General features: G+C 37.9%; 1 non-coding gene and 1 pseudogene across 1 annotated transcript; one reads left to right on the top strand and one right to left on the bottom strand.

Moving 5' to 3' along the window:
- Positions 1 to 52,475: 52,475 nt before the first annotated feature.
- LOC122219120 lies at positions 52,476 to 54,274 on the bottom strand (annotated as a pseudogene).
- Positions 54,275 to 173,476: 119,202 nt separating this feature from the next.
- On the top strand, positions 173,477 to 173,588 carry LOC122220913. The gene has a single exon (XR_006203058.1). It is a non-coding gene; the product is annotated as a U6 spliceosomal RNA (small nuclear RNA).
- Positions 173,589 to 288,358: the final 114,770 nt, after the last annotated feature.

Genomic DNA, 288,358 nt, shown 5'->3' with positions numbered 1-288,358 from the left:
TTGAGATTTCCTTTTTATTTTTATTTTTAATTTAAAATTTTAAAGGTTTATTTATTTTGAGAGAGAGTGAGCGAGAGGGAGTGAGCGTGTATGTGTGTGCATAAGGACAAGCAGGGGAGGGTCAGAGAGAGAGGGAGACAGAGAATCCCAAGTAGGCTCTGCACTCAGTGACATGGGGCTTGACCTCACGATAGCAAGATCACAATCTGAGTCGACATCAAGAGTCAGATTCTCCACTGACTGAGCCACCTTGGCATCCCAGGATTTTGTTTTTAAAAATAGGCTGGTCCTAAAGCAGGAGCAAGCACAACTTTATTTGGATTGTATGTTATCAAAATAAGCTATTACTACTATCTCTTACCAGAGGCTTCTAAGCCAGCTCTTTCTGACCTGTAATGTTCTAGGCTGGAACTAAGATGTCTGCAGCTTCTGATCTTTAGCATTTTGGGTAAAGCCTTCTTGTTGACTGTCTTCTTAGAGGTGCCTATATGGCAGTTTGGTCTCTCTGAGCAGCTGCTCTTGGGCAAGGCCTTCACGAAAGAAGCCTTTCTAACCTCAGCTTCATGCTTCTGTTTCTCATTTTCTTTGCTTTTTTGAACTTACAGCAGTCAAACATCTGTCATGTTGGAATTCCTTTCTCTGGCTACACCGTCCTTGGCTTATCTTTCAACTGACTGTTTTGGATGGATATTCCTCTCTGGGGCAGCTCCTATAATGTTTTGATGAGCACTGTGTAGGAGTTTGAGAGTAAAGTCAATGAGCTGTGTACGTTTGCACGTAAGAGCACACATCCTTATACCACTTCACACACCATCAACCAAAGTCCAGTTCTGATCAGTAACAACCATGATTATAACTAGATCCCCAGGATGTAGTGCAAAGGAAATGCAGACTACCCAGCCAGTTTTTTTACATCGTGCTTGGTACCTTTCAGCCTGAAGCACTTGGAGGCTTCTGAGTAGTTTCAATTAGATGTCTCCTTTACTGTAGCTTCTCTCCTCGCCCCAGGGAGAATCCAAGGCAGGTTTCAACTTTGAAATACTGCCCCCCCCCCCCACCCCCGGTGTTATTGGGCTTGTGGGTGCTGTATGATTATCCTACAACATGCTATGATATTCGAGTGTTTTATTTTTATTATTGTTACTTTTCCCTGAATTTAAGGTTAGCTGAATGATCAACCATTGGTCAGAGAGCTCAATTAGGGGGCACATCTTACTGGGAATGCCACTGCAGGGCCACATGTGTTCATGCTTCCCATTCCCAGCAATGACTCCCTTATGAGAAGGAGGGATTCTTTCCAAGTACTTATGACCTAAACTGATAAATTCAGAGAGAACGTAATAGGATGGATTTTCCTTTAGGCTCTGAAACACTTGTATTGCCATGCCCATATGGACTATCTTGTCTTGCCAGTGAAACGTGAAACATGGCCAAGTCCAAAGAGGGCCGTCAACTGGCCTGTGTGACTGAGAGGAGGGCGTGTGGTTGTGGCTAGTAGATATGTCTTTTCTGGCTTTGGAGGTATAATTAAGTTCTGAGTGATTATTGAAGAGAACTAATAGCTCTAGAAGTGCAAAATAAGGAAAGGAGTCCTTAATACAAATGAGAAGCAAGGACTGGTGTCAGCAGATTTTTGATGAAGGTGAAACAAATGGATAAACCCAAATTATCCTTTTCTTCGCCCTATGTGGATTTGGTGAGCAGGAAGAATCTATTACAGACAGAATCGTTTAGTAAACAAAGATGAAAATTCTTAGATAACAATTTATGTTTTGCCTGGGGGCTGGCATGCTAGGATTATTTTGACAGAAAGTAAATAGCAAGGCCATATGTGATATGTGAGAGAAAAAAAAATTGGATCAACCCATGTGTTATTTCGTGAAAAGATCCAATCGATTTTACTCCCATTGCCAGAAGAAGAAGTTATGTAGCCATGCTGGGTAAGGTTTACACATTGCTCTCCAATCAAGAGGTAAATAATATCTAAACCCTGCAAATTGAATTTTTATTAAGAAATTCATATCTGGCTACCCCAGGGTTTATAAAATCTTTTAGAGCTTGTGGAGGAAGGCAGTATATCTCAATGTACAAAACCAGATTGATTGGGGTACGGAATTTTAATTTTGGGGGTCAGGAATATACCTCACCTTTTAAAACAGTCTTAATGAGAAGGGAGCAGACAAATGTTGCTTTAAAAGCCATTCTAATTCTTCTTGTGTTGTCCTTTATCTATATTACCTCTCGTGTTGCTAGTTTCATGCACTTTACAAATTGGGATTAATGGCTTTTTTGCATAAGAGTTTCAAGGTCACAAATTCATAAATTGAGTAAATAAATAAATCCCTCTCTATCATCAACTTGCTGTGTACTTAACATCTATATATTCATTATTTTCTGCATTCATAAGATGCCAGCACTGCTATTCATAAAATTTGTATTTCCTGTACAGTGCTTGTTTAACTAGAAAATATAAGTGTCAGTGCTTAACATAGCATTTTTTTAAGGATGAACAAGTGGAAATGTTTATTCTGCTCTTGCACTTTTCATGTTCAGACTCTCTTCTATAAGAACAAGTGATAATAATAGCTATTTTTAAGCTATATTGATATTTTACTGTGTGAAAGGTGTTTTACAGCATGTAGGTTCTCATTTAAGGAGGCTATTATTATTCTCATGTTTCTGGTGGAGGAAACTGAGGCTTGGAGATATTAAAGAACTTGCCTCTGTAATCAGGGATAGTTTATCAGAGCCAGATTTTGAACCTGACCTGTTTCAGTGTTGAAAGCTTAGCTCTTTCTGCAGTTTCCTACCACTTCTTGAGAACTAAATCTCTCTGTAACCTTGCCCAGTGATACCTTCCCTGACCTCTGCCTCTACAAAGCCTGTGTCTTGGTGCATTATTAAGGTACGATTTTCTGATGTGGCATCAGTCAGGCTATGCTGGATTATGCTGCAGTATAAACAACCCCCAAATCTCAGTGGCTTAAAACAGCAAATATTTATTGCACATCAGTCATGGGTACCACGTGTCTATTTTGCCTTCGAGGAGCCTTTGATTCATGATTTTCTTACTCGGGGTTTAGGCTACATAGCTGGACACTGTGGCTGGGTGAGGGAACAGACCAATCAGGCGTTGGCTCTTCTAATGTTCTGCTGGAAGTGATGCGTGCATTTACTGTCTCATTTCATTGGCCAAAACAGTTCACTTGGCCCTGCCTAATTTCAGAAGGGCAGGGAAGTGTTAATACTATCATGTACTTGCCTGGAAGGCGGGCAACAGGCAGTGTCAGTGATAAACATAATACCACATGTATTCAGAAGAAACCTGTGTTGGTCTTAAATATATTTCAGTTTAAAAAAATTCTAATACATATTATCTTCAATTTATAAAGGTCCCTATATCTATTCTAAGGTTCAGAAAAGACATGACTATTCAGAGGTGGTTCTAATTTTCACCTACCTATGTTAATGACTTCCTTGTTGAACAATTCAGTGGTGATACCTTCCATTTCTCTAAAAAGGCACTATTTATAATGATTTGTTTGCTAGCTGGATTTTAAAGAAGAGGTAGAGGTAGATTTGGAAGTAACTAGCTTGGTAGGACATTCATCTGAGTGTCCTCCTCAAGGGTTCCCATTTATATAATACATAGCAGAGACTGAAAATCAGAACTTAGGCTTTTAATTCAAATGGGAGAGAGAATTTGGTACCTTCTTCTGGGATTGTTTTATAAAACAGGAAGGTGTAAATTAACTGTCAGGTGTCAGTTTGAACAAGACTGTGAGGCAGATGATGGGAAAATTGGTTAGAGTAATTTCTGTAGCAGAGGGGACTATGTTGCTTGGGACTTGCAGGCAGGAGAAACCTTAGCTGTCCTAAAATAAAAATTCTGTGCAGTGATTGCAATTAATAGCCTGTCACATAATGGAATGAAATCATCTGGAACTCTGACTTGTAGTTTAGTCCAGAATTTGTGATTTTAACTTTGGCATTTAAATTTTGTGCTTCTTTCAACATTAACTAAGCACAGAAACCCCATAAAGGCATACCATAACTACTGGAGCTCTTAGCTTCTGCCTTGCAATGCCTGGCAGTGCTCTTGTATGCTCTGTGAAAGATGCAATCACACAATAAAAGTAATATTTTCCCAGAGATATCCTGGGGAGGATTGGTTCTGCAATTTTCCAGTGATTATTTGGGAAAGACAGCCCTAGATTTGGTCTTTCTCTTTTTTTTTTACATTTTTTTTTAAATTTTTTTTTTTTAACGTTTATTTATTTTTGAGACAGAGACAGAGCATGAACTGGGGAGGGTCAGAGAGAGGGAGACACAGAATCCGAAACAGGCTCCAGGCTCTGAGCTGTCAGCCCAGAGCCCGACGCGGGGCTCGAACTCACAGACTGAGAGATCATGACCTGAGCCGAAGTCGGATGCTAACCGACTGAGCCACCCAGGAGCCCCTTTTTACATTTTTTTTAACGTTTATTTATTTTTGAGACAGAGAGAGACAGAGCATGAACGGGGGAGGGTCAGAGAGAGAGGGAGACACAGAATCTGAAACAGGCTTGAGGCTCTGAGCTGTCAGCATAGAGCCCAACGCGGGGCTCAAACTCCTGGACCGCGAGATTATGACCTGAGCCGAAGTCGGCCACTTAACCGACTGAGCCACCCAGGCGCCCGTTGGTCTTTCTCTTAATCTTCCCCCACATCAATTCTCTGCACTGTGGCTCCTGGCTTCTCTTTTGCCAGCGTCACGTAAGTACCTGTGATTGGGGTGGATTCCTCTGTGCCATTAATTACAGAGTGGGATTTGGTACCTTCCTGAATGGACTTCTACTCTAGAAATCCCCTCTATCTCAGTAGTCCGGTGCCCCAAATAGCCTTGCACAATAACAATAAGGTTAAAGAATTCTTGAGCATTGGAGCCTGTGAAGAGCTGAGGTGGCCTTTTGGGGGTTAACACACTTCTTTTGTCTTGAGTTCACAGCCCACATCTTCTCTGAGAAATAAGTAATGTTTGTGCATAAAGATTTTTTTCCTTTTACTCATCACCCCAAGGGCAAACCTGTGATGTTGATGAGCCACATGAGATTGCTGTTGGTTTTATTATTTTTTCCCCTCCATTTCACTGAAAAGAAAATGGAGGCTCTGGGTTGTTGACCAAGCCAAATAGCTAGAAAATGCTGGAGTCCAGCTTCTCCCAAGTCCTGTGCTATTTTCCTATGCAATGCTGACATTTCCCTGTTAGTATTAGAGCCATGAGAAATAACAACAGGGGAGCAACAGTAATATTTCAATGTGCTCCCTTCAGCGTCCCCATAATGAGCAGTAGTTACAGACCTGGACTTCCTGTGGGAATAGTGGCTGTGGATGGGGTCCTTTTTGTAATGTGGTCTGCCGCCCTCTGCTGGCAAAGTGGCCCACTTTTCTTGTTGCTTGGTTTCCTGTGGCCTTAATCTTCATCTTCCTAGTGCTACATCTTTTGCAGGGTATGCCAGTCTTCTTGGAAGGTGAGAAAATACTCTGGTCGTCACTTCACTTAAGAAAAATATTGGAGAACATCAACTAAAGAAGCAGGACTTGATATTCTTTCAACAATACACTCCTATGTGTGAAAGCTCCCTTTTCTCCTGCCATCTACTGAGGGGGGCACATTCACTTACCCAGTTCCCACCTCATCTTTGGCATGCTTCTAATTCCCTTTAAAAGAGAGTGAACATGCTTCTCCAAATCATGTCAGGGAGAGGCAGCCAAGAGGACTGATGCCAAAGATTTATCCACACTAAGTCCTGGGAGCCCTGGAAAGAATTGGGCCAGAACTCCTCAGGTACTCAGGGAGCCAAGATGGAGAGGACCCACGATGAGATCAGAATCATAGGTTGGGTTCTGCAGGATGGCAGTGGGGGATGTGGGTTCATGGTGGGAAGACACAGGTCTTCATGTAGTGGATCTAACAGATTAGGCAAGACTGCAGGCAGGCAAGTGGAAATTGAGTGAAAGTGCTTTCAAGGTGGAGGCAGATGCGAGATTTGGCTAGTTAAGACTTGGTTGACAAGTAAAAGGCCAGAGTTCTCATGTGCTAACTTGAGATTTTTGTTGCATGATCTTCTTTGGGAAAATAGAAAAATAATTATGTATGGTGCCGTGACCACTGTACTGTCAAAAGGAGTCATCAATTTGCATCATTTCTTTTTTTAAAAAGATTTTTATTTTTAAGTAATCCCTATACCCAACATGGGGCTCGAACTTACAACCCTGAGATCAAGAGTGGTATTCTCTATCAACTGAGACAGTCAGGTACCCCTAATTTGCATCATTTCTAATATACCATCCAGAGGTTGTTAATTAGGATGCTCACTCTAATGAGTCTTGGAACAGTTTACATAAATCACAACACTGGTCACAATAGTATCTGGAACAAATACCAAACAAAAGTGGTAAATTACCTTATATTAGTGGTTCTCAAAGTGTGTTCCCTGTACTAGTAGCATCAGTATCACTCATTAGAAATGCAAATTCTCAGACCCCATCTCATACCCCCTGAATCAGAAACTGTGGGGGTGGGGCCCAGCAATCTGCATTTTAACAAGCCTTCCAGATGACAGTTGGTACACACTCAGATTTGAGCAGCACTGCCTTAGATTATAAGTGTAAATGACTCCCATCAGATCATTTCTACTAAGGAAGGACTGTAAATGATAGGTTAGAGCAGCAGGGAGAGGATACAGAAAGGTAACACAAAGATTTGACAAACGTATGTTTCTGCTGTGTTATGAATGGCTAAGGTTGCTTGAAGTTTGACCACTGGATAAATCTGGGTAGTAACAATACAATACAGCTTAAAGGTGGATTGCTAAAATCACAAAAGGGCAAGGTGGAGAGTCTGAAAGAAATGATGACAGCTAGGATTGATCAGGCTCACTCTATCATTGTTCTGGGGCTTTGCCGTGAAGCATTACCCTGTGTTCTGACTCTGTGACCTTCTTTGATATAGACAGAGTAAAATTATATCTTCCTGCAAAGGGCAAGACCAGAATTATTTCATAGAAATTAATTTTCTTGGGGAAAAAAGGAATTGGCAGTGTCATCTGAAATTTTTATTAAAAAATATTTATTCAGTTTGGAAAATAATAAATGATACAGCATCGGCTTTTTCTTTAATCTTTTATTAAAACTATGATTCATAAAGCTTCAATTAAAAAACGTACAAAAGGACCATAAGCATCAGTCTAGTTTTCACCATCTAGTTATTTCTTTCTTGAAAAACCAGTATTTTAAAAAAACAAGGTGTTACATGATAAAGTGCTTCTGGAGAATTTAGTCCTTATGGCTAGAATTCCTGAAATTGCAAAATAAGTCACTGATTGTCATCTTCTGCCAGGGAGATGAAGAAAAACCTGTTCTCAATTACAGGGCAGCTGGTATGTTTTAATTGTTTGCTTTTTATAAGCAGTAAAATAAAAGGAGTATTCCTTAAGTATCCTTATACACTATTAATGCAGTACTTCCCACGCTTACTGTGCATCACAATCCCCAGGGAACTTGTTAAAAATGCAGATTGCCCACCCCTTGAGGCTCTGATTTAGTAGGGATATGATTTTTAACAAGCATCCAAATGATTTTGGTGCAGGTGGTTTGAAGACCACACTTCTCCAAACTCTGCCCAGGGCCTACCCATAATTTATGTGCTCATTATTTTAGCATATCTAAAAGTGATTGACAATTCATAAAAAGCCAGTTTAGTGTAGATAAAGACTTACCTGTGAGCAACACATGCTTATTCCAAAGGAGCCTTGTTATTTGGCATTAGGGGAAAATGAGTATTACATAAAAAAATTTTTAAATTAATAAACTTTACTTTGTAAAGCAATTTAGGTTTACAGAAAATTGAGCGGTACATCCCATATACTCCCTCTCTCCCCTAATCAGTTTCCCCTCTTATTAACATCTTGCATTAATGTGGTACATTTATTATAATTGAACCAATATTGATACAGTATCATTAATATCTGTAGTTGATACATTATTATTATCTAAAAAACATATTTTACATTAGGGTTCACTCTTTGTGTTGTACAGTTCTATGGGTTATGACAAATGTGTAATGTTCTATATGTATGCATTATGGTATCCTACAGAATAGTTTTACTGGTCTAAGAAACCCCTTATGTTCTATTTATCCCTCTTCTACTCCTGTTCTGAACTATTGGGCAACCACTGATGTTATTGTCACTATAGTTTTGGCTTTTCCAGAGTGTCATGTAGTTGTAATCATAACATACCTAGCTTTTTAAGATTGGTTTCTTTCACTCAGCAATATGCATTTAGGATTTCTTTATGTCTTTTAGTGGCTTGATAGCTCTTTTTTTAATTGCTGAATAATATTCCATTGTATGGATGTCTCACAGTTTGTTTATCCATTCACTTTTTGGTCTTTTTTTTTTTATGTTTATGAGAGAGAGAGAGAGAGAGAGAGAGAGAGAGAGAGAGAGAGAGAGAGAGAGAATGAGCAGGGAAAGGGCAGAGAGAGGGAGACACAGAATCTGGAGCAGGCTCCAAGCCTGTCAAACTCAGAAACTGTGAGATCATGACTTGAGCTGAAGTTGGATGCTTGACTGGCTGAGCCACCTAGGCGCCCCATCCATTCACTTTTTGAAGGACATATTGATTGCTTTTAGCTTGGGGAAATTATAAATAAAGCGGCTATAAACATTTGTGTGCACGTTTTTGTGTGGAAGTAAGTTTTCAACTCATTTGGGTAAATACCTAGGAGCGTGATTGCTGAATTATATGATAAAACTGTTTAGTTTTGTAGGAAACTGCCTAACTCTTCCAAAGTGGCTGAATCTTTTTGTTACCACCAACACTGAATGAGAGTCCTTGTTGTTCCACATCGATGCCAGCATTTGATATTGTTAGTTTTTGTTTTTGTTTTTGACATTCTAATGGGAATATAGTGGTATCTCCTTGACGTTTTAATTTGCCATTCTCTGACATATGATGTTGAACATTTTTTCACGTGTTTATTTGCCATCTGTATATCTTCTTTAGTGAGGTATCTGATTGGATCTTTTGCCCATTTTGTAATTGGGTTGCTTATTTTCTTATTGTTGAATTTTAAAAGTTCTTTGTATATTTTGGATACAAAGTCTTTCATTACATGTTTTGCAAATATTTTCTCCCAGTCTGTGCCTTTTTTTTTTCATTTTCTTAACATTTTCTTTTGTAGAGCAGAAGTTTTTGATTTTCATGAAGTACCACTTAGTAATTTTTCCTTTGTTGCTTGTGCTTTAGTTGTTCTGTTTAAAAACTCATTGCTGAACCCAAGGTCACCTGGATTTTCTTGTATGTTCTAGAAGTTTTATAGCTTTGCTTTTTACATTTAGGTCTATGATCCATTTTAATTTTGAGTTAATTTTTGTAAAAGGTGTAAGGCCAGTGTCTATATTTTACTTTTTCTTCCTCCCTCCTTTCTTTACTCTTCCTCTCTCTCCTTTCCTTCCTTCTTCCCTTCCTCCCTCCCTCCCTTTCTCTCTCTTTCTGTCCTTCTTTCACATGTGGATGTCCAGTTGTTACAATACCATTTGTTAAAAAGACTACGCTTTCTCCGTTGAATTGACTTTGTTCCTTTGTCAAAGATTAGTTGATTATATTTGTGTAGGTCTGTTTTTAGGATCTCAATTCTGTCCCATTGATCTTTTTGTCTATTCTTTCATCAATACCATACTGTTTGGATAATTACTTTAGCTTTATAGTATGTCTTTAAGTTAGGTAGTATCAGTCCTCAGACATTGTTCTTCTTCAGTATTGTGTTGGTTTTTCTTTTGCTGGGTCTTTTGTCTTTTCATATAAATTTTAGTTTATATATTTGTTGATACACAAATCACTTTTTAGAATTTTGATTGGGATTGCACTGAATCAATAGATCAAGTTAGGAAGAATTGACAACTGAAGAATATTGAGACATCTAACAGTTGGAGAGCAAAATTGCCACTCCAAAATGTGTCTCTTTGGCATTAGGATTATTTTAGGTAGGTTATCTTTAAGACACAGAAGGCTGAAGAAGTTTTTCTTTTTACTTCTCCCTTAATTGCTCAAAATAATTTAGATAGATAAGGAGTGTGCACCAGGAAGAGAGCTGTCACCAAAGATATGTTTGTTTTACATAAGAAAGACTTCTCCACATAGCATGGCAAATATTTGATTACTAAACATTTGCTCTTTCCATCTATCTGTGAATTGTTTTCTTCCCCTCTGAAGTCCCAAACCTCTGCTCCCTTCTTCTTAGCTCAGGGTAACATATAAGCCTCATTTGCCTGACTGCCTATAGGTCTTACATTCGTAATGAGGCCCTGGTAATGTAATTAAATTTGTTTTTCTCTCATTACACTGTTTTATGTTAATTTAATTATTAGACCAGCCAAAGAACCTAGAAGGATAGAAGGAAAGTTTTTCCTCCCCAACACTATCCAGGGAAATAAAATTTTTAATAAGTAAAAACATTTTTTTTCTGTAAGCTTTAAATCTTTAGTTATTAAAATATTTTCACAATAGTATTTATAAAATATAATTTTAATTTCTCTAAGTTTCTAAATGTATATGAAATGAAATTTGACCTTTTACTTCTGACTCAGGGTCATCATTGTGAGTTTCATTTCTCACTGGTTATTAATACAGTTGTATCTACTGTTTATTATTCTTCCTCTGTATTAGGTACCTTAGTTATCATTATGGTTATTTGTTTGCATGTCCCTGTTGCCAGCTGGATCATGGGCTCCTTTAGGACCAGGATCATATCTTGGCCATTGCTGTTTCACAAGTCTGGTAGATACTTTATAAATGTTTGTCAAATGGATTGTGACCTTCTCTGACATCCATTTCTGTCTCTTAAATTTTGGCTTTTAATCACCGTACTTAAGAAAAAGAGAAAAATCAACTTTGTTAAGAGCTGTCTGCTTATAAAGAATCAGTGATGCTCTAAACAAAGTCACTAGTACCAGTGCTACTAATGTGAGAGAGACGAAGTACTATTATGAGAGCTTTTGTGGTTTTTGGTGAAGTACAGTGATATTCTGTATTTTTAAAAGTACAGAAAATTTGAATTCCCATGTGCTCTCCATGTAAATAAAATAATTGTTAACATTTTTTTCATAGTTTCTTTATCTTGCCCTCTCAATATGGTAACACGTGCACACACACACACACACAGATGCATATGCTGTACCATTTGAAAATTAATAATGGGTTCCAAAGTCATAAATAAATCAAGCATCATCTAAGAATAAAGACAATGGGAATATACTTATTTTTATAACTTATTATGTAGCTATATATTATATATATTTATTTTATAAGTATATTAAGTATAAGTGTATTAAAGTAAAAGTATGTTATATTTAATATACTTATTTATATAACATAAAATATACTTATTTATATAATTTTTAATATAATTATTATGTATTATTATATTATATAACATAACTTATTATTATAAGTTGTTATACTTAAGGAAATTAGCAGTAATGGTATAACGCTATTTAGTAGTCATTCCATGTTTAAATACCCTAATTGTTACAAGAATGTCTTTGATATGAGCCAATCTTTGTTCCCATATTGAAATTAACTGGTGTGTTATGTTGTGTGATGTGATATATCAGGTTATAGTGTGTTGCCTCTGGTAAGTCCCTTCACATCCCTGTGCCGTTTAGGATAATCTGTAATATCGTTTTGAGCTCTGAGTGTATGACTATAATTATAGGTCATTTTAGGTCTATAATTTTGTGATTTATTTTTAAGAAACAGAAAATTAGAAATGTTATGAAGCAATTCGACAGGAATTGATAAACTACCAAATAAAAGAGCACTGTATTTAAGTCAGATTTCAAATACTATCCAAACTCAGGTGTATGTCCATGGAGTTTGCAGTATTTCTTCTATGTAAAACTCAGCCATATGAAATAAATATCTATCTATGGAGATTGGTGTCTTTAAATACCACTGACAACTGAGACAAGATTTGAGGCTATGGACTACATATTGAAGCTTTTTCCAACACATTAAAATTCTTACCTAGTTTGACCCTGGTCAGAAACTAAAATTTTACACAATTGAGTTAATTTCTCATGTGAAAATAGTAATAATTTTAAGCATCTTAAAGCATTTTTACATTTTTCATTTTGTATTAACTTCAGATTTTTCAAAAAATTAGAAAAATGAGAACTCTGTATATCTTCTACTAGATCCCTCAGACATTTATATGCTGCATAGCCAAAGTACAATTCTTAAAATTACTTTGAATTTCCCTTGAGGAAAACGGTTTATATTTTTACTTGTAGAATATCTCCATTCAGTTTCATATTAGACTTTCCAGTATACTTGTACTTTAGAAATCCCGTGCCCACTTTCCAGACTGGGTAAGATTGTTCTCTTTCACATTCTTTTTTTTTTTTTTTTAATATTTATTTATTTTGAGGGAGAGAGCATGAGTAGGGAATGGTCAGAGAAAGAGAGAGAGAGACGGAGAATCCCAAGCAGGCTCTGTGCTGTCAGCACAGAGCCCAATGCCAGCTTGATCCCATGAACCATGAAATCATGACCTGAGCTGAAATCAAGAGTCAGATACTCAACTGACTGAGCCATCCAGGTGCCCTCCTCTCTCACATTCTTATAGTTACCCAAAAGTTCTAATTCCATCTCCAATATTTTTCCTTATAAGGAACCAGAGAGTCACTAAAAATGTGGTAGGGTGGATTCAATTTGACTTTGATTTAAACTTAAGGCTTTGTTTTGGAGAACTCTTAGAACAATACGCAGGAATGAGAAAATATTAGTAAAGCATTTGTATGACATAATTGGCTGCAAATTCCATAACTAAATGTTGGCATCTTAGTTTCATCCCAGTTAGAATTTTTTAAAATTATTATTGCTCAGAAGTGCTTAAGAGATTATGGCCTTTACATTCATTTCCTTTTAAGAGCTAAAAAGCCCTGAGAATAATTTACATTCAAACTGCTTGCATTTGTTAGTTTTAAGGTGAAAGTGCAATGTTTAAATAGTGCTGGTTAGTGCTTCCCCCCCACCCCCCCCCCCCACAGCTGTGGGTAAAGTTAATCTTTCTTACATAAGCATTTCATTTTAAAAAATATGTTCTAGACTAAGCTAAGCATCCTCAAGCAAAACATTTAAAATCTAAGTGTAATTAACCTTGACTTGTGTTATGATTTATAATTAACATAGGCCTTTCAGTTGCTCTGGTTGATTTTATGAATTCTGACACTTGTCTTGATAAAGCTCGCATAGAGGGATGTTTGGAAATGGCATTGGTGAAAAGATGGCTTAAATCTAGAAATTTGGGCAGGAAGTTATGTAAATTCAATGTGTATTCATATTTTATTTTTATGTATACAATTTAATCTTTTCAAAATTTAATAGAATATTCCTTATATGAAGTTCACCATTATGTTCATCTTCCTCAGGGGATTAGTGAGATTAGGGGAATAATATTAACTCAAAGCTAAGAAATTAAACTGTGAAAGCCAAATAGGCTTCAAGGAATTGTAATGAAAGTCTATCCAAAAAAAGTTGGGGATAGGAATTAGAAAGCTTCGACATATAACTGAGTTTTTTTCTAGTCTTTTCTTTTTTTCCCTTTCTTTCTTTCTTTCTTTCTTTTTCTTTCTTTCTTTTTTTTTAATAGGGGCAAGAGTCTTTGGTCAGAATGGATATGTTTGGTTATCAAAAAACATTGTAGACTCATACTGATATTTGCATGACCTTAAAAAATATAATTAGTATGGGTATAGGAACCAGGTATCTTTGATGAGATTCAGTTTCTTAAAGTAGATTGCTAAGCTAAAGTATAAAACATGAGGATAAATTTAAATTTATCATTGAAGAAAGCCAAAATCTACCTACATAAAAATGTTAATACCAATTAAATTATGTTAAGAATATTTAAAATGTTGGCTCAGTGGAGGAAGAGAGGGATAACAGAACTAATTCATATGTACCAATCTGGATGCGTTATCTGCTAAGTAACAGAAAACTGACTAAAAATGGCTTAATGAGGAACATTTATTATCTCACATAACAGGAAGTATGAGTATGGGAGGGAGGGCTGCAGATTGATTGATTCAGTTGCTTGACCAAAAAGCAGGAACCTGAGTTCTTTGCATCTTTCTGTTCTGCCCTCCTGGGCCTGTTGACTTAGTTCCCCACATGGTTCTAAAATGGCTGCCCACAACTCTGGGAATCCTTGTAGACATAGTGACCTCCAGCAGCAGGGGATGTTTATCCCCAACCTTTTTTATTGTTAATAAGGAGAGCCTTTCCAAGATTTCCTACACATCACAGTATTCAGAATTATACTACATGCTCTTGCTCAAACTAATTCTTGGCAATAGGAACATGAAATCAGGGATGTGGGGTGGGTCTGTTTTCCTTTCCTGAGTACCAGCATATACAGAGGAGAGGGAACACCCAAACAATAAAGGCATCCTTTTAGCAAGGGGGAAGACAGGGCTGGATTTGGGTCACTTCTACTATGGGTAGCATAATTTTCCACATCTCTAATCAAACTTCACTGTTTGGTATGAAGGCATTGGGAGGAACCATCAAATGAATTTTCTGTAAACCAATGTGGTAAACGGACTCAGCTTAAAGGCATTGAGGGAAAGAAGGAAATGGGAACTAAGGCAGTCAATGACTAAAAGTTTAGCTGTGCTGTGAGGGCTGAAGCATATCTGTATGTGACCCATAAAGGAGGGGTTAAACATCTCAAATTTTCTTTAGCTATTTTCAGAAGAGAATTTCTACTTTAAGCTGAAGAGCCTTCTGCAAAATATCTGGTCATGGATTTATGAAAAGGATTCAGAAAAAAGAATGCATTTCATGTTATCTTAATAATATGTACTATTCTGACGCTTGTTTGAAGTTGGTAAATGGAAACATGTACTTCCCAAAGAGATTTTTGCATATATACCTATATGAGAAATGTGGAGATTTTAAATACTTTTGAAATGTAAAAATACAATTCATAACTGAATCAAACTGTGTTGAAAAAGAAAAATGTGATTATTCTTTTTAGAATTCTTTTTCAAAGTTTACCTATTTATTTTGTGTGTGAGAGAGAGAGGTGTGTGTGTGTTGAGGGGAGAGAATGAATGGGGGAGGAGCTTAGAGAGAGGGAAAGAGAATCCCAAGCAGGCCCCACGCTGTTAGCAGAGAGCTCGATGCGGGGCTCAGTCTCCTAAGACCATGACCTGAGCTGAAGTTAAGAGTTGGATGCTTAACCAACTGAGCCATCCAGGCACCCCTGTGATTGATTATTCTTATCGTTTACCTTGAAACTGTGTTGTATTGCTTGGCCCATAACTTCTTGTTCTATCACTTAATATAACAATATAATAGTAAAATATTATAAATACTAAAAAACTAGAATCCTTCATCACCCATGTATGTATCATGAATTATATAATTCTGGTTAATTGTTTGTGTATCCCCACTAGATCCTAAGCTATAATAATAGTTTCTGAACTTTTATGTAGGATGGACTTGAGACAGCAGTCCCTTTGAAGGGGAGGAATATGTGGAGGGCCTGAAGTTTTGTTTTCCCAGAACTAAAATCATCATGAAAAGTCAGAAGAACGGTGTGATGGTAGGCATGGAGGGCTGGTTGAGATGAGCGGGCCACAAGTGCCCCTCAAGGAACTCCTTGGTTTATGGTGAGCTCCTCAAAATGATGTCTGTAGTTCACTGCCATATCCCCCAGCACCCAGCTATGTGATTCTAAACACTTATTGAATGATGGAATTACCATCCTGTTTGCCAAAAGTAGTAACTAAGTAACTTGTCATATGAAGTTAGGGGTGCTGACTTTTTTGTTTTCCTAATTATAAACCTTCTAGTAAGAGGAAGGACTGATTTTTTTTTTTTTTTTCCCTAACTCAAGTGGTCCAATTGTGCTGGGACTTGTTATTCCCCATGTGGCATAAATCTTCATGCAATTTTTTGTGAAAGGGTACAAAGGAAATAAACTCAGACTTATTTATGTCTGAAAATATCTCTGTTCTAACCTTGTATTTTTAAAAAAAGATTTTATCTTTAAGCAATCTCTACATCCAACAGGGGCTTGAAGTTACGGAGAGATCAGGAGTCACATGCTCTACCAACTGAGCCAGCCAGGTGCTCCTCAGCCTTACATTTGATTAGATCCTTGGGTATTGAATTATCTCTTCTCTCCTTCTCTGAATCTGTGGTCATCTTCTAGCACTGAGTGCAGCTGATATATAAAATGTTGGTCTTGGGAATCGGCTTCAAAGGAGCCACCGTTGAATTCAGATAAACATCTGTCAGAGCTGATATAGCTGATAGAAAAAATAGGGTCTGCAAATTAAAAAATCACAGGATAAGTACAGGCAGCAGAGTTTAGTGGTTAGAAGCATTATCTTTGGGGGTGCCTGGGTGGCTCAGTCCGGCTCAGGTCATGATCTCACGGTTTGTGAGTTCAAGCCCCACGTCGGGCTCTGTGCTGACAGTTGAGAGCCTGGAGCCTGCTTCGGATTCTGTGTGTCTCTGTCTCTGCCTCTTCCCTCTCTGTCTCTCTGTCTCTGTCTCTGTCTGTCTCAAAAATAAATAAACATTAAAAAAAAAAAGAAGCATTATCTTTGGAGTCAGCAGACCTGGTTTGAGTACTACTTCCCCTGGAGTCTTTGCTGTTTTTACCTTGGGAAATTACTTAACCTCCAAGTGTTAGTTTCCTTATGCATGAAACAACAGAGATAATAGTATCTGTATCATAATTGTGATGGTTCAGTGGGAGTGCTCATTAAACCTTTAGCATGCGGGGCGCCTGGGTGGCTCAGTTTAGGCTAAGTGTCCGACTTTGGTTCACGTCATGATTTCATGGGCTGTGGGTCCGAGCCCCGTGTCAGGCTCTGTGCTGACGTCTCAGAACCCGGGGCCTGCTTCAGATTTTGTGTCTCCCTCCCTCCCTCTCTCTGCTCGTGCTCTGTGTCTCTCTTTCTCTCTCTCAAAAACAAACATTAAAAAAAAAAACAACAACAACAAAAAACCTTTAGCATGCAAAAAGCCTTGAGTAAAATTTAACTACTATTCATTATTACTGTTATCATTAATAATAATACTTACATAAATGTCTTGATTAGAATTTATGAGCTGATTTATATAAGCACATTTTAAAAAAACTATAAAAAAGCTTAAGAACATAGAAGTAAAAATTCAAACAGCATAAATGTGAATAAAAGAAAAATGAAAAGACTTTATTGCCCTACAGCCTGACCTCACTTCCCAGGGGAAGCCATTGAGAAATACTTTAAAGTTAATTTTTATGTAAAATATATCTCAAACACTCATAAGATGATTTATCAACTTTAAACACTATCAGTTGATTCCATGCCATTTTCCATATACACCCTACTAGCCCCATTTGAGTTCATTATATTTTGGTTTTTTTATTCATTACTTTTATAACTTTGAATTATTTACATAGCCCTGTTTCTTGACCTAGCAAACATTAGACAAAATTCTGGATCCCCACTGTTATCATGAGGAAATTCCTGCTCTTATCCTTTCCAGCACCCCCTACCCATATAACTAACTCCCAGCTATCATCAGATATGTTATTATTTTATGTTGTCAAGATATATTTATGTTCTGTTTGGTAATTATATTTATGTTTTCCATGTTGGTTAGTAGGTTGATTCTGAAAATTGAGAATCAATAGTTTTTATAATTTTATAAAATAAAAAATATTTTCTTTGTAGAGCCAAATAGTATGATTGGACCTGTGGAGAAGATATCATCTTAATGTCATAAAACTTGTGTTCATAAAAGAACATTCTAAGCATAAAGATCAAATGGACTTTAATTTTTTTTAACATTGTCAATTATTCAAAACCATGACACTATTTGTACCACAGTCTCTTCTTTATTTCTTTGTTTCTCTTGATACTTCTAATTGGTCTTCTTTTCTATATAAGAAAGACATCATATCTTAAGATTGTTTTGCTGCTTAATAATAATATTTCTTTAATATGGATCCACCATAGTAGGTAAAAGGGAACCATAGTAGAGTACAGGGGAAATAATCTGCCTCTGTTTTTTTTTTTTTTTTTTTTTAATTGCTTCAGGTTTTTTTTTTTTTTTTTTTTTAAGGATACCAAAAGATTTTGTTTCATATAAAGACACATACAATTTCTTTGGGAATAGGCACACTTGTGAATATTAAAATAACAAAAAAATGTAAAGAAATTAAACATAATTTTGCAAATTATATATTATCGTATGATGTCCTAAAACTCAGTATTTGTGAAGATTTTAACGTGTTACACAAATTCATTAGGAAAAATACATAAATGCATTGATTTCATAAAACTTTAAGTAGACACTTCCTAAATGTATCTTTGACATTATCTATCCCTACAGAATCTCACTGATATTTATCTTCCTACACCAAAGTCTGAGTCATTTGATTGGGTTCATCTAGGTATAGCATACTCAATTATACAGAACTCTCTCCTGAGAAAAGAAGAGGGAATTAAAGAAATTAGAAGGCAACAGGTTGCATATTTAGTTGTAAAGAACAGATCGTTTAGGAAAAGTAAGTGCTTAAGTGGCCATCTAAAAGGCCCAATTAAAACTAATTTAGATTTGTCTCAGGATTTTTTTTTTTGGAAATTTTCTTTTTTTTAATATTAATTATTATTTTTTAAGTTTAAATTCAAGTCAGTTAACATATAGTGTAATAATGATTTCAGGAATAGAATTTAGTGATTCATCATTTATGTATAACACCCAGTGCTCATCCAAACAAGTGCCCTCCTTAAAGTCCATTGCCCATTTAGCCCATCCCCCCCAACCAACACCTCACCAGTACCTTACTGTCTTGATGATTACAGCTTTGTAACACAGCTTGAAGTCTGGAATTGTGATGCCTCCAGCTTTGATTTTTTTCTTTCTCAGGATTGCTTTGACTATTTGGGGTCTTTTCTGGTTCCATATGAATTTTCGGATTGTTTGTTTTAGCTCTGTGAAGAATGCTGGTGTTATTTTGATAAGGATTGCTTAATTGCTTCAGTTTTTTTTTTTTTATGTTTGAAGATATATCTATGTTACCCTCACATTTGATTAGATTTCTGGGTACTGAATTTCAGATTCAAAATTAATTTCACTGAATTTGAAGTCATCATTTGGCTATCTTCTAGCATTTAGTATAACTGATAATGAATTCCCTGTGATTCTGTGTCTCATTCCTATGTAAGAAACTTGTTTTTGTTGGTTTGTTTCATCCTCAGGAAAGTCTTTTGGAATTTTCTCTTTATTTTTGGGGTTCTTAATTTCCTAAGAGTCTGTTCATTTCTTCTGTTTGGCTGTCACTGGGACTGCAACTATGAAGTCTTATGTCTTCAGCTCTGGGAGATTTTCTTCAACTGTTTATTTGATTATTTTATGTCTGTTTCTTTTTTGTTCTTACTTTCTGGAACTTTTATTAGGTAAATATGTGTTCTTAAAGATTTATCCTCTGTGTATCAATTTTTCTTTCATATTTTCTCTCTTTAAAATTTTTTTTGTGTTTATTTATTTTTGAGAGAGAGAGAGAGAGAGACAGAGCACGAGTGGAGGAGGGGCAGACAGAGAGGGAGACACAATCTGAAGCAGGCTGCAGGCTCTGAGCTGTTGGCACAGAGCCTGATGTAGGGGCTCAAACTTGTGAACTGTGAGATCATGACCTGAGCAGAAGTCTGACACTTAACCAACTGAGCCACCCAGGCGCCCCTTTTTTTGTTTTGATTGCATAATACATAGGATCTTTTTTATATTTATCAATCATAGTTTTGGTTTCTAAGAACAATTTGTTTTCCATTTCCTTATTTTTAGGGGGTGGAGGTTGTATTATTATCTCACATATCTCTGGGAATAGCAAGTGACTTCCCTCCATGCCAGTTTAGTTGTTTTCTTTGCTTCTATTGGTCCTTCTCTTTTAGATTGTTGCTATTCCTTATATACTGTTAATTCTTGATTGTTCAGATTTATGAACAAAGAACAAGGCTGATTAATATGGGTAGGTGAGTTAGGCTTTCTGCTTTTTGCAGAGTATTCTGCATGTAGATATATTATTCCTTTTCATGGCTGCAGAGTTTTACATTGAATGGATGTGCTGGAATTTATCAAACTCTTCTTCTGCTGACTGGAAGTTAGATTCAGTCTGATTTTTGTATAATAAATACTACTGCACCAAATACCCTTGTACAGATTTTGGTGCTTATTTGTAAATAAGTTTAAAGAGACATTTCTGGGTTATAGACTATGTGTATTTGAAGCATGAATTAAGAATAATCCTGTTTATTTAGGTAGTTTCATATATATAATAGGTGTTTATATGATAAAAATGCAAAGGGACCACAGGACACAGTAAAAATTAAATCTCCTTTAACCTCTCCTTGTCTTCCCTCTGCCATCCTCGTCTTATGCAACTACTGTTATCACATAGGTATGAGTGACTCTGTGTCTGTTTGTGTGTGAATGTGTCTGTGTGTGTGAATGTGTCTGTGTATTTCTTCTTAAAAAAATGTTTTTTAATGTTTATTTATTTTTGAGAGACAGAGAGCGAGCAGAGGAGGGGCAGACACACACACACACACACACACACACACACACACACACACACACACAGAATTTGAAGCAGAGTCCAGGCTCTGAGCTATCAGCACAGAGCCTGACATGGAGCTCGAACTCAGGAACTGCAAGATCATGACCTGAGCTGAAGTTGTATGCTTAACCGACTAAGCCACCCAGGTATCCCTGTGTATTTCTTCTTCTTAGGTAAATTCCTAGAAGTGGAATAGCTAAGTCAAAGATTTGAGAAGCATTTCTTTTTTACAAGTGAGTAAAATTTGTTTCTGTGAAAAATATTCATATTTGACTACTTTTAATTTGAGCCATTTGAGCCCTCCAAGCAGTGTGCCATGAGACAGGCCTTGAGAGTTCATCTCATGCCTCCTTCACTCACTTCAGCTGTTCCCAGCCCCTATCCCATCCATATGCCAAAGGTTTTCCTGGAGACACACATTTATCTTCACCAGTATTAGAACAGAGTAGATTCTTGCAGTTCTACATTATCTCTACTTCTTCCTTCTAGTGTTGGAATCCATGGCAAATGACAGTAATAAAGAAATGATGCTTGGCTCTTTTGTTCTCTCTACAGCACAATAGAAGGTAAATGGTGCAATTAGATTTTTGCATAACAACATAAAGAGGCCAATATTTAATGATGGACAGCTTTCTGTGCTGAACAGTGTAATCACTGAAATGCTATTTGTCTTCTTACCTTTTCATTACTATCTTTTTTGTTCAGTTCCAGTGCCTTTTACAAGCTTTCTTTTCTCCATCTGTGGACAGTCTTCATTGAATATATGATGTTTCTAATGATACTAATCTACAGAGAGACATATTCTCCTTATTACAGCCCTAAAAGAGTCAGAACAGTATCAAGAAAGCTTAGCATTGAAATTCTCAAAGATAGGTATTTTTTTGTATTAATTCTCATTGTAAGTTTTGGTGAACAGTGTGGAGGTTTATATTAGTAAATAAAGCAAGACCAGGTAGTAGAATGTTCATAGAATTTTAAAATTATGACAAATGGGACTGGGAACCATCTGTGCCACCAATACACTGTGCGACCTTGGGAAAATAAAAATAATATCTGTGTGTCCACTTTCTCACCTGTAGGTGTTCACAGGATGATTGTATGTATTAGAGAGATAATATATGCAAAGCACATTATCAAGTGTTATATAAAATTATAGTCGTAATGTTAAAGTGAGAAATGGACAGAACTTTTATTAAAATCATCAAGAATAACTTTTCATGATAATCTCCAACATTTCTCATTATGCTCTAGTTTTAGCTTCAGAAATGTTGTGTTTTTTTAGTTCAGTAAATGGAAAATATAAAAGGCCATTCCCTTTTTAGGATGGGGCATCTTAGTGATTCAGACTCTTATTGGCCTTAATGAATGTTGCAAGCAGCCTATTGAGACCAGAGTACAGGGTAAAAATAAAGGTGTAGTGGGAATCAAGGCCAGAAGGATGGTGAAGCCAGATTGGGAAGGGCCTAGGATACCAGCTCTAAGAAAAATAGATCTTAATTATTGAGTATTGGAATCTGTGGGACTGTCGCTTTGGGAGGGTGATATGGAATACAGAAAGATGCCAATAGATGCAACAAGAGGATGAAAGTTCTTACTGGCAAAGGATCCAGAAATATCCCCGTTTGGAAATAACTACATAAAACAGGAGACTGGCGTGTTCCCAAGTGGAGGCATCATTCTCCCAAAGTTCCTGTAGAAGTTACTCCTAACTACTCAATCTATTTCTGAGGGTGAGGTTTTGACCAGGAGTGAGAGGCTCACCTTTGCATTCTTGGGGGGCAAGGGGGGGTGGATTTCATAGCCACCTACCTTACCACACAGTAGAGTCTAGCTTGGGTTTTCCTGTTCACCAGGTACAAGAAACTGTTCCAGAATGGGTCAGCACGTCTCTGAGTCTTTACTCAAGGGAATGGGTACAATAGCTCAGCAGACCCAGGCTGTCTATTCCTTCAAGATGCAACAAAGATTTGTAAGAAGGGGGAAACACAATGATGGAGCCCAATGGACCAGTTAAGGAACAGGCTGGGAACAGTGAGAGTACTAAAGACCTTTGCCTTAGGTCAAGTATGAAGTAGCAGTGTCTTAAGTTGGAAGGTATGGTGGGAATGGGGAGATACAGTGAGATGGCAGTAACAGAGTGAGAGAAGAAACAGTATTAGATATAAAGGAGAAGTTAGAAGGAGGAGTCAGGGATTGGGTCAAGATTTCACACTCCAGTGGGAATGGAAACATCATAATGGAAATTGGGAAGAGGAGAAGATTTGGATAGTAGAGAGAAGAAAAACAGCAATGTCCACCAAATAGTTGGAAATGCAGAAATAAATTTGATAAGGGTATTCAGAATTGGAGAGAGAGAAAATAGATTTGGAAAGTTCCTATTTATAAGCCAAGGGCAAATTTTGGTATAAGAGAAGTTTCTATAAATTATATTCCATTGAAGCAAACAGCTTGTTTTCACTGAAAAGTTTATTCACATTATACAGGATATACTCAGAGAGAGGATGCTTTTAGCAACTAGTGCTGGCTTGGCCAGTTCCATTGCCTTCCTTTAGGGCCATGGTGCAGGGCACTTGTTAGCACTCAGAAATCCTTGTTGGATGAGTATGTGGAGCCACACTGTCTGGCATACCCTGAAAGCAGCAGTTTGCACAAGGTGAGTGTCATCAATTTTGAATAGTCACCCACTTACTTAGTCACCAAGTATACTAGAGGTGCTCTGCTTTGCTGCACATTAGAATCATCTGGGGAGCTTTTAAAACATCCTGAGGCCAGGCTACAATCCAGGCCAATTAAGGCCCTCCACTCCAGGTGATTTTAATGTGCATCCAAGGGTCAGAAACACTGCCAAATATCTCCCCTGAGAAGCATGATTGATGCTTACCTTACGATACTGTCCTCTCAGAAACTGCCCTGTGGAATTTATTGTGTAGGCATTCGCTCCATGTGAACCTCCTTATACTACACTATAGGGTAGTATAGATAGATGTGGGAGGTGAAGAGGAGACAGTGGGCCTGAGAAAGTCAGAGAAGGAAGAAGAGAACCATGAAAACACGATGTCATAGACACCAAGAGAGGGGACTTCCAGGAGCGTGAGTTGGTCATCAGCGTCAATCACTGATGTCCAATGTTGTGGCAATTTAGGGATGGTAAGGAATGAGAAGAAGCCAGAGAGTGTTGCATTGAGTTTCAGTATAGTGATGTGGTTGGAAGCCAAACTGCAAAACAGGTAAAGACACTGGAGTCATGGAGGTATTAAGTGTAGACAGAGGCAAGAGACTAGCTACACACGTGCTTCACGCTGTGCTTTAGCTGACCTGCACGTCATTGTGCTCCACAGTGTTCAAAGACTAAAAAAAATTAGTTTTCAATATTTAAAAATTGGGAGGTTTCACATAAAACATAATTTTTTCTTTCTCTTGAAAAAACTGGGAGATCTGACAACAATGGCCTTTGCTTCCTCTTGCAACAATTGGTTGTCCATTTTAGAAAATAATGTGCTTTCTTGACCCCCTGTCCCTGATGGTTATCCTTTCTACCAGCTCATTTCTCTTACTTGCATGACCTCGGTGGCTGCTGTAGGAGAGTGATTTTGGGATTTGGATTTGATCCAAATCTGTCACATGGTTTGTCAGAGAAAGGGAAAAGAGGGGCCCTGAGCATCACTGGAAGAGGGCAGGGAGAAGTCTGTGTAGAGGCTGTTGCGAGTGAGAAGGGAATTGGAACAGGTAGAGGGCAAAGTGGAATAAAGGAAGAGCTTCTCCAGACATTTGGGGGAAGAGAGGAAGAGAAGATGAGAGGTGTTTCTTAGTCTTAGTATCACAGGTTCATCACTATGAGTCTGGTGGAGAACACAGCACTAGAGCCTGGGAAACATGGAAAAGATTTGGAGCAATCATAATAGGAACTAATGAGAAGATGCCCAAACTTGGAGTGCAAGGTGAGAAACTGGCCCTGAAAAGTACTGACTACGTAAAGATTTCTGGGCTTATTTAGAAACAGCTCTTCCTTATTTATTTGGAGACAATGGTTTTAAAATAGAAACTTTTATTTTGTAGCATTTGAAGTCATGTTATTTTAAAACTCATCTTTTAAAAAATATAGTTTCAAGGGCATTAAAGAGTAGGTCCCATATAAACCATGAACAACATAATAAAGCTTAACTGCTTTTATAATGTTCACATTTTATGGTAACTTGATTGTATGTTGCAAAGTTTTCTGTTCCATTATTTTTCCAATGGTAGTGCCATTTTTATTAAATTATGTAGAGGAATGGTTTAAAAGCACTTCTGCCAAAATATTCAAATGTTGTGGTTCAGTGCCAATATTTCTGTTTGACTAAACCCTTTCAGATAACATAAAAGCAATTTGTTCTTATTGAATGGAACAAATGTTTGTTTGTTTCTTAGGGATTTTTTTTTTGTTATTCAGGTCTGCTTATTTTTAGAGATGGAAGGCATTGTATAAACTGAAATGGTGTTGCATCAAAATTATCCTTCATCAATTTGTTATACACCACTTATTTTTAATTGATGCTGGCAGCTCCTAGGCTGTTCATGGGTAAATTTGTTTTGCTGATTTAAGTATTTGGAGATTGTTGCATGGAGTCTGGAGAGCATTACAAATCCTGAATCTGTATTTGAGGAGACTATGGCTTATAGAAAAACAGGAGGGTAAAAATCATATTGTTTCATTGAAGACTTTATGAGTAGGGATAAGATTTATTTTCATAGAGTTTACATGTCTGTCTTTTTTCCTACTCTTCAGAATCATCTTATATATTCATTTGTACCATTTAATTTCTTCATGTGGAGAGAAAATTTTCTATGATTTATGAGACAGTCTCAGAAATATTTAATTAAATTATATAATTTGAGAGATGTTGTATGTTGGGGTTTCAAGGGGGCCATTCAGTCAATTCCATCTCCCCTCTGAGTTCTGAACCAACTGAGAAATAGACACAGGAAATGGACAATGAGAATAAAACACAGAAATAGACATGGGAATTTTATTATGGATAAAACTGGAGAATGTGGGGCCAAAATGAGGGCTTCCTACTCCCTCCCCAACAAGTTTCGGACATGAATGGAGGATGGGTTGGGCCTGCAGAGTGGTATTTCCCCTGCCATCTCCTTGAAGTACTATGGCCCACTCATACCTGTTGGGCTTAGAGAACCTGAGTGAGAGGCCACTCGTATGTAGCAGCCTTGAACCCTTTGATCCATCCAATGGTGAAAAGTGAACTACTGAACATCAGGCTCTCATCACAAAACACAGAGGAAAAATGTCCCTCCTACTAGAAGCCAGTGAGTAGCATCCATGTAGCTACAGTGTCTACAGCTAGAGCAGAAGTTCTCATTTTGTGAACCAGCAAGAATGTGAGGATGTGAAAGGAAGGTTCCACTTACACTGGGAAACTCCGTTCCTATGGACCTACAACTCAGTGCCATACTGCACAAAATTTTATAATTAGGGATTACTTCTCTGGACTATTCCTTCTTTAATTCTTGTGATTCATTTAAAATGAATTTGATAGAAGGAAAAGGACAGTCCTATATAAAGTCATGAGAAACACCATACTATGTGTCAGGTAGGTTTTTTACATGTTGAGAAAGGATATAGCATGAAACAGAATTGTTTGTACCTTCCTTTCCTTTCCTTTCCTTTCCTTTCCTTTCCTTTCCTTTCCTTTCCTTTCCTTGTTCTTCTTTTCTCCTTCCCTTTCTGGTTGTCACTGGTGAGGCAGGTAGCAAATCTACTACCCTCTGTGTCCCTACCCCAAACCCAAAGCTCATTTCTGTGCTGGAATAACTGGGCAAGATGCTTTTTCTACTTTCAAAAAATGTAATTTTAAGGGCATCTGCTGGCTCAGTTCATTGAGCATCCGACTCTTGATTTCTGCTCAGGTCATGATCCCAGGGACATGGGATCAAACCCCATGTTGAGCCCTGTGTTGGGCTCTGCACTGAGGGTGGAACCTTCTTGATTCTCTCACCCTCACCCTCTGCCCCTCTCCCTCACTTGCACTTGCTCTCTCTCTCAAAAAAAAAAAAAAAAAAAAAAAAAGAACAGAAAAAAAGCAACATAATTTTATACATTTATCAGTTGCCTACATTTTATTTGATGAAACATGATCTAGTGGCAACCCAAAGCACACACAAATGATGATAAGTTGAGCTCAGAGTTATCCTGTCTCCTACCCCTGTCTGCTAGTCTTCAGACTAGCCTCCTCCAATTACTTTTTCTACAGTTTACCAGAAAAAAACACCCAAATTATATGGAAAAGTGAGAGAAGGACAATTACAAAGTTCACAGTGATTACCTTTGGGTGGGTGAGTGGAAATAGTCAGAGGAGTAATTGGGGAAGGTCTTATGGGCCATCAAAGGCACTGGTAGATATTTTTAAATTGGGTAGTAAGTACATGCATATTAATTTTTACTGGTATCTTTCTACCTTTCACAAATATTACTTATATCTTTTAAAAATATCTTATCATTTGGAATTATAAATCCAATTTTAAAAAGAATCCAAATCATCTGTCTTCTTCACTCTCTAAAGCCTCTGTTCAGCTTCTAAGAATATGAATTTAAGAATTCTGTCATATACTTTGCATATGACGCTAAATTAGTCGATATTCTGGTTGCAAGTGACAGAAATCCAGTTCAAATGATTTAAGCACCCACTCCCCCAAAAGAAAAATAATTTGTTGACTTACATAACAAAGAAGGACAAATGTGCCCTCAGTTGTGGCCTGGCCACATCCATAAGTTCAAACAGTATGGATTCAGAGAACAGTGTGGATTCTCTCTTTTGTCTTTCTCAATTATGTTACTCTTTGCATTTTTGCTTTAGTTTTTCTTATTACAGGTGACTTCAGGGGCTTAGTCACTTAAGTGTCTGACTTTGGCTCAGGTCACAATCTCATAGCTCATGAGTTCGAGTCCCGTGTCGGGTTCTGTGCTAACAGCTCAGAGCCTGGAGCCTGCTTCAGATTCTGTGTCTCCCTCTTTCTCTGCCCCTCCTCCACTTGTGCTCTCTTCTCCCCACCACCCCCCCCCATCAAAAGTAAATAAAAATTACAAAAAAAAATTTAAGAACTAAGTGACTTCATCCACCTGGCCAAGGAAGACAGTCATGAGACTCTAGCTCATACTGCCCTTCTAACTTGAGATTCTAGGGGAAAATAAACATCTTTCCTGATAGCCAGAGCTTGCTATGTAATTTGTGGGGTCTCTTGTTCAAATGCCAGGAAAAAAGTGTCATTAAAGGTACTAAAATATAAAATATTATTTTGAATTCTGTATTGTCTTTAAACTTGTCATTGTGTTTTTAAAAGTTTCTTATATAATGTTTTTCCAAGTAAAGAAAAACTAAAATGTTAAGAATGAGTATGAATCTAACCATTTATCATATTGTATGATGCTAGTTTTCAATGCAAATATACGAGCATTTAATTCATAGTTGGAAGCACTAAAATTATACAATTTATAATTCATACGTGTAATTCATATATATTCTGTTCTTACCAGACCAATGGAATTGTTGTATAAAATGAACTCGACTGCTTTTATTTTACTTCTTGATACACTCACATTCCACTTTTGCCCTTCAGCTTAGCAATGAATAAGGAATAACTGAACGGAAGAGGAACTATGAATTCCCTATCTTTCCTTTCCTTCTGTGTCATCGTTTTAGTGAGTTTGTTTAGTAAAGGGAAGTGACACAAGTAAGAAAGGATATGATGAAGTTATCTGGTTTTGTTTTGTAAAGTGCCATTGCCTTTTTTCTGCATTGGAAGCAAATTCTGGTTCAAATGGGAAGTGTGGTCTCTTGGGTCTGTCAGCACCCCCACTTATTCAGTTTTAAATGTAACATACTTACCTTGTCCTGTGAGTCTCACAGAACTGCTACACATTGTGGGTCTACTGGAAGGCTGTGTTTATGGGGCATCATAAATGCTACTCTGCAAATAGAGTGTGTAGTTTCTTTGCTCATGTGCATGCCCTGTTGTCCTGTAGGACTTCACTTATAAAGCACAAGTTCAAAGATAAAATTATTGAGAATTTAAAAATGGCAATAACAGACCATTAAACCAAGTATAGGATGCTTTTGAGTTGACTGAAGAGGTCTTTTTGGATGAACAGGTTATACACACCAAGCCAGATCTGCTGGTAGACTTGACAGGGATTCCGATTGGCCTAGTTTTGGTTATGCGTCTATTCTTGAACTTACCACTTGGTCCAGTGTATGGAGCATTCCAATGGGTCAGGCTTTGCTCACCTGTCTGCAGCTAGAGCCAAAAATAGGGTGTTGTCAGCCTCCCCAACTAGGAGGAGTAGAGGAGCGCTTCATCAAAGACCAGATAATGGGCAGACAATGCATATTTACTATAAGGGGCTTTACATCAGTCTGCTTCACTTTCCTCTCCTGCTGGGGCTCCTCCTCAAACACCCCACACTGTTGTCTCAGGACCTTTTTATCTTTTCTGGGACATACCAAGTTCCTGTATGGCTGTGCTTTTGCACGTGGTCTTCCTTTTTCTTGCAACGTTATTTCCTCTTCCCCTGGAAAACTTTAACCAATTCTTTAATACAATTCAAATTCACTGCCTGTCTGGGATTGGCTCTGACATCCTTGGGCAGATTAGTTGCTCAGACCTTAAATATTTACTGTTCTTTGTTTTTGAGTCACAGCACTATTGCTTCTATTCCAAAGTATTTATTTTTTTGTCTTCTAACCCCAGTAGATTCTGGGCTCCTTGAGAGCAGGGTAGGCTTATCCATTTCTTCAGTGTTCAGTGTAGAGCAAATGCCTGTTATGTAATAGGTCCTAGATAAGTGTCAAATGAAACACAGCGAAAAGCTGGTTATATAAAATAGTGTTTTCAAACTGCCTTCTCTAATATTAACCTTGTACCCCAAAAGGGTGCTTTCATAAATGAATCCCATATTTGATATATCATTGGGTGGCATCGGAGACTTTTCAGATTCTTTTTCTCTCAAGCACTGGGCTGTTTTCTGAGTGAAGTGAAACATCTCTTGGTTAAAACTTTCAGAGGGAACAACTAAATGCAAAACTTAGAGAAGCAACGTTTTGAATTCAGATAAATTTCCAGATCAATTCAGTCTATTTCCTAAAAATCAAACACACTGTTTAGGGGTTGATACTGGGATTGTTGGTGTTGATGACAAGCAGTGAACACTGTGTCCCACCTTGCCCATGGGCAGATCAGCCTGGACTCTGGAGCTACATGTGTCAGGAATGTGAGACCAGTCACACATCACCTTTGTCATGATTTTCATTCTCACATCATTATGCTCGTCTGTAGTGGCGCTGTCCGGGGAATGCCGGAAAGCACATGATATGATCCAGTGCTTACTTTGAGATTCCCCTGCCCAGTTCCACGTATTTGGAGGCCCTATTCTAGCACATGTCAAGATGAAAGGACCTTTGAGAAATTTGCTCCAGGGAAGGTGCAGCCATTGAAACAATGTAGGCAGTTGCCTTGTGTTAGAAATAGGGGTAAGCTAAGAGTCTGGAAGGCTCTCTGAAACTGAATGTGTATAATTACTGGATTCCAACAAAAAGGACAAAAAATGGAGCAAAAGTGAACAAGATGAAAGCAGCAGTAAACAAAATCACATAGAAATAAATTAAAAAATCAATGATGTGAACATGTGGATTGTATAAAGAGTAAAAAACAATAGAAATATTATAATATAGAATTGTGAGAGGAAACCCTTATTGTCACAAAATCTCAGTTCTGCTTAGCAAAATCTTGATGCATTTCTTTTGACTATACTTTAGGTATAATCTTTAAATATTGACTTCTCTGCAAGGAAATGAAACATACATAGATTTTTATACAGTTCTGTTTTTTTTTTTTTTTTTTTTGGACATTTTTTTCTTTGGACAGATCACACTGCTAGTTGTTATTTGCAGTTTGACATTGTATAAAGTGCACAAATAGCTCCATGTTTTGAACTTGTTTTCCATTGTTCCATAACGATAAAAACAAGCTGATCAACTAGACCCTTAAATATAAACTAATATGGAGTTTATAATTAAGAGGCTGCTGGAATTTTGAAGACATATAAAAATTGAGCAGGTCATGTGTCTGCTCCCATATTTCTAATGCAAATGGTTTTTGCATTTATTGATTCAAAAAAAACATTCGCTATCCATCATACCTCTAGAAAACTGTAAACTATGATTAATGCATCTTGTAAACATTATATTTGATTGGTCATGATGCCATATCATCATAGAAAAATTAATCACTTAAATCAATATTGAATTGAGATATATGGTTAGAATATTTAAAAACCCTCTGTCTTTAATCATTATTTGGTGATTTTTCTAATTCTAAAAGAAGATGAATGTTGTATCAGCTAATGACATCTGATTCAGGGCATCTTGTAACTAACAGCCCCTAAGGAGAGAAAGTCCACTTCTGGAGGTTTTTTTAAAGGTAAAGGGAAGAATGTGACAAAAAAAAATTAGAGGTGCCAGAAAAAATAGACTATAAGTTTATAGTAATGAATGTGAAGTTTTCCTCTTACATGGCAACAATAATCTATCACCTCCCACACCCTTCTCTGATGAAAAAAACTAATTGTCCTCAGAGATAACATCTGCTAAATATAGTGTCAGTATAACAGGTTGTTAGAAATGTGTTAAATAGCACATTAATTAAATTGATACCCATGCATTTTTAAGACTTTAAAAAACTTCCTATTAAATGGTGGCATACATTTGAAGAAATATGTAGCTGTTTTTGTAAAGTGGAGATACCCTGCATCCAAAAGTGATAGAAAACGGTCATTAACTTAAGCTGAAAATTAAAAAAAAAAGGTAAAACTCATTTTTTTAACCTCTTGATACTTCATTACTAGCAAAAGAAAGTGATTTCTTGGGGTGTGGGAGAAGTTGAGGCGAACAGCTGAGTGCTCACGGGCTTCGTATATCCAGGTGCATGGGCAGTACATGCGATCAGTGAGATATTCAACATTGTTCTACTATTATTAAATTTTACACATACATGAACCCCAGTAATACATGCAACAGAGGGTTTCTGTGTTCAGGATTTGCCACCATTTAGCCTTGCCTTTACATTTTGGAATTCTGTAATTAAAGTTATCCCTTTATTTGTACAATCAAATATTAAGTATAGGACTTTTGAACTGGTCTGTTTCAGAAAATAGGTTTAAGAGGAGGGGTGAATTCCCTAATTTCACTTGGCTCTAAATGCAGAATTCCAGCCTATACATGTATTCATACTAGTAGGTGCTCTGCAGAAAAATAGCTCTGTGCTGTACCGATTTTGCAGAAATACCTGGTAAAACGAAGTTAAACATGTTTCTTCAGCATGTGACTATTTAGAATGTATGGTATGAGTAAAGTGCATTGTGACTGTCTGAGAGGCAGACATAGTTCTTAGCACTGACCTTAGTGTTAAGGCCATGAAACCCTGGACAGCAGAATCCTTCACTGTAGGATGGAGGCATGTATTACTTATAGTCAGTTTCCCTGTTTGTGAAGGTCTTCATATACCTCTGGTGAGGGTTAGAATCTGAACTGTGAGTGAAAAAGTGACACCTGCCTAGTAGGCCGGGTCATGGGACCCTCACCCAGGAATCTAAAGTGCTTCCTTACCACACAGGATAGACTTTAGAAGGAATGGGTCACCTGGATACTTATCCTTAACAGCACAAATCAGGAATGGAAGAGGCTGGGTGAGGTACATGAGGACCCTTTTTCCGTGTCACATTTTGAGCTGTTCTTTCAGCTTCATTGAATTTATTCTATAGTATTTATATTCTCTATTTTTCTTTTTTTCTTTCTCTCTTTTTTCTTTTCTTTCTTTTTTTCTTTTTTACAGTAACCTATCAATTAATCATTAATACATCAGTGAATGGATGGTGAGGGCAAACCAGGCCTGATCCTAATGGAGGAATTGAGGCCAATTCCTTTGGTCTGAGGAGGTTGAACAATCTAGAACAGTCTTTCATTCAGTCTGTGGAGCTTTCTTGTGCCATATACTCAGAGCTCTTTCATCCAACGTATCACCTAGATATACTTTGAACTGCTTTTCTTTCATTGCTGCCCATTTTTATGGGTGAGATTCCAGATTTCAAATAATTCTGTTTTACCAAATAAAAGAAATTAACATCTTTACTAAGATCTTCACTAAGATCTTAAATGTTTTCCAGTGTTTCTCTAATACTATTTCTACCCCTGATGACGATATTTGTGGCAGTGGTTTGTGTCATCAGGTTATCTCTAAGCACAGTTCTTGCTTGGCCCTCTGCAAGGTGCCTACCAAGGGCAGTCAGTTAGGGGGTACACCATCTGTAGAGAATTTAAGAATACTAAGAAAACCAGGTGGGTCTGCTTTCTATTGTTATGCTTCAGTGAGTTTAAACAATGCCAGTAATAGGAATAGTCCTACCTTCAGGGGCAGATACACCTGTGCCCCCCCACCCCCACCCCCGCCCAAGCAATGTTCCCTATTAAAAACTGTTGGAGAAACCAAACATACTTTATACATTTTATGCTTTCCCATCCTAATTTGTCTCAAGGACAACTTAATTTCTCTTATTTGGTAAAACAATTATTTGAAATCCGGAATCTCACCCACAAAAATTTAAAACTGGCTTCTCATTGAGTTGCTTCTTGATTACTGAAGGAAAAATGCCTATGCCTATGTAATAAAAACCACTAAACTTAAAATACATGAAATCTGAGGCTTTTCTTTGTTTTAAGACAAGCAGCATCATACTGTAGAATTTACTCTTTTTAAAATATTATTTATTTATTTTGAGAGAGACAAAGACAGCATGAATGGAGGAAGGGCAGAGAGAGAGAGAGACAGAGAATCCCAAGCAGGCTCTGTGCTATCAGCTCATGGAGCATGATGCGGAGCTCCAAGTGGGGGTCGACCCTGTGAAACCCTGAGATCATGACCTAGGCTGAAACCTAGACTCTGAGCTTAATGGACTGAGCCACCCAGGCGCCCCTAGAATTTACTCTTGAATGCAAAGACCTTGTTGTAGTGGTGACTCTGATGGTGATAAACCATTGAGACCTCAGGCATGGCATCAAGCCTCTGAGCCTCAGTTTCCCTCTTTGAAGGTCAGCCTGATGCTGTCAAAGGTCATTAATGAAGAAACCAGGTTATTAACAACATGGTCATTTTAACTAATTATGCAAAATTAAAAATTTTAAAAATCTGGGTTAAAGGAATAATAATTGATTATATAAGCCATTACAGTCTTGTTCATTTTCAGAAAAAAAAATATGGAAGTTCTACTAACTCCTAAATACTAAACTCTGAATTTCTAGAACTCTCAAATACTAAACTCAAACTTCTAGAATTCAAATGGGAAGAGAAGGAATTGCTTCATGAACCAGAACTTCTCCTGCAGATTTTAGGAGGTAAAACAACAACAACAACAACAACAACAACAACAACAACAAATCTAGAAAGGCATGATGTTCACAGATGGCAGGTGCTTTATAATCAGGCTGAAATTAGTCCACTGTGAGGATTTTGCTACTCTGCCTCTGTACCTTACCTCATTGTTTTTTAAGTTGCTCCCAGGTCTCTTCCCTATGTTGGAACCCTACAGAGCATACAAAAGCACTCAATATTCATGGTGGCCATAACTGAATTGTTCTGGTTTTCACCTGTGGTATTTTAGATATAGTTCCAAAGATCTGTGAATGAATGGCATCTGCTTCTTTTCCAGTGATTGAAAAGACTGGTTTTTCTTCATTCACGTAAGCATTGATTCATGCCATTGTTGGGGTGGGATAGAGCAGGGAGTAAGTTCTCTAATTTGAGGAGCTTGCCTTCTTCTCACGGGATGGGGGTAGGAGAAAACAGATGGAGTCAAGATGTGCAGATGTAGGTTTTTGATTCATTTGGAGTCCTTGCATAATAAACCTTTTATTCTAAACATTGAGCACAGCGATGTGAGAGTAATGTACTTTTGGGGGTCAAAAGTTCCTACAAATATTTCCAGATGTCAATTAGACCTAAGAGTTTTGACTTAGACTGAACAGTCTGTCTGTCTTTCAAGTCAGGCCAGTCCACACTCTCCCTGGGCCTGGTCCTTGTCACTTTTCCTAAGCCAATTCAGTCATTTCATCTATATCAGTGCTTTCCATGCCTGGCTGTACCTCAGAATCATGTAAGAAATCACTTAAAGTACTAGTTAAAAATACACATGTGTATAAATAATACACACATATATATATAGTATATATATTTTACATGTTATATATATAAATTAAAAAAAGATACATTTCTTCTCTTAGATATACTCTAAGTTACTAGGAATGAGGGAATGAAGGTCTTGGGATTTGTGTCATTCATAAAGTGCTCCAGGTGATTCTAACTAAGCCAGTTGGCACCATTTTTCAAATCAGATTTTAGGAACTATTACCAGATTCGTCTTTCTAATGCAAAGATTTCTTCAATGGTCTCTTATGAATGCTCAGAACTTTACAGTATAAAGTATAAGGTATTTGAGAAGTCTTCCCACCTTTCCAACCCCATCTTTGATTGCTTCATTACTGGTACTTTATGCTTCAGTCAGACCTCCCTACTGACGTCTCCTCGGATGCCATCAACACGCCTGCGTGCATGTCTTCCTTGTGTCTTTCCACAGGTGCTCAAGGTCTTCTTCCCTTTTCTCCAGGTCTTCACTTTTTTCAAAGCCCAGCTCTAGTACCATCTGGGACATGAGAACCTCCCTTTTTGGACTCTCTTAGTCTTGATCATTTGGGTCACTCATTTGTCATGTGTAGTCCTTCGTGAGCACAAAGCCTAGTTCAGTTCTTGGAAAGGTTTCTAAGTGCCTGGGTACACATGCCATGCCATTTATAGCATTTCATTAATGATAAACAAGTAAAAAACATTTGCCAACCTTTTTAGAAACTAATGTTTGTATTTTGTATTTCAAAAGACATTGTGTAAATAAGAGTGAAGGCATGCATCGTGCCTGTCTTAATCACTAAAATCGTGCTCAGTGTCTGGCATATAAATTATTTGTTGGACAAAGTTAGGAAAAAGCCTATGTTGTCTCAAGACCTTTGGTGTTGCTTTTTGTTAATTGTTCTGTGCCTGCTATAATGAGGGTTTGAAGCGTTGGTTTTCACTCTTGTGTTCTCATTATTTCTTTTTTTAGCACACAGTGGGAGTTTAAGCTGCCCACTTGACACCATGCCTAGTTCCTGTCCCAGAACCAAGCAGTTTATCATGACTTCAGAAGGCAAGCAGAGTAACCTGAATTACCACGTTATTAAAGTAATGTATAAACCTAGAGGCTACTCTACAGCAAACATTCCAGCAGCTCAAAAAACTCACTGTGCTCCATAAAACTGATCTTGTTGGCTCTCTGGGCTTGTTTATTATTACGGACTTTAGGGCAACTTTGAGAATCTGACCATGGTTCACTAGAGAAATTTCTGTTTTATATTCTTTCCGAGCACACGAACTTAAATTCTTCTGATTTTAATTTTGTTCATGCCTCATAATATATTCTCTCTTCAGTGGATATCATCTTTCTGATAACTGTCAGAAATAGCCCTTGTTATATCTGAAAGTAGATATTTCATTGACTGTCATAGTAAATCTTCAGGAAAAAAGGTACTTGGAGAAGCAGTAGCCTATACATTTCTGAATTTAGAAAGCATCTTTTGCTGTCAACCCTGTGTTGTAAATATTCTTTGGTAACACAAATGCCTGTGTGAATGGCAGCCAGACTTTGCTTATTTGGTGTAGATATTTATTAGAAGCTGAAAAATGGTTCCTTGACATATTTTACTAAACTACACAAGGAATACAGTATGATTCTAAATGGACTCTTGAGATTTAGGCTCTTTTACCCAGAGCTGAAAGCGTAACCCTGGATATTTTCATTGGCAGCAAATTTTGGCTCTGTTCATTTATTCAGCAGTTATTTATTGAGCATCTTTTCTAGGTCAGATACCACTGGAGGACCTGGGGTACAAAGATGAACAAGATAGGTACATCTTTGTCCCATGGAAGTCACAGTTTATTCAGATAGACATTAAGCAGAGGATTATATTAGTAATGACTTCATTACTGTTGTGATGGTGGTATAAAGTAAAAATCTAGTGTACAATGAGATAATATAATGAGAGCCCCCAATCTCATTTGAGGTGGTGAGTTGGGGTGAGGGGTAGGAGTGGGATTCAGAAAAGTCTTCCCAGAATGGGTCTTCTTTAATATAAGGACTGAAAAAATAAATGGGAATTAGCAGGGCAGTGAGAGCAGTTGCCAGTGCCACAAATGGAAGAATGATGAATGCTAATAGAAATGACACACTTCTGACAAAATCTCAATTATGCTTATCTAATCCTATTTTATAATTGTTCTGTCACTGATACTGGGTAAGAAGGACTGTATGATCTGTAAAACCTGGTTAAAATAACTATATTAGAAAGGACTGGGCTGCTTTTAAGGAAACTTTGAAGGTCAGGAGATGAGGCAGAGATTGTAATGTTCACAAGAAGATGCCCACCATACACATAACATGAGGGTTCTAACTTATTCTAGTAATTGTTTACACTAAACAGAAAAAAATTTTTCTTTGATATATTTCTTGACATATGAGGATTATAACATATTTTAGTATTATCAGTCAAGTTGTACCTGATATGTTACCCAGCTCTAAGATTATGCTTAACATTTTTGGTATTTAATAACGTAACTATTGCATTGTCCATATGTCCAAAATAAGAAAGAAATAAAGACATCAGGAAGGAAAATGAGACAGAGACAGAAAGGAAATAAAAGCAAGATAATTAAACTTAACACAAGTTATGTTGTGAAAAATGTGTTTAAAATCAAGTAACATCATTTTTCATTTTTGTTCAGAAATTTAAATGATCATTAAGACTGGAATTATTCTATATTCACCAGAACAATAAACATGTTGACTGGAAAATACTGTAGAATTTTCTGTATCCCTCAATTTGGAGCCACTGGTATTTTAGGTGAATCTAAAATACAGTTCTTAAGGGAAATTTACTTGTGTTTCCTCCCAATTATGGACTCAGTGCCAGGTTTAAGGGCTTAGAGAGAGAAAAAGGAACAAGCATTGCAGTTGCCATCAGACGTGGGCTGGGACTACAGTCATCTGAGCTAGCCACTTGATTTATGCTATTGAATTTAATTCTAATAGCAACTTCTTTTTACATGTGGGAAAACTCAGGCTCAGAGAGCTTAACTAATTTGCTGAAGTATTTGAACCAGGATTCAGATGTAATACAGAGCCCATTTTATTTCTTGTAAATTAGAGAAAAAATGTTTTTTCCCCTCTAGAGAAAGAATGCCTGATTTTCCTTATTATTCTGGATTAGCGGCTGTCTATAAAATGCTGAGAGGTCTCATAAAGGTAAACTTACATCTGGTGTGTGGTTCAAAGAGAATTTTCTTAACTAGATGGTAAAATGTTCCTTAAAAGAGATGAGTGTAGAAACAGAACTTGGATTGCTAATGACTTTCTTGTTCATATTTACTTTAGAGTCTTACTTTTTTTCATTACAAATGTAAAGATGTTGACTCTAGAAAAGTAGAAATATAAAAGGGCATAAAGAAAAAAAATCAGAACATGCTGCAACTCAAAGACAACCATTTCATTAACATCAGCATTTCCTGCTAACATTTTCTGCATATTCTTATGAATATATGTTCCCAGTGATACAGTCATACTAAATATAAAATTTTGTCATTTTCACTTGACACTCTAATATAATTTTTATCCCTTGCTAAAAACTACTCGTAAAAGTAATTTTAATAGATGCATATTATTCCATTGTGTAACTTAGAAACAAGCCAAGTGAAATATTCACTTATACAGCAATTATTATGACTCATGGTTAGAACTATTAAGGTAAATATAAAGTTAAAATTAAATCTTTTCTTTTGGTGAAAACTTTAAAAAAAAAATAACGAACTTGCTTTAGATTAAGGCATTTGCCAAATGGGATAAATTCATAGTAAACATGGTAGGTCAGGGTTTCTTCATCTAGACCTTCGGAGAAAATTTGAATCTAGTTCTTTAAACTTAACTGTAATTTGGGACAGGGCATTGCTCATCTTTCCTGCATATAAAGGCTTTTTATTCTTTCACATTTTGGTTGGATAAAGCAAAGAATTTAGCAATTATAGAAAATAACATGCGTATCCTTTTTCTTGACTTTTAATCAGTATTTTATCCCAGAAAACCTGAAACATGAAGAACCACTTTGTGTATAGTTCTGCCTATTGACCGATTTTTGTTTGTTTGTTTGTTTTTGTTTGTTTTTACCTGGCTACTGAGTCAAGAGCATAGATTCCAGAATTAGACTGAGGTCACATTCTGATTTTCTACTTAAGCACTGCGTGAATTTGAGCAAATGACTCAACCTCCAACCTCATTTTTCTCACTTATGGTGTGGGCGTAATAAACATTGCCTAGCTCAGGGGACTCCTGTCAGGATTAAATGAATCCATACACATAAAGCATTTACAATGTTGCTGGTACACTGCAAGTTCTCAATAAATATCAGCTATTATTTTGTGATTATGCCCTTATCTTTCATTTGGTAGCAAAGATTTGGTTAACACACCATTTTCAGCTTAAAGCCTAATCTGTTCTGTAATGCCTTTAAGGGCACAGAATCTGCATTCCTCAGGAAGCCTACCTGTTCTTTTAGTTCATTACCTTGGTCAGATGTCTATTTCTAGAGGTTTATTTCTGAGATTACTCTTTGGTTTAGTTGCTATTTTGATTATCGATAATATAATTTGGGACTTTGGAACTCACTGAATGGTGTAAGACGTCCCTCAAGAAAATGGAGCTGCCAGTGTAGCTATCACCAGCAGAACTCTGCCTGCCCCAATCTCTGCCTGAAGGGAAAGAGGAAAGCAGGAACTGAGGATAATGGTTATGCTAGTCTGGTTAGAATAAAGGACTTGTTGTAGGGACGATGGGATACGAGTTGGCAAATGGAGGTTGGCATTAGATTGTAGAGGGCCTTGAGTGCCTGGGTAAAGCCACTGGATTCTGTTCTTTGGTTTATGGAGAGTGATAGGATGGAGGAAGGACATTTTTCCAGAGACGCTGGAGTAGGAGTCACCTGTCTCCTAATTCTTATGTTTTTAAATTCATTTCCTTCTCAGTTAGAGAATGTAGGAGGTCATTGTGTTCACATCCCCACTAGTGTCCAAGTAGTCTAGTCACTGAGGAAGGTATTTTTTGTGAAGGTAGTTTTTCTACAGTCCTGAAGTCACTATATGCAGATGGCTACCCTTTTTGTGCCTGTGGTGTTGGCCCTGGGCCCCAGAGTTTTTTGTGACATTTCTGTTCCTTGGAAGCTCAAAAAAATTAAGACTGGATTGTTTTAGAAGCAAGATTTGAGGATTATTATTGTTTAATCTCTTTGCTGTAGTAGAATTTTACTCCTATGAATAGTTATTTGCTAGGTTATACTACGTACACATGCAAAACAGATGCTGTGTATTTTCTGAGTAATCAGAATCCTTGAGAGTTGTGCCCAGCAGTAAGTGGTGCCTTAGTCTAAAAGGTTAATTCTTTTATCAGCTGAAGAAGTTCTCAAGCATCTTCCAGAACATAATTGTCTATGTAACAAAGTTGCTGGATAATGAGGGGAAACATTTCCATTAATAATATAGCACAGGAACTACAAGGCAATTGCAATGAGGTTAAAGGGTAAGAACAAAATGCCAGAAGGAAGTTGTTAATCGAAAGGCTATCTAATTTTTATTGTGTTTTGCAACAAATTCTGTGGAGATTTTATGTGCCACCCCAGACAGAAATTAATTATATCCAGCTCTGGGTTTCTACAATTTCTTCATGCCCCTCATTTTTGCACTTCCATATCGTGTTGCAATTAGTTTATATCTGTCTTTCCCACTAGACTGCTGATACTTGACACTGGGGATAGGCCACTTATCTTCTGGTATCCTGCACCTGACATAGGCATGCCACATAGTATGTGTTCAATAAATACTGAATTTTTGTTGAGTGAGAATCTGTTTATAAAAGTCAGTATTAAGTAATAGATGATTGCCACAATCAGTGGCAGCTTAAAAGAGAACCAATTTCATTACAGAGAGCCAGGCTTAGTAACAGTATTCCACAGGGACGTGTCAGTAATGACAGGGGCTGAACCTGACACTTGATCTATTCCCTGTGACCAGGAATGAGACCTACCAGATAATGTGCACAGGTTGTATTATGCGGTGTTTTTTTGGCAAAAAGTGGGTATGAGTAACAAAGAAGATTGATGGATGCTGTTTTAATTGATCACCAACATAGACCTAAGAGTGGATCTTAGGTGAATCGGGGCTGATTTCCTTTGCCAGGTAGCAAAGAGGCAGCAGCGGGAGCAGAAAGTAGCTGTAGCCCTGCCCCATATGTGAAGTCACTATGGTCCCCAGAGCTCCTGGGTGATGCGCTCTGTTCTGGCTGGGTTGGTCTGGGGAGCCCGGGGGGAAAACTCTCCGGGTGAAAGTGCTTGCCTCAGCTCACTCCTGTCATTCTGACCCAGACCACCCCTAGGTCATGTCCCACTCTAGGGTGTGATAATACATGTCTGTCTCTAGCTGTGCCCCGGGTTTAGGTATAGAAGACCTGTGCCAAGCAATGATAGGCCAAGGAGAGGGAACTATTATACTACACTCTAACAGACCAAAAACTAAATTCACTCAGTTTTTTTCCATTTGATTTCTTCTCCACCACCAGCTCTAATACCAGCCACCATAGCCTCCTAACTGGTCTCCCAGGCCTACACTAAAATATTCTGTATCCAGGTCCTATCAGTCAGGAAGATCTTAAGGTGAAAATCTGATTATGTCGCCACCAACATCCCTTGCCTTCTAGTGCTTAAATTCTTACAAAGTTTCCTATTATCCTAGGATGAAATCTCCAGTGCTCACCCTGACCTACAGTCCCTGAATGGTGTGGCACTGGCATGTTTCCAGCCTCGGCTCCTATCATGCCTCCTCTTCCTCCAGTCTCCAGTCACTTCCTCTGGTACAACATACTCCCTCACCACAAGGACTTTGCATATATGGCTCCTTTTCCGTGGGTCAATCTGCCCAGTCCTCTTTACCTACTTAGTTTTTTATGCTTCAGCTCTCAGTTCAAATGCCTCTTCGCCAAGGGAACAGTCTCTGTTTAATTATGTTTTCATAAAACCTTTCCTTTTTTCAAAGCACATATCTCAGTTGGTAAGTACACGTTTATCTATGTGGTAATTGGATTAATGTTTATCTCCCCATCAGATTCTAAATTTCATAGTGCAGGGATTATACTGTTTTAGTATCCTCAGTGACTAGCACAGTGACAGATGCATAGTAGTTGCTCAATAAATATATCATTACTAAATGAAAAAAAGGAAAATTATCACCATAACTAATACTTGCTGCCTTCTGGACACTCTTCTGGAAGTTATTTATAACTCATTCAATCCTCACAATGCCAAATTAGGCATATTCACTATTATTATGCCCATTTTACAGATGAGGAAACTGAGGCACAGATAAAGAACTCAAGGTTACACAGCAATTGGCAGCATGAACATTTGTACCCAGTTTCCATGCTCTGTAACTGTCTGCCATACTGCCTCTTGGGGTGAGGAGCTTTATTATTTCATCCAAACCTTAAACTAAGTATAACCATCTCCATTGAACAGATAAGTAAACTGAAGGTAAGTGAGTTAAAATAACTTACTCAAGGTCATGACCTCGTTAAGTGGCAAAGCCAAAGTTTTAATACAGGTCCCCTAAAAATCATGCAGTTTCCTTTGTAACAGTCCTTCTCTGGGTGTGTTATAACACTTTGAGTGAGAAATTCTGATCTAGAGAAAATAGCTAGAAAATCACTAATTATGATGACACCAAAATATGACTCATGATTTAATGAGTGCTTGCCATGTGTGAGGTGCTGTGTGATGTTCTTTATGGAGATTGCTGCATTGAATCCTGACAAGGATGCTGTGATTTGGAGAAGCACCCCAATACTTTCAGGGGTTTGGTAAAATTGGACTGTGTGAGAGTCCAGGGAGCAAGTATTCCCCCAAAGAATCAGAACATAAAAAGCGAGAATGGTTTGCAATTTGTGTGGCTGGATGCTGATGGCTGGATTCATTCTTGAAGCTCACCTGAGGTTACAGAGAATGAAATTCCAGTAAGGGATGTTTAAGCGGAAGAAAAAGCTTATGATTTATGTCTTGTACTCTTTGCATTTAAACAGTGCAGACACTGATCAGGATAGAAACCATGCAGGGAAGCCCTGGTCTGAAATGTCATTTCACTGTAGTCTCTTTAGTGTTATGCAGTGTGGTTGCAAGATATGCTGAAATGGAAATTTAGTGCTACCATATTCTGAGATGTATTTACACGGTGTTTTTATAGTCTGTGCATGTACCTTCTGTTTATTACTAAATAAGCTCTATATTCATCGTTGTTGACTGAGGCGAAGACTGACATGCTGACATTGAAAAGATGAAGCAAGATTATATCTCAGAGTAAAACATGCAGCCTAGAAAATGGAAACTCAGAAGTAAATGCCGATATCTGAATAAAGAGCAATTTTCAGGGTTTACTTTACATGGTTCTTAAGGAGCCAATCACATTTATATCTGTGTATGTTATTTCTCACTACAAAACTAGTAATTGCTTGTTTAATACTTTCAGATAAGGGTGAGGTTTTGCTGACAACTACATTCTTTTAGAAAGCCGGAAATAATGAAAACAAAGCAAATGTAACAAATTATTGGCTGCATTAATTACAACACCTTCCCCCTCCAAAGGAAGGTTCTGGTTGTTGCAATCCTAGTATCAAAGGAGTGATTTGTTTAGAACTGTCATTTACATTACTTGCTTCCAAATTACGGGCTAAAGATACATCAGGACATGAATGGAAATCTCTCTTTCTGACTAATGCACATTCATGTTCCATATGTGATGTGAAACATACCTATTGTCCCACAGATTCTTTTCCTCCATTAACCTCTTCCTTTTGCTTCAGAATTACCTACAAAGAAATGAAATGGAGCTGCTGTATAACCAAATGGTGGAAATTTCTTTTTCTTCTTCTACAGAAGTGAAGGATTTTTTTCCCAGACAGAAAGATTTGCTGCTACCTGAATCCTTGGGTTTTACCTAGCTGATAAAGAGCCCATGGATTATACAAACATAACTGTATTTCCATTATCTCCCTCTGACAAATTACAGCCTGCCAATACAACTGCCATAGTAGAGAGCAGGCATTTGGTTTTAAACTGTCTTCTTTTGCTGGAATCCTTAAAACAAGGCCATGATTCTTCATAGTTAGTTGAAATAGAAAATGCTCAGGCTCGATACACGCAAGGAAATTGCAACCTCCTTCTCCCACTCCCCCTCTCCGATCTCCTTTCATTTATGGAGACCCTTTACTGCATTGCAGTCCTGCAAAGCTCTCAGGGAGCCAGAACCACGGGCTGGGGGTGGGACTGCATGCCAAGCACCACCGCCTCTCTTATAGCCAAACCACAGAGCCTCGCTTGAGGTCATCTTTTACATTGTATTCCGATTTTATAGAGCTGCTTTCGGTAAAGAGAAGACAGACACATTGCTGAGATGTGTGCAGCATGATAGTTTTATAAGAAAAGAAAACCCCAAAGGTTATACAGTTACCTGCCAGTCTCATCCAGTGCTGCAATTTTTGGAAGAGGTGGTGGGAAAAAGAAAAGTTCTCCCTTTAGTATGTGACAGTAGATTTAGGAAACTGTTTTGGCCCGATTAATTTTGTTATTTTTCCTTGAAAAAAAATGAAAAGGAGAGAATGTATGCACTGCCCTGTTTTTTTCTCTCTAAACTTTTTAATGTAATTATGAAATAGTATCATATTTTGAAATAATTTTATTTGGTCTCTTTTGAAAAAGTACATTTGTAAGAGATTCTTCTGTTTTTCTGGGGCCTCTTGGACTATGAGGTGGAATATTTCCCTCTTTGGGCCCTAGAAGAAAGACATGCCTACTATCACACTAATTTTTTTTAATGTTTTTAAAATTTATTTTGGAAGAGAGAGAGAGAGGGAGAGAGAGAGAGAGAATAAGAGAGAAAATGCACGCAGAATCTGATGTGGGGCCCTATCTCACAAATTGTGAGATCATGACTTGAGCCAAAGTCAAGAGTCGGACACTTAACTGACTGAGCCATCTGGGCACCCCTACCCGCACACCTGTTGAAGGCTATTTAAGGAGGAAAGTCTTTATCCTGAGGATGTTTTCTTGGGAATGGCCTCTGTTGGACCTCTGTTGTCTAGGCAGTGCAGCAAACTCCTCTTGTGTGGTTAGGGTGTGTGATCCCCATTGGGTTCACCCCAGTGAAGACTACCCACAGAAGGGTTAATTGCCTAGGTAGTGGCATTTTAAGTGAGTGCCCTTACTCTCTGAACTTCAATTTCCTGGTCTGAATAATTGAAACAATAAATCCCCGTCTTCTCCCCCCATAGGGCTGTGAAAATTAAATGGGAAGGCATGTGAAATACTTTGTAACATAGAACGTGAAATACATTGTAACATAGAATGATCTCTCCATATTGAGGCTGTTTTTGGCTTCCTCATCGTTTTTATTTAAGGATATGGATGTTCCTCTCCTTACTTGCCCCATCTCCCTAAATGTATTTGAGTCTCCTACCTAGCCTGGAAAACGTCCTTCTCAAATTCTTCTTCCTAGCCATTATTAGAAGGGTAAATCAAATACTTGGTTTCTTGTCTGCCTTTCTGCTAAGTGTCAACTCCAGGAGAAAGGTGCTATGTCGTTTGGCTCATCAGTGTTTCCCTGTGGTCCAGTGCCAAGCCTGGGTGCATTCAGCAAGTATTTGCTGAAGAACAATGAGTGCTTAGAAGGTTCCTGAGTCCACTGTTTGGACCTCTTTTGTTCTTCTGCTTGCTCCTTACTCTAGGGGCTGCTCTCCCCAGAGAATGTGATGTGGAGATACTTTGGGCAAGTGTGAGTTTTAGTCTGAAATAGTCTAATGATTTTACATTTTATTAAAATATCCTCCATTTCCATTATACTTTGATTTTCTTAGCACCTATAATCCTTTTTAGGAAAGAAGGCCAAATGCCCTTACTAAATATTTTGACTTAAAAAAAATGCTTCAAGGAATTAAAGAATAAGTGTTTTTATACATGTTCATTGAAACCAGACCTCTAGCAAAAACATATGCTTATTTCATTGCTAACCTCTCATTTGAAGCTAGTTCAAGTGAAGTGGAGATTGTTTTTAGAAGCTTACAATTAACCTCAAGTCATGAAAGTGAGAAGAAAATGATAAGAACATTTATTTTATTTCAGTGTATATTCAGAACTTCTGGAGACCTGTGTAATGGGCTATAAATATAGTACATTTCTAATTTAATGGATTTAAAAAATAATTATCTTTACTAATATTAAATTATTTATGGTGAAATCTTAATAAGATATATAACTTTTATGAACTGTGAAATTACTGTAATGTTTTGAAAGTTGTTCCTTATTCTTTCACTGATTCAGTGCATGATACTGCAGAGGGTCTGTGACTTTTATATTTGAGTATCTGAAACTAAGATAATAGGTAGTACTTTTTGCTGCCTCTTTGGAGGACTACAGAGTGAAAATAAAATATTTCCTTAACGGTTTTGGAAGATGAGATATAAAGGCTAATATATATGTTTTGTATCTGTATAAATGTTTATGTGCACATACATATGTAAATATGTGTGCAAATATCATTTTAGAACTTTCAACAGTCTTTTTTCTTTTGAATTATGAAATATTTATACAAAATAACATCTGTAACATATATTCAATGTGATTAAGCATACTAGTAAACAGGCAGTTCTTAACATGGATAAATCTCCAATGTCCTGTTTGAAAACAAATAGTTCATTATTCTCCTTTGAGCCCAGTGGCAACTGCTACTTCATTTTAAATGTAAAACATAGTCAAATGAATGATGTTTAGTTTGGAGCACCCAGAAACAAGGCTTGGTAGAGTAGCATTTTGCATTGGAGGGTGAGTGGTGGGTCAGCCTATAACCTCCTGCCCTCCTGGGCCCCTCCAGGCACAGAGTGAACACCATTATCAGAGTGGTCACTTAGTCTGGTGACCAGGAAGGATTATGAAGACCTGGAAAGTTTCTTTAACTCAGGTTTAAGACAATAAAGGTATTGAGAATGAATGAACCCATGTTGTGGAATGTGAGTTGCACTTTATTATTATATTATTTATTATATACATTATTTTGTGTACTACTATACTATTGGTTTAAGTACAATTATATTAAACAAAAATATCAGATGGTGTATCAAGGGACTCAGCTATTTATTTGTGGACCTTCCTGACTAGGAGTTGATGACCTGTAATTTTGTATCTCTGATCACCGTGGAACTAGTTTTCTGCTGTGGTCTGGTTCCCATTTCTCCTGTTTGTTAGTTGTTCAGGCTTTCCATATCCTCTTTTCTCCATGCTATTCTGTCTTGTCCCATTCATTCATGCTGGAATCCAAACCTTCCTGGTAACGGAATGCTTTTTATTCCTTGCAGATTTAAGTAAAGATTTGATCTCTTTCGCCTCCATCATCTATAGATTCCATGGGTTGCTTTCTCTGATATACTGTAAAATATTTATGTCCACTATTATTTGATTATAACTTTTCTATTTTCTCGGCTATGCATTTTATCCATTTCCATCTGAGTAATTTTCTTGGTTAGGTCTGTGAAGAGGAAGGTTATGAGTTCCTTTGGCTTTTTGCTAGGAACAATAATTTCCATGTTGCGTTTGAGCTGACAATGGGATTCTTCATTGGGCAGTTATGTAGACACCATTACACTTTGGTGTAATGGGATTTCACTACTTATTAAGGGATTACATAATGTGTCTTACCAGTCACAAAGTCTTCAACATTCTCATGACTCAAGATAGATATTAGTTCTATATGTAATATTTCCATGTAAATAATGAACATGGACAAGTAAACTCATTATTCTGCTTTGTTCATGAATATGATTTTTCATAATATCTGCTTTTTAAAATGCTTTACTCATTTGGGAGAATCTTAGTCGAGAAGGAACTGCTTCCTCTACTTTTCTGTGACTGAAAATAGTGTTGATTTACAGAGACTTTGAAAGGCTGTGGCCTGAGTGAGAATACAAATATATTGTGCTCATGTTGGTCATAACCCTGTTGCCTTAGTGTGGTCTCTAGATCTATAAAATAGGCTTCATGTCAGAAGTCAATTAGGAACACATGTTGTCTGTTAATTGCATGTTAATGAATAGGCTCCAAATAAAATGTTAGAAGTTTTTCTTCTCCAAATGTGTATCATGTTGAATTTCAAAATATGATTTTCTTTAAAAAAACCTTATTCTTAAATAATTTAAAATTTACAGAAGACTTACAAAGACAGTATAGAGTTTTTGTATATCCTTCACCCTGCTTCCCCTAATGCTAACATCTTACATAACCATGGTACATTTATTAAAGTAAGAAACTCACATTGGTTTAATACTATTAAACTACAGACTTTATTTGGATTTCACAAGTTTTTCCTCCTGTGAAGGACATATTTTTAAATCACTTTATTTTTAGAGCATTATTTTATGGAGAATTGTTTTAATAAAAGAGCTTAATGAAGTTATGCCTTTAAGGGATTGGGAAGTCTAATGTAGATATATTTTTGGGAACTTCTCTAGAAAGTTAATGAAGGATTTTAAATAATTTTGTAAGGTGAAAACATTAAAACATTAAGTATTTTAATTTTGATTTACAGAATCATTTTAACCAGTATGTTTATTATTCTATATAATGAATATAGTATCATTTATATGAATACTTCTTTCAAATGAATGCAGTTTTGCTTTTCCTAAGGGTCAGAAGTGTGGATATAAGGAAACTTCTACAATCATCTCTTTTTTTCATCCTGTAGTTTTTAAAGTCATTGACTCTCTCACAGGCTTCCCCTGTAACCATGATGAATTTTACATATTATGGAAAATACTGCCAATTTTGATGAAGGCTAGAATAATTTTTACTTTTAAATTTTGTAAAATGTTTATTTCTTATTTTTGAGGGAGAGAGAGAGAGACAGAGTGCAAGTGGGGGAGGGGAAGAGAGAGAGGAAGACACAGAATCTGAAACAGGCTCCAGGCTCTGAGCTGTCAGCACAGAGCTTGATGCGGGGCTCAAACCCATGAACTGTGAGATCATGACCCGAGCCAAAGTTGGACGCTTAACCGACTGAGCCACCCAGGTGCCCCAATTTTGTTTTCTTCATGAAAAGAAGTTACATCAACCTTTCTCTTTTTTCATTTTATTTGATAGCTTAGCAAATTAATACATTAAAAAAAAAACCATTGTCTTTGTCCCACTTTGCTCTTTTGTGCTCCTTGTGCTTAGTGCAGGATACTAAGGATTGTTGACTTTTCAAACATTTGTTTTCATTAATACCTGAGCACTAGTGTAAATGTAAGGGACACAGATTAAAAAGTGAATGCCTGGGTGATGGTGGCATTGATGTTACTACAGTGGTGACTTGGCTCTCTTCACAAGAAAAAACAACTGAGAATAATTCAAGAACAAGATACTACTGAGAGCATCCCTTAATACATGGGTGAAGCTAAAGCATCCCCTGTACCACAGAGATCAAGAGAGACTGTGGTAGAATGGTACGAGAGCTGACTGCATTGCCCCTCTCCCAGGCCAGTGCAGCACCACACCAACAGGTCTCCATTGAGCCGCCAGTCCTTCAGTGGGAAAAGAGAACACAGTGGGGACCACTGGCTCCCCCCAGCGTTGCTCTTTGGGAGCCCCTACTCTGATCTCATACCACAAAGACTGAAGAGGCATCTGTGTTGCTCAACCAATGGGAATCTGAATGTGATGGGTAAATGAGGAGGGGCTTGCAAAAATCAGCATATGGATCTTGGCAGGTCGGGTTCATACCTGTGATGCCCAAGTAGTAATCCCAACCAGTGGTTTTGCTGTCTGACTAGGGAGGCAGATTGGGTTTCCCTCTGACTAGGGAACTAAGTAGGGTACAGATCTGTGTAATGTGGAACCTCAAATGAATTTTGACGTCCCTAGAGCCCTGTTTACTCACACCCAGGCATTGAGCTAAGTCACATCCCCACCTGCTGTGGAGTGTCTTCTGGTCCTATCAGACCAAAAGGGCTGGAGACAACTCCTGGAAGGTGTGTGGACCAGCAGCACTTGAGCTGAGGGGTGGGTGGGCACAGTAAAGTGGTCCTGCTTGGTCAGGGAACTTGGGGTGCAGGTTGGTATAAGTGAAGTCAACAAAGAGCTTTGCCTTTGTTTGGTTGCTCTTTGTTAGGGATGCTTCTCCCACTGTGCCAGGTAGGAAATTTAATTTGTATTCAGCAGTGGGCTTAGAATATAGCCTTTAGACTCTCTGACCAAGGAACCTAGCCAGAGTACATGGGAAGCTCTGTAGCCCACCCAACAGTCCTATGTACGGTGGCACCTAAATAGAGAGCACAGCCATGGCTTTTATTCCCTGTCTGAGGAGCAAAACTGATGGCTTCACTAGATCAGGAAATTCATTGTACACTCTGGACTAATTCAGGTACATAAACAATAAGCTGTATAGGTCCTGGGTCCCATCCTGCTGGCCTATGAGGACAGGGAAGCTAATTCATAGTACCACCTATTACTGAATTTATCTATTACCCAACTATCTCATGAACCTGACCACAGAATCCAGGAAATTATGGAGTCCATCTGCAGCTCACTTGGGTAGGGAATCAAGCCAGAAGCCCTATCCAACTTTTACCAGCCAGTGGCACATCCCCCATCCTTGTCCTCAGAGTTTGAACAGTTGCCTTGCCCCAAAATAGATCATGGTTATAGGCTCCACCTGCCCAAAGACATAACCCAGAAACCCAAACTGAACTTATTGGTGAAGAGCTGCCACTGCTAAAGCAAACCTGTAAAGTCTCGAAGAAGATCCTGATTGCTAAATTACTCAAGATGAGGAATCAAGGATCATAAAAAATCAGGTAAAGACACCACCGAGGGAACTAATAAAGCTCCAATAACTGACCCTAAAGAAATGGAGATCTATGAACTGTCAGACAAAGAATAATCAGAATAATCCTCATAAGCAAGTTTAGTTAACTACAAGAAAACACAGACAGGCAACTAAATGAAATTAGGAAAATAATGCATGAACAAAATGAGAAATTTGACAAAGAAATGGTAACCATAAAAACCTCAGAAATCCTATAGTTGAAAATTACAGTAACTGAAGAGTTCAGTGAAGTGTCAAAAGTAGACTAGACCATGTAGAAGAAAGAATCAGTGACTTTGAGGATAGAGCATTTGAAGTTACCCAGAGGAGCAGGGAGAAAAAAGAATGAAAAAGAGTGAATGGGATTATGGGAATTATGGAACACAATGAAAAGAAACAGTATTCACATTGTGGGAATTCCGGAAGCAGAAGAGAAAGAGAAAGGAACAGAAATATATTTAATGCAACAATGGCTGAAAATGTTCTACACCTGGGGAGAGAAATGGACATCCAGATCCATGAGGTCCAAAAGACCCCAAATAAGTTGAACCCAAATAGGACTACACTGAGACACATTATAGTTAAATTGTCAAAAGTCAAAAACCAAGAAAGAATTTAAGAGCAGCAGGAGAAAAGAAGTTACATAGAAGGGAGCCCCCATAAGATAACCGACAGATTTCTCAAAAGAAACCTTTCAGGCCAGGGGAAAATGAGATGACATATTCAAAATATTGAAAGAAAATAACTGTCAGTCAAGAATTCTATACCCAGAGAAGTTGTCCTTCAGAAACAAAGGACAGCTTTTGTTTGTGTAAGACACAAACTCTTACCATTGAGTATGATGTTAGCAATGAGCTTGCCATTTGTGTCCTGCACAAACAAAAGCTGGAGGAGTTCATTACCACCAGACCTGCCTTACAAGAGATGCTAAAGGGAGTTCTTTGAGTGGAAGTAAAAGAATACTAGTTAACATCATAAAAACATAAAAAGATAGTGTAAGTCTCACTGGTAATGGTAAATATATAGTCATAATTAGATTCTGAAATATGGTAATAGTGGTGCATAATTCATTTACAATGCTAACTTTAAAGATAAAAAATGAATGTATTAAAAACTATACAATAGTCTGTTATTGGGGCACCTGGGTGGCTCAGTCGGTTGGGCGTCCAACTTTGGCTCAGGTCATGATCTCGCGGTCCGTGAGTTGAAGCCCCGCATCGGGCTCTGTGCTGACAGCTCAGAGCCTGGAGCCTGTTTCAGATTCTGTGTCTCCCTCTCTCTCTGACCCTCCCCTGTTCATGCTCTGTCTCTCTCTGTCTCAAAAATAAATAAACGTTAAAAAAATTAAAAAAAAACTATATAATCGTCTGTTATTAATTACATAGTATAAAAAGCATATAAGTTGTAACAGCAATAATGTAAGGTGTGAGAGGAGGAGAAATTAAAGTGTAGGGTTTATGAATGCTATTGAAGTTAAGTTGCTATCAGTTTTATTTATTATTTATTTATTATTTATTTTGTATGCAAACTTTTTATTGAACTATTATTTATAATATCACTCTTCAAAGAGGTCACAAACATTATAGCACTCAAATATTTTAGGTAAAACTCTTCAAGGGTAAGCTATTTTTTTTTTTTTTTTTCAGTCAGCTTGTCCAAAGTTTAGCAGTGGAGGACACTGCTACAGAGACTTGCAGTTGGTTCAGACTCAGTTTCTGCTCATGCTATGTAGAGTATCCACGAGGTTTTTATTGTAATCTGCAATCTGCTTGGTCACATTTTTCATAATTGACTGGTAATCACTCTTTTGACTCTTGGTTGCTATGAATTTTTTCATCCAAAATTATTTTGCTCGTGGTGTTGCCACTTCCTGTCTAAATTTGTAAGCTTAGAATGTGTCTCATTTTCTTGCAGTTGTGTTTTTAGCATCTCATAGTTTACATTTAGCTTCTGTTATTTTCTTAAAGGCATTTCTACAGGTTGTTAATACTGTTCTCTCCTGATGTAATTTCTTTTTCTTTTCTTCACCTGATGATTTTAAAGCTGGAAAATCATTATATGTTTTCAAATCAGCTGTCATTTGCTTAATTTTGCTTTTCAGAGAATACTGTTCCTCAGTCATCTTACTTTGCAGAAGCTCCATTTTCTGTAGATCCAACTGTAGACATTGGCTATCTGAGGTCAAATTTCTAGTTATACTTTGTGATTTCTGCATTTCAGTAGATTTAAAGTTGAGATCATCCTACATCATCTTCAGCTCTTGGTTGGTGATAGAGGATATCTGTTTTATACAGTTTATATTTCTACTACTGTGCTCCAAAAGTGTAACAATGTTGGCTTCTATCTGTGCCTTCTGCTCCAGTTCTTGATTCTTAGTTTCCTCAAAAGTCTCAATAAAAGTGTCCGTATTTTCCTCTCCCTGTTTTAGTTCCTTATACTTCTGACTCATTTCACCATGGTGTTCTTCTAAATCCATGTCTAGTTGTCTAATTTCTTCATTAAATTGCTTTATTTTTTCTTTTATGTTTATTAGCTGTTGCTCCTTGCTGCCTATTTCCTGATTATCTTCTTTAACTTGCTTGAGTAATCTCTCTCTTTCTTTCATTGGAGATCCCATGCTTTTGTCTTCAGCAATCATTTGGTCTTGATGGGACTACCAACTCATAAAGTTTTTTGTGCAGCAGTACAGCCTCCTATTTAACCTGGAGGTGTGCTATTTCAGCTTCCAAGCTCTCTTTTTTTTATGTTCAGTGAATCTAGCTGTTGCTGAAGTGTATCTAATTCCTGCAACAGTTTCTCATTTGTGGTTTTCATTTCTATGTACCTGACTTGTTTTTCAGGAGATGTGTTTCTGATAATGTCATCTGCTGCTTGCTTTTCCTATTCAACTTCTTCTACTCTTCTAGTTTGTTTTTCCTTCGCTTGTCTTTCAGTAAATATGATATCCATATGTTGTGTGGATAGCTCATTTTGAGCTTTAAGCATGTTGTAATCATTCATTACTTCTTCCATTTCAGCATTGGTACTAAGTTTATCTATCAGCTTATTGTAGTTTGCTAGTTGTCTTTGAACTCTTTGATTTCAACAGCTAAAGTCTCAGCTCTCTTTTCATATGACAAATACACTGAATTCTCTTGATTGTACATTTCTATTTCTTTCTGAAGTTTATTAACTTCTATTGTAAGTTCATTTATTTTACTTTGAAGAAATCCAAGATAATAAGATTTGTCTAAAATTTGCCTCTGGGAACCTTTCATTCCAGTTTTCATTCCACTCAAACCTTGTTGTGTTACAGGACAATCATCAACTTTGATTTGAGAAGACAGAATTCCTCCTGTCCCTATGGGACCACCACCAGAGCCTGGTCTTGCTGTTCCCGGTGACATTCCAGTTGCCACTCGAATATTACCTGATGGGGGGTCATATTCCAGAAGGAGGTCTTCCAGTCAACCCCGTTCCACCTTGTGAAACAGGGCAAGCTGCTGAAGGTTTGTAATTCCTGGCCATTGTTTGTTTACTTTAACCACTCCCCTGGTGCAGCAGGAGGAAGGTTGTAGCAGGGGTACTGAAAGTTGTTTCCAGGTTTCTATCAGTTTTAAAATAGGGTGTTATAAGTTTAAGATATGTAAGCTTTATGGTAACCACAAGGGGAAGTTCTGTAGTAATTACACAAAGGAACACGATAAAGAAGTCAAACAAACTGATATCAAAAGACATTAAAACAAAAAAGACAATAGGATAAGAAACAAGGAACAGTGGATCTACAAAACAACTAGAAAAGAATTAACAAAATTACAATAGTAAGTCCTTACTTATCAATAATTACTTTAAGTGTCCCAGATTAAACTCTCCAATTAAAAGACATATAAAGGCTGAATGGATAAGAAAAAAACAAGATCCAAATATGCTGCCCACAAGGAGCTCCCTTTAGCCTTAAAGACACACAGTGACTGAGAGTGAAGAGACGGAAAAAGACATTTCAAGGAAATGGTCACCAAAACAAGGAGGGTAGCTGTATTCATCTCAGACAAAATAGAGTTTAAACTAAAAGTGGTAAAAAGAGACAAAGAAGGTCATTGTATAATGATAAAGGGGTCAACACATCAAGAAAGTATGACAATTTGTGCACCCAACATGAAAGCACCTAAATATAAAGAGCAAAACCTAGCATATCTGAAAGGAGAAATAAAAAGTAATACAGTAATAGTTGGGAGCTTTAATACTCCACTCTCAACAGTTGGTAGATCATCCAGACAGAGAATCAATAAAGAAATGATGGATTTGAGAATGCTATAGACCAAAATGACCTTACTGACATATATAGGACATTCTGTCCAACAACAACAAAATACACTATTTTTCTCAAGTGCAAATGGAACATTTTCTAGGAAAGGCCACATGTTCGGTTACAAGTTTCAGCAAATTCAAGAAGATTGAATTCATATCAAATGTTTTCTCTGAGCACAATGGCATGGAACTAGAAATCAGTAACAAGAGGAAAACTGGAAATTTTATGAACACATGGAAATAACCAATGGATCAAAGAAGAAATTAAAGGGGAAATTAAAAGTTTCTTGAGACAAAAAAAGAAATACAACATAACATACCAGAACTTGTGGGGTGCAGCAAAAGCAGTTCTAAGAGGGAAGTTTATAGTAGGAAATGCCTGTATTAAGAAGCAAGAAAGATTCCAAATAAACAACCTAACTCCATACCTTTAAGAAGTAGAAAAAGAAGAACAAACTGAGTCTAAAGTCAGAAGAAGAAAGGAAATAATAAAAATTAGAGCAGAAATAGAGAACAGGAAAACAATAGAAAAGATTAACCAAACTGTGTTGGTTTTTTGAGTTGATAGACAAAATTAACAGAACCTTAGCCAGAAGGAAAAAAGAGAGGATCAAATCAATACAATTATAAATGGAAAAGGAAACATTACAACTGATAGAAGAACCTGATGTTACAACCTAGAAGAAATGGGAGAATTCTTAGAAATACACAACAAGACTGACCTGACTCAGGAAGAAATAAAAAATCCGAATAGACCAATTACCACTAAGGAGATTAAAAAAAAAAAAAAAAAGTCCCAATGAAGAAAAAGCTCAGAACCAGATGGTTTCATTGGTCAATTTTACCAAACATTTAAAGAAAAATTAACATCACTTTTCTAAAACACTGAAGCACTCTCAAACTCATTTTACAAAAAGGCCAGTATTATCCTGATACCAAAACCAGAAAAAAGACACTACTAGAAAAGAAAATTATAGGCCAACATCCCTAATTAATATAAATGCAAAATTTTCAGTAAAATAAAAAATGCCACAGCACCTTAAAAGCATCATATATAGCATGATCAAGTGGGATTTATGCCTGCGAAGCAAGGATAGTTTAACATATGTAGATCAACTAATGTGATACATCATATTAATAGAATGAAAGAAAAGAATCATGTGATCATCTCAATAGATGCAGAAAAAGCATTTGACATAATTCAACATCTATTCATGATAAAAATTCTTAACATATTAGGCATAGAAGAAACATATCTCAACATAACAAAGGCCATATATGACAAGTCCATGACTAACATCATATTGAATAGTGAGAGATTAAAGCTTTTTTCTAAGATCAGGGATAAGACAGGGATGCTCACTCTCATCACTCCTTTTTGCCAGAGACCAGCTCCAGCAACCAGGGGTTCCTGAAGGATGAATGGCATCGGCGAAAAAGTGAAAATAAAATAAAACAAAAAATAAAAATGGACACAGACAACAGCAGTGTGTTGAACTGGCCGATTTACTGCAGTAAACGTGGCATTATATATGCTAGTGATTTTCTTGTAACATACATCATCTATGTTTTTCTAACATTTCCCAATTCTAAAATTGTTCCTTTGTATAACCACCCAATAAGGAATAACATGATTGTTTTGTCATAATGTTCCCTCCTGCCCTTTGCTTATTGATTAATTTATTTTATTGTTTTTATTATGTACCTATGTTTATCTATAATTTATAAAGTATTTGCTGTTTTCACGAAAGGCCATTTATCTCTCAACACCTCAAGTGGAACAGTTACAGGGACATGACCTCTTAGTTGCTTCCCTGAACCATTCGTGGTTTTGAAGAACAAAAGTGTTTGCCTGGGTCCGAGGTGCCAGGAGGGGGCCAAGAGAGCGTTAGAAACCCACGCCTTATACATTCTCAGAGAGACAATGCACGAACCAATGAACCATTCTGTACTTTAACCGACTAGGTTCAATCATCATCTGGAATGCCTCCTGGGCGCCAGGTGGGCCTAGGGGTCAGAGTGACCTGTGTCCATAGATACACTCCTTAGTTACCGGAGTGGGGCTTTTGGATCCATATGTCTCTCCTTCGTTGGCCGCCTTTGCTGGCAAATGCATGAGGCTATCCTTCCTGTAAGTAGAGGAGTCTCCATAGGGAATGGCAAGGGATAAACGTAAGGCCACGCAATTTCTTGCGGAAGCTTATTTTCTTCCCTAACGGTTCTTTTCCCAGGGGGCCTGCCGAGGGCAATTCCCCAACAGACAATACCCCAGGTACTTTTAAGGCCAAATTACCTAAAAGTGGGAGTCCCTGAAGCTTCACTGTCAGTGGGCTGCCCTGCAGTCACCAATCCGTCCACAGCCTGGGCCCTGCCACTCAGACTGGGTAGCTTGGTTTCCAGCACCTTTTCAACATAGTACTAGAAGTCCCAGCTAAAGCAATCAGTCAGGAAAAAGAAGTAAAATTGGCCTTATTTGCAAATCCCATGATTTTATATATAGAAAATCCTAAAGATTCAACCAAAAAACTCTTAGATCTAATCAATGAATTCAGTAAAGTTGCAAGAAACAAAATTAACATAGAAAAATCAGTGGCATTTTTATACAGTAACAATGAAATTTCTGAAAAAGATAAATCAATCCCTTATAATAGCATCAAAAATGGTAAAATACTTAGGAATGAATTTAACTAAGGAGGTGAAAGATCTTTACTCTGAAAACTGTAAGACACTGATGAAGGAAATCACAGAAGACACAAATAAAAGGAAAGGTATCCTGTGTTCATGGTTTAGAAGAAATAACATTGTTAAAATGCCAGTATTACCAATGACCATTTATAAATTCAGTTCAGTCCTTATTGAGATTTCAATGTTATTTTTTATAGAAATAGAAAAAAACAATCCCAAAATTAATATAGAACCATAAGAGACTATGAATAGCCAAAGAAATCCTGAGAAATAACAAAGCAGGAGGCATCACATGTCTTGATTTAAGCTATACCATAAAGCTATGATGATCAAAACAGTATGGTACTGTCATGAAAACAGACAAATAGACCAGTGGAGCAGAGTTGAGAATCCAGAAATAAACCTAAGCATATACAGTCAGCTAATATTTGACAAGTGAGTGAAGAATACTCAATGGAGAAAGGATAATCTTTTCAATAAATAGTGCTGGGATAATTGGATATTTACATGTTAAAGAGTAAAATTAGACCAATGTCTTACCCCACTCACAAGAATTAACTCAAAATGGATTAAAGACTTAAATGTAAGACTTCAAACCATGAACTAGTAGAAAACATAGGAATAAGACTCCTTGACATGGGTCTTGGTAATGATTTTTTGAATGTGATGCCTAAAGCACAAACAACAAAATAAAAAATAAACAAGTGGGACTATATTAAATTAAAAGGCTTTTGCACAGAAAAAGAAGCCATCAACAAAGTGAAAAGACAGTCTACAGAATGGGAAAAATATATGCAAATAATATATCTGTAAGAGGTTAATATTCAAAATATATAAAGAACTCATACAACTCAGTAGAAAAAACCCCAAATAATCCAATTAAAAAATAGGCAAAGGACCTGAATAGACATTTATCCAAAAAAGATACGTAAAGGGCCAATAGGTACATGGAAAGATATTCAACATCACTAGTCATTAGGGAAATGGAAATTAAAACCATAATGAGATATCACTCCATGCCTGTTAAAATGTCATTTAAAAGGATAAAAGATAACAAATGGTGGTGTGGATGTAAAGAAAAGGGAACCTCTTGTGCACCCTTGGTGGGGTTGTAAAATTGGTACAGTCACTATGGAATGTAATATGGAGGATCCTCAAAAAAGTAAAAATAGAACTACCATGTGATCTAGAAATTCTACTTCTGGGAATATATCCAAAGGAAACAAAAACACTGATGTGAAAAGATATCTGCACCCTTATGTTCATAGCAGCCTTGTCTACAATGGACAAGACATGGAAACAATCTAAGGATCCATTGATGGATGACTGGACAAAGTTGTGGTATGTACATATACACAATTATGTTAGCTGAAATAAGTCAGAGAAAGTCAAGTACTGTATGATCCTACTTATATGTGGAATCTGAAACAAACAAACAAACAAACCACAATCAAACTCATAGAAAAGAGATCAGGCTTGTGGTTACCAGAGACAGAGGCTGTGGGGGAGGAGGAGTTGGAGGAAGATAGTCAAAAGCTATAAACTTCCACTTATAATATAAATAAGTACTAGGGATGTAATGTACAACATGATGACCATAGTTAGCACTGCTGTGTGATATATAGGAAAGTTCTTAAGAGAGTAAATCCTATGAGATCTCATCACAAGGAAATTTTTTTTTGCTTTTTTCTTTTCTTCTTTTATTTTTATCGTACCTAAATGAGAAAATGGATGTCAGCTGAACCTATTGTGGTATTCATTTCACAATATATATAAATCAAGCTATCATGCTACATGCCTTAAACATATACAGTGATATGTGTCAAGAGTAGTTTATAGGTGTTTTATAGGAAAGGCATGTTTTTCTATTGCTTCCCATAAAACAAATTTTAAATGATGGTGGGGAGGATCAGTGTTGTTAGGGCCAAATTCTATTTTAGGTGTTCCTACTTGGCATTCAGTGGTGCCACAGCAGAGAGTTTGGCCTTGAATCTATGGCTATTTCCAGAATGGCAGCCTAGTTGAAAGACCTGTTGATGATAAAAGGTTGATGTATGTATTGATTTTTGTGTCGGCCAATGCTGTGGAAAGATTAAAACAAAGGGGTGGAAGTGGGGGAATTCTCCTAGGCTGTCCTCCTTTGGATTGTCCCTATTGGACTGGTTCCCCTCATGGTGAGGCCATGAGGCAAGGGAGTAATGCTTTCCAAGGTTTTTTTAATGCATTTTTTTGTCTTTACATTTGGAAGTTTTCTGTAGTACAGAACTGCCTCCTTGAATTTTCAAAGTCTAATATCACTGTAGTTATTTTGCTCAAGAAGACCTACTGTGTAGTGCCTTAGAGCTAATAGCCAGTGGCGGTAGTCTGTAGGGGCTGTCTGTTTTGATTAGTATTATATTTATTTTGGGATGATCGGAGCAACCTTGTACAGTGTTCTGGAGAAATTCCTTAACTTTTCAAAGATAAGCAAGGAGTGTATTATGAATTTAGATATAATAAGATCTCCTCCTTGGTTCAGCTAAATAAATGAGTTTATATTAGAGAAATGATGGTATTTAATCCAAAAGTAATTCAATTTGAATTACAAACTCTTAATTGATTTAATTTTCTTTGCTGGTGTTAGTTGGGAGTTTGTCACATTTTCTTTGCTTCTGTGAATGGTGAAGTCAAAGTGGGAACCTCAAGGGGCTACCAGGAAACAGTTGCTGAAGGAGAGATTGACTTTAATACGTATAGTTGATGGGGGGTGGGAATGTGCTTCTCTTCTTCAGATGGAGAAGGTGAGGTATTCCTTGGTTACCTCAGCTTAGGGATGCCCCAGACTAACTGCAGGAAAGAAAATCGTCAATTTCTGACTGAATGAGCAAACAGTAAAATTATAGATAACAGACACTTTGCAAGGGTTTGTTAATATCCCATGTGATATTGTTATGAAATTATATTCAGAATTAAAAGGAATTTAATGGCTAATTATTATTACTGTCCTTTAACTTGCTACATTTGTAGGTAGCCTCATTCTAGTCCCAACCTTCAGCTTCTTTTTTACTCAAGAAGACTGGAGAGACAGAATTTTACTGTATAAGCAGTGTTGGGTGAAAGTACAAGATGTCAAGGGAGGAAGGACACAATTTGACAGAAGTGCTTTCTTGGTGTAATTGTTACTTATCTATTGCTTTGTAACACATAACTCTGAAGACTTAGCAATCTAAAACAACAAACATCTATTATCTCAAAGTTTCTCTGGGTCAGGAATCTGGACATGGCTTAGCTAGAAGCCTCTGCCTCAATTTCTCTCACAAGGTTGCAATTAAAGCACTGGCTGGGGATGCAGTCTCATGTGAAGGCTCATCTGGGAGAGGATCTGCTTCCAAACTCACTTATGTGGTTGTTGGCAAGATTTAGTCCTTCCTTAGTTTCTTGCTCCATGGACCTCTCCATGGCAGGCCACAGCATGGCATCTGACTTGTCTCAGAGTGAGTAAGTGAGTAAGGGGGAAGCCATGGTCTCTGCAACTTAATCTCAGAAGTGACATCCCATCACTTTCCCTGAATTTTGTTTACAGAAATGAATGTCAAGGTCCAGTCCACACTGAGGAGGGAAGACTACACAGGGCATGAATAACAGCAGGCAGAGGCCATTGAGGATCATTTAGAGGCTGCCCCCACAGCATCCTACAGCTTTTCCTATTTCAGAAGAAAAGTGAACCACTATTCGCTTATATAAGTTATCTATGTGGAAGTCACTGATTAGGTGAAGAAAATGCCATCTCTATAGTAAGGGTATTATTGGGGAAAATGGGACTAAATCTAGTGGACCATACTCTGATAATTGTGTTTCAGATTCTTCTATCCCTTCAGGTGACAGTCCTTTTCAGGAAGCATTTTCCCTGGTTTTCTTCTTCACCAAGGTTGAGGACCTGCTCATTAGTCTGAATCCTGTGTTTATAACCCATTGTATCCTTCCTTCATATGAAATATAATCTATTCTCTGTCCTTTTTTTAAAACATAGTCTACAAAGTTATTAGGTTCAAAATCTGAGAAGTTAATTTGGAATAAGATTTTAGTAAATGATTATTATTTTAATGCCTTAATTTATCCAGGTCATAATTGTGTTTCCCTATGGACTCCTCATTCTTTAAGACTTTAAATGTCACCCTCTCAGAATAGTCTTTCTTGATCATTTTCCTTAAGTAATCCCTGTACCCTTCTCTGGTTTTTCTCCATTATCTTTCTGGGACTTCCCATTACTTGAGAGTGTCTGCCTCATTTCTGTGTATATTTGTTAATTGTTTTTCTCTCCTTACTAGAATTTAAGCTCAGTGAAAGTAAAGATATTATCTCTTTTGTTTACTGCTATATCATCAATACTTAGAACCGTACCTAATCCTTAGTAAGGACTCAAGAAATGTTTGCTGAATGAATGAACATGGGATTTCAGGAACCAAAGCCAGAAAAGGGAGGTCTGTTTTTGGCCAGGGAAGCCTTTAGGTATTCCTTCTACCATGCTGTCTCCTTCAACTGTGTGTTGAATTTGACTCAGATAGTTCTAGAGTAAACTGTAATGTGGTCAGGTGACATCACTGGACCTCTGAGTGTGCGAATTCAGCTGTAACATGGTATTAGTATTAGCTACTAGGTACTTAGAATGTCTTCTAACTTTAAAAGCTATGAACCTATGCTTCTCTTTTTGACCAACAAAGAAAATGTAAGGCTTTGGCAGAAGAAGCACTCAACCTTTGTAATCCAAGTGTCTTCTAGTGTTTACAGTGATGGCTCCTGCTATCAGGCATGATGGCTATATTGTGGCGATCCTTGAATAATTGTGGGATGGCATACGAAATGGCAGAGAATACAAGCAAATCATAAGAAACCACATTCCAAATAAATCTGGAGAAGACAATTAAGGTTGAGATGTAAAAAAAAAAAAAAAAAAAAAAAAATCACTGAGGATGGTTTGCCCTGAATAGAATGACAGTTTAAATTAAAGAAAAAAAAATCTTATTCTTTCCTTGCTGTGGTTTCATTTTCACCCAATGTGGAGCGTGACTTGATAGTTGTGTATTGTGGTTTAATACAGCTCATCATCATGTTTCTTTTCCATTGCAGCAAAGTGGGTTGAAAGCTTGAGGGATTTCTTCTGCAATAATTCCCCAGATCTCATTCCTGGTCAGCACCGTGCAGCTCATTTCCATTAAGCAGATAGTCCTCCTTTTTCTTCTTTGCTTCCAGACTCATAATTCTGTGCTTATCTGCACTGAACTTCATTTGCATTTATTAGCTGGGTAGGTACTTGAAATATCTAAAACCCTTTTATCTGCCTCCTTTGTTTCTCATTATTTGCTGTCTCTTCCAATTTAATATTAACTGCAAACTTGAAATGTTTCTTCTGAAACTGTTGTTCAAATTCTTTGCATACCAATGTAAGGCCTGGAACTGATGTCTGCTGGGATCCTAGTCAATAATGTGGTCCTGCCTTGAAAAGCTGTACTTCTCACATGTTACTTTTCTCATTTGATTGAGGTGGAGATTGATTCATTTGGTTTTTGGGTTGAACATTTTGAACCATTGAGACTCTTTACTCTGGGAGATGGTGCACTACAGAGCACAATGATGAACAAGACAGGGGCTGCTTGCCCTCATGGAGTGCGCAGCATGTTTTGTTTGGAGAAATAGATATATCCCAACTCATTTAGCCCTCCACCAAATTCCCCTCAATTTTCCTCAACTGCACTTTTTAAGGCTTTGGGCCTTTATCCAATAAAATTATACAAATGATATTGTGAAACTCAGAATTATTTTAAAAGCATCATTTACTTTATTTCACATTTTTTTTCTTCACAGAGACCCATGGGAGAAATTCCTTTTAGATTTCTCCACAGCCACTGGCTGGTTTTTATCTTATACTATGATTTAAGAATAGATTCGACCTGCCTCTCTGTGTTGGCTGTCAAGCAGCTTGCAGGCAGATTTGTAATCCACTTTCAGAAAATGCACCAGCTCCTACAGCAGGACTTTAAATTTTAATCTCACTAGGGATTTTAGCCTACCTGTTTTCAGCTTTCATACTCCTGTCCACTTCACAATCTCCATCTTCCACCATTGTAGAATTTTTTCATTAGCTGTAAGAAAACTAAAGTCTTATTTTAAGTATTTCTCCACACTGTCCCAGACCTTTTCTATAACATGACAGATTATAAGTAAATACATTATTTATGTGAGCTTGAAGGGTAATTGTGTTCTATTTTGAGACATAGGTTCAGATCGCTTACCTTTTTCTAAACTGGTGTTCTAGGATGAGCCTAGATTGTATGAACAGCTGTATGAACTTGAATAATTCACCTAACGAAGTTCTCTGGTTCTCATATGTAAGTTAAAAGGATTTCAAAGATGTTCTCATCACTAAAGTTTTATGTTTGCACATAAAGATTTGTAATTGTACCATCCAGATGCCTGCTTTTTATGTTAGAACTTAGCTGGAGTTTCTAGCAGAGTTTTTCCTTGGCATGCTTCTCTTGGATACTGTCTAGATCTAGGTTATGGGGCTGATAAACACCTCAGGAATCCCAGAGTCTAGTAAGTGAGATTGAACAGCCTGACCAAAAGCAGGGGTTCTCTGTGAACCAGCTAAGGAACAGGTAAGGGCAGCTGTGAGCATCACCCAGGAGGGGCCTAACAAACTTTGGGAGCTGTCAGAGATGTGGAAAGAAGAGGGCATGAGCAGCATTTAGAAGGGCAGGAAGGGTTAGCCAGGAGGGCACTATTGACTCCTGGAAACTGCATTTGCCAGCATTCTAAGACACAGATGACTAGTTTCTGTTCAGGGCATCAATAGTAATTTTGTGCCTTTGGGGAATGGAGGGGTAGAAGGTTAGACTGGAAAATCAGCAGAGACTGGTTGTTGAAGGGCTGTGTGTGCTCTGCTGAAGGACTTGAATTTTATTTTAAAGATCATGGTAATCTACTGAGGGAGTTTAAAGGAGGTGGGCAGATGTGAAGAGATTTGAAATTTTGAAAGAGACCCCTCTTATGCAAGTATGGATGATAGATTCTAGAGGTTAGCTAATAATTGGGGCATTTTTTTTCAATCCATAGGCAAATGCCTGTATTAGGAGCAGGAAATTACCTAGATTTCTGATTTGAATGAATCAGTGAAGAGTGCCAGTACCATTCATCATAAAAGAAAATGCAGAGAAGGGACAGGCTTGCAAGAGCATATGAAACCTTTGTTGTAGACAGGTGGAGTTTGTAGGGCTATTGGGATACTTACAGTGGGATGAACCAGGAAGTTTGAAATAATAAGAATTACAATAATAGTAATAAAATGATAATAATATTAATATTAACAATATTTGTTGAATAAGTATTAAATGTATTATAAAATGCATTCTTAATGATATTGTTATTAATATTAATAATATTTATTGAATATGTATTAAATGCCAGCTGCTTTAAGTGTATTATCTCATTTAACCCTTGGGATAGCTCTATTATCCCATTTCTAAATGAGAGAATAAAGCCTGGAAAGATTAAGTACCTTGTCTAAGATCATATAGCTGGGAAAAGGTAGAGTGAGTATCATTGGGCACCGAATCCCGCTTTTAACTACAACTATGTACTGTCTTGAAGCGGGATGGCCATGCACTGCTGGTGTATTATATTCGTCAGTGACGTAGGTGAACATGGAAGCGTGAGAAATACCAACATATTGGGGTCCAGCAGAAGAAGAGGCTAAGAAGTAGAGGAAACAGAAGAAGAACACCGAGAGAGATGGTACCATGTCAAGAACACTGGTGCCACCTCATGCTAACGGGGTCATTGATGGCAATCTACTTATTGTCTCTGAACTTCATCTGTTTTTCTCTGTAAAATGGGGATAATATTATTTTCAAAGTTTCCCTTATGTTTAATCAAGGTAGTGTTTATCAAGCACCTAATCTGCTATGCGGCACATAGTTAGGGCTTGGGAAATGGTGGCTGCTGTCATTACTTTGAAGCAGAAAGCAAGAAAAGAGTTTTATGAGAGAGTAGCCACCACTTTTAAATGCTGCAGTGAATTAAGTTGGTGAGGGGGACAGCATAGCATCTGGGATATACCCAAGGTATAGTCCAAGAGTTTTGAAAGCTATGAAAACAGCAGGAAAAAATTTTCCTCAGTCATGCATCTGCTATTAATTTTACATTACAGGGAATAAGTACCTTGGTATCAGTTTTCTTCAAAATCAATCACAGTGAATTCTGTGAATTATGAATGCCAATACAAATGAAATGTCGATCATTTATAATTACTTGAAAATAAAATTGCATTGAAGATGTTTTAAGGTAGTCTTATGTAGAGTATTAAAACCTGTTGTACATTGGTGATAAATGAGAGAATTTGGCAAATGACAAAGACCAATATAGTTCAAGATTTAAACTTTCCTTTGTTATAGCACTCTTTCCTTCATCCCCACTTCATGGTATCATTTTACAGAAGCAAGGAGGTTGGAACCCCAAAATCAAAAGAGACATTCATAGTTCAGTGACCATTTTCATCTTGATGGAGTTCTTGACATTGGACAATTTCCCTTACCTCCTCATCATAAATTTTCTCATCTGTGAAATCTAAAAAATGCATTTTGAATTTGTATATAAAACCTAGTTTTAAAAGCATGGCAGCTAGTTAACAAAAAATCACCATGGGCCAAACAAATCATGTTTATGGGAAGAATTTGATTTCCATACCACTAATTTGCAACTTCTGGTTTACAGATTTTCCATATAATTATGAGATTTTACTTGGAAGAGGTTTAGAGACCCCTGTCTGTGTGCTTAGTCCACAGAACTGTGCCAGGCATCCTAAGGATGGGGTAGGATGGGAGGCATACTAAAGACAGTTCAAGCAAAGCTTTTGACCTTAAGGTGGTTATAATCTTCTTTGAAAGACAGTATTCACCAGAAAGAAACAGAAAACAGTTCTGAAAGAGTGTAGTTGTAAGGGGGTTGAGAGATTTCCCCCTGTTTTGGGGAAAAATCTGAATCCCAGAGAGACCCAAATTCATAGGACTAGTGAGTAGCAGAGTTGGCCCTTGAATGAGGCTTTCTTTAAAATTTTTTTTAATGTTTATTCATTTTTTTGAGAGAAAGAGGCAGAGTGTGAAAGCGGGAGGGAGAGAGAGAGAGAGAGAGAGAGAGGGAGGGTTGGGGAAGGAGACACAGAATCTTGAAGCAGGCTCCAGGCTCTGAGCTGTCAGCACAGAGCCCAACGTGGGGCTCGAACCCACGAACCATGAGATTGTGACCTGAGCCAAAGTCAGATGCTTAACTGACTGAGCCACCCAGGTGCCCTGAACCAGGCTTTCTGAGACCTGGAAAGGTTCCTTTCCAGTCCTCCGTGTTGCATTCCATGGAGAGTGTGTCTTCCTGTAAGCACCATACTGCTGGAGTTCAGAGGGAGAGAATGGTTGGGGCAGAAGCCTCCATCAAGGAAAAATGGCTAGAGTCAAGTACTGGAGGATAAGAGAGTGATAGCCATAGTCACTCAAGAGAGTGACTTGAGGGGAAAACATGGGGTAAAAGCAAAACCAAAACCAAATCAAGAGTTAAGAGTAAGTATGCTGTATTAGGGTGTATCAGTTGGGATCCAATCGTAGCAGAAACCATACCACTTATTTATCAGGGAGAATTTCTTGTAAAGAATTACTGACCAGGTGTTAGAAAAATGAAAAGGTGAAAGAAGATGAAGAGGTGTGACAAGAGGCAGTGCCTGCAGGAAGCAGCAGTTATCTCTAGGGTTGGTGGAACAAGAGAAGAAGTTGGGATTATTAGAATTTAGATGTTTGGAGGAATGATCCCAAGAAGGTAGGACTCAAACCACAGAAGAGGGACTGTGCTGGTATCTGTGTGGAGCATGCCAGGGTTGGCTCTGGAAGTCTTGGGGAAAAGAAAAAAGCAGCAAACTAGAGCTGTCACTGCAACTAGGACCAAACTAACTGCCCCTTCTAGGGCAAAGAACTCTTCATGAGGCTGACCAAAGCAGGGAGCAAATAGGAAAGAGCAAGAGCCTTTTCTTTTCCCTGTCCTTTCCCTGGATGCACCTTACTGGCAGAGCCCACCTGGCAAAACAGAGAATTGATTTGTAGAGTCCAGTGCCAGAACCACAAAACTAAGTTGAGAAGTCTGAGTGTGAAGCTGAGAGACAAAAGCTCCTTTGTAAGCAGCATGGTGGGCACATTGGGGCAGCAGTGAGGAAATTGACTGGAGTGGAATACTCATGTTGGGTGTGGCAGGAGGTAGGGCTGTAGACATTGGCTGGGACAGGTGACAGACAACTTTGAATGTTGAGAAGAGCTGTTTTGATTTGAATTTCAAAAGGGACTTATGGACTAGGAGGAAAGATGGGATTCCAAGTCATGATTGTGTCTGCCATTCAGTTGTGTTCTCTTAACAAAGAGGAAAGATGAGTGCTTAGATGAAAAGGTGAGTGTATGCATGTTGGTTTTAAGGCAGTGGATCTTTCTCAGGAGCCAATAGAAGAAAGTAGTAACAAATCAAGTCTTAAGGCATGTGAGGAAGTCTTTGGTCAGAAGGCTGCAGCAGAGAGGCATAGCCATAACTCATGAGGTATATTTTAATGTAACACTCCTGTCATTCTACACATTGACATGTACAATCTTCCTCACTAGTCTCTTGGCTTTTAAAGGGAGAAACTGTCACGTTCACCTCTGGACATGCTGGGCTCAGAAGATTGTCTGAAACATAGTGAATCCTAAAGAAATTTTAAATAGCTCTGCTTACATTATGTTTTATAAAACATAAAATCTCTACCATAGAGGCCATACTGTGTATCTATCCAGGTAATAATGAGCTGCATATAGCTAATGCATATTTATTATTGGTAACATAAATGGTTTTTTGGAAACCATAAATGGATTGATACAATGCCTTACACAATTGACACCTGAACAGCACAGACTTGAATTCCATGGGTCTACTTATACACAGATTTTTTTTCAATAAATACAGTACTGTAAATGTGTTTTCTCTTACGATTTTCTTAACATTTTCTTTTCTTTGGCTTATTTTATTTTAAGAATACAGTATATGTTATACAAGTATATGTTACATATAGCATACAAAATATGTGTTGATTGACTGTTTATGTTATCAATAAGGCTTCTGGTCAATAGCAGACTATTAGTGAGTCAAAAGTTATACGTGGATTTTTGACTGTGCAGGAGTCAGTTACCTCTAATCCCTGCATTGTTCAAGGATCAGCTGTACTATCAAAGGTGGCAGGCTTCACAAAAGTGTTTGTATTAGTTAGCTTTAGCTAGTGTTATTGGTGTATAACAAATAGTCCTCAAATATCAGTAGTTTATGAAATAAATAAGAGTTTATTTTTCCTCATGTTACATGTCAGTGGTGGTACGTCAGTGATAGTGGCTTTGCTTATATTTAAATTCTAATCCAGGTTGGTGACTAGATTTTGGTCTGCTCTACTTAATTCTGGGGTCTAAAATAAAAGAAAGTCCCTTTATGTAACAAACCCATTCTCATGACACTAGGGAACAGTCAAACCATCAAATCACATGGAAGAATTTGTCTCAGAATGAGCATGTATCTCATTTGCCAAAGCAAATAATGTCAATTCATAGAGCAAGAAAGTATATTCCTCTCACTGGGGATAGTAAGGAATGAATGTTTGTAGTTAAGAATACAATCTGTCAGAGTCCTTCTGATGATTAATTTGATGTGTCAACTTGGCTAGGGTGTGCTACCCGATTCGTTAAACACTAGTCTAGATGTTACTGTGAAGGTATTTTGTAGATGTGATTTGCTTTTACAATCACTTGATTTTAAGTAAAAAAGAGTACCCTCCATAATAAAAAAGAGTACCCTCCATTAATAGGAAAATTTTAGAGTAAAAAATGAGGGTTTTTGGAGGAAAGGGAACTTTGTCTCAAGATCATAATGTAGAAATCCTGTTTGATTTTCCTCCTTGCCAGTCTTCCCTTTGAATTTTGGACTCACCAGCCCTCACAATCAAGAGGCCAGGTGACTTCTTAAAATAAATGAGCCAATTCCTTTAAATCTCTCCTTTTTTTCTCACTTGATAGACAGATAGCTACATAGATAGATCTTTTGGTTTTGTTTCTCTGGAAATCTCTGACTGGTATAATCCCATTTATTATTATGCTGTTTCCTTGTTTGTTGCTTTGCCCAGAATAAAGGAGCAGTGAAACATACAAGAATATTTCTTTTGTACAATTAAGACTTACTTTGGAGAGTGAAATTTTAGCTATTAATAGAATCAAAGATAGATAAAATAGGCCAGATCCTGAGACAGGATCTAAATAAGCAAGTGAAAGAGTTAAGTAAAAATATCACAGGTTCTGAGTTGCAATCTGCTGGCAGGAACACTTTACAAGCCTAAAAAAAAAATATCTGAACTTATGAATAATATTCTGATCTGATTACAGCAGTTGGCTTCCATAAGACCAAGATCAGAATTAATGAAGTAATTTTTTTAATGTTTATTTATTTATTTTTGAGGAGGGGAGGGGCAGAGAGAGGGAGAGAGAATCCCAAGCAGACTCTGTGCTGTCAGCTCAGAGCCTGATATGGGAATTGATCTCACAAACCAAGAGATCATGACCTGAGCTTAAACCAAGAGTCAGACGCTTAATTGACTGAGCCACCCAGGGGCCCCAGAAGTAATTTTGGGTTCTACCTTGTTCCTGTCTTCTTGGTAACTAACACAATGTCTGTGAGTGGGCTTTTTGTTTATATACCCATTAATATTCTTTGAATATTCATTGAACATTGTTATGTGCAAGATACTTTCCCAAGGTTGGAGACAATTGAGACATAAGAGATTCACAGTCCCTTCCCTCATGGAATTTACATTCTTGTAGAAGAGTTAGATGTGAGACAACTTACAGACACCATTAATTGTTTAATTCTGATTGTGACAAGGGGATAATTAGAGAAGTAGAGAGTGCCATGAGAACCTCGTAGGAGAGCCTGACCCAGCATGTGGGGAGTGATGAAGGAGCTGAGCTCTGAAGCACGAATGGGGCTGTGGGGCAGGAGAGGTGTTTCAGGCAGAGGGAATATATGTAAAGCATCTGAGACAAGAACTAGATGGACTTATTTTGAGGCCTCAAAAGGAGGCAGGTGCAGCTGGAACTTAGAGAACCAGAATGGAGTATGAGGTGGCTGGGTGTACAAGAGCTTTGGCATACTCTGTAGGTCTAGTAGGGACTGTTGTCTGTTTCCTATGGCAACCGGAAAGCTATTTAAGGGTGTTAAACAGAGGTGTGATGAAGGGTTTGTTGAAGGAACGAAGGGCTGTTTGAGATACAGTAATTGTAGTAACAGTACAGAGACTGGAGTTTTTTGGTAATTCTATACAATTGTCTTAATTTTAGAGAATATTTTCTTTCCTGGTAGTGTGTGTGTGTGTGTGTGTGTGTGTGTGTGTGTGTGTGTATGATATAATTCCTTGTTGTTTTTGGCCCATTTACTATAAATAGAAAGTCTTATATGAACAAAAACAGAGGTCAATTTTATGATTTATAAAAAATGAAAAACTGTGCCACTAACCACAAATAAGGAGCACTTATTAAAGAAATATAATTTAAAATTCTTAGGAAAGTATGGTAGGTAAAAGAATTTTCTCCAAAGTAATGCTATGGATTTAATTATTGACATTTACTAAAGATTCGTAACAAATTTCTCCAAGGCTGCCACTTTATTGTAATATTATACACCATCATAATATCTGCACACTATTCATAATGGATGGTTGAATCATATATAGTTATAGCTAATCAAAAACCATTACAAATGTATTTACTCTCTTTAAACACTTTCATATTTCATTATAAATGGCCGATTGAACACTTCCACATCCATTACAGTATTATATTTCCATTCAATTTACTATTAAGATTTCTTGAACAGCTACAATGTAATAGTAGCTATTGTGCATTATAAATATTTCATCACTTCTCTGTGGTAATCCATTTCTCATTTGCTTGCCAAAACTTATGAAGTGCTTATTAAACATTGATATATAACATTACAGCACATTATATGAAATATTGTTGTCTTGCAAATCAGCTTACTGGTAAACCTTGAAGTTGGCAATACTTTAATCTGCATTATCCAGTCTTTATCCTTCATTATAAGCAATGAATATTGCTATGTCATTGGATTGGGGGGAAATGGATCATTTCCAGGGAAATCTTTACCAACTTAAACAATTTTCTAGTTTTATGGAGTTAATTTGGTGTTTGCCTGTTAGTCTGTGAGGGAGGGCAAGTTGGAGTAACAGTGCTCTTTTCCATCTAGAAACTTCTCAGACTCATAGGGAATCTTTAGGCCCACTGAGCCCAACTTTCCTTCCACATTTTCTTTATTTTGAGTCTGTCTTTTGTCAAATTGGGCATCTTACTGTTCAATATTTCCAAAGTTAGTGACTCACATCTTTCTGCTTTGAGTTGAGATGGACATTTCTTTTTAGCAAGTAAAAATACTGGAAAAGAAAAGAAATTTCTTCTAGGTAATAGTTTAATAGAATCAAATAATGTGAGAATTTGAAAGAGAATTTTAGGAATCCTTTAATCTGGTGATGGTAAATTTATGCTCACATGCCCCCACCTTCCCCTTCCTTGGCAGATATTACTAATTGAACTTTGTTTCCTGCTGAGCTGGGTTCAATCTGTCCTCCAGACTTCCCCTACTAGTTTAGTATTTATGGGGCTTCAGATGATATCTATTTGTTGTCCCTGATCATTTCTAATAATTCATTTTACAGACAAGGAAATAAAAGCATTTATAAGTGAAATGATCTGGCCAAAGTCACTCTTCCAGTTAGGGTATCTAAGGCGAGGTTTTCTTAATCCCAAACTAAAATTTGTCCTATCATTCCAAATATAAATTTTCTTTGACTGTACCTCACTCTCCTGAGGCCCTTCCAAATGGTGATCTTTATTTTTTCACGCAATTTCAATGATGGAAATTATTCTTAGTTTTCTGAGTTAGTTATTTGAATTGTGTCATCATTCTTTTCTTCCTAGGCTTGATGCTTTCCAGAGGAGGCTATAGATGAAGTATGGAATATTCAGCAATAATTATGGTAGAAAACATATTTTTATGTATTACATGCATTCATACCTGATACAAAATTATATAAAATATCAATTTTACTAATTTTCACTAATTTTTACTAAGTGATTAGTAAAAATCAATTTTACTAATTTTCACACTAGAGCCACTTACTTTAATTCCCAATTCAAATTCATTTTATGACGAGCAATGGAATAAAGGTTTTTTTAATTAGTGAAAAATTTTCAGGAAACCCAGTGTCTTGTTTATTTATATGAAAAGAGATGACAGACCTTATATAATTCCCTGAGAGAAATCTGAGCCTATAGGGAGAAAGATGTTACTTTTTCCTTAGGGGAGGATAATAATGGAACCACTCTGATTATATTTAAATAGATGCCCAGTGTGGTACCAACTTTATGGGGCCTGAGAATTGTAATGGGTCTCCTATTAAAAACCACATTAACCCTCCATTGACTCTAATGACTTCTGTCTTTTGGGAGTTGGATTTCTTTGTTTATTCCATATGGGACTTATTATCTTGAGGGAAAGTTAATAAGATTTCTTCCAGACCTGCTTTGCCATGAAGCCTTGTTAAATTCCAAGACTAATAGGAAATGAATTGAGCTAATAAAAGATACCTTAACAGTTAAAAAATCTTGGGGAAAAATTGAAAAGGCAATTGGTAATAGCATTAAAGAACAACCTTAAACATTAGCTACAGAACTCATAATGATCTTTATATATATATATATATATATATATATATATATATATATATATATATATATATATATATATATATATAATTTGCTTGTCCTGATGATGCATGCATACTTCCACCTTATCTGTATTAGCTTCATGATTAACTATTTGGGATAGCATTCATGGAGCTAAGAAGTTGCTTGTCAGTTAGCACAAAGTGCTGGTAATTAACTTCCTAAGGCACCTCCATCGCTGGGCAAAAATAGGCTCGATAAATTTATACCATGTCATACTGTATGACAGAAGCTCATCCATCCTCTGATTTCAAACAAGGTATTAGAAACAGGTTGAGTTTCTTGACAAATATAACCCAGAACTGACATTTATATAAAGCCAATTCATTTTATAACAGTGATGACTCACTTTGAGATGAATGTATAGTAACAAACTTAGCAGGTATTTTGAGCTGACTAGTAGTGCAGATTCTTGTAATTTTACATTATTTCCAGGGACTCTTGAAAAAGTGAAGTCTATGTCACCAGAAGCCCAGGGTCTTTTAGTTACTACTTGTGGATGCCTGGGGAGTTCAGCTCGGGGAGGGATGTCATTTCTACAATTTGTGATGGATTGGTTGGCACAAATAGCATGATGGGAATCTGAGGAAAATGAGAAAACAGTATTTCCATTCTTTTGAGCTAAAATAAAAAGATGTGATGCTGCATTTTTTTAAAAAGGGAAGTTAACAAAAGTAAACACAGCAAAATTCTAACCTGTCTCTTCTCAAGTGATATATTCTTTAAAAACAAACAAGTCAAAGTTGATGTTCTTCTTAAGAAAGTAACCTTTACTGGTCCATTTCTATGGATATTCAGTGTATTTCTTGAATCACTGCATTTTCCTCAGAATAGAGATGGCAAGGGTTTTAAGCTGTGAAGTGTTAGGCACCAGTGTGATGTGTGAACACTGAATTTGGACTCAGATGGCCTTAATTCAAGCCTCAAATCTGCCACTTAGTAGTTATATAGCTTTGGACATGTCACATAACCTTCCCCATCCTCAGTTTTTCTCATCTTTGAAGTGGACTCAATAATACCTGCCTTGGCTGGTGTGTCACATGAATCGAGATCTATCAAAGGAATTGGTGATCAGGAAAGAACTAGATAATTTAAACTAGAAAGGGATTTTCATCTGAACATTACTTTGATTTGAGGAAGTGTAGTAAATTTCTCTCTCCATTTATTTTCTTCTTACTCATGTTTGTAAGACCCACTGGACTTCTTAAAATGTTGCCTTAAAGAGGGACTTAAGGATTATGAGATCTGAGAAGCTAAGTGACCCACTGTCTACTCCAAATGTGATTTCATGCATTCCTCCTTGGTTCTCTGGTATTTTTTTTATTTATGCCTCATTATAAGCCATATTTTAGATTGACCCAGAAACATGAAAAAATCAGTAGTTGAACATCTTTGGTGAAGTGGATAGGTTGAATAATAACATTTATAACAATGAAAAAGCTATATAGAAGGTATATTCCGGTTTTAAGGTCAGTTATATATTGCAAGCTTGCCATCATTACAAATAACACAAGTCAGGAGGAAAAGGGAACTCCGTCTTCAAAGCTCAGTATTCTCAAATGCAATATTTGTGACATTGGAGTTATTGTGGTAGAGGTAAGCAACGTGACCTGGCTGATGTTTACACCCTTTCATTCACTTTTATTGAGTACACATTGATAACAGTGGTAGCAACAGTGAGCAGCCCCTACAGCAATGTCACATGGCCCCCATCGAGGGTGTCTTAGATGCCAGGTACAGCGCTAGGTGTTTATACACACTTCGTATTCACTTTTCGTAACAACCCTGCCAGATACTCCTTATAGATTCACTATTTTATAGACATGGGAGTGAAGCTTGGGGAGGTTAAACAACTCACCAAAACACACATAGCTGGAAAGTAGAGAAGGAGATGGCAGGAAATGAAGCCAGGTTGGTCTGACTCCAAAGTCCAAGCAATTCAAAGTTCTAGATACCACTGTCACCCCCTGAAAACTGTGAATGCCTTTTATTTATATTGTAAGATACTAATTTCTTGTGCAGCTCTCTGGAATCTGAATCATCTACATTGTTTTATATATACTTCCTTTTATTTTCTTTATTGGAATAACTGAAAGGGAAGAAGGAAGGAAGATAAAGGAAAGAAGGAAGAAAGAAAGAAAAGATAAGCTCACTTAGGTTAAATCCATTTTTGAGGGTTTTAGTTCTTATTTCTTGACAGGATGATATACTTCTGTTTTTAAAAATTATCTGTTCTCCTTCTGTAACCAATTTGTTAATCATGTTTTGGTGACTGACTTTTGGGCACATTTCCCAGAAACTTTAAGGCAACCCTTAATAAACACTAATAAGTCTGCATACAGAAGAAGCCTATTATTATTCATGGACAGTATTACGTAGAATTAAACTTTTGGAAACTGCACCAAACACATTCAGCTAGACATGAAAGTAAGCTGAATTTCCATTTGGTTTGCTTCTTGCTGAGCCTTCAAATTATAAAGTGAAGCAAAGCCAAAAGATTAATACAATGAAAACAAAGATTGGGAAATTAAATGACACGATGCAATTTTCTGCCTCATCGGGCTGGCACCAATAATATGCAAAGGAAAGTGTGCTTAGTGTTGGTTAGCTGCTGTATAAATGCAGGACAATCAGTCTCCTTCTCGAGGGAGACTATTTTCTTGAATCATATGGCCATTGACTCTTCCAATTACCAGAGCCCCCACGCACAGTTCTGCTCTATTTTTTCAACTTTCTGCTCTGCTCTGCCATGGTATTGTTATTATTAGCATTTACACAGGTACATGCTTTTATATTATCTGAAATATTTTAGTGATAGCTTCAGGGCATATGTAAAAACCTGGAGCCTACTGCCACATTCATAATTAAATAATAATAGTATTTTATAAAATGGATCTTTATGGGTAGTTGAAGGCCATAATGGTCTATCTTTGAATCATGCCTATCAGAGAAACATTAGCTCATGGTTGATATCTCACATTTGGGCTTCTATTGGCATGCCACTCATAATGTATCATTGCTGATCATTGTCAAGATTCATTCTAAAGTGATTTGGGTGATAAGAAATGGCTCTCAGGTACCCCCGGTGTTTTGTGAAATTACGTATATCACAGCTGTCATGTCTATACTACCGAAATTCTCCAGATGATTCAGACATCCTCTGGAGAATTAAATTGTTCATTAACTTTCAAATTTCTCTATAACTCTGCCTGACAATATAAACCAGTCAACAGTAATCAGTCTCCTGTGAGGTGCAGAGCACCACACTGGATCAGAAGAAGGTAAAATAAAGAACAGACTGGTGCAGGCCTCCAGCACCTTGGAGAGAGATGGATCCATCAGTATTATTTCTGGATCATCTTCAGACACCAAACAGAAGCCAATAGAGTGGTCACTCACCTACTTCCTTCATGATCCAAGGCCTTCAGTAGGATCCTTACTCTTTTCTGCCAAAGGCAAATCCTTTGAAAAGAATGTGGTTGTGCGTGCATGCACACATGCGCGCACACACACACGTATGTGCGTATGTTTTGTTGTTTGTAATAACAGAAGGCAAAATGTTCAAAGAAAGTAATATTTACTGTAGAGGATGATCATCTCTCTACTTGTTTGGTGCTCTTGACTTTGTTATTTTACTCTGGAATTTGGTTTTTAGAGGTTGATTTTAAGCTTTTTTCCCTTCAGATTTCTCAAGAGTCTCTGGAGATATTGATTTCAAAATTTCCATGTAAACAATCAAAATGCTTAAGAGATGTGTAAGGTCCTTTCAAATCATGGAAGATGCAAATCAAAGCTGCTAGGTGGTCAAACATCCAAAAATGGGAGGGGAAAACTTGGGCTGAATCATAGAACAGACTGGAAAGAGAGGATCCATATTCCTGCCAAATTTTATTTTGTTTCCATTTTGCTGATTTTTAAAGGTAGACATTTGAATTTTGAAATGATTATCTTAGGATTTACTCAATTTTTGCTGAAGAACACGGTTTGTTTTTTATTTTTGTTTGCTAGACTTCTAATTTGTGTGTTGCTTACCTCCCAAATATGATTGGGATGGAGATACTCAAAATCTGCTTTGGGGCTGTCTGCTTTGAGAATTTCTGATGTGGTGATTTTGAAACATGAAACTAAACCTTGAAAATAATGAAGCTAAAAGATTGAACATCTCATCCTGGCTTTTCTCATTATGATGTTTTTGTCTTTTTAACAGAAATTAACCACCTTTACCCTAGAAAAAGATTAACATTTGTATAACATTTTGAAGTGACTTTGGGATCTACATTATTTTACTTGAGAGAAATTCACTGAGATGCATAATCTCACCTGTTGGGACCTTAATAATACAACAGAGGCTGAATAATTTTTTTTGGTTTATATTAAAACTAAAGCTTCAGGTTGTTCTCACTGGCTTTCTGAAGATAGTACGAAGTGAATAAGTGCATGGGCTCTGGAGTATGGTTGTCTTGATTTGAATCTGGTCTCCACCACTTACAGCTAATGACCTTGGGTAATTACCTCTCTGTGCCTTGGTTTCTTCAGCTGTGAGATGGGGATAATAATAGGATCTTTATTATAACATTGTTCTGAGTACTTATTGAGTTAATACATGTGAAGTGCTTAGAATGCTTTCTTTCTCTCATCCCAGATATTTCTTTCTAGTCTGAAACGTCTTAAATAATAAAGCACTTCAAGAAAAATAAAAGTTAATAACAAACTCTTAATGATTGGTAACAGTTTTATGGGCTGTGAATGCTCCTTTCGATTTTCTTTATCCAATATTGCAGAGACTCTTGATGCTTTCATTATCTTGGTGGAAGAAAAAGAAGGAATGAAATGCAAAAGCACATGGGCAGATTTTTAATAGAGTGTCTTCCCAGATGAAGGAGCATTGCAAGTGCTACAGTCTTCAGCAAAATATATGGCTGCTGAACTTAATAATAAATGTATTTTGGCTTCATCCACTTTTTTCGGTTCACTTAAAGAGAAACATGATCTTTGGTGCATTGTCAAGAAAAAAAAAAAGCTTTATAAGACTTCAAGGCACCAAAACATTCCTAAAGTGGTACAAATTTATTCTCATAAAAAATGATTGTACACCTGAAAAGAGAAATAAAATAAGGAAAGATTTTGGGAAGTTTCTTAACTTTCTAGAGTATATCTAACTATATTCTTTGACTATTACTAAAAAGCTTCTGTATGGGACTGATGGTAGAAATTGCTATGATTTCCTTGACTTCACCTGCAGTTTTGCTAAAATCATTTATCTCCAGTGGTCTAAAATTGATGTGGATGTCCCTAGTCTCAGCCCTGCATGATTCACTCCTATTGAAACATCTTCCTGTAATGCATTGATTTTTTTGTTGTTGTTTCTATGACAATGATAGAGTTAACAGGATTTTTTTTTTTGAAAATGTAAAACTATGGGCAGAGCCTAAAAGCCTATAGGATTCATTTTTATTTAAATTAAAATATATTTTGATAATAACTCTATAAATTTCACAAGTAAAATCAACGCTGGCTTTTGGCAGATGGAAACATACTTTGAACTACAGTTTCAAGATGCCAGTCATGGTTCAAAGAGGAGAACTCCTCCTTTTCACTTAATTCACACTCCACTGAACTACAGAAACAGGAGTTAACTCTGCCAGAGTAGTACTTTTCAAGTAAGTGACCCCAGGAACCACAAGGTCAGACTACAGTATAGTTTATAAGGTTTCAACTTTTACTTCAGCCAGTCCATCAGTCACTGAAGGGTTAAAGATGAGCTTGGGCAAAGGACAAGGGGACTTTGGTTGCCATTTCCTCAAGCTTTTAGCATTTGTGGAAGGTTGAGTCACACCAGTCTTTATTAAATGATGCATAATTCAGTGATAAATTGGTTTAGCTCTGCCTGTTACAAGTCGGGCCTGAGGTTTTACAGGGGTCAGTCTAGAGGCACTGTGGCTGTTTCATGTCATTAGTTTTCATTCAGTTGCAATGTGTAACCACTCTAGCACATGTCTTTCATTAGTGAGTACAATGCACGCTTTGTGTGTGAACATCCTTAGATGGTAAAAGCCAATTTAGAGCTTTCTCACCTTCCTTTTATGTCAGTGGATTCCATCAGACCCACATGTGTATGGAGCTAAAGGTTTTTGTGGTGGGGTCAGGCTCATTTCCCATTTGCATTGCATCCTGCCCAGCTGATCCAGGCTAGAAGCTTTCTCTGAAGTTAATGGGTGTTGAGCACTGAATAAGACCATAGTGTCAACTTGCTAAACTTCCTCCTCTCGAGTTCAGAAAGCTCTTGTAATCCCACTTCCTTTATAGAGCTTTCTTTCCCTAAGTGGGAGAAAGAGAGTTATTCTTTCCCATTAATTCAGATACAAAACCCAGACTTTTGTTTTCTGTCTACACATGCACCCCTTGCCTGCCCCCTACTGGTTCAAGTGCTACTAACAATGTAATTAGCTTTGGGGAAGGTTCTGGCGTGTGCAAGAAGTAATCTGCATGTTAATTAGTCTTTTGTGGGCACATACAACAGCAATTACTACAAAGCTAGAAATTTTAAATATTTTGTCTAACACCTACAGTAACAGTAAACACATGGACATTTATAAAATGGACAATCATGCTTTCAGTCTCACTCAGTTTCTCTATCTCTTTCTTAAAATTGTCTTTTCAGTGGAGATTACATTTGTTTGGGAAGAGAGTAATGTAGCTGCAGTGGGACAGGTTCTCTGAGTGAATCAGGTAGTGATCCTTATGTGCTCAAAGTGTGTACCTGAATGCCTAGTATAATGGAAAGATTATGGCTTTACGTTTAGACCAACGGGGCTTTACATCTGGGCTTTATCACTTCTGTATGTGATATTCTGGTGTGATTATCTGAGACTGTTTTCTCAGTTGAAAAATGGATATCCTACTACTTTTCTCTCAGGGTTGTTGTAAGTATGAAATGACATAATATATGCAAATAAACCCAGAGAGGTGTCTGGCACACAGTTGGCACCCATTCATTCATTCATTCATTCAACAAGTATTTTGAAGGCCAATTATGTACTAGACACTGTTTGAAGCATAGAAGATACAGCAGCAAATGAAAGAGACAGACACAAAATACTTCCTGGTGAGATGAGCTAGATAATACATATCGTAAATAGTGTCTTACAGCATATGTTAGGATGAGTGCTATGGAGAAGGACAAAGTAGGGTATGGAGTGCGGGAGTGCAGGGCAATTCTAGTGTCATAGGATGGTCAGGAAAGGCTTCTCTAGGAAAATGTCATTTCAGTAAAGATAGAGGTGAGTAAACAGTGTGGATTGGTAGAGGAAGAACTTTCCAGAAAAGGGAACAGCCAGTGTCCTACTACGGACAAGAGTAGTAGGAGATGAAGCAACAGAGGCCATTTCACTTAAGACCTTTAGGCCATTGTAAGGACACTGGCTTTTATATGAAATGGAGAGTAATTGGAGGTTTTTGATCAGAGAAATGATGTGATCTGATTTAATGTCTTAAGTCTAGTTCTCCTGGAAACAGGCTCAGAGATGCATAGTTGTACTTAGTTGATTTATTTTGGAAATGTTCTCAGAAGCAACACCTCTGAGGGAGTTGGGGAGCAGGACTGGACAAGGGAAGAGCTGAAATGGGATACAATTGCAGCAGAGGCCTCAGCTGATCCACAGGGAGTCCTGCAGCTGGCATGGCCCTTTAGATTTGTCTGAAGTTGAGGAAAAGAGGTGGAGCTTTTGCATCTCCACATTGATGAGTCATTGTTTATGCCTTAAGGGAAGGTCAAAACTTCAATGAGGCAGCTCCTGTTGGATAAGGGCAAGTCTAAGAGGAGACTCAGCTGTAAGCCATTGTCAGCCAATGCTTCAGCCTACTGGCATCAGAAGTAGTTCAGTTCTGAAGGGGGCATCTTGGTGGTACCCCTTAACATCCACCGCACTCAGGTTTTATCAAGGCTGTGCTGGCTGCCATGTTGAGAATAGGCCATAGGGGGAAAGGGGAAAGGGGAAAGGGAAGGTGACCAGTTAGTAGATTACTGAAAGAACACAGGAGAGTGATGTCAGTGGCTTGGATCTGGGTGGGGACAGGCGAAGATATGGGACTCTGGATATATTTTGAATGGAATGCTGACAGGATTTGCTGATGGACTGGATGTAGGCTGTGATAGTAATAAAGGAGGCAAGGATAATTTTAAGGTTTTTGTCTTAAAACAGTGTCTAGTACATAATTGTTTATGTACCACAAAGCACATCTTATGGAAAAACTAGAAGGAGAAATTTGCTCTTAATGGAGGTAGGGAAGACTGTAAGAGAAGCAGGTTTGGAAGAGAGGGAACGAGGAGCTCAATTTTAGATATACTGAGTCAGAGGTGCCTACTCAACATCCAGGTGGGTGTGCTGAGCAGGTAGTTGGTTACAGAATCTGATCAGGAGAAGTAATTTTCGAATCCTTGGCATGTACATGGTATTTAAGACTTAAACTGGGAGATCACCAAATGAGTAAATATCTCTAGGGGAGATCCCTTAGGTCTAGCTTCCTTTGGCTACCTTTATGATTAGTAATATGTTACTTCCTTAGATAAAGAAGGTCCTTGCTCCCCTCCTTCTCCCCAGTGAGCTGTGATAGTTGTCTAACAGAAAGTTTGGGGCAGACAAAATCATGGCTCCCCAGAGATGTCCATGTCCCCCAATCCACAGACTTTGTGAATATGTTAGCTTCCATGGCAAAAGGAGCTTTGTAGATGGGAGTTAAGGATCTTGAGATGGGAAAAGTAGCCCAGATTACCCAGGTAGGCCCAACATAATCGTAATCGTATGGGTTCTTATAATAAGAAGGCAGGAGGGTCAGAGTTAGAAATGGAGATGTGATGTTGGAAGCGTAAGTTGAAGTGATGTTCTCTGAGGCTGGAGGACAGGGCCATAGGCAAGGAATGCAGGCAGCCTCTATAAGCTGGAAAAGGAAAGGAAGTGGACTGTCTCCCAGAGCCTCCAGAAAGAATGCAGGTCTGCCAAAACTTTGAATTAGCTCATAAAACCCATTTTGGACTTCTGATCTCCAGAACTGTAAGATAATACATTTGTGTTGTTGTTATGTCATAATTTGTTACAGCAGCAATAGGAAACAATTAAGCTAAATAATGTCTACTTTTCCTGTAGGGGATAAATTGTGTTTGGGGAATTAAGAATAGGTAACTTTTAAGGGTCAAAAATTCTAATGTTTGCTTGTAAATGAAAATTCCTTTAATTGTTCCGTCTCTCATCTGTCTCTCCATCCATCCAACTATCCATCTCCTCTCTTTCTGGTATATAAAAAGAAGTTACAAAATTGTTACAAATTGCTGAGTTCTCTAGGGTAATTTTACCATTTTGTGAACATGAAACTTACATCATGTTGGCTGAAGGTCTCCACTCTTTTTGAAATAAATTGTTTTGTTTCACAATTGAAGGTACAGGTAGATAAATATAATATTTACAAACAAAATAATTGCAACTTATTTTGTTTTTCCATTACATGTGCTTTGTGGTATTTTTACATTATTTATGAAATGCTTTGAAAAATATCTGATCAAGTCATGCTTGCCAACATCAATGGTTCTAAAAGCATAATGTGAAACTCACAAAAATTGTTTTACTTTGCATTTCAGCCTAAGTTAGTGAAATTTATCCTATGAATAGTTTTCTTTTCTTTCCTTTTCTTTCTTTCTTTCTTTCTTTCTCTCTCTCTCTCTCTCTCTCTCTCTTTCTTTCTTTCTTTTGCCATTGGGTTATTTTTAAAAAATGGAATTAAGTGCCTCCTGTTTTTTTTTCCTTAATAGTTTTTTTTTTTTTAGCTTCTGTATTGACAATTACAAATCCTTGCCTTCTAAAAAAACTGTATTTTTTTATATTACAAGATATTCTGATTATCAGACTCAGTGGAGCAAAGTGATTAAGAATATGGAGTTTATCTATAAAATGCGAATCATAATATCTGATTCACAGGGGTATTCTTCATAAATTAAATAAGGGGATGTGTGTGTATTAGGGTTTTCTAGAAATACAGAAGAAATAGGATATATCTAGGAAGAAATTTATTGTAAGGAATTGGTTCATACAGTTATAGAGACTAAGAAGTTCGATGATTTGCTGTCTGCAAGCTGGAGACCCAGTAAAGACAGTGGTATAAATTCAGTCCAGTCTGAAGGATTGAGAACGAGGAACATTGAAGGCAGGAGAAGATCCATGTTCCAGCTCAAGCAAGCAGTCAGGAAAGGCCAAATTCTTTCCTTTCCACCTTCTTCATCTATTTCTTAAATAAGTTTTTAATTTAAATTCCAGTACAGTTACCATACACTGTTATATTAGTTTTAGGTGTATAATGTAGTGATTCAACAATTTTGTACATTATTGAGTGGTACTTATTTTCACCCATGCCCCCACCCACCTCCCCTCTCTGGTAACCATCAGTTTCTTCTTTGTAGTTAAGAGTCTGTTTCTTGGCTTCTCTTTCTCTCCCTGTGTCTCTCTCTGTCTCTGTCTCTGTCTCTGTCTCTGTCTCTCTTTTTTCCTTTCACTCATTTGTGAGTGAAATCATATGGTATTTGTCTTTCTCAGACTGACTTATTTCACTTAGCATTATACTCTCTAGTGCCATCCATGTCATTGTAAATGGCAAGATTTCATTCTTTTTTATGATATTATATTCAATTGTATGTATATACCACATCCTCTTTTTTTAAGTTTATTTATTTATTTTGAGAGACAGAGAGAGAGACAGAGAGAGAGATAGAGAGAGAGGTAGAGAGAAGAATCTTTAAGCCAAGAGAGAATCCTGACTCAGGGCTCAAACTCATGAACTGCGAGATCATGACCTGAGCTGAAATCAAGAGTCAGATGCTTAACTGACTGAGCCTACCAAGTGTCCTAATGTACCACATGCTCTTTATCCTTTCATCAATACATGAACACTTGGGCTTCTTTCATATCTTGTCTATTGTAAATAATGTTGCTGTAAACATAGGGCTGCATGTATCCCTTTGAATTAGTGTTTTTGTATTCTTTGGGCAAATACCCAGTGGTGTGAGTACTAGATCATACGGTAGTTTTATTTTTAACTTTTTAAGGAAACTCCACACTGCTTTCCACAGTGGCTACACCGGTTTTCATTCCCGCTAATAGTACATGAGTGTTCTTTTTTCTGTACATCTTCACCAACATCTGTTTTTTTCTTGTGTTGTTGATTTCAGGCATTCTGACTGGTGTGAGATGATACCTCATTATAGTTTTGATTTACATTTCCCTGATGATGAGTGATGTTGAACATCTTCTCATGTATCTGTTGACCATCTGTATGTCTTCTTTGGAGAAATGCCAGTTCATGTCTTCCGCCCATTTTTAAATTGGGTTATTTGTTTTTTGGGTGTTGCACCTTCTTGATCTATTGAGGTCCTCAGTGGATTGGATGATGCCCACCCAGATTGGGGAGGGCCATCTGCTTTACTGAGTCCAATGATTCAAATGATAATTTTCTTCTGGAAGCACTCTTATAGACACACCCAGAAATAATGCTTAGCTAAATACCTGCAGACCCTGTGATCCAGTCAAGTTGACACATAAAGTTAACCATCATAGTATGTAAATCCAGTATTTGGAACATAGTAAGTACTCAAGAAATTATAACTCTAATGATAGTTATCCTTATCCTTCCATAACAGCTGAGTAAGGATTTAGAAGCCTCAACACCTTTCTGAGAATCTTACTTGTTATGCCCTTTTGCTCCTTTATTTTAATAATCCATTTATCAAGCCATCAGTATTCTGCTGCCAGAAGAATTTATAAGCCAATTAACCCTGGTAGCCAGATGCTTCCAGTAACATAACACTGTCCTGTATGTCACAGTCAGTGCAGGGAAAGAAAAGTGCATGGTCTCCAGAGGCACATTATTCATCAGCCCCTTTGCTATAAAATGTGCTACGTTTGTGAAACATTCCTTGGTTATATTTTTAATTTACAGCACCCTGTATTGACCGTTTTGGAAAATAATGATGCTCTCTCCTTATCAGCTCATCTGCTGCCAGTCAGTAATTTCTCTGAATGGATTCTTTCAGCATCAATATACAGTACAAGTCCAAGTGAGGCATTGGCTGTAATAACAGTGAGCCATGATGCAGCAGACAGGATTTAAAGTGCCCATTGCTTACACTGGCAAAATGGATGCTAAGTAGTGTTTGTTATTTTCTGTAAGAGAAAGCATCTAGAACTATGTGCAAATTATTCCCAGAAGAAAATGCACCTTTGAATGTGTGTAAAAATCTGAATGCTGGTATTCATTTGGAAGTCTGGCTTGTATGCATATTTAAGCTTATGCTTTTTGTTTGTTTTATGTTAGAGAAATAAGGCTTCATAGCAAGGGAGACTGGTATAATATAATCAGGTGTGTTTAGTAACTTTGGGGGAAAAATCCCACCCTAGACTATAATTCTCTTTTACCTCCATCTTTTTTTTTTTTCTTCATCCTGAGAACATGAATTACTTCCAAGACTTCTTCAAGGAAAGTTTTAATTTTAACCTTCGACTCTAGTCCCCTTTCCAGTTTGAAAGGATTTTTGAAGTCATTTAGGAGGATGCCACACACTTAAAGATCATCCTATGTCCCTTGTCCAGGAGTAAGTGCAAAGCCAGTATTTGCTTACTTCATTAGAAAGCTGTAGTGTTCACTGTTCTTGGAGAGCAATATAGGTTGTTGGGAGAGAAAGAAAATACTTGGTTGTTGCAGGGTGGGTAGGTTGTCACTTCCCCAAATTCCTACATCTTTCCTCCTCTGAGGACAGTTTTAAAACTTTTATTGTAGATGAATTGAACTTTATTTCTTGCCTCTACCTACCCACCCCTCTTCTCCATACCTTTTATGTCAACTAACAGCTAGCATGAAAAATTGAGTAGGATTTTTCCATGTAAGCTTAAAATATTTGCCTGCTTGTTGTCGACTTTGATTCTGTTAGAGGCCGTGCTTGTCATTGTCATAGCTGATGGAAGCCATTTGGCTTATAAATAGTTCCACATAGGAACTTTTAGTGTGGTTTATATGTATAACATTTAAATTATCCTTAAGCCTAATTCCAGTGATTAATTTTACCCAAGCTTAATAGAGCAGTGGATTCAGGAATTACCATTGTGAAATTTTAAGAATGGTCTCGTACTGTCAAAACGAAGGATAGTGACTTAAAGCATTTGCCAGCGTATGGTTATGACTTACATAACAATACACGTGCACTTGGAGGCTGTGTGCAGCTGCAGTGAGTAATGAAGCTGCATCTCTCAAGGGACAAGGTATCATGGCTGTATTTACCATCTGGTTGGATGGTGCTTCCTATGCCCCAAGGAGACTGTGACTTACTTCTGAAGTCCTAGCTTATGATTCTCATGGTGCGAAGAAATTTTCCAGAAATGGGAGTCTAGGGAAATAATAATTATTTCTTTATGCTGCTGAGACTTGAGTGGATGTTCACAGTCCTTTTTTAAATTCATAACTTGTGAGAAGAAGTTTTAAGGCAGCTTTTGTTCAGCTGTGAATATAATTATGTATTCAAACTAGCAATGGAAGTATAAATAATTCACTTTTGAACATTTTGTAATTAGCTGAGACATAAATACTGGATCAAGGGTTTCACTGACAGAATTTCTATTGGAGTTCATGCTTTTTATTAATTATTTTCCTCTGATACAGTTAAAACACCCCTAAATATACTTGAGCATATGTGCATGTGTAGACATAAATGCTCACATAGGTAGGAATATCATATGCTATGCCTAACCTCAAAAAAGTCTAAAAAATTTAATGAATAGGGCAACCCTGTCATGAATCCTGTTTCCTGATGAGATAAACAATGACTCTTAATTAGAAGCTAAAATTTTTAATTAAGATGATTCTGCAGTAATTATCTCAGTTGTCTGCTTCACTGGATTTTAATGAAAAAGATTGATTAGGTATAAAACTAGTAGCATAATTAAACATTCAGGGTGCACTGGCCACTGAGGTGAAAGTAATGTGATTAAACCCTAAAGTACATTCCAAAAAAAACACCAAAAAAAAAAACAACAAACCCTAAAGTACATTCCTTAACTAAGTATTTTAGACAGTCAAATCTAATGCAGTGTCAGTAAGCATCATTTTTATGAATAGCTTCAACATCTTAGGGTAAAAACAGGTTCAACCACAGCTGGCTTATTTACACAAAAATATTGAGCACTTACTGTGTGCCATAGTGATATACTTGTTCAAAGTCAAGTTCTTTTAGTTAGCAGATCTGGCATATTGAGAAAACCATATAACTTCTCAGCACATTAGTTATCACATATTTAAAAAGGGATAAATAATACTTCTTTATGTGTTTTTTTGAGTTCATAAACGAGTCAACAAATATTTAGCCTCTCCCACAGTTCTTGGTATCGAGTAGACTCTATAAATAGGAGTTATTGTAACTATAGCTTTTATTTTGAAAACTTTCTAGAATTTCCTTTGAATAAGTTAGTAAATGCAGTGTGTAGACTCCTACCAGTTTACAAAAGACTTAAGCAAAGAGAGAGAAAAACAATGGTGTCAATAGGCGATACTGAGAATTTAAAAGCATGAAGATAACTATTAATTTTCTTTGCAACAGTGATGGACAGATGTTAGAAATTAAGGAAATACTTTCAAAAGCTGGAGGAAATTCTCTCTCTTTTTGCCTTAGTAGCACTGTCTTCCTAGATATGCAGAGTGATTGGCTTCTAGAATTGCTTCATTTTCTTATTTACTTTAAAATGTAGGGTTCAATGAACAAATTTTGGATCTGCCAGGATCAATTCACATTATCTCAACTAGTCTCTGCCTGCCTAGGAGACTTTGTTTGCTAGGAAGTTGGTGTGAGTTAAGAAGATGTGCATAGTGTTGGATGAATTAATCCAACCTAGTTTCATAGATATGTCCTAACCATAGAACTCTGCTGTCCTTGGCACTGTGCTGTGATCATCTGAGTTAGCCACTTAGAGACAGAACCAGCATAGTGCTGATTAGGTATGAATGAAGAAGAGATTCAGAATAATTCAGGTAGGTTGAGGTGAATAACCACATACTTCATAGAGTACAGAACAGGTTTTAGGCAATTTGGCCCATGAGGTGGCTAAATTTCTATGGTGAGGAACTGCTAAGGCATCCTCAAATATTGACATTATAAACACTGCATTTGAAGCCAGAGAGACCTGGACTTGAAACTTAGATCCTTGCAGGGCACCTGGCTGGTTCAGTTGGTAGAGCATGACACTCTTGATCTCAGGGTTGTGAGTTTGAACCCCACACTGGGTGTAGAGAGTACTTAAAAATAAAAGAATAAAGGGGTGCCTGGGTGGCTTGGTCGGTTAAGCGTCTGACTTCGGCTCGGGTCACGATCTCACAGTCCGTGAGTTCGAGCCCCATGTCGGGCTCTGTGCTGACAGCTCAGAGCCTGAAGCCCGTTTCAGATTCCATGTCTCCCTCTCTCTGACCCTTCCCTGCTCATGCTCTGTCTCTCCCTGTCTCAAAAATAAATAAAACATTAAAAAAAAAAATAAATAAAAGAATAAAAAAAATCTTAGAAAAAAAAAGAAACTTTGATCCTTGATTTACTAGTGGCATAATCTTGTGGTAGATACCCTGTTGTCGTCTTATCAGCGTAATAGGGACTCTGGTATCTGCACATTTAATTTCATGGGACTAAATTGAGAATCAAATGGAACAGTGGATGTGGAAATGACAAATCATGAAAAGCATGATTCATTCATTCCTATATTCATTTGTCAATTTATTTCACAACTAATATATTTCAAACACTGTGTCAGGCAGCAGAAATTCAAACATGAATGAGATACACCCAAGCCTTCACGGAGTTTTCAGTCTAAGTGGGGGAGATGTATGTGTCAACAGACCATTACCATTCAGTGTGATATATGCTGTGCTAAAACTATGCATGGAGTATTTTGGAAGACCAGAGAAGCATCTAGTCCAGACTGAAGAGTTAGGGCATTCTTCCTGGAGAAATTGACACTTGCTCTGAATTCTGAACTATGAAGACATTAGTTTGGGAAGTCAAGGTAGCAAGGGCATCCTAGACCGAGGGAACTGCCTGGATGAAGCTTTGGAGGTGTGGGGGAGAGAGCATGGTATGTAGGGAACTGCTTTGGTAGGGATGGAGTTTAAGGAGATTTCCCTTGGGGCAGCACAGGCAGGTGGTTGGCATGTTATCCTGAAGGCTTTTAGGTATCATAAAGAGATTTTAGCTAAGGGCATATGGTGATCAGATTTATATCTTGGGAAGATAATTTTGGTAGCATTGTGAAAGCTAGATTGGAGGAAAGAGACCTGGGAGAGGAGGAAGTGCTGAGAGATGCGTTCATTCTACAGACATTTGTTCAGAGTTTCGAGTATATGCCTGGAAGTTTATAATGTGCTGGCAGAAAAAGTCGTGTCAGATGTGATGCTTGCCCACAGGGGAGCTTATGAAATACCCTCTCATAGAAATACAGGCAAATCATCCCACACAGAGCTGTGTGCTAAGTGCATGGCCCCAGTAGAAGTGATGAAGAGCTGAACCAAGGCTGTGGCAGTGAAGGTAGGACAAGAGGGAGGGTTTGAGAGAGAGTGAAGAGGCAGCATTGTCAGGACTGGTTTACAAATTGGACAAATGGATGACTACTCTTTACCTTGTTAGCTGTATGAATATAGACCAGAGGATGGGTGCACACTGTAAACCCAATTAGAACTTTGTAACAATCCCACTAAACTTGAACCTGACATAGCTACCTGGGTATTCAGGGGCTCCTTGTGCCACTAGAGAACTACATAGAGATAAGGACTATATTGGTCAGTTTATTTAATCATACCAAAGAGAGACAGTGCTTCCTGCTTTTTGCAACATAATAATAATAATAATAATAATAATAATAATAATAATAAATAATAATAATAATAATAATAATAATAATAATAATAATAATAAATAAAAATAAAAGGAACTGCAACCTGAAATAGCCACTGAGGGCTCAGTTCCATTGGGAGGGAAGCTTGGCTTATCCCAGCAGACCATGGTCCTGTGAAGTGCTGTCTGACAGCAGGAGGAACACAGAACAGGTTACAGAAGAGGAAAAGACCTGTTTGAACCCCAGCCTTGTGTTCAGTTGCAGAGATGAAAGAGGTGGCTTCTTCTACCCTTCAGTTTCTTTTTTCTTTTTCACTGCATGGGTATTAGGAAATTAAAGAAATTACCAACTCCCTGCCCCTACTCATTCCAGCCCTTCTTTCCTTTTTTTTTTTTTTTTTTTTCTTTTTCCAGTAGAAGTTGTGGTGGGCAGGTCATTAATACTCTTTCAGTTAGTTGTATATCCAGAATGGTGATAGCATTCAGATGAACATTTAGACTGTAGGTTACAGAATGATAAAAAATAGGCGTGGATAATTTCACAAGAGGTCTAGAAGAGAAAAAGACATCACCTAGAGACTGAGGTTTCTAAGGCTGGCAGCCAGCTTCTGAGGTGACCTGGAAAGTTTATCTTTGTTTGTTTGTTTGTTTGTTTGTTTGTTTATTTTAATATATGAAATTTATTGTCAAATTGGTTTCCGTACAACACCTAGTGCTCATCCCAAAAGATGCCCTCTTCAATGCCCATCACCTACCCTCCCCTCCCTTCCACCCCCTATCAACCCTCAGTTTGTTCTCAGTTTTTAAGAGTCTCTTATGCTTTGGCTCTCTCCCACTCTAACCTCTTTTTTTTTTTCCTTCCCCTCCCCCATGGGTTTCTGTTAAGTTTCTCAGGATCCGCATAAGAGTGAAAACATACGGTATCTGTTTTTCTCTGTATGGCTTATTTCACTTAGCATCACACTCTCCAGTTCCATCCACGTTGCTACAAAGGGCCATATTTCATTCTTTCTCATTGCCATGTAGTACTCCATTGTGTATATAAACCACAGTTTCTTTATCCATTCATCAGTTGATGGACATTTAGGCTTTTTCCACAATTTGGCTATTGTTGAGAGTGCTGCTATAAACATTGGGGTACAAGTGCCCCTATGCATCAGTACTCCTGTATCTCTTGGGTAAATTTCTAGCAGTGCTACGGCTGGGTCATAGGGTAGGTCTATTTTTAATTTTTTGAGGAACCTCCACAATGTTTTCCAGAGTGGCTGCACCAGTTTGCATTCCCACCAACAGTGCAAGAGAGTTCCCGTTTCTCCACATCCTCGCCAGCATCTGTAGTCTCCTGATTTGCTCATTTTGGCCACTCTTACTGGCGTGAGGTGATATCTGAGTGTGGTTTTGATTTGTATTTCCCTGATGAGGAGCAATGTTGAGCATCTTTTCATGTGCCTGTTGGCCATCCGGATGTCTTCTTTAGAGAAGTGTCTATTCATGTTTTCTGCCCATTTCTTCACTCGATTATTTGTTTTTTGGGTGTGGAGTTTGGTGAGCTCTTTATAGATTCTGGATACTAGCCCTTTGTCCGATATGTCATTTGCAAATATCTTTTCCCATTCCGTTGGTTGCCTTTTAGTTTTGTTGATTGTTTCCTTTGCTGTGCAGAAGCTTTTTATCTTCATGAGGTCCCAATAGTTCATTTTTGCTTTTAATTCCCTTGCCTTTGGGGATGTGTCAGGTAAGAAATTGCTGCAGCTGAGGTCAGAGAGGTCTTTTCCTGCTTTCTCCTCTAGTGTTTTGATGGTTTCCTTCTCACATTCAGGTCCTTTATCCATTTTGAGTTTATTTTTGTGAATGGTGTAAGAAAGTGGTCTAGTTTCATTCTTCTGCATGTTGCTGTCCAGTTCTCCCAGCACCATTTGTTAAAGAGACTGTCTTTTTCCATTGGATATTCTTTCCTGCTTTGTCAAAGATGAGTTGGCCATACTTTTGTGGGTCTAGTTCTGGGGTTTCTATTCTATTCCATTGGTCTATGTGTCCGTTTTTGTGCCAATGCCATGCTGTCTTGATGATGACAGCTTTGTAGTAGAGGATAAAGTCTGGGATTGTGATACCTCCTGCTTTGGTCTTCTTCTTCAAAATTACTTTGGCTATTCGGGGCCTTTTGTGGTTCCATATGAATTTTGGGATTGCTTGTTCTAGCTTCAAGAAGAATCCTGGTGCAATTTTGATTGGGATTGCATTGAATGTGTAGATAGCTTTGGGTAGTATTGACATTTTCACAATATTTATTCTTCCAACTCATGAGCATGGAATGTTTTTCCATTTCTTTATATCTTCTTCAATTTCCTTCATAACCTTTCTATAGTTTTCAGCATACAGATCTTGTACATCTTCGGTTAGACTTATTCCTAGGTATTTTATGCTTCTTGGTGCAACTGTGAATGGGATCAGTTTCTTTATTTGTCTTGATGTTGCTTCATTATTAGTGTATAAGAATGCAACTGATTTCTGTACATTGATTTTGTATCCTGCGACTGTGCTGAATTCATGTATCAGTTCTAGCAGACTTTTGGTGGAGTCTGTCGGGTTTTCCATGTATAATATCATGTCATCTGCAAAAAGTGAAAGCTTGACTTCATCTTTGCCAATTTTGATGCCTTTGATTTCCTTTTGTTGTCTGATTGCTGATGCTAGAACTTCCAACACTATGTTAAACAACAGCAGTGAGAGTGGACACCCATGTCGTGTTCCTGATCTCAGGAAGAAAGCTCTCAGTTTTCCCCCATTGAGGATGATATTAGCTGTGGGCTTTTCGTAAATGGCTTTTATTATGTTTAAGAATGTTCCTTCTATCCTGACTTTCTCGAGGGTTTTTATTAAGAAAGGATGCTGAATTTTGTCAAATGCTTTTTCTGCATTGATTGACAGGATCATATGGTTCTTTTCTTTTATTAATGTGATGTATCATGTTGATTGATTTGCGAATGTTGAACCAGCTCTGCATCCCAGGAACAATCCCACTTGATCATGGTGAATAATTCTTTTTGTATGCTGTTGAATTTGATTAAGCTAGTATCTTATTGAGAATTTTTGCATCCATATTCATCAGGGATATTGGCCTGTAGTTCTCTTTTTTTTTTTTACTGGGTCTCTGTCTGGTTTAAAAATCAAAGTAATACTGGCTTCATAGAATGAGTCTGGAAGTTTTCCTTCCCTTTCTATTTCTTGGAATAGCTTGAGAAGGATAGGTATTATCTCTGCTTTAAATGTCTGGTAGAATTCCCCAGGGAAGCCATCTGGTCCTGGACTCTTATTTGTTGGGAGATTTTTGATAACCGATTCAATTTCTTCGCTGGTTATGGGTCTGTTCAAGTTTTCTATTTCTTCCTGTTTGAGTTTTGGAAGTGTGTGGGTGTTAGGAATTTGTCCATTTCTTCCAGGTTGTCCAGTTTGTTGGCATATCATTTTTCATAGTATTCCCTGATAATTGCTTGTATTTCTGAGGGATTGGTTGTAATAATTTCATTTTCATTCATGATTTTATGTATTTGGGTCATCTCCCTTTTCTTTTTGAGAAGCCTGGCTAGAGGTTTATTAATTTTGCTTCTTTTTTCCAAAAACCTATTCTTGGTTTCATTGATCTGCTCTACAGTTTTTTTAGATTCTATATTGTTTATTTCTGCTCTGATCTTTATTATTTCTCTTCTTCTGCTGAGTTTGGGGTGTCTTTGCTGCTCTGCTTCTATTTCCTTTAGGTGTGCTGTTAGATTTTGTATTTGGGATTTTTCTTGTTTCTTGAGGTAGGCCTGGATTGCAATGTATTTTCCTCTCAGGACTGCCTTTGCTGCATCCCAAAGCGTTTGGATTGTTGTATTTTCATTTTCGTTTGTTTACATATATTTTTTAATTTCTTCTCTAATTGACGTTGACCCATTCATTCTTTAGTAGGGTGTTCTTTAAACTCCATGCTTTTGGAGATTTTCCGGACTTTTCCTGTGGTGGATTTCAAGCTTCATAGCATTGTGGTCTGAAAGTTTGCATGGTATGATCTCAATTCCTGTATACTTATGAAGGGCTGTTTTGTGACCCAGTATGTGATCTGTCTTGGAGAATGTTCCATGTGTCCTTGAGAAAAAAGTATATTCTGTTGCTTTGGGATGCAGAGTTCTAAATATATCTGTCAAGTCCATCTGATCCAATGTATCATTCAGGGCCCTTGTTTCTTTATTGACCATGTGTCTAGATGATCTATCCATTGTTGTAAGTGGGGTATTAAAGTCCTCTGCAATTACCACATTCTTGTCAATAAGGTTGCTTATGTTTGTGAGTAATTGTTTTTTTATATTTGGGGGCTCCCATATTTGGCGCATAGACATTTATAATTGTTAGTTCTTGATGGATAGACCCTGTAATTATTGTATAATGCCCTTCTTCATCTCTTGTTACAGCCTTTAATTTAAAGTCTAGTTTGTCTGATATAAGTATGGCTACTCAAGCTTTCTTTTGACTCTCAGTAGCATGATAAATAGTTCTCCATCCCCTCACTTTCAATCCGAAGGTGTCCTCAGCTCTAAAATGAGTCTCTTGTAGACAGCAAATAGATGGGTCTTGTTTTTTTATCCATTCTTATACCCTGTGTCTTTTGGTTGGCACATTTAGTCCATTTACATTCAGTGTTATTATAGAAAGATATGGGTTTAGAGTCATTGTGATGTCTGTAGTTTTCATGCTTATAGCGATGTCTCTGGTACTTTGTCTCACAGGATCCCCCTTAGGATCTCTTGTAGGGCTGGTTTAGTGGTGATGAATTCCTTCAGTTTTTGTTTGTTTGGGAAGACCTTTATCTCTCCTTCTAGTGTAAATGACAGATTTGCTGGGTAGAGGATTCTCGGCTGCATATTTTTTCTGTTCATCACATTGAAGATCTCCTGCCATTCCTTTCTGGCCTGCCAAGTTTCAGTAGAGACATCGGTCACGAGTCTTATAGGTCTCCCTTTATATGTTAGAGCACATTTATCCCTAGCTGCTTTCAGAATTTTCTCTTTATCCCTGTATTTTGCCAGTTTCACTATGCTATGTCGTGCAGAAGATAGATTCAAGTTACGTCTGAAGGGAGTTCTCTGTGCCTCTTGGATTTCAATGCCTTTTTCCTTCCCCAGTTCAGGGAAGTTCTCAGCTATTATTTCTTTAAGTACACCTTCAGCACCTTTCCCTCTCTCTTCCTCCTCTCGAATACCAATTATGCGTAGATTATTTCTCTTTAGTGCGTCACTTAGTTCTCTAATTTTCCCCTCATACTCCTGGATTTTTTTATCTCTCTTTTTCTCAGCTTCTTCTTTTTCCATGATTTTATCTTCTAGTTCACCTATTCTCTCCTCTGCCTCTTCAATCCGAGCTGTGGTCATCTCCATTTTATTTTGCAGCTCATTAATAGCATTTTTTAGCTCCTCCTGGCTGTTCCTTAGTCCCTTGATCTCTGTAGCAAGAGATTCTCTGCTGTCCTTTATACTGTTTTCAAGCCCAGCAATTAATTATGGCTATTATTCTAAATTCACTTTCTGTTATATTGGTTAAATCCTTTTTGATCAGTTCGTTAGCTGTCATTATTTTCTGGAGGTTTTTTTGAGGGGAATTCTTCCATTTTGTCATTTCGGATAGTCCCTGGAGTGGTGAGGAACTGCGGGGCACTTCCCCTGTGCTGTCTTGAATAACTTGCGTTGGTGGGCAGGGCCGCAGTCAGACCTGATGTCTGTCCCCAGCCCACCGCTGGGGCCACAGTCAGACTGTTGTGTACCTTCTCTTCCCCTCTCCTAGGGGCGGGATTCACCGTGGGGTGGCGTGGCCCGTCTGGGCTACTTGCACACTGCCAGGCTTTTGGTGCTGGGGATCTAGCATGTTAGATGGGGTGGATCGGCAAGGTGCGCAGGGGCTGGAGGGGCAGGCTCAGCTCGCTTTTCCTTCAGAGATCCGCTTCGGGAGGGGCCCTGCGGCACCAGGAGGGAGTCAGACCCGCTGGAGGGATGGATCCACAGAAGCACAGCGTTGGGTGTTTGTTTGGGTGTTTGTGTGGTGCAAGCAAGTTCCCTGACAGGAACTGATTCCCTTTGGGATTTTGGCTGGGGGATGGGTGAGGGAGATGGCGCTGGCGAGCGCCTTTGTTCCCTGCCAAGCTGCGCTCTGTTGTCCAGGGCTCAACAACTCTCCCTCCGGTTGTCCTCCAGCCCTCCTGTTCTTTGTGCAGGTCTGTTAACTTATAACCTTCCAGATCATAAGTCCCGCTTGCTGTCCGAACACACTCCGTCTGGCCCCTCCGCTTTTGCAAGCCAGACTCGGTGGCTCTGCTTGGCCGGCGGGCAGCCCCTCCACCCTGGCTCCCTCCCGCCAGTCCGTGTAGCACGCACCGCCTCTCCACCCTTCCTACTGTCTTCCCTCTCGTCTGCGCTTGGCTCCAGAGAATCCGTTCTGCTAGTCTTCTGGCGATTTTCTGGGTTATTTAGGCAGGTGTGGGTGGAATCTAAGTGACCCGCAGGACGTGGTGAGCCCAGCGTCCTCCTACGCCGCCATCTTCCCAGAAGCCTCGGAAAGTTTATCTTTGAATATAGTTGCTAAACTGGACATTAGGTTGCTGTCTAGTTGCAGAATATGTCATATTGTGTATGTGGTGTTTGGATTATATCAGAGGGGAGCTTTTTTAACCTTCAGATACAAGATGATTACCCGTGCCAAGCATATTGTATGCACAACACAAAGTAAATCAAGCCATTTCTAATGAGCTAGAGTCCACGAGGAAGTTTGGCTATGAAGAGGATAGTCTAGTTGTTATGAGTTACTACAATGGCAGAGATGCATACAAGGAAGAAGCTCTGCTCAGCCTTTCCCTTGCCTGGCAGTGAACATCTGGGCAAACAAGGGTGCTGCCTATTCCATTCTTGTGTCCAGTAATTTGTTATAGACTCCTTGTGTAGGAAGACTATGGGACACATCCATTCTGCTTATGACAGTGTTAGCTACTGTTGTCTGCAGAAGATATTGGTAGTCATTTGTGTTACTGCCTTTTTTTTTTAAATGTTTATTTATTTTGGAGAGAGAGAGAGAAGAGTCAGAGCATGAGTGAGGGAGGGACAGAGAGAGAGGGAGACACAGAATCCGAGGCAGACTCCAGGCTTTGAGCTGTCAGCACAGAGCTCAGTGTGAGGCTTGAACTCACGAGCTGTGAGATCATGACCTGAGCTGAAGTGGGACACCCAACCAACTGAGCCATCTAGGCGCTCCTAGTGTTACTATTTTTGATGAGCTTTTTTGGAGTGGGTGATGATTCATTATTTAAATTTTTGAAACAGGGGAGACATAATGTAGGAGACCTGCTCAGAATAAGAAAATAGCAGACACAGAGGATTCTCTGTAATTTTTTAGTTACGAAGCCACTTAATTTTTGTTAATTTAATGAGGAATAAATGAAGCCTCATCACCTGATTGTTTTTTCTAACCAAAATATTTTATAAGCATTTTGTAATACTTATTCTTCAAACTGAATATCCAGTTTGTGACACTTAGCAGTTAAGTGTCCTTTTCCTGTGTGCATTCTCAAATGGGAATGGCAAGTTCTATATTAGTGCCTGATTAGGATGCAGGTTTTTTGTTTATTAATATAAAGGGATCACTTGTTTGTAATTATAAATTACAGAAGCACATGCATCATTTAGTAATGGGAAGAATTGGGGATTTCTTCAGAAAAATGTACCTAACATCAGAATTTGTCTTTATTTTCTATTAGTCTGTGAATCCTTAGAGGCAAAATATAGTGTCTTTTTTCACTATGCGGATAGTAGGCATTTAACAATTTGTGTAGAAATGAATTATTTTAAGTTACAATGATGTTTTTATCACCATAGAAACACACATTGGAATCTGAGAACTGACAGTCAAATTCTTCACATAGTTTGTAGCCCAATCTGTTGGTCCCTAGGTGGTTGTGTAATATTATAGGATATGAATTTATGTTTTTTTTTTTTTTTTGCATCTGACTTTCCCTTTTTTCTTTCAACACTTAAACATCAAATATGCTTTAATCAACAATATACTTTACTTAAATATACTTTGTTTCTGAGAGTCTTCAGATATAAATTTATAACTTTTGAGAATTTTGAGTGTTTCATAATCCATGGTTGCAATAAACTTTATTCATGTTTTCATTATAATTTTTTTAATGTGATTATACTGAATGACTCTCTCTGTGGAACTTCTGAAAGGAGCAGCTTCTGGGAGAAGTTAATAGGTGTATCTATCATCTTTCCTTGACCATAGTTTTCTTCCATTGATCTAATCTGTAACCTGGCCAATAGACACATGAAAAGATGCTTCTCATCACTTATCATCAGGGAAATGCAAATCAAAACTACAGTGAGGGGATTAAGGAGGGCACTTGTGATGAGCACCAAATACTGTATGGAAGTGTTGAATCACTAAATTGTACTCTTAAAATGAATATTACACTGTATATTTACTAATTTAAATTTAAATTAAAACTTAAACTACAATGAGATACCACTTCACACCTGTTAGAATGGCTAAAATCAATAACATAAGAAGCAACAGGTGTTGATGAGGCTGTGGGAAAAAAGATACACACATGCACTGTTGATGGCAAAGAAAACTGGTGCATCCACTGTGGGAAACAGTATGGAGATTCCTCAAAAAGTTAAAAATAGAACTACTTTATGATCTAGTAATTGCACTACTAGGTATTTACCCAAAGAACACAAAAACACTAGTTCAAAGGGGTACATGCAATGTACTGTATTTATAGCAGCATTATTTACAATAGCCAAGATGTGGAACCCGCCCAAGTGTCCATGGATTGATGAATGAAATGGAATATTACTCAGCCATAAGAAGAATGAAATATTGCCATTTGTAATGACATGAATGGAGCTAGGGAGTATAATGCTAAGCGAAATAAGTCAGCTGGAGAAAGACAAATACCATATGATTTCACTCATATGTGGAATTTAAGAAACAAAGCAAATGAACAAAGGGGGCCAAGGAGAGAGAGAGAGAGAGAGAGACAAACCAAGAAACAGACTCTTAACTTTAGAGAGCAAACTGATGGTCACCAGAGGAGAGGTGGGTGGGAGCATGGGCGAAATAGGTGATGGAGATTAAGGAGTACACTTGTGATGAGCACCAGGTGATGTATGGAAGTGTTGAATCACTACATTGTACACCTGAAACTAATATAACACTGTATGTTAACCATACTGGGGTTAAAATAAAAACTTAAAAAAAACAAAACAAAACGAATCTGTAACCCAGTAAGGACTGTCAATGGCTTTTACTATGAAGAGGTACACAACTAGAAAAATTCCAGTTGAGAAATCGGAACTATGGAATGAGTGACTTCTGAAAGCTTCAAGCAAATTAAGATTTGAAAACATAAATTATATGCTAAGCTGGTCTCTACGTGCAATGAAGGGTATAGTATAAAGATACTGTAATAGTTGAAAGAAACTATGGCTGTGATCATCTGTGCATAATTATGATAAATTTGAAAATTTATCAGAGATATAAATTTAGGAAAATATTCAAATGCCTCAGAGAATAAAAAAAAATCTTTATTTTCCTCACTGTACAAAGACAAACAGAAATAGGGTGAATATAGACTTTAGGGCCTATTAGTAGGTAATGTTTTTGTGTCTGTTTTAAAGAATTAAAAATTAAATTATGACTTGTCTTCATTAAAGAAACATGTTTGATAAACATTAAGCTTTCTTTAGAAAAAAAATCTTAGCATAATTGTTGGGGTAAAGATTACTACTAAATCTGAAAGAGAAGAAAGGAAAACAAAGACAATTTTACTATGGGTAGGAAGGAAACATATATGTTTGTCATTATAGTAATCATCAGAGGTCTTGAAAACAAAACTGTATATATAAATAAATATATAATACCTTAGAGTACTTTTAGAGTATGTTTAGAATACTTTATAAACATCAGGAAACATTGTTTCATGTTTTTACAGACTATCTCCTTGTGACCTTCAGTAAGCTATAGAGTTACAATGAAATGATGTGCTCTCCATAGCTGCTTGTGAGGTTTAAATGATTCTGGGATGTTCAGGTAGTATTGACAGGAAGTGAGTATGCTGAAGAAACTCCCATTTTGACGGCCCAGCAATGATTTGGAGTTAATTTTAGTTGGTTTCTATTCAGAAAAAAAAAAAAATGACAAGATTGTGTAGAATGAAACCCCTTATTTCAAAGAGTGTATATGATAACCAGGAGCAGGTTTAATTAATCTATAATCTTCATAGTAATTATACCAATGGAACAAAATGTAGGGTACAGATATTCTCCCCTTTTCCTGCCAGGTTTCATAGCTGCTGGCCCATCAGATCCACCCAGTGTGAAAATAACTCAGAAAGAAAGAAGTAATGATTGAATTAGAAGCCAAGTGCTTACTAAATCACTATTTAGAAGAAGCATCTGCCACCTAGAAAAGTCATGACCTGTAGAGCTCCAAAATTAACCACATGGGTCCTGAGAAAATGGTGCAATGACAATACCATCAGACACATTACTCAGTGGTGCAAACATTTGTTTCTTTCTTTCAGCAACTATTTAATGAGTGTTACTTTGTTTCAAGCATTGTCTGTGGTGCTGGTTATATAACTGAACAGATGGTCAGGTCCTTGCCCTTATGGAGCATGCAGTCTTGCTGGGGGCAGAAATCAAAAGAAATAGCAATTATATTATAGTATCCGAGAGGAAGAGCATTGAAATGGCACCTAAGCTAGAGTTGGACTTCACAAAACGTGTTATGAAGGAAGTGGTATTAATGTCATACATGGAGGTCCTTATTATCAGAAGCACTAGTTCTATATAGGCTGGATGGAGGCTGTTGCAGTTCAGCCCATTAGACATGCAGGAATAAGAATGGAAAGAAGAAAGGGAAATAAAATTTTAAAAAATCTCTACTAGAAATTAGCCTATGAACCAAAATTTCAACTCATGGAAAAAAAAAAAAGAAAAAGTGATGCTAAGAAAGACAACCAAATGAGCAGAACACAAACTTCTGATTAATTTTAGAGAGACCGGAGAAAGACTTTGAAATGGTTGTTAAAAGAGCAGAAAAGCGTGAGACAAAAATAGGAATAAAATAACGTACCTGTAGATTGAATCACATATCTTGGAAATGAAAATGCATTCAGTGAAATAAAACAGAGTATATTGGATAGATTCTTGAAATGACACAGTCACAAAGAGAAAAGTGAACTTGGAGAACTGAAGTGCTCATTCATCATGCAGCATAGACAAAAAAATATGGAAAAGCAGCTAAAAAATATGACAGATTGAGAAACTCCAATATTTATTTAGTGTGGGTTACAAAAAAGTAAGAATGAAATATTAAATAATCAGTATGTGAAAAATAATTGTTAATAAAATTTCTAGAATTTAAGTTTCTCCCTCACATACTGAGTATAAAGTCATAATAAATTCACTTTGTGACATATTATATGAAATGAGGTCATTAGGAATAAAGGAAAATCTGAAAAGTTATCAGAGAAAGTACAAAAATTATCTGCAAGTAAACAACAACTAGACAAACAGCAAACTTTACTCTGACAATTGATGCCACAGAGAATGGAGTGGTATTTTACAAGTGCTGAGAAAAGATCTAAGTAAACGTCAAATTGTATCCACAAAAAATCGTCCAAGAGTGAGGGAAAAATAAGGAGAATTTGAGATGCATGAAGTGTAAGAGAATTTCTCATTCACATCCACTAAAAGAAGTTTTCTTTGGTAAGAAAAAAATAGTGACCACAGAGGGAAGATGTGGAACATGAGAAACAAGAATGAACACAGCATTTAATGAAATATGTTGGCAAATTTAATTAACTATTGATTTAAAAAAATGCGTTATTTGTTTAAAAGGGTAAAAGTGAAGCTCTGTATAAAAATAATAATATGTGGAGCTTTTAAGGGGTCTCAGGGTACTGTACTCATTCTTTTCATTATAAGTAGACATAGTACATAATTCAAGGTCTTGTTAGAAAAATTTTAAGTTTGAATCTTTTTTTTTTTTTTTTTTTTAATTTATTTTTGGGACAGAGAGAGACAGAGCATGAACGGGGGAGGGGCAGAGAGAGAGGGAGACACAGAATCGGAAACAGGCTCCAGGCTCTGAGCCATCAGCCCAGAGCCTGACGCGGGGCTCGAACTCACGGACCGCGAGATCGTGACCTGGCTGAAGTCGGACGCTTAACCGACTGCGCCATCCAGGCGCCCCAAGTTTGAATCTTAATATGCTAAAATGAATCACCAAAATAATGGCAATGCAATCTGATTTTTAAATGCATAGGAGTAAAAAAAAATGGTAAATATAAAAATAACTAGCCCAACAGGAAGCAAGTCAGTTAAGAAAAGACCAAGAAACAATATGATAAAAAGAAAACAAAAAGCAAAAAAAATAAGATAATGGAAGTAAGCCCAAATTCACCAGTAATGCCATAATCACAATGAATGTACATTGATTAAACTCATATGTTAGAAGTCAGATTATCAGGTTGGTTCTAAAACTCAATCAGCCTTACCCTGTATCCGAGTGAAATACCAGAACCAAAATGATGGTGAAAAGTTAAAAGTGCAAGAATGCCAAAATATCTGATGTGCAAATGCAAATAAAAAAACCCCGGAGGTCTTCAAGTGAAATGGAATTTAATACACACACACACACACACACACACACACACACATATATATATATAAGCTTATATATATATATATATATATATATATAAGCTGATAGATCAAGAAAATAAAAACACATAAGGTTAAGCACTGAAAAATAATCTCTTTGTATATCTTAACTCTCCGCATATCTGTAACCATATGTATGTCCATATCTACGTCATCTCCAGTAATGGAGAATATGAATATATATAAATATACACACACACACATATATATACATACATATATATGTGTGTATATATATACATATATATGTGTGTATATATATTTTAGTTCTGTGCCCATAAGTCAGTAAAAAAGCTAGTTGAAAAATTGCCATGTATTTGGTAATATTAAGTTGTATTTCTAAATAATATGGGTTAAGGAAGAATACGCAATTCAGAACTTTTACAAAGATAAAATTACTATATATCAAAATTTGTGAGATACAGCTAAAGCAGGATTTGTAAGGAACTTTACTGAAAAGAAGAAAGTCTGAAGATAAATGATTCATGGTCCATTCCAGAGCCTAAAGGATGAAAATAAGAGTAAATGAACATAAATATATAAAAAGAGATAATAAAGATGAGAGAACTATTACTGAAGTAAAAAAAAAAATAAAGAGATCAACATAATCCAAAACTAATAATTTGAAAGAATTAATTCTATAGCAAACTCCTGGCAAGACTGATCAAGAAAAAGGAAAAAGGGCACAAAGAAACATTTTGGAGTTTTTTTTTTAGAGAATATATTAGAGATATATAGATTATATATGGGTATACTTAAAAGGATATATGTACAAAAGAGTGAAGATTTTGAAAACCATAAATAAATACTATGAAAAACTTTATGCAGGGAAGTGGATAATTTCTGAGAAAAGATACATTACCAAAATCAAGGCAATAATTAAATGGATAACTACTACTAAAGAAATAGAATTAATAATCCAGTTTTCTTTCCCCTAAAGAGACAAAGTGTAAATGGCTCTCTAGGCTAATTTTACCTTATCTTCAAATAACAGAAATTCTTTTTTTATATGTACGCAGTGACTAGATAAAGAGAAAAACTTACCTCACTCATTTTTGTAAGGCTAGTATATCTTTGGTACCCAAACTAGTCAAGGACAATAAAAGAAATGTAATTTGTAGTAACAATTATTTTTTAACCATAGATGCAAAACACAAAAATTTAAAAAAATGAGAAAATCACAGTCCAGATATGTATAAAAATTGCACCATGATGAAGCAGAATTTATCCAAGGAATGCAAGGATTTTCATCTCTAGAAAATGTATTGATGTTACTATGCACCATATTGGAAAAATTGTTAGAACAAAATTCTCATGTTTCTGCACATATTCCAAGTTGAGACATTGATTGTTTTTTTTCAGGACTGTCTTTTAAGCATGCATGTAAAGTGAACAGCTTTGTAAAATAGAGACAGTGCTTTCCCTTGAAGCAAAAGCCAGGCATGCTTACCGTCCAGTATAATAAAAATGTCTCCCTCTGGAGCAGAGGGCAAACATTTTAAGACTTGAGTTCCCTAAACTCAGGTTTCATTTCTTGTAATGCAGCCTAATGCCTGTGCAGGCTTCTCATGGGTCCATCTGTTTTTCCCATGGGACTTTGGGGCAAGAGGACCAGCAACCATGGAATTGTGACAGGCTAACTTAACCTGCAAATAAGGTAAAATCTCATACCCTTCAGTTCTTGACTGTAGCTGCAGAAATAGCATTTAGCAAAATCTAAAATTCATTAATGACAAAAACTTTTAGCAAACTATGAATCAAAAGGGATGACCTTAACCTTAAAGCATATATCTCAAATACCTACAGTAAGCATGTTTAATGGTGAGAGTTTAGAATGATTTCTATTTAAGTTGGGATCAAGAGTAATACTGCTATCATTACTTGTATTCAGCTTATATTGGAGCTCTTAGACCATGAAGCAAGACAGGACAAAGCAATTAGAGGTATAAGGACTGAAAAAAAAAAAAGATTAAAGAAAAAAAATTCAAGGGAATCTATCCCCAGACTAAAAAGAAAAAAGTAAAAGTAACAGTGTTCAGCAAGTGACCAAGTTTATGAGGAGACTTGGGGTTTATATGTCTGTATTTCTTGCTAAACTTAGGGAATGGATTCCATCTTGCTCATCTGGGTATACCTAGTACTTACCACAGTGTCTGGCACATAGTAGATGCTTATTAAATTGTTGAGCAGATGAAAGTATTGGATACATAATTTATATATTATAAAATATATTCTTGTACTTTTAATTTATAGATGAGGAGACTGAGACTCAGAGAGACTATTATATCCAACTTAACATAGTTTATTATTTTTTTAAGTTTCTATTTAAATTCCAGTTAGTTAGCATGCAGTATAATATTAACTTCAGGTGTACTGTATAGTCATTCAACACTTTCATACATCACCCAGTGCTTATCATAGCAAGTGCACTCCAATAATTCTCATCACCTATCTCACCCATCCCCCAACCCACCTTGCCTCTGGTAACAATCAGTTTTTTCTGTCTAGTTAAGAGTTTTTTTCTTGGTTTCTCTCTGTCTCTCTTTCTCTCTGTCTCTCTCCCACCCCCCTTAGCTTATTTGTTTTGTTTCTTAAATTCCACATGAGTGAAATAATATAGTATTTGTCTTTCTTTTTACCTAGTCTATTATTAGTAGAGAAGATTTAGATATTTTGAATCCAAGCCCATCCCTTCTATATACTTTTGTACTACCATTGATGCTAAAGTGATAGCTTTTTTTTTTTTTTTTGCAAATTTAAGAGGCTAATAAATGTATTTCATGTAATTACAGCACCGATCTAATAAAACAAAATAAGAACTTCCCTTAGGAAACATACTTTTTGGGCTTTTTCTTTTCTTTTATGTCTCTTTTTAGACAGCATATTGTAATAGGCTAAAGTATTTTTCTTTTAGTATAATGTTGAAGAGTGTCATTAACGAGTCATAGTGCCTGACCCATTCATGGAAGATACTTAATATGTTGAGTGTATTCTGGTATCAGTGTATTCTTGCCCAAATCATACCAAGTGATTCTTTTTGTGGAATGTTGCCATGCTATCTCTCATTCCTAGCACTTCCAGGAACACTTATCAAACAGGGTAGGTACACTTAATACAATACTTGATATAGTCAATCAATAAACCTCTTCATCCATACCTCTGCATTTCAGATCTTGAGAATACCTATTACTCAGTGTAGTGGCTGATGATAATGAAGGTTATTCCAGTCAGACTTCTTGACCCATATGGACTACATTAGTGGGCCACTGGCTTCTGGTTGAGTCTGGCCAACGTCCCTCCTCCTTTCACCCTTACTGCAGCAGGGGATCAAGGCAGTCTGTGCTCTACACTTGTGCTGTCCAGCATAGTAGCCATTAACCATATGTGGCTACCAGGCACTTGATACATGGCAAGTTGAAATTGAGATATGCTATAATTGTAAAATACACAATGCGTTTCAAAGACTTAGAAAAAAAAATGTAAAATGACTCATTAATGATTTTTCTGTTGATTAAATGTTGAAGAGACATATTGGATTAAATAAAGTGTATTATTAATTTCACTTGTCTAATTTTTAAAAATGTGACCACTAGAAAAAATTAAATTTAATGTGTGGGTCTCATTCTGTTTCTATTGCACAGCACTGGTCTTTGGTATTCTTTCTCCTGGGCATTTATAATCTCATTTTCCCATTATCCCTTTAGGCCTGGGTGTGGTTTCAGCTCTCCTGCTGCTAATTCTGAGTTTCTGCATTATCCCTTGTAGTTCCCACTTACCCGACCCACTCTACTAATTTTGCAGTTAGAATTTTTGTAAGTAATCGTTCCTGGAATTTTTCCTAATGTGGGTCTCCGACTTACGATCATTTGACTTTGACTTACGATTTTTGATTTTATGATGGTGCAAAGTCAATATGCATTCAGTGGAACCTTAATTCGAATTTGAATTTGGGTCTTTTCCCAGGCTAGTGATACGCGGTAGATGCCCTTGTGACGCTGGGCAGCAGTAGCAGGCTGCAGCTCCCCGTCAGCCATGTGAACACGATCACAAGGGTAACAACACATACACTTACCAACATCCTATACCCACACAACCCTTCAGTTTTTCACTTTCAGTATGGTTTCCAGTAAATTACATGAGACATTCAACACTTAATTATAAAATAGGCTTTGTGTTAGATGATTTTGCCCAAATGTAGGCTAATGTAAGTATTCTGAGTATGTGTAAGGTAGGCTAGCAAGCTGTGACTTGGAAATTTTCCATAAAGCATGGGTTTCCGGGGATGTAACCCTGAGGAAGCCCAATGTGTGGTTATTAAATAGTTACATAAAAATATTTACAATAACTTTTAGCATTTCTTTAGTGCCTCATATCAGCAAGACGTGTATCCTATATTAGCTCATTAAGTCTTTACAGCAGTCCTTAGAAGCAGATATTATAATCCCCATTTTATAGTCAAGAAAGATCTGCAGTTCTGTTTCCTATTGGGACCCTGAGTGATACAATGATACATCTATGTATATATAGATGTATACATCTAACATAGGCTGTTAGATGATCAGGTTAACTATGGCTTCTACCTTTGACTAGAAATTGTGGATATTGTTGATCTACTCTCATCTGATTTCAAGGTGACTCTAAAAGGTTATAGTGTCAAAGCTATAGCTTTTGCTATTGTTGTTAACATTATTATTCAATTTGTTTTTCTCCAGAACCTTCACTTTGGTTAGACTTGTATCCTCAATAGGAATAAAGATTTGAAATTGACATTTTGCTGTATAGAAAGCCAACAACTCAAATGTTTCTTAAACATTTAAAGCCTCTTGAGATTTATTGAGTAATATCCAAAACACTGGTAAGGTCAAGAAAATGGTTTTGGAGGCTAATATAAAAATATTAATAACAATATTACTATTAACAACAATAATAAAAGCACTTTTGCATATGTGCCTTTTTTTTTTTTTTTCGGTCATTCTAATTCAGATCAGATCAGATTGCTGCAGTAAATAGGAATATAGTAGGAAAAATAAGAGGGTTAGGATAAAATTAACCTCTTTCTCTTTTCTTCCCTTCTGCAAAAACAATACCACATTTTTTTGTATCTTTGGTAGAAGGGCCATTCACGACTTAGCTCCCAGTAGGAGATTGGAAATTGTGGTTCCAGTAGCCTCAACACTTTCTTGTTGAAACACTTCTCAATTAATTTTGTTCACAACAAAAATTTTCAGAGATACTTTTTTCATTTCTAGAATTACTGAATGTTTTTGTGGGGAAATATTTTCTTTTGTTCCAAGCTGACACAGGAGGAAAATTTTTGTATATCAAAATATCTTTCATGTGTGTAAGCTAGTCACTTTTGGTGGTGTTTTGAGGCCTTCTGGGGTTCTGTAGGTTAGGGGAGGCCGGAGCATGCAGGAAGGGAGCCACACAGGTCAGGTTCTAGCCTCTTCTCCTTGCTGCCACCTCTTTCAACCACAGTAGCACCAGTTTCACACTTAATACGTACATGTTTGAAAAAAAAAAAGTTACATTTGCTTAAAAATTTTTTAAATTCACTTCTATAGGGACAGTCTGTTCCTCCTCCTCTTCCTCCTCTTCCTCCTCTTCCTTTTCACTTCAGTAATAATCCTCTATAATTTGGTAGGGCAGAAGCAATTTTCTTACTTATAAATGAGGAAACTTGGATTAGAAAGTTTAAGTGAGATTGTCCAAGGTCACAGAAGAAGACAAAATAATTGTTGGCTAAACCTAGAGGTCCAGGTCTCCGTGCTCCCATTCAGAGCTTCTGGCAATTCACTACAGAGCCTCTACCTGTGGACTGACACTGAACAGTGTGAAACTAGGCAAGCCATTAGGAACGGAGGTTTTATGTTTTGTTTTAATTTTGGAGATGGAGAGAGAGTGCAAGCAGGGGAATGGCATAGAGGGGAAGAGAGAGAGAATCTCAAGCAGACTCCATGCTCAGTGCAAAGACTGATATGAGACTTGATCCCATGACCCTGGGATCATGACCTGAGCTGAAATCAAGAGTCAGATGCTCAACCAGCTCAGCCACCTAGGCACCCCAGGAATGGAGTATAGATGAAGATGTTTCCAAATGATACCAAAGCGGTTGGTTTAACACAAACACAAATCAGTTGCTTAATTGATTATGATGTAAAGTGCTGGATAGCCCATTAAGGGTGGCCACCATATTAGACCCTCACCTTCTGAAATGTTCTCATGCCTCCCAGGAAAAACTCTTTGTCTTGGTAGCAGGGCATCAGCCACTGACACCATCATAGCTATTTAGATTAGAGATGGAGGTAGTCTGGCCAGAGAATTCCAACCATGTAGAGCTCTCCCTGCTAGTTGGGGAATGGTTAATTCAGTCAGAAACCCTCTCTGAGAGCATTTGAATGATGGGACATTTAGTTGGTGGCAGGAAGGTTGACAAAGATAAGGTAGTAAGAGAAAAGCTCAGAGTAGAGAGAAGAGGGTGCAGCAGCAAGAAGTTGGTCCATTGAGTGGGGGAGCTGAGAAGCTGAGTCACTGGCACTGGTTCCCCCAAACCCACAGTACTCCTCTTTCCCCATCTCTGTGTTTAGAGACAGCACATTGGGAGCTTGAAAGTGGCCTTGAAGGGAAGTTTTTACCCAGAGGAAATTGGCAAAAGCTTCAAATCAAGGCTACTCATCTAGAGCCTACTGTCTAACGTTTAGCAGCACAGCACTGTGAGAGCACTTGAGTAGCCAGTGATGGATGCCCCATAGGAGGGAGTGACCACTGGAGGTCCTGCTGGGTAGGACCCAGCAGGTTACCAGAGGTCCTACTGTGTGCTTAGAGGCCTACTAATCCCTGTGAGCTGTGTGGAAAGTGAACTGCTGCCTAACTGGGCCTGATCTTCCTTACTTCTGGGTCCTCATTCTCCATGTAAGGTAGCCCAAAAGCTCTCGGCGTTTTACAGCCTGAAAGAACTAATAGTCTTCGTGGTGCCAAGCAGCTGACTTAGCTTATAGTCATACCTCTACTGGTCGTTTTGGCATCATTTTCACCTGGGGCTCCAACATTTCGTAAACTCAGTGTGGATATATTTGTATCCTGATCGAGTTAGGAAATCCACATTTTCCTTTGTCAAGTATAAAAGCCAGCAGGGCTTTGTTTTTGAATGATCCGTGTTAGTAAGATTCTTGCTGTGTTTTTTTTTTTGCAACATACGAAATAGCTTTCAGCATGCCAACATGTTTCCTGGGTTTGCTTCTAACAAATATCATAATAGGAAAGAATTGCCAAACCTGCGTTGGTGGCATCGGGGATCTCATCTCTCGTTAGGAGCCACGCCCATCGCTTGCAGGTCTCCTCCTCTGCGAGGACTTCTTCCTTCGCTGCCATTCTTGTTTCTTACCTTGCTAACATATCAGGCTCAAAAGCTCTCATCCTCTAGGAAGCCTACCCAATTAAATGCAATAATCTCCAGCCATGCCTTTTCTCTGTTTCTTGACTGCATCCCAATCACCCTTTTCTTTTTTTTTTTTTTTTTTTTTATTTATTTTTGGGACAGAGAGAGACAGAGCATGAATGGGGGAGGGGCAGAGAGAGAGGGAGACACAGAATCGGAAACAGGCTCCAGGCTCCGAGCCATCAGCCCAGAGCCTGACGCGGGGCTCGAACTCACGGACTGCGAGATCGTGACCTGGCTGAAGTCGGACGCTTAACCGACTGCGCCACCCAGGCGCCCCACCAATCACCCTTTTCAATAGATTGGTACTTGAGTGCTTCTTCGTGGTCTCCCATATCTACAAGTTGTTGTTGGTCCAGTTCAATGATAAATTCCTTGGTGCTGAAGAAAGTGCTTCCCTTTCTTTTGCTGCTTCGTATACTTAATGCCAAATTTATGGTTATTAGATAGCTACATGAAAATATTTATATTTTAGCATTCCTTTAGTCCCTCATTATAAGCAAGATATGTAACCTGTATTAGCTCATTAAATCCTTATAGCAGTTCTTAGAAGCAGATATTATAATCCCCGCTTTATAGGTGAAGACATTCAAATTAAGGATAGTATGTGTCACCACTGCTCCAACTTTGGGAGATTCTGAGTTGGTTTTCAAATATAGACAATTGTCTTCAAATATAGACAGTTGTCTTCAAATATAGACAATTTACCCTCCACACAACCACTCTCCCATGTGAAAAAGGGGTAAATGGGAAAGAAGTCAGCAGAGTCTTGGGTCCTAAGTGACCTCATTCCCTTGCCAAGCCTCTGTTGTTTCTTCCCTTCCTCCAGTACTGACACTTTGTCAGTAATGCCCTTAGACTGGGGCAAGTAGGACTCCTGCTCCAGGACCTGTGCCTCAGTTGGCCCAGCAAATGAAGGATGCTTTTTGCTAAAGTTTCTAGGTCCCCTTCTGGAACTGGAGCCCTGCCAGGGTCCTCAGTATCATCTAAGTGGAGCATGCTGGGGGGCTATGCTGAAATCCATATGGGCACTGGCCCCATTCACCCTTCCTAGGACACTTTTTGACCCTCTCTGTCAACATGGGTTCAATCAAAGAGCTGAGCACTCCGTCCTATGAATTTCTGCCAGGGCCCATGACCAGGCTGGTCCCAGAAAGGTTGCTTGAAGGGCAGATGGGTCTGGCTAGCTGGCATGGTATATTTTTTCATGGAATTGCCAATACGGTGTTCACAGGCTGATTTTGGATAGCTTTCAGGTGAAACACAGGATGAAGAATCTTTACATGCATTCCCTAGACAATAAACACAAAATTACCTCCTCTCTGCCCATCATTAGAAATCTTCATTGAGGGGCGCCTGGATGTCTCAGTTGGTTAACTGGCTGACTTTGGCTCAGGCCACTATCTTGCAGTTTATGAGTTTGAGACCCACGTCATGTTCTGGGCTGACAGTTCAGAGCCTGGAGTCTGCTTCAGATTCTGTGTCTCATTCTCTCTCTGCTCCTCCTCAGCTTGCACTCTGTCTCTCTCTTTCAGAAATAAATAAATGCTAAAAAAGAAGTCTTCATTGATAAATCACTATAACTCACATGGGTCCAGGAATTTCATAGTACATGTTTAAATAAGACTTTTATTTTATTATTTTATTTATTTTTTAATGTTTACTTTTGAGAGAGAGCATGAATGGGGAAGGGACAGAGAGAGAGGGAGATACAGAATCTGAAACAGGCTCCAGGCTGTCAGCACAGAGCCCAACATGGGGCTCGAACTCATGAACCCTGAGATAATGACCTGAGCCGAAGTTGGATGCTTAACTGACTGAGCCACACAGGCACCCCTAAATAAGACTTTTAGATAGGTAGAAGCACTGAAAAACAATCTTTCCCTGGGCCCCCATACACTGTAGACACAAACTTACCCTTTAGGGCAGAGTAACCTGACTGTCCTCAGTATTCTTGATAGAATCTAGTATTTGTTCTTTTGGCCTTAGCTTTTGAACTCCAGAAGTTTGGTTTATGCAAATCAAAAACTTTGGCTTTCAAGAATATGGTTCCTGGAGAGGAGGAGGGAGTTAAGGAAAGGAATACTGGGAGCCAAAAATCTTTCAGTGAAATGTATCACATTATTGAACTACAAGATTCAAACCAGTCTGCTGTGATTACAAAGCCTGTGCTTCTTACCTGTCATGACATGGATGCAAACTTTATTCCAGGTCGATGCATAAACATTGTTGTTCACCACTCATAAATGATTACATGAGAAGAAATGGCTTGAGAAGGGTTACTAGTTAGCTAGAGATTTGCTCAGTTTTTTGATCACCAAGACTCTAGGGCAGAGAGTTAGCAAGGGAAGGGCAGTATTACCAGTGGTCAGATATGTGGCCACAGAAGCCAGACAGTCCAGGTTCAAGTCATTGTTTCACCCTAAACTTGCGATATAACTGGGCAAATCATGGAACCTCTTTAAACCTCAGTTTTCTCACATGTTGAAGGAGGGTAAGGACTGAATAAATACTTCTCTTGTAGAGTTAGGGTGAGGATTTATTAAGATAAAGTCCTTGTAATAGTTGAGTCCAGCTCAACCATTGCTAGAGAATTAAATTATTTTATCTTGTATTTCTGAAGGAAGTTTTGTTTTGTTTTTAAATTTTTTAAGATTAAAGTATAATTAACATATAGTGTTATATTTCAGGTGTACCTTACAATGATTCAAAAATTCTGTACATTTTCAGTGCTCCTCAAAATAAGTGTACTCTTAACTCCTTTTATCTATTTTACCCACTTCCCCACCAAGTTCTCTGGCAAACCCACCAGTTTGTTCTTGTATTTAAGTCTGTCTTTTTGTTGGTTTCTTTTTTCTTTGTTTTGTTTCTTAAATTTCGGATATGAGTGAAATCATATGGTATTTGTCTTTCTCTGACTGACTTATATCACTTAGCATTATACACTGTAGGTCCATCTACGTTGTTGCAAGTGGCAGGATTTCATTCTATTTTGTGGCTAAGTAATATTCCATTGCATATATATTCCACATCCAGTTATCTATGAATGGACACTTGGGTTGTTTCCATATCTTGGCTATTGTAAGTAATGCTGCAATAAACATATGGGTGCATATATCTTTTTGAATTAGTGTTTTCATTTTCTTTGGGTAAATATCCAGTAGTGGAATTACTGGATCATATGGTAATTTTCTTTTTAATTTTTTTGAGGAATGTTTATGCTTTTTTCCATATTAGCTGCATTAGTTTGCATTCCCACCAACAATGCGTCAGGGTTCCTTTTTCTCCATATCCTTGCCAACATTTATTATTTCTTGTCTTGCTTTTAGCCATTCTGACAGGTGTTAAATGATATTTCATTGTAGTTTTAATTTCATTTCCCTAATGATCAGTGATGTTGAGCATCTCTTCATGTGTCTATTGGTCATCTATATGTCTTCTTTGAAAGAATGTCTATTTAGGTCTTCTGCCCATTTTTATTCAGATTATTATGTTTTGGGAGGGGTATTGAGTTGTATGTTTTTTATATATGTGGGATATTAACCTCTTATTGGATATATCATTTGTGATTATATTCTCCCATTCAGTAGGTTGACTTTTTGTTTTGTTGATGCTTTCCTTTGCTGTGCAAAACTTTTTTATTTTTGTGTGGTCCCTATAGTTTAACTTTGCTGAGGAGACATATCTAGAAAAATGCTTCTGTGGCCAACTTCAAGAAAGTTACTGCCAATGTTTTCTTCTAGGAGTTTTATAGTTTCAGGTCTCACCTCTAGGTCTTTATTCCATGTTGAGTTTATTTTTGTAAATGGTGTAAGAAAGTTATCTTGTTTCATTCTTTTATGTTTAGCTGTCCAGTTTTCCTAGCACCATTTATTGAGGAGACTATCTTTTCTCCATTGTATTGGAGATTAATTGACCATGTAATTGTGGGTTTATTTTGCTGGGCTCTCTAATTTGTTCTATTGGTCTATGGGTCTATTTTTGTGTTAGTACTATACTGTTTTGATTACTACAACTTTGTAGTATATCTTGAAATCTGGGATTGTGATACCTCCAGCTTGTTCCTTCTTAAGATTGCTTTGACTATTTGAGGGTCTTTTGTGGTTCCATACAGATTTTAGGATTATTCTGTGAAAAATGTTGGTATTTTGATAGGGATTGCACTAAATCTGTAGATTGCTTTAGGTAGTATGGACATTTTAACAATATTCGTTCTTCCAGTCCGTGAGCGTGGAATACCTTTCCGTTTATTTGTGTAATCTTCAATATTTTTCATTAAAAACCTCCTTTGTTAAGTTTATTCGTAGGTATTTTATTGTTTTTGGTGCAATTGTAAATGGGATTGTTTTCTTAATTTCTCCTTCTGCTGCTTCATTATTAGCAAATAGAAATGCAATGATTTCCTTATATTGATTTTGTATCCTGTTACCTTACTGAATTCATTTATCAGTTGTGGTAATTTTTTTGTGGAACCTTAGGGTTTTCTACATATAGTATCATGCCATCTGTAAATAGTGAAAATTTAACTTATTCCTTACCAGTTCGGAGGGCTTTATTTCTTTTTGTTGTCTGATTGCTATGGCTAGGACTTCTACTACTATGTTGAATAAAAGTGGTGAGAGTGGGCATTCTTGTCTTATTCCTGATCTTGGAGGAAAACCTCTCAGTTTTTCACCATTGAGTATATGTTAGCTATAGGTTTTTCATATATAGCCTTTATTATGTTGAGGTATGTTCCTTCTAAGCCTACTTTGTTGGGAGTTTTTACCATGAATGGATGTTGTACTTCGTCAAATGCTTTCTCTGCATCCATTGAGATGATCATATGCTCCTTTTTCCTTTCTCTTGTCAGTGTGCTGTATCATGTTGGTTGATTTGTAAATATTGAACCACCTTTGTATCCCACCTTTGTATCCCACTTAATTGTGGTGGATGATTTTTAGTGTATGGTTGGATTTGGTTTGCTAACATTTTGTTGAGAATTTTTGCATCTATGTTCATCAGAGATATTGGCCTATAGTTCTCTTTTTTTGTAGTGTCTTTATCTGGTTTTGGTATGAGGGTAATGCTGGCCTTATAGAATGAATTTGGAACTTTTCCTTCTATTTAGTTTGAGAAGAACAGGTATTAGCTCTTCTTTAAATGTTCGATAGAATTCACCTCTGAAGACATCTGGTCCTGGACTTTTGTTTGTGGGATTAAAAAAATTGTTTTTAAATGTTTATTTATTACTTGAGAGAGAGAGAGACAGAGAGACAGAGAGACAGAGAGACAGAGGGTGAGTGGGGATGGGGGCAGAGAGAAGGAGACACAATCTGAAGCAGGCTTCATGCATGAGCTGTCAGCACAGAGCCCAACACGGGTCTTGAACTCATGAACCGTGAGATCATGACCTAAGCTGAGGTCAGACAAAACCAACTGAGCCACACAGGCATCCCTGTTTGTGGGAATTCTTTGATTACCAATTCAATTTCATTGCTAGTAATTAGACCATTCATTTTTTTTTATTTCTTCCTGATTTAGTTTTTGGAGGTTATATGTTTCTAGGAATTTATCAACTTTTTATAGGCTCTCCAATTTGTTGGCTTATAATTTTTAATTATATTCTGTTATAATCCTTTGTATTCCTGTGACGTTAGTTTTTATTTCTTCTCCTTCATTTCTGATTTTATTTGAGTCCTAAAGGGAAGGAAGAAAAAGGAAGTTTCATCAACTGTTAATGTTCTTTGTAAGTGCAATGCTAGCTTATGAGCACCTCCCTTCAGTGCCACAGTCATCTTTCCAGCTCCACGCTGGGTTGTGTACAGCAGGTAATCAATGCTGCTCCATCAATGAATGAGAAAGTTCATTGAGAAGGGTGAGTCATTCATATGAGCAAGTGGGAAAGCTTATGCACAGAGAGATGGAATTTCTTAGCAATAATCACAGAGTACATGAAACAACAAGAAAGTCCTATTCATCTACCATTTTGCAAGAAATAGAGGGGACAGAGGAACATGTGAAGCAATACCATAGGGAAGCAAGTAGCAAGATACAAACTATAGAGGGCTCTGTGGTTCGTTTAAGAAGTAAATCTGAAGAAGGAAAGGAAAAAAAAAAAGAAAAGAATAGGAACCTTGATTAAGTGACGTAAGAGACCTGTTGACCAGTCACCATGTCTAGAATTTACTGGAATCTTTTTTTTTTTTTTAACTTTTAAAATGTTTATTTTTGAGAGAGAGATACAGAGCATGAGCAGGGAAGTGGTAGAGAGAGAGAGAGAGAGAGAGAGAGAGAGAGAGAGAGAGAGAGACAGACATAGAATCTCATAGCAGACATAGCAGGCTCCAGACTCTGAGCTATCAGCATAGGCCCTGGATGCGGGGCTTGAACTCATGAACTTTGAGATCATGACCTGAGCCAAAGTTGGATGTTCAACCAACTGAGCCACCCAGGCACCCATAGAATTTACTGCAATCTTAATTAAAACACATTTAGAAAGTTGAATCAGTTGGAGAAATTTGAAGAGTACCCAAGTATTTTAGGATATTAAATAATTACTGTGAATTTTTAAAGTGATAATGGTATTGGGTAAAACATTTTAGAACTATAATTGCATTATTTATAGATAAAATGATATACCTGGGATTTACTTTAATAATCTGGAGTTTGAAGCACTGAATAGGTTATAGATAAAACCAGGGGTTAATTGGTGCAGCAGAGTGGTGCTTACACAGAAGTTTTTTATACTACTATTTGGTATATGTTTTGCATAAACTTTCCATAATAAAAAGTAAACATACAAATAACAAAAAAGGGGGAGAATGAATTTAAAAATAGGGAGATTGATTCAAAACAATTCAATGTTATTTCCATTTATTGATAATTATTTTAAGGACTCTGGCTAGAACTTTTGATAAATCTTACTACCATCAAGTTTCTGGGAAATAACATATTATTTTCAAATATTTTAAAATTTTAACAAATATAACATCATGTTTGACATCATTCTTGTAATATTTTTTTTTTTTAAATTGAACTAGTTGATAAAACTGTACATTTCTTAACAGTGATGTCTAAAAGTACATCAAAAAAGAAGATAGGGACTTTTAAGTCTTATTCAATATTACATGAATAAAGGAAATAAACTTGAGAAATTGTAGTTCGTGGAGGCAGTTGAGTGTAAATCTTCTGTTGGGGAGACATTGCTTCCATTAAGCTTCCCATGGCCTTCTCATAGGAGGCAGATGTAAAGCCCTTTGGTCAAGTGCTCCCTCTCTGCCCTCTGCTTCTGCATAAACAGACCATGCCCAGTGCCTCTGCTACTGACCAGGGAGCCTGCTGATTGTAGCAAGAGTCACCAGTGGTGAAGCTCCTGGCCTCTGATCAGTTCCTTGGCTTGTGACCATAGGCCTTATATGTGGATTTTAGCTGTTCTTATTGACTCTGGCTGTTAATTGTGACCACCAGGGAATTACTTTTCCTTGTGTCCTGGTTACTGTGTCTCTGCTTTGTATCATTTCCATCACTTTGTTCTCCATCTCAGCCCATGATACCACCAAAGATTTTCTCAGGGATAGAGATGTAAGGACCTGAGGCTGAGGCAAGAAATTAGAGTCCCAACCCTATTAAAACATTTTGTGATATTGGGCATGTCACCTAACCTCTTTCTTCAGTTTTCTTATCTTAAAATTTGGTATACTAATAACTACTTGACATGGTTCCTGTAGGGCATAATGATATAACTAAAATAAAAGCCAAAAAGAGGTGGGGTGGATTCTCACATCAAAACATGCTTTATAAAATCCTCACATGGGACATAGATTTACTATTGAGAAAAAAAAAACTATGATAATTTTCTGTAGTTTTAAGGAAAATAAGGGCACCCTTATAAGTTAATTATCTTGCTGAGAGAAAATAAATTATAGATCCCTGAGGCACACATGGTTTGGCCCAGATTAGAAGACTTCCTGCACTCTAAAGAAGGATGAATTATGTTCTTAATAATTATGAATCACAATTAAAATTGAATTTTGCTAGAGGACCCTGGTAGAATGTTGGTCTTTTAGAAATGAATTTCTTACTGAAATCTTAGGAAATTAATAAAGATAGGTGGGAGAGGAGCTAGAAACTATAAATATTTAATTGAAGATATTTATTGCCTTTTGTTTTCATTAATGATATGTAAATTTGAGGTCAGTGATTATTTTTGTGAGGTGCCTAGGTGGCTAAGTTGATTAAACATCCAGCTTCGGCTCAGGTCATGATCTCATGTTTCGTGGGTTTGAACTCTGTCAGGCTGTATGCTGACAGCTCAGAGCCTGGAGCCTGCCTCAGATTCTGTGTCTCTCTGTCTCTCTCTGCCCCTCCCCTGCTCATGTGCTCTCTCTCTGTCTGTCTCTCTCTCTCTCAAAAATAAACAAATATTAAAAAAATGAAAAGAATTTAGTTCATCTGTTTGCATGTTAATAGAAGGCAAAACTTATTCAATTATTACATAATTGGTAAATTTTAACTGCCATATCCTTTACTTCATGTTGTATGGAGAAAATACAAAACTCTATTACTTTTGAATACTGAGCTTTTTCTTACATATGTGGTAAAAACAAACAAACAAAACAAAACAAAACAAAAACCTCTCCATACCAAATTCCTTGCGTACGATCTGTAAGTCTTAAGTTTATATTTAAATTAAAAAAATACTTCCTTTATTTGTAATATTGTTGGTATTCCTGCACTAGTTCTCATGTTTTTCTGCTGAAGTACAGCACTCCAAGAAAGTAGATGCAAATGTACAGATTGCGCCCTTCTTTCAGGCTTCAGTTTCCTGTTGCTAGAAGTGGAAGCCAAGGAACCAAGGTAACCATGGAAGTTCTGCTGTTTGTCTTGGGGGTGCTCCTACAATATCATCTCTGACTGTGTGAAGCTACACTTGCCTTGGCTGTCACTCAAGGCTAGTAAGAGTGGCTGAGGCCTCACCATTACCTGTCACCAAAGTTGATCTTGGGTTGAGTACAGAGCCAAGAAAAATAAAAAAACAAAAAAGGAATGTTACTAGGAGGCACTGAAACAGTATCCTTCACAGGATTTTTGTTGCTACCAAAATTCTCTAATTATGCTGTTGTAGCTGGTTAAGGTCTTCTATAAGATGTCTGAATGTACTATGTGTAAATGAAGTATCTATGGTCAGCACGTTTGGGGATGTTTTTCTTACAAAATATTTTAAGGGCCTTAGTGAAACGGTGATGACCAAAACCATTTTTGTGAGTGTTTTGAAGCATGTATAGTACCCACCACTATCTAAAATTATCCTTTTAATTAGTGCTTTTGGTGTTGTTGCTTATGTGTCTGTCTTTCTCTCTACTAGAATATAAATTCCAAGAGCACAGAGACTTTTATTTACTGCTGGATTGCCAGTGCCTAAAACAGGGCCTAGTTCAATAAGTTATTTATCAATCGACAGCTACTAGGGGTAATTACATATTTTTACCGCATACTAGAGTGGGGTAGGCATCACCCTAGTACAGAGAGAGCACAAGGTTAACTTAAAAGCCATCCACTCATGCCTTATGTAACAAAGAAAATTCATGGTGAACTCTGGGAGTGCACTCAAGAAAGTTTTTAGAAAAGATTCCTTTCCATGAAATATGTTTATGAGAGGCAAGTTCAGAGCTTGGATATTTTTGCCTTAGATGAAAGGTGAGAAGAACAAAGATTTGGAAGGAAGAAATATTTGAGATGAATAGATACCCATATTCAGATATATAGGGAGAAGGGGAGAGTGTAAGGAGAAGGAGGGAAGCAGGAAAGAAGGCTGGACTCTTAGTGACACTTGGCATGGGGGAAACAATGGAAGAGTGATTTCTAGAAGCACCATGATAGAGAATGTTGACAGTCTAGGCAAGGGATTTAATTTTTATTTTGAAGGCAAGACAAAGTCAAAGGAGAACTTTAGATATGTAAAGTTGTGACAGCAGAGGATTACTTTATAGGTAATTTAAACGTAAGAGAAGAAATTGCAATTATTGTCATTGAAAGTATATTTTTTATATGTAAGGGCGACATTAACCTGTATTGCAAAGTTAGGTTATTATTTCAATCCTGGTATACTACAATAAACTGAAAAAATTGCTTCCATAACAAATGTGAAATAGCTGTATTGGGGAAACCACAAGTATTAAATCCAGGAAACAGAAAATGGCTATCTTTTGATATTTGTAATGAAAAACATAACTTTTTTTTTTACCTTTTTTCCAATTTTAATAAATCTTTAAATTCTCTTTAAGATATTTTTTTCATGTCGACTTTCCTTTGCAAGTTTTCAATTCATGCATAAATCCAAAACTATTTGAGTTAGGTTTCTCTGGAGGATGATTTGAGAAAAGGAATCAAATATAGCTGCTTTTTTGGCAGTGTACTATTTTGCCTTCTTATAGTTTTGTATTATTCCATTTTTATATTGCATTTCTTTTTAGCTCAGTGAGTGGGTATAAGATCTAAACCAAGAAAAAAAAATCATAGAGCAGTATAGTGTATGCATTATAAATATAATTATTTACAGTGAACCAAGACAATGGACTTTTGATTATTTAACATTTTACTATATTCATCAGTGGACTAAGAATAAGCATTTAGGAAGTAACTGTATATGAGGGCTTTGCATACATCATTTACAATCCTCACTGCAGCTACGCAAGGCAGTACCTGGGCCTTAATCTTTAGGCCTCTCCTCTCCTTTCCTTTCATATTGGGATAAACTTTGGGTCATGTCAACACCTCTTAAATTATTATAACATTAGAATATAAGAATATGGTGCGCTATTCAGATTCCAAACTGTAAGCTATAAATATAAAATATTAATAACTGTTATCATTGATTTAGTTATGTATGTCATGCATCGTGCTAAGTACTTGACATAAATTATCTATAGAATCTTCCCTACCAACCTGTGTAAAGACAAGTGATTCTCTTACGTTCTCTAGCTGAGACCTGAAACTTCTCCAACTTCGGATTCACACTCTGAGTAGTAGGATAGATTGCCTTCCATCATAGCTGTGGTTCCACTTGATTTGTTTCCTAAAGGTTCTTTCTGTCTTGAATCTCCTAATGGCAGCTGAGTCATCATCTACTCTAAGCCCTTTGTGTAATGGATGAAAATATAGCAGTCTGGAGAGGTTAAACCACTGGCCAACTGTTACCTGGAGACAGCTCTCAGAATGAAACTGAGGTTTCCTCACTCCATGTCCTGATTTCTTCTGTCTCTGCTGTTTTACTGATGCTTTTAAATTAGTTGGGAATAATGAAATGCATAGGATTATCATTTTTTTCTTGAAATGATGAATCATAAGTAAAACTTCTAGCTATAAGCATTATTTGAAGACCATTAAGTGGGGTCAACATGCCTCAATTCTGCATTCCAATCACAGAGGCCTAGATTCAACCTGCAGCTGAAGGCTAGATCATCAGCCTCAAGGCAGGGTCTCTGCAGCAGCTGCCAAAGGGCAGAAAGTGCAAGAAAATCATCAACATCAGAAAATATGTACAATATTTTCACTGAGTTTTGAAGATATGGTAAGGGACTAGTTCTGTAGTGTTTCAAATTCCTGGACTGCTTCCCATTAAAGCTAGCACTTGCTCCTGAGTTAAGCAACTACTGAATGACCCTTGTTTGCTTGTTTGTTTGTTTGCTTGTTTATTTATTTATTTTTCTTTATTCTCAAGTTAGTTAACATACAGTGTAGTCTTGGCTTCAGGAGTAGAACCCAGTGATTCATCTCTTACATATGACACCCAGTGCTGATCCCGAAAAGTACCCTCCTTAATGCCCATCACCCATTTAACCCATCCCCCCACCCACCACCCCTCCAGCAACCCTCAGTTTGTTCTCTGTATTTAAGAGTCCTTATAGTGTGCTTGCATCTTGGTTTAAAACTGTTTTTCCCTCCCTTCCCCTATGTTCATCTGTTAAGTTTCTCAAATTTCCCGTATGAGTGAAATCTTATTATATATGCCTTTCTCTGACTGACTTATTTCGCTTAGCATAATACCCTCCTGTTCCATGCACGTTGTTGCAAATGGCAAGATTTCATTCTTTTTAATCACCAAGTAGTATTCCATTGTATATATAAACCACATCTTCTTTATCCTTCATCAGCTGATGGACATTTGGGCTCTTTCCATAATTTGGCTATTGTTGATAGCACTGCTATAAACATTGGGGTGCATGTGCCCCTTTGAATCAGCATTTTTGAATTTTTTTTAATATTTATTTTTGAGACAGAGAGAGACAGAACATGAATGGGGGAGGGTCAGAGAGAGGGAAACACAGAATCTGAAACAGGCTGCAGGCTCTGAGCTGTCAGCACAGAGCGGACGCGGGGCTCGAACTCGCGGACCGCGAGATCATGACCTGAGCTGAAGTCGGCTGCTTAACCGACCGAGCCACCCAGGTGCCCCTGAATCAGCATTTTTGTATCCTTTGGAAAAATTCCTTGTAGTTCAATTACTGGGCTGTAGGGTAGTTATATTTTTAATTTTTTGAGGAACCTCCACACTGTTTTCCAGAGTGTACCAGTTTGCACTCCCACCAACAGTACAATATGCTTGTCCACATTTGTTTTCTAAGTTATTAATTTTAGCCCTGAATGACCCTTATTGACAAGAGTGATCAACTCACTGAAGGAGGGCTTTCTAAAGGGAATTAGTAGCTATGTAGATACAGGAAGTACTGTACACTTGCAGGCATTCACTGTCATTACTTTAGGCTTTCTTTCTTTTTTTTAATTCATTTTTGTTTTTTTAAAGTAAGCTCTATGCCCAATGTGGGACTTGAATTCATGACCCTGAGATCAAAAGTTGCATGCTCCACTGACTGAGCCAGCCAGGCGCCCCACCTGAGGATGCTTTCATAACTGTACAGAGATGCAAAACCAGAACAAAATGTTGAAAAAACATTTAAGTAATATTTTGTCAGGTGGGGCTGTTGGTAAAATGCTATTGCTAAAAATGCTCTAAAGATGGAGTTAATGCAGGAACTTAAAGAAGGATAACTAAGGAGGATATTTATCAGCAACTCGTAAGAAGTATCATTGTCATCATGTTTCTGTCCCATAGAGGCATATTTTTAAATTTTGTTTCAACTCCAATTAAGAAAACATTCTTGGGGCACCTGGGTGGCTCAGTCAGTTGAACATCTGACTCTTGATTTCGGTCAGGTCATGATCCCAGGGTGGTGGGATCGAGCCTTGTGTGATAGAGCCTTAGTGTGGAGGTTGCTTAAGATATTCTCTCTCTCTCTCTCTCTCTCTCTCTCCCCCCCTGCCGCCTTTCCCCCCAGCTCGTGTACTCTCTTTCTCTCTCAAAAAAAGAAAGAAAGAAAGAAAGAAAGAAAGAAAGAAAGAAAGAAAGAAAAAAATTCTAGTTGTTGAGAATATAGAAAACAAAGAACAGAGTCAGATAACATGTTGATTTGGTTATTCCAAGCCATCCCTGGTAAAAAAAAGCAAAGCAGATGGCATCTGAGTGAGCTCTCTGACCCTTAGCAATGCTGTGGCAGAGACCTGGCATTCACGGTAAATTGGAACTTACACAGAGAAGAAGTCAATGTCAGCCTAGACCAGCAAGGGAGAAACACAGTGTGTGACACACAGAGGTGGCTTAGCAAAGACAAAAGCAGAAAAAATTAATTCATGCCCAGTTTGAGAAGAGATTTTTGTTGTGGTCAGGCTTAAAATATGGGTTTCACCATTTCTTTGGCTAGGAGGTCTAGGAAATTGGTATCAATGAAAAAATGACATTTTAAAACACACAAAGCATTAATTAACCTAATAGTCTTGCTCTTTGTTTTGTGACAAATAATGCAGTTGCAAAAATTTTTCTTTCATTTTGTGTCAACATTGCTCAGATTGTTAAGAGCATCTTTGAGTTTGTTGGTAGGGTACATGTTTCTTCACATAAACCCATTTACTTTTCTTCAGTGATAAAAATACTTGGTCTGCTTGCCCTGATTTTGGTTTTGATTTGAAATCAAATTGTTTTTCTAATTCAGATTTTAGATCAGTTTTTGATTTAATGTTGGATTGTTATACAAAATTCGTATCTTCTTTTTGGATTTCTTCTGTTATATATTTTTGAAAAAGTTGGCCTATAAGGGAATATTCAAACACTGAAAAATGCCAATGAACATTACTACTCAACATTATTTGAGTGGTATTTGATTAATGCAACATTTAGATCCCCTAGCAAGGGTAACAACTCCACATTAAATCATGTGTTGAAATTGCCAATTTGAGGACTTATTTTCCTTCCAAAACTTGTTATAATACTGTTAATAAGATTTGTATAAAGTATACTATGCATATAAACTAATAAGTATTTATTTAAAAAATTTTTTTAATGTTTATTTTTGACAGAGAGAGAGAGACAGAGCATGACTGGGGGAGGGTCAGAGAGAGAGGGAGACACAGAATCCGAGGCAGGCTCAGGCTCTGAGCTGTCAGCACAGAGCTTAATGCAAGGCTCGAACTCACAGACCGTGAGATCATGGCCTAAGTTGAAGTTGGACACTCAACTGACTAAGCCACCTAGGTGCCCCTAAACTAATGAGTATTTATTTTATTTGTGGGAATGACTCACCATTAGTAACAGGGCCAGGAACACACACTTGTAACAGGGCAACCACTACCAACGACTGACTATAGCAACCACTTTTCCTTTGGGTCCTATGAATCGACAATTCTATATATTGAAAAATTTTAATTCTTTTGGGAAAATTATGATACTTTTTCCTGTTTTCCTGACTTCTCAACTTACTTTTCTTAGCATGCGGCATTTAGACATACGCTTATATCCCTCAGAATATACGAGGAAGGAATTCCCCTTGGAAAAACCAGTCTGGAAGATGGTGGAAGAATAAATAACAAGAGCTCCCAAATGATCATGGGGAGCAAGGCTGCCTTGTAGCCTTGAGTGGCTGGATCGTGACTTGGAGGGAAAGGACTTAAGTCTTCTTTAAGCTATTTTATTTTTAGGTCTCTTAGAGCAGCCTAGCCTTCCCCTTCACTAGTTCAGAAACTCTCTGATGGTTTATATCAAGGACTACATGGCTATCTCCCTTACAGCTTGTTCAAAAACTTAGTATAACGTTGCATTGAAATACATCTTTGAGATTATCTAGTTCAACTTTTTATAGATGAGCTGTTGAGTCCAAGAGACAGTGAAGTTGAAATTTTTTCACATCAATAAAACATACTTAATATGAAAGCAATCCTGTCTATATAAGTTAATGCATAAGAATATGCAAAATGTCTTCAAGTATGAAGGATAAAAATTAAAATTTTTTTTGTAATATTATTCTGGTACAGAGTAGATGTGACTCTGTTCTTTATCCCATTATCATGATGTAAGTTTTAGTGTTTAATATTGGCTCAGTGTCTAGAGATCTGGATGTAGAATGGAATGAGGGGAGCAGAAGTGAGCTAAATTATGTGGCAAGCATCTTACATATGTTATTTCATTTATTTAGGTATCACAAAGACCTTTGTGATGGAGTAATGGAGTGTCATTAGACTCATTTTACAGATGAGAAACAGAATGTTAGAATGGTTAAGAAATTATCCTCAGGTTATACAATATATGGCAAAGCTGTGATTTCTGGATAAGTAGTTGGATATGTGAAGTTATAAAGCTTCGAGGAAAAATATAATTTTTAACAATTACCAAGTAGTTTTTTGCGATGTCCTCTTGTTATCATATTGTCTGATATTAGTACATGTAGCAATCCCTTTCATCACTACAAAGATACTGAACAAGTTCACAAAACAGAATATGAGGTGGATGACTCTTATTATTTTAAACACTTTATTGTCTTTCACCTTTGGATCCTGTGAATTTTTAAAGTACACATTTAGTAAAGAGATAAAAAATTATTTTATGCAACCAAAGTTCAATGTAGTTTAGATGGGAAATAGAACTGTGACAAACCACAAGTGAATTTTAAATGAGTATGAAACTATTAGAAAGCAATATTGATATCTTGAATCCTAAGTTCCATATTAAGGTCATAGTAATGGTTTAGTGTTTTATGAGCCTGTGTAGTGTTAGCGACATCATCTCTTTAATCTTAACTTTGCCTCAAGCAAAAATAAATCTTAATGTTGTAAACTGTATGGTAACATAACTGCCTTCTTCAGTAGGGAACATTTTTTCCCTAAATGTCACTAATATCTTGCTGTGGCTTTAAAAAAAAAAGGAAAAGAAATACCTGTTCCACTTTGTTGAAGTGGTAAATATTTTTACTATTGGAGAATGATTTATGGAAATAAGCTTTTCTATTTTTGTTTTTGCATTACATTTTTGCACAATTATATATAAATAAGTCAGGCTAAATGTAAAAGACCAATTCCGCATATTTAGGTCACTTAATTGCCAGATTGCTAATTAAAAATGTTTGGATGTTACATTTCTATATTTTAAAAGGAACTTCAGAACTAACCATGTACAAGGGACAGACCAGAAAAAGGCTCAGCATTTTTGGAAGAAAGTCAAAATTGAAGGAAAATGAGGAGGATCTTGAGGTCACAGTTTACTGGCAGATACTGAGGAACTGGTTCTTCTGAAGCTCTGTAAGAAAACATTTCAAACAGTTATGACCCAGAAAGTCTCAGAGGTGAACATAAAGAAATAGCTCTTCTCATGGTTGAAAGAAAAGCAAAACTTAAGCAGAATTTATTAAAGAGGTGGGTTCTTGATTTATAGTTAGAATTCAATTTTTCATTTGGCCCTTGATCTAAATTACATGGTTTATAATTAGAAATATGTGTTACTTTCTTAACAAGGAATTATGTCTTTGTAGGAAAAACTCAACAGTATGAATTCTAAATTATATCCCTAGTTCTTCTGTGTGCATGCCTGAAGAAGCTCTATGTACTGGGTCTAAGCTTTTGTGAACAGACATTATAATTCACTGAGTGACAACTATTGAAAATGCAGGCATTGGTGGAATTCTTCCAATTAGGGAGGAGACCTTAGACCTTTCACTTTTGTGAAAAGCCATAATTGTAAAGGAAAGACATTTCTAATCTTGCTATCTTAATTGTCAGAATCTTTTTGGCTTTAATCTTTTTCTAATTAGGAGAAGATTTATTTCATTGGTTTTTAGTTAGAATATGAATTTTTTAGGTTTTAAGTTCTTGTTTGTAGTCTATGGGGTAATAGCATTCTCGCTTCAAATTTTGAAATAAGGCAAGTATGATTAATATTTTAATGTTAAACTGGTAGTATCCACATAAAATATGAAAATAATTAGTTGCTTATGATAATAAACCAAGAAACTTAATTATTTGACTGAAGAGTTTAGAAGTACCTCACATTCCATGTAATAAAGTGTGGGAAATGTCAGAGAGGCAGGCCTGGGGGGAAGTGATTATAATTCAGTATCAGAATGGTGAATCATCTATACTGCACCTTTTCTGGAGGAAGACACTGTGAACAAATCCAGGTTAGAAGAGGAAGGTCAGCAAAACTCATAGAAAAGGGAAGTCCTAAGAACCAGATGTTGGCAGTCTCTATTCAGCAGTATCCTCAACAGGGGCAGAGACAGAGGGGCAGAGATACAAGGTGGGCACACATATAAGAGAGGTACCCTGTTGTGGGGCTGTGATAATTTCTGATGGCTTTTGAGATTAGTCATCTTTTGTTATGTTTATCGGTCAGAGTGTCAACAGAAATGAGGCAGCACACTCAAATCTGGGTGATTCAAGGAGGCTGTATTTTCTAAGAGATTATTATAAAGATGTAGGTAGAGTGTCAGGGAATTACAAGAGATTGTGTACGTGCCCAGAGTTAGAGTGAAATTTTCACCACCCATTGGCTTGAAGTGTGGAGAGGAGGTAGAGATTATCAGAACCCAGAAGGAGAGAGTTATGTGGATCAGGTTGGCTTGAGAAATGCAGTGATCTTCTGATCAAGAAGGGTCTTAGCCAGATAGAGGAAACTCAGGAAAGGGAGCAAGAGAATAAATACCCTTGTCTTGTTTTCCTTCCTTCCTCTGATTTCTTGTTAGGGCTTCCTAGTCAGAAGAATAAAGATCCAGGATCTATTGATCTAATCCATGGAGATTTGCTTGTATCAGGGAAAGATATTTAGTAGAAACACAGTATTGTGGTTCTATGCACATACACAAAATTTTGCCAGCTGTTTTCTCCCCAGTTTTGCTGATACCAGGAACAGAGTGTTATGGGTTAGCATTCTGGTCAATGGAAAGAAAGTCTCCTTTGAATACTTGTAAGAAGGTCATATATTTTACTTATAAGTTTGAGAAGCGTTAGTCATCTGGATGAATCTTGTTATTTCTCCAGATCTGATAAAGCTGAGATTAGATCACAGTAAATTTACTAAGGCTTCTGAACTCTCTCGGATCTCCTATTGGGGACATTCATATTTTAACATGGGTCCCTTCCAAAATATAATTGGATCAACTTGGTAGAACTTGCTTCATATTTTTACTTAAAACATCTCACATTGAACCTCGTTCTGTTTTGGAATTTTTAGTATTCTTCGATCTAGGTGGTTAATAAAGCAATGTAAAAAAAAAAAAGGTAATAAATGATATATCTTTGAACTGTAGTTTCCTGAATGCATAAAACATGAAATTACTTCATAGATTTTCTAATGCGACTCTGAAAATTCAGAATATGAATTGACTTCTATTACTGTGCCCTAAATGAGAAATTGAACAAAAGGCCCATTTCTTCATAAAAATGATTTTATAACCTTGTGCTCTGCTTTAATGACATCATTGTATATTGAAAAGTTCAGAAGACCCTCAGTGTCCTGCAGCTGAAGTTATTTATTTCAAAGTATCACTCTCAATATTGAATTTGATTCAAATAAAGGATTTTCTCAGGAGCAAAATTGTTTTCCCACTCTTTAGTTTATTTGGTTGAGGGTGGATTTTCAAAAGGATTTGATGCTAACTTTATATGCAAAAATAAAATAAAAATTTCCCAAATCGGAATCTTTATTTTGAGCCTAATAAATGTTGTGCATAATGCATAATAAAATACAGAATGGAATCCATACATTCACTTGACATTTATTGATTGCTTGCCATGTGCATGGCACTGTTCTGGAGGCTGAGAATGCAGAGATGGAAACCATAATCTGTTCCCTTTTAGAGCTTAGAGTCTAGAAAAGAGAAAGACAGATGGGGCAGCAGCCACAGCACCCTATGGTAAGAGGTCTAAGGAATATGAGCAGAGGGATCTCCTTTTCCTCTCCCTCTGGAGCTCCAATTACATGAATGCTAGATTTTTTTGTTCTAGCACCACAATTTCGTGAGGCTCTGCTAATTCTTTTTTTCCAGTCTTTTCTTTCTGTTGTTTAGAATGGATAATTTCTATTGTTCCATCTTCAAGTTTACTAATTTTTTTCTCTGTCATGTCCTTTCTGCTGTTGAGCCCACCCATGGAGTTCGAAGTTTTAGTGATTGTATTTTTCAGTTCTAAAATTTCTATTGGATTATCTTTATATATTTGTTGAAAATTTTCCTTACTGAAAGCCTTTATTTTCGTTTCAAGTGTGTTTATAATTGCACACTGGAACATTATTATGATGGCTACTTTAAAATCCTTGTGAAACAATTCCAATATCTGTGCCACTTAGGTATTGGCATCTGTTGATTGGCTTTTCTCATTCAAGTTGTGGTTTCCCTGGTTCTTGGTATGATGGGTGATTTTTGATTTACCCTGGACATTTTGAATATTACGTTGTGAGACTGCATCTTATTTAAATCTCGTATTTTAGAGGGCCTCCTCTGAAATCATGCCAGCAGGGGATGGGACCACTGCCTCATTGCTTCCAGGTAAAGTGGAAGTGTAGCTTCCCCACTTGGTTTTCTTTGACACCCTGGGGATTGGGGAGGGGTTAGGAATTAGACACTCCTCATTACTCTTTTGTAGGTATGGGAGTTCAGGTTCTGCATAGGCCAACACTGACGTCATCCTAGCTGGGAGGAGGAGAGGTGACTCATTACCTTTCTATACTTTGTTTCCATTGACACCATTAGGAGGAGCCTTAAAACTGCTGGAATGTCACCTCCTTACCATCTGGTGGGAATGGAAGTCCAGGCTCCCCATGTGGCCTCTTATGACACCATGCAGGAGGGACCTTGTTACTGCCCAATGGGAATGAAAGTCCTAGCTCCCTACTCATTTCCTCTGACATCTCGCTGGTGGGGTGTTTGGCATGTCAGTATAGCTTGGTGAGGGTGGAAGGCAAGGCTCCTTATTTAGTCTTACTGACAAGGGTGTGGGTGGGTTGCTGTTTTTTTCATGCTCTTTGGCTGGAGTAGGGCTGTTGTCTTCATTGTCTTGCTAGTCTTCCCTCTCCTGATCCTTTGGCTGAGGGCAGTTTTTTTTGGATGGGGGAGGTTATTTTTTGTCTGCACCATCAGTGTTTATGAGTTTCTAGTTTCTCCAGCTCCGCATCTGGGATATGTAAGTCAAAACAAAACAAAACAAAACAAAAGCAAAAGCAAAAAACACTAGGGAACTCCCCCATTGTGTCCTCCTTGGGTCTTCAGGTCCCTAACCAATCTGCCTTCTCCTTTCCCCCTTTCAAAACCTTTTTATTTTTGTTTTGTATATAATGACCAGGGTTTTTAGCCATACCAAGTAGAATAAAGAGAATAAAGGAATAAAGAGAAGTGCCAGATGCCATTGTTTTACTTCCTGGATTCAACCATGCCTGAAAATAACATTGGATTTTTCAGTTACAAAAGCTAATAAATTCCTCTTTCATTTGTTAAACCACCTTGAAAGGTTTTTCTGACACTTGCCATCAAGGTTCCTTGGAGTAGGCAAAATGTCCTATAGTGAAGAGATGGCAAATGACTAGAACCTTCTTGCATTGGAATACAGATCTGTTTGGTGTCAGTCCTAGGGCTGAACTACACCTCCCCTTTCTCTCACATGGACTTTTTTACAGTGTCTCTTTCAACACTGAAGGTACCAAGAATCTAAAGTTATGCTCTGGGCTTTTTTCAACCATAAGATCACTTTTAGCCCAATAAATCACAAGCCAAGTAAAGAAGGGTGATGGGAAGTAAAAGACATTTTAACACCTTGGAGTTAGCATCTATGCTTGCCTCTGTCACTAATGATATGAGCAACCTATGACAAATCATTTGTTCTCATTGTGCCTCTGTTTTTTTTTTTTTTTAATGAAAGGGTGGACTCTAGATGGTTTGTAAAATTTGCCCAAGCTCTCAAAATTTCTGTACCTATTCATGAGAATGGAAGAAGGTTAGGCAAAGCATTTTTACACTTGGTTTCTCTGTGATTTAGTGTAAAGTACCAGAAAATTAAGGTTGACATTATTTATTGTGACTTATCTTCACATGGAATGCAAGGAAAGGTTATTGCTGTGCTAATACAATGGAAGGTGACATTTTCCTACAGAGCAGCAGTATGATCACAGTAAAGAAAATAAGTAAACAGGAGGTATCTTGGCCACCTAAGGTCTCGATTGTGCAGTGATGGCATATGAAGGTTAAGAGCTGTCAAATGCATTGCGCTTTGAGTCAAAGTTTAAAAAATTATGCCAGAGACAGTGTTCATTTAAATAATTTAATGCAGGGAGGAAAATGATCAAGACAGAGTGCTAGATAGATATTTCCTATGCTATAATTATTCACAGCAATAATAGCCTCAAAAATAGAGTAGCAGATTTTCTTTACTTTTGTGTGATTTTTAAAAAGACTGTGTTTTATTTATTTATTTTTGGAGCAGTTTTAGATGCATAGCAAAATTAAGAGGAAGGTACAGACGTTTCCCATAGACCTCCACATATGCATAAACTCCCCACTGTCAACATCCCCCATCAGGGTGGTACATTTCTTACAACTGACAAATCTACATTGATACATCATAATCCAAGTTCATAGTTTTACATTAGGATTCACTTTGGTGTTGTACATTCTGTGGATCTGGACACACGTATTAATGGTGTGCATCCATTTTTATACTATCATATATGGTAGTTTCACTGCCCTAAAAAGCATCTGTGTTCCTCCTATTCATCCCTGCCTCACCCCTTGAAAGCCCCAGAAACTAGTGATGTTGTGAAAGTCATAGTTTCTCCTTCTCCACAATCATATACCTTAAATGATACACTTACTATATGGCCTTTTTAGATTGGCTTCTTTTGCTTAGTAATATGCATTTAAGTTTCCTCTATGTCTTTTCATGGTGTGATGACTTACTTCATTTTAGCGAAGAATGCTGTTTTATTGTTTGGATGTACCATAACATAGTCACTCATCTACTGAAGGATATTGAGTTTTTTCCAAATTTTGGCAATTATGAAGAAAGCTGCTGTAAACATCCATGTGCAGGTTTTTGTGCGAATGTAAGTTTTCAACTCATTTGGATAAATACCATGGAGTGTGATTGCTGGATCATATGGCAAGAGTATGTTTAGTTTTGTAAGAAACTGCCAAGCTCTCTTCCAGAGTGACTACCATTTTGCATTCCTACCAGCAATGAATGGGAGTTACTGTTGCTACATAGCCTCAGCAGCATTTGGTGGTGTTAGTTTTCTAGATTTTGGCCACTCCAACAGGTGTGTAGTGGTATCTTTTTAAAAATTAATTAATTCATTCATTAACTAATAGCACAAGCAGAGGAGGAGCAGAGAGAGAGGGAGAGAGAAAGAATCCTAAACAGGCTCTGTACTGTCAGTGCAGAGCCCCACGAGGGCCTTGGACCCATGAACTGTGAGATCAAGACTGGAGCCAAAATCCAGTCAGGTGCTTACCCACTGAACCACCCAAGCGCTCCTTATTATTACTTTTTAAATTTGCATTTCCCTTGTGACATTTGATATGGAGATCTTTTCATATGATTATTTGCCATCTGTGTATCTTCTTTGATGAAGTGTCTATTAAGGTTCTTTGGCCCATTTTTAAATTGGGTTTTAAAGAATTCTTTGTATATTTTGAGTCACAGTCCTTTGTCAGGTGTGTCGTATGCAAATGCTTTCTCTCAGTCTGGGGCTTGTCTTCTTATCCTCTTGGTGTGATATTCCTTTGACTGTTCTTTTTGGCATCAGTGTAAGTGTCAACTTGATTATGTGGTCCTCTTACGTACATTGACTGTGGACTCAGTGGTGGAAGGAAATGCTGGTGAAGGAATTTCAGGAGAATGTAGTATTGTCCTTTCTGTGTAACTCCTTCTGGAAGAGCTAGGTAAGTGTGAGGAAGAGAAGGGTGCGCCTGTCCACACATCATCCCCATGTGCTATCTGGGCCATCACAGAATTCTGCAAGCCTGGCTTTGGTCTCATATCAGGGAGTGAATTTTAGAATTTATAAGAGAATAAGTTTTATTATATTTCTTCTTCTCTTGTTTCAAAGACAGCCAGAAGGGAAGTTATGAAATTCATGAAATTTAAGGTGAACAAAGTAGGCTTACTTTGAATTTGTGGTGTTACAATAGTTATTATTGCAGTTAAACCAGCCTGTCCTAATTTAGAAATTAAATTTTTTTTTTAAAGGAAGGAACTAATTTTTGAGTCAAGGAGAAATGAAGCAGGAGTTTTTCCTTACCAAAATAAGCGAGGGCAGTTGTATCACACCCAGGCAGCTTTGGATTGTTTTCTCAGATGCTATTCCTTCAGATTGCCAATATGGTTGGCAAGATGCTCATTTCAGTTACTGAAATCTTTAAACTAAACACTCACCTGTTCCTTCCTGCCTTGTTAACATGCTGTCTGTCATTCAAGACCGAATGGTGCAGACTGTTTTTTTTTTCTTTCAAATTTGCAATAAAATAAAGCTGTTCATTCAAAAGAGTTAACAACAATTTAATTATTTTACATTTTGGCTTTTAAAAATGAGATTGGCTTTTATGAAAATTGCTGGATTGAACTGACATGTAAATGTGATGGCTAATGCAGTGACAATTTATGTTTTAAGTTATTTTCTTCCTTATAATTATGGACTTGAGTGACAAGATTGCTAGCATCACAACTGCCAATATGTTTTAGAGGGAAAGGTGCCACAGAGTAAGTGCTCCAAAGTGTCCTAAAATGCATTTGGTGCCTTTTAGTTTTATTAGAATGAATACAATATGATTTATATTTTATTATTCATTCTCACAGATAAGTAGAGAGTAGTGTGTGAATAGGAAACTGTTTTGTTGAGAAGAATTCCAGATGAATCACCACATCCACTTTTTTTTTTTTTTTTAATTGTGATAGAACTCTTCATTCCCGGGACAAGGCTGATGAGTCACGAAGGCATGGCTGTTTCTTTTCATTGTCATTAGCCCATCTGCGGTGCCATGGTTACACCCTCTCTGTTAAATGCCTTTAGAAGTATTCTTTTGTTGTTTTTGTTTGTTGTTTGTTTGTTTTGTTTTTGCACAAGAAACTGAAGCAGCAATGAAGCTGATGGAACTAATTGAGATTTGGGATTGATGATTTCTTCTTTTTTTAAAGAAAGTCATGAGTTAGTCTAACTGAAGTTAATAATGTATGTTAAAGTCAATGTTCTGAGACCTCAGCAGGGGCATTTAAGCTGTCTTTGATTTTAGCTTTATTTGAGAGGATTTGAATTTTCTTTTTTTGTTGTTTAAGTTGATAATGAAGGAGGTCCCTAGGTTGTCAAAGATGTTTTGGCATCTCTGTTTATTTACTCTTTTTATGATTTCATAATTTTATTTATTTATTTATTTATTTATTTATTTATTTATTTATTTATTTATAAGTACAATTTATTGTCAAGTTAGCTAATATACAGTGTATACAGGGTGCTCTTCACTTTGAGAGTAGATTCCCATGATTCATCGTTTACATACAACACCCAGTGCTCATCCCAACAAGTGCCCTCCTCAATGCCCATCACCCGTTTTCCCCTCTTCTCCGCTCCCATTCAACCCTCAATTTGTTCTCTATATTTAAGAGTCTCTCATGGCTTGACTCCCTCTCTGTTTGAAACTATTTATTCCCCTTCCCTTCCACCCATGGTCTTCTGTTAAGTTTCTCAAATTCCACATATGAGTGAAAACATAGGATATCTGTCCTTCTCTGACTGACTTACTTCACTTAGCATGATACCCTCCAGTTCCATCCGTGTTGTTGCAAATGGCAAGATGTCATTCTTTCTCATTGCCAAGTAGTATTCCATTGTATACATAAACCACATCCTCTTTATCCATTCATCAGTTGATGGGCATTTGGGCTCTTTCCATAATTTGGCTAATGTTGAAAGCACTGCTGTAAACATTGGAGTACATGTACCCCTATGAATCAGCATTCCTGTATCCTTTGGATAAATTCCTAGTAGTACTATTGCTGGGTTGTAGGGTAGTTCTATTTTTACTTTTTTGAGGAAACTCCACACTGTTTTCCAGAGAGACTGCACCAGTTTTCGTTCCCACCAACAGTGCAAGAGGGTTCCCGTTTCTCCACATCCTTGCCAACATCTGTTGTTTCCTGAGTTGTTAACTTTACCCACTCATGGATATGAGGTGGTATCTCAGGGTGGTTTTGATTTGTATTTCCCTGATGGTAAGTGATACTGAGCATCTTTTCATGTGTCTGTTGGCCATCTGGATGTCTTCTTTGGAAAAATTTCTATTCATGTCTTCTGCCCATTTCTTCACTGGGTTATTTGTTCTTTGGGTGTTGAGTTTGGTAAGTTCTTTATAGATTTGAGATACTGACCCTTTATCTGATATGTCATTTGCAGATATCTTCTCCAATTCTGTTGGTTGCCTTTTAGTTTTGTTGATTGTTTCCTTTGCAGTGCAGAAGCTTTTTATCTTGATGAGATCCCAATAGTTCATTTTTGCTTTTATTTCCCTTGCCTTCGGAGATGTGTTGAGTAAGAAGTTACTTTGGCTAAGGTCAAAGAGCTTGTTGCCTGTTTTCTCCTCTAGGGTTTTGATGGTTTCCTGTCTCACATTTAGGTCTTTCATCCATTTTGAGTTTATTTTCATGTATGGTGTAAGAAGGTGGTCCAGTTTCATTCTTCTGCATGTTGCTGTCCAGTTCTCCCAGCACCATTTGCTAAAGAGACTATTTTTTTTCATTGGATACTCTTTCCTGGTTTGTCAAAGATTAGTTGGCCATACATTTGTGGGTCCATTTCTGGGTTCTCTATTCTATTCCATTGGTCTAATTATCTGTTTTTGTTGGCATCTTTGTTTGTAAACAAAGATGTTCATCATCACCTGAAGTGATCTCCCATTCCATATATATGCAATAAATTATGAAAGAGGGATGTACTATATAGACTGTATAGAGAGATGTTGGAAGGCAGAGGAGTACAGAGGCTATTCAAGGGAGTACAAAAAGTGACTTTGGACAGGACACTAAAAAATTTTGTAGGAGAGACCAAAGAATTCCACTGACTGTAGAAGAGGTTAGGGTCCTCTCCCCTTAAACATATGAACTAGGACCTTACCTATCCATTGGTGATTCATTTGTCTCAGGAGGACAGGAGGCTCACCTTTTGATATCAACATCTTTGGGATGGGGCAGTGTTTTCTTAGAAAGCAGAAGTGAGCCAGTTCAAAGCAATTGGTACTTGTGGGGAACAGAGAACAGGAAAGGGCAGTTGTTACCCATGAGACCTACTTGAAAGGAGGAATAAAATCATGAACATTTTCAGGTGAGTTGAATGAATTTTCTGGCTGAATTCTTTCATTGTTTTTGAATCTCTCTATATGATCTGCCCTCTAACTGTTTGGTGCAGGGGCTGAATAATATTTTCCATTAATTAGACAACTCACTTTATAATGTGCAAGAGACCTTGTCCAGCATCTCTGACATGATTAGGAATGCTAGATATGATCACCTGGCAGTGTTCTAGAGGTTTCTTGGAGGAGATTCAGGAAATGAAACTTCTTATATGGATTATGTATGTATATATATTCATTTTATTTCTAAATTAGACTCTCTTTTCTTTCAATAACATTCTTCCCAAACATGGCAAGGAACAAGATTATTATTTGAGTATCTTTCTTTTGGGGAAAAAATTGAATGTGTAACTTAAACATCACAAACTTATCTTAGAGAAGCTTTGCAAATATATTCATTTCTCTGCTGACAGTTATGGAAAAGTGTTTTAAATTGCTACACTGTATTAATATGAAGAGACAAAGTGAGGTCAAAACATGCCAGGGTGACTCCATTAAAGAAAAGAGCTTGATTAAAATTTGACTATACTAGGAACTAGCCTGCTTGTTCCTTGAAAGCTATTTGAGCCATTTCTCCACTACCAGATTTGGAAACTGGAATTTTAGACAGCCAGGGCATGGAATAGCAGAAGGTCTAGCCACCCCATGGCCCCACGCCTCTTCCCTTCCATTCCTATGGATTGTCTTTTGATCCCTTCACATATTATTTATACTTCTCTGGTCATGAAGTAAAGAGAAAAGTAATGAAAGTTAAAATGTATACTTGTCTGTTTGAATGAAAAAGGGGTTTTAAACAACATAGATTATAACGTATCCAGATTTTTTTGGTCTCAAGTCAAGTAGTAATGAAGTTCCAATAGTACGCAGTGGGCTCAAGTTATAGAATTATTCTCCTAGTTAAATGTAAAATTGAATCTCATCAAGTTACATTCATGCTTCAATTTTTCCAAGGTGAAGCAGATAGGGAACATTGGATACATCAGATATTCCAAAATCTAAATATTTTGCATTTGTTTTCAATCATTAGCTTATGCTGTGTTTTTCTTCATCTATTATATTCTGTAGGATGAAGTTTTATTATTGGAATTTATGTTATTTGACCAAATATCTAATCTGTATATTAATATTAACCCCCAAATAATTTGAATTAGGTGGTAAATATATATGAATATATATATTTGTGATAGGTTTTATTAAGTTCCCCCTGTGCACACTTTCAAGAAATCTCTTATGCCTGTCCATCCCTAAGAATTCACTAACTCTCTGAGAGCAGCACCTAGTAATTTATAGATATTGGCATTCAGAGGTGGCAGATAAGAAGATAGTGTTAGTTCATTTAAAAAAATAGAATGCGTTTCTAAATATCTATTTTCTTTTTTTTTTTTTTTTTTTTTTTTTTTATTTTTTTTTATTTTTTAATATATGAAATTTACTGTCAAATTGGTTTCCATACAACACCCAGTGCTCATCCCAAAAGGTGCCCTCCTCAATACCCATCACCCACCCTGTCCTCCCTCCCACCCTGCCCTCCCTCCCACCCCCCATCAACCCTCAGTTTGTTCTCAGTTTTTTAACAGTCTCTAATGCTTTGGCTCTCTCCCACTCTAACCTCTTTTTTTTTTTTTTTTTCCTTCCCCTCCCCCATGGGTTTCTGTTATGTTTCTCAGGATCCACATAAGAGTGAAACCATATGGTATCTGTCTTTCTCTGTATGGCTTATTTCACTTAGCATCACACTCTCCAGTTCCATCCATGTTGCTACAAAAGGCCATATTTCATTTTTTCTCATTGCCACGTAGTATTCCATTGTGTATATAAACCACAGTTTCTTTATCCATTCATCAGTTGATGGACATTTAGGCTCTTTCCATAATTTGGCTATTGTTGAGAGTGCCGCTATAAACATTGGGGTACAGGTGCCCCTATGCATCAGTACTCCTGTATCCCTTGGATAAATTCCTAGCAGTGCTATTGCTGGGTCATAGGGTAGGTCTATTTTTAATTTTCTGAGGAACCTCCACACTGCTTTCCAGAGCGGCTGCACCAATTTGCATTCCCACCAACAGTGCAAGAGGGTTCCCGTTTCTCCACATCCTCGCCAGCATCTATAGTCTCCTGATTTCTTCATTTTGGCCACTCTGACTGGCGTGAGGTGATATCTGAGAGTGGTTTTGATTTGTATTTCCCTGATAAGGAGCGACGTTGAACATCTTTTCATGTGCCTGTTGGCCATCCGGATGTCTTCTTTAGAGAAGTGTCTATTCATGTTTTCTGCCCATTTCTTCACTGGGTTATTTGTTTTTCGGGTGTGGAGTTTGATGAGCTCTTTATAGATTTTGGATACTAGCCCTTTGTCCGATGTGTCATTTGCAAATATCTTTTCCCATTCCGTTGGTTGCCTTTTAGTTTTGTTGGTTGTTTCCTTTGCTGTGCAGAAGCTTTTTATCTTCATAAGGTCCCAGTAATTCACTTTTGCTTTTAATTCCCTTGCCTTTGGGGATGTGCCGAGTAAGAGATTGCTACTGCTGAGGTCAGAGAGGTCTTTTCCTGCTTTCTCCTCTAAGGTTTTGATGGTTTCCTGTCTCACATTCAGGTCCTTTATCCATTTTGAGTTTATTTTTGTGAATGGTGTGAGAAAGTGGTCTAGTTTCAACCTTCTGCATGTTGCTGTGCAGTTCTCCCAGCACCATTTGTTAAAGAGACTGTCTTTTTTCCATTGGATGTTCTTTCCTGCTTTGTCAAAGATGAGTTGGCCATACGTTTGTGGGTCTAGTTCTGGGGTTTCTATTCTATTCCATTGGTCTATGTGTCTGTTTTTATGCCAATACCATGCTGTCTTGATGATGACAGCTTTGTAGTAGAGGCTAAAGTCTGGGATTGTGATGCCTCCTGCTTTGGTCTTCTTCTTCAAAATGACTTTGGCTATTCGGGGCCTTTTGTGGTTCCATATGAATTTTAGGATTGCTTGTTCTAGTTTCGAGAAGAATGCTGGTGCAATTTTGATTGGGATTGCATTGAATGTGTAGATAGCTTTGGGTAGTATTGACATTTTGACAATATTTATTCTTCCAATCCATGAGCAGGGAATGTCTTTCCATTTCTTTATATCTTCTTCAATTACCTGCATAAGCTTTCTATAGTTTTCAGCATACAGATCTTTTACATCTTTGGTTAGATTTATTCCTAGGTATTTTATGCTTCTTGGTGCAATTGTGAATGGGATCAGTTTCTTCATTTGTCTTTCTGTTGCTTCATTGTTAGTGTATAAGAATGCAACTGATTTCTGCACATTGATTTTGTATCCTGCAACTTTGCTGAATTCATGTATCAGTTCTAGCAGACTTTTGGTGGAGTCTATCGGATTTTCCATGTATAATATCATGTCATCTGCAAAAAGCGAAAGCTTGACTTCATCTTTGCCAATTTTGATGCCTTTGATTTCCTTTTGTTGTCTGATTGCTGATGCTAGAACTTCCAGCACTATATTAAAGAGCAGCGGTGACAGTGGGCATCCCTGTCGTGTTCCTGATCTCAGGGAAAAAGCTCTCAGTTTTTCCCCGTTGAGGATGATGTTAGCTGTGGGCTTTTCATAAATGGCCTTTATGATCTTTAAGTATGTTCCTTCTATCCCGACTTTCTCAAGGGTTTTTATTAAGAAAGGGTGCTGGATTTTGTCAAAGGCCTTTTCTGCATCGATTGACAGGATCATATGGTTCTTCTCTTTTTTTTTGTTAATGTGATGTATCACGTTGATCGATTTGCGAATGTTGAACCAGCCCTGCATCCCAGGAATGAATCCCACTTGATCATGGTGAATAATTCTTTTTATATGCTGTTGAATTCGATTTGCTAGTATCTTATTAAGAATTTTTGCATCCATATTCATCAGGGATATTGGCCTGTAGTTCTCTTTTTTTACTGGGTCTCTGTCTGATTTAGGAATCAAAGTAATACTGGCTTCATAGAATGAGTCTGGAAGTTTTCCTTCCCTTTCTATTTCTTGGAATAGCTTGAGAAGGATAGGTATTATCTCTGCTTTAAATGTCTGGTAGAACTCCCCTGGGAAGCCATCTGGTCCTGGACTCTTATTTGTTGGGAGATTTTTGATAACCGATTCAATTTCTTCGCTGGTTATGGGTCTGTTCAAGCTTTCTATTTCCTCCTGATTGAGTTTTGGAAGAGTGTGGGTATTTAGAAATTTGTCCATTTCTTCCAGGTTGTCCAATTTGCTGGCATATAATTTTTCATAGTATTCCCTGATAATTGTTTGTATCTCTGAGGGATTGGTTGTAATCATTCCATTTTCATTCATGATTTTATCTATTTGGGTCATCTCCCTTTTCTTTTTGAGAAGCCTGGCTAGAGGTTTGTCAATTTTGTTTATTTTTTCAAAAAACCAACTCTTGGTTTCGTTGATCTGCTCTACAGTTTTTTTAGATTCTATATTGTTTATTTCTGCTCTGATCTTTATGATTTCTCTTCTTCTGCTGGGTTTAGGCTGCCTTTGCTGTTCTGCTTCTATTTCCTTTAGGTGTGCTGTTAGATTTTGTATTTGGGATTTTTCTTGTTTCTTGAGATAGGCCTGGATTGCAATGTATTTTCCTCTCAGGACTGCCTTCGCTGCATCCCAAAGCGTTTGGATTGTTGTATTTTCATTTTCGTTTGTTTCCATATATGTTTTAATTTCTTCTCTAATTGCCTGGTTGACCCACTCATTCGTTAGTAGGGTGTTCTTTAACCTCCATGCTTTTGGAGGTTTTCCAGACTTTTTCCTGTGGTTGATTTCAAGCTTCATAGCATTGTGGTCTGAAAGTATGCATGGTATAATTTCAATTCTTGTAAACTTATGAAGGGCTGTTTTGTGACCCAGTATATGATCTATCTTGGAGAATGTTCCATGTGCACTCGAGAAGAAAGTATATTCTGTTGCTTTGGGATGCAGAGTTCTAAATATATCTGTCAAGTCCATCTGATCCAATGTATCATTCAGGGCCCTTGTTTCTTTATTGACCGTGTGTCTAGATGATCTATCCATTTCTGTAAGTGGGGTGTTAAAGTCCCCTGCAATGACCACATTCTTATCAATAAGGTTGCTTATGTTTATGAGTAATTGTTTTATATATCTGGGGGCTCGGGTATTTGGTGCATAGACATTTATAATAGTTAGCTCTTCCTGGTGGATAGACCCTGTGATTATTATATAATGCCCTTCTTCATCTCTTGTTACAGCCTTTAATTTAAAGTCTAGTTTGTCTGATATAAGTATGGCTACTCCAGCTTTCTTTTGGCTTCCAGGAGCATGATAAATAGTTCTCCATCCCCTCACTCTCAATCTAAAGGTGTCCTCAGATCTAAAATGAGTCTCTTGTAGACAGCAAATAGATGGGTCTTGTTTTTTTATCCATTCTGATACCCTATGTCTTTTAGTTGGCGCATTTAATCCATTTACATTCAGTGTTATTATAGAAAGATAAGGGTTTAGAGTCATTGTGATGTCTGTATGTTTTATGCTTGTAGTGATGTCTCTGGTACTTTGTCTCACAGGATCCCCCTTAGGATCTCTTGTAGGGCTGGTTTCGTGGTGACAAATTCCTTCAGTTTTTGTTTGTTTGGGAAGACCTTTATCTCTCCTTCTATTCTAAATGACAGACTTGCTGGATAAAGGATTCTTGGCTGCATATTTTTGCTGTTTAGCACACTGTAGATATCGTGCCAAGCCTTTCTGGCCTGCCAAGTTTCAAAGGAGAGATCAGTCACGAGTCTTATAGGTCTCCCTTTATATGTGAGGGCACGTTTATCCCTTGCTGCTTTCAGAATTTTCTCTTTATCCTTGTATTTTGCCAGTTTCACTATGATATGTCGTGCAGAAGGTCGATTCAAGTTACGTCTGAAGGGAGTTCTCTGTGCCTCTTGGATTTCAATGCCTTTTTCCTTCCCCAGTTCAGGGAAGTTCTCAGCTATAATTTGTTCAAGTACCCCTTCAGCACCCTTCCCTCTCTCTTCCTCCTCTGGGATACCAATTATGCGTATATTATTTTTTTTTAGTGTATCACTTAGTTCTCTAATTTTCCCCTCATACTCCTGGATTTTTTTATCTCTCTTTCTCTCAGCTTCCTCTTTTTCCATAACTTTATCTTCTAGTTCACCTATTCTCTCCTCTGCCTCTTCAAGCCGAGCCATCGTGGATTCCATTTTGTTTTGCAATTCGTTTAAAGCGTTTTTCAACTCCTCGTGACTGTTCCTTAGTCCCTCGATCTTTGTGGCAAGAGATTCTCTGCTGTCCTGTATACTGTTTTCAAGCCCAGCGATTAATTTTATGACTATTATTCTAAATTCACTTTCTGTTATATTATTTAAATCCTTTTTGATCAGTTCATTAGCTGTTGTTATTTCCTGGAGATTCTTCTGAGGGGAATTCTTCCGTTTGGTCATTTTGGAGAGTCCCTGGCGTGGTGAGGACCTGCAGTGCACTTCCCCTGTGCTGTGGTGTATAACTGGAGTTAGTGGGCGGGGCCGCAGTCCGACCCGATGTCTGCCCCCAGCCCACTGCTGGGGCCACAGTCAGACTGGTGTGTGCCTTCTCTTCCCCTCTCCTAGGGGCGGGATTCACTGTGGGGTGGCGTGTCCCGTCTGGGCTACTTGCACACTGCCAGGCTTGTGTTGCTGGGGATCTGGCGTATTAGCTGGGGTGGGTAGGCAAGGTGCACGGGGGCTGGAGGGGCAGGCTTAGCTCACTTCTCCTTAGGTGATCCGCTTCAGGAGGAGCCCTGTGGCAGCGGGAGGGAGTCAGATCCGCTGCCGGAGGTTTGGCTCCGCAGAAGCACAGAGTTGGGTGTTTGCGCTGAGCGAGCAAGTTCCCTGGCAGGAACTGGTTCCCTTTGGGATTTTGGCTGGGGGATGGGCGGGGGAGATGGCGCTGGCGCCTTTGTTCCCCGCCAAGCTGAGCTCTGCCGTCCGGGGGCTCAGCAGCTCTCCCTCCCTTTGTCCTCCAGCCTTCCCGCTTTCCGAGCAGAGCTGTTAACTTATGACCTCCCAGACGCTAAGTCGCGCTTGCTGTCGGAACACAGTCTGTCAGGCCCCTCCGCTTTTGCCAGCCAGACTCGGGGGCTCTGCTTGGCCGGCGAGCCGCCCCTCCGCCCCGGCTCCCTCCCGCCAGTCCGTGGAGCGCGCACCGCCTCGCCGCCCTTCCTACCCTCTTCCGTGGGCCTCTAGTCTGCGCTTGGCTCCGGAGACTCCGTTCTGCTAATCCTCTGACGGTTTTCTGGGTTCTTTAGGCAGGTGTAGGTGGAATCTAAGTGATCGGCAGGACGCGCTGTGAGCCCCGCGTCCTCCTACGCCGCCATCTTCCGGAACCCCTCTAAATATCTATTTTCTTAAGAAAAAGTCTAAAAGAGGGATTGCAAATGCACATTCTTTTGGAACCAAGGAGATAGTGTAAACATATTAATTCCAACATTTTAGAGTAATAGCAATGCAATAATTATTTTACTTTTCTCTTAATTCTGCTCTAAAATAAACAGTGGTACAGCTGATCCTGAATTTAGCAGAGGGCAGACAACAGTTAGGGCCCAGCTAGGTAGAAAGGGACTGCTTGGATCTGTAATTGGTGCCACAAGGGAATGTGGGCTTAATGTGGCCAGATCTCCCAGTTTTAGTAGGTGTCATAAATTTGGATTTTTATGTAAAATATATAATATTTTACAATATGGCAATATAAAAATAGACTCCAGGCCAGACTTGGCCTATGTCTGCCAGTTTGCAGCCTCTGGTCTATGTGCTGGTTATTCTCAAAACTATTTCTCTTGTCCCTGAGCTATGGCCTTCTATAGAAGTCTGCTGACTGATGTTTTTGCTCTCACATCCCATGAATTAACATGTGCATGGGCTCCCCTGCTCTTGGCCAAGCCTACTCCACTCCCCAAACTGCCAATCCCCTCACAGTGGTGTGTTCATTCAGTGACACGACTGTGGCATATTTGATTACTGCCATCTTGTTCACTCCTCCACCCATCAGTTGCTAGATCCTCTGAGGTCCTCCTAAGTATTTCTTGATTCTGTTCTTTGTCCAGCCTCAATTTCCACTTGCTATCTGTCTCCATGATTGCTATAGTAGCCTCCTAATTGCCTTCTGGCTGCCAGAATGGTCTACTTAAAATGCAATTCTGACCTTATCCTCTCTTACTTAAATGTGTACCAATGGCTGGCCTTCATCTATGAGATGAGGTTGACCCTGATGTCCTCAGGCTGACAAAGCTCACCTATTCCTGCTCCTGCCTGTCTCTCCAGGTCCATGCCTCACCATCCCCTATTTTGCATCCCGTTGATATGAAAGTCTTGTTCTTCTGCACCTTTCATGCTATTTAATGACTATGCTTTGCTTATGCTGTTTCCTCTTTCTAGAATTCTCTGTTCCTCTTCTTTGTGTGCCTCATTTTCATGTGTTCTTCCAAACCCTGCTTACACCTCATGTCCTATAGGTGACTTTCTCCTAGGCTCTGTGCAGGCTTGTTTCACACCAGTTATCACATCATATTTTAAATTTTTTTTAATGTTTATTTATTATTGAGAAACAGAGACAGAGCATGAGCAGGGGAGGGGCAGAGAGAAGGGGAGACACAGAATCTGAAGCAGGCTCTAGGCTCTGAGCTGTCAGCACAGAGCCTGATGTGAGGTTCGAACTCACAAACTGTGAGATCATGACCTGAGCTAAAGTCGGATGCTTAACCGACTGAGCCACCCAGGTGCGCCATCACATCATATTAAATGAACCATTCATTTTCTAGGTGGGAACATTCTAAATGGCAGAAAGCACACACACTGTTATCTTGGATTTCCCACTTCCTAGCAGCATTCCTGGCCAAAGGAAAACAAGCAAATGATACTTGTGGAACTGAAATGAACTGAATGGCCCCAGGACCTTTGTGGGGAACAACAGTAAAGTGGATCAGCATGTTCATCTGGGTGCTAGGGAAATGCAACTGTTGAGAAAATGTGGTCACTGTCACCTGCCATCAGCCTGCTGGCCATGCACGCACGCTCACACACTCACATGCTCACGTTCACGGAGGACTAATCTATAAGGACCAGGCAATTGGTTGGTGGGTTGAGAAAATGTTATCAGCTTTGGTGAAAAAAAAAAAAGTCCCTCCCCCTAGCTGATTTGATGCTTTTCCCCCTAAGATTCTCAGGTAGGACCTGAAAGCTACCTGGTTAAGTATTTCCTTGAGTGCTGCTGCGCTATGACTTTCATTAGCATTCAGAGGGAGCATTTTTAATTTTTAACCTTTTCCTTAGGGTAACCTGCCAAGGACCCCTGAGGGCATTATGAATAGACTCTCCAGGGTGCTGCTATCTGTTAATCCCATTGTCCCCACTCACCATCTGCTTTTTGGACAAGCCCTAAAGGTGTCCAGAAGATGCCCTTGGGAAACGCTCAGGTGAGGGGATGGTAAGTAAGTTTCCCCCCACATGCCAGTCCCAGCTGAATGGTAGTGACATCAGTGAAGCACAGTGAACCTGAATCCCTGTCTTCAAGGAGTACATAGGCTAGCTCTGGAGACATATAAGTAAACAGTTAAGTTATAAAACATAAGTGCCATGACAAGACAGGAAGAAGACCCACAGTCCAAATCCTAGAGCAGCTTCTCAGTGCGGTTTCTGACAATAAGGAACTTGTCATAATGTAAATCAGTGCATTGTTTCTTCTGCCTACAAAGTCTTGCCACAGAAAGTGTCAGTCAACTTAAGCAGTGTGTGTAGTGATGTAGCCAATTTACATTCAGGTAGAAGCTCCATTACTATGGGCACATGGATAATAAGCAGTTTGCTGACAGGAAATACAATGATAGTGTTCTAGAAAACCCTCAAAGGTAAACACAAGGGGGGAAAATGAGGGTTCATTAGAAACACAGCCTTTGCCATCAGACAGACCTGCGTTTGTTGCCTTGAGAAAGTTAGTTAGTCTCAAAACCTCATAAGTGGGGTAATAGTACTTACTTTCTCAATTTGTGTGAGAATTATGTGAGAAAATGTTCATAGACCTCTAAGCCTAGAATTGGCCAAGAGCACTCATCCAATGTGTGTGTGTTTTATTCCCCCTCTATGAAGTCATAGATATAATTATGCCTGCCTCTCCCTGGAAGTTTGGAGTTAGCTTCACCAAGCAGGTATTGTGTGCCAATACTGAGTCCAAACACTGCCAACCAAAGTAGACCCCAAAGGGTGTAACTTGCCTGTTGTGGGTGCACACTCATTTCTCTTAGACCTCACAACCTGAATCTGTTTTCTATGGCTGGGATATAATGGCTTCAAATTCAGATTTCTTTCTCTAATTAATATCCATCCTTAGATTCACAGCCATGGGAAAAATCAGCTTAAGCCCTATAAAATATATTTATTCTCTCAACAGAATTTTAGTCCTATTTGCATGTACAGTAATTTCCTTCAACAAAATAGTTTTGTCTTATTTCTAAAGTAATTTGTAAACCATAATTTAATAAAGTGAATGTATGGTGTAAAATAATTCTACCTACATTTAATATGTTTGAAGTAAAAATATTAAAGTAACCAAAGCTGGCTCAAAGCACTTAGTTATTGTTAATTGTCTTTCGTATATATTAACTGAAGAAAACTTTGTCATGTTTGCATATATAGAACAGGGGAGGGGAGTGGAGTGAAAGAAAGAAAAAGGCAATAATGTTTATTAAATGTCTACTATTTGTCAGAAAAATTCAGAGACACGTGAGTGGCTTAGTTGGTTAAGCGTCTGACTTCGGCTCAGGTCATGATCTCACATCTGAGTTTGAGCCCTGCATCGAGCTCTGTGCTGACAGCTCGGAGCCTGGAGCCTGCTACAGATTCTGTGTCTCCCACTCTCTCTGCCCCTCCCCTCCTCATGAACAAATAGTCTTTTTCTTTAAAAATTTTTAATGTCTATTTTTAAAGGAGATAGATCACAAACAAGGAAGGGGCAGAGAGAGTGGGAGACACGGAATCTGAAGCAGGCTCCCGGCTCTGAGCTGTCAGCACAGAGCCAGATGTGGGGCTCAAAGTCAGGAACCATGAGATCATGACCTGAGCTGAAGTCGGATGCTTAACCAACTGAGCCACCCAGGCACCCCAATAAACAAGTAGCCTTAGCAGTATGTCTAAATTAAATTCCAACTTAAAAACTTGTTAATTGCTTTTATCTTTTTAGGCATTAGCTGATACACACATATACATTGTCAATAAGCTATCATCATTGTGCAGAGTTTTTAATAATTGAAAGGACTGTGTTTTTTCCCTAACTCTACAGTTTAATAGACTTTAACAAGTATATTGCATTGATTATTAGAAATGTATTTCTATTTCTCCTTCCTTTGTTTTTATGTTACTGTAATTTTTGCCTTTGTTTCTAATAGGCAACTTGGGTTTATTCCCAGAGTTAAAAGAAAGCTCCTTTGAACCTTTGAGTATTTCTAATACTCAGCCTCTTTGATCCATATATTTAAATAAAGCTGCAGAGTGTGACTTTTTCCCCCTCTACTAAATTATGTTATATAATAGATTTTAGATACAGTATGATTTTTTTTTTATGATGGAGCATATTACCTGGAAATAAAGCTGGCATACTGTTATCTGAATAATCCTCATTTAACTAAGTCTGATCTTTTTCTTTTGAGAGGAGAACTAACATTTTGATTTCCTTCACAAGTCCTCCTGGAGTTTCTTTGACTATTCTTACTGTTGAATAGCATTAGTAGTGTAAAATTATCTCACTGTGCTTCGTAGGTTGATATTTTTAATACGTTAAAGACCTAAACTCTTATTTCTTTGTAATATTGGTGTTTGCATACTTACTATTTTTTTTGTAGCCAACATTTGTTGAATGATTATTATATGCTAAGTGCTGAAGCAGGTATATGAATTAGCTTATCATGCCAACATTTATGCAGAGAAATAAGTACTTTCATTATTCCCACCCTACTGATGAAGGAACTGATGCTTAGGGAGGTTATGTTGTTTGCCCAGTTTACTTAGGGAGGGACAGATCTAAGACTAAATCTCTGTGTACCCAAATTTAGAGCATGAGGTCTTAATTTATAAGTTGTGCTGTGTACTGTAAATGAATTCTGATAGTTACAATGTAAGCACAGGAGAGGATTCTGATGTCTTGATATAAAATTACATGGATAATTAGAATTATTAAATTTGGTGAAAAAGTAAGAGTATGAGATTGTTTCAATTATTCAATTTGTACTTTGACTTGTTTATTTACTTATTTTTACATTTGTGTGGGTCTGTTTGTCTGGAAATACAGTGTTTTTGGAAGATACTGAGCAAAGAACCTGGGCTGTTGTATCAGATGAGATGCATTAGATTGCAGATAACATATTTATTAGAACAAAATGGCCTAAAGAATAGATATATTTACTCTCTCCCATAAGTGGAAGCTTTGAGGTAAAGTGGTTCTAATGTTGGACAACTGAATAGCTCAATAATGTCATCAAGAATCCAGGTTTTTCCATCTTTCTGCTCTGTCATCCTCAGTGTCTTGGCATTTGTCCTCAGATGACCCTCACTGTTTCAAGATGGCTGCAGCAGCTCCTAGTGTTACTATAAACTCTAAAGGCAGAAAGAAGAATTATTTTCTTTGATACATCTTGCTTCTAAAGAAAACAAAATTCCCAGAAGTTTCCCAGCATATCCTCTTCATGCCACTTTTGCTAGAATTTTAATGAACTTAAAACTGACCATTTGGAAGTCAGTCAGTAGCAGGGAGAAAGGAATTGGCATGATGGCACATATATACATACATACATACATATATATATATATATATATATATTTTTTTTTTTTTTTAAATTTTCTTAATGTATTTTGAGAGAGAGAGTGTGCACTCCTGGGCACAAGTGGGGGAGGGGCAGAGAGAGAGGGAGAGAGACAGAATCCCAAGAAGGCTCCTCGCTATCAGCACAGAGCCCAACACAGGATTTGATCTCTTGAACTGTGAGATCATGACCTGAGCCAAAGTCAAGAGTCAGACACTTAACCAACTGAGCCACTCAGGTGCCCGATGACTGCTTTATATTAATTAAGGTTTATTTCCCCCCATTACCCTCAGGACTGGAAATGGGTCTAGTCTCTCTTAGAGTTCATGACCACCAGAAAGTGAAAAAGAAATTCAGTGTTCTTCACAAAGAAGAACTTTGTGTATGTGTTTGTATGTATGTATGTATGTGTGAGTGTGTGCATGTATATGTGTATTGGAGGTTGAGGTGTATATGGCTCTTGGGTAACGACAAACAATGCTTAACTTTCTCTGAGAAGGAGGAATCAAGTGAAAATTTTATTCTAAGAGAAAATTGGTACATACACTGTGAAGTCTAATACCCACTCTGGGGCAACCATATTAATATGGCTGTAAGGTTCTAAATAGCTATTAGTGGCAATTTGGTTACAACGAGAACCAGAATAAGGATGATCAAAGATTCTGTTATCAGCAGTTGACAGTGCCTGAGCCATTTTAAACAAAGCCCTTTGTTTTCACTTTCATTCCTGGAAAGTAGCTTGTCACTGGAGTCTATATGCATAATCTTCTGCACACTACCTGCAGGTCATGGGGAAAAATGATGAGAGGGGGTCTTTGTCATTGTCATTCACCTCTCCATTCATGAAATCAGTGAATAGGGAGGTACTAACAGTTCCATCTAGTTTAACTTATTATTTTGTAAGTTTTGGAATCTTTGCAAGTTTTGTCCTCTGTTACCACTACTATTGAAAGGTTGGTGCGATAGATTGAAAAACCTCAAGAAAAATCTTCCAAGCAGTGTGGATGTGAATTCAGTATGATATTTTTCATCCCACGGATACCTGTCATTAAACTTTGCAGATAATACTATCAGTTGCATGCAGAAAGGAATACTGAATAAGAAAAAGGTAGCTTTTGCTTCAGAAAACTTATTATTGTCAGAAATAATTAATTACGTTTACAAACAAACTTATGGAATTAATGCAGGATGATGTACTCCAGTCACTACAGGGTCTGATAGAATTTTAAACATGCTTCTGATTTAAATTATGTATTAATTGGTTCAGGCACCAAGTTGAAAGGCCTGGCATTAATGATAAAACCAGGTAAGCAGTCTGATTAATGAAAGGAGCTGGGAAGAATTTGCTACAGGAGCTGAAGCACTTTGTCTAGTAGCACTAATCATTGTAATTTATTATGGGAAACTTCTTCCATGGCCCTGAGTCATAGCTGTTAATTCCTTCTTTAAGAATGTATTGACTCACATGTTTAGAAAGATTGCCCAGAGGGGGAACAAACCGTTTATTTTTAAACTGAAGTAAATAAAATATTATACTACCTTTATTATGAAAACCAAGGTTGGGAAAAATAAGATGGATTGGACAATGATATGTGTATCCATATTTGAAATCTTGGTTCCAGTTAAAGCAATAGATGCTGCTTTGGGTTGCCATTGCATATAGTATTAAAATGCTGGAAAACATTTCATGAATCTTATAACAACTCTAACTCCTTATTATTCTTATATTGTGAATGAGATCATGAGAGAATGAAGAAACCAAAGGGTGTTTAAAAGGATCTCACAGAAAACAGACCTGGAAAGAAAAGATGGACATCAAGGTTGTTCTTTTTGATTGTGTAGATACAGAGTTTGTAATGTAAACATTTTTTTAAATGTTTATTTATTTTTGAGAGTGAGAAAGACAGAGCATGAGTCGAGGGGTGGGGCAGAGGCAGAGAGAGGGAGACAAGAATCTGAAGCAGGCTCCAGGCTCTGAGCTGTCAGCACAGAGACTAAGAGGGGCTCGAACCCACAAACTACAAGATCATAACCTGAGCCAAAGTTGGACACCTAACTGACTGAGCAACCCCCACAGTGTGCCCCATAGTATAAACATTTTAAATATTAACTATGAGTGCCCCATAGTATAAACATTTTAAATATATCTTTCTGGCTCCCCAAAATTATTTGTTAGTTTTTCTCCCTATGTCACTTGACTTAGAAACATACTTCAGCTATATCTATAAAATAAAATGTGACAGTTGTGTTGATGATATTTTCCAATTTATGTCATGTTTTGCCTCAAGTGGTGGAGTGGATTGTGAAAGAGGAAGATGGTTTGTCTGGTTGTACCTTTGTAGCTGTCTTAGCAATACAGTGGGAACCCCTTGGACCCCTCTTGCTCTGCATGTCATCTTTCTTCTCCAGTTGGTTAAACTTACTTTCTTTCTTTCTTTCTTTCTTTCTTTCTTTCTTTCTTTCTTTCTTTCTTTCTTTCTCTTTCTCTCATACTATTATAGTAGTTGCCAGAGCCCTGAAAGTTCCTGTCCTATTTTCTTGACACCTAGTAGTAGTCAATCCCCTGGGCTTTGCCTTCACTGGAGACAGAATCACTTTATCTGACACTGCTAGGTTGCATTTGGCTACAAGTCTGTATCATTCACTTACAGTCAGGTCTAAACAATTATTTTTTAGGCAGAATGCATAAGAATTCATAATAGTGAAGGAACTGTTTTGGGAGAAATTCCATTTGAGTGGAATGTGAAATCTTAAAGGCATGGGTTAGAAGTCATGAATAAAAAGAGATAGCTAGGATGCTTTGAGTTAGCAAGAACAGATATTTTGTGGAGGTGATTGTGCAGCTATTGGTGGCAGGGATGGACAAGTAAAAAAGAGGGAGGCAGATGAAAAGAAAGCAGTAGCTGAGTAACTTGAAAAAATGACCAGATGGCCACAATAATGGGTGCATCTAATATGCTATTTGAAACTTTTTTTACACTGTTGTCAGTCTATCAGCAGAAGAAAAAGAATAGCCTAGGTGACATCTGAGTGGCATATTTATTAAATATATATTTGAGGAGCATCTATAGTATGTCTAGCGGTGCTGGTGGTCATCAGTGCTCTGATTAACTGTTGTTACACAATGCACTTTTACGACGCAGAGGAGGGGCCCTTAGGAGGGCAATGGGAGCTCAGTAGTCTTGCTGGAATAGAGAATGCCTGAATAAGGCATTCTTGAAGAATGACCATGAATTAGATGGCTAGTGTGAAGAGAAAGGATATTCTCACAGAGGCACAGACATGAGAGAAAGTAGCTTGTTCCATAAAGTGGGAGGGTGGGGTGTACTGAATCATTCATGACCCTGATTATATTAGCTCAGGCTATTGGATATGTCCTTGTGTGGCCTTGCCTCTGTGTGTGCCCATAGAGAGAGGGGGCAGCGGGGAGTGGTGTGTGGTGTGTGTCTATCCCTCTTTTTATAGTACCCTAATCCTGTCAGACTAGGACCTTGTTTTTATAACCTCATTTAACCTTAACTACCTCCTAAAAGGCCTATCTCCAAATATAATAACATAGAGAGGGAGGGCCTCGACATTTGACTCTTGGGGGATAGAAATCAGGTCATAACACCAATCATGTTGGATTTGATATACTTTGTCAACAATTTTGAACTTTAAGCAAGAGGGATCTGTTGCTTAAGGGAGTTAAATAATGATAATAATGGTAACAGCAATGTCATAATTATGATTATAGTAAATAATAACAGCTATAGTTTATTGAGTTCTTCCAACGTAGCAGCCTCTATTTTAACTGGCTTACATATATTCATTTTGTTTTGTGAGTATTCCTAATAACTTTTTGGGTAAATAGTATTGTGATCCTGTTTTATAGATAATGAAACTGAGCCACAGAACTTTGCCTGAGAACCTGGCCCAAGGACAAAGTTTGAATCTAAGAAAGGCCATTGTTGATACTGACATTCATTTATTCATTCAGTACACATTATCTCAAGCTTTGTAATGTTACTGAGTTATAGATAAGCCCTCATGGAATTTAAGACCAAACATTAGAAATAGACACAACAGAGAAGTAAGCAGATATATATGTATGTTTATAATTTGTCATGACAAATGCAAAATGTGGAGAATTGATTTAAAAGAAGGGGTCAGAGGCAAGGAGATCAGTTGCAAGACTATAGCAGAAGTACAGGTGACAGTCAGTGACTGGAATTTAGACCACGGCATAAGGTAGTAGAGGGGGCAAACGGGGAAGGTTTGGTGCAGATTTAAGAAATAAAATTTGCTGATGGTGTTAGGCTCTTCCTTTGTGGTGGGGGCGGAGGTGGGAGGAAGATGAGAGCTGTATCTGGTTCATATTTTTATTCCAGTATGATGTCAGCTGTGTCATGGGAGAAAGGTTTTAATATCTAACCTAGCTCAGGTGGATTATATTTGGATCAAGGCTTAACCATGTCCCAGGTTTCATGGCTTTGTATATGGCTTCTTTTACTCAGTTTGTTTCACATACTGTCCTCATCATTAGAATAACCTGTATCTGTGGTAAGTAGTGTTTATCATAAAGCCAGGAAGGGAGATCTGTGTTCTAAATTAATTTTTGGATGTCTCATCTTGTTAGCTCTCAGCATATAATGTTACAGATTTCCCTAGATTATAGCCAGGCTTTACTCAATATCTTGACTTTAACAGTATTATTTGGGTCCTCACCCATGTCTACCATCACTAGACCAATCAGATAAGTCCTACATTCTACTAGCAAAAATGAGAAAGGAAATATTCTGAAACAAAAGGGAGCTTTACTCCTCTTTATGTTTAATATGTATGGACGGCCAAGAAGACACAAAGTTATAGCAGGACATCCTGCTGGAGAACAAAAGAGAAGAAATACACTATGTTCTTAGTTCTAAGTAGTCATGTCCTCCCTGCAGTTGGATGTTTCTGAGTGGACACTGGACATGGATTTTACATTTGATTGCATTATAGAATTAAAGAAAAACATTAAGCCCAACATCTTTGACTCCAGATCCCCAACACTTAAATGATGAATCCAGAATAACAGCTTCTCTATTTACAATTAAATTCTCTCCATCAGAAGTAAAGACATGGTAACTAAGTGTGTGTGTGTGTGTGTGTGTGTGTGTGTGTGTGTGTATGAGAGAGAGAGAGAGAAAGAGAGAAAGGGAGGGAGGAGGGAGGGAGGGAAGGGGGCTGTGTGACACATTTCTGGCCACACTGTTTGACTGGTATTGTCATTCACCAGAGACGAGCTCTTGTGGAGAAGAATTAGGTGTGTGGGGCAGATGGGCATTCCAGTTTTATGTCACCGTGCAGGGTGAACTTTCTGTAGAGCAGCGAGGGGCAGTTGGATATGAAGGTCCACAGCCCAGGAGAGGAGCTGGGACAGAGATAGATTTGGGTATTTCCAGCGTATTAGGGAACAGTTAAAGCTGCACTTTAGTCTTAGAGGATGAGGACTTCTGGAGCAGTATGAGGAGTGCTGAGGGACCCATATTACAAAAGAGTGGATGCTGATTTTCCCTTGTGATCATCCTCCTCAGAGTGTGAAAAGGTAGAGACTTGTGAGAAGTGAAGGCAGAGGAGGTGAGTGACACAAAGTCACATTGATTTAGGGTTGAATTTGTGGTTTATCTGTTTTAACCTCACGCGCTGATTATGTTTGCCGGAGTTTGAAGACCCTTACTTAGGAAAGCCCTGTGACTGTAGTAGCCGGAGTAGTTAGCCAGTGCACAGCTAATAGCAGGTGCTGAAACTGGCTGTTGGATAAATGTTAAAGGAGAAACAGCACCAGGAAAGTTAAATGGCACAGTTTTTATGTTGATGTTAAAAAATCATTACAAAGAAGAACATTGTAAATAATTAAATATAAATACAATTCCTATGAGCCTTAGTTAATTAGCTAGTGCTAAGTGTGGGCTCTGTTTTTTTTAATCCAACTCATGTTGTATATAAATAAATATGTAATCAGAATGTCAAAACATTTTAAACATGAGATAGTTCTTAAAAATTCAGTTTGAATGTAATTTGGAAAAGCATTTTTAGATAATTTTCTTTGCCTGTAATATTAAAAATCAGACAAGGTATACTGTGGTATTTGGTACCAGTTATTAGTTTTATTGCTGATGCCTTTTTAGATTCAGCTTTGTCTGGTGTATCACAAGGTTCCAAACATGAATGGAAACTTGCCAAAGCACTACCACACCATCTCTGAATCATGACTGCCATCTCAGCCTCAAATTGAATTCTACACCAGTAGTCTGCTCAAATGGCTTTTCTGCAAGGATACTGGCAATCAGGAGGAATCCTCTTTTGGCCTCTGTTTTTGGTTGGTAATATTTCCTCTGAGAAAGAGAAATAACTCATAGTATAATCTACTAAGTCCCACAATTTCTTGAGTATTTCAAGCTGTCCTTTCCAAAGTATAAGGTCAGGGAATAAATCTCCACCACAGGATGTCATGAGCGACATCAGCCAGAGCCTTTGTGAAAAAGAACATCACACAGATATACAAAGGCAGACATAAAACCTAGACAAAGCCATCTATAACAATCATGTTGGGAAGGAAAACTTAAAATACTCCTGAAATAAAAGCGTTTGCTTTGTAGTGACCTTAATATTAACCTCTTTTCTTTATGGGGAAATAGTGCCACTTTTCTTTATGGGTAAATATTGCCAGCATAAATTGAAATCTCTTTGCAAAAGTTGCATATTTAAAAGTTTGGCAGAATGCAGTGATATGGAAACTTTGGGTCTATATGGTTGTTATCCTCTTAATTCTTTGGTCAGAGAACTTTGGGGTTAATCCATTTTCATGTCAGTGAAAATTTTTCAGTCTATAAGTTCTGGCCTTATTCCTTATTTGGGGATTTGCACATGTTTTTTTGTAAGAAACATTCATGTTAACCAGTGAATTCTGACCTTGACTTAGTATTGCCTGAAGAACTGTGGTGTCACATAGTTCCTCTAACTTTTTGATAAGTGAGAACAAATGAGAAAAGCTTGCAATACAACTTGCTTTGAATGGCCATATATTTTGAAACTTGCTAAGGCTGGTATAAAGAAGACAGAAAGCTAAATCAGCCAAGCTCAGTGTGACACTTATGAAGAAAGACTACTTGTTCCAGAAATAAAGCTAAATTTACTTATGCCAGAAAAGCCTACCTTGGGAGCAGAGTCATAAGGGCAAAACTATTTCAGAACAGGGATGGACTATTTCCAGTATCAAAGGAACTCTCTGATGTTCTTCCTTTAAAACTTAGTTCCTCTTACAATCTTACTCAAAATAAGGTTTGCAGTTTATGGCGAGAAAAATGGCTGTTTGAAATGTATTATATTTTTAGCTAAACTCTTCCATGAATTTAACTGGTGTGTGTGTGTATGTGTGTGTGTGTGTGTGAGAGAGAGAGAGAGAGAGAGAGAGAGAGAGAGTTTTACTCAAGTGAGAATAATTTCTTAAACCAGTAGTTAGGTTGGGTTTTGTTTTCATTAATAATGGTTAGTTTCATTTATAATGGATTTATCCGGCCAACGATTTTTATTTAGTTTTGATTTTTGTTAATGCATATGTCAGATTGAGTACTGGAATGGTTCATTCACAAAGAAAAATGCAGCTTTTATGTAAGATGGCTTCATAATGGATGAAAATAGAACCTGTTGAAATGCTATCTCTATATAATATTAGAAAAATAAGCTTTTCTTTTCTTTTCTTTTCTTTATGTAGCTTCTTGGATGGAGCTCTGGGATATAAAATATTTGGAGCTTAAGAGAGCACACAGTGGCTTGAGTCAGTATTGTCAAATGAATGTACAAATGAATAACAATAAAGCCACATAATGAAGTTTTTCTCTTCATTTAATTCTAATATGCTATATAACCAAGTATGTTATTGGGAGTCTTTTCACATGTAATTAAACTATTGAGAGACAAAAACTATTGAGAGACAAAAAATTGAGTAAACTGAAGGCCAAGAAAAGACAGATAAAAGAATGCTAAATTCCAGAGAGCATTTTATCAGCCTACCACTATTCTCTCTGTAGTCTGATAATAAGATGAAAAAAAAATCTAGTACTTAAAGGTCTGGCAAAAGATTGCATATAACTGAATAAACATCTTATTAATTATGGAAATAACATTTTTATGTTCAAAATGTAGTTCATGCTTTTAAAAAAATGCACCAATAGTTTCTAACACTTGGAAGACAGCCACTTAAAGCCTTTCTGGTGGTTTTCAACCTGACCTACATTGTTAAGTGAAGCCACTCTTTCTAATAGGGTAGATGTTTTTTTTTCTTTGCTGAATCTTTTCACAAAGTTATTTAAAGATATGTCTGTACCACCCCCAACGTGCCAAACTGTTCCATGAATGACAATCCTTTGCCATTAGGAGAATTGTCTTATATAATGTAATTACACGTAGCAAGATCTCTTGCAAGGTTAATCTGTGTGCTTTCTCTTACATGACCTTTCTGTACTCTGTTGTAGGTATTCCCATTATCTTGAGGAAAAATAGGTTTATTTCAGAGACACAAAGAGGATATTTATAGCAGTAGTAATATTTTTGATAGCCAAGTCTTTTGATTCGCTAGATATTTTGTTTGGAAAAAGAAACGGATCTTGAAAATTAAAAATTCTGAAACACAATTGTTGGCCTCCAGTGCCCGAGATTCATGGAGCTCTACGTGAGATGCTTTTGTAGTTACCTATTTATTAATGTCCCTGGAGCCTCAGAAGAACCCTGACACAGAGAGTGAGTTCCTTGGCCCTCAGAAGGACAGCAATGGTCATGGAACAAAAAGTCTCTAGCATTTGTTCTTGGGAAGGAATTGGACATAGAGAAAATTTATTCCCTTTATTTAAGTACTAACACCTGCCTTTTCCTTAACTTTCTAAGTTTAGGGCAAAAGAAAAAAAAGTCCATTCCAAGAATAACTCTCACTTCCACTGATTAAAGTGGGCATGATAACATAAGTATAAAAACAGCCTGTTTAGGAGAACAGCCTTCCGCTGTAAATGAATTGTCCATCTTTGATTATGATGAACATCACTGGTGGCCAAAGGGAAGTCATATTAGAATCGCAGACCCACAAAGAACTTCAGAGTTCGTTTCCTTCCACATTTTACCCCACACTATCTATCCTGGCTATCCCATACCTGACAGGAATACTCCTTCCTGGAATAGTTTCACCCATAGAGAACTCCTCATTCATATGCCAGTCTTTTTCATTATTGACACCTCTGGTTGCTAACAAGATTGTAGTTCTATTTAAGTTTCACTACCAGTTTTACATCCTGTGTGTTAAAAAAAAATTTTTAAGTTTATTAGAGAGAGAGAGAGAGAGAGAGCACACACAAGTGAGGGAGGGGCAGAGAGAAAGAGAGCCAGAATCCCAATCTGCCGTGATGGTGCAGAGCCTGATGTGGGGCTCAAACTCATGAACCGTGAGGTCATGACCTCGGCTGAGATCAAGAGTCAGATGCTTAACTGACTGTGCCACCCAGGCACCCCATCCTGTGTATTTTTTGTATGTAGTAGAATATAATGCATTATTTAATTGAAGGCACTCTTTGTTAGCCATCCAAAGAAAGGGGGTTTTATTAGGCATCTTGGTAGAATTCATTGCAGTTTTGATATGCTGCCTTATTAACATCTAAAGATCTATCTGAAAAAGAAGCAAAAATTATTAGTGTCTTTTCAATTGATATGGAAACTGAAGCAGAAAGAAGTTAAGTAGCTTTCTGAATCTTACACAATCAATGGCACAGTTGAGAAAAGGTAGGAGAGAACATTTTCAGTGGAATGGGGGTTAAGAAGGGAGATTAAGGAAGTATGTCTTCAAGAATCTGGTTAAGCAAAATCACAGTATGGCTGCATTTTGGTAATGTGGAATGTGTTTACTTGAAAGATTGGGAAAAGTGCCTCATAAGAAAGGCTTTTTGAATAAATAACCTTGCACCATGGGTAGAAATTCCTTAAAAAAGAACAGGGTACAAGGTATTTGGAACTCCTTTGAAGGCAGGAGCCTTGAGGGTCTGATGGGCCAAGTGAACCCACAAATAGGAAAACTACAGATTTAAAGCTGGACAGAGCCCTGCTAAGCAGAGGACAAGGTGGGTGGGTGTTTGGGTGTTTGGGAGAGGAGGGAGGCACTTGGGTCCTCTCCCTGGGCATCCTGCTCTAAGACCTTGCAGAGGCAAGAGGGGAAGGACTATCTCTTGCCCTGTCTTCCTAGCAGATGGTATAGGAAAGGGAAGAATGATTTTTTCAGCCTCTGGGATTTTCAGGAATAAAAACAGAACATCTCTATACCTTTAACTGACTCTTGCTGGATTCTCAGTCTTGTGAAGGGGTCCTGAACACTGGGCTTCTGGGGTCTCAGGGCTGGGGCCTCAGGAGACAGTGCTGTGCAGGAAAAGAAATGAATGGATCTTGGCTGTGGAGCTTTGGGGGAAGGAAAGGAAGCGCCTGAGGCTCGGAGCAGAAGGCGTTGATCTAGAGCTTGCCCACGGTGCATTAAATCCTAGAAAAAGGTGAAACTAGGCAAAGGATGGTTTGAAATGCCAAGGCCAAAGCATCAGGCAGAGAGCAAATTGAGGTCAGAGTGAAGACAAATTGAGGTCAGGGTTAAGAGAACTGGGAGATGCCCGTGCATTTGAGTTCAGAAGGCGTAACAGGGAAAGATGTCATGAAAAATTAGGGTGTTGTTTCAGTTGATCAGGTGGCCAAGGAAAGGGTTCTTAAAACTGGTTCTCAACAGGGGCAGTTTGCCTCCAGGAACATTTGGAAATGTTGGGAGACATTTTTGGTTGTCACAGCTGAGGTGGGGGCGTAAAACTGGCATCTAGAGGGTAGAGGCCAGGGATGCTGCTACACATCCTCCACTGCACTGGGCAGCCCCACAACAAGGAGTTTTCCAACCCAAAGTATCAGACCCAACTTGAGAATTGCGGTCTTCCAGGACTTAATATGCTGTCCTGCACTTTTTTTTTTTTTTAAGGCGGGAAGAATGTGTATTTTGACACTGTTTTCTTTGAGGCCTCTTGCTGATCATTTCTTTCTGAGCTGAGGGGCTAGGATGGGCTAGGCATTGTTAAAAAACACTGGTGCCCTTGTCATGCTGGCCGGAGATGATTTTGACTCTCATCCCTATTTGAGGTGATTTGGGGACTGCCACAGTTTCCTTTCTGGTTTACCTGTGTGTCTGATCTGTCCAGCCCCCATCAGCAGGCCACTGACTCTCCTCTTGGCTACCTTTACAACCTTCTTTTTTTTTTTTTTTAAATTAATTAATTATTTTTTTTGAGAGAGAGAGAGAGCGTGAGCAGGGGAGGGGCAGGGAGAGAGAGAGGGAGAAAGAGAATCCCAAGCAGGCTCCACACTGTCAGCACAGAGCCTGACGTGGGGCTAGAACTCACGAACTGTGAGATCATGATCTGAGATGAAACTGAAAGTCGGATGCTTAACTGACAGAGACACCCAGGCGCCCCTACATTTACAACCTTCTGATCTTTGCTTTACCTGTTTCTGGGATGACCATCTATCGGACAGCTTCAGTGCTGACAATGATCGGGTCCAACCTGCTGAACAGATGTGGAAATTGAGGTCCCTCTGCAGTGTACTTGCCCAGGGTTGAATCATCTCTCCTACCATTGATTCAGTTATTTCAGAACAAGGCTCTGCATTTCATGTTTCCTCAGTATCTGCTCTGTCCTCCACATGCAGAACTGCTAAGTAAGTTTTGTCACTAATTTCTTCTTGCTGTAAACTCTCAAAACTTTATTTGCCTAACTTCTGATGAAATGCTTGTATCTGGACTGTGCTGTGAAAATAGATATACATTTTAAAAGCCTTATTGAAAAATCACTGTGGAAGATCAAACTTTCCTGTGGAGACAAGACACTTCTATTTCCATGAACAAGGAAGGAAGCATCATGCAGAGTGGGTAGCAAGGCGTCTGTGGTTATTGATGTTTTCTCTCTGCTCCGGGGAGGGCCTCTCGATCCAGAGCAATCTCCTGTGCATATGGTCAAGATATCACTGAGTTTTCTTGTCTATTTCTTTTCTCTGAAGGAAGGAGGGGTCCAGCTCTGCTCAGTGTTCTTAGACGAGGAAGGTGGTTTTAGGGAAGGTTAAAGTGGAAAAGATAGCAGGTTTGCCATCCAAACCAACCCACGATCAGATTTAGAGGAAGACATCTGTTTTTGTGTTTTGGACATTTTTCCCCACTTAGAGATAGAGAGTGAGAGCGAGAGTGAGAGAGAGAGTGTGTGTGTATGAGGGAGGAAAAGAGAGGAGAGGGAGAGAAAAAGGGAGAGAAAGTGTTAACTGTGGAAAAATTCTAATATTGCCAAGTACACAGGGAAAGATTTTCTTTTTACACTTAGGACAAAAAGCTAGGATAATAGAGGGCACCAAAGAGTGGGGCTGGGTGTGGTGTCAGGCCCTCCTTGGGATCCTGCCCAGACACTTGGATGACCATTTCCACAATTTATTTATTCCCCCAAGTTTGAGGAATTTCAGTGGTGCCTTTTACTAATCTCTATAGGCAGAAGCAGATTTTGGGGTGGGGGTAGATATTTGACAGTGTAGAGAAAATCAGTTTTTTCAAGCTTGACTCTGTATCTCTGCATGTGCCTATTCTGTGCATACAGGATGCTCCAAGTGATAAATAGGCTGTGTTCCAGAAGTTTCTTTTAGATCAGGATTTCTTAACCAGACCAGCATGTTAATGGTCTATGTAGGAGCAAAGTTTTGCATGTATGTGCAGATCACATATTTTCTGGCCAGAAAGCCCACTGTTTGCATAGGATTCTGAAAGGGATGCTTTGACTCCCAGATGTTAGAAACACTGGTAATCAGCTGTTTGGAGCTTTTTATGCATACGTCAGAAATGGATTCTGTCTCAAGAAGCTTACAGCCTAGCTGAGGAGATAAGACATGCCTATAAACATCTGTAAAGGTTTGACAAAATGTTCTGGATGTTCTCTGGAAAAGAGATGACTTTGGGCTATGGGCATCAAACAGCTTAATGTTTCTTCAGAGTGTATCAGGGCTATTATAGCAGGGCAAGTGAAGGGAGCGACTTTAAGAGAGTTAAGGAAAGGGACCCATTTATATGTGAGCCGTGTACAAACTAGGTATTTGTAAACATTTTCCTTAATGATATGAAGATAGCCAAATTATATTTATGGCTAAAAATACCATTTCTTTATCGTATATGATAAACTGTATGAAAAATGAAACAAAATAGAGAGCTGTACTGATTTTATTTTTCTCTCCATTGGACCACATCCATATCATTTGATAAGAATACATTAAAAAGCAGACGTTGTACTTCATAGTAAGTACTGTGACTGGATATGCTCTCACAGTCATATTTAGACGATAAGAGGTATGGGTTTTTGCCATAGCGCGCCTGGAAGCTGGAACCGAAAGCAGAATGTTTTTCCCCCTCTGCCCCCTCCCACTTCATTACTTGTGCAGTCTAGCCTGAGGTGACACTCTCTGACCACAAGATGGCACTCCTGCATAGAAAAGAACCCTGATTTCCCAAGGGTGGGGCTGGGCTAAACTGATCTCCCACAACCCCTGAGAGTGAGGGCTGCATCTGATAAGTGAGCTGATGAGGGAGGCAGAAAGTCAAATGCAGTTGTGTAAAAAGAGACTTTCGAGAAATCAAATCGATGATACTTAAGGTGACAAAAAGCAGGAACTGCCTGTCTGCTTTTCACATTTACATTTTTAAAAATGTGGGATGCCTCAGGCATGACTGTCACTGGGCCAGAGGTATGGTAGATAAATTAATATGCATAAACCTGAATTTTTAACTTCCTCCAAAGCTGGCTCTTCTTCCTACATTTTTGTTTCTCTTCGTGCGAACCCCCGTTTTCCAGGCTCCCAGGCTAAGTGATCTCAGAATTACATCTTGGATTCTTCGGATTTCTTCTCCCCTATTCCATCATTAAGTTGGTTTCTTCAGACTATCTTCTGGGTTTTCTATATGTCATTCCTTTTCACTGCCGTCACCTCTGCATCATTTAAATGATAATTACATAAATAGAGATTAATCCAGTAGCCTCTTACTTGGTCTAACTCTATTCTTTCCCCTTTCAAGAAAGGGCTTGTAAAATACAGTTTACTTACTGTCAGAGCTTGTAAAATATAGGTTAGTCCTCCTTCAATAAAGCCTTTTCTTACTGTAAAATATAGTTTAATCACAGCCATTTATTTATTCATTGATTTATTTTATCAATTCATTGATTTATTTTATCAATTCATTGATTTACTCCTTCAAAAATATTTCCTGAGCTCTTCTTCAGATAGTGTTCTAGATACTACTTTAGACTAGGAAGGATTCCTCAAAGTTCCATGAACATTGGGTTCCTACCTGGAAGGAGTCTCCAATGCCAGTCCTGTGCTCAAGAATGGACAAGCCTGGAAGGTGTCTGAGGATACAGACAGGGAGGAGTCATTTACTATGTAGTGAACTGACTTGAATTGACTAAAATTTTATTAATAGTTTTTGAGATGGTCTTTCTATATTTGTGACTAACAAATTGATTTCCTGTAATGTCATCTGCTTCCCCAATGTAATAGGTACATAATGAATATTTGTCGAATGAATAAATTAATAAAAAAGCAAGATTCCAAACTCCTCTATAATATTCACCACCATAATCCCAAATAGTCCAATAATATAGAAACCTTGCAAAGCACTAGTCTAACTATTTGTTGAAATTTCCTTAGATTGTTCTGATTGTTCTCAATCAGAAAAATTATTCAGAATAATATAACAAGCTCCTATGTAACCTGTTTTTCCAAATTATAACATTTGTCTTATTTGCTTTAGATCTAAACAATTCAGTTTGTATTTTAATCAAATTCTTTGCGTAAAGGAAGAGTAAAATTGTTAAAAAAAATACTTGGTGTAAAAATAGTACCACTCCACCTTCCTTTTCATAATTTCCTGTTCTCCAGTGGGAACCATTTTCAAATATTTTAGTACTTACTTATTTGGCTTATAATACTAGTTACTGATTTTTTAGTTTTGATTCTCCACTGTAGAAGATGAAGATATAGTTGTTTTTCACCTTTTCAGCCCCTATGCATGCAATTTTGGGGACATACTTACACAAAAAATTATTAGTTATTTATCTGAAATTAAAATTTAGCTGAGGGGCGCCTGGGTGGCGCAGTCGGTTAAGCGTCCGACTTCAGCCGGGTCACGATCTCGCGGTCCGTGAGTTCGAGCCCCGCGTCAGGCTCTGGGCTGATGGCTCGGAGCCTGGAGCCTGTTTCCGATTCTGTGTCTCCCTCTCTCTCTGACCCTCCCCCGTTCATGCTCTGTCTCTCTCTGTCCCAAAAATAAATTAAAAAACGTTGAAAAAAAAAATTTAAATAAAAAAAATTTAGCTGGGTGTCCTGTACCTGTATTTTTATTTGGTAAATGTTGCAGCCTTAACTTCCTAACACACATGAACCCTTCCTGCCCCAAGCTCAAAGTGTAGTTACATTTTAATTTTAGCTTGTTGATTTTTTTAATGTTTACATTCTTAGGAATATACAAATACTAATCAAAACTGAGCTAGAGAGTATATAAAATATTAATCATTTTCCTTTCCATTTTTTGTTTTCTTGGATTGAAAATTGGTTGTTTGCCTAATTTTTTTTGTATCTGCCACTAATTTACCCTCTGACTTCCCCAGTTGTGTAATTGTCATCTCAATGTGTTCAATTAATTTCACTTCTTAAGGAAATTCCTCCTGGTGTTGTCTGTTCTAGTCTCATCAAGTTGTTCTCCAGACCTGCTGTAGGGCTGGCACACTGGGGAACCTTTGTCCTGGGAACCCCTGCCACTACCCACCGGGGAGGGATCTTCTGGTTTTTGAGCCCCTTATCTTTATCTTTGTTTATTTCCTCATTTGAGTGGGAACTCCATGAGAAACCTTGCCAGGAAGATCAATAAATTGAGAATTTGGACATGTGGAAATGAGTTTATTCTACACTAACACCTTTTGGCCAAGAATAGGATCCTATGCTGGGAATTATTTTGAAAGTATCTTTATATTACTTTCTAGCGATGTTGCTGTTGAGAGCTAATTGTTATCTTGAAATCCACTTCTCTCTGCCCCTGGTGTTCTGAAAGTTTACATGATGCGTGTGCCCTTGCTTGGGTGTGTGTTCCGTAGCACTGGATTCTTGGTGGATATCTCAGCCTCCAGACAAAATTAGGAAAACAAGTTCAAACTTAGTCAACCAGGAAATAACATTCAGAACCAGTTTCCACTAGGAATGTCAATGTCTCTGCTGTTACCTTTAAATTATCAAATTACCAATTTTTTTTCTTATTATTCAACATTATGCAGAAGACTTCACTTTAAAAATAGTGTACTGAACTCATCCCTAATAAAAGTTGAAAATATTTTGGGACACAAGTTTTATTTTTTCCTGTCACTGTATATACCACTCCTCATTTGATATCTCAACCCAATTTAAATTTAAAATAAAAAGTTCTAAAAATTAAACTAAAATGGTTGTTGCCTATTGTTAACCTTTGTAAAAAGCACTGGGTGGCTCAGTCGGTTACACGTCCATCTGACTTTTGATTTTGGCTCAGGTCATGATCTCATGATTTGTGGGATTGAGCCCTATGTCGGGCTCTGCACTGACAGCATGGAGCCTGCTTGGTATTCTCTCTCTCTCTCCCTCTCTCTCTCTCTCTCTCTCTCTCTGCACCTATTCTGCTATCTCTATCTCAAAATAAATAAATAAAACACTAAAAAAAAAAAAATGAAATACCTGAATCAATATACTTTTCCTGTTTTCAAAGCCCTGAAGTTGGTCAGATTTAATTTTGTGGGGAAGGAGCTCTGGAAGCCACAGACTCTGGAGCCTGGTGTGATTGTTAATTTTGGTTCACTCAATAATCAATGTGAACTTAGAAAACATTCTTAACCTCATTGAGTGTCACCTCTTAAATGGTCTCTTTTGGGAATAGCAAATAAAATAAATAACAATTTCCTAAGTGCCCTGTGCCTGTCACCTAGTACATACTCACTAAACACAGCTGGGGTCAGGTCCTGCAGTCATGTGCTCCCAGTGGGGCTGCTGGTGGACAAGCACCAGGAAATGACAGTAGGGAAGGCACTCCAACAACTTGCTCTTTTTCTTCTGTGAGAAGAATCTGAAGAACTTCAGGGAAATAACATACATCTCATAGCTGTCAGATATCTCATTACAATTTTTTGGATATAATGAATGTTTAAATATTAAAAAGAACAATTTGGGAAAATCAATCATACGTTATTTTTGAGAAAATTGCATTAGCTGCATCAACTTGATCAAAAAGAACATTTTTTTTCTAAAGATTAATGGATTTTTAGATTATTGCTGCATAATATCTCCCAAAGAAAATGAATAAACATCTATTTTCCTGGCTCTGGTGCTTTTCATAGTGTTATAAATGAGAGATTAGTAATAGTTACTCTTTTCATGAATAATCTCTATTGCTGAAAGGACCATAATGTTTCACATATAATATGCGGCCTTTTGAAAGTATATCTTACGATTTGCAAAGAAATAGTTAAAAAATTTCTCATTGCTGTACAGCTGAGCTTACATGAGAAATATCTGTTAACGCGATACCTGACTCTGACGATATGGAAAAGTTTTATTTAGCAAACATCCATTAAAAGGTATTTCTATTACCAAATGAGATTTTTCTTTTCAACATGAAACAAGTTTTTTCTATCTTTCTTACTCTCCTTCTATCATAATTCTTTGATATATCTACTGGCATTGAACATTTGGTTAGGGAATTCAGGAAAGTGTTTTTAATTGGATTGTCAAAGGAAAATATTAAAAATATGAATGATATGAAAAATGATAAGTATCTCATTTTTTATTTGTGAAATAAAAATGAAGAGAATCTACAGGTTTTCTCATTGTCAAAACAAAAGGCACTGTGTTTTCTTGGTCAGATTATAGCCAGTGCATTTTTTTTTTTAACTAGAGTTTTAGTTGAGGGTTTAGCTTTACTTTTTATTTTTTAAAGGTGACTGAAATTCCAAGCAGAATTGCTGTAGCGGGCCTGAGTTTCTTTCACATCACTGCACGGAATATTTTCCATGCCACTAATCCCCAGTGGGTGCATTTCACCCACCTTAAATGGAATATTTCTAAACATTACCATTTCAACCAAAGTTATTTGATAGATCGCTATTATTTATTGATACTGTTATAAGTCTTTCTGCCAACATAATCTTAATAAGTCATTACAACTCCACTGGGTAAGCTATTTTTCCATTTCTTAAGCTTTAGTGCCTGTGCTGTATGGATTTGGCATTTAATAAATCACTGGAGGGCCAGCAAACACATTATATTCCTGTAGTCAAGACTGTCTAGACAAAAGTGCATGGAGAGATCTTTCCACTCTCAGTAGCGGGAGAGCATTTGTTTGCCACAAATTGGTTCTGAATCAATTGCTCAGAAACTTGGCATATCCAGGCTCACTTGGATACAGGAGGAGGGCAAGACTAAGTGCTGCATGGGGTGCTTTTCTGCCTTCTAGTTTAATTGAATAACCGAGAAGCAATGTCTAAGAAACAACACTCCTGCAAGAAAATAGCCTAGAATTTTACCCTTTTCAGATTCAAGAGTTATTATACCAGTATTTTTGTTATATGACCTTCATTTACAAAATGTATGTAAGGTTTCTTAAAACAATTAAGGAAGTGATACTATGAAAGTTGTATAGCAAGAAAGAAAAAAAAAACAGAATATGATTTCTGGTGAACATTTTATGTATGTATGTGCATGTCTATTTGTTTCCCCCATGTAGCCTTATTGTGTGTGTGTGCGTGCGTGCGTGTGTGTGTGTGTGTGTGTGTGTGACAGTGAGAGAGAGAGACCAAGAGAGAGATATCTTTAGAGATATCATTGCTGAGCCTTAATGATCTGGGATTGTGTTAGGACTTGATTTTGCCCTTTCAACTAGACCACTAGTAGTGTCATAACTATTGCTGTTCTTGGAAGTCAAATTAGAATGTGAGGAATTTCTGGATATGACTTTCAGTGTGTCCCTTGGACTTCCAAAGCTATTCTGTTTCTGTTGCTTTTTCTCTCTTAGCTATCTTTGCCTCACTATTCTGCTGGTTGTGTAGTACCTAAAGTTTTCACTTAGAGTTTTGTCCTTGATTGATTTTCTTATAGATAAGATGTTTTTGGCAAAGACAAAGAATTATGAAAATAACTCTAGAATCATTCAGGCCTCAATGACACGAATAACATAGAATTTATATTCAGAAGCATTTGGATTACATATCCTAACCATACATTAGCATAATATTTGGGCCATTACATGGATTTAAAACTATCTGGTTTGGGGCGCCTGGGTGGCTCAGTCAGTTAAGCGTCCGACTTCGGCTCAGGTCGTGATCTTGCGGTCCGTGAGTTCAAGCCCCGCATCGGGCTCTGTGCTGACAGCTCAGAGCCTGGAGCCTGTTTCAGATTCTGTGTCTCCCTCTCTCTCACCCTCCCCCCTTCATGCTCTGTCTCTCTCTGTCTCAAAAATAAATAAACGTTAAAAAAATAAAACTATCTGGTTTTATCTTTATTTCAAAAGAAGAATGATACTTGCTGCGAATATCCATTATTTGGTCAGTGTTCACTTCACAGGTGATGTGTAATGTGCGCTAGCTCAGCTGTGTAAAAGTTCATTTAAGTTTATCTATTTATTTTGAGAGAGAGAGAGAGAGAGAGAAAGAGAGAGAGAGAGAAAGAGAGAGAGAGAATGTGCCAAGGAGGGGCAGAGAGAGAAGGATACAAAGAAAGAATCCCAAGCAGGCTCTGAACCAGCAGCACGGAGACCAACATGGGGCTTGAACTCACAAACTGTGAGATCAGGACCTGAGCTGAAACCAAAAGTCCAACAATTAACTAACTGAACCACCCAGGCACCCCTGTAAAAGTTCATTTGATGTATGTATGAATGTATTTTTCAGCCTAAACTGTCCACCTGTGTGAACGCTGCTCTAATTCTGCCTTCATTTCTGCTTTTCATTTCAAGATATTTGAACATCAAAGAAATTATTGGATAAGTAAATAAATGAACATATTTAAAGGATACAGTTGGGCTGCAGTGACATTCAAATTTAAGTCCCAAGTTAACCTGAGGGCAGAATGAACATCTCCCATCATGAATATGGTAGGTACTTCTTAAGATTTAGGTGAGAACAGAAATCAGGGGTTTTATATCCTGCATAGAATAAAGGTTTTCAGCAGTGATAGTAGAATCTCACCTGACTTCTGTAAACAGGCTTAAATCCCAGTGTTTCTTGGCATGATTATGTACAGCTCTTGTGGTTGTGTCCTTTGGTCTTTGACTTCAGAGTGCTGTTCAATCCAAATTCATAAATGCTCACATCATCTTCTAGCATTGTCATCATGCTTGTAATCAGTCACCTTTGTGAATATGAGCCAAAGGAACTGGGACTGCCTGTTGGAGTATTTGTGTGCGTGGAATGATTTGCATCATCTGGAGACAGATTGGATGATTACAGATAAGGAGAGGTAGGACAGATATCCAGAGAGCTCTTCTTATATCCAAGTGACTACTTGACACTTCGTTTTCCAAAAATATTTCTCTTGCATAAGGGTTCTAGACCTCCTCCTTGAAAGAAGTTTGTCAGACTTCATTTCTATAACACATGCTGGGATGGGCCAGGAGGAGATCTCTGAGCCTTTGGAAAGCAGAATGGGGAAAGGAGAAAAAAATATTTCCAAAAACATTAATTGAATAAAGACACATGGATAGAGTTAAAGGTCTTTGGGGAAAATTTCTTACTTTGTAGCATTACCAATGGCTATTTAGACTTATTTAAAACAACATCTCTTGACTTGTCCTATTTTTCCATTAAGAATCCATGTTCTCCAAGGACAGAGACTTAATATTTAAGTCCATGTGTCCAAGAAAAAAATGTGAATTTTTATTCTGACCCAATATCAGTAGGGTAAAAATTCCATTAATTATTTTCTTTCATTCAGGAGGAGAGGATATTGAGAAACATCCTATAACAAGAAAATATTTCTTTTAGAAATAAAATTTAAGACTCTTTTGGAAAAATGTTCCTTTTTTTCTTTCTTCCATATGTTTTGAGCATGTGCATGCCTGGAACAAATTCAATTTAGAGACCATTCTGGAAAGGCAGAAAACCCAAAGAATTCTTATATATGATTGATAATTCTTAAGAGTGATAATCTCAAAGAATGCTAATAAATCAGAATGCTTTTGTGCGTTTGGAATACCTGTCTAAATCTTTTAGCTACCATCTAAAGAACAGCAAAACACTGTGAAGAACACTTTGGCCAAGTGTTGTTGGTATATACCTTCTTCTCTCCTTTGTCCAGATGTATCAGTGCTGAGAACATTTGGGGTGATTAGGTGTTTGATGAATCTGGATCATGTGTAGATAGTAATTTTGGAGAAATGGGAGTGCTTCATAATCTAATAATTTGAAGATGTCACGGAACTTTATCAATACCGGCAAGAGATACCATGTGAGGTAGATGCTGAGAATTATGAAACTACATCTCAGAAAAAGTATTCTGAACTTTTTGGCTGTAATAGTAATATGGTAATAATAGCTCACTTTTTAATATTGCTTCTTTGATACATATTGACTCATTCCATCTTCACGACACTCAATGAGATTATGTATGGATATTATCCCTGTTTTATACAGGAGGCCCAGACAAAGTGGTTTGCTCAAGGCTGCACATAACTATGCAGTCATGCTTCTAACTAGTCAGTTCAGCTCTAAAGTCTGTACGTGACCACCATGCTGTGTTGCTGTAATCCACTCAAAGAGAAAGTAGCTCAAATGAAACAAGCTATACAAAGTGTATGGTATGGGGTATCCCTCAGTAATGGTAAGAGGCATATCTCAGTAATATAGAGAAGCTTCAGATAGACTGGAGATGATAAATGGATACCTTCAAAGAGCAAGGTGGCCACACCTCATTTATCCCCCCCTCTCTCTCACAGTCTTAAGTCTGTTGTCTTGCTATATCTGCTTTACCTGCCAGCTTTTTCTCTGTGGTGCATGTAGATAAATGTGGTTACCTCCACCCAAACTCTACACTAGAATTCAAGAATTCTCCACTATCTAAGCTTTGCTTCTGGGCTTGTGTCTGGTCCGGTCATCTAAAAAGAAGATGGAAGATATGAATGTCAGGGAGGATGCAGTTCTTAGAGAAAGTGCTGTAATAGGGAGGAAACAAACAAACAAAAATCTACAGAGGGGCATGTTCAGCTTTTCAGGGCAGCAATCTTTCCATAAGGCCCCACTGCTTACGTGTTGTGGACAGTGGTATTACTCTTTCTCAAGTAGTCCCATTTCTGTCCCTCAGAACTCTTTCTATAGAAGGATTATACATGCCTGCCCTCGTGAACTCAGGGTCATGTGAGTTGCTTTGGCCAATGAAATGTTAGTAGGAGTGCCATGTGTCACTCCTGAGGAGGAGATTTAAGAACCAGCCTGTGGTTCTCCATGAGTCTCCTTCCTCTGTCATTCTGCTTGATTGGTGAAGTCCTAGACAGAAGGAGTAAAGACGCAGTGGGGCAGAGCTGCATGTACCCATGATCGGCAAGTAAGCTTGAGGAAGAAATGAACTTTTACTATTGTAAGCCACTGAGAGTTTAAAGCAGTTTTCTTTCATAGTTTATCCTGACTGAAATTAATATCTCAGCCTACATCATAAAAATCATACAAACAGCAGGCAGAAATGGGAAAAATACACTCTTATTTGATAATCCCACTGATGTATAGCTGTTAGTGAACACATAGTCCAATTACACCACATTGGAATATCCCAAGGCCTAGTCTTAGGCAAAATGATGAAGCTGGCAAAATGGTTGTTTAGTTCCTATTAGTCCTTCTTCCCCAACCACTGTGTTCCCTTTGTACAGAGACCTCCAGCATTTTAGAGGACACATCCAGACTTCTAGGCCTCTGGATCTCACCTTACCTTGCTTCCAGAATACCATCTCATGTTCATCTCTCTACCTTTACCCTCATATATACTGTCTAAATTCAGCCTCAGATTCAAGATATTATAAGAGTATTAGGGTTCTCCAGAGGCACAGAACCAAAAGGATAGATATAGAAGAAGTTTATTGTAGGAGCTGGCCCATGTGGTTATGGAAGCCTAGAAGTCACAATCTGCCATCTGCAAGCTGGAGAGCTAGGAAAGCCAGTGGTAGAATTCGGTTAGTGCTCACTTTGGCAGCACATATACTAAAATTGGAACGATACAGAGAAGATTAGCATAGCATGGCCCCTGTGCAAGGATGACACGCAAATTCGTGAAGCTTCCACGTTTTTATAAAAACCCTCAAGAAAGTAGGAATAGAAGGAACATACCTTGAGATCATAAAAGCCATATATGAAAGACCCAATGCTAATATCATCCTCAATGCGGAAAAACAGAGCTTTCTCCCTAAGGTCAAGAGCAAGACAGGGATGTCCGCTCTCTCCACTGTTATTCAACATCGTATTGGAAGTCTTGGCCTCTGCAGTCAGACAACACAAAGAAATAAAAGGCATCCAAATTGGCCAGGAGGAGGTCAAACTTTCACTCTTCGCAGATGACATGATACTCTACATGGAAAACCCAAAAGATTCCACCAAAATACTGCTAGAACTGATTCATGAATTCTTCAAAGTTGCAGGATATAAAATAAATGCACTGAAATCGGTTTCGTTCCTATACGCCAACAATGAAGCGACAGAAAGAGAAATCAAGAAATTGATCCCATTTACAGTGGCACCAAAACCCATAAAATACCTAGGTATAAATCTAACCAAAGAAGTGAAAAATCTATACACTGAAAACTATAGAAAGCCTATGAAAGAAATTGAAGAAGACACAAAGAAAAAATGGAAAAATATTCCATGCTTCTGGATAGGAAGAACAAATATTGTTAAAATGTCGATACTACCCAAAGCAATCTACATATTCAGTGCAATTCCTATCAAAATAACACCATCATTCTTCACAGAGCTAGAACAAACAATCCTAAAATTTTTATGGAACCAGAAAAGACCCCGAATAGCCAAAGCAATCTTGGAAAAGAAAACCAAAGCAGGAGGCATCACAATCCCAGACTTCAAGCTATACTACAAAGCTGTAATCATCAAGACATTGTGGTACTGGCACAAGAACAGACACTCAGATCAATGGAACAGAACAGAGAACCCAGAAGTGGACCCACAAATGTATGGCCAACTAATCTTTGACAAAGCAGGAAAGAATATCCAATGGAATGAAGACAGTCTCTTCAGCAAGCGGTGCTGGGAAAACTGGACAGTGACATGCAGAAGAATGAACTTGGACCACTTTCTTACACTATACACAAAAATAAACTCAAAATGGATGAAAGACCTCAATGTAAGACAGGAAGCCATCAAAATCCTTGAGGAGAAAGCAGGCAAAAACCTCTTTGATCCTGTCCGCAGCAACTTCTTACTCAACACGTCTCTGGAGGCAAGGGAAACAAAAGCAAAAATGAACTATTGGGACCTCATCCAAGTAAAAATCTTCTGCACAGTGAAAGAAACAATCATCAAAACTAAAAGTCAATCGACAGAATGGGAGAAGATATTTTCAAACAACATATCACATAAAGGGCTTGTATCCAAAATCTATCAAGAATTTATCAGACTTAACACCCAACAAATAAATAATCCAGTGAAGAAATGGGCAAAAGACATGAATGGACACTTCTCCAAAGAAGACATCCAGATGGCCAACCGACATGTGAAAAAATGCTCAACATCACTCATCATCAGGGAAATATAAATCAAAACCACAATGAGAAACCACCTCACACCAGTGAGAATGGCTAAAATTAACAAGTCAGGCAATGAAAGATGTTGATGAGGATGCAGAGAAAGAGGAAACTTTTTGCACTGCTGGTGGAAACTGGTGCAGCCACCCTGGAAAACAGTATGGAGGTTCCTCAAAAAATTAAAAATAGAACCACCCTATGACTCAGCAATTGCACTACTAGGCATTTATCCACGGGATACAGATGTGCTGTTTTGAAGGGACACATGTACCCCAATGTTTATAGCAGCACTATCAACAATAGCCAAAGTATGGAAAGAGCCCAAATGTCCATCGATGGATGAATGGATAAAGAAGATGTGGTATATGTATACAATGGAGTATTGGTTGGCAATCAAAAAGAATGAAATCTTGCCATTTGCAACTACGTGGATAGAACTGGGAGGGTATTATGCTAAATGCAATTAGTCAGAGAAAGACAAAAATCATATGACTTCACTCATACGAGGATTTTAAGAGACAAAACAGATGAACATAAGAGAAGGGAAACAAAAATAATATAAAAACAGGGAGGGGGACAAAACAGAAGAGACTCATAAATATAGAGAACAAAATGAGGGTTACGGGAGGGGTTGTGGAAGGGCGGATGGGCTAAATGTGTAAGAGGCACTAAGGAATCTCCTCCTTAAATCATAGTTTCACTATATACTAACTAATTTGGATGTACATTTAAAAAATAAAATAAAATAAAAGTGTTTTCTTTAAAAAAAAAAAAACAACTCAGTTCAAGGACAAAGTTCTGAAAGCCAGGGATTCTGATGTCCAAAGGCAGGAAAATATGGATGTCCCAACTCAAGAAGAGAGAGAGAATTCACCCTTCCTTCACCTTTTTTTTCCATTTGGGTCCTCAGTGGATTAGATGATTCCTAAGGTGCAGGTGGATCTAATTTGTTCAGTCTACTGAATCAAATGCAAATCTCCTCCAGAAACACCCTCACACATACACCCAGAAATAATGTTTTACCAGCTATTTTGGTCTCCCTTGGCCGGGTCAAGTTGACACATAAAACTGACCATCACAGTAAAGCAGTAGTTCACTCATATTTCTATTATAGCATTGCCCAATAAAAATATAATGTGTGCCACATTATGTACTTAAGATTTTTATATTTAAAAAAGCACATTAAAAGAGTAAAAAGATACATGTAAAATATACTTTAATAATATATTTTATTAAACCAAGCATATCTAGAATATCATCTGTATGTAATCAATATAAATATCCTTGAGATTTTTTTCACTTTTTCTTTCTTCAAAATCTGGTGTGTTTTTTGCACTTACAGTACATCTTGATTCATATAAGCCACACTTTCAGAACTTAATAGCCTTATGTGCCCAGTGGCTACAGTATTGAACAGCACAGCTCTTTAACATCCAATCTACTCATAGGCAGTTAACAGGATGCTATTCTTCTTACCCTTACAGGTAATATAGGATTATTTTGTAGTAGTCTCCTGGAGGTAATGGATGTTATTCTGTTTTTTAACCAAAAGAAGTGACTACTGGTGAAGAATTTCTGGCAGACAGGATTCCAGAGGGGAAGGATCTCTGCTGTAGCTATGTATCTGTTGAGTACCTGGGCCTGTGGGTTTTAGATCTTCCTGAGGGTGAATCTTGCCTCTACTCTTTTTGATCTAATACTATGACTTAGGCTTCTCTTGGTAAATTAGAAACAGATTGTCAGATTTTCATCTGGTACACAGTATATGGATTTCTAAATTTTGGGTGTTGTTGGGGCTACAATTTTATTAAAACTCCAATCGATTCTTGATCCTGTTCAGCCAGAACCTCGAAGGTAGAATGGTCCAGGCCCTGGAGGGAGGTTGTTTCATAGGGGTGGAAATTTTATAGCGCAAGTTTGCAGGGGAAGTAGATTGGAGAGTTCTATTTCTTCCCACTTCCCTTTCCGTAACTTCCATCTTTTTAGTTTGGCAGGTGTGTTTTGTTGCACTCTAGTGAAGTAAAAAGGGATAGTACAATTAATAGTAATAACCTTGTGAGGGGAGAAAAATCCATTGCAGAAAGTGAGACATTATCATGAAAAACAAAAGAAAACAGTGCTAAAATAATTCTCTAATGGCTTCTCCAAAGCAAATTTAAACCTTTATGCAAAGGAGTAATTTAAGTGATTCATAGTAAAAGTCGAGCAAATTTATCCAATCATCAGTCAGTATGCCAAATGATGGTGTTAGAAGAATTGCACATCAACAGGGAAAATCAAGTTATTTCACATAGCAACTGGGTTGTTATCCAAATCAAATAAGCAAAATGAGAAAAAGCTATGTCCTCCATGGCCATAAATCAACAATAGTGGGCTCTACTGCATTTTTAATTGGCAGCCTCTTTCCCTTCATACATCCAAATATGGATTCAGGAAGTATCTCTTTAGCTGCCTGGGCATTTTTATAATGCTTATCATTATAAAACTGTAGAATCAAGGGAGGTAAAAATGGGACCACAAGAGACAAAAGCTTTTGGGAGGATTGTAAATTATGTGCTTTAACGACATTAAGCCATTAAAAAAATTCAATTTCTGTGTGGTTTAAAAGCCAATTTTTAAAGTCAACTACCTACCAATTAATGCAAAAATAAATGGGGCTGTTATGAGAATCAGTCTTTAGTTTTGAAGAAGGTTTGTTTCAAATGTCAAGGATTTGTCCTAATGAATACTGGAATCAGTGAATGTTTCCCAGCAGAAAAGGAAATTTCTGAATATGAGAAAAATCACATGGTCTTTTTTTTTAAAAGGCAGTTGTAATAAAGAGAGTTAGAATCACTTAATATTTTCAATATTTGCTTTGGAAATTGGATGAAATCTACACCACTGATAAAACAGTCTCTAGAAGCTGATGGGGTAGTTAGTGCCCGGTAGAGACTCAGGTGCTTTCTTAACAGTAGACAACTAAGACCCTGACCGTCCAGAGCATGCATCTGGGTAGGATAGAGTAAGGGTTTACACTGTAGCCTGAGGCTTGGAGCTGTGGCAGTGGTCAGAAGAGGCCTAATATTTGGGGAAAGAGGTAAAAGTGGGAAGTTCCTTTATTCACCTGACTTCTCACCTGAGCTTGCACATACCAACCATCTTAGGATCTGCCTTGGTATAAAGTAAAAAAAGGAGATAATCCTGATTTGAAAATATCTTTTTACCTTCGTGGAAAATGAAATGAGATATTTCCCACAGTGTGCACAAATGCAAACCCTTAGTGGGCCAAGCAGGAGGCTTAAATGAGAGGAGGTGGGTGTATAGAAGTCCCCAGAAGTGATGGGGCTACCCAGAGAGCCTCTACCTAAGGGGCACCCACCACTCAGGTGGAGCTGAGTGTGGTGCTGCAGGAATTGTTTAGAGATACTACGATTCCAGATGTTTATGTGAAATTGCCTGATTTTTTAAGTATTGGCACCAAACTCATATTCAAAAAACTGAACAAAATGAAATAAAAAATCCTTTTGTGTGTCAAACAAAACCAGCCGGTGAGACAGGTGCAACCAGATAGCCTTCAAATTGCCATCTCTGTTTTACTGCTTGGAAAAATCCCTATATTTAAGTAGAAAGAAAAGCCTCATGATCACAATTTTCTTTTTGAAAAGAGTTTATTGTCTTAAAGTAGGCCTTAATTACTCATCTGTTCTTATTTTACACAAGCCCTGTTCTGGGTTCATTTTACTTTGGATTGAGTCTTTTCTGAGCTGCAAAATACTCTTAGCATCCTTAGTCACTTAAGTTCTGCCCTGAATGTAGATTTTATCATAAAGCTATCTTAAATCCCTTTTCCCTTAAGCCATCTCCCACGTAGTTTTTAAAGCTCATCAATATAAATGTTTGTGTCTGTCTTATTTGTTTCTCATGTTTAGAAGGGGAAAAAGGAGATTGATTACAGGGGTCATAAAAGTAATGATGCGTTTAATGAAAGCATGTATTTTATAGATAAAATAAACTTTAAAAAATAACTGGAAGCTGGTATCCAAATTAATGGAATGAAATGACCTTCAGAAAGTAATCTCTTTATACTCAGGTCATTTGAGCCCTTTCCCTGTTTTTATTTATCTTTTTTTTAATTTGATTTTTAAATTTTGGTTTTGATGACTTTATCCTGGTTCTTCTGGATCCTCTATAAAACTTAATTTCTGATGAGCCTTCTAAAATTCTTTTATCATAGTTACAATGTTTTAAACTGTATATAGTCTAAATGGCTTGTGGCTAAGGATAAATGCATCAACACTTCTTTCATTTAAAATGTGCTTATTGAGCACCCAATATAGGCTGGGCAGTGTTCTAGGCACCAAAGTTGCTGCTTTTGTGTAGATTACATTTCAGTGGTGGAAAGCCAACAATAAGTACATAGAATTGGTTTTAGTTGAAATCCAACCTGGAAAATGGAAACAAGTCCAGGACTTTCGAACACGGGGAATTCAACATCAGAGGTTTGTTGCATTGCTGCAGGAGGACCAGAGAAGCCAAACAGGATGTTGAGGAAACCCAAAGATTAGCAACAGCAAGAAGTTCCATCCCCGGGCCTGGAAAGACATGTGAGGACTTGGAGCTTCTGTAGCTGGAAGATCAGGCTTTCTGGCGGGGCTGCCCTCTGGTCTTCTGCCAGTGCTTCCATTGACCAATCCTGCTCTGGAGCCAAAGGATAAGAAAGCCCAAGACATATAGGAGGCTGTTGGAGTATCCAGCTGAGAGGTGGCAGCTTTACTAGAGATGTAGAATGTAGTTTGGGAACAGAATAATCAGGACTTACTAGTTGACTGGATGTGGAGGGCAAGGGAAAGAATAGAGTAAAAGTTGACTCCTAGGTTTGGGGTGGATGGAGTTACCATTCACTGAGATGGTGAAGCCTGGTGGAAGGGGCATGTGTGGGGCAGAAATCAAGAGTTCTGTTTTAGACATGCTAAATTTGAGATCCTCCTTAGACTTTCAAGTGAAGGAATTGAGCAGGTTGAAGACATGAGTTTGGAGCTCATGTGAGAAGTCAGAACCATCAACATATGAGGGCTGTTTATCAGCTGTGGAACTGAGATTGATCACTTGAGGAGGAAGGCCAGAGAAAAGAAGACTGAGAAGCAAACCCCAGAGTGATTCAGCTATTAAAAATCAGAGGCAGACAGGGTCTGGCAAAGGAGATTGAGAAGAGAGGTGGTGAGGTGGGAGGTGAGCATAGGGATAATTTTGTTGCAGAGAGCTAAAGTGTTATAAGCTGGACCATTCACCAATGTCACATGCCACTGAGAGCTCCGTTAAGATGTCAGAGAATTGGTTATTGAAAATGGGCAGGAAAGGGCCTTTCTGATCATTTGAAACCTGATTCAATAGAGTGGTGACAAAGGAAGCTCAAACAAGAGGAGAGAAGGTAGAGAAATAGAAGTAGTGGTTTTGAACATCTGTGGCACGCAATTTTACGGTGAAAAGGAGTGTTCTGGATTAGAGTGGCATTGGCATGTTAACTACTAACTGAAAACCAGAAGGCAGTGGGAGAAAGCTTCCAAAGTTACAAGGAAAAATGATTTCCAACCTTGAATTCCGTGTGGAAGCAAACCATCAATTATGTGTGAAGGTGGAATAAAGATCTCATACATGCCAGCACTACAAAACTGTACCTTCGAGGCACCTGGTCTCAGAGGCTATTAAAGGTTATTCTTCATCAAAATGAGACACTGACCCAAAAAGAACACATGAGATCCAGGAAACAGGGAAAAGAACATAGATATATACAAAAGAACATCCTAGGACAGCTGTAAGCAGTCATTGAGAGTGGCTACAGCACACTGGAACAGAAAGATAGAGGGGTCCAGGAAGCAGAATGACAACATTTGGGTAGGGGAAAGGATAGAAGAATAGAAGGGATATGCAATCCAATATGAAAGTCCAAATGAACTATGCAACAAACCATATGGAAAACAAAGTTAAGAGACATTTTTGCAGAAAAATGGAATATTTGGGAAGGATTAGAGAGAGACACAGTGAAAACTAAGTAAATGAAAAACAAGATAATTTGGGGGTTAAGAAAAAACATAAGAGTTGTAGAGGAAAAGCAATATAAACATGATCCATCTGTCTAATACTGCACAGCAATGAGCACTGATGATCGACTTAAAATGTTATGGAATTATTATGCTGACATAATTTGGAAAGGAAAATGTGGTAGTGGGGCAAAGAGCACAATCCTTATTTACCACAAGGGAATTAATGCATGTTGTTTAAACCAGGGCACAGTTTAACATTATTATTTAGAAGTAGGGAGGTCAGTATTGTAATGTACCCAAGGAATTGAAAGTTGCTACTTGGTGGTGTGAGACACGGAGTGGGGCAGCCAGGGCTGTCTTTTGTTTTAAGCCTTTACCATTTGCATGGATATTTTCTTTCTTTCTTTCTTTCTTTCTTTCTTTCTTTCTTTCTTTCTTTCTTTCTTTCTTTCTTTCCTTCCTTCTCTTTCTTTCTCTTTCTTTCTCTTTCTTTCTATTTATTTTTAAAATTTACCTCCAAGTTAGTTAGCATATAGCGCAATAAGATTTCAGGAGTAGAATCCAGTGATTCATCCCCTACATATAACACCCAGTGCTTGTCTCAACAAGTGTCCTCCCCAGTGCCCCTTGCCCATTTAGCCCATCCCCGCACCCAAAACCCCTCCAGCAACCCTCAGTTTGTTATCTGTATTCAAGAGTCTCTTATGTTTTGTCCCCCTCTCTGTTTTTATATTATTTTTCCTTCTTTTCCCTTATGTTCATCTGTTTTGTATCTGAAATTCTACATGAGTGAAGTCATATGATATTTTTCTTTCTCTGACTGACTTATTTCACTTAGCATAATACATTCTAGTTCCATCCACATTGTTGCAAATGGCAAGACTTCATTCTTTTTGATTGCCAAGTAATATTCCATCGTGTGTGTGTGCACATATATGTGTGTGTATGTACATATATGTACACACACACTACACACACACACACACACACACACACACACACACCCTGTCTTCATTATCCATTCATCAGTTGATGGACATTTGGGCTCTTTCCATATTTTGACTATTGTCAGCTGTTGTTATAGTGGTGCTATAAACATTGGGGTGCATGTGCCCCTTCGAATCAGCCTTTTTGTATCCTTTGGATAAATTCCTAGTAGTACAATTGCTGGGTCATAGGTAGTTCTATTTTTTATTTTTTGAGGAACCTCCATACTGTTTTCCAGAGTGGCTGCACCAGTCTGCATTTCCACCAGCAGTGCAAAAGGGTTCCTCTTTCTCCACATCCTCATTAACCTCTGTTGTTGCCTGAGTTGTTAATTTTACCCTCTCTGACAGGTGTGAGGTGGTATCTCATTGTGGTTTTGATTTGTATTTCCCTGGTGATGAGTGATGTTGAGCATTTTTTCATGTGTCTGTTGGCCATCTGGGTGTCTTCCTTGGAAAAGTGTCTATTCATGTCGTCTGTCCATTTCTTCACTGGGTTATTTGTTTTTTGGGTGTTGAGTTTGATACGTTCTTTATAGATTTTGGATACTAACCCTTTATCTGATAATGTCATTTGCAAATATCTTCTCCCATTCCATCAGTTGCCTTTTAGTTTTACTGATTGTTTCCTTCACTGTACAGAAGATTTTTATCTTGATGATGTCCCAATAGTTCATTTTTGCTTTTGTTTCCCTTGCCTCCAGAGATGTGTTGAGGTAAGAAGTTGCTGCAGCCAAGGTCAAAGAGGTTTTTGACTGCTTTCTCCTCTAGAGTTTTGAAGGCTTCCTGTCTTACGTTTAGGGTTTTCATCCATTTTGAGTTTATTTTTGTGTATAGTGTAAGAAAGTGGTCCAGGTTTATTCTTCTGCATGTCGCTATCCAGTTTCCCCAACACCATTTGCTGAAGAATAGTGTTTTCACTCTTTCTCTCTCTTTCTCTCCAGCTACTTTTGGGGGAGTGTTTTTCCTGCAACTCTCCCAATGCACCACACTCTACCCCTTGCTCTTTCTCTGTCCTCTCTCAACAAAAACAGCTCCCTACCCTCCACGGCTTCTTTCTCCTCCAGTTCACCTCTCCACACTGTATACCTGTCAAGTTCTGTGGCTCAGGTTATGCAGATTGTTGTATTTATCCTCAGATCAATTGCCTAGATGTGTAAAAGGTTTGGTGCTGATCTAGCTGCATTTCAGAGTGGAGAGAAGCTGAGAACTTCCATGCTGCTCCACCATCTTGGCCACATCTTTGTACTTAAAAAAAATAAAATAATAATTCTTACCCCTCTCCTTAAATGTATTTTTATTTGTAATTTTTTTAATGTTTATTTTTGAGAGGGAGAGACAGAGCACAAGTGGGGGAGGGGCAAGGAGAGAGGGAGATACAGAATCCTAAGCAGGCTCCAGGCTCTGAACTGTCAGCACAGAGTCTGATGTGGGGCCTGAACCTACAAACCTCAAGATCACGACCTGAGTCAAAGTCGGACACTTAACCAACTGAGACACCCAGGTATCCCTCTCCTTAAATGTCTTTTGAAGCTGTCAGGAAGTAGCCTAAAGTGATGTAATTGATAACAATATTTGGTTAATAATTCTCTTATGGCAGTTACTATATTTTTACCTCACTTAACTGTTTTTTGTGGATTTGTCTTATTTTCTTTATGAGACCAGGAGTTCTCAAACTTCTCTTTTCTTGAATTGCCACTCACAATAGTGGAAAATAACTCTTTTAATGTCATTTATAATGGAGAGTCTTAGTTTTTTGGTTTTTTTTTGTTTTAATCACTGTGGCATCTGGTAGGCACTCAAATTTTTTGGTTGTTAAATTTAATTCAATAAAAAATTATTTTTAATTGGTTTTAGGATCTAGAGTAAAAAATTTCCTTTAATTAGATTCTGTAATTTTCACTAAAAAGGAAATTGATGATACTTTTTAGACTCTTTAGCCCTTTGCTTCTTTGTCTTGTCTAAGATAAAGGCCATCTGAACACACTATTTCATTTCACAGGTGAATTGATTTAGTGGTCAGGGGTGCATTTGGTAGCTAAATTTCCTGGGGCCCGTGAAAGTCCACAGTGAGTTGTATGATGATTGTTTTATAGTGGAAGTAGATGATTGATAATACCTGCCCTCAACTTCTCTAGGAAAAGGTAATATTTTTCATGCTTTGTATTGTCAGACTCTAGGGCTTTAATGACAAATTTGTGTGAGTGTTCCTTCCTAAAGGCAGTTAGATGCTGCTGGCAGGTACATTCAAAGCTGTTCATTAGGACAAGGATGTGTCAGTCTAAATAGTATTCATATAGTCCAGGCAATCTGTGGGCAGACCCTTGCCATTTGGTAAAGAGTTGGACCCTTGAGAACTGGGTGAGAATTACATATTTATTCATTTACTATGTAAACATGTGAGTGCTTTTTATATGCTTGGTGTTGTGCTAGGTGCTGGGGTGATAGAGTAGGAAGCAAAGTATGCTCATATCAATTAAAGAAAGATAAACTGTTTATGGGAAGCACCATAATAGAAGCATCACGAAGGATGAAGAACATGGTTTCTATCCCTATGCACTGAATCTCTTATCGTAGAACTTGAGGTTTCAGGTGCCTCATAACAAGGTGGGGAAGATGTTTTGGGTAAGGAGGTCTTCAGGTCATACGTCCTCTTTTGTTGTCTGTTATCTAAAGCAAATTGATATTTTAATCAGCAATCCAAAATACCTGAAATTCAGAAAAAGGCCATGGATATCAATCTTGAGAACTGTCTTCAGTGATTTCATGCTAAACTTCCATTCTTCCAGAATAGACTGTCTCAGCTCTAGTACTGGGTGAGCTTCAAACCCTGGTAATCTCTCCATGTCTGTGTTGTAATACTTTAGCTCTACGTAGAAATGCTTTCACAGAATCAAGAGGTAACATTAGGTCTTTGACTCTCGTCAAAGACAGGCAAGAAAAACATACATAAGCCTCTGGATCTTTCATAAATTTATATTTGAGGTCTATCCATTAACATTTTCTTTTATTTTTCCCTAAAAATTCCTGTGACAAATTTACTCAGATTTCAGATTCCTATTTAACAGGATAGTATCAGGTGTCTGTATCTGATCTGTACCTGATCTTGATCTGTATCAGGTGTCAAATAAGTTTTTGTTGAAAGAGTGAATGAAAGAACCAATTAATATTGAGTATACTATGTGCCAGAGTCTCTGCTAGGTACTTAACACGTTCTCTTATCGATTCCTTTGATAACAAAGTTAGATGTTGTAAAGCTGTTAATAAAATAAAGCTCTGAAAATCATTATGCTTCTTTTACCTTTCTGCAAAAAATATAATCGTTTCCTTCTGGTTAGTTCACAGGCACAACTACATACCCTCTTTCAACATTTCCCTTCTTTTCTCCCCTACCACATATTTGCACTTGTATGTGCACCTTTATGTGCACATGTGCATGCACATGCACACACACACACACACACACACACACACACACACACACAGAGCTTTTCTACCTTAGCATTATTTCCTTTTTGGAAATACATGGAGTATAATTAATAAAGGACCAGAGAGATCCAGGTTGTACATTGCTGCCGTGCACCTTTCATTCTGCTCTGTTTATTATGTATGATAAGGGATTGGTTTAGGAAAAACTTTTCGGTCTTTCAAAGCACATATCTTCAATAAGTATCATTGAAACACATAAATAGCTCTGAAACCAATACCAATTTGCTCTTTTTTTAATATGAAAGAAATGCTGTTATTGGCCATGAGTATTGCTATTATTGCTCTTATTTCAACAATAAAAATGGCATCATACATGCCATTAGATTGTATTTCTCAACCAATACTTAATTATTTTACCCTGCCTATCTCATAAATAGAAACAGTTAGGGTGACCATGAAATATGTAGATTGATTAAGTATAACAATATCCGATAGTGTTCCAAATTAAACATAAGCAATTCAATCTTTTTTTCCCTTCATATTCAAGTCTGCTGAGCATAGAAGCTGGGCTTTTATGTGTGTAGAAGCTTTATAGTGTTCTTCTTCCTTCCTGTCTGAACTTCTCTCTCCTGAACATAGTTTTCTTCCACTTTTGTTTATCCAAATTTAGTTGCCTCAATTCTGGAATATTCTCCAAAAGCCTTAAGTTGAGCAGATGGCTTCCTAAATACAAGACTAGTAAATTTCACTGTACCTGCAAAACAATAAATCTGCCGTAAGTCAGGCATGGTGGCACATTTGAGATTGGAAACATTTTGGATCCTGAGGTGCTTTTCTGAAACAACATGGTTTTCGCACTAGGCAGACACTTTCGTCTTTTGAAAGTACATGACGGTCCTAGCATACCTTAATAAACCTCCAGGGAATTCACAGTGGATGTTTTACAATGCAAAGCTGAAAAATAAAAACACGAAAGATCTTAAAGCATCTTTCTTCACAATCTGTAAGACAGATAGTTTTAGAGAACCACAAATATATATTAGCAATTTTTTCAGAATTTTAAGATTTGGGATTTGGAGGCAGCCTCAAACATTTGGTCTTTATCATCGATTGCATTATGTGACAAGTTTAAAAATGCAAGCAATATTATTTGTTTTGAAAAATACTGCCCTATATATTGGGAGTGCAGAAAGGTAGGAGGAGATTTCAGACAAAGGAGTAACCCTTTGCTGCTGGAGGTTGATTTTGAAATTTCAAGTTCACAAATGAAGACTTGTGCCACAAAAGCTACTTCTGGTTTCAAAATATTAACAATTTTCAGAGTTAAAGAAGCCAATAAGGAAGACCTTCAAGAAAATTTATCTTTGTCCAATCTATCCCCCAGGAAAATCAAGATAACTGCTTTTCCTTTACTTTATTGGGTTCAAGCAACCATGTGAAAAGCTATATAATCACTAAGTAAATATTGACCATGTAATTATAGAGTAAATATTATTTTGTGACACAATAAGTAGCAGATAGTTATTTCTGCCTCCTGAACTACTGTCTTCTGGTCATGTCCGAACATTGAAAATTAAATGATGATTATGTTTCTAATGTCTTTCAGTACTCTTTCTGAATATCCTACCTGTTAGTGGAGTTATAAAGATGGTAATGTTTTCTAAATTACTGTTATTTTATATGTCAACCTAATGTGGTTCTCTATGCAATTTTTTTCCAAAATATCCAAAATAATACTCATTATAATGTTTTATAATTTTGAAAGGACTTTCACACATACCTCCTGTATGTAGGAATAAACAGATTATTCTTCCAGCCTAAAAACCCCTAAAGTCCAGAAATGTTACCAGAGTTGTTTAAGTTCATGAATTGGAGCTGCTGGCTGGGGGCTGATGCATTTTTCTGATTCTTGGGCCAGTGCTATTTCTGCTTATTTATGTTCCTTCTGCAACAAACATTAACTACTGTGTGTCCTAGGCTGCGGATCTGCTACAACTACAAATACAGTGTAGTTTATGGGGCCGAAGGAGAGGGCAGGGGAATTGGTAGGTTAGTGCCACGCCTGTTGCAGAGATTCAGAGTCCAGGGCAAAGTACATGGAATAGAATGGAATATGGTACGTGAGGGGTAGTTCATAGGCTGGTTTATGTACATTTGTCATTCTTATTGGCCCTATGTCAGTAGAATTATCAGCCATAAAAGAGCAACCTCAGCCAATAGGGGCTTACTTACCTCATGTAGTAGGAAGCCTGGAAGTCTAGAGTACCAGGCAGTATAGTACTTTAACAATGCAGTCAAGGGAGCAAGGTCTTTCTCACTTCCAGTTACATCATCTTTTGTAATGCTTGAGAAAGCTTCAGCGCCACAGATTTTGCTCTAAGACCCACCCCTTCCAGCCATTGCTTATAATAATTACAGTTCAGGGTGTGGAAGATTTGGTTTTTTTCAAACATGTAGGACTTGGCATTGTGGGACTCTCAGTGGAGCTGGATTGCAGGCTTCAGGCAGAAAGCCCCTCCTTTAGCAAAGTGGTACTTCCTTCCATTTCTGTTTCCACACTGGTTGCCCTACTCTAGTTCATCCTTTCTTTTAGGACCTGGCTTAAAATAGCAAGGAGTCAGCAGATGCCAACTTGATGGAGAACTTCCTCCATCGCTTCTAACACGGTTTGGGTGCTGCCTGTTCTGCATTCTGCATCCAGCAGGTGACTAGTGTGACCAAATGTCTCACCAGCACGTTTTAAAGGCCAGCACCTTCCCAGTTCTCAGTCAGCCAATTTCATAATTCTCACTTTCAGTTACCAGATTCTGTGTTATTCAAAATTGAGATGCCTGTGAGTGACACACACGTGACCAAGACTCTACAAGGAAGTGGCCTCATATGCAGGTAAAAAGGACAATAAAGCAGAAGAGACAGGACTGCTTCCATTTTATCAGTCAGAATTGAAAAGGGTTTCTAAGAAAGTGAGGTTTAGAAGATGAAAGGGGGGGCGCCTGGGTGGCGCAGTCGGTTAAGCGTCCGACTTCAGCCAGGTCACGATCTCGCGGTCCGTGAGTTCGAGCCCCGCGTCAGGCTCTGGGCTGATGGCTCGGAGCCTGGAGCCTGTTTCCGATTCTGTGTCTCCCTCTCTCTCTGCCCCTCCGCCATTCATGCTCTGTCTCTCTCTGTCCCAAAAATAAAATAAAAAACGTTGAAAAAAAAATTAAAAAAAAAAAAAAAAGAAGATGAAAGGGGATTAGAATGGGTGCTGAATACGTAGTGTCTGCCTCACACATCCAGCATCTGAACCTCTTTCTTGTATTTCCAATGTTCCTTGTGGCTCAGACATGGGACCTGAGCTCCACCAATCAGATCCACGCACATAAGACATTAAGCTGAATATTAGTGGTATGAAGAGATTAAGATGGTGTGGAATCCATTCTGGGAAAGGTGATGGTGACAGGAGTGGAAGTCATAGAATGATTTGTACCCATTTCCCAGACACATCGGACAGAAGCAATAGTTCTTACAAGCAGGATCCAGGCCCAGCATTCTTGGCATCTGTGATGTGAGCTGTTGTGACTTGCCTGGAGATGGTGGCAGTTATATCCTGCTAGGATAGGTGCTGCGACATAGTTTAGGGCGTTGTTCCTGGTTCTCTGGTCTCATTCCCTGGCCTTCTGTGCAGTCCGTGGGTTACCTAACATCACTGAATGTACTTGGATCCTGCTTAAATGAATCCAAGTTGATTCAGCTGTTTGCAATTTAGCATTCTGGGAAAAAGATTAGTATAGCTTGGTGGCTTCTAGAATTTCAGGGCACCAAGGATAAGGAGGCGTAAAACATGACTCTTGTTCTAAGAAAAGATAACTAGAAAAATAATCATGTGATTAAATTAAATTCTAGTAGTGACTAACATGGGGCAGAAGTTGTTAAGCTGACATGTTATGGGATATCCCCAGTGGAAAAAATCTAGCAGATTGATGGTGATAAGTGTAAAGAGCTTGTGAGAGAAGACAGAGCTAGGTATATAAGAGATTGGGCTAGACCAGCTCCTAAAAGTTTGGGCTGGATTAGAAGGTTGGTGAGAGTGACTGGACTTAGGTTTTAATGACCTCCATTTTGAGTTTTTATTGAAATAGCAAGTAAACAAAGGCTATACATATATACATATATGTATGTGTGTATATATATATGCATATATATGTATATATGTGTATATATATGTATATGTAAAATACATGTGTGTGTGTGTGTGTGTGTGTGTATATATATATATATATATAGAGAGAGAGAGAGAGAGAGAGAGGTAAATGAGTGGACTCAAGTCAGTTGCCTCCTTATTTCCTTTTGGGGGTGAGCCCGTCATTCAGTGGTCAATGGAGAGTTTGTGGAAAGAGATGTCTTCCAGGTCAAAGAAGGCCATGCCAGTATACTTAGTTTTTATGCTGTTCAGGTGGTGGAAGTCTCATGCCAGTTTGCGAGGGTCTACCCCCCACCAAACAAAACAATCCTGACCATGCCAGTTATATACTTTCATATCCTATTTCTTAACTGCATCTCTGGGCCTATGGCAGGGCTGGCCCTGGTCCATCAGAGCAGTCTCAGCATTTTGTTCAGCTGAAGTAAACAGATATCCTGACACTAGGAGATAAGGCTGTGGTAATCAGCTTAGGACCTTGTTGAGGCATTAAACATCGATTAATTATGAAGAGCACAAGAGCCAGAGCAAGGAGCATCTCTATTAAGCTGGCAGAGTCTGGAAATCTTGGACAGCAAAAAAGAGATAGTTGCAGTGACCTTAGGGCTTAATTGTTGAGGATCATAGTTTTTCACTTTGATTCACTAGTGACCTATCTAAACAGCATTGATAGAATTTGCTAAGAGATAAATTCTGCATCTAAATATAATGCCAGGTGTAAAATATGAAAGAGGGCTGCTAAGAGCACATTCTGATTTGTCCAACTGGGAGATGGGGTTAGCATACACATGGCAACATTTTTGGGTAAAATGTCTAGAGTCAGTAGCATAAAGCCTCTTGCCTGCATATTCTAATATTTGTATGCTTTCCAGAGATGTTTCTTGATTTAAATCCTAAAAAATTGCTTACATGTTTCAGATCAGAAGAGTGAGTTTAATGAATTAGGTTTTACATTTTGAGGTGGGTATGCAAGAGCTTGACTAATTACCTAAAGTCTAGGTTCAGAGCCAGACTATATTTTCCAGACCCCCTTGCAGTGAGTGTGGCCATGTATACAAGTATGTGGGCCATTTCCAGGCCTGACCCACCTCTCATGCATGTACCTCTGTACTGCTCCTTGGAGGGAGACTTGTCCCTACGTCACTATAGGAAGGAATGCTGTTCGCTGACCAAGAACATCTTATTGGGCAGTGGGTAGAAATAAATGCTTGTGTTGAGCTGTGGAGATGTTTGGGTTTGTGTGTTACCCTAACCAGACTGTTAGAAAAATATGAACAATTTCAGGATTTGTGTTTACCTTGACTATTTGAAGTTCAATCCATGTTTAGGAAATCACAGAGTTCTAGTGACACATCTAATTAATCATCTCAAGTTCTTCTTGTCACAACTGTTTACATTCTTCTCTGACTGTTGGACTCCATTTCTCCACAAAGTCTTTTATTCTACATCTTCAGGTACTACATTAGTTACTTGGGTTTAATTCTGGAGTAGAAGAGAAAAATATGGACTAGACCTTTATTGGGAAAATTAACCACCTATGTAAGGCTTTTTAACTACAAGTTTGTTCAGGGCATATACACAGAGCAAAGGGATAAATACCCAGTGGCTGGGCTGAGGCAGAGGTTATCAGCAATACATCAAATCATATAGATCTGCCCTAAAATATACCTGGCAGTATATGTGTTTTGCAAATATTTCTTGAAAATATGACATTGAACTCCAGGCTTCCCAAACTCAGTTTTAGAGAACTGATAGCAGTTCTCTAAATGATAGCAGTCCATATCTACTAGACCAAGGACTGGCAAACTTTTTCTGTAAACAGCCAGATAGTAAATATTTTAGGGCCAGTCTCTGTTGCAACTACCCAACTCTGCTCAACTCTTGAAAACAGCCACAGACAATATGTAAACAAATGGACGTGGCTCTGCGGTAGGAATTCTTCTTTCTGAAAATGGGTGGTGGGCCTTCATTTGTGAGCACCTGTACTAGATGTCCAAATTTTATATCTGGATTAAGCCAAACCATTAAGGGGTTTGTACCAAAGGGCATTTCTTTGAAATTGGGTTTACTGAATTTTGCTTTGATATTATATACTCAGCTTGCCCTGAGGGACATTGTAAGAAGCAATTGTCTGGCTGGATATCATGTTCCTTGTTCTTGATTATAGGGAGTCTACCATAGGATGCAGTGCCTCCTTTAGGGTGCTCTGCAGGAGAAAAGCAGTGACTCCCCTGAGACCCTGGAAGTTCCTACCTCTGGGCAAGGTAAATCTTAGTCAAACATGATTCTCTTTCTGCTTTGGCAGCAAAGAAGTTCAAGGAGGTGCAGTCTTCCATCAATCACATGTGCCATCTGTGTACTGATGCCACCCTTACCTTTGTCTTGAGTATCCACTGTGTACAATGAGATAGGACAGTGAAGGACTAAGTAGCTATGGCCTCTACCCTCATAGATCACATGTTCTTTCTAACTTTATTTTCCATTCTCTCTAATTTAAATAACATTTATTTTTAAATTTTTTTAATGTTTTTACTTATTTTTGAGACAGAGAGAGACAGAGCATGAGCAGGGGAGGGGCAGAGACAGGGGGAGACACAGAATCCAAAGCAGGCTCCAGGCTCTGAGCTGTCAGCACAGAGCCTGACACGGGGCTTGAACTCATGGAGTGTGAGATCATGACCTGAGCGAAAGTCGGACGCCCAACCGACTGAGCCACCCAAGTGCCCCTAAATAACATTTATTTTTAAAAATCATATTGGATTCTATATGTTTTTATGAGATGCCTGTCATCCTTATTTGGAGTGAGGTCAGGTATATAAAGACAAACAGGTGTCATTGAATGGGATTTGCAGAGGTTGGTTGCCTAGTTCCCTAGTGTTATAGACCTATATCTCTGTGCTGGCCCTTCTGTAAGCTGTGGGTCTGAGCCTTAAAACTTTATAATCTACATAAGGGATAGTTAGTTTACAACACAACTCTTTTATCATTCAGGAGTTAACTGTTGCATTTGTTCTGAAGAAACTATTAAAAATCACATAAGGTCTTTACAGCACTTGCTCAATAGGCCCAGTCTTTGGTTCTGAGCTCAGTAATTATATGTGTGTTGAATTCTTGCTATGAGAGCCAGGATTTTAATGCTTATGTGGAATGTTTATCACAATAAATAAACAGAGGAGGCGATTGACAAGGCAGTCCCAGACTTTGTCAATTTGGATTAAGGGTTCTGAATTGGGAACCCCTAAAACTCTAAAGGGGTTAAAAATGGGCTTGGAAATATCCATGGTTCATATATATTATATGCATAATTTTATACTGTAATGTATATGGAAATTATTTTCTGGAGAGGGAGTCCTTTGTTTCAGTTGGTATTCTCAAGGACGTCCAGTTAAGATGGCCTAAATGGTTTACATCAGTTACATCTACTTGTAACCTAAGTATATCACCATTAAAAATGATAAAAATAAATGACTAGAAAAACTAAATGCTCAATGCTACAACAATGTCACAGTGCTGTATGTTTCTAAATGCCTACTCTCAGTTTCTGTAACTGGCGGTTAATCGGATATATAAATTGAAGGAGGAGGGAGTCAAGGAATACTCTGAGAGTTCAAACTTTGGCAGCTGGATAGATGGTGATGAGAAGATGTGGTATGCAAAAGAAGCAAGTTTGGGTAGCAGAATAATGAATTTAGTTGGGATATACTATGTTCAAAGTATCTGCATGACACTCATGTGGCTATTACCACAGTTCTAGTAATCTTTGCATATGTGCTAGAAACTCAGGCTGTAGATGGAGATACTGACCTATAAGTCATCAGTACTGATCGAAGCTGTGGAAGCAGATGATATTACATTAGGAAATGATGTAAGGTGAGGATAAAAGAAGATTAAGGGTAGTACCCATGGGATATCAGTATTTAAGGAATTGGCAGAGAAAGAATCACCTGGAAATGAAATGGAGAAGTTCAGAGAAGTAGGAAGACACATTTGGAATATTGCAGAAATTAAAGAATAGAGTTTCCAAAGAAGAAATATAAGATTCTATGTAAAGGTCTGGTAATATATCCAACAAGAGGCCAGGATTTAGATATCGATACATTGATAGCAGTTTTTGAGAAGTGTTAGGGGCAAGGAAGAAACCAAATATAGGAATTTGAGGAGTAAGTAGGAGGTGAGCAAATGGGATTGGGGTAAAAAAAACCCAGACCCTTTTCCAGAAAGTTGAGTGCTTTTGTACAATGTAGGTAGAAAAAGGAAGAAATAAAATATAATGATTTTCTTGAGGAAAGGCAAAGTTATGCAAAGAAGAAGCAAAAGTATAGAGGAAAAAAAAGAGAGCAAGGGCATTTGACACCTCATGTGGTGAACAGTGGAGGAGAGGGCGAGAATCACAAGTACCTAGGTCAGCCTTGTAAAGTAAATGGTGGTACTGGACCTCCAAGTTGGTTTATAGATGGCCACATTTTCACCTGTTGAATTATTGGCTATTACCGATATGAGTGTTAACTGATTAGCTTGTGTCATATCATCTTCATATTTTCACTGAAAGCCAAAACTGAGATGTAGTACGTGAAGGCATTGTGGAAAGAGGCACCTGATTGGGCATTTGAGTTTTCATGACACGAATTTTTAACTCATTATGAGCCACTTAGGAAAAATGGTTATTTTCAAAACTAAATTGATTCACCACTGTCATAGTTTAGATGAAAAGCACGTATGGTTTGTTATGGTGAGATTTGGCAAGTTAATCTTTGTGATAATACATACTCTTTTAGTTTCAGAAAATACTGTGTAATTATTTTGTACATGACCAATTTTCTGGGCACTTTTTATTTTTGATAACTTATTTTCATCCTCTAGAATTCCAGTAGAAATAATTCTTCCTATTTAAGATACCCTAACAGCAACTGGTAGACAGTTCAGTCTAATGTATCCTCTATAAGACATTAAAAATAATCAATGTGAGTACTAGGTAGAGACTAATAAACGAAGGATAGAGTAGCTCACTGTTTCAAACCATTTGCATCATTTTTGGCATGTCTATTGACAGCAGTCACAGATGAGGCCAAAGATGGAATGGCTTGGAGCCTACGCTGCTTTTAGGCTCTGGCTACAGCACAGTCTTTAAATCATGCTCCAAAGTACAATTACCAACAGTGAATTTATACATTAGAAAGATGGGGGAGAACAGAAAATGGCTTTCAAAAGACAGCTCCAACATTAGAGACCTAGCCTGTGCTACCCCAGGAAGTCCTAATTAGTATCATCCTGAGAAAGCTCTCTGCTATAGGGAGCTGCCACCCTTGATTTCACCTCACTGCCTCCAGTTTCAACTTAGCTCAAGTAAACACATCTCCTTTTACTGTGACTGTTCCTCAGAGAGCCAAAATACTGCTTTATTTATTTATTTTTTGTTGGGGCGGTGTACAGGGGTTTGGTGTAGACCTAATAAGTCTATTCTCCAAAGACCATTTCTCTGTACTTCTGGTTTCTGTGTACTTCTAAACTCTGTATTCTAAACCACAGAGGAAAAGACGGTGATCCACTGTGTTGGCACTGAAGAGAAACATTGACCAGACAGAAAATTTTACCCACAGTCAAACTGAGCTATAATGATCGTGCTTTTTCTTTCTCCCAGGAAAGAGTAATATAATTGGTCCCTGTAATACAGTAACCAGTTTGTTCATTCTTCGTTCAGTAGATGTTTATTTGGGAGATATGTCTCACAGAATAAACTGGCTTTGGGATAAAGTCTGAGAATAGATTAATTTCTAAATCTTGATAAATGCATCGATAAAAGAAACACAGGAGGAATAAACCATATGATTAGGAGTACCTTAAATAAGTACATTTGTATATGATAATTTACAAATAATAATTATGTTGGAACATGTCCTGGGTTGATTTTCTCAAGGGCATCTGTGTGAAAAATGAACATTTCTGAATTAGAATTTCTGTCATGGAGTAGAAATAAGAGTAAGAACATGTTTTCGAATATGCAGTAAAAAGATCACCCGCTCCTCTAAAGACCTGACACTGACATTCATCTTAGTACATAAAAGAGAAAATACGCTGAGGATGGGAAATGCGGGAGCTATAACAACAGCTGGAGAGGTGACTGATTCTAACGGATTGCTCGTATGTGACATCAGTGCTCCAGTGAATTTGGCGGGAAAGTAATTCACAGAATTAAGACAGCTGCATTAGTGTTGTGTTCTCTTATTAAAAAATGTCAACAGCTCATTGAATACAGGAAAATTTCCGGGATTTTATTTTGTAGCAAGCCAGCATAGTATCTGCAAAAGTAATATCATGAAAATGATATGCATTAGGGAATACGAGCAGCACAGGTTGGTACATTAGTTTGAGTTATTCAGCCAGTCCTTAAAAGGGTAATATCCCATTTGAATGGCAAGCAAAGGAATTCAAAAGGATAACAGTCATTGTTTTTGTTGTTATTGTCGTAGTTGCTTCTTTGTCATTTTTTTTTATTAGCTGTATTAATCTAAGGCAGTTTTTTAAAACTTATTTTGAATATCATTTTATACAATTGCAAATCTAGATCCTCTTATTCATTCATGGATTTTAAATGATGTATTCTGTATGTCAGACAACCTGTGCAAAGAGGGAAAAAGAAGTAACCTGTACTTTAACTGGTAAGCCTGTTGTAAGGCATCCTTACACGTTAAGATGGAACAATACATAAACAGCAGTTGATAAAATTGCAAGAACTTGTATTTAAATTTAATTTTTTCTGCAAGTGTAGTTAGTATTATTTTTTCCCCCCAGTGGTCTCTGATATACTGTTTTTGAGGGAGAAAAAAAATGTTTTTGCTACCATGGCAACAGTATCCTTTTGCTTTCCATCACAAACCATAGTTTCTGAGTATAACTAGGAAATTGAAATGTGGGTAGCTCAGAATGATAAGGCCAAGCATGGTAAGCATTCATCTAAATGAATATTTGTGTCATTGTTCTTGCACTCGCGGTAAGATTGGAACTTTCAAGGTCAACATATTTGTTCATGGTTTTCACAGCGGCACTCATAAAAGATTATTGCCACTTACTGGGCAACTACTCTTTTCACTAAATGTCTTATTAGCATGATTTTCCAAAGACGATAGGAAATTAAAACACTCCATAGTACAGTTTATTTTATAGCGTTGAGGAAATGTAATACAAAGAAAGGGCACACAGTCTAGTGAGTTTTAGGAAAGAAATGATCTGCAACTTGACCTGAAGTATGTGTTGGGGGAGGGAGCACGGCAAAGGCTTAGAGCGAAGCTGATTGAGCTCATTCTGTTATTTGTTTCAGGGGTGATTCTGAAATGGTGCTTCTCTCTGTGATGCCCTTGCAATAACAATATTCTTTTTATTTTCCTTGATCTTTCACAGCCTGTGGATATTTCAGCTTGCAAGGTAAAATATGTTTTTGCTCCATGGCCAGCTTTTAAAATCCTCTTTGGCTCTGCTGTGACACTAGATAAAAACAACACAGCCTTTGTTGCCCTTCAGCTCTGCTTCACACCTCCTCTCCCTTTAGTTTTTCCTTAATCTCTGTCTACATTGACTTTAGATCTGGAACCTCTTTGCTTAACCCTATTTGGATGGGCAATCATATTCCACACTGGCTAGCCAGGCCTGACTTAGCACTTTCTTTAAATAATTGCATTTGGAGGACATCTAACCACACCTACTGGAGGCAGACTTGGAAATACTGCGGTGGCCTGTCCAGGCCTTTGGGACACCACCCTGCTGGGGTCTGCTGTGCTCTCTGGACTCAGCTTGTCCATGGAGGAGCATAGAGGAATGTTTTTGTGGGCGACAGACTGACCTGGACCTCATAGATTTACTTTCTTAAGTTGATGACCATATATTTTTCTGCCTTGTCAAGGACACATCTTACTACATTTGGCAAATTCAAAGGCTGCTTCACACACAAAACCAATGAACCAGGAGTAGGTTGGAGTTTACGGTTGCATCCTTCACTATAGTCAGGGTTCAAAATAATCATTCAGTTCCACCTTAGCGTGAATACATGTCTAGGGAGATGTTTGCTGTTCTTAACCACTGAATCGATTCTCTGTTAGATTTAAAGAAGTGCAGGATGCAGTATTTTGGTCATGTGGCAACAGGAATTGGCTCTTTATTTGGCTGCTTTAATGGGCCTAATTAGAACCACAGGAGAGGCTTTGTAGTGTCAAAACACATTCACCTTTGGGTCACACCATAGCTTTAATTGCCACCTTGGTCACTTACTAGGTATATCACTTTGGGTAAATTATTAAGCTCCTTTAAAATGGAGGTATTATGCTTATGTTGAGCTAATCTGACATGCAAACTGCATAACTACATTAGAGCAGAGCCTAGTGCATAGGACATACTCATTACGTTACTCTCTTCTCTCTAATAGGATTGAAAGGGGCTTGAATGGGGTTGCAAATTAATTGTGTGTTTCTTTTAAATTAATTGTATGCTTCTTCAAATTAATTGTATGCTTCTTTTCTGTTACTATCAGAGTATCTTCAGCTTAAGGAATTTTATCCACGACAGAGCTTGGCATGTAGAAGATGTTCATATGCTGCTGGTTTGACTTAGAAAAAAAAAAAGGAAACAAACTGATTCTTAATTTTCACATAAAAATTAGGCAGCTGGGAAACCTAAAAAAATACATGTGATAACAGATCTTGAAAAAATGAACAGAATGTGGACCTTGGACTCTTCCTCCATTGGCCTAATAACTCTTAAGGCAGAATAGGGCATTGTCTGAGGATGTAAAATGGCTGGCCTATGGCACGGCCAATCCATTCCTTTCAGTCTCCTAAGAATTGATGTGAGTTGCAGCCAGATCAATTTGACTGTGGCGATTGGTATCGATTGTGTAGACGAGCAAAAAGAATGGATTTGCCATGTCACAGAATAGTTCATTTGCCTCTTGTAGATACTACAGTAGTCTAGGAAAAATTGCACAGTGGTGAGAGTCAGGAAATGAGGCCTCTTCTCCTGATCCTTTCCTATCTTCATCTTGCCCTGTGTGACCATCAGCTAGACAGCTCCATGTATATGCCCCCATGGAGCATTTGCACATGTTCCTGGACTCATCTTCTTCTCTCTGAAATTGTTTCCCACTTGTTGTTAGGGGTACTATCATATGAGCTTGACTGCTCAACATTTTCTTTCATTTCCCTCTCTCCTTTTCCTCCTTTCCATCCTCCATGCCCCATTATAATCATGCATTTCCTTTGTTTCTTACTTAGGAATAGATCTCAAGTTCTTACCAGGATTTTCTGTGCCCTTTGCCAGCTTCGTTGTCTGTTCTGGAAAATATTTATTCTACTTGCGATTCTGCTGGATACCACTGCCTGTTTTCTCTTTTAGAATGCTGCTTTGATTATTTCATCCTCTGACTTAGAATCTTCCCCAGCTCTGTACGTTCTGGCCTGTTGTAGTACCTTTAAGAAACTCTCATGTTTGGGTGACTGCAAAAAATGAACATTTCACCTTCTGTACCTTCTTGGCGGGCTTGGTGTGACAGAGATAGAGAGCAGCCCATCAAAATGCATTTTCCTCCTTTAAAGCCTAGAGTTGTCACAGAGAAGTGACAGTTTAGGCAGGAGCTACATTTTCCAGCATCTGCTTAAATCCAGGTATGGCCATTATCTAGTACTTGCCAGTGCAGCATGAGCAGAAGTGGTGTATGTCTGTTTCATGCCAATGTGCTTGCGAAGTGGGTGTATCTTCTCCAAACTCTCTCTTTCCTTCTGCTGGCTGGATGAAAAGACTCTGAGGCCTTGGGGGATAGTGAGACTCCAAGACAGAATAACCCTAGATATCTGAATTGTGTGTGGAGGAAAGACATCAACCAGGAATATTGTCATTGAACTGTTACAAGAGCAGGAAATAAATGCATTGGTTTAATATGACTGAAATTTTTGGTTCCCTATTATTGTGTCTTTCCATCTTCCTGGAAAACCCTGTTCATCCCTCTCTACTAATCTCAGTTTTACATAAATTCAAGCTTCACTGCTATTAAGCCTTTCTTAATTATCCCAAATCAGTTTGCTTTTTCTAGTCTTTCAATTTCTTCATTGCTTATTTCCCACATTACTATTTGGTTCTTCCATGGTAATTATCTTTTCCTTTATTCTTTAACAATTATGGAAGTAAAGTCTACTATGTTTCCAATTGCTAGTACAGCCAAAGTTGAAATATATATATATATATATATATATATATATATATATATATATCCTATTTCCTTAAATTTAGCATGAAGGCAATGACTATGTCTTCTATATTACTGCATTCTATAGACTGCATTACTGTCTTCTATACTACTGGTACACAGAAGATATCTGTATATATATAGATAGATACAGATAGATGATATAGATACAGATACATATTTTTTTAGAGAGGCTGAGAGACTCAGTGATAGAGAGAGAGAGAGAGTGAGAGAGAGTGGGGAGGGAGACTGAGGGAGAGAGACAGAGAATCTTAAGCAGGCTCCACACTCAGCCTGCTCAGTCCTATGACCCTGAGATCACGATCTGAGCCAAAATCAAGAGTTGACCACTCAATTAACTAAGCCACCAGGTGCCCCCAGGATATTATTTGATATTGTTTGGGTTTCTATTTCTCAGAGTTCTTTTTTTTTTTTCTTTTTTAGAATAAGCATGCTAATTCAATCAAGTATATTGAGCACCTTATGAGCATCTGCAGTGACTCTAAGGCTGTGGTGTTCAAAATCAGTGAAGGTGCTGACTCTCAAAGAGGAGAAAGGCTCATTTATATCACTTTGGTGGAGCAGACTTGGTAAGTTCCCAGAATTCCATCTTTTGATTTACTTACAGATGGATTTTACATGGCACTTCCCATCCTCTGAAAATGATTCCATTTCTTTTTTTTTTAAATGCTTATTTATTTATTTTGAGAGACAGAAATTGAGCTGGGGAGGGGCAGAGAGAGAGGAGAGAGAAAATCACAAGCAGCCTCCACAATATCAGTACAGAGCAGACTTGGGACTTGATTTCACACACCAAACCGTGAGATCATGACCTGGGCTGAAATCAAGGATCAGGCACCCAAATGACCAAGCTACCAAGGTGCCCCTAATACAGAAGATCCATGTTTTTTCTCCTTATGGGGAGATGAGCATTAAATCATTAAAAGAAAAATTGAGTTCTTTAGAAGAACTCAGGCTTTTCAAATATCAGATTGTTCCTCAACTATTATTAAAAACAAAGTAGTAGGTAGGACACTAGAAAATGCTGAGAATTAATACTTGCTGTATTTCCTAGTAGTTTAATGATATTTGGATACTAATACCCTCATATCAAAATGACTAAATAATGACTCAACATTTCCTCTTTATCTTTAATATCACTACTTGTTTATTTTTTATTTTAATAGATTTTTGTAGTTTTACTTTGTTGTTGGCTGACATTGAAGAATAATTTCTTTTTCTTAAAAGAACAGTCTGAACTTCTGTAGCATAAATGCTAAGTATGTTGGAAAAAAAATGCTGCAATTTAATAATGCAGAGGCTGTGCCCCGCAATGTAAGATGAACAATCGTCTAGTTTGAATTTGGATAAACTGCCTCTCCAGGTAGAGCCTTCTTTATTACAGAAATGTCAGAAAGATATATTTACAATAAAATTGACTAGTGGAAAAAGTAGAATATAAAATAAACTCAGCTTCAGTGTAGTCATGTTGGTTTAGAATTCTAATAAAATTGGTCAAAAATGAGATAAGCTTGATTGATTGTTAGTGCATTAGAGTCACAAGTAAACTTCGATTCCTCAGATTTTCTTTTTAATCAGGATAACAGCAGCATTGTGGATTGTAGGAGTCATTTTGTAGTGGTATGACCAAGAGTTTATGATAGTATAATAATCTAATAAGGAAGAAGATGGAAAGATGTTTGAAAGGACAGCTAGCTGCATGCCTAAGAATTAGATGCAGTCTAAAATGAAATTTATCTATGATGCAATAAGATGTGTTCCAAACAAAAAAAGGAAAATTAAATTTGGGGGAGGAGGACATTTTTTTCTCTGAAATATGCCTGGCTCAATTTAGTTTATGGAATGGTTTAATCAGAGCAGTAAAATTCTCAAAACATTGTTTACACAGAATTTTTCTGGGCTTGAGCCATATTGAATAAAATTGCTTTCTGTTTAACTTGTGTAAAACTAAAATTCAGCAAATATAATTTTTGAAAATAAATTACAAAACAGTTGGAGAACAATTGCTACTGAATTTAAAAACCAGAATGCCAGAAGTATCACTGCCAAGTTATAAACTCCTAGAAAAATGACAGGTATAGAAAAGACTATGGTTGCTGCTGTTGGGGTCTGAAACATCATTGTGATTTAGTGGAACATTATTGCCTTTTGGTAGAAATCAAGCTAATGTCCCTAACTGATACTTATAAAAATGAACCAGTTTGCTGTACTCTGAAGGAAAAATAACAATTATTCCTATCCAAAGCAGGATGTTGAAAATGTAGATTTATCTTCTTGTATGTTTTCTGTAACTTTTTACTAGATGGTGGCATTTGTCTTGTCTTCTAATATTTACCACCTAATTACTATATAAGGAACGAAAAGAGCTCAGAATGAGACTCAGTCAGCTACAATTTTTCTTGCTTAACTGATCTCCAGTACCACAAGGGTGGGCCTATCCTTCACTCCTGATGTGTTTCTGTCCTTGGAGCTGTTACTTCCATTATGTGCTCAGATATTCTCGAAAGCCTCTTTTTCCCTTAAAAATCACATATGTTCAAACATGAGTGCCCCAGTCTGTGAATCATGGCTATAATATGACTCTTGGGGTCTCAGTGAATGTGAAAAGAGCCAGTCTTGAAAACCTCAGGAATCCTGTTGAGTGTGAACATGAAATTATTCCAAGATTTAAATGTCACTAAAATATTCAACAACAAATACTTATCTGGACAAGGTTTTTCAAACACTTACATTTTTAAAAACCAAATTCTGTATTTGTCAGGATTTAACCACAGAAGCAGAATATGTAAGTCTTTATGTATACATATAACATGTGTAAATATAATATAGATGTATAATTTTATATGTTTGTTACAGGGAACTGACTGGCAGGATTGTGGGACGGGTTAAACAGTGTCTGTAAGGCTGTTGTCTCTGTATCTGATGCTGGGCTTGAAGTCCATAGGGTAGGCAGCTAGGAAGGGAAGATCACAAACAGGCTGGAACCCACAAACATGAGATGCAATCCCTTGTTTGCTCTTGTTGCTTCTGACCTTAGTGGTGAATGTGTCCTCAACAAGCTGGGACTTTGTCATGGCCTTAAGCTGAAGGAGGGTCCAGGGAAGGTAATTAGTTGCAAGCCTGGCTGTTGCTTCACACTAGCCAGGTGAGGCAACAGGTCAGCAGTGATGTTAGTCAGCTCACAATGGCTGCATGGTTCCTTCTCTCCCTCCCTTCACCCCAGGAGCTCAATTAGAGAACATGTAAGTCCTTTTATAAGGAGCTAAAAGAGCAGTTGGTCCTTGACCAGACAAAGAGGAATGTGAGTTATTATTATAAAGGAATGTAACAGTATGTTAAGTTCTTAACATAATATTTATTGATGTGTCATGATGGTACATTTTAGTATTCAGCTCATATCTTTTTCATAGCTCATGTGGAATATTATTCATTTAGAGAATATGTTTTTGCATTATTATATCATTATTGTTATACCTGTTCTACTTTGAATCTCACCTGTACATTTTCTTAGTAGCTAAAATGTGTGAGTTCTGGCAAATTCCTGTGTCTTTGTGATGAATGAAGTGTGAAATATCTGACAAAAATTACAAATCAATAGTGGAAACAGATTAATCACTAATAAAAAATTTCACAGTTGCCTTTTGTAATATGGCTTAAATTCAGTGGGCTGATATTCAGAAGAAAAAAGGAAGCAAATGGAATTATGAAAAGTGGATGGAATTGATTTTTTTTAAGTGTAAGGAATTGTGAGGAAAGACACAGCAGTACTGATGTAAATGCAGCTTCCAGTAAATCTCATTTCTCTTAGCTGTAATTATGAAAATCCTCTTGAGCATTTCAGTCTGCTGTGAGCTGCTTTGCTGTTTTTCACAACAGAGACAATTTCAGTTATCTTAGAAATCTGGAGCTGCCTTCAGGCCGAAGCCCAGAAGACTCGGCTGGTTCTGTGCTCAGGGTCAATTGTTGCTTAAACTACTTTTAGAGTCTATTCAACATGACAAGCAGATCAATCTTTTCAATTCAGAACTGATGAAATTCTACATTTTAGTAAGCATTGCCTGGAGAGTATGAATTCAATAGATGTTTTTTAGGACCATTTGGTGTTTCTTTCAGCTATTTTACTAGGGCTTCTCTAAATGCAGAATACTAAACTCATTTGGGTCTTTTAAATAGGCTTAATTCTCTCAATGTTATACATATTGTTCCAGAGTACATCATCTTGTAGTGTAACCAAGTACTGACACTGATTTTAAGTAGTATGTGTATAATAAGGATATTAACATTCCAGTTGTACTGACACCTTGTTTTTTAAACTTATAAATCATATGCTGAAGTTGGTGGCATAAATGAAAATAACAGGGTGAAATATACTATTTGCAGGCTATAGCAAGTGAGATGGAGACTCATATTATTTACCACTTAGACTTACATTCCAATCAAAATGCTTTCATATTTGAGTCACAAGTAATGATATTAAAAAATATGTTGGTATAGAGGCAGATATAGCTTCCACAGAGAGTAGAAGGCAAACAGCACCAGCACAAGTGACACCTACAGTGTAATTGACTGTGAGAACGAAATCTTGATTTTTGTCTTTATGTAGTTAAACTAATGACTCGTTCTAATGAACGAAAGAATTTGTGGAAAATTTTGATTTTTTATTTTACTTCCTGAAATTGTTTTTAATTGATTTTTTTGTAGACTAATAGAATACACTCACCTGTTTTGAGCCTCAAACAGCCTATTACAGTGTTAAAAGGACGCCCCTGAATCAGTGCAATGAGATGGATTTAGGTAGGCAGCAGAGAGTGTTCACCTGCAGTCCTGGATGGAAGAATCCTGGGAATGGAAGCTTCCCTTTTCTGCATTTAGGGATAACAAGATGATGTTGGAAAGTATAAAATATTCCCATAGGAATTCCTTAATGATGTAGGTAGTGTCTTCCAACAGCACATGCTAATGTAAAGCTGAGTCTCTACAGTTACTCTCTTTGTCCAAATGCTAAATCTGGGATCCTGGCATTGGTATTTTAGCTAAACAATAGTTGGGGGAAAAACAGCTGAGATAAATGAAGAGAGACGGAAAACACTTCTGGCGGGGCCACACTTTGGAAGGTACTGTAGTGAATTTTGGTGATACATAATTTTTAACTGTACTTGTTTTTGAACACCTCTGGTTTTAACATCAGTTATCTTGATTGTGAAGCCCATTGAACATTTTAATGTTTTTGTTATAAGTGCTAACGTTGCTTGCCATCCATTTATTTAAAGTGTCATTAGGGAAGGTTTAAATTATATGCCTCACATAACCCTCCTTTCTACGGAGAGATCAGAGATGTGCTGCAAGCCTGGTTTCTAGAAGGAGAGAATGCTCTGAACCATTTTTATACTCTGCATTTCGATTGGTTGATGATTTGGCTTCTCAGGCTGCTGAGGCTGCAAAAGGAGTGAGGAGAACTAACCAGCCACTAAATTTTGAAACACCGCGGAGGTCAGAGAAGCCGGGGTTATTATCATCTCTCAGCGAGCACATAAAGCATTAAACTTTTTCAGTCTCATTTCTGCGACAGAGATTTTTGACAAGAACATAAAATAAAAACCTCACAAATTCATGCTGCTGACAATGATTATAACATGACCAGGGAATGGTATAAATGTCAACATTTCTTGAATCAATTTGAAGATTGTGATCTTGCAGACCTCCACAGACACTGCAAATGATTATGGTAGAATTTCCCCATTTGTGATTATATTATTGCAAGAGGTGAAGGGATTTCAATATCACACCTGACAAAAAAAGAATTGTAAACTCACCACCACATTCTGAAGGGTAGAAGATTTTCACAGAATTTTAAGGCTTGTTTCTGAATCCTCTTGCATAATACATAAAATGAGCACAATAATTTTCAAAGATCCACGTATAAAAATATGTTGGCTCAAATTAACCTCCTGGTTTTCAATGATTTGAAAAAAAAAAGCCTTACGGAATCTTTCTGTAGCAGTTACATATGTTATTTGAAATTTATAGTTAGCCTCTTTTTATGAACAGCTTTTCATGGAGTTATTTTTGGTTATAGGATAATGTCTTTGTGCAAAATATCTATGCTTTTTTGGATATTGCAACCAAGTAGACTCTCTTTGACCATGTGATAGAATCACCAGATGAATAGAAGTCAGCATTTTGGGTGAAACTTGTGCCAAATAGAAACTAAACAGAACTTTTAACAGGCATGAAAAAGCAAAGAGTGTACATTATTCTAAATATATACATCTTATTTAAAATTTCTTAAAAGGAAGCCTTTATTTTGCTCCTTCCTGATCCCAGAGTGTTCATTTGAAGAGGTCAAGGAGCCACTAGGTGTTGCTCTAAGACAGCTTCCTATGGCAAACCAGCAAACTGCTTTATGGGCTCGAGATTTCATCGGTCATTATAATTTCCTTGAAAATGCTAAGATTAAATCTGACGCTTAGAAAATTAGCTTTAAATAGTATCATGATCATCTATTAAAATATGCAGTGCATATACACATGTGCACCTCCCCCACCCTTCTGAAATGCCTCGTAAATTAAAATCAAATATAAAATCCTATGTAATACCAGTGGTACCATTCATTTAATATCAAAATTATCAGTTTAAGTGTGCTCATCACAACTATCTTTTTTGTGTACTTTAGCTGTCCCCAACGGTTGATTTGGTTGTTAGTTACTGACATTTCTGAACTGTAGAATTGTTCTGGCATCAGGAAAATGGGACCTTTGTTTTTAGCCAAGGCTTTTTACCTTATCAAGCAGCTTTCTCAAAAGGACTTTCGATTTGGGTAATATGACCCCCCCCCCAACCTTCACCCCAGTCTAATAATCCAGTAATGTATCTGGTATTCTGTGATATTTGACACACATGTGAAATGAGTTTTCTTAGTTCATTGATGTTTGAAAACTATTCTGTGCTCTAGCTTGGCAAATTTATACTGATCATTACAAATGCTGGGACTAGAATATTAGAAATGTTGCAATACAAAAATGAGATGAACTAGAAGAATTTGGGGGAAGATACTGAAAATATCAGGTTTCTGCACAGGAGTTTCTGTAGCTCTGCATTTTATAGGGCTCTATAGTTTTATGAAGGAGAAAAGGACAGAAATCTATTCTGGTAAACAGAACATGGATATAGCATTTAAAAAATGACCAGTAACTATCTCTTTGAGCCCAAAACATTCATGGTTTCTTATCTTTTCATTAATATGAAGGAATATAAAAAATTTAACCAGAGTGAATTAGAATTTTGCTTCCATTCAGTTTTTTACAAAGGCCTTGGTAGATTGCTTTCCAAAAGAAAAGAGGTAATAAAGATCTTCTCTACACCATTTTTGATTCTGTCTTTGATTAAGATCAACCACTGAATCAGTGCATCAAGGACTTAATCTTGTTCTTGCCAAGAAAATAAGTTTGTTGATCTAATACCTTTTATATCATCAATGATTATGACATTGTCCACTAATACAGTTTTCCTAAATAATTATAAAATAGTTTGTCAATGTAAAAATATCACAGCTATAAACAATGCCATAAATATATATTTTTTGGCTATCTTGTATATACAGTTACCCCTGAGTAAAATATTTAGACTGAATTTGTATATACCAAACTTATTAATATATTTGGGGTGAAAAACATTAAAAACATGTATAAGTTCTTTTTTATCTTGGAATTTGCTTGTGATGAATACTTTTTTAAAAAGAAGCTTGTTGCAGTAATGGAGTCATTAAGGAAACAACTTCTAGGGCCAGAGAGCTTGGGTTTGAACCCTGTCTTTGTTATTTTCAAGAAGACTAACCTCATAAAGCTTTAGTTTCTCAGCCCTTAAATTGGGAACATTATAGCACTCATGGTGCTGTTAGAATTACAAGAAAAAAAAAAAACATTTTAAGAACCTGGGTTAGTGCTTGTATGATGGAAAGTGTCCAATAAATGTTACATTCAACTCTTTTTATCTACTTTTATTTTTGGTCCCAAGGAGATTCAGTGTTCGCCAGAGGTGACTATTACAAATAACTGAAATTTATATTTAAAAAAAAATTTTTTTTAATGTTTATTTATTTTTGAGACAGAGAGAGACAGAGCATGAATGGGGGGGGGGGGCAGAGACAGAGGGAGACACAGAATCGGAAGCAAGCTCCAGGCTCTGAGCCATCAGCCCAGAGCCTGATGCGGGGCTCGAACTCACGAACCGTGAGATCGTGACCTGAGCTGAAGTCGGACGCTCAACCGACTGAGCCACCCAGGCGCCCCTGAAATTTGTATTTTTTAAAGCTCCAAATATCTTTTGTAGTTTACTCCTTAATATGGAAACTTAAAAAAAATATTGTACATATTTTCAAGAAGAGTACTAAGAGAGTACACTCAACATGGTTTAACCATTTCTAGATAGCTCAGGAACAACCATGGGGACAAACGATCATATTCTTGGTTTAGTAAGATTATCTTTCAGGCATCACTGCACAGTGAGTGATCTTTGCCTTTTCATTAGGCTATACCATGTTGGTATACTTTTCGGGTTCCTATATTTGCTTTGCAATAATTTTTTATCTTTTCTCCTAAGTGGATATGTGGATTATAATTGAAGATCAGAGACTGAGAAGAGCAGTGAGACAATGTGTATAGCACATAATATAGCCTTGGGGGAACCATTCCTCTGTTTGGGAGGCAGAAACTGAGATCTGGTGAAGGGGATCTCAGGGGCTCCCCTGAAGTGGGTGAAGGGGCTCCATGAGCCAGGACTTAATGTCCCCTGCTGGCTTCTGCTGTGCTCTGGCAAGATCTCATCACAGGCAGGGCCAGGTTTTCATACTCTTGTGGACTGGAGGAGGGAAAGATAGCTTTGGGTTTCCACAGAGTTACTACCTACCTCTCAGTATGCTGATACCAAGTCCTGACAGCCTCTTACACCAAATGCAGCTACGTGATGAATGTCTCTTGAGTCACCATGGGCGATGTGGAGATAGGTGTCAACACTCAGTTGTCAATTCATTTTGCTATCAGGGTGATAAAATGTGACTCTCTGTGGCACTTTACTCCCTCAGCTCTCCTCCCTGCTTCCTTCTAGTTTGCCAGGATGCCAGAAACCCCACTTTGTTATTCTCCAAACAAAAGGTAATATGCATCAGGAGCACTCAGGGAATCATGAGGGAAAAATGCCTCTTTTCAAACCTCATTGAACTCCTAGGACTTTGACCCTCCAGTTTTACTTCATTATCAGCTTCTTTTGTTTTTATTACCTTTTCTAGCCGAGCAGATGACATGATCCCATTGCTATAATTGTATTATTAAAATTTTTTTGTAACTCTCACTTCTCCCCTTCATACTTAAAAAAATTTTTTTAATGTTTATTTATTTTTGAGAGAGAGAGAGAGAGAGAGAGAGAGACACCCAAGACAGACAGAGCATGAGCAGGGGAGGGGCAGAGAGAGGGAGAAACAGAACTTGAAGCATTGAAGCAGGCTCCGGGCTCTGAGCTGTCAGCACAGAGCCTGATGAGAGGCTGTACCTCACAAACAGCAAGATCATGACCTGAGCAGAAGTCTGATGCTTTACTGACTGAGCCACCCAGGTGCCCTTCCCCTTCATACTTCTATTTCACTCACCTAAAATATTTTAACTGTGTAGAATGCAATTGTTTTTACAGTTTGTTGAATAGTATGGAGGTGGGGGACAGAGGTGCAGGGAATAGTTCTAACAGATCTAGGCAACTTTCTAGATTGGGGACAATAAGGACAATAAGACCTCTGCAAGGACCCCCAATTCCCCTGTGTGTTGCTAGCCATCTGCCTCTCCATTTCCCAGAACACTGTCACACAAACTGTCAGTGCTCTCATTAGGCATCACGTCCTCCCACGTTCTCTTCACTTCTAGCAAACATTTCACTTCCTACTTCCCAGAAGATGTAGAGATTATCATAAGCTTCTTAACTTCTTGAGCACTGTTATCTATTTTTCTTGTTTCTGTCTTTTCTATGAGTTTAGGGGATGAGTAATCTCTTCTCCTATGAGCAACTATCCTTCCGCCTAAGTTCTTCATGCTACTACCTTTTGCTCTCAAGCATCTCGGTTCATCAGTGATGATGTACTATCTCAACTCCTTTCTCAATCCTTTATCCCTGCTGGGTCTCTTAAGACACATTTCTTTCTCTTGGCTTACACAGGTCAAATCTGGGTAAATGTGAACATCAGAATAAATAGAGTAATGTACAGAATAAAATAAGAAAGCCAGGAGTTCAGACTGATTTATATAAATACCTGAAAAAAATGGATAAATAGTGAAGAAAAAGCTCTCTCTTACATGCTGACAAATAGGAGAAAAATTGAATTAGAAACTCATAATTTGGTAGCTCCCCTGTTGTTTCAGGTAAGGATCATCTATGGATGCAAAAACCAGTGGGCCGATGTTTTTAGAAGTAACAGGGTATTTACGTAAAGAATTTTCCCAGAAGATACTTATTAATTACAAAAAGATAATGAGTAACTTTACAGAGAAGGTAACTGGCAGTCATCACTTAATTAAATGATCACAGTTAACATCTCCAGCAGTGGGAGAGATAGGTGTGTGCACTTTCTAATAGGATGCCATGAAAGGGACACAACCTTATTGTTGCAGGCTTTCTATAAAAATGCATAACCTGAATCTAATTGTGAGGAAACCTTAGGCAAACCTAAATAAATGACAGTCTACAAAAATAAATGATTATCAGCCTTCCAAATAGCGAGGTCATAAAAGAGAAAGAATGTGGAGCTCCCAGATTAATGGAGAATAAAGACACACAACTAACAAAAAGCAGCATGTGACTTTAGATTGGAGCCTGGACTAAACTTGATTTCTTTTGCTAAAAGTTCATTAAGTGGGACAACTGAGAAAAATTTACTTGAGGCTTGCTGATTAGATAATAACATCATATTTGTGTCCCCCCCCCAGCTTTATTGAAATATTATTGATATATAATATATGTAAGTTAAGGTATACAGTGTGATGATTCGATACATGTATGTATTACAAAAATGATTACCACAATAAGATTAGCTAACAGTTTTTTTCACTTAGCATAATGCCCTCTAAGATTATCCATGTTGTCACAAATGGCAAGATTTCCTTTTTTTTTTAACAGCTGAATAATATTCCATTGTGTGTGTATGTGTGTGTGTGAATATATACATATATATATATGGGTGTATATATATATATATATATATACACCCATATATATATATATACCTATACACACATGTGTATATATATGATATATATATGTGTGTGTGTGTATATATATATATATATATATATATATATATGTGTGTGTGTGTATGTGTGTGTGATAATAAAGAAAAAAGTGATATATTCTTTATCCATTCATCTGTTGATGGATACTTAAGTTGTTTCCATGTCTTGGCTATTGTGAATAATGCTGCACTGAAGACAGGGGTGCAGACATCTCTTTGAGATACTGATTTCATTTTTTTTGGATATAGACCCAGAAGTGAAATGGCTGTATGATGTGATAGTTCTATTTGAAATTTTAAAGGAACCTCCATACTGTTTTCCACAGTGGCTGAACTGATTGACATTCCCACCAACAGTGCACAGGGACTTCTTTTCTCCACATCCTTGCTAATACTTATCATGTCTTGTTTTTTGATAATAACCATTCTAGCAGGCATGAGGTAATATCTTATTGTGGTTTTGATTTGCATTCCCCTGATAATTAGTGATATTGATCATATTTTCATGCAGATGGTGGCAATTTCTGTCTTCTTTGGAGAAATGTCTATTCAGGTCCTTTGCCCATTTTTAAGTTGGTTGGTGATAATGATGATGATTGCTGTTGAGTTGTGTGAGTTCATTATATATTTAGAATATTAACCCCATATTATATATATGGTTTACAAATATTTTCTCCCATTTCATTGGTTATGTTTTTATTTTGTTGATTATTTCCTTTGCTGTGCAGAAGCTTTTTAGTTTGATGTAGTCTCACTTGCTTATTTTTGTTTTTATTTCTTATGCTTTAGGTGTTATATCCAAAAAATCATTGCCAAGACCAGTTAAAGGAGTTTTTCCCCTATTTTTTCTCCTAAGGTTTTATAGTTTTGAGTTTATATTTAAGTTTTAAATTTTCAGTTAATTTTTATGAGTAGTGTAAATTGGGGCCCAATTTTTTCATTTGCATGTGAATATACAGTTTTCTCTGCACTACTTATTGAAGAGACTAGTCTTTCCTCATTTAGTATTCTTGCTCCCTTGTCACATATTAGTTGAGCGTATACACATGGCTTTATTTCTGGGCTTTCAAGTCTGTTCCATTGATCTATGTGTCTGTTTTTATGCCAGTAACATACTGTTTTAATGGTCTCAGCTTTATAGTATAGCTTGAAATCAGGAAGTATGATGCCTTCTGCTTTTTCTTTCACAAGATTTCTTTGGCTATTCAGAGTCTCCATGCATTTTGATTGGAGAATTTAAACAGTTTACAAATTTTAAAGAAATTGTTGATAGGTAAAAACCTACTAATGCCTTTGTATTGTTTTTTGTTTTATATTTCCCTTGTTCCTTTCTTCCTCTTCTTCTGTCTTTACTTCTGAATTGATTATTTTCCATAGTGGTATGGTTTGATTTCCTTCTGTTTATTTTTTGTATACCTACTGTAGGTTTTTGCTTTGTGGTTACCATGAGACTTACATAAAACATCTTACAGATTTAACAGCATATTTTAAGCTGATAACAGCTTAACTTCGATTGTATACAAAACTCTATATTTTTACTCCTCCTTCCCCATATTTCATGTTCTTGATGTCACAGTTTACCACTTTTTATGTTGTATATCCATTAGTGAATTATTGTAGCTCTAGTTATTTTTAATACTTTTGCCCTTTACACTGTTCTACTAGGGTTAAGTGGTTAACCACTATTTTATAGGATTAGAGTATTCTGAATTTGACTGTATGCTTACCTTTACCATTATGTTTTATATTTTTATTGTTTTTATGTTACTAATTAGCATCCTTTCATTTCAGCTTAAATAACTCCTTTCAGCATTTCTTTTTTTTTAATGTTTATTTATTATTGAGAGAGAGAGAGAGAGAGAGAGAGACAGAGCATGACTGGGGGAGGGGCAGAGGGAGAGGGAGACACAGAATCTGAAGAAGGCTCCAGGCTCTGAGCTGTGAGCACAGAGCCCAACGTGGGGCTCGAACTCACGAACCATGAGATCATGACCTGAGCCGAAGTCGGATGCTTAACCGACTGAGCCACCCAGGTGCCCCTCAATATTTCTTATAAGGCATGTCTAGGGGTGATGAATTCCCTCAACTTTTGTTTGTTCAGGAAGTCTTTTTCTCTCTATCTTTCCTGAATGACAGGTTTGATGGGTAAGGTGTTCTTGGTTGGCAGTTTCTTTTTCTGCCAGCACTTTGACAATATCATCTGACTCTTTCCTGGCCTTAAAGGTTTCTACTGAAAAATCTGTTGATAGCCGTATGGGGGTTCTCTTGCTTGAGAGAATTTTTTTTTTTTTGCTTTTTTTGAGTGTTTTGATTTTAGACAGTTTTTTTAAGAGAGAGAGAGAGGTGGGGGGGAGAGAAAGAGAGCAAACAAGCACGGGAGAGGGGCAGAGAGAGAGAGAGAATCTTAAGCAGGCTCCATGTTCAGCATGGAGCCCAATGTAGGGCTCAGTCCCAAGACCCTGGGATCATGAGAGCCCAAATAAAGAATTGGATGCTCAGGGCAGCTGGGTGGCTCAGTTGGTTAAGTGTCCAACTTCTGCTCAGGTCATGATCTCATGGCTCATGAATTTGAGCCTGGACCCTGCTTTGGATTCTGTGTCTCCCTCTCTCTCTGCCCCTCCCCAGCTTGTGTTCATGAACTTGGATGTGTTCCAGAGATGTTCTCTTTAGTTGATTTTGTTTGGTGACCTATGAGCTTTATGGACTTGGGTATCCAAATCTCTCCCCATATTTGAGAAGTTTCAGCCATTATTTCTTTAAATAAGTTTTCTGCTGCTTTCTCCCTCTATTCTCCTTCTGGAACTCCAATAATGTGTAGATTGTTTCCTTTAATGGTATCCCATACTTTATGCAGGCTTTCATCACTGTTTTCGAACTCCCTCCCCCCCCCCCCCCTTTTTTTTTCTCTTTGGTCATTTGATGACTTCAAATGACCAATCTTGAGGTTCACTAATCCTTTCTTCTGCTTGGTTGAGTTTGTTATTGAAGAACTTTATTGCATTCTTCAATGTAGTCCTTATATTATTCAACTCTAGGATTTCTGGTTTTTTGTTTTTTTTGTTTTTAATGATTTGTTTCTTTTTTGAATTTATCCTTTTTTTGCATGAATTGTTTTACTAATTTCATCTATATGTGTTTTCTTATAGTTCACTGAATTCCTTTAAGGAGGTTATTTTAGAACCTTGGTGAGACAATTCATAGATTTTTACTTCCTTATGGTCGGTTATTGGAGTTTTATTAGTTTTCTTTGATGATTTCATGTTTCCTTGAATGTTCATGATCAGTGTGGTTTTGCATTGGTGTATTTGTGTATTTGAGAAAGTAGGTACCTCTTCCAGTCTTTACAGACTGGCTTTGGCAGGCAAAGGCCATCATCAGTCAGCTAGTCCAGAGATTCTGGAATGGGCCTGTTATTGTGGAGCCTGCCTAGAAGCTGGGGCCATGGGAACAGGCCTGGAACTAGGGTGATACTGGAGCCTGGGGTTTTGGGAGTTGAGCTGTAATGTGAAGCCTCAGGCACTGGCCTGGAGATAGGGTCTATGGGAGTCATTCTGGCATAGGGGCAGGCCAGTTGCCTAGATCTGTGGGAGCCACCCTTGAGGCTGGGCTGCAGAGCTGACCTGGTATTGGGGTGGGTTGGGGATCTGGGGCCAACAGAGCCAGCCTGGTACTGGAGTGTGTCAAAAGCCTGGGTCTGTAGTAGAGCACCTGGTTCTGGTGTTTGATCCATGAGTGTCTTGAGCCGACATTCACAGGGATTGATTGTGGACTTGGGGCCACAGAAGCCCCCTGGGGCCATGGGTTTCAGGGTGGTGCTGGGGTGGACTGGCTCTGAGGTTCATGGTGAAGTTGGACACTGACTTCATTTTCCTCCCACAAGGAGAGTGTCTTTTTTTCTGCACTGGGTGCCTGTGCTTGGGGAGGGTTATTGGGGGTAATGTGAATGTATGTTTCTTTACCGTTTTCAATGCATCTTTTCTTATTTCTGTGCTTCAAGCAGGTACTGTATCCCTCACCTGGAGTCCTTGGCTCTTGTGAAGGTATTTTTGCATGCAGATAGTTTTTCAAATTGATGTTTCTGGGAGCTACAAATGCTAGAATTCCTATGCCACCGTTTTGATGATGTCACTTTCATCAGAGCTGTGTTAGTGTTAATTTCCCAATTTGATGGTTGTACTGTGGTTATGCAATAGAATGTTATTGTTTTTTAGTAAGCATATACTGAGATTTTTAGGATGTTAGGATTAAAGGGGAATCATGTCTACAACCTACTCTTATATGGCTCAGAAATCTTAAATACACACATACACACACACACACACACACACACACACATGCACACACAATAAAGCAAATATAAGAAGTTAACATTGGGAGAATCTGGGTGAAGAGTATGTGGAAATACTTTGTGCTGTTTTTATAGCTTTTGCGGAAGTCCCAATTTATTTTGAAATAAAGAATTAACAAAAAACAAACCATCCTTCTTTTTAGCCCTACGTGTCTTTCTAGATGTTACACATTCAGTACATTTTCTCTTTGTAGCCAAAAGTATTGGGAAATTAGTCTGCCCTCCTGGTACTCACCTCTTTGTTTTATGACAACTGGATTGTACCTCTAAGTTAGTGAAATTCCTTTCTTCTAGGTGATTAGCAATCCCCGTTGCAAATTCCAGCAAAAACTCAAATCAATTTTTACTTCATTATTTGACAGCAGTATGCATTGTCGATCTCCTTGTTTATACCTTTCTTGTTAGCTAGACTCCTGCATGTAACATGTAACCCTGCTTCCACATACCAACACCAGAAGCATCACCTGTTCAACTTTTCCAACCTAAATATGTCACTTTATCTCTCCCCTTCTCCTCTGCTTTCCACCTGCCTAAATATGTTCTTCTTTCCTCTCTATTTTGGGGAATGACATTTCTGTCTATTTACCTGGGTCAGAAACCACTTTTCCCACACTCTACCTTAAATCAGGCAAAGTTCCTACAATTCTACGAATTGCTCTCAAGTCTATACTTTTATCTTTGTTGCCGTTTCTGTGTCTATTGCTTTAGGTTAGGCCTGTTTATTTTCTTGCCTGGGTTACTTAACTATATGACAGATTTTGTACTCAGAGGGTGTTGGCTTGGGCTCTCTAGCTGTGTAAAATCAAGGGGGCCATCATTTCTTGAGACTTAAGTTCCTCATCTGCAAAATAGGCTTAATAATGTGTACATAAGCTTTTTTTTTTTTTTTGAGCATCAAATGAGGTAAGTTGTCAGACATTGTGTAGTAGCTGTGGAGGATTATACCTGTACTAGTTGCTGTATTCCTGAGACTTACCTACTTTTCTAAAAGTGTACTTACTATACTGGGTCTTTGGTTTTATAAAGTGTGTGCTGCCATTGTGGTCAGGAGAGAGTGAGGGCATATACAGATGTAAGGTGGTGAGAATAGTCTGCTGGTTCAGATAAAATGCCATTCTTTTAACACACAGATCTACAGATGTGCTCGTGTCTGTTCCTTGGCATTACGCAGTCAATAACCATGCCAACTATACTTTTATTCACAATGATATGTAGCATACAACAGAACGTCCACAACCCCTTTCTTGCTTTTCACAAAAGTAGCTCCGCTTTTTTCATTAGCTTACCAAGGAACAAATATACATTGGTAGAGATTCAATAAAATCAATTAATTAGGCAACCCTTTTAAGCAACAATGGAAATAGGAGTCAGGAGCTGTGTTAATGCCTTGTCTCAGATAGGACAATGCTCAGTACTTGCTTATGTACTAAAAGCACAGTCACCCAGGTCACTGTTATGTTTGCTGACAGGCTGAATGGTTATTTTACTGAATGGATGCTGCAGCTCTTGTGTCAGGCTTTATATACCTAATTTAATTGTTGCCACTGGCAACAGTGGGATCCATGTCAGCTGCTGATGCCATTTATGCTACTGAAGCAAAGTCTGTGCCACAGTTTCCATTAGTAATGTCTGTGTTTAAAAGAATACTCATTGAGTAAAGAAACAAATGGAAGGAGAGAAGCTTCAAGAATTCTGAAGACATGTAGATAGGGCCATTTTTGGCCAAAAAAAGATAAAGACTGTGCATTAATTTGTTCATTCAACAAGTATCTACTGAACATCTACTGTGTCCTAGCCAATGTACACATGGTTAACAAATCGTAGTCCTAGGCTTCCATGAAGTTTCTAGTCGAGAGTGGAACACAAATGATAAATAGATAACAACCAAGCAAATATGTAAATTACTAATTGTGATTAAGAATGATAAAGGATGTAAACAATGTTGTAAATGATGTATACATATAGTCAGGAAAACCGTCCTTCAGATAGTGATGTTCAGACTAAAATTTGAAGGGTGAAAAGTTGTTGCCAATGGTAGGCAAGTTCTAGACAGAGAGACCTGCATATTCAAAGTTCCTAAGACTAGAAGGGTATTTGGAGTGTCCAAAGGTACAGAAAGCTGGCTGGCTTGGCGGGACTGATTGTTCATTTTGGTCATGATGAATTTATAGTGAAGCTAACATGGCCAATATTTTGTTTCCTCTAGTATCATTCAACTATATAGGTATAGGCATGGCCAAGTTAGACAGTTGGGTTCATTTGGAGTTGTTTTTTTCTTTTTCTTTCTATTTATGTTTCTTTTTTCTTTTTTGGAAGTGTGATGAGAGATGGGGAGCTGAGAGAAGTGCAAAGAAGTGCAAGGGACTACTTTGCAAACCAATTTTAGGATCTAAAATGAAGAAGAATGCAAGTAAGGCATGAGGGATTGTATGCCTGGAGAGTAAGCAGTGGAGAAAATGAGTTGATAGTCTATATATAGCTAGAGAGGTAAAGACAACATCTAAGGGGTGACAGTGAGAAGAGGTATCTGAGGCCAAGAGGACGAATATTTTGGTAAAGGTAAATTGTGAATATGGGAGTGGGTTTAAGATAAAGACCTTCTACTTAGAAGGATTGAAGTGCTGTGGTGTTCTCAGAAGTCTGCCTATGTTGGTAGTTTTATTACCTCTAGATTTGTGTTCATTATTTTATGTGCCTATTCATTTTATTGTTGATATTGGCCACTCCTCATTCCTTGATACTCAGCTTCCTCTGAGTCTGTTTTTCTAAACCTTAAAACTCTTTTGGAAAAAAAATCCAGTTTCATTAAAAGTTACTTGTTTCTCTATTCTCTGGATCCTCGCCAGCTGATATGTTATTTAACAAGAAAAACAAATTCAGTTAAAATTAATTTGGGATGATAGTTTAATTTGTTATTCCAGATAACACATTTGCATTTTAGCAGAAGCTTTTAATAACAAATAGAAAAGAGTATCTAATATAGAAATTCAAACTAGAGAGAGAAATATTTTGGTGCAGAACACTTTTCTTTTTTTGCCTCTATGTAAAATCCTTGGGATAGTCATTTAATTTACTTATATGTGGGGTTAATCCTGACATAAGACCAGATATGAGAGTCTTTTCTTTTCAAAGCTGTAACAGAATTTGAGACATATTACTTGCTGCAGTTTGAAGTGAACCTAGAAACTTAGTCCCATTTCTGACTTTGGAGGTAAAGAAAGTAGGCTGAGAAAACAAAATTAGTTGCCTCGCCTAGTTAATTAGTCAACTGGATAGCTACTCAAATCCCAGTCTGTACCACACTGTATACATTGTACTTCTTCTCTTTCAGAGACTTTAAAATTGAACCTTCTCAAATAGGTGGAAGAATGTCCTATTATAAAAGTCATTCAGAAATGGAGATCCTACAGTCTTCTAAAATACCCTGTACAATGTTTAGTAACCTTTAATAACAGGAAATTATCCATTACATTTCAGCATAGGGTAGTGGAAAGAACTCTTGTTTAGAAATAAGATGTAGATTGTGGTCATAGCAGTGGTAGGCAGCCTCTAAGATGTCCCCCAAGTATCTTTACTTTGCCATATTCATGCCTTTGTCTAACCCATTCCCCTTGAGCATGGGCTGAACCTAGTGACTTGCTTCTAATGAAGACTATATAGTGAAAATGGAGGAATATCACTTCTAATATTAGGTCATAAACAAAACTAAACTAAACTAAACTAAGCTAAACTAAACTAAACTAAACTAAACTAAACTAAACTAAACACTGTGGTTCCCATGTTGGAGCTCTTTGCTCTCTCTTGGATCACTTCATCTGGGGAAAGCAACCTGCCATTTTGTGAGATAGCAGCCCGTGTGACAAGGAATCGAGGCCTGCCAATAATCAGGATTTGGAAGTGGATGGCTCTTTTCTCCACCTCACCAGCCCCTTGTTCAATTGAATCTTCAAATGAAACTGTGGCCTTGGCTGGTAGTTTGGCTAAACTGCAACCTCATGAGATGCCTTGACCCAGGTACCCAGGTACCCAGACAAATTGTCACCCTATTCCTGACTCAGAAACTGGGATAATAAATGTTTGTTTTAGTAGCACACCTTTGTGCTAGTCCTAGGCTTTTTGGGCTCAGTTTTTTCACTTGTGTATGTTCAACGATTGAACCAAGTGATCTTTGAGGTCATGTATGTACAGATTGCTGTTAGCTACCTGAATCCCTCCTGTGTTAGCATAAGCCAATTTTATCTAATTGTGTCTTCAGTAGTGATGAAGAATAGTCAGCCATTATTTTCTAGAAGTAACCCTTCAAATATGAAGACAATAGGAAAACCTGTAGCCTCCCTTCCAATCCAATGTGTGAAAATAATAGGAAACCTTTGATGTGTAAGGATTTGGTTTTATCTTCTTAATCTCTAATGCTAAATTTATTTATTTCTTTAAACAATATCACTGTACTTGTTAAATGCTATATCACCTAAATCTTATTCTTTCTAACATCCTATAAGAAAGGATGTATATACATGCATTTTTGTCTATATACCTTGACAGGGGCTTTCAAAAGCTTTAACTTCCAGGAAGTAAATGTTATGATTGGTTCTTATTTGACAAAACAATCACAAAGACTTATACTATTTACCCTGGGTAAATTGACAACCCTGAAGATTGTATCTGAAATGTGTTTTCAGTATCTATTTGGATAAGGCATTTTTGATGTGGAGATGACTATGTATTCAAAAATATTTTCTCTAAACATGTAATAGAAGTCTTTCTGCTGGGCACCTATTAGATGGCCAATATGTTATTATTGATTCATTGATCTAGGTTTTAGCATATGTTTTCCCAATGGAACAGAAGCTATTCTGTTGGCATTTTGGCAGAATTAGGCCAGTTAGCCCTCAGAGAATCCTGGATTCCATTCATTTGTGGTAATTCTATACAGCAACTCATTAAAAATAATACGAGTGCTATGTAAAACCTTCACTGGGTATTGATTTCTGTTTCTCAATATGTTGTATTTGAATCTGAGCCCTTACTTTCTGCACATTGTGGGCTCCTGCCTCTCCTGTGAAGCCAAGGAAATGTGTGTGTTTGGTTTGGGACATGTGTGTATTAGCAGGTGTATTGTATGGCACGGTGGAAAATTTGCAGAGAAATGGTTGTGGTGTCTCATGTTAACTTTGCCACTGCTTTGTGTAATTAAGCTATAGAAGTTAGCCAGGGAGGGAATCCACATTGTAAGCAAATGTTTATAATCATTAATAACAAAATGGTCTAAAAACAGATATTTAGAAGCCCAAAATATGAAAGTGGTCTGTTTTTAAGCAACATTACACTGTTCTTTATTTTCTGTCTTGTGAGTTACCCTCATTTCCCATTTTTTCTGAAATTTGTTAAAGATGCTAGAACTTAGCCACTCACGTGGCTAAGTTATCCAAGAATGTGATTCAGCCTAATCAATGAGGGGGTGTGCTGGCAGTGCCTGCAAGCTGCTCCCCTCTCCCTGTGCCTCCCTTGCCCTTGACAGAGGCCATGTAAGGAGACCGCTAACTGCTTGCTGTGATAGCTCAGCCAGTGATGAGGTGACCTGTGGCTCAAGGCTCAGGGAAGACCACCAACTGCTTTCAGCTAGGTCAGTGACCAGCTGTCAGCTGGGGAGAGTCTTCTGTCAGTGCCAGCCTAGGAGAGATTCAAAGTGCTGACCTGGAGGGGAAAGGGCAGACTACTCAAGAACTCACTCTATTTGCATTGTAAAGGCAGAGAAGGAGGTGACTTTGGGAGGCAGCCCTCATCCCTAGACCTCCCACAAAGAAGCAGATGCATTTAAAGGGCTGGAAGCATGGGGTGAGACGGAATTCGGAATTCGCCTTCTTTGTTGATTCACTGCCTGATTTTTATGCGGCTTTAAATGCAGAGGCTTTCCTTTATTAGGAAATGTTCTTTAGACTAGGCTTAATGCTGCATCTCGCTGATTTTTTTTAAAACTTGTTCTCACGAATCCTTCAACCTGATGTTAGCTAATTTGCAAATAAGAAAATAAATAACTTAGGTTTCTTTGCAGGGCTAGAAAGTGGCTTTTAATCCTATAATGTTTTCCTCAGTCATCACCATGCTTAGTGAAGAGAACAGCCTTAAAAACAGAAAGCTTTGCAGTGATTCCGTGGCAGTGTGCTGGAGAGAGAGTGTGCCTGAGAGCATCATAAAAACCAGGGGAGAGGCGCTCCATAAATATGCGGGTAGTTATTTATTACAAAATAAATTATGTATTGACATGAGGAATTACACCATAATTTTCTGTTTGAGATGGTACCAAAGTAAATTGGTTTCTATCTAAAAGGTCACATGGAATGTTGGCTTTGTGTTCCTGTCATGACATTTGCCTTATTGGCATTCAGGAGCATTCCCTCTGCTTCATGCAATCACTGTCTCCTTTCACTGTGTTTACAGATAATCCAGCAACTTTGCAGGCCAAATGGTTTTCTGAATATGAGCCCACAAAGCATTGAATCAGACAGCCTCCTGCTTAGAGAGTTTTCAGCACAGTTCAGCCATAAGGCAAACATCAATAATTGCTTTAGAAGAGAAAGTGACAGGAAATTGTTCATAATTTGCCATCACAATAATTAAGAGTGGCTAACACTATTGCAACCACTATTTAATTTCCCCTTCTTTAAAATTAACTCTGTTATTGTCACCAACTGCTCGGTGGTGAGACCGATTAACACTGTTTGTCCGAGGGCTTCTATTCCTAGGAACACATCATTCACTCATCTCCATGTGGAACCAACTATGCAATTTGATCCAAGCTGTTTTACATTTACAGTGAGGACCTGCATGAGCTTTAAAAGAGTAGCCCAACTGCTAAACTGTTGTTTAGCAGGCCTCTCGTATATACTGAACTGCATATGGCTTAGAACAAATAATCAAGCTCCTTACAGTCAGGGGTCAAGAGGAAAGTAGGAAGTGTCTTAGCCGTTGTTCAGTGTGGTTTTCATGCCTGATTTGGTAGGTAAAGGTTATCAGAAGAGTCCGTTCAAGTGTGCTTAGAAACCTTAATGACACCTCTCAACTCCCTTGGCAGACATCTCATGAAGGGGAGCAGGTTATTGGAGGCCAAAATTAGAAATCCCATCCTTGGTAAATGAACTGATTAGTGTCTTCTTCCTGTGTCTGAGCTGCCCACGGCTAGAACGGCTAGAGCTTCTGTCCTGGGTGTCTCACTTCAAGCACCTTCTAAGGACTCCAAAGTCACAATGCTCTTGTACTCTTTCCCTGGCTCAGCACATCCTGACTCTTACTGCACTAATTTGTGTGTTGACTTCCTCTCTTTTATCAGGCATTAAGCCCTTTGAGGTCAGAGTTTTGAATGCTCACAGTCCCAAGCATGAGGCATAAAATAGTTGCTGAACAAATATTTTTTGACAGACTAAAAGATGAATGACTGACAGTACTCACACAGAAGTTGGGGGAGAAGGCCTCTTCACCATGGGTCCAGTGGGCTATCATTAACTGTCCCAACCAAGAAGCACCCTGGCCACGGAAGAGCAAATTAGATTCTGTTAAAAGGAAAAAAAAGCCAGTTGGTCTTAGGTGAAAGGTTTGCTAAAACCGTATTTCTTTAAAAAAATTTTTTTAAATGCTTATTTATTTTTGAAGGAGAGAGAGACAGAGTGTGAGTAGGGGGGTGGCGCAGAGAGAGAGGGGGACACAGAATCCGAAGCAGGCTCCAGGCTCTGAGCTGCCAGAACAAAGCCCGACGTGGGGCTCGAACCCACAAACTGCGAGATCATGACCTGAGCCGAAGTCGGATGCTCAACCAACTGAGCCACACAGGGCTCCCCTCCAAAACCCTATTTCTTAATTCAACATAATATATTGAGTGGCTAGCCTATGCCAGGCACTGTTTTAGGCACTTGAGATTTGTCGATGGGAAAAAGGATTCATACAACTATACAGTTTATATCCTAGTGCAGGAAGTTAGACAATTAATAATAAACATAATAAGTAAATCATGTATTATGCTGGAATGTGACCTATACAGTGAAAACAAAGAAGCAGGGTAAATGAGATTGAGATGCTAGGGGTGGGTGTTAGGCATAGATGGCTCTCAATTTTAAATAGAGTCAGCAGGGTAAGCCTCATTGGCATGATAGCATTTGGGAAAGGACCGGAGGTTAGTGTAGGAGTTACCATATGGCTGTTAGAAGAGGAGCATTCAAGGTATAGGAACCGCCTGAGTAAAGGCCCTAAGTTGGAAGCATGCCTGGAGTGTTCTGTGAGGACGACAAGGAGGTGGATTAGAATAAACGACAGGGGTGTAGTAGGAGATGAGGTCAGAGAGGTGACAGAACACCTGATCAAGGGCTTGGTAGACCATTGTAAAGCCTTTGGCCTTTACTCTGAGTGACAGGGTTAATCTAATTCACTCCCTCCTTTGTACTTGGAACTCCCATTTCCCATTTGTACTTCTATCTATTTCAGCAAGTAACACATCATGTTAAACTGTTTGTGTCTTTCTCCCTTGCTAGACTCTCAGGTTCTCAATGCAATTTTTAAACCTCATTCTTCTCTGTATCTGGGCCAGAAGAATGAATGCACATTATAAATGTTCCATTATTGTCTGTTGAACTGAATTATGACAACAAACAAATCACAGGAGCAGGGATCACACGATACTGTAAAAGGAACACAGATTGCAGATAGTTTCTGGGGTAAACGAGTTGGTCTAAGAATGCATCATACCTTCTCAGATATAGGCTGGTGTTTTTCTCCTAAAGTACTCTGTTGTTGTTTTTTTTCCTTGTGTGCAGTTTTCTCACCACCCTCTAATGGCTGCTTCCAAAAAATCAGCTGCAATGCTGAAGCTGACAGTATCTTTCTTTCTAGGGAACCTCTGGTGGATAAGCTACTGGTTGGTCTCACAAGCTAGGGCTCTGCATTTCAACCTCAGATGCCCATTGGAATCCCTGGGGAGTCTTTATAAACTATGGTGTCTCATCACAGAGCAGTTGTACCAGAAGTTCTGATGGTGGGGCTCAGGTGTGGGTATATCTTAAAAGCTCCCAGATGATCCTGATGTCCAGCCAGAGTAGAGATGTATTGATCTGGAGCTGTTCCAAGAGCTTCAGAGGTGGCCCACATTCTTTATGAATATTTGAGCTGTAACAAAGGGAATATAAAAATTTGGTCAATTCCCCCAAATCATCAATTCTTGGTAGAGGCATGGCTTTTGCATCATGGTGGAAGCTCAAGGGTATCTTATTACATCTGCATGTATGTATGGGTGCATATGTGGTGGTGAGAGGGGAGAGCTTGAGGAAGGTTGTGTGTTCTCTTATATATAAGTCAGCTTGTATGTGATATTTACAGAAGCTCAATCGGGAGCCAGTTTCTGGGTCTTCTTTCAGAAGAACACATATCTGGTCCTTTCAAGGTCAATTTGCATTCTGGGAAGCAGTGGTGCTGGCTATATATCCTCATGGACAAATGAAACGACCTTGTTTCCCAACTTGGTTCTCACCACAGATTGAGTACTCTTCCATCATGGTTTAGCACATTCTAAGCTAAGGGTTGTGAAAGCATGCCTATGGCTCCCAATTTAGGCAACCTATGCATTATCCAGTCACCTTGGGCTTGGGGGTCAAATGCCAGCTACTCAGGGGTAACTGGTCATCAGCAGCATGTGTGAGCACTGGTGGTAGCTACTGTAAACCATGGTCATGCATACATTTCCTCCTCATAAAATGTGAAAGCTGACTTTTTGACATACTTGGGGAAAGATCTTGCCTTCTTAATATACTCATTGTTCAGACTGTTCTCAGTGCCAAAGCAGGGCCATGTACCTCAGGCTCTGTGAATGTGTGGTGAATTTAATTCTTTTGTATCTTCATTTTTGCCTTTATTTATGTGTCACTAAACACTCCTGGAGTATCTGGTGGGTACTGTGCTACATTCTGGGAGCACAGGGCAGGTATGATATTCTTCCTTCAGCTCACATTCTAGACAAGGAAGTCGACATAGAAACAGAAGATCAGAACTTAAGACAGGAGCTCATCAGGCATGGAGGAAAAATAGGAGGTAGGGGGAGGGTCTTACAGGGTATGGGTCATGAAAGGTAAGGGGTTAGGAAAATGCATTAGGGTTTAGAGAACAAATGTATTCCTGAAGTAGAGGGGATAGTAGTGGAGGTGGGGCTGGAGGCATAGACTGGAAGCAGGTTGTAAAGCATTTTCATGCCAAGGGAATTTGGACTTGATACTGAAAAGGCAAGGTGGTACAAATGAAAAAAAAAGATAAAAATATACTTAACCTTCATAATCAGAAAAATCTGATTAAATTCTGACTGTGCTACTTATTAGTTACATAATATTGTGCTAATGATTGGAAATAGTTCAGTCTCTATTTCTTCATCTACAAACATAATATGGGTCACTTGGGTGGCTCAGTCAGTTAAGCGTCCTGACTTTGGCTCAGGTCATGATCTTGTGGTTCGTGAGTTTGAGCCCTGCGTCAGGCTTTGTGCTGACGGCTCAGAGCCTGGAGCTAGCTTTGGATTCTGTGTCTCCCTCTCTCTCTGCCCCAACTCCCCCCCATCAATGCTCTGTCTGTCTCTCTGTCTCTCAAAAATGAACAAGTGTTAAAAAAATTAAAACCATGATAATAAAAGAAACATGATAATACCTACCTTCGCAGGGTTAGTTTGAGGGCTAAATGAGACAATGCCCATGAAAGTAAGGGCAGCCAGATGGTAGATTCCGGAGCTATGTAATCCAACTGCTCACTTAATTAAAATAAAAGAAAAAGATTTATTTTTGAGATGCACTAGCCACCTTTCAAGTGTACAATGCCATATGTAGCTAGTGGCTGTCATATTGGAAAGCACTGAATATAGGACATTTCCAGCATTGCAAAATATTCTATTGGGCAGTGCTCCTCCATAGAGTTTCCTTTGCCTTTCTGGAAGCACCAGAATCCTAACTGATGTAGTTAATGTGTTGATAGTGTGTGATGTATTGTATTATGAAAATAAAGCTTGGAAATGTGCTCAGATCAAGATTGGGTTTCTCTCTGAGATGTCAGTCAGAAGTTCACACACAGGCCTTTGCTGACACGTAGCTGTGGCTCCCAGATCTCTCTTGTAGCTGTTCTGCCTGCCTTCCCTCTAGGCTTGGATTTATACTTAGTTCTCTTGGAAATGGCCATGGTGACAAGCAAACTGTTCTGGAACTAAGACACAAGTTTCCCTGGGGACTTACCTCAGGATCTAAACAACATTCTCTATGGGATTGCCTGTAGAAGTGACTCATGCCATTTCAAATAACAGCCTAATTCATCCTGTTCCCTTTACTAAGGTTTCGTAGCCCAGAACATCAGGGATGATGGCCATTTCTGGTGACAGGTAGATACCTGCATTGAACTCTCAGTTCACTTCAACTTAAGCTACTTGCCCAGAAAGAGTGTATTAACTTCCAGTTTCTACTTAACTTTGACTTTGCTCAGAGAAAGAGCTAAAGTTATAAGCACAGGTCGTTATCTCACATGAAGCAGTTATTTTCAGAATTAAAAAAAATTAGAAGGACTGTTGAGAGAACAGAATGTATAAAACCTAGACAATTAAAGCAAAAATTAGTTAAAAATTTCCTTAAGCACCTTGGGAGAAACAGGTTCTTGCTGACAATTATATCATCGTGCTATATTATCACATAATTTATTTTGTACACATAATTGACTTTTACTTGAGAAGCAAGAAAGCCCATGTGGAAATGTTAAAAAGAAGTCAAGTGAGAGACCAGCTAGGATAAATTAAATCCATCAGTGTGTAAATATAATAAGGTGAAAGAAATCTGGCATTTATTGAGGGGTATATGCAAATACGTGAGTTGCTAGAAGGGACATTCTCTGGGGCCCGCAATGACTTGGGGAATTTTGAAGAATTGGCAGAGGTACAGCTGGCCATGAGAGGTAGTTGGGATTATGGTGAGAAATGGGGAGGGACTTCAGACAGGGAAGATGTGTGAAGTTGTAGAGATGGAAATAAAACTGTCTTCTTTCGTGAGAAATGAACAGACCGTTCTGACCTAACACACATGTATTATGTGGATGAGAAATAAATGAGAAGTAAGGGTAGCAAGGGACAGTCCTTGATTAATTTAGCAATAATTAGGTAAGTTTGTTTACTGCACACTTTTGAGTCAGACAACGAGCTAAAACATTTTCGACATACATTATGTAATTTAAGCTTTGTAACAGTTCAGTGAGGTGGGTATTATTATTCACATTTTATAGATGAGGCAACTTATATTTAGAGAGATTAAGTAGTCCTCCCAAGGTATTGGGAAACAATCCTCCATGGATCTTTTGCATCTCTGTACATCTTTAGATCAGGGCCACTGGCTGCCTCTGTTCTGAACTAACTTTTCATGGATGCCTGTATAGCTAACAGCTTTGAAAGATAGAGCCAGTATCTCCTTCTGGAGAAGGAGGCAGGTTTATTTATTGGTGCAGTAAAAACAACATCTTCCTCTGGGGCAAAGATTAAGCAAGTTTACTGCCCATTATAAAAGATTTGGGCACCTTAAACTCAGGGTTCCTTTTTCAGACTGCCATGTATAGGAGTCACTTGGTCCTTTCACATTGCCCTGTGGGAACTGAGGCTCAAGGAGGTGGAGTGAGTGGTGACACTTTGGGCACTTAGTGCTGTTTCTCTGAGTAGTTTGTTTTTAATTAAATAAACTTACTTATTTTTAATTATATTTACTACTTATTTAATTTCCTTGTCTCTGACCCAGAAATTTTGTGTCTTCTTCCAGCATCTCTGAAACTGCGGCAGACTAATTGTTAGCTTACAAATAGGGTAAATTCTCAAAGCATTCACAGAGCATTCACTTAAACATCTAGTAAATAGTAGAATGACCTTAGAAGTCAACCAACTCTTTGGTTGTAAGGGCTTGTGCTAGAGTGGTTTGAAAGGAAGAAATAGATGCCAAAAACAGAAAGGAAGAAACAAGGGTAGTGAGAATATTTTGGGATGGTGCGTAGGGCCAGAAGTTGTCATAAAGTATGAAAGGTCAAAAGATGCATTAAAATTCTGAGTGGGAGCAGATGAATGCAAAAATTAATAAAGTGATGAGGAACTTTATCATTGGCGGAACAGGGGCAGGTTGTTTTCTGCTTTAGAGTTTTTCTCCTCTGATTTAAGAGCTAGATATTTAAAAACTCTCTGCACAGGATCTAACAGAGGAAGCAGGCAAAACCCATACCAACTAGATCTCCCCTCTTCTCACCTTCTTTCAGTTTGGGTGGATGGAGCTGTTGAGAGGACTGGAGAGGTAGCGGATTACTGCTGGCATCTCTGTGTGTGAGGGTGTTGGGGGGAAGAGGGGCAAGTGGCTGGAGCAATGGCTCAGTTACCATTGAGGCTATTTCAGACATTCTCAGGCTATTGGAGGCTGTTATCTCTCAGAGTAAAGATTGGCTCTTAAGCATTATTGTTTTGCAAAAACACCATTGCAGTTATCCTAGGTGATTGCTTTGCCCCCTTAATCTTTTCTTAGATGGACTTTTTAATAATAAAAGCTTAACATCTAGATGGCAACAGACACATGAAAAGATGCTCAACATCACTCCTTATCAGAGAAATACAAATCAAAACCACATTGAGATTGACCTCACACAGGTCAGAGTGGCTAAAATTAACAATTCAGAAAACAACAGATGTTGGTGAGGATGTGGAGAAATGGGAACCCTCTTGCATTGTTGGTGGGAATGCAAACTGGTGCAGGCACTCTGGAAGACAGTGTGGAGGTTCCTCAGAAAAGTAAAAATAGAACTACCCTACAACCCAGCAATAGCACTACTAGGAATTTATCCAAAGTATACAGGAGTGCTGATTCATAGGGGCACATGTACCCCAATGTTTATAGTAGCACTTTCAACAATAGCCAAATTATGGAAAGAGCCCAAATGTCCAGCTACCGATGAATGGATAAAGAAAATGTGGTTTATGTATACAATGGAACACTACTTGGCAATGAGAAAGAATGAAACCATGCGATTTGCAACAACATTGATGGAACTGGAGGGTATTACGCTAAGTGAAATAAGTCAGGCAGAAAAAAGACATATATCATATGTTTTCACTCATATGTGGAATTTGAGAAACTTAACAGAAGACCATGGAGAAAGTGAAGAAGAAAAAAATAGTTTCAAACAGAGAGGGAGGCAAACCATAAGAGACTCTTAAATATAGAGAACAAACTGAGGGTTGATGGGGGGTGGGAAGAAGAGGGGGAAATGGGCGATGGGCATTGAGGAGGGCACCTGTTGGGATGAGCACTGAATGTTGTATGTAAGCAATGAATAATGGGAATCTACTCCCAAAGCCAAGAGCACACTGTATACACTATCTGTTAGCTAACTTGACAACAAATTATATTGCTAAAAACAAGTTCAAAATGTTATCTATTGCTCCTGCAGTGTCATATATGGTGGCAAAAATTTAAATATTTTCTTCCTTTCCCTGTATAATAATTTTTTTTAAAAGAAGATATGACAAGTTAGAGGAAAGGCAAATGAATTCCATCTATTTATATATTATTATCTCCTGGCCCCTCTGTCTTAACTAATAGTTCAGAAAATCATGCCAGGTCATGTTTTTAAAGTAAGAAGGAATCCTCCAAGAAGAATCCAAGTTGGTAGACCCTGAGATACTCAGTGTATCATATTCCTTTTGGGAGAATAAAATTGTTCAGTGTTTCCTACTTCTGAATCAGTTGCCAATGTTTGGTGAACTTTATCTACTGCCACACATTCCCTTTGTGAGTGGCAAATTATGCAATGACACAATTATGTTGCTGTTCTTCCCGGGGAGTCCGCGGAGGCAACACTTCATGTCTCTGTGTCTGAAGCCCAGGTGTCTTGGGAACAGAGTTATACTTTCAGTGGTAAAAAAGATTTTAATCTTTAAAAAAGGTGACATGATCTTTTATTAGATGATTTTAGGAGTTGTAGATTAGTTAGCCACAAATGTACTAGGTAGGCATGAACCCTTTCTTTCTTTTTTTTTGTATGTATCATTTTTAGCATCTTCTGTATGTCTGAATAACAGGTTCTCAGGTGAAGCACTGAGTATGTCACTGAAAGCCCAGTAGAGTTAAGTGTGCAAAGTCAGTCTGAACATATGCTGTAATGGATTTGACCTCGTAGAGCACTACAAAGAGAAATTGCAGATAACCATCTGAACTGACTTCTGAAGCTTGTAGTTCTGACTCCCAAGATACAGAGAAAAAAGTGAGACTGAACAGATTGGAATGAACAACTCTGAGATTGCAGAATATAATTGAGCCTGATTTTAAAAGTAAATAAAGTTACATAAAGAATGATTTAATGCTTTTTAAAATATTCTTTAATTCCCCAAAATGTACTTGAAGTACAATAAATAGTTTGCTGTACAGTCTGCTTTTCCTGATCACATTGATGCCTGTTAAAGTGAATATTTGATCGGGGCGCCTGGGTGGCTCAGTCGGTTAGGCGTTGGCCTTTGGCTCAGGTCATGATCTCACGGTTCGTGGGTTCAAGCCCCATGTCAAGCTCTGTGCTGACAGCTCAGAGCCTGGAGCCTCCTTCGGATTCTGTGTCTTCCTCTCTCTCTGCCCCTCCCCTGCTCATGCTCTGTCTGTCTCTCTCTCTCTGTCTCTCAAAATAAATAAATAAATAAATAAATAAATAAATAAATAAATAAACAAACATTAAAAAGAAAAAATAAAGTGAATATTTGATCAATGTATAGACATATATATGAAATTAGAAATCACTAGAACCTTAGACTGTAAAGAGGTGACAACACCATACAGGTGACCTAATCTTATCCACTACCCAGGGCAAAAATAGCCTTAACAACAGTGATTTAGGCTAACACTTGAATGCTTCCTGTGATGGGCATCTCAGTAATTTATGGTTGGTTTTTAGTGTTACAAAGATAAGGTGCTTAGAGACATAAAATTGTAGATATTATGAAATATTATAGCAAGCATAATTTTTGCCATGAGCACACCATTGATAGCATATACACTTTTTTTTTTTACTATTGAGATCAGTTTGTATATTTGCAGTCTGTATTTCATATAATGTAATCAGTAACTAGTATTTGTTTTGCAGCTAACTGAGCTTCAGGTTAAAACATGTGGCCATGAAACAGCTCTAAGCTGTGTGGCTTACCTGGAGTTCATGTCTGCAGTCTTAATATTCTGTTACCTAGACCCATAAAGAACATGCTCTGGTCAACTAGGCCATAGGAATTTTGCATAAGCCTTCAAATACATGAACACAAACATACACCTGAAAGCCTCTGCATTTGGACTGCTATTCAAATGGTGCTAGAAAATGGACTCTAGAAATCATATGGGCTAAAGGATTTTGGATTTTGCTATTGCTACATATTATTTACAATCATAAACATACTGTATAATAAGGGGCAATGGAAATATCAGGGCAAAAATTCCAGTGACCACAGAAAACAGAGTTGTGCCAAACAAGGCAGAGATATCTTAATTATATCGATTGAACTTGAAGTTACAGTGGCCTTTGACTTTTTCCTTTCACTTGGAATTGTTTTCTTTTTTTAGTAGTGGAATAGCTAGGTTTCCATGTGAAACAATTTGAGAACATTTGCTACCTACAGCAGTGTTGCAGCAATACATTCTTATAAGTGTCAGATAATATGCTAGTGATTATGGCTGCTATGCTGAACAGTTATTTCTAAACAATGCTTGCAAAATACTCTACTGTGTAATTTGTTGGTGTAGTTACAAACCTACTGATGGCACCCTTTAGAAAAATGTTTCTTTACAATTAACTCCCATGGTGACGATAGAGCAAGATGCCTTCCAAGTTGTCTTTCTTGTGTTGTGCTCCTCTTTTCTGCTTCTTGGGTTTTCCCCTCCTGTTTAAAGGCTCAGATCAGTATAAATATAAGATCATGTCAAAAATATGATAGCTATCATGAGACACAGTTGCATGTATGCAGAATGTCGAGCCTTAAGCCACAGGTTTGCATTTGGGTTCATAAATAATGTAGAGCCAGACTGCTGAGCATGCTGTTATATAGACCTGAACTTGCTCTTGGTAAAATAAACAGATAAATAAATGGTAACTTGGAATAAAGAGAATGTTTAATATAACTGCCAACAGAAATATTCAGTGCTATGAAACAACCAATGTGAAGGCAAGCATATTTACAACTCACATTATGTGGATAGTTTTTTTGTGTGTGTTTCCCCCTCTAGTTTCAGAGACTCAGAGCGAAGAACAGACAGTATGTAGAGAAGCATCTCAAAATGATGGTTTGTGTTTGTCTTTTTTGCATATCTGAGAATGAAGCAACTCAGCTCCAGTCATTATCATTTTGCTGGTTTTTAAAAGTACTTGTCCTTGTTTTATGGAACACACCAAGCTGAGCACAGCAGCCTGCATGACACTGTGCCGTGGGGTGTGAAGTTGAAGCCATTGAACACTGAATTTCCCCAGTGTATCTCAGGGGCAGAACCCCTTGTGCTAAATGTGTGTGTGCTGTTCCACTGAGAAAATTCACTGTTCAACACTCTTCGAGTTTCTCATTTCATACCTATGGAGAAGAGGCTCAGTGGCTGCCTGTTGAGTTTCACTGTGAAGTACATACAGATGGTCTAGTTCAAGGTGCTTTAAAAGGCACACAGGGGAAGAAGTTTCTCCTTATTTTCCCTATTTTAAGGGTATTTCTTCCCTTTTAAAATGCATATTTTGCACAAATAGTCAAATATGATATTGCTCTAATTTTAATGTAGGTAGAATGCATGAAAACTAATAATTCTTCTAAAGCAATAGACATTAGGGCTGTCCTATGCCAGTCATTCAAGCAGCGTATATACAGTAACTTATTATATGACTTTTCTAGTCTTTTCTGGGTACATGCTGAATTTGCTTAATATCTAAGCCTATGAGAACATCAGGCAGTCAGAAAGTTGTTAATTGCATTGTAGCTTTTTCTGAATGCTAAGTTTCTCTAGACTGACTGAATTTACCCTCTTGAAGACATTGTTAGTGATTGTTTCTGTGAAATGTAAATAGTGGAATTATCAGGAATATATTACTTATATTTAAGTAATGTGCACCACATTTTTAAATTCTTCAAAACATTAAGATAAGTCTTTGGGATAATTAGATAGTTCATATTTAATAGCACATCTGTTAAATGAATAACTATTGAATGGAAAAATATCCCTACTACCTCATAAGCAGTTTTTGGCAAATGATTTATTTTGCCATAATTATACCTGTGTCCAGCCTTGTAGTTGTCGGGACATTGCTTTCAATGAATGTTTAGCTTGTAGATTAAAATGAATTTCTTTTGCCATTAGGTAGAAAAATGTTCTCTCACAGAAGCAGAGAAATTGTATGTGGATGGCTTTAGCTTTCTTGCAAAAAAAATATGAATGGGTATGCATTAGAAGACATGCAAGTGGAATTTGGAGACAAACTTGTGAATGTAGACTGAATACTACCTGAATTACTTTCCTTTGTTTGAAAAGAAAATCATGACAACTAAGACGGAGAATAGAAGAGGAAAGAGAATGTACAAGCAATGTAAAAGTAGGTACAATTTTGAATGGAGAACCATCATTGTAGTAAAACAAAGTGACTTCACTGAGTTAATTCCCTTTCTGAAAATCAGCTTCTATTTCCTATGTAATTATTAAAAATGAAAAAAGAAAGAACAAGAAAGGGAAAAAAGTTTAGGTGTTGACCAAAGATGTCAACTCAACCACAAAACAGACACCCTTCTTGGCCTAGATTGTGATAAATAAGTGGCTAGTTTGATGAATAGTTTTGAGTTCAGTGAAGTGATGTTTTTGCATTGTTCAGACACTGCATCTTAGTTAAATAAGAAATATAGACAAGTTGTTATATTTTCAAGCTATATCACAGATATAAGACATGAAGCTTTTTCCTCTTTTTGGAGAAGAATATTCCAAAAAACAAAATTGATGAGAATGAGATTCTGACATGGAGAAGAAATTTAAGTTTAAAGGAATTTCTCATGTGGAGTTGAGATTTGGGTGTATTCATATGGAAATTTCCTTGAAGCCCATTGCGGAGTGTCTAACCACAGTAAGTGTCCTCAGTTATGAAGTGAATGATAACATGGTGGTAAGTTGTTTGTAAAGTAAGATTTGTAAAGAAAGAAAGAAAAAAATAGCACTTCAAATGACATTGATAATGGAAAAATGTTCCTAAAAAGACTGAATGACATTTGCTTAAAAAAAAAAAAAGGTAAGAGACTCAAGGGAAAAAAATGCATAATAAAAAAGCAAGATGCTTGGCTAAGAATGAGCATTACGGAAAAAGAATTGGGTATTAAAGTTGACAAAAAATATGTTGAGGTGTATAAATATGTTTGGCTCCTTCTGGACTGACCTGATGATTAAGTCAAATAATTAAATGCATTTGTGAATATGAGTATAAATTATAGTCATTATTGTGGTGCTGTTGTCAGGGAAAAAAAAGCCAGGATGTTCCCAGGTCATGTGAAGAATAGATGTGAAAGGGTGAGCCAGAAAAAAATCTTTTTCAACATTAGCCAGACAGTAAGATATGATGCTCCTACATCTTGTTTCTTGTGCTTTTAAAACTATGCAGACACAGGGCACCTGGGTGGCTCAGTAGGTTGAGTGTCCGACTTCGGCTCAGGTCACAATCTTGTGGTTCACGAGTTCAAGCCCCGCGTCGGGCTCTGTGCTGACAGCTTGGAGCCTGGAGCCTGCTTCCGATTCTGTGTCTCCCTCTCTCTCTGACCCTCCCCGCATTCATGCTCTGTCTCTCTCTGTCTCAAAAATAAATAAACGTTAAAAAAATATTTAAAACTATGCAGACAAAGAAGAGTAAGTTTTTAAAAGAATTTCATTGTTTAAGGTTGGAAAAGGGTCAAGTGAATTAGAATTGTTGAGTGATGTAAAGTTTTTATGAGATGAATGTATGGTAATTGTTTCTAACATGCATAAGCTGAACCTGTTCATTAGTCAATACCACATTTATGGAAGCCTAATACACGGATACTTTGCCAGCTCTTGTATGAGATCCAGAAAATACATAACAGTCTCTGTTGTAAGAAGGAGCTTGCAAGATTGTTATGGAAGACCAACACAACAGGCGTTTGTTAAAAAATAGCTAACTATGGCTATGTGTTATTGATTATAAGAACAATTGAATTGTGATTTGTTGGAGGGAGCTTCATGGGGACTATGAAGAATTGCTTGAGTTTGCGAAATAATCAAGGTTTAGAGAGAGCAGAGTGACATTTTGGCAAGAGGTGCAAAGTGGGGAGAGAAATGAGTAAAGGCAAGCAGCAAGGAGAAATGGCAGGAGTGTAAAACGTTTGCATAGGTTCCATCCTATTAGAGACACAGTTCTTAATTATGAAAATTTCTTATTTGTTTCTTTGGAAATCAACATATCGTGCAGTTAAGAAACATAAACATTTAGTGATGTTGAAGTTTAAAGGAAGCAACTCCTGGGCTCATTGTTTCAGAATTGGAAATGACTTTAAATCCCATGAGTCAACTCCTCATTTTATATATTGGTCTTAGATTATTAGTTGATGAAGGTCAGCCACCTTGTTGGTCCTAGGGTAAGGACTAAAAGCCAGATCTCTTAATCTAGGCTGGTGTTCGTTCTGCTAAATCCTTTTTGCCTTTCTTGAATAAAATGAAAAGACAACTTTCATCTTTTTTTAAGGACTTCTTTGATAATATTTTAACATAAGTGAGGTTGCATGGGTACAAACCTTGGAAAAAGAATTTGATGAAATTGCAAGCAATTGCTCATCATGGCTGTTCGTCCATTTGGTCCATTGAAATTGCTCAGGGGTGAAAAGTTTCTGCACTGTTAGTGATGATCTTAGTCAAACAGTCTGAAGGCTGTCATCAGAGCAAAGAAAAATGAGTTTTAGATTTTCTTTATTGATACATATTGACCTTTTAACCTTACTGATTGACAAAGGCATGAAGGTATGTTCTTTCCTGTATGGCTCCCAGCCCTGGCTTCTGGCTGTGTTCCATAATTGTGTCAAGGGTGCTCTATGTGCTGCTGCAGCTGCCATTTTTCGCCAGCTGGCAAAGTGCTTGTCTGTCCATTAATGTTTTAGAAAATGATTAATAAGCTCCCCCAACCCACACTGATAAAAGAGGAGGTCCAAATCATTCATAAATGCATAGAGATGAAATGCCCAGTGACCTCCTCTGGTCTAGTGGCCCCATGGGCACCCACCCATAGCTGAAATATAGAATGAGTTGTTCTCATGACATTGTAGAGATCTTGAAAATATAAAAGAAAATGAAAAATTTAATGTCACTTATCAATGTGTGCACTTATAGTTTTAATGTTCCTTTTTTTTTTTTTTTTTTTTACAATTCAAATCAAGGCTAAGAAATACAATGGACTACCTTTTAAGGTTTTTGAGTAGGTTCAATTTCTACGTATGTTAATAATGTCAAACATCATTCCAGGATGTATTCCCTCTTCAGCCTGTCCCTGTGTTATATGACCAGAATGACCTTCTTTGTTTCTTCTTTAATTGTGGAATTTTTTCCCTTGGTTGAATTAAAAAAAGAAAAAGAATAAAATAGGCTTCTGCTTTTTCTCATTTAAAGTGACTAGTGAAAAGCTTTACTTTTATATACATAGGGGAGAGAAGTATTCTTCCCCTATCACACACCATATCCTTAATTGATAGTATAGGCTGCCTAGAGCATTAAGTATGTAGCATGAAAAGAGATGAAAATGAAAGTTCATTATTATGAAAAAATAGTCACAGAGTGAATGGATTCAGGAATAATTTTAAAAAAATATTTTAAAACTTTAAGAGAATGGAGTAGTCATATTTTTTAAATGTCCACAAGATATTGTTTTCTTTTTAATGAGATTAAGTGGTTTGAGATCTGACTCCTGAACAATTTAAAAGGTTTCTATTTTTTGTTTTATTTACTTTGGCTGACTAAAGCAGTTGGCTGCTTTGTATTTTCTTTAGGTGCAGTAATAGCTATCATGTGATTCAGTAAAAAACAAAACCCATTAAATAGATGGGGTCATGTACAAATTACTGATTAAATGATTGAGCATTCTGTTTTTTGATTTGATCGATTTTGTATCATTTTTATTCAGTTTTTGGTTTCTTTAGAAAGGGTCAGAATGGTCTTAGGTGGAAGAAATGTCAGGCTGAATATTTGGGTTCTGTTTCTGACACTTTCTCTACTTTTCTGAGAGAGCTTGGCTAAATTTCTAATACCTCCAGTTTTCTCTCTGTAAAGTAAAAGAGAGAGCCAGTTATAAAGATAAAGTAGTATACATGGAAAATGTTTTGGAATTTAAAATGTCAAATACATTTAATCCATTGGTACTACATGTATCTGAATTAGATTCAGTTTCAGAACATTTTGTTTTTCTAATTATTGTTTTGCCTACAGGGTACACTGTAATAATGCTTCTTTGTAATGTCCATATTTTCTCCTTATTTTTTTCATCCATTTTGCTTCCTGTCTTTTACATTATTTTTACCCTTTGAAACCATGAGGATTCATTCTCTGAATATACTACTGCCTATGTGACCTTAGTTCTTTTCAGCAATTAGGATAATCACTAGTATCCTTAAGGATGAGTTTTCTTTGTTTATTTACTTGGAGAGAGAAAGAGAGAGCAAGAGAGAGAGCGAGAGCGTGCATGTATGTGTGAGTGGGGGAGGAGGAGAGAGAGAGGGAGAGAGAGAATCCCAAGCAGGCTCCATGCTGTGACTGCAGAGCCCAAAGCAGGGCTTGGTGGAAGAGGGGAAGAGAGAGGGATAGAGAGTCCCAAACAGGCTCCATGCTGTCACTGCAGAGCCTGAAGCAGGGCTTGATCCCATGAACTGCAAGACCGTGACCTGAGCCCAAAATCATGAGTCAGACACTTAACCAACTGAGTCACCCAGACACCCCAGGAAGATTTTTAATCACTTTTGATGGATGTTGGTGTATTTTAACTTAAAATTTTGCCTTTAGGATACCATTATATATTATGCATTTGGATTCTTTGTGGGTATCCATGAAATCCAACTAAGTGTATGGGTGCAGTTGGGGAAAGGGAGGTTTTTTTTTTTTTTTTTGGTGAATTTGAACATCTCAAAATTATAGTAGGCATTATGAGTTTAACAAAATGCATTTTAGAGTTCAAAGAGAAGAACTGATACTTAATAAGGTTGTGCAAGTATGATGCTCTGGAAGATCTGAGATCAGAGGTAAATCTAGAGGCTCTGGTTCTTTTGTAATCCACCAACAGTAGTTACAGTGGCTCTGCTTATGGTGCAAAGTCAGTACTTACTGTGTCTTCCCCTCCTTTAGGCTTGGTCTCTGATCTATTCTGTAAAGAAATTAAAGCTGAATGTGTTGCCAGACTCATGTAGGAGGAGAGGCGATAAGGAGCAACAGGGAAATTAAAATAAAGATTTATCTTCATGTCAGCTCTTGGCTAAAATTGTGGCTGTCCTAAGTAATGTCCTTAGCACCTTAGCATTTTTATTAGTGAAGAACTGTTCTAGAGACGTTCTTTAATGTGTTCTTATATTTGTTTATTAAATAAAAATATTTATTGTGGACTTACTACAAATAAGTCACTGTTCAAGGTGCTAGGAAGATAGTCATAAAAAGAGAGGCATGGTTACAATCTGACAGGACTGTCTTTATTCTTGTTCCTTTGGGTATATGTCATGGGGGTTAGGGAGATGATGGCAATATTAATTGCAAGTCATAATTTTTATCCAAAGCTATGACAAAGTCTTATGGAAATACCCATTTAGTATATTTTATTTATTCCCACAATTTTGGGAGTTGATATATTAAATTTATTTTTTTTCATATTTGATCATATTATTAATCATAGAATTCTGGAGCATCACACCTACTAAACTTTGAAATTTCAGTTTGTTATATGGAATCACATAGATTATTTCTGTTATGCTCATTTTAGGGAGAATAAATTGTTTTTCATTGCCATGGGAAGGTTGCAAACAATAATGACAAATGTTTTCTGGCAATGTATAAAAGGAAACTGTTTTCTTGAATATTTTTGGATGCATTTAGAATCCACTATAAGGTTGCATTTTAATAATTTGTGAAGTTTTCCTCTGTGAATTACTAATTCATTTATCTAATAATATTTTTTTCTGGCTCTGTTGAGATATAATTGATATATAAAATTTTGTAAATTTAAAAGGTACAATGTGTTAATTTGATACTTATATATTGCAATATGATTACCACTGTAGCATTAGCTAACACCATCACATCACAAAATTACCGTTTCCTTTTTGTGTAGAGAACACTTAAGACCTACTCTTTTAGCAACTTTCAAGTATATAATATAGTATTATTAACTATAATTACAAAGGTATGCATTACATTCTCAGAACTTATTCATCTTTAAACTGGAAATTTGTACTATGACCAATATCCTCCCATTTCATTCTCCCCCTCCCCAGAGCCTGGTAACTACTATTGATTATGTTTCTACAGTTCAGTTTTTAAATTTAATGTGTAAGTCATATCATACAGTATTGGTCTTTCTCTGACTTATTTCACTTAACATACTGTCCTCAAGGTCTATCTATGTTGTCTCAAATGGTTGGATTTCCTTCTTTCTCATGACTGAATAATATTCCATCATATGTATACACACACACACACACACACACACACACATATATATGCACACACACCACATTTTCTTTACTCAATTCATTGACAAAACACTGAGGTTGTCTCCATATCTTACTTATTGTGAATAATGTTGCAGTGAACATGGGTGTGCAGATATCTCTTTCATATCCTGGTTTCATTTCCTTGGGATATATATCCAAAAGTGGAGTTGCTAGATCATGTGGTAGTTCTACTTTTAATTTTTTGAGGAACATCCATACTATTTTCCATAGTGACTGTACCAATTTACATTCTCACCAACAGGGCATAGGTTTCTCTTTTCTCCACTTCCTTGCCAACACCCATACTCTTCTTGGCGATAGCCATTCTCACAGGTATGAGGTGATAGCTCGCTGTGGTTTTAATTTGCACTTCCCTGATGATTAGTTGTTTTTAGCACTTTTTCATGTACTTGGTGGCTATTATAATTTTTATTATATACTACTTAAGATTTGTAAAAATTTGTAATGGTTATGTACATTAGGGAGCATGATGAATTATAAGTACACCTACTGGGGCTAATGGTCAGTGGGTATGACCCCTGGGGCTGTTCTATTTCTGACTGTTTCTATTCTAATTGTCTTGGGATTATATCCTACCATTTGGTAAACATTTTGGATGTCTCCTTATCACCGCCCAACTTTTGAACAAGGTCATTATTAATGCCCTTGAATATATCTTTTTGCTCCCTCCCATTCGAACCCCCTTACTTCCCTCTCATAGGCAATTATTCTCCTGAGTTGTGTGTATATCATTCCTTTGTTATTAAAAAAAAGTTTTTCTACATATGTATATATCTCTAAATAAAGTGTTCTTTAGTTTTGTTGCTACAAAGTGTTCTTTAGTTTTGTTGCTTTAGTTTTACAAAAATAGGATAATACTATATACATTTGTCTCTGATTTGCCATTTTCACTTAGTGTCCTATTTGAGCCCTAATAAGATTTCCTGGTATGGTCCTCCAAAATAGCTCATTCTTTTCCCCAGTATTCTGCAATGCCACTTCATAAATCACATTTTCATGCAGCTAGGAGTCTGTTTCTGGGCTGTCTGTTCTGTTCGATTGGGTCAAATTTTCTTTTGAAATTCCCCATTCCAATACCACATTGTTGTAATTGTCCTTTAAAATAAATGCTTATACTTAGCAGGGCAAAGCTCCCATTTTATGTTTAATCCTCCAGAGTATCTTGACAATTCTTGGGCTTTCATTCTTCCGTAGAGTTTTTAGGATCTGTTTTGCAAATCAGTTGAAGAAAAAGTTGGAATTTGATTAAAACTATACTCAATACAAAATAATATGGGGGAAAATTGATGCTTTACAAAATTCAGTCTTCTTTGTACCAGTCAGCATTCAGAGAAACAAAACTGGCAAGGAATATTTATTTAGAGACTTATTGCAAGGAATAGACTTGCATTATTGTGGGGCTGGCTAGGCAAGTCCAAATCCATAGCCAGGTTGCATGGAGGGGCAGGCAGGCACTCTTGGAGTACACTGAAGCTGAAGCCACAGATGGAATTTCTTCTTTTTCAAGGAAGTCTTGACTTTGCTCTAACAGTCTTTCAACTAATTGAATTGGGTCCATGCAGATTATCTTTGAATATTCTCCTTTTCTTTAAAATTAACTGATTATGGAGGTTGCAACCTGGGTTGCTCAGTCAGTTGAGTATCTGACTTCAGCTCAGGTCATGATCCTGTGGTTTAGGAGTTCAAGCCCCACACTGGGCTGACTGCTGTCAGTTTGTGGAACCTACTTTGGATCCTCTGTCCCCCTCTCTGCCCTTCCCCTGCTTGCAGTCTCTCAAAAATAAATAAAAAAACATTTTCTTAAAAAAAGCCATTTTTTAAAAAGTTGACTGATTATGACCTTTACAACAACACCTAGATAAGTGTTTGATTGGATAACTGAGGCCTGTGGTCTATTTTGACTATATAAAATTGATCATCGCATGCCATGAACATGGTAGGTTTCTCCATTTTTTATATTTCTTTTTTCCATTTTTAAATCCTTTTATTTTTTAAAGTTTTATTCATTTTTGAGAGACAGAGCGCGTGTGGGAGAGGGGCAGAGAGAGAGGGAGACACAGAATCCGAAGTAGGCTCCAGGCTCTCAGCTGTCAGCACAGAGCCCAACATGGGGCTCGAACTCACCAGCCAGAAGATCATGACCTGAGCCAAAATCGGATGCTTAACTGATTGAGCCACCCAGGAGCCCTTAATTCCTTTTATAAACTAATTTTCTCTAAACGATTCTTTTTTTTTAAAAAAAATTTTTAAATTTACATTTCATAGGGGCCCCTAGGTGGGTCAGTTGGTTAAGCCTCCAACTTCGGCTCAGGTCATGATCTCCTGGTCTGTGAGTTTGAGCCCCGCGTTGGGCTCTGTGCTGACAGCTCAGAGCCTGGAGCCTGTTTCTGATTCTGTCTCCCTCTCTCTGCACCTCCCCCGCTCATTCTCTCTCTCTCTCTCTCTCTCTGTGTCAAAAATAAACATTAAAAAAATAAATTTACATTTTATAGCAGTAACATCTCTTGTAGAGAAATGCAGTTGATTTTTGTATATGGATCTTCTATCTAACTTGTCAGACTCTCATCTGTAACAATTTTTCTGGAGATTCTTTTATATACGGGATTACATAATTTGTGAGAATAGCAATTTTGTTTCTTCCTCTTCAGTGCTTAGGTTTTTTTAAATTCATTTAAAAATTGTGTATGATAAAATTTACTTCTTTCAGTACACAGTTTTATGACTTTTGGCAGATGCATAAAGTCATCTATTTACCACCACAATCAAAATAAAGAAAATTTTTGGCATCCCCCAAACCCCCCCTGCCACGGATCTGTAGTCATGTCCTTCCTTCTGCCACAAACCTTGGAAACCACTCATCTGTTCTTTGTCCCTGAGTTTTGCCTCTTATAGAATGTTACACAAATGGAGTCTCATCATACGTGAATACATTATGTTTCTCTTAGGAAAATACCTACAAGTGTGTGTTTAACTTTATCAGGAGCAGTCAAGCTGTCTTCCAAAGTGTCTGCACTATTGGCATGTTCTCACCAGCGTTCCGGTTCTGTTCGATCTTCATTAGCACATGTATTCTCAGCTTTTAAGTTTATTTCCTTATTCTTGAATTCTGAGACTTTAACATATTCTTGATACAAGTCTTTTGTCAGATATATAATTTGCGATTATTTTTCCTCAGCTCAAGGCTTTTCTTTCTGAATGTGTCTTTTGCAGAGCAAAACACTTAAAATTCTTGTAAAGTCCAATTTATTAATATTTTTTCTTTTGTCTCATACTTTTGGGGTCCAATCTAACTTGGCCTAACTCAGTGTCACCAAGACTTTCTATGTTTCCTTTAAATGCTGTGTATTTTACATTTTATGGAGAGATGATATATTTTGAATATTTCATATAAGATATGAAGTATGGACTCAGGTTTTTTTTTTGCATATAGATATCTAATTGTTCTAAGGACTATTTGTGCCTCTGTGTGTGTGTGTGTCTATGTGCATGTGTGTTTGAGACAAGGAGATAAACATGAATGTTTCTACTACCCTGTGGAATTTGGCTCTTTTTGGTCAAGATTAAAAAAGGAAAATCTGCATATTTTAGCCACCTCACGTTGCAAGTTAAGTAGCTCAACCACATTGGCCATCAATACCCCAGTTACGATACTGTAACTGCATGATATCTCTGACATTCTGTCTGGCTAGTGCTAGGGAAACCCAAAGAAGGGGATTATTATTTTATATTGTAGAGGCAGAATTTCCTATTTTTTTAGTTTTCTTTTTTCTTTTTTAAAATTTACATCCGAATTAGTTAGCATATATTGAAGCAATGATTTCAGGAGTAGATTCCTTCATGCCCCTTACCCATTTAGCCCATCCCCCCTCCCACACTCCCTCCAGTAATCCTCTGTTTGTGCTCCATATTTAAGAGTCTGTTATGCTTTGTCCCCCGCCCTGTTTTTATATTATTTTTGTTTTCCTTCCCTTATGTTCGTCTGTTTTGTCCCTGAAAGTCCTCATATGAGTGAAGTCATATGATTTTTGTCTTTCTCTGACTGACTAATTGCATTTAGCATAGTACCCTCCCGTTCCATCCACGGAGTTGCAAATGGCAAGATTTCATTCTTTTTGATTGCTGAGGAATACTCCATTATTACTGCCGAGTAATAATATACCACATCTTCTTTATCCATTCATCCATCGATGGACATTTGGGCTCTTCCCATACTTTGGCTACTGTTGATAGTGCTGCTATAAACATGGGGGTGCATGTGTCCCTTCGAAACAGCACACCTGTATCTCGTGGATAAATGCCTAGTAGTGCAGCTGCTGGGTCGTAGGGTAGTTCTATTTTTAGTTTTTTGAGGAACCTCCATACTGTTTTCCACAGTGGCTGCACCAGCTTGCATTCCCACCAACAGTGCAAAAGAGATCCTCTTTCTCCACATCCTCGCCAACATCTGTTGTTGCCTGAGTTGTTAATGTTAGCTATTCTGACAGTTGTAAAGTGGTATCTCATTGTGGTTTTGATTTGTATTTCCCTGATTATGAGTGATGTTAAGCATTTTTCCATGTATCGGTTGGCCATCTGGACGTCTTCTTTGGAGAAGTGTCTATTCATGTCTTTTCCCCACTTCTTCACTGGATTATTTGTTTTTTGGCTGTTGAGTTTCGTAAGTTCTTTATAGATTTTGAATACTAACCCTTTATCTGATATGTCAGTTGCCTTTTAGTTTTGCTGATTGTTTCTTCACTGTGAAGAAGCTTTTTATTTTGATGAGGCCCCAGTAGTTCATTTTTGCTTTTGTTTCCCTTGCCTCCAGAGACGTGTTGAGTAAGAAGTCGCTGCGGCCAAGATCAAAGAGGTTTTTGCCTGCCTTCTCCTTGAGGATTTTGATGGCTTCCTGTCTTACATTGAGGTCTTTCATCCATTTTGAGTTTATTTATGTGTATGGTGTAAGAAAGTGGTCCAGGTTCATTCTTCTGCATGTCGCTGTCCAGTTTTCCCAGCACCACTTACTAAAGAGACTGTCTTTATTCCATTGGATAGTCTTTCCTGCTTTGTCAAAGATTAGTTGGCCATACATTTGTGGGTCCATTTTTGGGTTCTGTATTCTGTTCCATTGATCTGAGTGTCTGTTCTTGTGCCAGTACCACAATGTCTTGATGATTACAGCTTTGTAGTATAGCTTGAAGTCTGGGATTGTGATGCCTCCTGCTTTGGTTTTCTTTTGCAAGATTGCTTGGGCCATTCGGGGTCTTTACTGGTTCCATATAAATTTTAGGATTGTTTGTTCTAGGTCTGTGGATAATGCTGGTGTTACTGTAATAGGGATTGCATTCAATATGTAGATTGCTTTGGGTAGTATTGACAGTTTAACAATATTTGTTGTTCCTATCCAGGAGCATGGAATCTTTTCCCATTTTTTTGTTTGTGTGTGTGTGTGTGTCTTCTTCAATTTCTTTCATAAGCTTTCTATAGTTTTCAGTGTATAGATTTTTCACCTCTTTGGTTAGATTTATACCTAGGTATTTTATGTTTTTTTTTTTTTTTTTTTTTTTTTTTTGTGCAACTATAAATGGGATCGATTCCTTGATTTCTCTTTCTGTTGCTTCATTGTTGGTGAATAGGAATGCAACCGATTTCTGTGCATTGATTTTATATCCTGCAACTTTGCTGAATTCATGAATCAGTTCTAGCGGTTTTTTGGTGGAATCTTTTGGGTTTTCCATATAGAGTATCATGTGACTGCGATGAGTGAAAGTTTGACCTCCTCCTGGCCAATTTGGATGCCTTTTATTTCTTTGTGTGGTCTGATTGCAGAGGCTAAGACTTCCAATACTATGTTGAATAACAGTGGCAAGAGTGGACATTGCTGTCTTGTTCCTGACCTTAGGGGGAAAGCTCTCAGTTTTTCCCCATTGAGGATGATATTAGCGTTGGGTCATTCATATATGGCTTTTATGATCTCAAGGCATGCTCCTTCTATCCCTACTTTCTTGATGGTTTTTATCAAGAAAGGATGTTGTTTTGTGTCACATACTTTCTCTGCATCTATTGAGAGGATCATATGGTTCTTGTCCTTTCTTTTCTTGATGTGATGAATCACGTTAATTGTTTTGTGGATATTGAACCAGCCCTGCATCCCAGGTATAAATCCCACTTGGTCGTGGTGAATAATTTTATTAATGTATTGTTGGATCCGGTTGGCTAATATCTTGTTGAGGATTTTTGTATCCATGTTCATCAGGGAAATTGGTCTATAGTTCTCCTTTTTAGTGGGGTCTCTGTCTGGTTTTGGAATCAACGTAATGCTGGCTTCATAGAAAGAGTTTGGAAGTGTCCCTTCCATTTCTATTTTTTGGAACAGTTTCAAGAAAATAGGGGTTGGCTTTTCCTTACATGTTTGGTAGAATTCCCCTGGAAGGCCATCTGGCCCTGGACTCTTGTTTTGTGGCAGATTGTTGATTATTAATTCGATTTCCTTACTGGTTATGGGTGTGTTCAAATTTTCTATTTCTTCCTGTTTCAGTTTTCGTAGTGTATGTGTTTCTAGGAATTTGTCCATTTCTTCCAGATTGCCCATTTTATTGGCATATAATTGCTCATAATATTCTCTTATTATTGTTTTTATTTCTGCTGTGTTGGTTGTGATCTCTCCTCTTTCATTCTTCATTTTATTTATTTGGGTCCTTTCCTTTTTCTTTTTGATCAAACTGGCTAGTGGTTTATCAAGTTTGTTAATTCTTTCAATGAACCATCTTCTGGTTTCATTGATCTGTTCTACTGTTTTTTTTGTTTTTGTTTTTGTTTTTTCTTTCGGTTTCAATAGCACTGATTTCTGCTCTAATCTTAATTATTTCCTATCTTCTGCTGGGTTTGGGTTTTACTTGTTGTCCTTTTTCCAGCTCCTTAAAGCATAAGGTTAGGTTGTGTATCTGAGATCCTTCTTCCTTCTTTAGGAAGGCCTAGATTGCTATATACTGTCCTCTTATGACCACCTTTGCTGTGTCCCAGAGGTTTTGTGTTGTGGTTTTATTATTTTCATTGTTCTCCATATACTTTTTAATTTCCTCTTTAACTTCTTGGTTAGCCCATTCATTCTTTAGTAGGATGTTCTTCAGTCTCCAATGTTTGTTACCTTTCCAAATTTTTCCTTGTGGTAGATTTCTAGTTTCATAGCGTTTGGTCTGAAAATATGCACGGTATGATCTCGATCCTTTTGTACTTGCTGAGGGCTGATTTGTATCCCAGTATGTGGTCTATTCTGGAGAATATTCCATGTGCACTGGAGAAGAATGTATATTCGGCCGCTTTAGTATGAAATGTTCTGAATATATCTGTTAAGTCCATCTGGTCCAGTGTGTCATTCAAAGCCATTGTTTCCTTGTTGATTTTTTAATTAGATGATCTGTCCATTGCTGTGAGTGGGGTGTTGAAGTCTACTCTTATGGTATTACTATCAATGAGTTTCTTCATGTTTGTGATTGATTTATATATTTGGGTGCTGCCACATTTGGAGCATAAATGTTTACAATGGTTAGGTCCTCTTGGTGGATAGACCACTTGATTATGATATAATGTCCTTCTTCATCTCTTGATACAGTCTTTATTTATTTTTTTAAAAAATTTTTTAACGTTTATTTATTTTTGAGACAGAGAGAGACAGAGCATGAGCGGGGGAGGGGCAGAGAGAGAGGGAGACACAGAATCGGAAGCAGGCTCCAGGCTCTGAGCCATCAGCCCAGAGCCCGACGCGGGGCTCGGACCCACGGACCGTGAGATCGTGACCTGAGCTGAAGTCGGACGCTTAACCGACTGAGCCACCCAGGAGCCCCATACAGTCTTTATTTTAAAGTCTAGATTCTCTGATATAAGTATGGCTACTCTGGCTTCCTTTTGTTGACCATTAGCATGATAGATGGTTCTCCATCCCCCTACTTTCAATCTGAAGGTGTCTTTAGGTCTAAAGTGGGTCTCTTGTAAACAATATATAGATGGATCTTGTTTTCTTACCCATTCTGTTACCCTATGTCTTTGGATTGGAGCTTTTAGTCCATTGGCGTTTAGAGTGAGTACTGAAAGATGAATTTATTGCCATTATCATGCTTGTAGAGTTGGACTTTCTGGTGGTGTTCTCTGGTCCTTTCTAATCTTTGTTGCTTTTGGTATTTATTTATTTTTTGTTTCATCTTTTCTCCCCTCAGAGAGTCCCCCTTAAAATTTCTTGCAGGGCTGGTTTAGTGGTCACAAACTCCTTTAATTTTTGTCTGGGAAACTTTTAATCTCTCCTATTTTGAATGACAGCCTTGCTGGATAAAGAAATCTTGGCTGCATATTTTTCTGATTCAGCACACTGAATATATCCTGCCACTCCTTTCTGGCCTGCCAAGTTTCTGTGGGTAGGTCTGCTGCAAACCTGATCTGTCTTCCCTTGTAAGTTAGGGACTTTTTTCCCCCTTGCCGCTTTCATGATTCTCTCCTTGCCTGAGTATTTTGTGAATTTGACTATGGTATGCCTTGTTGACGGTTGGTTTTTGTTGAATCTAATGGGAGTCCTCTGTGCTTCCTGGATTTTGATGTCTGTGTCTTTCTCCAGGTTAGGAAAGTTTTCTGCTACGATTTGCTCACATAACCCTTCTCCCCTATTTCTCTCTCTTCCTCTTCTGGGACCCCTATGATCCTGATGTTGTTCCTTTTTAATGAGTCACTGATTTCTCTAATTCTGAAATCATGCTCTTTTGCCTTAATCTCCCTCTTTTTTTTTCTGCTTCGTCAGTCCCTAGAAGTTCGTCCTCTATATCGCTGATTTTCTGTTCTGCCTCATCCATCCTTGCCGCCGTGGCAACCATTCGAGATTGCAGCTCAGTTATACCATTTTTTATTTCATCCTGACTAGCTTTTATTTCTTTTATCTCCACAGAAAGGGATTCTAATCTGTTTTCGACTCCAGCCAGTATTCTTATTATGGTGACTCTAAATTCTGGTTCAGACATCTTGCTTGTACCTGTGTTGGTTAAGTCCCTGGATGTCGTTTCTCCCTGCTCTTTCTTTTGGGGTGAATTCCTTTGTTTCATCATTTTGAAGGGAGAAAAGGAATTAATGAGGTAGAAAAAAATGATTATTAAAAATATTAAAATTAAAAAAAATATTATAATTAAAAATTAAACACATACACACACACACACACAAAATCGAATAAATGATGCTAGATCCTAGGTGTGTTTTGGTCTGGGTGTTGAAAGTGGTTTGATAGATTAGAGAAAAAGGGGACAAAAAGAAGAAAAGGATATCGTTTGAAAATTTGAAAAAATGAATAGACTGAAGTAGATTAAAATGCAATGATGGAAGTAAAATAGAATTTGAAAAAAATTACACTAAAGTAAAAAATATAGTAGAAAAATTAAATAAAAGTATTTTTAATAAAAATTAAAAATAAAAATGAATTTTTTCTTTTTCTGTAGTTATGAAAAAAGAAATGAAAAAGAGAAGAAGAAAAAAAGGAAAGAAAATTGAATAGTTGGACCAGCTAACATACTGAAATACAACTGAAATTACTTTGTCTTCCCCTAAAAGTCAAACTATGAAGCATTTTAGAGTCCATAAACGAAGCAGGCAGTGAGACTTGTGTTCTTGAAGAGCGAGGTTCACCCATTTGGGTGGGGCTTAGTGTAACGTCTCTGTTCTTCACTAGATGGCTTGGTAGCCTACTGGGGTGAAGTGTTGTGGCGCTTGTAAGGTGTGTATGTACACGTGCGAGAGCGGTGAAAGTGGCGTCACCCAGTTACCCAGTCTCTAGTATCAGAATGCTGTTCTCCCTGATCAGCAATCGTGCACCTGTCCTTCATCTTTGCTCCACTCCCTGGTTCCACACTCTCCATGACCAAGCCCCAGGCATCATCTCCCTCCCAAGTTTTGTCTCAGATGAGCTGCTTTACCTGGCCCCCCAGTTCTGAGGGACTGCGGCTTTGACCCGCTCCACCCCTCTGCAGATGGTCTCACCGAGCAATGTACGGGTGTCGGCCGCACCCAGGAACGCTTGCAGGACCACACTGCTGCCGATGCCCAGAGACTGCAGCCAGGTGCCAGCCCACCCCAGAAAAAGTTCTTGAGACAGTTTAGCAGCAGCACCTCAGGGATTATGGAAAATCACAACACACATCTGGCACTAGGCCTCACCCCCAATGACCTTGTTCCAGCACCAGCAAATGTGGCCATTCTCTGGGGCCTTCTGGGTCCAGGTGGTCTCACAGCCTCCACCAAATGTCCTTCAGGCAGTGGAACCACTTCTCCCTGTGTGGCCCGAGAACCTTCCAGATCCCACCCTGCTCTGGGGATTTGCCCTTCCCACCAGAGCACCACCCGGTATCGAGCTGCGGAGCTGCAGACTTTGTGCTCCCCTTGTTTACAGTCTTAATGGAATTTAAATGCTCTCCTTTCTCCTTTCTCCCTTTTTAGTTTAGTCCCTGTGGCTGTTTCCTATTTTCCACTTTGTCTCCAGCTGCTTTTGGGGAGTGGTGCTTTTCCCCTATTCTCCCCCACCCCGTCTCTGTCCTCTCTCGCACACAAACACTGCTCCCTGCCCTCCGCAGCTTCTCTCTCCCCAAGTTCACCTCTCCACGCTGTGTACCTGCTGAGTTCTGTGGTTCAGGTTGTGCAGATTGTTGTGTTAATCCTCAGATCAGTGTTCTAGGTGTGCAGGGTGGCTTAGTGTGGGTCTGGCTGTATTTCATGGATGCGAGACAAACAAAAAACTTCCATGCTGTGCTGCCATCTAGGTTCCTCCCCCACAAACCCAATCTTAAGATAATAATTGGTATCTGTCATTCCTATGACTCTTTTTCTAATTGAATTTAAATTTTCCTTTCTATATTACACTTTCTTCTGTTATGGATAAGCTATAATTTTTCTCTTACAGATAGGAAAAATTACAAAGCAAATAATTGATTAAGCCAAAGCTAACACCAGTTTTTCTCCCAAATAAAGGTACTATAACATGTTCAAGAAGACGATGGTTTTCAAACACCAATATATTACTCCCAGGAGTCCATACATAGGTAAGAACTAAGGTTTCCCTATCAATTACTAGGAATCCTGCATGCACAGCTAAATTTCCATTTAGAGTAAGTGTGTCTGTTGTTTGTTTGTTTCTTACCACTATGGGGCCAATTTCCTTTGATGGTGTTCAGGGAAATAGAAGATACTCATGTTGAGAGGGAGCACTAGGTTCTAATATTTCAGTTTGTAGTTCTCAGTATTTGAAAATAGGACTTTATATTACTTGCTTCTTTATTTTCATTTAGAGTACGCAAGCAAGTAGCTCAGAAGGCCAAACCCAATGCACGGAGCGAGAGCACACACACAAACAAAACAAACAAATGAGCCAGTGACTTTACTAGAGGCCAAAATCTGGCAGGAAATGAGGGTTCTGGAAGGGTGCACACTCGCCTCATCCCGGGAACAAGCAAAATGTAAAATAAAAGGTAGCCAAGCATTAAAAGGACACCTGGTCACAAGTTTAGTTGCAAACAGTATCTATTGTTCATTTATCTAACAAGTTATTTCTGAAAGTTGTTATTTCCCTAAACTCTTCAAAATGTGTGGAATATAAATAAGATTGCCTATTTTTAACAACATTAAAACAGAGAAAATCCTCACATCAATGGGATTTGATAAAAAAAAAAAAAGGTCAGCAATCAAAGGTTCAGCTGTGGGTCTGCTTGCTAGTCCAGGCCAGCCTCAGACCAGGCCCAGGGGTGGACAGACCCAGCCTGTGGATATCAGAAATCCAAGACAGCACCTTGAGCAGAGAGACAGTCATGGTGGGAGATACACTAACACTCTCAAAACTCTCCTTAAAAAAAATCTATCTACTGGTTTCCACCAGATTTAAACTAGGGTGTCAAGTAAGCAGAGTAAACACAATAAAAATAATCTACAGATCTGAATAACTTGTAAAATTTAGAGCCTGGCAGAGAATCTAGGAAAAAGAAACCTGACTTGGGCATAAGGAAACACAACATCCTCAACAAGGTGATGATTTCCTATATGATAGTTCTGCAGTCTCTGTCTTTTTTATTATCTTTTCAAATACTATTTTTACATATTTTATAATTTTAGTCAATCTACAGCATTTTCATATTTACAAATGCCACCCTCTAGAAACTCTAGATATATTGCTGAAAATAGTCTGTGAAGATCCTCAAGGACTCTAGAAATCACAATCTTTCCTCCTCCCCCAGAAAGGAGACAGAGTGCTTTCCAGCCCTGTAAGAGGAAGTCCAGATGTGGGTGTCCCAAGGATATTAGCATAGATGCGGGGAGGGAAGGATTTTGAATTCTCCTAAAGCAGACTTCAGAATTGGGCTGAACACCATCTAAGTTGTTAGAATTTGTTTTTGGAACAAGGAGAATATATATACATGTAATAATTTTAATGGAAAGTTTTATTGCTTTGTGGAATGAATGCATTCCAATAAGTGGCTCAAAAAAGGCTACAGAGCACAGTGAGAAATGCTTGCAATTTAGAGTTTCTAATCTCTCTATTTTAGAAGTAAATAATCTCTCTGATGCTTAATTTCTTCATTTGTAGAATGCAGATTCATATTTCTATCACAAAGGAATGCTGTCAGAATCAAATGCAGCATTATATTAATGGTGATGCATACATGAAAACCATTAAATGGTAGTTCCCATTATTATTTCTAATAAGCACACCCCTTCTTCATGTTCTCCCTGCTGTGTCATAGGCATCTGACCCATTCACTCTTCTAATGTAGCACTTGTCTAGTTTCCAGATCTCCTCTCAGGCATGGCCAACTTTTCATCCAAACTCAAGAATTCCAAACTCATGAAGCTCAGGAATTTATTCTGTTTGTGGTTTCCCCCTGACTCCATATGAACAGAGTATATAACTTTACTCCTGCTGCTTTTCCTCGACTCTGAGATTTGTAATACCTACTGAAGCTGGGTTGCAGGCCCATTTCCCTAAAATGGACAGCCCTCTGTCTAAAATACTGTCTAGTGACCAGTGATCTCCTTAACTCCCAGCCTACAAATTATACCTTCTTTTGTCATCTCTGTAAATTCTGTCCTACCTTTAAATTTACTCAAAAGGAAATTCAGCTGCAGCTTCTAAGAAGAAAAATTCCCTTACTAGAATTTGAGAGCAGTTATCCCCAATGAAACAGAGACAAAGTTGCAAAATCATCGTCATCATCACCATCTAAAACATACAAAGACAACTAACCAATTGGAAATTAATATATCACTTGAGAGCAAAAATCAAAACTCAGCTGCTAGATCTGGGGAGGAATTTAAAAATCATCAGCTACACCCTCTTCAAATGGAATTAAGGAAACAGGCCCCCAGTTGGGCAAGGTCCTACTAAATGTCCATAATTAGACATGTTTTCACTCTATGCTATGATCCAGATGCAGCCAACTCCCTATTTGCACGAAGCTTTTCCTACCTGCAAGTATCAAATGAGACTGGGCCAGAAATAATTTTTTTAAGCCATTATGCCTATTCTTGACATGCCAAGGACAATAAGTGTTGGGGAGAGGAGAAAATGACCTCTGTGTACTGACTTGCAGTTCACAAAAACATCACATCACCTTCAAAACAGAGAGAAGGGAGCCTGGGTAGCTCAGTCGGTTGAACATCGAACTTTTGATTTTGGCTCTGGTCATGATCTCACGAATCTCGTGGACCAAGCCCCACATAGGCTCTTGCTGATGGTGCAGAGCCTGCTGATGATTCCCTCGCTCTCTCTCTGCCCCTCCCCCACTAGGGGAGCACATGTGCTGTCTCTCTCTAAATAAATAAATAAATTCAAAAAGAATGGAGAAAAGAGCAGAACAGGTATTATTCACCACTTTCAAATGAGGTAACTGAAGTTACAAGATTTTCTCAGGGTCAAACAGGTGGTAAATGGGAGACTCGGGCTTCAAGTTCATCTCTGACAGGAAAGTTTGTGCTCTCCATCTTTTAATTTCATTTATTTTTTTAAATTACTATCCTATAGTTTATAATAGAACAGTAATTAACAACACAGCTTTGAGAGGCAGGCAACCAAAATCTAAATTCAGCTTCTACCACTAGACTGTGGCCTCATGGAGTTATGTAACTATTGCTTTATGCTTTGGTTTACTTATTTATAAATATAAATGATAATTTAGATCTGTCATGGAGGATGTGAAAACTAAATGACATAGTATGTATAAAGTCCATAGCACAGTGCCTAGCATGGACTAAGTCAGGAGTTGTAACTGTTATTATTCATTTTGTCCTCCCTACATACCAGTGCTTATTAGTATAAATATTTATAGTATAAGCCTTCCATCAAAAAAATAAATGAACTAATGCTTCTCTTTATATGGGTCTAGTACTTGTAAACACAGGTCATGTTTTCCATGTAGACCCCTTTAAAAATATTATATTTTCAGGGATCAAAATTTCTACAGCCTTTGGGGTACCTGGGTGGCTCAGTCAGTTAAGTGTCCAACTCTTGATTTCAGCTCAGGTCATGATCTCATGGCTCATGGGTTCAAGCTCTGTGATGGGCTCTGCACTAATGGTGTAAATCCTGTTTGGAATTCTCTCTCTCCTCCCTTTGTACCTCCCCTGCTCTCTCGCCCTCTCTCTATCAAGAATAAATAAATAAACTTAAAAAAAATTTCTACAGCCTTGCTACTCAAAATGCATACCTAGGGATCAGCACAGTCAGCATCACCTATGAGCTCATTAGAAATGCATAATCTCAAGCCCCACCCCAGGCTTGATGAACCATACCTGCATTTTAACAAGACTCCCAGGTGATCTGAATGCACATAAAAATTTAAAAAGCACTGATCTACAGCATGGTGCTAGAGAGCTGAGTGAAGGTATTGTGTACAAGGCACTAATACCCATCAACTTCAAAGCAAGAGGCATGCGTTTCATTTAGCAACAGCCTCTGAAATCATTCTTTTCCAACTTGAGAAATCCTCCATAGCTGGATACTCTTTATAGTGTTTGTTTTTATTAACTTATCATTGATTCATTATTCTCCCTCAACCCTATCATTCTACTCTCAACCCAGGAGAATACATTATATACATTCTGGAAGCCCGTGTTAGTAAAAGTTAAATAAAGAAAAGACATGATCTAAAAGCTTTCTTTTCATATCTCTCTTTTCTCCTTCCCTATCCCAACTCAACTCAAAAGGGCAGCAGCTGCTGAGAGTAAATATGGAGGCTCCTAAAATTAAATCAGCAAAAAAAAATTTATATTTATTACTGAGGTTGGAAGGGAAGGTGACATTTTTAAAGGTTAAATTAGGTAAATTAATTGAAAACAGAACAAGTAGAAATCAATCCTCCTTGCTGAGAGTAAACACATGCTATTTTTCAGTTTTTTGATATAGTAGGTCCCCCGGCAGCTCTCCATAAGATTCCTTTGTGACAGACGGAGACAGGGACTTCATTATATTTCTTTAATTCCCTCAGTACCAAGGCTGTATGGCTCCATGGCCTTGCAGAGCTCTCATGGTTAGAACAGACCAGAATAGTACAAAGAGTTAACCCAGACCAACCACCACACATCAGCCCAAAGTACTTCAATACTGAGGACTTTGGACTAAGCAACAAGCTTTCTAAAGCAGAAAAGGTCACTTCCCAGCAACATGAGAATGTTGTTATCAAAAAGGGATTTAAAGATTTACAGGGTAGAGTCATTCCCAGATTTCACCACTGGGCTTTGTAAGCATAATTACTGTGTCTGATACCTGGCCTGTTTTCTAGGTGTGTGACGGTGAGCAAGCTCTTCATTCTCTGAACTTCACTTTATTCCACTACAGAAATAGGATACTAATACTTACCCACTAGATAAATGGGAAGCTAAATTGAATTAGGATAAATGGAAAATACCAAATTCTGTGCTACCATTTATCAGAAGCTTAATAACTATTAGTTGCTTTTACTCCGTGACATTATATCTAGGTACGAAGATTTGATTATCACCAAACATGTTAGACCAAGAGGTTTTGCTTGTAGATGAAAGCTTCTGAGAACTGATAACATCTGATTTATGTACATTGTGGTTATAAGCCACAGGTGGAGTTTAGCAGTCTGTCAGCAGAACTTCCGAGCTTCCTTACTCTAACACCCTCTTGGGTAAAAAATAGTTCTCTATTTCTGATCACTTCACCTGATAGGCTCAACTGATCAAATTACACACAATGTTTCTTGTTTCTAGAAATTCTGCTGCAATAAATCATAATCCTAAGGGGTGCTTGGGTGGCTCAGTTATTTGAGCATCTGACTCAGTTTCAGCTCAGGTCATCATCTCACAGTTTCGTGAGTTCGAGCCCCACGTCTGACTCTGCTGCTGGCAGTCCAGGGATTTGCTTTCTCTCTCCCTCACTCTCTGCCCCTCCCGTGCTGACACAGTCTCTGTCTCTCTCAAAACAAAAATAAACTTAAAAAATTAGTTATCTTAAAAAATGCACAAACTTATTGAAAGGCAATACAAAATAGAAAATTCTGCCTCGGGGGAGGAGCCAAGAGAGTGGAACAGCATGGAAGTTTTTTGTGTGTCTCACGTCCATAAAATATAGCCAGAACAACACTAAACCATCCTACACACCTAGAAAACTGATTGGAAGATTAACAACAATCTGCACAACCTGAACCTCAGAATTCAGCAGGTACGCAGAACAGAGAGGTGAAATTGGGGAGCGAGAAGCTGCGAAAGGTAAGGGAACCGCTTTTGCCTACGGACAGAGGATGGAAACTGCGGGGGTGGGGGGCGAAAAGGGGAAAAGCACCCCTCCCCAAAAGCAGCTGGAGACAAAGTGGAAAATTGGAAACAGCCACAGGGACTAAACTAAAAAGGGAGAAAGGAGAAAGGAGAGGATTTAAATTCCATTAAGAATGTAAACAAGGGGAGCACAAAGTCTGCAGCTCCGCAGCTTGATACCTGGTGGTGCGCTGGTGGGAAGGATAAACCCCAGGAACAGAGTGGGGTTCAGGGGGTTCTCAGGCCACATGGGGAAAAGCAGTTCCACTGCTGGAAGGACATTAGGTAGAAACTGTTGAAGCCACCTGGTCCCAGTAATTTTTATTACTATATTTTTTGCTTTTATGTAACTTTTTCAAACTCTATTTTACTTCCATCATTTTATTTTAGTCTACTACAGTGTATTCATATTTCCAAATTTTCAAATGATTTATTTTTTATTTTTTCTTTTTTTTCTTTTTTATATTTGTTCTCTTTTTCATTTCTTTTTTCATAACTACAGAAAAAGAAAAAATTCATTTTTATTTTTAATTTTTATTAAAAATACTTTTATTTAATTTTTCTACTATATTTTTTACTTTAGTGTAATTTTTTTCAAATTCTATTTTACTTCCATCATTGCATTTTAATCTACTTCAGTCTATTCATTTTTTCAAATTTTCAAACGATATCCTTTTCTTCTTTTTGTCCCCTTTTTCTCTAATCTATCAAACCACTTTCAACACCCAGACCAAAACACACCTAGGATCTAGCATCATTTATTCGATTTTGTGTGTGTGTGTGTGTATGTGTTTAATTTTTAATTATAATATTTTTTTTAATTTTAATATTTTTAATAATCATTTTTTTCTACCTCATTAATTCCTTTTCTCCCTTCAAAATGATGAAACAAAGGAATTCACCCCAAAAGAAAGAGCAGGGAGAAACGACATCCAGGGACTTAACCAACACAGGTACAAGCAAGATGTCTGAACCAGAATTTAGAGTCACCATAATAAGAATACTGGCTGGAGTCGAAAACAGATTAGAATCCCTTTCTGTGGAGATAAAAGAAATAAAAGCTAGTCAGGATGAAATAAAAAATGGTATAACTGAGCTGCAATCTCGAATGGTTGCCACGGCGGCAAGGATGGATGAGGCAGAACAGAAAATCAGCGATATAGAGGACGAACTTCTAGGGACTGACGAAGCAGAAAAAAAAAGAGGGAGATTAAGGCAAAAGAGCATGATTTCAGAATTAGAGAAATCAGTGACTCATTAAAAAGGAACAACATCAGGATCATAGGGGTCCCAGAAGAGGAAGAGAGAGAAATAGGGGAGAAGGGTTATGTGAGCAAATCGTAGCAGAAAACTTTCCTAACCTGGAGAAAGACACAGACATCAAAATCCAGGAAGCACAGAGGACTCCCATTAGATTCAACAAAAACCAACCGTCAACAAGGCATACCATAGTCAAATTCACAAAATACTCAGGCAAGGAGAGAATCATGAAAGCGGCAAGGGGGAAAAAAGTCCCTAACTTACAAGGGAAGACAGATCAGGTTTGCAGCAGACCTACCCACAGAAACTTGGCAGGCCAGAAAGGAGTGGCAGGATATATTCAGTGTGCTGAATCAGAAAAATATGCAGCCAAGATTTCTTTATCCAGCAAGGCTGTCATTCAAAATAGGAGAGATTAAAAGTTTCCCAGACAAAAATTAAAGGAGTTTGTGACCACTAAACCAGCCCTGCAAGAAATTTTAAGGGGGACTCTCTGAGGGGAGAAAAGATGAAACAAAAAATAAATAAATACCAAAAGCAACAAAGATTAGAAAGGACCAGAGAACACCACCAGAAAGTCCAACTCTACAAGCATGATAATGGCAATAAATTCATCTTTCAGTACTCACTCTAAACGCCAATGGACTAAAAGCTCCAATCCAAAGACATAGGGTAACAGAATGGGTAAGAAAACAAGATCCATCTATATATTGTTTACAAGAGACCCACTTTAGACCTAAAGACACCTTCAGATTGAAAGTAGGGGGATGGAGAACCATCTATCATGCTAATGGTCAACAAAAGGAAGCCAGAGTAGCCATACTTATATCAGAGAATCTAGACTTTAAAATAAAGACTGTATGGGGCTCCTGGGTGGCTCAGTCGGTTAAGCGTCCGACTTCAGCTCAGGTCACGATCTCACGGTCCGTGGGTCCGAGCCCCGCGTCGGGCTCTGGGCTGATGGCTCAGAGCCTGGAGCCTGCTTCCGATTCTGTGTCTCCCTCTCTCTCTGCCCCTCCCCCGCTCATGCTCTGTCTCTCTCTGTCTCAAAAATAAATAAACGTTAAAAAATTTTTTAAAAAAATAAATAAAGACTGTATCAAGAGATGAAGAAGGACATTATATCATAATCAAGTGGTCTATCCACCAAGAGGACCTAACCATTGTAAACATTTATGCTCCAAATGTGGCAGCACCCAAATATATAAATCAATCACAAACATGAAGAAACTCATTGATAGTAATACCATAAGAGTAGACTTCAACACCCCACTCACAGCAATGGACAGATCATCTAATTAAAAAATCAACAAGGAAACAATGGCTTTGAATGACACACTGGACCAGATGGACTTAACAGATATATTCAGAACATTTCATACTAAAGCGGCCGAATATACATTCTTCTCCAGTGCACATGGAATATTCTCCAGAATAGACCACATACTGGGATACAAATCAGCCCTCAGCAAGTACAAAAGGATCGAGATCATACCGTGCATATTTTCAGACCAAACGCTATGAAACTAGAAATCTACCACAAGGAAAAATTTGGAAAGGTAACAAACATTGGAGACTGAAGAACATCCTACTAAAGAATGAATGGGCTAACCAAGAAGTTAAAGAGGAAATTAAAAAGTATATGGAGAACAATGAAAATAATAAAACCACAACACAAAACCTCTGGGACACAGCAAAGGTGGTCATAAGAGGACAGTATATAGCAATCTAGGCCTTCCTAAAGAAGGAAGAAGGATCTCAGATACACAACCTAACCTTATGCTTTAAGGAGCTGGAAAAAGGACAACAAGTAAAACCCAAACCCAGCAGAAGATAGGAAATAATTAAGATTAGAGCAGAAATCAGTGCTATTGAAACCGAAAGAAAAAACAAAAACAAAAACAAAAAAAACAGTAGAACAGATCAATGAAACCAGAAGATGGTTCATTGAAAGAATTAACAAACTTGATAAACCACTAGCCAGTTTGATCAAAAAGAAAAAGGAAAGGACCCAAATAAATAAAATGAAGAATGAAAGAGGAGAGATCACAACCAACACAGCAGAAATAAAAACAATAATAAGAGAATATTATGAGCAATTATATGCCAATAAAATGGGCAATCTGGAAGAAATGGACAAATTCCTAGAAACACATACACTACGAAAACTGAAACAGGAAGAAATAGAAAATTTGAACACACCCATAACCAGTAAGGAAATCGAATTAATAATCAACAATCTGCCACAAAACAAGAGTCCAGGGCCAGATGGCCTTCCAGGGGAATTCTACCAAACATGTAAGGAAAAGCCAACCCCTATTTTCTTGAAACTGTTCCAAAAAATAGAAATGGAAGGGACACTTCCAAACTCTTTCTATGAAGCCAGCATTACGTTGATTCCAAAACCAGACAGAGACCCCACTAAAAAGGAGAACTATAGACCAATTTCCCTGATGAACATGGATACAAAAATCCTCAACAAGATATTAGCCAACCGGATCCAACAATACATTAATAAAATTATTCACCACGACCAAGTGGGATTTATACCTGGGATGCAGGGCTGGTTCAATATCCACAAAACAATTAACGTGATTCATCACATCAAGAAAAGAAAGGACAAGAACCATATGATCCTCTCAATAGATGCAGAGAAAGTATGTGACACAAAACAACATCCTTTCTTGATAAAAACCATCAAGAAAGTAGGGATAGAAGGAGCATGCCTTGAGATCATAAAAGCCATATATGAATGACCCAACGCTAATATCATCCTCAATGGGGAAAAACTGAGAGCTTTCCCCCTAAGGTCAGGAACAAGACAGCAATGTCCACTCTTGCCACTGTTATTCAACATAGTATTGGAAGTCTTAGCCTCTGCAATCAGACCACACAAAGAAATAAAAGGCATCCAAATTGGCCAGGAGGAGGTCAAACTTTCACTCATCGCAGTCACATGATACTCTATATGGAAAACCCAAAAGATTCCACCAAAAAACCGCTAGAACTGATTCATGAATTCAGCAAAGTTGCAGGATATAAAATCAATGCACAGAAATCGGTTGCATTCCTATTCACCAACAATGAAGCAACAGAAAGAGAAATCAAGGAATCGATCCCATTTATAGTTGCACAAAAAAAAAAAAAACAAAAAAAAAAAACATAAAATACCTAGGTATAAATCTAACCAAAGAGGTGAAAAATCTATACACTGAAAACTATAGAAAGCTTATGAAAGAAATTGAAGAAGACACACACACACACACAAACAAAAAAATGGGAAAAGATTCCATGCTCCTGGATAGGAACAACAAATATTGTTAAACTGTCAATACTACCCAAAGCAATCTACATATTGAATGCAATCCCTATTACAGTAACACCAGCATTATCCACAGACCTAGAACAAACAATCCTAAAATTTATATGGAACCAGTAAAGACCCCGAATGGCCCAAGCAATCTTGCAAAAGAAAACCAAAGCAGGAGGCATCACAATCCCAGACTTCAAGCTATACTACAAAGCTGTAATCATCAAGACATTGTGGTACTGGCACAAGAACAGACACTCAGATCAATGGAACAGAATACAGAACCCAAAAATGGACCCACAAATGTATGGCCAACTAATCTTTGACAAAGCAGGAAAGACTATCCAATGGAATAAAGACAGTCTCTTTAGTAAGTGGTGCTGGGAAAACTGGACAGCGACATGCAGAAGAATGAACCTGGACCACTTTCTTACACCATACACATAAATAAACTCAAAATGGATGAAAGACCTCAATGTAAGACAGGAAGCCATCAAAATCCTCAAGGAGAAGGCAGGCAAAAACCTCTTTGATCTTGGCCGCAGCGACTTCTTACTCAACACGTCTCTGGAGGCAAGGGAAACAAAAGCAAAAATGAACTACTGGGGCCTCATCAAAATAAAAAGCTTCTTCACAGTGAAGAAACAATCAGCAAAACTAAAAGGCAACTGACATATCAGATAAAGGGTTAGTATTCAAAATCTATAAAGAACTTACGAAACTCAACAGCCAAAAAACAAATAATCCAGTGAAGAAGTGGGGAAAAGACATGAATAGACACTTCTCCAAAGAAGACGTCCAGATGGCCAACCGATACATGGAAAAATGCTTAACATCACTCATAATCAGGGAAATACAAATCAAAACCACAATGAGATACCACTTTACAACTGTCAGAATAGCTAACATTAACAACTCAGGCAACAACAGATGTTGGCGAGGATGTGGAGAAAGAGGATCTCTTTTGCACTGTTGGTGGGAATGCAAGCTGGTGCAGCCACTGTGGAAAACAGTATGGAGGTTCCTCAAAAAACTAAAAATAGAACTACCCTACGACCCAGCAGCTGCACTACTAGGCATTTATCCACGAGATACAGGTGTGCTGTTTCGAAGGGACACATGCACCCCCATGTTTATAGCAGCACTATCAACAGTAGCCAAAGTATGGGAAGAGCCCAAATGTCCATCGATGGATGAATGGATAAAGAAGATGTGGTATATTATTACTCGGCAGTAATAATGGAGTATTCCTCAGCAATCAAAAAGAATGAAATCTTGCCATTTGCAACTCCGTGGATGGAACGGGAGGGTACTATGCTAAATGCAATTAGTCAGTCAGAGAAAGACAAAAATCATATGACTTCACTCATATGAGGACTTTCAGGGACAAAACAGACGAACATAAGGGAAGGAAAACAAAAATAATATAAAAACAGGGCGGGGGACAAAGCATAACAGACTCTTAAATATGGAGCACAAACAGAGGATTACTGGAGGGAGTGTGGGAGGGGGGATGGGCTAAATGGGTAAGGGGCATGAAGGAATCTACTCCTGAAATCATTGCTTCAATATATGCTAACTAATTCGGATGTAAAATAAAAATAATAAAATTTAAAAAAAGATTTTGTTTTTATATAACTCATGATTCCTGTATTTATATTGTATAGAGATAACTGCTTTAGAAGATCTGGATTTAGAAATATTCATCTTGAAGTATCATATTAAAACTGTGGCATACCATAATTTCCACCTGTTTGTAGGATAGATGTTTTCAGGTTTTTTGAAAAACTTTATTATAGTATCTATTGACATACCTCAGTTAACTTTAGAAGGATAAAAGGGCTACTTCATTAAAATTTTTCATTAATCTTTGAAATGAGATATTAGTAAAGTATTTTTTATAATGGCAAACTAAACCATGGTGGTGACATCAGAATAGTGGCTTCTTTTGGGAGGCAGTATACAGTGGGAGGAGGCACAAATGAACTTTTGGTTGCTGGAGATTTTCTATGTCTTGAGCTAGGTTGTGGCAACATGCTGCACCATATATTAAAATTCACTTAATAGTTGTGTATTTTGCTGTATGTATGTTACCCCTCAATCAAAAAAAAAAAAAAAAGGAGGCAGGGAGAAGATGCTTTTAAAGACATAATGTTTAAAATGTTTTTAAATGAATTAGTTGATCTGAGTAGACAGTTATCAATTTCCCTTTTCTTGCTTAGTTTCTTCCTGTCACCCAATTCCCCTAACTCTACAAAAAATTTAATAGCACAATGAACAGACATAGCCCCAAGTATTTCCAAATTATAGGAGAACGACTTTATACAGTTTAATGCAAATAGGTAATAAAAACTAATAAGATGTGTGTATTAATACCCCCAAATTGAAATTGGAAAAGGGCAAGAAGTAAAATTCCACAAAAGAGGGAATTCAGGGATCAATAAAGAAATGAAAAAGGTATTCACACTCATTAAAACTTAAAGCACTTTAAATTATAGTAAGATAATATTTTAAGTTATTATTAGTATTTAATATGTTTTTAATGTTTTTTTTTTTATTTTTAGAGAGAGAGTGCGAGTGGGTTAGGGGCAGAGAGAGAGGGGGAAAGATCTGAAGTGGGCTCTGTGCTGATAGCAGTGAGCCTGATATGGGGCTTGAACTCATGTGAGATCATGACCTGAGCCACAGCTGGACATTCAAGTGACGGAACCACCCAGGCACCCCAAAATAATTTTATTTTAAAATTAGTAAAGACAATTGAGAGATTTTTGTTATTAATGTTCTTAAAAGGGAAATATTAATTTTTTTAACATTTATTTATTTTTGAGAGAGACAGAGACAGAGTGCGAGCTGGGGATAGGCAGAGAGAGAGGGAGACAGAATCCGAAGCAAGCTCTAGGCTCTGAGCTGTCAGCGAAGGGCCTGACAAGGGACTCGAACTCACAAACTGCAAGATCATGACCAGAGCTGAAGTCATCAACCGCCTGAGCCACCCAGGTGCCCCAAAAGGGCAATATTTTTATCTCTCCCATATTTTAAAGAATTTAGAGAAATACACTTTTCAGAAACAAATTATAATGTGTACTTTGGAGTCTAACTACAATTAAACTCTTTAAGATCAGGTACCATTTCTTAAAATTTTGTGTCCAATTGCATTTCTTAGTTTGACACACCTAAGAATGTTAATCCTTTTGTTATAAAACATAAATGTCATTTTATATTTTATTAAAGTTGTGAGCTCCCTATAGTTTTTCAGAAATCCAAAAGTCAAGGGTTAGATGGTTAATTTCTACTGAGTTACTGGGCTCAGGTGCTGTTTAACAAGATACCATAATTTGCCATCCAGCAAGAAACCTTGTGAAATAGGAGCTGAATCCTTCTGTGAATTCTCAAAATAAAGCAAAAAAAAAAAAAAAAAAAAAGGAATGATACACATTGGCTTGTAAAATATTCCAGAAGAGGAACAACTTCAGGGTCAGCCCATCTAGGGAGATAGATGTACTTGGAACACATCAAGCCCAGGATAGTAGGTAGAGGCAATGAAGTCATTCTCATGATATGTGCATTGTGTTCTGGCCTTCTTTCCTGAACTATCTCAATTGTGAGCATCTTCCAGAGTACGGGCCCCACGTGTTCCCTCTGCTTATCAGTCCTTGACCCCTGTTGCCCACGAGGTGAACTAGTCCTTTATGAGTATGTCTAAATATCTGGTATTTGTCTCCAGTCTTGCAGAACCCCTCTGCCTGGAGCTGCGTACTCATCCTACAGGCTCCGCTGTGCTCACCACCTGCCCTCTCCACACATTGTTGTCATTATTTGCATACAAGACTGTTGGCATGAACCATGCGATATTAGTGGACTATAAGTTGTTCAAATACAGACACTTTTATTTCCAGTTCTGGAGTCTGAGTAAATTAATGTATATTTACTGGAGTTCTGGAGTATATTTAGAGAGTAGGTGAGAATAATTACAATCACACAGGGAGGCAGCATGGCAAAGCAGAAAGAACCTTGGAATGATGAGATAGATGGGCTGCATCTTTTGGTGGTTGTGTGACATGGGAAATCATTTAACTATTTTGAGTATCAGTATTCAGGTATTCAAAATGAAGGTAATAATTCTGCCCATTTAAATCATGGAGACAAAATGTAGGAATTAAATGAGAGATCAGATAGGAAACACTGGAGTTCCTGGCAGACAGTGGACATTCACTTCTTCCTTCCCTCTTTCTTCTCAACTTCAGAATGGCTTAAAATCCCATTTTTTTCATTAGCATGAATGTGTCTATGCAAGGATGAGGAACAAGCACACGTTTGATGTACTTACCTGTGGGTACATGCACACATACATATGTATATCGAGGTGGTTTTCCATGTATTCTTTGTTATAGGGACTATTTCTACCTTGGATCCTTTTAATAACATTTAGGAGAAGATTTCAACATTAACTTCTTGGAAAGAGCAATAATTTTAATTCAGTTTGGGATAAAAATATATTTTAGTTATCAGTAATTATTTTGAAAATCTAAATTCTTGAGTATTTGCCTTACATATGCCTTTCTTATAGAACACATTGTTATCATGCTCCTGCCAATGACGCATTCTTCATTTTATCATTTTCATTATGTGATCTGATTTTCAACCTTGAAGATTTTTAATGGAGCTATATAAATTTACTTCAAGATGACATAAAATATTACTGGATCTTTTTCTATATGTCCCTATCACCTAAGCAGGTAAATTATTTTTGGTGAAACCTAGGAACATATTACCAAAGTTATGTCAACTCAATGCTTATAAGTGGAATAAGGTTTTTATGTTCTATTTTTGGCATTGCAGTTATGCTGAATGAGAACAGTTATTATTTGTTGCTAACAGTTTAGTTACTAAAGGTGTTGGCTACTTTGCTGAACCTTCATGAACTTTTTGACATGGTGAAATAAGTAAATTTATTAATAATTTCCTCAGTCTCATCAGTTCATGATAAGCTATCTTTCAGCCAGGCCATTGTACTGCTTTCACTTGAAATGTCTTTGTTGTCAAAGACAGAATATAGCTCTTTTGGATTACAAATTCTTTTCTTCTAAACATTTCTCTGTTTTATTTCCCCCCTCAATCTGCATTTTATTTATTATTTTGTGATCTCTCATCTCCTCTCACTCCTTTCAATCGCTTGCCAAGCTGCCATCACTCACCTCTTCTCTCTACCTTGATTCCATGAGGAGCAGTTTTCCATGCATTCACTTTTCCATGACCCTCCCTTCCTCCTTTTCTGCCATTTATGCCTTTGATTCTCCAACAGTGGTCAGTTGCCCCTGCCCACTTTCCCTGAGAGAGAACTACTCATTCTTTTTGTTTTCATTTTAGGGAGAGAGAGCATACACAAGTGGGGCAGAGGGAGAGAGAGAGAATCTTAAGCAGGCTCTCCTCCCAGCATGAAGTCCAACACAGGGCTCAATCCCATGACCATGGGGATCATGACTTGAACCAAAATAAAGAAGTTGAATGCTGTATCGACTGAGCCACCCAGGTGCCTTTCATTCATCTAGTACATATTCATACAAGTCCTCCTACATGCCAGTCATGGTGTCAGATGCCAGAACATCGCAGCAAATAGTTTCTGCATCCTTGATGTGTAGTTGGGAGATTACTATGTATTCGTATGACTACTCCAACTCTGGACCCGAACTCCCACTCCACAATCCTTTTGCTCATTGCCAACAGGTTACCTGTGGTCTTGCTACCCAAAGTAAGGTTGGTCATCAGCTTTCCTAGGGAGTTTGGTAGAAATGCAGAATGTTAGGCATAGTACTGAATTAGAATCTGCAGTTTAACAAGAACTCAGGGTGGTTTGTGGGCACACTGAAGCTGGAGAAGCACTTTCTGTTGAAATCCTGTATCGACTGTTCCTTATTCCTCTCCGTTCCTTTCAGGCCCCTGCTCAGACACTCTTTCTTTCTTTCTTTCTTTCTTTCTTTCTTTCTTTCTTTCTTTCTTTCTTTCTTTCTTTAACTTATTATTTTTTATAATTTATTGTCAAATTGGCTAACATACAGTGTGTAAAGTGTGCTCTTGGTTTTTGGGGGTAGATTCATGTGGTTCTTCACTTACATACAACACCCAGTGCTCATCCCAAGTGCCCTCCTCAATGTCCACCACCGATTTTCCCCTCTCCCCCACCCCCATCATCCCTCAGATTGTTCTCCTATTTAAGAGTCTCATGGTTTGCCTCCCTCCCTCTCTGTTTGTAACTGTTTTTTTATTTCCCCTTCCCTTCCCCCATGGTCTTCTGTTAAGTTTCTCAAGATCCACATATGAGTAAAAACATATGATATCTCTCTTTCTCTGACTGACTTATTTCACTCAGCATAATACCTCCCAGTTCCATCCAAGTTACCACAAATGGCATGATTTCATTCTTTCTCATTGCCAAGTAGTATTCCATTGTATATATAAACCACATCTTCTTTATCCATTCACCAGTTGATGGGCCTTTATGCTTTTTCCATAATTTGGCTATTGTTGAAAGTGCTGCTATAAATATTGGGGTACATGTGCCCGTATGAATCAGTATACCTGTATCCTTTGGATAAATTCCTAGAAGTGCTATTGCTGGGTCGTAGGGTAGTTCTATTTTTAAATTTTTGAGGAACCTCCATACTGTTTTCCAGAGTGGCTCCACCAGTTTGTATTCCCACCAACAGTGCAGGAAGGTTCCTGTTTCTCCATATCCTTGTCAGCATCTATATCCTGATTTGTTCATTTTAGCCACTCTGACCAGTGTGAGGTGGTATCTCAGTGTAGTTTTGATTTGTATTCCCTTGATGATGACTGACATTGAGCATCTTTTCATGTGTCTGTTGGCCATCTGGATGTCTTCTTTGGAAAAGTATCTATTCATGTCTTCTGCCCATTTCTTCACTGGATTATTTGTTTTTTGGGTGTTGAGTTTGATAAGTTCTTTATAGATTTTGGATACTAACCCTTTATCCAATATGTCATTTGTAAATATCTTCTCCCATTCTGTTGGTTGCCTTTTAGTTTTGTTGATTGTTTCCTTTGCAGTGTAGAAATTTTTTATTTTGATGAGATCCCAATAGTTCATTTTTGCTTTTAATTCCCTTGCCTTTGGAGATGTGTCAAGCAAGAAATTGCTGCGGCTGAGAATAAAGAGGTTGTTGCCTGCTTTCTCCTTTAGGGCTTTGATGTTTTCCTGTCTCACATTTAGGACTTTCATCAATTTTGAGTTTATTTTTGTGTATGGTGTAAGAAAGTGGTCTAGTTTCATTCTTCTGCATGTTGCTATCCAGGTCTCCCAGCACTATTTGCTAAAGAGACTGTCTTTTTTTCCATTGGGTACTCTTTCCTGCTTTGTCAAAGATTAGTCAGCCATACGTTTGTGGGTCCAATTCTGGACGAGTTCTGTTCCATTGGTCTATGTGTCTGTTTTTGTGCCAATACCATACTGTCTTGATGATTACAGCTTTGTAGTAGAGGCTAAGGTCTGGGATTGTGATGCCTCCTGCTTTGGTTTTCTTTTCCAATATTACTTTGGCTACTCTGAGTCTTTTGTGGTTCCATACAAATTTTAGGATTGTTTGTTCTAGCTTTGAGAAGAATGCCAGTGCAAGTTTGATTGGGATTTCTTTGAATGTGTAGATTGCTTTGGGTAGTATTGACATTTTAATAATATTTATTCTTCTATCTTTGAATGTGTATATTGCTTTGGGTAGTATTGACATTTTAATAATATTTATTCTTCTAATCCATGAGCATGGAATGTTTTTCCATTTCTTTGTGTCTTCTTCAGTTTCCTTCATAAGTTTTGTACAGTTTTCAACATACAGATCTTTTATATCTTTGGATAAAGAACACTTCTTTTCTGACCCCTCTCTGTCTCTTCTTCCTTCTAACCACTAAATATAAGCTATAAAAATTAATTTTATTGAGATATAGTTACATATAATAAAATGTACCTTTTTAAAGTGTATAGTTCTATGAGTTTTGGCAATGTATATATCCAGGTAACCACCACCATCAAAATCAGGTTAGAAAACACTTCTATTACCCTATAGCAATTCTTTTGGCCCTTTGCAGTCCATTCTTCCCCACCCCAAACAACTACTGATGTGCCTTCAGTCAGTATACATTGGTTTCCTTGTCTGGAATGTTATATAAATGGATTCATACATATTTACTCTTTGTTGGTTTGGATTCTTTCAGTTGGCATACTTATTTTGCAATGTGTATCAGTACTTCATTCCTTTTTGTGCCTGAGTGAAATTTTTCTACGCATGTAGCACAATATATTTTCTTTAAATCCAAGTATAAGTATTTTTTTCAGGGACTTCTTTCAATTCCCTTTCTTTTAGAATGTGTACCCACTTTTATGGTAGTAAATGCCATCTCCTTTTTTATGGCTTCTGAATCTCCACTGATAGCCTTTGCCTACATCATAGATTTCAGAATTTCATTTAAAGCTCTGTGCTTGATAGCTGTTTCTGGGTTGCTTAGTAACAATTTAATCTTATAATTTCCAAAACAGACTTCTGTCTGATGTCTCTATTTCGGTTAATGGTACCTTTTCTTTATTGTTACCTAAGCAAAGTACATTTTATTTGCCTATTACATTGACTTGATTTTTAAGCTCTACGTATTCTGTTTTTTCAGCCCCTCATATCCATCCCTTCCTTTTCCAGTCTTTCTGCCATCATCTGATTTCAGGTCTTTTTGAAAGTTGTCTCTCTGCACTTCTAGCCATTCTCTTCCCAGCTGTCATGTTTATTTTACTAAGACACAGATCTCACAATTTTTCTATCCTTGCACAAGAACATCCTTGTCCTTCCCTTTCTCCCCTGGAATAAGTCTTATAACAAGTACCAGTGACTGAGTAACTTCTGCATGTCAGACACATTACATTTATAATGAGTGGCTACAACTCTTGTTGAGCTGTGGCAACACATTGGGTAAGTGAAGAGACTATAGCAGACATGCTAGATGGTCCCCTTTTCCTTCTCTGCTTTTCTTGTTAAGCTATTGTTTTCCCTGCTTCATGAACCTCAACTAACTGACAAACTGCAAGGCTTACAAAGGCAGAAAAGTACTCTTCTGACAGTTTTGGGGATGGGATTGCAGTGATGATCCTAAGCAAGAGGCAGGGAAACTGGAACAATTTCCAACCGCAGGTTTTGCAGCAGTAAGAGACAAACACTTCCATAAGAACCCTACCCCAAAGACCCATAGCCTTTCTTTACCCTGTGAAACTCCAAGTGTGCTTGGACAGGGAAGTTACCAGGTCTTCAGGTGCACCTTATGCACATTAGCTGAATTATTTTGATTTGAAAGGCAAAATTCTCTCCTGTGGTAATTTGGAATGTGGGCCACCTGACTTTAGAACCCATGACTCTAGAGGAAGTGATTGGAAAAGGCAGAAGTTGGTGAGTTCTGGCTGTTTCTTGGTCCTTTTAGAAACTACTGCATGAGAAAAGATGAGCTCAGGCAGGGATTGGCTAGTTTGCAAGTAGAGATGAGAGGTAATAGAAATTTGATAAAGGATGCTCTCTCTGCCTATGGTCCACAATCTAAAATGAATGGGAGCTCAGAAATTTGGGGCCTTGTGAGAATTGACCAAGCTAATTGCTTCTGTCCACCAAACAGCAAGAATGCAGATTGTTGCTCAGGGATTTCTAGCTTTGAAGATCAGGTAAAGAGTACTGCCTCGTATATTGTCTCAGATGACTATGAGGCAGCTGTCATGAAATTGAGGAAGATAAACACAGATGCCAGTGACTAGCAGAGGGGAGTGTTAGGCTTAAAACTGATGATCAGAAAAGAGCTTTGGCCGTGGTTACTTTTACATGGTACTGACTAGAAGTAAATAGATTAAAAAACTAGTATGTTTGGAAGAAAATTGTATTGCCAAAGCAACCAGTCATGTTCTTGGACATTTTGTGATGCTTTGATACCTAACACAACTCCCAGCTTTCCTAGACTGCACCAGCAGGAAATGCACTAAGAGCTGTGTTGCTCCCAAACACAGCATATGCTGGAGAATGCAATATGGAAGGGGTCATGGATAATGATGGACAAAAAAATCTCTAGGGCAGAGGTTGACCAAAAAGGGTTGAACATGGATATCAGGCTAAATTCAGTCTGTGATCCATTTTCTATAGCTTATGAGCTAAATATTGTTTTACATTTTTAGTTTTTATTAATTTATTTTTTAATAAAAATATTAAAGTGTTTATAGGGTATTACTCTTTTTATATTTTTGTAAGTTTTATTTTTAAAAAGATTTTAAAAATGTCTACTTATTTTTGAGAGAGAGAGAGAGAGAGAGAGAGAGAATGAGTGGGGAGGGGCAGAGAGAGAGAGAGAGGGAGACACAGAATCTGAAGCAGGCTCTAGGCTCTGAGCTGTTAGCACAGAGCCCTACACGGGGCTGAACTCATGAACCGCGAGATCATTACCTGAGCCAAAGTTGGACACTTAACGGACTGAGCCACCCAGGTGCCCCTAAGTTTTATTTTTAAATCAAATTTATTTTTATAACTTTATTGAGGTATAACTGATAAATAAATCTATAATATATTTAAAGTGTGAAACACGATGTTTTGGCGAACATATATATCCATTGTGAAATAATTACTACAATCAACTTAATTAACACATTTACCACTATACATAGTTACCTTTTCTTTGAGAATGTTTAAGGTCTGTTCTGTTAGCAGATTGCAAACATACAATACAGAATTGTTAACTGTAGTTACCATGCTATATATTAGATTCTTAGAATTTATTCACCTTATAACTAAAAGTTTGTACCCTTTGACCACCATTTCCGTATTTCCCCCATCATCCAGCCCCTGACAACTATAAATCTCCTCTGTTTTTATTAGTGTGATTTTTTTTTAAAGATTCTATATGTAAGTGATATCATAGAGTATTTGTCTTTCTGTGTCTGGCTTATTTCACTTAGCATAGCATAGTGCTCTAGTTTCAGTCATGTTGTCACAAATGGAAAGATTTCCTTTGTTTTGTTGTTTTTGTTTTGTTTTGTTTTTTAAAGCTGAATAGTATTTCTGTGTGTGTGTGTGGGGGGGGTGTGGGTGTGTGGTGTTTTCTTTACCTATTTGTCTGCTGAGGAACCCTTAGGTTGTTTTCGTGCCTTGGCTATTGTGAATAATGCTACAGTGAACATAGGAGTGCAGATATTTCTTTGAGATAGTGATTTCATTTCCTCTGGATAAATACCCAGAAATGGGATTGCTGGATCATAATCTAATTTTTTGAGGAACCTCCATACTGTTTTCCACAATGGCTGTTCCTATTTATAGTCCTATTGTTTTACATTTTTAAAGAATTATAAAATTAAAAAAAACAGCAATAATAACAGAAAAGGAAAGTATTTGACACCATATATAGATCACAAAGCATGAAATGTTGGTTTTATGGCCCCATAAGAAAGAAGTTGGATAACCTGTGTCCTAGAGAGTAAAGCTGAGGATCTTGGACAATGGCCAGATGAGTTACTCTTAAAGAGCAAAAGCAAGGACAGTCTGATGGACTAATCTAGGAAATTACTTCACTGCTGTTGCATAGAGTATTCACAATTCCTATTCAGGAAGATTTAATAGTCGCCATAATTGGTGATTTCCTACATTCTTCCCCTTTCCATATGGGAGTGACTACTGTGGTTATCACATTACCACTTTTCATTTACTTATTACATGTTGGGGAGCAGATAACATGTTAATTGTTTCATAGATCACTAGACTTTGAGGAGTTATATCTATACATTACAAGAACAGCACATCACCCCGAGTTCCTGGACTTTGAATATGCTGCTGTGTCAGAATGGGTGTTGGATTGTCTCCTTTGAGCAGGGGGTGAGTGCATTCTGTATGTGGGAACAAGGGCAAACATGGATATTAGGTTGGCCACAGGGGCTACTGAGTGCATTCAGTGTCAATTCTCTACTTTTTCCTTTTGTAAACAACTCTGTGCTTTTGCCGGCTACAGAGTTGCACAAGTAGAGAGACTACTTTTTCCAGCTTCTCTTGTAGGTAGGGACAGCCATGTGACTAAGTTATAGAATATAGGATGTGAGTGGAAGTAAGAGTCCAACTTTAATATTACTACTCAAAGGGAATTGTTTGCTGTGGACTTCTCTTTCTTCATTTTCACAGGCTGAAAAATGGCAAAGACTGTAGAGCAACCATGGAACCCATAAGTTAAGATGATGGAGTTTCCCTGTTTGCCCTGGACCTTCACCTACGGACTCCTAGACGGGGAAGAAATAAGCTATTTTATTCAAACCCCTGAATTTTGAGGTCTTTATGCTACAGAAGCTCAGTCTATACCCTCAGTAATACAATGCTGAAGTCTTATTAACCTCAAATATTATTTCATCCATGAAGCTTTGTCCTTCTTCTTTTGAACTCTAATAGAACTTTGCTCTTTTCTCACAGCACCTGTTATAGTTTGTTTTAAGGTCATTTTTGTGGCCTCAGTAACTAGATTCTAAACTCTTTGGGAGGTATAAGGGTAGAGAAAGGGAATATCTAACTCATTTCTAGACTTTTAGATTCACACACAGGGCTTGAAATATGAAAGCTATTAAGTAAATATTTGCTTAATTGAATAGACTCTTTAATTGTTAATTTTCTAAGAAGTATATATTTATTAGCTGAATGGATATGGGAAACAGCAGATGATGAACCCAAGTCAAAAATCTTTTCAGTAAGATAATATGAACATAATGAATACTATAAATATGTGATTTTTACTTCTTGTCAATACCTTATCAGTTATAGATGGTTTATATATCTGCTGAATATTTTGTCTTCTTAAGTAAGTTACATTCCCTTGAGTATCCTTTAATATAAAGACCACAAAATCAAATCATAATTATGTACTACTTAATAAATATTTCCTTTTGCAAAAAAGGAATATCTTATTTTTGTGTCATGTTAAAATAGGCAGTATGTCTTTGTGGTTATGAATGTGGAATTTGCTATTAAATAGTTCTCAGTTTGGATTCTGACTTTGTCAGTTATTAGCTATATGATCTTAGAAATTTAACCTTTTTAAACCTGTTTCCTGGTCTGTAAAGTGAGCAGAACACCATCTACTTTGTAAGGTATTATAATAATTAAACCAATGTATATAAAGAACTTTTTTTATCATCTTGAAGTAAATCACAGGTACATTATTTCATTCATAAGTATTTCCATATGTATTTCTACAAGATAAGGACTTTGCTCAAACACAAACATAATGTCATTATCAGAGTCCTCCAAAGGAAAAAAAATCCTTAAAATCATCAAATACCTTCTCAGAGTTCAAATCTCATATTGTTTCATAAAATGTCATTTTCATTGTTTGTTTTGGAAAAAAAAGTGAAAGTTATATATGATGAAAAATTGCCAAACAGATAATTTACAAAAACCTTCGTTCTTTTGAAATTTCAGTCCACAAAGTGAACACATTATTTCTTTATACTTGTGGAATAAAATATTCTGCATCTTATTCTCTTAGTAACTTGGGTTATGACAGTTCATCAAAATGTGTAGTAAGTTACCTGTCATAGATCACAACAGAGATTCAGTGCTGAAATCCCTCCACGTGGTTTCTTCCTTTTTAAATAATTTAGCTGTTGCCTGCTGCATATGTGGCTTCATCATTTCTCATCATCTTTAAAGATGGCATTGTAAGATAGTGTTAGTTCCTGGTGGCATACTTTTACTGTTGGTAAGATTAAGGTTTGAAATTATTTTTAAGAGAATGGGTTACATTTTGCAATTTCTGCCTTCACCTTGAGTATGTCCCTTTCCTCTGGGGGAATGTCCTGGATGCCTACTTCAGGGTAGTACAGAGGTAGCCTGTGGCAGGGAGTGGTATACACAGAAAGCAGACAATATGGCCCCTTCTCCCTAAGAACTATCCCCTGGCTGGGGAGAAAACATTCACATAGAGAATGGCATAAAACCAATAAAAGCATCACATTCACAACTGCAAACGCAAAGGACAGACAGAGTTCATAAGTTCTGATAGGGTGCAGCACTTTAGAGAGATCAGAATCAGGTGGGTTTAATCGAACAAGGCTTTTGGAATAGGTAATCTTGAATTCAGTTTGGAAGGAGCCGATAGACATAAATTTGAGTTGAATGAAAAAGGCATTCTAGGTGAGAGGAAAGAAACAGAAGCAGAAACGAGTCATCAGGGGGGATTGAGTTTAAAATGAGTGGGGCCTGGATTAATGAGTTTTTATTGCATTGGCTTGATGCTAATATAGAATGTATATTAAGGAAAACATGAACCATGAATGGATATGACTTATGCAAATTTTAAAAAGCATCATTTCACTATTATAGAACTTTTCAAATGTCTCTGACTGCAGGAATTATTACAGTGTCGGCATAGATGTTCTGGAAGCAAAGATGAGGCAGGCATAATAGCCCCTAAAATGAAACAGGCATCACATCTGGGGTAGCATATGGATGTAGCATGGAGGAAGCTGACTTGGGCGTCAGTTTAAAAAACAAATTCTAATCTATGTGTGCCAGTTGGTAGCTAATAGAATTTTCTTTACTCATCCTGGAAGTATACAATAGTAATAGAGCCACAGACACGTTGGGCTCTGGGTGTGACTATAATTCAAATGGAGGCAAAGAAAAAAAATTACTCTGGGTGTCCAGAGTTAATGACTATGATTCTAATTTATGCTTCCTATTATTTATATTTTTCCTTCTTTCATTCAGTGGTATGCACTAAATACCTACTGGGCTCTGCTAATCAGTCGCACTTGTGTGAGATTTCAGTTCTGACGTGAGCAATGGGGAGAAGGAAGTTTGTGTGCCTCTATTTTTCTAGCAAGGGAGGAAGCAAAAGGCATTGGGGTTTTGCAGACTGCGGTGGCTGCAAGACTTCTTCTCTGACCAGAAGTGGCAACCGTATTGGTGGTAGTGTGTTTGTGGTAGAGTTAAGTTCTTGGCAGGAATCCAGATGGTAGCTGGTGGTGCTCAGAGGAGGTGGTGGTGGGACAGCAGTTGTCAAAGGCTGTTCTCAAAGTCTGGTTTGGGGGTCCGATTTTGAAAACTTTGCCCTCAAGTCTGGTTTTTCAGCCCTTCCAAAGATTCTGTCAACAACTCAGTAACATTTTAATAAGTGTGTATTTTGTATTATTTCATCAGAGGTTAACTTCCAGTGCTTGCGGCTAGGAATCCTGATGTAGAAGAAAGAGGGGAGAAACTTCAGGAAGGAGGTGTGGTCCCTTGTTTGTTTTTGTTTTTGTTTTTAAAGATGTATAAAAGGGTTAATACTGTTACAGAGGCAGAGGCCAGACAGCCAAGGTTGGAAGCACAACATGTTTTGAAGAAAAGAGGCTTCAAGTAAGTCAGAAGTGTGTGGGTGAGGGATGTTAAAGAAAGGTTGACCATTGACAACCAGGGCTGCTTGATCCAACAAGGTCCGTGGGGCATCCAAGGTAGAAAGCAGGGAAGGAGTAACATTAGAGGGAATGGGAAGCTTTCTTTTCTTTTTTCTTCCTTTCTTCCTCTTCCTCTCCCTCCCCCACTCCCTTTTTCCTTCCTTCCTTTTTTCTTTCTCTCAAAAAAAGGCTGTGTAAGAGAATAAGTCCAGGGTAGATGCATACTGGGTGGTTTTGAGGGCTCGGGAGGAGGGAAAGTTTAGGAACTTGTATTGTGGGAAAGGTAATAGAAAGCTAAATAACAATGAATAAAAAATTGCGGAGTGGCAATATATTGTTAACTGAGGTTCTGGAGTCTGAATGTGAGGCCTTACGATTATGTTAACACCCCTGAGATATCTTGGGGTAGTGGGAGCCCTGAGGAGTCTGTTACCCTGCTGGCGCTTACTTGGGTTTGAGATTGGCAGTGCTGGTCCCTGGGAAGGACAAGGCAGGAAAAGCAATGTTGAATGTCTTCTGTTTCCCAGAAGTTGCTTACTCATCTTCCTCCTCTGCCCTCTCTTCTCAAATATACTTACCTATGATATCTTAATATTGCCTCAGTTCATTTACCCCGTCTTTACCCCTTGTCTCCTTTCACCTCCTATCATATTTCCTTGTCACTCATGATGTATTTGCCCTAGGCTACTGCTGTTTTTCCTTCTCTTACTATTGCAATGCCTGATTCCATGGCCTCCTCCCTGAAGTTTATTTTACTTTCCTTTTTCACTTTCTTTGAGTTTCATTTTTTAAAAACAGGTTATATACTTTATATCTTATTTCTCACCTTTCTAATCTTTCTAGTCTTCGTTCTCTGACCTTTAATTTTTCTTTTATTTTTATCTTTTCTCAAAAAATCAATGTCTTCTTTCCTTTCCTGTCCTCCACATTTCAGCCTCTGTCCTGGCCTTATCCCTTCATTTTCCCAAGGGACTTAGGGTCTTCACTTTCCAATTCTGGTAGGCTATTAACTGCTCATTCTCTTCTTACCTGCTTTTTGGCCTCCAGACTGGTTGTATTTCTAATCCAACTCAATCTGCCACAAAAGTACTCTTAGCCCAGTAGATCACAGATGAATATATGCCCCTTCTTGTCAATAGGGCTGTTCAGGGTCAGCTGAGAGTTTGGAGGGAAGAAATAGCCCATATCTACTCAGTATTCAGTGCCCCTGCTATGTTTTTAAGTTCTTTCATGCGTTGGCCTTGTTCGAATCTCCAAAAGTCCTCTATTGATCAAACCTCCTCTAGTCAAATGAATCCCATGACTCCTATGAATTTGCCCCCCCCCCCCAATTCCTAAGTTCTTCTGTTGTTCATACTATTTCTTTGCTTGGGATATTCATTTTTCTTCTCTCTTTCAGATCTTCAAGACCTTGACTGCTATGACTATTCTTATTTCTTACTGATCTTTCTTTTCTTTGAATTCCTATTGGGTGCACCAAAATATTTAACCCTAATTACATGGTGTCTTAAATATTTTCCTATGTGTTAGTTTGCTTTGACTAATCACAGAAGAAGCTATAAGAATAAAGTTTCTATCTTTTAATTCTGTATCATCTACAGCATCTAGAATGGTTCTGAGTACATAGTAGGCATTTAATATGGTTGCTTTTTTGAATTATTACCCTCACATAGCATAATTCACATTACATCTTTAAAGCCTACTTAAAGTATAAATTTTACTCTGATATTAAATGACCAAGGGGCCTGCTATCATTTATTCCATGCACCAATGATCTGTGCAACATTTCCTCCGGTGTCTTCCTGAGCTGGCAGGAGCCAGCCATTCATTTAAATTGGCAACAGACATGGAAATGAATTTGTGTGCTGTCTTACTTGGTAATAAAACTTAAAGTGCAGTGTAATTTGTGATGGTTTGAAGCGGTAATGCAATTTTGGCAAGTCTGCTATATCTCTACAAGACTTACCGTTCGAAGATTTTCAAGCCAGTAGGTTATAGACTCTCCTCCTAAAAACAATTGATTAAAACTACCTCCTTTTGGACTTGATCCAGTCCTTACTGGCAATAACTAAAGCACAGGTTACATTTTTGGTTGAAGTTTTCAGGATCAGACCAAGCTGGCCTTTTTTTATAGTACTCTCTCTGGTCTATTTTTATCACCAGATATAATACCTCTTCTTTCCTTATTTAAGAGATACAAGATAATAAAAAGTGTGTCCAATTCAAGTTTGAGTTTGGAATTGAAGCAGCAAAAGAAATAACCTATGACCCAGGGGGGAAAAGTGGGAATAAGAACATAAAAACATTTCAGCTTTCCAACCTCTCTGTACAGATAATCCTCACATTCTTGGATATGTAAATGTAAAGCAGTTGGATGTCAGCATGCTAGATTTGATAGCTTTTCAATTGCTACCTCTATGTGGAAATTTTCAACCAGGGAAGTAAATATTCCTAAATGTAATATCCCCCTATCCAGAACTTATTTCAAAAATATATATTCTAAAAAAATAAATTCTGAATTTATATTTGTTCCCTGGTTCTAATCAAGTTTTTTGCTAAATGATATCCAGGCTTTCTATTATGTTGGTGTCTTTAGTCCTAATGATTGTTCTTAAAGTGATTTATGTCTTCAGAATTGCAAACCAAGTTTACTAGAATCCATCTTTTCTTGCTGGATAAAATATATTAGGCTCCCATGATGCATTCATGTGTTCATCAAAAGGGGTAGATTTATTAGCTACCTGCATAGTCGTAACTCCCAGTGACAGAGTAGTTCTGCTAGAAGTCTCTTCTGGGAGGTTTACCAAAGAGAGAATACAAATCTTACTTGATTTAATTGGACTCCTATAAACAGCTGTCATTATATTTCCACGGGACTTGCTTTATCAGGGAGTCTCAAAAGTCATAATTTCCATTAGGGAAAAAGAACTTGGTCAACATTTTCTTTCCTTCCAGTTGATGAGCTACTTTCCTGGTTTATCCCCTCAGTCTCTTTCCTGCCAGTGCCCTTACACCCTCCTCCTCTCAATTGTCTGTTGCACCTGGCCTGCAAAACTCCAAACATTGAACAATTCAACCATCTCAGGTCACCCTTCCTTCCCTCTCACTGTTGGAGAAAATTAGACAACCACCCAGAGTGGTGCAATTTTAAACATTCCTACTGAAAACACCTGGAATCATACTGTGAACCAGAATTACTCATGCAACCTTTAAACAGCTTCATCTTCCATTTGCTAGAATAATAATTCTAAACTTGCATCAAATTTATCAGTGCCCTCAGTCTAACCCTGATGGTCTCATACCCAGTCATTGATTTTGCCTCCTATTTCATAGAAAAAAATTATCAAATATGACCTACACATACTCATTTCCATCCATGGTCATCCTCACTTCTTCCTCCTCCCCCTCTCTAAGGACAAATGGAGCTTCCCAAAAGCTCTCCCATCATCTCATGCTCTATATTCTCCTCTCCTTCTTCTTTCTAAGACCATGTTCTCAATCAATTCCTGTCTCTAGTTAGTCTTCAACTTCTTCACCCTCCCTACTGATTCACTTGCTTTGCTGTGGGCAAGTCACCCTTTCCCACAGTGGACAATAAGCATATACACAAATAGTTATATTTTCTATTCGTTGATACTATATGGTTGCATTTCCCTGTTCTTTTGGAAGTTAAATATGACCATGTGACTTGCTTTGGCTAATAATAGGTGTGAGTTTCACTGACACCAGATGCTCCTGAAAGCCAAGATGATCGAGCCTCCATTTTTTCTGGACTCCCAAGTGACTATAATAAACACATCAGGCCTTTGACAGCCTTCATGAGACCTGTCATCTACAGGAGAAATACATCTTCAGAGTTTTAGGTTTTTAATTACTACAGTAAAGTTAACCTATCTTGATAGACACAGTTTTCTTTCTTAAAAATAACCTTACCTGAGCCTCTGCTTACATTCTCTTAAGCTGCATTTATTCTTCCCTTAACAACATTTAAAAAAATTTTTTTTAATGTTTATTTCTGAGAGAGAGAGACAGACAGACAGAGAGAGATAGAGCATGAGCAGGGGAGGGGCACATGGAGAGGGAGACACAGAATCTGAAGCAGGCTCCATGCTCTGAGCTGTCAGCACAGAGCCTGATGGGGGGGTGCTGGAACTCATGAGCTGTGAGATCATGACCTGAGCCAAAGTCCGATGCTTAACCGACTGAGCAGCCCAGGCGCCCCAACAACAAATTTTCTTAAAGACAACTTACTTTATTAACTTTTTCACTTCTCTTTGATTCCTTAGCCCTATTAAGAATTTCTGAGCCCACCAACTTATCAGAATTATTTTTGCTAAACCTGCCAGTGACCTCTTAATTTTAAGATGCATTGGACTGATTTTATGACCTTACTTGACCTTGTGTAGCATGTAGCACTGTGGCCTTTAGAAATGATCCATACATTGAGCATCTTTTCATGTGCCTATTGGCACTCCTCATCAGGGAAATACAAATCAAAACCACACTGAGATATCACCTCACGCCAGCCAGAGTGGCTAAAATGAACAAATCAGGAAACTATAGATGTTGGAGAGGATGTGGAGAAACAGGAACCCTCTTGCACTGTTGGTGGGAATGCAAACTGGTGCAGCCACTCTGGAAAACAGCATGGAGGTTCCTCAAAAAATTAAAACTAGATCTACCCTATGACCCAGCAATAGCACTGCTAGGAATTTACCCAAGGGATACAGGAGTGCTGATGCATAGGAGCACTTGTACCCCAATGTTTATAGCAGCACTTTCAACAATAGCCAAATTACGGAAAAAGCCTAAATTTCCATCAACTGATGAATGGATAAAGAAGTTGTGGTTTATATATACAGTGGAATACTACTTGGTAATGAGAAAGAATGAAATAAGGCCTTTTGTAGCAATGTGGATGGAACTGGAGAGTGTTATGCTAAGTGAAATAAGTCATACAGAGAAAGACAGATACCATATGTTTTCACTCTTATGTGGATCCTGAGAAACTTAACAGAAGACCATGGGGGAGGGGAAGGGAAAAAAATGTTAGAGAGGGAGGGAGGCAAACCATAAGAGACTTAAAAACTGAGAATAAACTGAAGGTTGATGGGGGGTGGGAGGGAGGGGAAAGTGGGTAATGGACATTGAGGAGGGCACCTGTTGGGATGAGCACTGGGTGTTGTATGGAAACCAATTTGACAATAAATTTCTTATTAAAAAAAACAAAAGAAATGATCTATGATGCTATTTACTTCTCATTCTCTTGCTTCCTTCTTGTCCCTCAACTTTTTATTTGGCCTCTCTTACTATTTGCTGGTCAAATGTTGGTATTCCTCAGTATTTTTTTCTCCCTCTACACTCTGTCATCTCTTTTTTCTTATAAGTTCCACTGACTACTGTGTATTCCGTCATGACTCCAAATCTACATGTAATAGAGCTACTATTGTGCAACATTAAACTAAGGCATTTTGATTTTCATCATTAAGTCATGAACTTTGCTCTGCTATTTTGATTATGTTGAAGCCATTTCTTTGATAATGAGAGAGAACATTCTTACATACCAATCTTCTCTAAACAGTTTCAATTTTGAATGGAGTGACAACTTACTTTCCTGAAGTCTGTTGGAAAAAAGCACTGGTACTTGGTCTGTTTGCGTGAAAATAGGCTTGAAAGTCAAGTTATGTGTAGAAAGAGTAGATTTGCTAAATTTCTTTAGCACCCCCCTCATGCCCCATTTAACTCATAAAATATTAAACCTAAAGGACTCAAATCATTGAGTCCTCACCCTGTTATAGCAGATACACCCCATCCTATTTTAAGGTGTAAGTAAGAGGCTGAGTCAGGAAGGAAGATTAGAGGTAGTCTTTTTGATTGTTTTTTAAAAATACCCCTTCTACTCCTGGGGACTTGTTAAGCAAGAAAGAGCAAAGAGGCAAGCAAGATTGTCAGATGTGTGTTCTGGTCTCCCCACCCCAGTATTCAAATAAAGGAGAAGATCATCCATGGTAGAGAAACTAACCTCATCCATGTTGGAGCTTTAGGAGAAAGCCACTATGCAAAGTAGACTTCCAACAACATGTTGACAGCCTCAACATAGGCAGGCAGAGCCCTGCAATCAGGGAGAAGACTCATTTTTCTCTTCTAAAAGAGAGAGCTGGGGCCTGCCCTGGGGCCTGCTATTGTGAATCCATAGCAGAGGCTGGGAGTGGATCATTCTGGGCAGGAAGGGTCAGATGGAGAACAGGGGCATGATTTAAACACATCTATAGCCATGAATTGACAATGTGAGACTACATTGACAGAGAGAGGCCACCAGGCTGTGACTAACCAAGAGAAGAGCCAGAGAAGAAATGTTTACATAAATTACAGATGTCAACAGAAGATATAAATACACAGAACTTGGCCAACCATACTTCAGAGGACAGCTGTCTGGCCTTTTGCTGTCCACGCCATGAAGATTCAGAAAATGCCATATGGATCTGAGGACTCTTTTCACCCTCCTACTTTGAAGTCACTTGAGTACTCCACTCCCACACCCATGATGTCATATCAGAGGGGTTATGGGAGGCAGCTAAATAAGAGTCTAGACAATTAATCTTAAAGGAGTAATTAAATTAGTGATTGGAAAACAATTAAACTTAGATGGGCCATTTAGTTACACCCACATCTCTTCTTAGTAAATGGGACTTGTAAATAAGACCATTTGAACTCAGACCAAATGAAGAAACTACATTTTATGTGTTCATTCAAGTTGTAATGTGAGTTAAATTCATTATCCTTGTACTCTCTCTCTCTCTCTCACAAACACACACACACACACACACACACACACACATGCACGCACGCGCATACCTCTTCTGTAATATGCTCTGTGATTCCATTGTTTCTAGCTAGAAGTCTCACTGTCACTTGACATGTAAGGAATCCCAAATCCTACCTACTCCCCTTCAAAACCTGTCCTATTTTAGCAATTCTTCGGTCTTAGCTAATGGCATCACAAGTACAGAAGCCATTTTAGGACCTGTTAGTCTTCTATGATCTCTCCTACGCACTCTCTCTCAGGATATCCTGGTCACCATTTCTATAAATCCAATCTCCTATCCACCAATGATTTCATAGTGCTCACCATGTCCCTCATAGAGGGCAATGGTGTTGTAGAAATAGAAAAATAGATGCTCATTATTCCTTCACAGAAATGGAACTGGTGACCAGTGTCTTGCAGATTCCAGGGTTAAAAAGAGTAGGTCTTCCTAAGGTCCATTCCATGAAGAACAGAAAAAAAAACTGGGCCTTTAGAAATAAATATGTAATGAGAGTATAAAAACATGCATGCAAATCATAGTTACCAACTTCTAGGCTAACTCTGAGGATGGAGGTTGGGAGCTTTGGATTTTATTAAAAAAAATTTTTTTTAACGTGTATTTATTTTTGAGACAGAGAGACAGAGCATGAATGGGGGGAGGGTCAGAGAGAGAGGGAGACACAGAATCGGAAGCAGGCTCCAGGCTTCAAGCTGTCAGCATAGAGCCCGACGCAGGGCTTGAACTCACAGAGTGTGAGATCATGACCTGAGCCGAAGTTGGACGCCCAACCGACTGAGCCACCCAGGCGCCCCTGGATTTTAGTTCTTAATGAATAAGAGAAAATGGATGTGGCACAATAGTTGCTCATGTTAAATCTGAGTGATGATAAGGTTGTTTATTATATTAACTAATGTGTAATTCATTATACCAGAATGTTTCACAAATAAAAATATTAAAATATTAATTTGAATAATCACACACATAAAGATAATTACCTACAATTATTGTTAAACAGTTATTTCAATGCTTATCACAACATTTGCTTGACAGGTGCTAAATAAAAAATTGTAGTATGAGTGAAGAAATAAGGCCTTCATAGAATGGGAATGGTGTGGGATTAAGGAGAGGGAGCTACCTTTCCTGAGGCAATTTGATAGGTTAGAAACAGCAAGGATATCAGTGTCATGTAGACTAGATTTTGAAATTCAGTTGGATCCATTGTTACCTTGTGACTTCAGAAAAATTCTTTAAACTCTATAAGCCTTGTAAGGGTCACATTAACTATGCCTATTATATAGCATTTCTCACCAAATATTAATAGATTTCCCATCCCTTTTAAGAAGTTTGAAAATTTTGCAAACAAAAAAGTTAGAACGTTTTGTTAGAATAACTACTCTGGCAAGAAGTTTTTATTTATTGTACTTTATATATGTGTCTATATATTCCATTGTATTTGGGGATGGGGCTATGAGAGTTCCAGGGCATGGACTTAATTTTCTCCCTAGGTCTTATACTGAGCTAAGAATATAACAAATTGTTACCTAGCACTTTTCTCATTTGAAACATCTAAGTGGCCAGAAAGGCCTTGATCGCCTGGAGAAGAGATGCTGGATTTTACAGTATTTATTTTAATGCCAAAGTTAATTTTATAGTCACTTAGGTAGGATTTTTATTACATATGGATCTTACTAAATCAATCCCTCTGTTGTTGTTGTTTTTTTTTATAATGTACTAAGTAGAAGAATTCTTCAAGGTACTGACATAGATGTTTGGTGCAGGTGGACTCAAGTGAGAATTCCACCTGCTGTGATTTCCAGGAGGACCAACTAGGTAGGTAGCCTCCATCCTAGGACCAAGCCTCAGTAAGGCAAATACTTTTCTAGGGTCCACAGGCAGCACTAGTATTTCACAGTTCAAATTCCTCTTTCAGATCCTGAGAACATAATACCGTATGTGTGAGCTTACTTGCTTTCTCATTTCATCAGCGAAGTACTAAGTCAATTAACATTTAGATAGTTAAATTCCTAAAATCAAATGAAGAAATTCACCAGTCCTTAGACCAGCCTAAGATCCTGTATCTTCAACTGTATCAGAAACCCTTCTGAAATGCAGGAAAAAGCAAGGAGATTTCATTTTTATTTAGGTTGATAGTCTTGATGCCTAGTATAGGACTTGACCAAGTTTTCATTATACAGTAATTTAAATGAATGAATGTGGAGAAAGAGCAGAAACAGTTTGGGTAGGAATATACCAACATCAGAACACAAGGATAGAGTGAGAAAGGAATAGGAAGTTTCCTTCTGCAGATATGTGCAGAAAAGGGAGTCTTTGATGCTGCATTAAGAAGCAAGCATGGTTGTTCAGGGGTGTGGAAAAAAGTAGACTCTGATAAGATACCAGATAACAGTTGCAAATATTTGCAGAATTCTGCTTCATGCATGGCTTATAGTTAATGACCTCTGGATAGTCATGTAGCATTCACTAATTTCATGATCATAATGATTGACACATAATGGTTGTACATTTGGAAAATTCCTAAAACACCCAAAACGTCCTTTGATCATGTTTATTAAAACAAATCTATTGTTACATCCTCCACACTTTCCACTGAAAATAGAATACAATAGCATATATCATTTCCTCAGTATTCCTGGCAGAATAAACTATGGTGAGGGATAATTCCAAGATAAGTGGGAAAAAAATACTTGAAAGCAAGCACCAAAAGGCTACTACGGTGGTTATGAGTTAGAGTCACAGGCATTTTTCATCTCTATTTTTACAATCCAATGTATTCCTTTAAAGTAATATATTATTTTAATAATAAGAAAAATAGATGCATTTAAAAAATCCTCCAAGATGGTCCCAACCAGGGCTCCTGAATGTCATTTTCATGGCATATTTTTTGCAGATATACAATCTAATCCATGGGTAAGCCCACTGAGTGTCATGCAGATGGTGAGAGAAATCTACTTTTGAAAGAGGGGAACCGGTTCCACCCACAGAGAACACTAGCTATTCTACATCATTCTTCTGTGCTGTGTGCCAAGATGTCCATTATTGGAACTTGCTTTTTTAAAGAAAGCATTGATTTACAGAGCATACCTAACTAACTCTACCCTAACTATACAACCCCAGGCCCTATTTGGGTTTATCATAAACTCTCCCCTGGAAGCCAGGCCTGTTTCCACCCAGCTGGCAGCCTATAGTTATTGTGACAACCAATAGTAGAAAGATGTGGAGTTTGAAGAGTCATCCAACTACCCCAGTAACCATAAAATTTTTGAAAATAAGAGAATTTTATTAATATAATTTTATTTATGATAATAAAATTAATTGATTTTTATGGTTTTGCATTACAGAAGTTAATATTATTCATACCCACCCCTACTGAGAGCTCTCAGATGTGGCCCTTCATGTAAATTGTGTCCATTAACTTCATCAAAGTGTCAGTGGGAATAATCATTCATGTTGGACAAGTTCCCACCTCCATTTCAGACAAGAGGTCACAGGTTCACCCTGGGAAACAGCCTGTGCAATTGTACTGAAATCATAACTTTTAACAAGCATCCATTTTATAGACAGAAGAAAACTTTAACGACATGAACCTGAACTGTGCCCTTGGACTGTTTTAGAAAGGCGTGCATTTGAGAATGGGAACGCCGCGGAATCCACGATTAACTACTTAATATGTAAATTATGTTCTCTCTCCTACCACCTGTAATGACTGCAGACCGTATTAATGAGCTCGTGATACAGTAAAAAACAACAGTGCCCTTTCAAAGCCATAGGTGGTGGCGGCAAGCTGATTTATGATCTAAGGCTTATCTTTCTCCATTATCTGCATCACTTGACAGGCATCTCCTTCCCCCTCCCTTCCATTGCCTTGTAGCTAACACCTAAGCTGCTGGGACTTCCTTTCCTCTACATTGACAGCACCATTGGCTTCTTTGCAGAAGTATCGCCCCAACCCAGTGATCCAGAAGTCGAACTCAGTCATTCTGCACAATAAAGATAACAGCTGCTGGCTTGGATCCTATTTCAGAGCTTTCTAACCCAGTCGTAAACCGGCGAGCTTCATACTCCTCTTCATTCAGCCGCAGTCTGTGTACTTGTTCAGCAGCAACGATAAAGCTGGAGCAGGAGGTGCTTCGATGGCCAAACAGAACAGCTTGTGGTTTTTGACAAAACCTGCATTGTTGTGGGTTTTTATTCTTTAAAAAGCTACAAACATGGAATCTTCCTCACATATCCATTAGGTACATCTATGGCAAACTCAGGAGTGATCGTTTAGCTACAATATCACGTAAAAATGAACCCCAAGAGGAGGAGGGCTTTGGTGTGGCAAATCCAGGGCTTTTCATCTCCTTTGTTCTCTTTCAGGAGGGAATTTTCAAATGACTAACCCAGCACTTTAGTCTTACCCATACTGTATGCTCTGAGTGTATATAGAATGACAGTGTTTGGATTAAATCAGAATATAAGGGTTAG

This window comes from Panthera leo, chromosome B2 (genome assembly GCF_018350215.1).
Source record: "Panthera leo isolate Ple1 chromosome B2, P.leo_Ple1_pat1.1, whole genome shotgun sequence".
In the NCBI taxonomy this organism is placed as follows: domain Eukaryota; kingdom Metazoa; phylum Chordata; class Mammalia; order Carnivora; family Felidae; genus Panthera; species Panthera leo.
This window is presented reverse-complemented; position numbering and strand designations above follow the sequence as displayed.